Consider the following 230,577-nt stretch of genomic DNA (forward strand, 5'->3'; position numbering starts at 1 on the left):
CTTACCTTAGGGGGGGAAAAAAGGACAGGTATACACTCGCACACACACACATATCCATCCACACATATACAGACACAAGCAGACATGATATAATTGCAATTTAAAAGGTTTCTTAACCATCTGAACAAATACTAGGGTCTGCTAAACACAAATGTTTTATCATAAATGCCTTTTGTAACAGAGTGAAAGTGTAGAGAGAAAAAAATTACTAGACACCTAGACACTACATAGTTTTATAATTAAAGCCAAATTTTATTCATAAGTTTTAAATACGTACACTGAAATGCCATGGCAGCAAACATACACAGTGGCAAGTTTTTCACATAAAGTATTACATAAAACATGATAAAAAATTATAAATATAACTTATTTAAATACATTTAACAGTTACACTCTTCTTCTTTTGTCGGGATTGCGGAAGTCCTTACATCTCCACAGCTGGTAGTTATTTGCTATGTTTCCATTATTGACAATAATAATTTTTATATTGTCATGGTACTCCAAGTCTGGCAGCAACTAAATACAAAGAAACAAAAGCCATTACTATCTCAATCACATTACAACATTAAAATGCTACTGGGGGGAGGGGGGGGAGAACAGATGAAGAATTTAGTTTTCCTGGGATACCTTATGGGATAAAAACTGACAAGTACAAATCAGTTGGGGTCTTCAAAAGCCCCAGTCATGGAGGGTGAGTAGAATGTGATTGACACCAAGTAGTGTCATATGCCTTAGGCAGGTACAAAAAGAATGCAACACGGTGTTGCTGTTTACAAAAAGCCTGTCAGACTGCTGTTTCCAACCTAAGCAAGTGGTAAATTGTCGACCATCCCTCCCAGAAACCACACTGATAGGTTGACCATAGGCCCCAAGATTCAAGAACCGAGCATAATTGTAGGCAAACATCCTTTCAAGCATTAGTCAGGCTAATCAGCCGGTAACTATTGCGAGACGTTGGGTTCTAGCCTGGCTTAAGAATTGCAGCAACTATGCCATCTCGCCCACATTGCAATGGGAAGGCACTTGGAGCTAAACCCTGAAGAGATATTGCCTTTGGAGAGTACTCAGGTGTTGGATTATTTGACTGTGAGCTGGATATGGGCTTCGAGCTGTGTCTTGGGTTGGGCAAGAGTCTCATGTAGTTCCCAGTCAGTGAATGGTTCATTATAGGATTCATTTTGGTGGGGAGTGAAACATAAAGGGATGTCTTAACTTTGCCGCTTTCACAGTAGGCAGGAAATGAAGTTGGAATATGACACCATTGCTGTCGTAAAGTGGGTCGCAAGGTGTTCCACCAGAAAAAGTGAAAATGAACCCTGTAGAACAAGACCTGGAATACGCATTGAACGTTGGCAGTCAACCAGACCACAGAGCTTCGCTTATACCTAAGATGAAGAGGCATATGTCCTCAGGGAAGGGAGACACAGCATTTGGTTGATTAAATAGCGAGCCTTAGCATAAAGTTTCTTAAAACTGATGAGGTTGGTCTGCTATGGATGTCGTTTGAATCACTCCAAGGCTTATTGGTAATCCTGAATAGCATTTGCAATGTCTTTGGTCCACCACAACACCAGCTGACTCTTGGGAAAGGGGGAGAGGCCTGTAGAAATGGGAACTGCAAGGAGTTTCAGCAGCATAAACGATCGCGTCAGATGCCTAGCACAATCTCATCAATACAATCTGACAGGGAGGTGGCAAATATAACAGCAGACGCATACAATGGCCAGTTGGCTCTGTGAAGTCCCCATGTGGTAGTCAGTCTGGCAGTGGCAGAGAAAAGATATGATGAAGCCAGCACTGTCACAAAGGTTGTCACATACTGACCAATGTAGTGAAGCCACTAAACTAGGGGAAGAGATCATTAGGTCAATAGCTGAGAAGGAGACCCATCATTGAGGAGTCAATCACTGTCTGTGAGAAGCTGGCCAATTAGGAGGCCCTTATCAGATTAAATGGAACTGCCCAACAGATGGTGGTGTGTGCTGAAGTCCCCAAGCAGGAGGGAAAGGGGGAAAGTAGTTGGATTAATATGGTCTATCCAGCGTAAGTATGTGGCTGCCTAGAGGTAGGTAAACAATGCAAATAATAATTGCTAAGGTCGTTTGCACCCACACCGCTATTGCTTCCAATGATGTACAAAGAGGAATCCAGTCACCAACAACACCTGTACTAACCAAATGACCTTATGGGACTGGCACAGATCTGACAGAAAGCACCATAACCATGGAGCGATGGAGAATAATAACCAATGAAGTGTGTTTCTTGGATAGCTATGCACAATGCAGGTTCTGGCAGGTGATAGAGGTACCCATTACAGTTCGACTGAACGATCACGTTATTGATGGCCAGGTTAGGACTGAAGGGACCAGGAGGGCCAGTCAAGCCACAGGATCTCTACCTGTCACCTGTGGGGATGGAACTACATTCACAAACATCGGCTCTGAATCTGACTGTGTAAGAGGACCTGGCACCTAAGGGGGCACCTGACAAGCCTTGTCTTGATTCCGATTATTATTCTTATTCTTCTTTTCCTTTGTAACTTTTGGTGGACAAGGTTCATTCAATGGGCTAGCTGCATTGAGTGTGGGGACAGAAAGAGCGGACAGCCCTGAGATCCACAGGCTATGGCTCCTTCAGCTATTGTTCGGTGTCAGGCATCTGGTCCGATGGTTGGCGGTGAGAGGGAGCCCTATCACTGGTATACGTTGAAGAAGAACACTACTCTGGCCAGACGCAGGAAGTGGTTTCTGAAGAAGGTACCACGGGAACCACAAGAGAGGAGGATAGTAGGGCACCTGGTTGGGGGGGGGGGGGGGGCAGGGCAGGGCAGTCGTGATGTGGGCATAATTGATAGTAATATCTACGGGATGCATTCAGTCAGTAGATTTGTATTCCTGAATCTTCTGATCCATGTATTTGACACACAAAGCTGGATGTTCACAAGGACAAGATTCGTGGAGTGATCAACCACAAATGCCACATTTTGGGTTCCCCCATGCAGGACATGCAGTGGGAAGACACATACCCTAAGTATAAACATCTGAAACACGTCACAGGCGGTGGGACGTACAGCTTCACATCACACCATTACACTATGACAACTTTCTCCAGGAAGGCATTCCCTTCAGAGCCTAAGATAAAGACGCCTATATCCATACCATTATCCTTGGACCCTTTTTGTATACATTTAATAAAATGTAGACTTCACTGCTGGAGATTAATCCACAGCTCCTCATCTGTTTCGAGCACGAGATCTCTGTGGAAGACAACTTCTTGGACAATGTTCAAAATTCTGTATGGGGCAATGATCACAGTTATGTTATCTAGATGATCACGTGCCTGAAAAGCTGTAGACTGATCAGCAGAGGAAGTTTTAATTAATACCAAACCATTTCACATTTTCCCCAGAAACTCAACTTCTCCAAACTTGTCTTTCATCTTTTCGACATAAAAGTATCGCCATCAGTCTGAGCACAGACAAAGTATTGGGTGAAGTATTTCATGCGCAGACGTTTGGCTTGTCACCCTTCCCATAGCGTAGATACGAAAGGAAATGTTGTGGGATTGTATCTCTCTGCATTATAATGATCTTTCCTATCTGATGAGATTACTGATGTGATGTCTTCATGGTTAAGGGGCTACCACCATGCAGAAATTTAATGAATCCCCTTCACACACACACACACACACACACACACACACACGCACGAACAAAATGGAATGGCTACTGTGCCAAGTTTTGGGCATAGCACCTTTATAAGAAAGGAAGGGTACTAAGAGAGAAAGCGACAAAAGGTAGAATATATGCCACACTGGCCAACCTCCCCTTTCTTGTATGAACTATACATTTCACTTCTGAACAAGGTTTACACTTCACACAAATACCTTCAAGGCTTCCTCACTCTCTGCTTCAGCCATCATCCGTAATTTTACTGCCCAAACAGCAAACCTCACCTACTACTTCTGCATCTCATTTTCTAATCTAATTTCCTCAGCATCGCCTCATTTAATTCAGCTACATTCAATTACCTTTTTTTTTCCATCTTACATCCTCATTTCAACACACTGTCCATTCTATTCTACAACTCTATGCTGTATAACAGATTATAACTTCATCAGCAAACACCAAGCTTTTCATTTCTCCCCCTAAACTTTAATTCATTCTCTAAACTCTTCTTTTGTTCTCTTTACTGCTTGCTCAATGTACAGATTGAGTAACATTGGGGATAGGCTACAACCATATTACTTCCTTCTCAATCACTACTTCCCTTTCATGCTCTATGGTTTCTGGACAAGGTGTACATAACGTTTTGCTCCCTGTATGTTACCCTGCTAACTTCAGAATTTTGAAGAGTGTATTCGAATCAACATTGTCAACAAATGTCTAGTTTCCAAATGCTGTAAACATAGGTTTGCCTTTCTTTAACCTATTTTCTAAGTCGTAGGACCAGTACTGCCTCACGTGTACCTGTATCACTCTGCAACCCAAACTGATCTTCCCTCATGTCAGCTTCTATCACGTTTTCCATTCTTCTGCATATAATTCATGTTGGTATTTTGCACCAGGAATTATCGAACTGATAGTTTGGTAATATTCACATCTGTCAGCATCTGGTTTATTTGAAGATGGAATAGTTATTTTTTAAAGTCTGACGGTATTACCATTTCATATCTTGTGCAGCATGTGGTATAGTTCTGTCATGGCCGCCTCTTCCAAATATAGCAGTAGTTCTGAGGGAGTGTCATCTACTCAAAGAGGCTTGTTCTCACTTACACCTTTTAGTGCTCTGTCAGATTCTTGTTACTGCGTCATATCTCCCATGTTATTTTCATCTGCTTCCTCTACCTTTTCTAAAATAGCACCTTCCAGTTCATTTCCCTTGTGTAGACTCTTTATATGCAGGGCGAGTCAAAAAGGACTTAACAACTTTGGAATGATGCAGAAATTTATTGAGATAACTAACAGAATTAGTAGATGTATCATTTTGTAGCAAATAACCTCAAGTTTTAATCACGTAGCACATCAGTACCCCATTCCGCCACCACGAGTGCCAGGGTAACACAGTTAAAATGCCTACTTTCACTGGATTTTGGTTTCATGAAAAACTCTGCCAGAACTGTTCGGCATAAATTTTCACCAAATATGCAAAAGAACCTCCAAGCAGGCCTAGAATTTAGTTTAGCATAAGAACATAGTTGAGACAGGTCATTTGCTGCAATATGATACATCACCATGTTGCCTGTGTGTTGTTGATTATGCCTCCCCCCCCCCCCTCAATTCTCAGACTTGACACCACTGGATTTCTTTCTCGAGGGTTTTGTTGAAGACCATGTGTATGTTCCTCCCCTATCAAACAATTTAGCCAACCTGAAAAATCAAATCTATTGCTGCCACTGTACAAGTTATGCCTGATTTGCTTCAACAAGTGTGGGAAGAAATTGACTACCAGTGTGGTGTTTGCCACATCACAAACGGCAGTCGCATCAAAAGAAAACAACACTTGACACTTTTATATGAAACTTGAGACTGTTTACTACAAAATAACTTATCTATCAATTCTGTAGTTATCCAAATCAATTTCTATATCATTCCAAAGTTGTAAAGTACTTTTTGATTCACCTTGTATTTCCTTCACCTTTTCCCTCTTTACTTGATGCTGGTTTTCAACCTGAGCTCTTGGTGTTCATACAGCTGCAAACATTTTCCCCAAAAGTCTCTTTAGTTTTGCTACAGGTCCATGAACCATGGATCTTGCCTTCAGTGGGGAGGCTTGGGTGCCTCAACTATCAGTTTAATAAGTCATGGTTGCAAACACTAACACGAATTCTTTACAAATGAATGGAGAAACTGGTAGAAGCAGACCTCAGGGAAGATCAGAGATCAGTCCCCCCCCCCCCCTCCCCCATTGAAATGTTGTAAATGCGAGGCAATACTGACCCTATGACTTTAATCTTAGAACATAGATTAAGGAAAGGCAAAACTACGTTTCTGGCATTTGTAGACTTATAGAAAGCTTCAAATTCTGAAAGTGTAAGGTGTAAAATATAGGGAGCAAAAGGCTATTTACAATTTGAACAGAAACCAGATGGCAGTTATAAGAGTCAAGGGACATGAAAGGAAAGTGGTGGTTGAGAAGCGAGTGTGACAGGGTTGTAGCCTATCCCAGACGTTATTCAATCTGCATGCTGAGCAAGCAGTAAAGGAAACAAAAGAAAAATTTGGAGTAGGAATTAAAATCCATGTAGAAGAAATAAAGACATTGAAGTTTGTCGACGACATTGTAATTCTGCCGAGACAGAAAAGGACCTGGAAGAGCAGCTGAATGGAATGGACAGTGTCTTAAAAGGAGGATATAAGATGAACGTCAACAAAAGCGAAACGAGGATAATGAAATGTAGTCGAATTAAATCACGTGACACTGAGGGAATTAGGTTAGGAAATGAGACACTTAAAGCAGCAGCTGAGTTTTGCTATTTGGGAAGCAAAATAATGGAGGATAAACAGTGTACACAAGAAGAGAATAGAAGCTTTCGAAATGTAGTGCTACAGAAGAATGCTGAAGATTAGATGGGTAGATCATGTAACTAATGAGGAGGTACTGAACAGAATTGGGGAGTAGAGGAATTTGTGGCACAACTTGATTAGAAGAAGGGATAGGTTGGTAGGACACATTCTGAGACATCATGGGCTCACCTATTTAGTATTGGAGGGTAAAAACTGTGCTGGGAGACCAAGAGATGAATACATAAGCAGATTCAGAAGGATGTGTGTTGCAGTAGTTATTCAGAGATGAAGAGGCTTGCAAATGATAGAGTAATAGGAGAGCTGTGTCAAACCAGTCTCTAGACTGAAGACCACAACAACAACACAGATGGCTCTGTCTTTCCCCTAGTTATACACGGTTCTATAGACTCGCATTTGTCCTCTAGCGATTCCTGCTAAGTCATTTGCACTTTCTGTCATTCTCACTTTTTAGACGTCTGTATTCCTGTTTTGCCTACTTTTCTACATTTTTATATTTTCTCCTTAATCAATTAAATTCAGTATCTTGTGATATGCACATATTTCAACTAGGTCTTGACTTTTTACCTATTTGATCCTCTGATGCCTTCACTATATCATCTCTAAAGCTACCAATTGGTCTTCTACAGTATTCCTTTCTGCTATTTCACTCAATTCTTTCCCAATGCTCCTTTTGTAACTCTTAGCAACCTCTTGTTCTTTCAACTTACCCATGTCCCAACTACTTAATTTCCTATCCTTTTGCAATTTATTCAGTTTTAATCTACAGTTCATAACCAATAAATTACAGTTAAAGAACCATGTCTGCCCCTGTAAATATTTTTCAGTTTAAAATGTGGTTTTTAAATCTCTGTCTTGTTAATGTGTAATGTATTTGAAACCTGGTGCCTCCATGCCTCATCTTTCTTTCACAGTTCTTAAACCAAGTACAGTATTAGCAATGATTAATTGTGCTCAGTGCAAAATTCTACCAGACAGCATTCATTCCTCTTACAATACATATTTTCTTACTATTTTTCTGTCTCTTCCTACTATCAAATTCCAGTCTCCAATCACATTAAAATTTTACTCTCCCTTAGCTATCTGAATAACTTCTCTTATCTCATCATACATTCTTTCAATCTATTCATCATCTGCAAAGCTCGTTAGCATATAAACTTGTGCTACTGTGGCGAGTGTCGATTTCAGACCTATGTTGGCTATAATAATGTGTTGTGTTTTGTATTTATTTATCTATCCTGTGGATCACATATTGTACAAAGTACACATGATATAGGACAAGTCATTTTTCTTAACAAATATCATTTAAAAAGATGTACACAAAATTGTTCATTGATGAATATAGTAACTTCACATACAGAGAATACAAACAATTTACATGGGGAACTAAGAAACATGTAGGCAATGTAGTGCTACTTTAAATTTACACAAATAATCACTGAGATTACAGAATAGTGAAAATGTCAACTGGAAACACAACAGAAGGACAATGTCATTTAAAAACTACATTACACATGAAATAAACATTGAGATTTCACAGACAATTAAGTTTTAATACTAATAGAATGTGTACTTGTACATTCAAAAAGCGAGTTGAAAAATTTTGGGAAGTGAAACTGAAACATAGTTGTGTATAGTAGAAATTAGGTTATTATTTTGCCTACAGAAATGTTTTACTCTAATCACAGTATTTTACAAAGGAACTTTATAATTTTTCATTTCCAGGAATTCTTGTACTGAATAAAAACAGTGTTCACTCAGCTATTCACAGTATGTTGCATGCATTCCAATTTTGTTACTCATTATGAGACCTCTGCTCCAGCATTTCCCCTATTTGATTTTGTATTTATAACCTCATACTCACCTGACCGAAAGTCCTGCTCATCCTGCCTTCAAACTTCACAATTCCCACTATATCTGACACCAACCTGCCCATTTCACTTTCTAAATACTTATTCCAACGACAAAAATTCCCCTGAGTAGTTCCAGTCCAGAGACCTACAGAATATTTTACCCATGAGGGCCAGCCATCATTTAACCAAACAGCTCTCAGTGCACCCATGGAAAAAATGACTGTAGTTTCCCCTTGCTTTCAGCCATTCTCAGTACCAGCACAGCTATGCAATTTTGGCTGATGTAACAAGACCAAAACTCAATCATCCATACTGTTGCCCCTGCAACTACTGAAAAGGCTTTTGCCCCTCTTCAGGAATGACATCCTTCTCTGCCCTATCCAAAGAAACTACTCCACTTTGGTTGCAACTACAGTACAGCTATCTGTATCGTTGAGTCATGCAAGCCACTCTACCTCAGCAAGGTCTGTGTTTCATGAGGGGTATTATTATTGGAGGTATATACACAAACCTTCCTTGTGTTTCAGCCTATCTATCAGTGAAGATCATATAAAATCCCAACACTAGTTCACATACAGACAGAAAAATGTGGCAGGAGACTTTAATTTATCATATTTACCCAAATTTACAAAGATGGTATCATAACAGAAAAAAGGTGAATACATTCTGGGCAGACAGGGATGTAAAAGAAGGGAACTATCCCTTCAACTTATGTGACGGCTTTAAAGACATTTAAATCACAACGTTCTGATATATTCACACTTTTTTTACTTGTTAGTATTAGTACCTATGTAACGTAATGTAACATGATACTTGACGTCATGATTTTTAACATGACAGATTCCATCATGTCATCCAACTTGGCATTTGTCATGTCATCCAATGTGACACAAGGTGTCATTAAAGTTTGGGAGGTAAGCACCCTCACTCTGGGATACTTCCTATTCTACATGCTTCCCACTCTATAGAAGCACATACATGTGTCTATTTGTTCTTACACCCCTCAAGATATGTATAACAGGGAATTGGTGTTGAGGGAGAAATTGCCCCCCCCCCCCCTCCTCCCTGAGGAAAAATCAAACCCCTTATTCAGAAATCAAAAAATTGTTTTGGAGTCCCTACAGGAACAAATCAAACCCGAAAAATTTTATCCCCTCGGAAAAACTTTTTTTTAGGTTTTACGTGTATGCCCCTGAGCCATGATATTTAATGTTTACCATTGCTGGCGAATCTTTTGGATACAGGACCAGAAACTTTAGCCCATAAATTGCAAGAAAGAGGTGTGCCAACATAGGGTTAACTAGTAAAAAAGTGTGTGAGTAAGTCAAGATGAACACTGTGAGGAAAAGATAGATTGCTACTTACTGTAAAGATGACACATTAAGTTGCATTTCAGTCTGAGCTGTCGGAGATGGTTGTGTGTGTGTGTGTGTGTGTGTGTGTGTGTGTGTGTGTGTGTGTGTGTGTGTGTGTGTGTCATGCATGTGTCCTTTTCTGACGAAGGCTGTGGCCAAAGTCTAATGTTTAAGTGTCTTTTCGTTGTGCCTGTCTGCAAGATAAAGGGTCATCTTTACAGTAAGTAGTAGTCTATCCTTTCCTTATTTGTTGATATCCTTTCCTTATTTGTTGATATTTCAACCTTGAGTATCCACTATTTAATAGGTCAAGATGTTTTGATTTAATTGTCTTTGAAGCTGCCACGTAAGTCAGAAAGCTGGTTTCTTTCTACTACAGTCCTAACTCTGCCAATGTATATTCGCCTTTTTTTTGTGCTATGGCAGGATAATTTTTCATTCTGGTTCCCAACTTTTGACAGTTGACTGCCACAGCTTAGCAGCCAATGTAGATTTTTGTTAACTCAGGTGATAACTCATCTGTTATAGGTTTTTTTTTTACTGCCTTTTGAACCATGATGTTTGTATCACAGCTAAGGATGAAGCTTTCACAAAATAACAGGTAGACCATTAATAACGAGAATTTGTCCACCCTCTAGCAAAATTTGAACCGATTCACCCAAGTCTGAAACAACAGTGGCACACACAAAAAACCTCACAAAAATGTGCTTTTTGCACATAAAATCTGGATAATTTTTGAAAGCAAATTCTCAACTGGAATGGATTTTTTTATGTACTGGAGTCACTTTAAACTGTTTCTGCACTTTCAATTCACATAAAAAGAAATTTTACGTACTACATTTAGGTTGAGTTTAAGCCACTGTATCTCAACAATGGATAAAGATAACTAGATAAATAAATATAGTTTTGACTTTATCCATTTATCTACCTTTGCGCAAAGTTTGTACCAATTCACACGTTTGAACTATAGAAGTGGCGCACTTCAAAAAACCTCGCCATCCCTCCCAAAACGCCCAAGAACCAGCCACAAAGGAGTGCCCCCTTCATCTCCCAATACCACCACAGACTGGAACAATTGAACCACATCCTTCACCAGGACTTTGATTACTATCATCATCTCCTGAAATGACGGATATCCTATCCAGGATCCTACCACTCCTCCAAAAGTGGTGTTCTGTCACCCACCCAACCTCCACAACATCCTACTCCATCCATGTATCAATCCCAATCCCAACCCCTTGCCACAATGATCATGATCATATCCCTGTGGAAGACCCAAGTGCAAGACCTGCACAATCCCTAACCTAGCTTTTCCTATTCCAGTCCTGTCACAGGTTCATCCTACCTCCTATCAGAGGGTAGTACACCTGCGAAAGCAGCCATGTCCTATACCAGCTCTGCTGCTATCACTGCACAGCCTTTTATATTAGTATGATTACCAGCTGTCCACCAGGATGAATGGCCACTGCCAAACTGGGGCCAAGAGCAAAGTAGACCACCCTGTGGCACAACATGAAGCTAAACACAACGTGCTTGATTTCAATAGCTTCTCTGCTACCTAAGAAATCTGGATCCAGCTTTCTGACAGCACAGATTGAAGTTATCCTTACAACACATTCTCCGCTCCCATAACTGTCTGGCCTCAAACTACAGTAACATACTGTCCCCACACCTTCCAGTCAACAGTTTCCACCCCTTCTGTCATAACACGTCCTCCCCATTCTCATCTCCCATCCTCTGCCAATGCACCCGCCCACCATTCCCCGCACCTCTCCTTTTTCACTCTGTTTTCCCTCCCTTCCTGCCCCATAACCTCCTGACACTGCACCTGTTGACACTCAAGTCCTTGCACACTCCACCAGATAATGCTCCCCTCTTCCCTTCCACCCATACACTGCTATCTCTTCCCCCTCCCTGATTGCTGCTTCCATTCCATGTGAAGTTGCGTTCTGGTCCGAGCTGCCGGAGTTTGCAGTCATGCGCATGTGGCATGTGCTTACTTTTGTGAATGAACTGTATGTGTTTCCCTTCCTTTTTCTGATGAAGGCTGTGGCCAAAAGCCTATGTGTAAGTGTCTTTTAATTTATGCCTGTCTATAACTTATTGTGTCACCTTTACAGTAAGTAGCAATCTATCTTTTCCTACATAGTTAAGTTTGATTAAAGGTGAGAGGAGGATTTCCTCTGTCTCACTGTTAAGCTGTCACAACATCTTATATTACATCTGGTCAGAACCAGAAGCAGAGTGCAGAGCTTCGGATAATGCATGCACCACCTCCCACTGTAGTGCTTCGAGAATTTCTGTGTAAATTCTAGAACCACTCAGACTTCTACCGTCTCAAACACACAATACTCTAGATATGAGTGTGGGATGGTAAAATCCTACCTACTGTGCGTCACGTTTGTGTGTGCAGGTTTAAAATCAGTCACGAGAAGAAAGCAGACGCAGTGGTCGAACGGCATCGACAAATACCTGTCGGGCAATCCATGGAGTTTTCATGCCGCTCTGTGCTTATTGTGTTATGTGAAACAAGAACAGTTGAAAAAGTACTCTTGTAGACTCTTGACTCAACTTTGGTAGATGCAAGATGTATTTTCGGATTCATTTCAAGAAAGTCATGGCAGTCAAGCCAACTTTCTTTTAACTGTAACTCATTTTGTTTCTAATGTACGACAGTACAAGGTACTTACAGAAAGTTGCGTATGTATGTTGAAGTGTGAATTATGTTGCGCATGAAAGTCAAATATACTGTTAACTGATGAAAAGTAAAGTTTGTATGTCTGCTTTCACACCTTAAGACATCACAGAACATTATAACTTGGCGACCTGTGTGAAAGGACTGAGAAAACAGGAATTTTAAGTCAAAAATGAGGAAAGAAGCTGTTGTGTGTTGCCATAGCAACCAAACATAATAAGACAAGGAAATTACTCAGAGACATTGGAATATGTTTAAGTAATCAAATGGAGAAAAATTTGAAGGGAAAGACTGTGAAGAAATGAAAAACTCACAACAATAAAAATAGTAAAAAAGATTTCGACGTATTTGTCTAAGAAGAAGTACGCAAAGAACACTTCAACCAAGAAGATCCAGTGTGGGGAGTTATACAGCTCTCTCACACATCGTGAGGCACAGACGCAGAAACCAACCTACATCCGCCGCCACCGGCACCAGCTGCTGTTCACCGGTGCTGACCTGCCTCCACATCCACTTACCTACGCTACGAGAATTCTACGCCAGGTGAGCGTGAAACAAAACTTCATTACTTTAGTACAAAGTGGTACAAGATATTGTCGAGTGAGCTTTTATTGCATCATTACCATATTTAAAGTTAGTTTTAAATGCTTACAAGGGCTAAAACATATAAAAGTATGGAGAACATACAAGTTGAGGACATTCAAGAACTGGCTATGGCCATGAAAGTTAGTGAAGAAGTGCCTGACTGGGCTGAGTTGATAAAATTAATCAGAGCTCAGAGTGCGACGCTAGGGTTGGTAAATTCTCAATTAAATGCTCAAAGTCTTAAGTTAAACTCATTGGATTCACAATTAAATTCTCAGAGGGAAACTAAATATTCTAACAACAAATTTGAGTTTTTTAAGTGCCAAGGTCAACTCTCAAAGGGAAGAATTTAGTAATCTGCATGCAGGCATGGGTGCTTTGAAGACTGAGTTTGATGCTATAAGTATCAAAGTAGAGAATTTAAAAATAGATCTAAAAAATGAGTTGACAAACTCTGACTGCTCATATAAATTATATATTTAGTGACCTTAGTCAGAAACAGAACGATACCTTTGAGGATTTGTCAAAAAGGTTAGAATTTAACATCGAGTACAATAGAGATAATGTAGAATCCAAACTTACTGAAAAGTTAGGCTCTTTTGAAAATGTGTACAATATTAAGTATAATGATGTAAGGTGTGCTGTACACTTTGCAAGAGAGTGTAGATAAGCATAATGAGTTAATGCTAATCATTCAATCACAAATTACAGGTGTTAGCACATGGGTAGACAATGTAGAAAGGAATTTCCAAGAGAAAATAGCTAATACTGATATTATAAATGCAGTTAGTTTGGAGGAACAATTTGGGGAAATTATAGATCAAAAAGTTATTGAGAGAATAATATCTGGGAATGTATCACCTATTCCTCCTTCCGAACTCATTGATGCCAGGAAGGGTATAGAAGACCTGTGGAGAGAATTTAAGCTTATTCAAGACAAAGTAGAAAAAAGGGTAACTTTAACTAATGTGGTATTAACTAGTGAAATGGTGAATGACTTACAATGGGGAGCTAATTCAGGGTTATCTAGACAGTTCCCTAAATTTAAGCCGGACGGAGATGTACTTCCGACCCATTTCTTAAAAAGGTTTAACCAAGCATTACCAAAAAATTTAGAATAGTAGTTGTCTTTCGTTGATGCACCTAATGCAATAAAGAAGGACTGCAACAAAACTTTACACCAAAGTGAAAGTTCGAACTATAAAAAGAATAGCGGAAATAATTTTAAAAGGCATGAGGCAAAATTAGCACAAGTACACCAGTGCGATAAGAAATGTTGTAATGGTAATTATGAAAAGAAGCATCCACATTCAAATTTAGATCCAGTAAATTCTCAAGAATTTGTACTGAATAACCAAAAAACACAAAATGGGAATGTAGTACCTCGTTACAGTAACCAACCTGTAATTAGTAGTAACATTGTTCGACCTGGATCCAGGGCCAGGGCCCTGGTCATGGAAATACATTAGAAGGCTGTTTTCCATATAAGTATATTAACTTTATGCACAAAATACCCACAAAGGAATGGTTGTTGCTTGAAGAAACAAGCTCAGCTACTAATAACTCACAGGAACATTAACATTCTGAGTTAACGGGCGGAGTGATGACCATTGGATCCCGAGTTGCTTTTGGTTTTTCTTCCGAATAGTTTCCTGCACCGAATTCCTTTAGAATCTAGAACTATACTGCAATCTTATTGCTTAAAAAACTGGACATGACCATAAAATAGAGACAAACTGAAGAGAATCAGAAAAAAAAGAGATGTCTAGACGAAATAAATTGAATGGAGCATTATATTTGTGGAAAATGTAATATGATATGACTAACGGAACAACTGTTATACCGAAGTGTATGGCCTTTCTATTTCATATAGAGTATTTTATACCTTTTGTGAGATATGATATAGATGGGAGGGCTTGTATAAATTTTGAAATGGGTGGGTATTGTAGCTAAAAGCTTGATTTACAAGAACAGATAAATCATGACTAACACAAAACACACAACACATCTTTCAAACAACCCTCACAAACAAGTGTGCCCGATTCTTCTTCATTTGCCGTTTCCATAGGGTTGCTTGGATTTCCTTTGGGGGACCTCAAATGGAAAAAGCTGGACAAGTCCGTTATGTATGAGATGATTTAACACCAAACCTGGCATCTCACTGAATTACCTGAGAGGTAGGGATCCTGGGGAAGTGGGGTTGGAAGGGTTTCCCGTCTTTGGGGATGTCTTCTTTCTCTTATTCGATCCTAGCAACCATACCTATATTTTTTTTTCTTTCTTTCTTACTTCTCATCTTGAGGACCTGTCTATTCCCTCTTTCCATATTCATAAACTTCTATCGCTGAAGTCCTTCCTTATTTCCAAGGTTACTAATAACCTACATCTTATCTTTAGATAAGACGGCCGAAGAATCAGACTACATGAACACCCATCCACATATACACAAATATACATTTCTATGCAAACATTAAATTATATAAGACAAAGCCTATCATGATGTGAGAACTGCGACTTGTTTTAGGGGAAAAGGTGTGTATACAGGGAATTATGTGAACATACATGGGAGGGAATTATGTGAACATACATGGGGAGTTATGACGGTTCTACATCAAATGTACATAAGAAGAGGTGCACATACATAACGAACAACCATAAAGTAGTAATGAGTAATGGATAAATAAGAGAGAGCCATGAGCAAAGAAATAAAACAAAAATAGGAGAAGAATACGTCAGGTTGATCACTAAGCAATGTCAGTGCAATAAAAACTCTGATGAATGAAGGATAATGGGATGTAAGTAGTATATATAGACATAATATCTATTGAAAGTGTAGAAGTTGATAAGGAGGGAAGGATTCTAGGGAGTGAATGATATATTAAAGAATGAATGCGAAGTTTAAAATAGATTTATATCTTTACCAGAAGATACTTAATTATGGTATACACAGAAATTTATATTAGGGTAATGAACCGTGAAGCCTACTCGGACAGGATAAGAGGGGCGTACCTGGCAATCACTAAGTATAAAGAGCAGGCGTACCTAGATAGGACAACCCGTGGCCTAGAAAATAGAGATGTTTGTAAGGGGTGTACCTATGAGAATGGAAAGAGGAAGTGCTCTCATAAGGTCAACCCACAAGCAAGGAATAGGTGCTGATCCTAGGAGAAGGGGACTGTATCGTGACGAAAGTCACAAATTTTATAGGAATTATTCTGGAAAGTGTAAATTCTATAAACGACTAGCATTATTATGTTTTGTGGAATTAAATGAGTCTCAAAAGAACACTTTCATTTTGCCCAGAGTTCCTCCATGCTACAACTAATGATAATAGTACATACTAGGAAAAAGGTAATACAAAAAGATAAGAACAGAAAATAAATTACTCATGCGTCGAACACCTGATGTTTTCGATTGCAATAGGAAATAAAGAAAAGAAAGAGTCCTCACAATTCCTAAATATTGGTAAAGCTGACTAAAACCACAAGTAAATGCTCATGTCTTATTACCAAAGTAAAATAAGAAAAGAATAGAAAGACAATAAGCGAAAGATTGTTCCAGAGAGGACAGAACTGTTATGGAAAGGAGAGAGATGTATATTAACATATGAAAAAATTGTATACTGTTAAGATATGAAATGTTGTTATGAGTTATATTACTTGCATAATAATTATGTATAAATTATCGCATGTTCGATCTGGAGGGGGACATGTAATGATTCGAGAATTTCTGTGTAAATTCTAGAACCACTCAGCCTTCTACCATCTCGAACACATGGTATTCTAGGTATGAGTGTGGGATGGTAAAATCCTACCTACTGCACATTGTGTGTGTGTGTGTGTGTGTGTGTGTGGGCGCGGGCGCGCGCGCGCTCAGGTTTAAAATCAGTCATGGGAAGAAAGTAGACCTGTCGGGCAATCCATATAGGTTTCAGTGCACGCGTAAGCAAGAACCATGGAGTTTTTATGCCACTCTGTGCTTATTGTGTCATTGACTATTGTTATGTGGAACAAGAACAGTTGAATAAGTACTCTTGTAGACTCTTGACTCAGCTTTGATAGAGGCAAAACGTATTTTCGGATTCATTTTATGAAAGTCATGGTAGTCAAGCCAACTTTCTTTTAACTGTAACTCATTTTGTTTCTAATGTTTGATGGTACGAGGTACTTACAGAAAGTTGCATATGCATGTTGAACGTGTGAATTATGTTGTGCATGAAAGTCAAATACATCATTAACTGACGAAAAGGAAAGTTTGTATGTCTACTCACTTTATAAGTAGAAAAAGGCTTAAAAGTTCCTGAACCTAGCTCTATTCGATGAAGAAGAAGTAAAGAGATTTTCCAGCAGCCGACTATCCTGCAAAGAAGAGGGGCTGCAAAATTCCAAGTAAGTCTCCTCGTAAATGAGGTTTGGGGAAATAAATCAATATAACCCACACCCCCACACACACTAAGTCATCAGAACATTAGACCACATGGAGAAAGGGTAGCTGTGCTCTTTTCCTAGTTGAAAATTAAAAAAATCCACTCCACTCCCCCCCCCCACCCCCCTCCCATCCCCGTAATGCTAACAACGATTGTCATGCTAGCATAATGCAATGTGACTGCCTAGGAAATGTCTGCAACAATACTGCGCAGTCTCCATTGTGTCAAACAGCAAATATTGCTGACCTGTATTGTATGTTAGAAGTTCCCCAAGAACTTCCCATACTTCGGTGGAACTTCTCATTAGCTTGAGTGAGTACAAAAACATTGCAATGCCTCTTCTTTCTCTTCTTCGTCATTCACCTTGCTTTTGTCCTGCAACTGCAGTTGTGAGGAACTCTGTGGCAGGTTTAAAACTAAACTTTCACAGTGGTGCCCACTGGTTACTGATTTCTGATGGGCAATCACCATATTCCATGAAAGAATAGGTTGACTGAGTTCTAAAGATAGATTACATGATGGTTCAGAGTGTCAGATAAAAACATTCTATTAACAATTCAATACACAAATTCATGAATATAGAAATACCTACCTTAGGTGTCAATAAAAAATACTGTGATGTATCTGGGCGAGTTGCAGCCTTAACCAGAAAGTTGAACACTGCACGTTCATTTCGAGGATCCATGCCCTGAAATCAGATAAAATCAAGTATAACATATTCCAGATCTTTATCTCATCAGCAATATTAAACCAGGTAACTGCAATGAAGTCCAGATATAACTGTGAAAAATAATTCAGACTAACTCACTTGGTTTATTTCATCTACACAGCGAAATGGCACGAATGTCAATTCTTGCAGCGCTATCATGTAAATTGCTGTTGCAACTGATCGTTCACCTCCACTTTGCAAGTTTTGGCTTAACTCACGTAGCTGCTCTCCATCTCTGTATTTTACTCTTATATGAAGACCATACTGATCGTAATCATTCTGAAACAATAACACAAAAATTGCAACTACTAAAATATTTCATACATCCAGGTAACAACATTACATGTCAATATGCTAACCTGGTCTTCTCCCATACTTAAAAGCACTTCACCAGCACATCCCATTTCTTCAAAGCACCTTCCAAAATTATTATTGATTTTTGCAACTAATTCTTGCAGTGGTGTCAGCCAGTCATTTCTACACCGCTCGAGGCCAGCTTGAAGTCTTTGAAGATTATCACGCATAGTACTGACTTTTGATTTACCTTCTATAATCTTTTTTCCTCTTGCTTCAAATTCTGCAATAACCTGAAATAATTCATAAATTCTACATACACAACCTAAAATACAAAAGTATCTTGTAGGCAACTTTTCACATTTTTCTTTACATACTGTGTAAATGTTTAATTCAAGTTTGCTTTCATCTTATTCGGATACATTTAATATTGTAATTTCTCATTTGTGAAGTCACTATTTCTGTGAAGTTAATTATGGAAAATTTCTCACCCCAGTGTCAACATCACCGATGAAATCTGCCTTTGCTTGTTCTGTTTGTATCTTCTTATCCAAATCTTGAACTGTTTGTTGCACATTTCTGAATGTATCTTTATTACCTTTCACATCTGCAATTGCCTTTTCTGCATCTCTGAGTAACTGTTTCTGCTGTGTTTGCAGTTCTGACAACTCTCCTTTCAACTTTCGAACTGTGTTCTAGAATGGGGAAAAAAACAAGAAAAATGGATTTTTTTTCCATTCAAATTACACACAATTGCTAGCTTAGCAATATTTGGAAAGCAAACGCCACTTCTTAAGCACATGATACGAGCTGAAACAGTGAAGAAGAAGAAGAAGAAGAAGAAGAAGAAGGAGAAGAAATACAACACTGCTAATAGTAATTAAGAATGAGTGTTGTGTTGTGTCATGCACAATGACAAGTTTCTTACAACACACACACACACACACACACACACACACACACACACACACACACACACGGTTGGTTGGTTGTTTTGGGGAAGGAGACCAGACAGCGAGGTCATCGGATTAGGGAAGGACGGGGAAGGAAGTCGGCTGTGCCCTTTGAAAGGAACCATCCTGGCATTTGCCTGGAGCGATTTAGGGAAATCGCGGAAAACCTAAATCAGGATGGCCGGACGCGGGATTGAACCGTCGTCCTCCCGAATGCGAGTCCAGTGTCTAACCACTGCGCCACCTCGCTCGGTGCAGTCTCTGGCAACTGAAACCCACTGCACTATGGTTTCAGTTGCTTGAGACTGTAGTCGTGTGTGGGAGTTGCGTTTGCAATTTTGTGTGTGTGTGTGTGTGTGTGTGTGTGTGTGTGTGTGTGTGTGTGTGAGGCCTTACTGTCTGAAAGCTTTATTTGTGACAGTCTTTTTGTTGCGACTATGTGTGACTCTCCATCTCCACTGTATGGCGAGTAGCAACTCTACTATATGGTGAGTAGTAACTTTTCTTTTCATAATATTGTTACATTCCTTCCTGGATTTTCCATTGTTTGATTTTTACAACAATTTCAAGTATGACAAAATGATTGCACAAGAGAAAAACTAAGTGAGCTTGTGAATCCGGAAGTAAACAATGTTTACACAAATTGCAATATCTGGAAGGAATCGATACACTGTTTTAATAAACTAAAGGAAAAGGAGATGAAAGTTGAGTTTTCCTCAAACATACAAAAAATTGTGTCTTATCTATGCTCAGTTCTATAAATGATAGCCAAGTTGGGGAAACCATCAAAAACCTAAATATGTATGGTCAATAGGAGATTTCACTCACTATCCTAACATGAGCCTCGAGTCTTAACTGTGTCACCCTAGCTGTATTTTCTCCATATAATATTTATGAAAATAAGATTTTCTGGACAATATAATATTAGCCATACAAAACATTACAACCCTCCCTCTTCTGTATGAATGAGTGCACCAGTGTTAACACACATAGTATGTGATGCAGTGGAGGGCGGCTATTCAAACTTGAAAGAGACACTTCCAGATAAGATAAGGTTGATACTGTCAAAAGAAGCTCCTGATAAATTAATGAGGTGAGATGGGGGGTTAAATCACAATAATGCCTTTTCTTTCCTAACCAGAAGTCTAACCGTGGTTTTTAAAAACTGATAATTTATATAGAATAATATTCATGTAATTTACAGAATTTGAAATATTAAGCATTTTAAAACTTGTGATTTATAAAGCTCAACAAAAATGCAGAATTTTCAGAGATTTAATGAAATTGCCTGAGATTTCCTTCATTTTTCCAGGTAAAATGTAATTCCCTTAGATCTCCAGGTTTTCCAGAAAAATCTACCGCCCTATAGTACAAGAAATACCAAAAAAAAGCTGCAAGGGTGTATGACCCCCTAACACACAGTATTAAGAAAGCTGTTAATTTCACCAACTTTGAGCATGGCTAAATTCTGATGGACCAGTAGATTTGAAAGTGAGTTCCACTATCATTAATCTCTATTGAAAACAGTCAATTCATAGTGAATCAACACTGAATAACAAACCTTCAGATGTTCGTGGTACTTCAGCCTTCTCTTGAGCAGACCAACTGCTGATTACAGGCAAGGCAAGTGACAGGTTAACAGTGTCTTGTAGTTTTTATATTAACCTCTACAAGTGAGGTAATAGGAACAGCATGTAGTTAATAATAAAAAGAATGCCCACTCCTCACCAAACAATAAAGTACTGAATGCTGTTGCTGAGCAAACTGCAAGTCTCAGTACAATTCTTGTGCAAAATTTGTCACGCATTCACAAGAACAAAGAAGAAAAGTAAACAAAGTAACTTGTAAATATGTAATAGAAGTACAGCAAACTTAGTATAGCTTAACAAGTACCTCAAGTTCTAAACATTTCTGCTTTATTTCCTGAGCATCATGCTGATACCTTTCCACTTCAGCTGCAGTGTCTTCTGTCTCATACTGTAGCAGCCTTAAGTTGTTCATCAATTCCACATATTCTTTTAGAGTTTCATGGGATTTACTTTCACTGTCTAAAGCATCTAAAATTATTTTCTGAAAAAAGAATTCAACTTTTATTCCAGTGCCACAAATGAATACTAATAGAAATACAATTTTATTTGTTAGAAAAGCTAACCTCCTTGTGAAATAATGAGTATTACCAACCAAATGTTCCAAGAAGGTTGAGGAGATTAAGCTATAAAGAAAAACCAGAAGAAAAAAAATAGAGTTCATAAATTAGAAGCTTTAATTTTTGCTCCCATTAGTTTAAACATCCCTGATAATTGCCAAGAGTGGGTGACAATTGCAAGAAAAATTAATAATGCTAATAATAACATGACAGAATAGTTAGGAAGAATAATAATCTTAATAATAATAATTATTACATAATTTTTTATTTTCTGTTACCCACTGCAGTATTCCTGGGTGGATTAACATGGTATTGCTGTTACTGATTCTCATCCGGATAAATGAGGAGGACTGGTATCAAGAAGTCATTAATACAGATGGCAAAATCAGAGTCCTTCATGAGTGATAATCCTGGTTTTATTAGGAAATAGTAATTACTCCGAAGCAAAGTTACACCGTACAGTGTGGTGGCGCAAAGAAAACAAATTAGTAACACATGAGGTAACTCTTTAAAGGAATCCACCCTCACCAAAATGCAATGCAAGCAGCCAATTGGATTCTAAGGGGGCAGGTAGTCTCATGCAAAAGGTGAGTTAGTGTGTCTTGGAAATCTTTAAGTGTACAACAATCTTATACAGTTATACTTATAACTTTCTTGGCAACCATTTTTATGAAGCAGCTGACTAAAGCGCTCTTAATAGAACTGCAACAAAACTGCTTTATGAATGAAGAAATTTCCTTAAAAGCAGAGCCCAAAGAAGAGTGATAATGAACATCCTTAGGCCTGTCTCAAACTTTGAACCTAGAAGTGATGGACACTGTTTGCTAAGAATGTGCAGTGAAAACAAAACATACACTTATTAATTCCCATGCCCAAACAAATAAAAAAATTAGAAGCATTTCTAAGAATAAGACATATGCTGGAAAATGGTTGAGAATGGAAAAAATTCCGGGACACCAAGTAAAGAACTTATAAGGTGATTTTAATGCACAAGTTGGATGGGAAACGAAGTATAGGAATATTGTTAGGTACATAAAAAAGATCAAAAAATTATGACAACTATAATTTTAAACTAACACATTTTAAACATCTGCTTAGGAACCAAGCAATGGCAATGACTCATGACAGCAATAGGAGAGTTCCAAATAAACCTTGTAGTTGTATCATTAAGGTATAGTTGAGAAATAGTGAATGTCTAAACCAAATGGGGATAAATATAAACTCTCACCTTTTTTTTTCAATAACAAAGTTCAGATTCATTTTTCTTAACTAAAAGAGCAACACAACAGCTGTATCCTGATTCGACAGCAAGAAACTAAAAGAAAACGCACATGAATTTAAAAAGCCAGCTTGACTAGTAGTTAAAGACTTTGAAAATACGAAAGTTCAGTTGGCACAGACAACAAAAGATATGGAAGGCCTCAAGAAGAAAACACACAAAGTAATTTGATAACAGCAAAAAGGCACTGAAGGGTCATTTCTTTTCTTGGAGAAAATACCACACATGCAATAAAAATTGAGCCTGGGTCATTTTTCAAATCCAACAACAAAGCAAAAATGAAGTGAGAAGATAAGGATGAAAGGGGGAATTACCCAACACAATTGAACAAAACTGTTAACAAAATGAGTCACATGAATTTTATAAAAAATTTAGAAAGATAATACAATCTCCATCTCCTCTCTGTAATCAAAGGAAAGGTGAAACTTTAGTAAAATCAAATGACAAAAACCATTAAATACTTGCTAAATAGTTTAAGACATTTCTAAGCTATAAAAACTAATTAAACCAAGAGATAAGAATGGACTCTCCCCTCCCCTGGACTGCAATGAGATAAAATACAATACCAAGAGGCTAAAAAACAACAAAGCTACTGATCGAAATTACATTACAGCAGAAGTACGGATGCTCGCACCTAAAAAAGGAACACATGTTTCGTACAAAACCACAGTAAACATGTGAAAGAAAGAAGAACTAAAGGATGGCTGGAAGTTAGACTTGATTCATCCTTCGTAAGAGAGAAAACACTAAAGAGGTGAAAAATTATTGTGGCATTTCGTTACTCCCACTAACATACAAATCCTGTCACCATCCACTTAAAGCAACTGTAACAACAAACTAAGCATAAACTCAGATAATATCAAGATGGACTGCAAAAAAGGTTTACTGACAGCAGAAATAATACTGATCTTAAAACATTAATAAGATACTATATGCTGACAGGAAGACAATATGCTTCTGCCTTCATACATTTTAAAAAGCCGTATGACTATCTACTTAGAGAAAGGTTTTGACAACGTTGACTGAAATTCTGAAGGTGGCAGGGGTAAAACACAGGGAGCGAAAGGGTATTTACAATTTGTACAGAAACCAGATGGCAGTTATAAGAGTTGAGGGGCATGAATGGGAAGCAGTGGTTGGGAAGGGAGTGAGACGGGGTTGTAGCCTATGCCTGATGTTATTCAATCTGTATATTGAGCAAGCAGTAAAGGAAACAAAAGAAAAATTCGGAGTAGGAATTAAAATCCATGGAGAAGAAATAAAAACTTTGAGGTTCACCGATGACATTGTAATTCTGTCAGAGACAGCAAAGGACCTGGAAGAGCAGCTGAATGGAATGGACAGTGTGTTGAAAGTAGGAGATAAGATGATCAACATCAACAAAAGCAAAACAAGGATAACAGAATGCAGCTGAATTAAATCGGGTGATACTGCGGGAATTGGATTAGGAAATGAATTGCTTAGAGTAGTAAAGGAGTTTTGCTATTTGGGGAGCAAAATAACTGATGATGGTCGAAGTAGTGAGGATATAAAATGTAGACTGGCAATGGCAAGGAAACCGTTTCTGAAGAAGAGAAATTTAACATCGAGTATAGATGTGTCAGGAAGTCGTTTCTGAAAGTATTTGTATGGAGTGTATCCAGGTATGGAAGTGAAACATGGACGATAAATAGTTTAGACAAGAAGAGAATAGAAGCTTTTGAAATGTGGTGCTACAGAAGAATGCTGAAGATTAGATGGGTAGATCACATAACTAATGAGGAGGTATTGAATAGAATTGGAGAGAAGAGAAATTTGTGGCACAACTTGACTAGAAGAAGGGATCGATTGGTAGGACATATTCTGAGGCATCAAGGGATCACCAATTTAGTATTGGATGGCAGTGTGGAGGGTAAAAATCGTAGAGGGAGACCAAGAGATGAATACACTGAACAGATTCAGAAGGATGTAGGCTGCAGTAGGTACTGCGAGATGATGAAGCTGGAACAGGATAGAGTAGCATGGAGAGCTGCATCAAACCTGTCTTTGGACTGAAGACCACAACAACGAATATCGACCATTATGCACTACTTAACATAATGGCTGAAATGGGACTTAATGAAAAACAACTATGAAGTAACATTAGCACAGAGACCAAAATAAAATTTCTACAAAGTTTCTCTAAACCCCTTGTAATCGGAACAAGGGTTCAATAGGCAGATGAATCACCACTACTCATCTTCGTTACACGATAAAATAGTACAAGAATGGTGCAAGGAATCTGTTTAAACCTTTAAGGATTGGGGCTAAGAATAATGGCCTGGAAGAAGACTATACAACTTTTGCAGACGATATATGTATAATGACAGAATATTTTGAAATGGCAGCAAAACAAATTAATATTCTGAAGTAAATGGCAGAACAAATCGCCTGCAAGTATCTTTTGAAAAAACAGAAATAAAGTCACATATCAAAGTCAATGAAACTTAGTTTAACACCATATACGGAACAACAGAACTTATCGATGGCTTTAAATACTTGTGTAAATAGGTTACAGCTAATGGAGTACATAAAGAAGCCTTGGAAGTATGAGCGGGAGAAATGGAAACATCATTTCAAATCATGAAAAAACATTTACAGCAAAAAGTGCTTACCTGTAATTACCTAAATTTACCAATACAACTCTGTCATTAAACTAGTGTGTTTATATGAGAATTTCGGCTCAAAAATTAATTGATCATATCAAAATGTCAAAATGTCAAAATTATTCTGAAAACTGCAAGGCTACATAAGTCTCTCAATAAATCTCAAAATCATCATAACCTGAAATAGAAAATCAAACCAGAAAGATCATACAAATCCATTATCACAAAGGTCTGAATAACACTCACCTTAACAGTCTTTTTGAACTTTTCTTCTTCCTCTTTAATATTAATCTTATTCTTTTCAAGTGAATTTATGTGATTTTGCTTAATCTTAATGCGTGCACCGAGTGCCTGCCGATTCTGCACAATTTCTTGTATTTGTTTTCTCTTATTAACGAGCTCTTTCAATTTGCTCTCTCGATGCATTAATTGCTGTACCACTGTGTGATGATCATGTGAAATTTGCTGCTTCTCCTGTAATAATTTTTCTTTCCTATGAAGAAATAAACAGCCAAGTACTGAATTAGGTCTTCTTTCATGTAATGGGAACTTATTGGTAATGAAAACTTTGGCATGATCCATATACAGGGCGTACATTAAGTCCAGGAACAATTTCAATTATTTATTACACAAGAACCAGATATTGTACAGATATCATACGTATGTCATTTTAAAGAGAAACCCTGAAAGCTTTTTTTTTTTTTTCATGTACACCACCACAGCATAGTTTGGTGAGCGTTGTGTGTGTTGGAGTTCGACAAAAACAAGTGTGCTACAACTGTTCAACAGATGTTTAGAACCCAGTACGGTAAGAACCCACCAACAAGGAAGGTCACTTACCACTGGCACAACAAATTTGTTATGACAGGTTGCTTGTGCCCGGCAAAGAGAAGCGGACGTCCCAGTGCGAGTGAAGTGAATGTGGAGCATGTACGAGAGACATTCATTAGGAGTCCAAAGAAATCAGTGCGTTGTGCATCCCATGAACTTGAAATGGCTAAAACAAAAGTGCGGAAAGTCCTGCGGCAGAAGCTCAAATCATTCAAATTGGAGCTAGTGCAGAAGCTCAACGACGATGAAAAAGACAAGCGTTTTCAGTTTTGTTCGCAGTTACAAAAACTGAACGAGAATGGGACGGCGTTGTTGATTGCTTAATTTTTAGTGATGAAGCCACTTTTCACGCCAATAGGAAAGTGAACAGGCATAATTGTTGAATATGGGGTACAAAGCATCCACACGAATGCACTGAACTTGAGCTAAATGTTTTTTGCGCCTTGTCAAGTTGAAAACTGTACGGGCCATTCTTCTTCACAGAGAGCCTACATGGACATGATGCAGCAATGGCTGATGCCTCAAATGCAATCAGAATCTCCGTTCATCTTTCAGCAGGATGGGGCTCCACCCCATTTTCATCATGAAATTTGTGGGCACCTGAACACAGAGCTGCCGCATTGACGGATCACCCGTGCCACACAAGGGGACAGCTGTTTCATGAAATGGCCTCCCTGACTACCAGATCTCATTTCATTCGACTTTTTTCCATGGGGACACATTAAAGATATGGTGAATGTACCACCTCTAACACGTTATGTAGCAGAGCTCCAGTAGGGAATACGGGAAGCGACTGCCATAGTTGATGATGTCATGCTGGGACGGGTACGGCAAGAATTCGATTACCGTATTGATATCTGCCAGGTCAATCATGGTTGGTTGGTTGGTTTAAAAGAGTGGGGAAGTGACCAAACAGCTAGGTCATCGGCCCCTTGTTCTGAATAAAACAATGCCACAAGGTCGAGAATACAACAAGCAAGACTGACAACACAAAATGGAGAGAAAGGAAAAACCACAAGAACGACGGAAGGGCAACACACACTTAAATGGAAGAAAGGGGAGATGAAAAGCACAGAAATGCAAGAAATAGGTAAAAGAGATTAAATCGACAAAACAGATTACCATTGCTGACTGACAATGAGAATAAAAAGGAGAAGCCAGCCCACTCTGCACCACACTAAAACTCCACCCTAAAAGCACAAGGGTGGAGGACACAGAAGGACAAAGGACATGTGCTAAAATTTAGATCAAATGATAAAACCCACTCTCACGAATAAAACGTAAAGCTGTCAGATAAAATTAGCAGCACCGAATCCGGTAACCAAAGATTTCGTCGCAGGGTAGTCAAAGTGGCACAGTGCACCAGAATACGGGCCACTGTCAACTGGGCGCCGCATTGACACTCAGGCGGTCTTCATGGCACAGGAGGTAACCATGGGTCACCCAAGTGTGGCCAATGCGGAGCCTGCAGAGAACCACAGAGTCCTGACGAGAGGCCCGCATGGAGACTGCCATACATTCATAATCTCTGTAATGGCACACAGTTTGTTGTGCATACTGAGACTACGCCATTACGTCTCCCAAGGATGAAAAACCTGGTGACATAAAAACGAACACAGGTCAGTTTTTGGAATGCCAATCGTCATAAGCAGTTTCCGTGTAGCCTGTCTGGCCAGTCAGTTAGCAAGTTCGTTGCCTGGGATTCCGACCGGTGCTGGGGTCCACACAAACACCACTGAACGACCAGATCGTTCCAGGGCATAGATGGACTCCTGGATGGTCGCTACCAAAGGATGACGAGGGTAGCACTGGTCGATAGCTTGTAGGCTGCTCATGGAGTCAGAATACAGAAGAAACAACTCCCTAGGGCATGAATGGATGTGCTCAAGAGCACGAAATAAAGCCAGCAGCTCTGCAGTGAAAACACTGCGCCGGCCGGAGTGGCCGAGTGGTTCCAGGCGCTACAGTCTGCAACCGCGTGACCGCTACGGTCACAGATTTGAAGCCTGCATTGGGCATGGATTGTGTAATGTCCTTAGGTTAGTTAGGTTTAAGTAGTTCTAAGTTCTAGGGGAATGATGCCCTCAGAAGTTAAGCCCCATAGTGCTCAGAGCCATCTGAAAACACTGCAGCCATCGGGCAAGGAATGCTGTTCAATATGTCCTCCATGGACATACGCGAAGCCTACATGGCCATCAGCCATTGGTGTAAACCACTTCATGGCCTCGGTACGTGTCAAGAATTGAGATGAAGTGACAGCGGAGAGCCGTGGGACGAACTGAGCCTTTAGGCCACGTGAAAGATACAGGCGTAGCTGCGGCCTAAGTGTACACGATTGGACCTCGAGTACAGGTGGTAAAGGCAAGGACTCCAGTTCAGATAGAAGGGATCAGGCATGAACTGCAGCTGTAAGCCCTGACCTGGGCTGCCGATGCAGGAGATAAACCGCTGTGGGTGGGAAAAGGAGACGGTAATTTGGATGAGCAGGAGAACTAAAAACATGTGCAACGTAACTGGTGAGCAGTTGTGCATGCCTGACCTACAATGGAGGGACTCTAGCCTCTGCAAGGATGCTGGTCACCGGACTTGTCCTAAAAGCTCCTCTCGCTAGTTGAATGCCAAAGTGGTGCACTGGGTCGAGTAAACACAGTGCTGAGGGTGCCGCTGAACCATAAACCAGACTCCCATAGTCAAGCCGGGATTGAACAAGGGCTCTGTTTAGCTGCAGCAGCGTAGAGCGATATGCATCCCAGTTGGTGTTGCCCAGGCAGCGGAAGACATTCAGGTGCTGCCAGCACTTCTGCTTAAGCTGATGAAGGTGAGGAAGCCAAGTCAATCGGGCATCAAAAACCAGTCCTAAAAATCAATATCTCTCCACTACAGTGAGGGGATCATCAGTAAGGCAAAGTTCTGGTTCCAGATGAACAGTACGACGCCAACAGAAGTGAATGACACATGACTCTGCCCATGACTGCGCCCTGTGGATGGCTCCCTGTAGGTGCCGCTCAGCAACACCAGTACTGGTGGAGCCCTACAAAATGCAGAAGTTGTCTGTATTCAGAGAGGGTGAGACAGACAGCCCTACAGCTGCTGCTAGACTGTTAATGGCCACTAAAAATAGAGATATACTCAATACAGAGCCCCGGGACCCCAATTCTCCTGGATATTGGGGGAGGGGGACTATGGGAGCCACCAACTTGGACATGGAAAGTACGAAGCAATAGGAAATTCTGGATAAAAATCAGGAGCGGGCCTCGGATACCCCAGTTATATAATGTGCCAAGGGTATGATGTCAGCAGGTGGTGTCGTACACTTTCCGTAAATCAAAAAAGACGGGAACAATGTGATGGCATCTGGAAAAGACTGTTCAGATTACAGACTCAAGGAACATAAGATTATCAGTGGTAAACGACCCAGGCGGAAGCCACCCTGGCAAGGAGCCAGTAGGCCATGTGACTCCAGGACCCAACCCAACCGTCGAAACGCCATACATTCCAGCAGCTTACAAAGGAGGTTGGTGAGGCTGGTGGGCCGATAGCTATCCACATCAAGCAGGTTTTTTCCAGGTTTGAGAACTGGTATGATGGTGCTCTCCCACCAGTGCGACGGAGAGATGTCAACGCACCACATCCGGTTGAAAATCATGAGGATATATCACTTGTAGTCAAACGACAGATGTTTAATTATCTAACTATGGATCTGATTGGGCCCAGGAGCTTTGTCGGGGCAATGTGCAAGGACACTGAGGAGCCACCACTCTGTAGATGGGGCATTATAGGGTTCACTGTGGCGTGTAGTGAATGAGAGGGCTTTCCCTTCCATCCGCTGTTTTAGAGAGCAAAAGGCTGGGGGGTAATTCTCCAATGCAGAGGTGCGAACATAGTGCTCAGCAAAGTGCTCTGCAATGGTGTTTACATCGATAGATGACACGCCATTTATGTTAACACCGGGAACACCTGTTGGGGTCTGGTATCCAAAAACTCATTTCATCTTTGCCCACACTTAGGAAGGTGACGTATGGCACGCAATGGTCAACACGTACCTCTCCCAACACTCCTGTTTCTGCCTTTTGATAAGCTGGTGAACATGAGCACGGAGCCATTTAAAGGTTATGAGGTGCACCAGGGAAGGGTGCTGCTTATGCCACTGTAGAGCTCCCCGATGCTTCTTAATTGCTTCAGTGACTTCCGGCAACCACCTTGGGACTGTCTTTCGCCAGGGGCACCATAAAGAACAAGGGATCGCGTTTTCTGCCATAGAAATGATCATTGTAGTTACCTGTTCAACCACCACATCTATGTTACCATGTGGGGGAGATTCAACGGTGACAACAGAGGTGAAGGCTTCCCAGTCTGTCTTGTTTAAAGCCCAACTGGATAGGTGTCTGTGGGCCTGACGCTGTGGCAGTGACAAGAAGATGGGGAAGTTGTCACTACCACACAGGTCGTCATGCGCTCTTCAGGGGATATAGATGGGAGAAGGCCAGGACTGCAAACCGAGAGATCAATAGCCGAATATGTTCCATGTGCCACACTGAAATGTGTGGCAGCCCAGTATTTAAGAAGCAGAGGTCAAGTTTTGACAGTAAATTTTTTACATCTCTGCCTCGGCCAGTAAGAACTGTGCCACACCACAAGGGGTTATGAGCTTTAAAATCTCCCAAAAGAAGGAAAAGTTTAGGGAGTTGATCAATCAGTGCAGCCAATACATTCAGGGGTACTGCACCATCTGGAGGAAGATACACGTTGCAGACAGTTATTTCCTGTGTCCTTATACTGACAACCAAAGCTTCAAGAGGGGGTTTGAAGGGGCAAAGGTTCACTGCATACTTAGTTCAGGACATAGACGCAAACTCCACCTGACACACTATTATAGTTGCTACGGTTCCTGTAATATCCCTTATAGCCATGGAGGGAGTCTGCATTGCTGGGAACCTGGTTTCCTGGAGGGCAATGCAGAATGCAGGTGTGAAGCTTAACAGCCAGGCTCAGCCATAGCTCAGCCAGGTGGTGGAAAAAATGGCCGCAATTCCACTGGAGGATGACATTATCGTGAGGCTGGGAAGGCACGAAGCATGCAAGGAGGCAGGTTACGCCTCAGGGCACTGGCTGCCTCCAACTGCATCAGTGAGATCCAGGTCCGCAGGGGACACTAAGATCTCCACTGCTTCCTCAGATACTGAATTGACAGGGAGTGGTGGTGTTGGGGTTACCAGAGGGTCCTGTTTCTTAGCAGACTACTTCTTAGTTTGCTTGCTCTCTCACTTCTCTTTAGGGGCTTGCTGGGAAGATTTCTACGAAGCAGCTTCAGGCACGGAGGAAGACTGTGAAGCTCTTCATCCAGCAGCTTTTGTCTCCTTGAGCCACTGGTGAGTGTCCGCCATGGCATTAGTGGAGACTTCGGGAAAGAGGGGCTCAAGGGACTGCTTTCGCATGAGAGGAGCTGGAGGAGGCTGTTGCTTCTCTGGCAGGGGGAGGGGACTTTGGGGTGGGGTGGACTTGCTCCTGAAGTAGGTGCTTTAGGAGCAACGGAGGAAGATTTGACTCCTACCACCAAGGGGGTGGATGTATTCTGGTGACCCAGAGGGCCCACTGTTCGTGGCACAGAGTGAGGAACCACTGGCACTTGGGACGATGATGGTGATGTAGCTGCAGCATATGTTGATGTCAACCGAAAAATAGTTCAAATGGTTCTGAGCACTAGGGGACTTAACTTCTGAGGTCATCAGTCCCCTAGAACTTAGAATTACTTAAACCTAACTACCTAAGGAAATCACACACATACATGCCCGAGGCAGGATTCGAACCTGCGATCGTAGTGGTCGTGCAGTTCCAGACTGTAGCACCTAGAACCACTTGACCACTCTGGCCGGCGATGTCAACCGAATGGGGTGTAAACTTTTGAATTTACATTTAGCCTCTGTGTAAGTCAACCGGTCCAGGGTCTTGTACTCCATGATTTTCCACTACTTTTGGAGTACTGGGCAGTCTGGCGAGCATGGGGAATGGTGCTCTCCACAGCTGATGCAAGTGGGAGGTGGTGCACATGGAGGATCTGGGTGCAGTGGGCATCCGCAGTCTCGACATGTGGCGCTGGAAGTGCAGCGGAAAGATATGTGCCCGAACCTCCAGCACTTAAAGCACCACATAGGGAGAGGGACGTATGGTATAACTTCACAGCGGTAAACTATCACCTTGACCTTTTCAAGCAATTAATCACCCTTAAAGGCCAAGATGAAGGCACCAGTAGCAACCCTGTTGTCTTTGGGTCCCCCGTAAATGCGCTAGATGAAATGAACAACCTACCATTCTAAATTGGCGTGGAGCTCGTTGTCAGATTGCAAGAGAAGGTCATGATGGAAAATAAACCCCTGGACCATATTGAGGCTTTTATGGGGAGTGACAGAAACAGGAATATCACCCAGGTTGTCACAGGCGAGTAACGCTCAGGATTGGGCTGGGGATGTTATCTGAATCAAGACTGCGCTATTTTGCATCTTGGACAGCACTGTCACTTCTCCAAACTTATTATCAAGGTGTTCAATGAAAAATTTAGGCTTAGCAGGTAGAAAAAGAGTCCCTATCAGTTTTGCTACAGACTAAAAATCAAGGCGAATATAGCTCTCTCCATTCTGTAGCTCTACGTTCCTCCCATGGTGTAGTGAGGGAGGGAAACAATTTAGGGTCATACCTGTAGGCATTGTATTCTATCTTGCCCTTCTTAGAGACCGCTGGTGCCATATGGCCACCAGCATGAGATGACTTAGTCCTTTTCGTTGTGCGTTATCCACTATGATGCCACCCCCTCTGATCAGGGGCTCTGCCCACAAGTGCGACCTAGCCACAGCGAAGGCCAACTGGCATGATCGTCGTTGCCGGGAGTCCTGATGCCCCAGGAAGACAGGCATCTACTCCTCAGTATACGTGGGGAGTTTACAGCTCAGGCATCAGCAGTGCGATCCCTGTGTTGTCAGGGGGCTACCACCAAATGGGTACATGATGGCCCCACCGCAATGGACTAGCTACCAAGCTGGATACTGGGTGCAGAGAAATCCAATATTGTCACAGAGGTGAAAGAGGACAGGAGACAACGGAAGAAGATGACATACCCCGGAAAGTGCCCTCGCCCAAATAGATGAATCGCAGGTGGAGATGCAAAGCCATGACGAGATTCAGGAGAATGAATCTAAGGGCACTTGTGCACCACATAAGGAGTCCTTCCCCATATGGCCTGCACTTCTGCAGAATTTTGAATGTGGCAGGTCAAACCATAGAATGGGACCTGAACTCATAGGGCCGAAAAGTGTGAGACTCCTTTTAGTCGCCTCTTACGACAGGCAGGAATACCTTGGGCCTATTCTAGCCCCCGGACCCGCAGGGTGAGTCACTCATGGTGCACATATCGAATGTTTGTAAAAAAAAACTTTCAGAGTTTCTCTTCAAAATGCAATATGTATGGCATTTGTAAAATGTATATTTCTTGTGCAATAAGTAATTGAAAGTGTTCCCGGACTTTATGTACACACTGTATTACATGCAACAACTGATACTCAAATTTTGTCTGCCCACAGAAATCCACTATTTTAACCAGTATAAGAGACAGAGAAATTAGTTGACATTTACAAAGTTTTTTCATGCCTGTTCAGGTGCCATGTTGCATTCATATATGAGGTGTGTTGAGAAAGTACCAAATATTGTTCAACATGATATATATTTTCATTTGCAAATGTGGACAAACATCAGCTGTATAATGAAATGACGACAATAAAAATTTGTGCAGGACCAAGACTTGAACAGCCTACAAGTGAGGACATGCAATGAGTGCTCATCATATTCCAATGAGTTGTGAAATTATGGAATGAATTGAGCAGTGATATTGTTCCAAATTTTGCCAAAAGCTTGATGATATCCAAGTCGGAACCATTCACAAGATTCAATAGGCTTTCAGGAGCAATCCAGAGATAAAGAAGTGGTACAACTGTCAGTGGACAGCAATCTGAGTTCAGGCAGACCTTCAACAAGCTGAAAGACAATGTCATTAAGCAGGTGCAGACTTTGTTTGTGGACTACCGTCACATCACAGTACACAAACTTGCGAACATGGAAAGGGTGAACCTTGAACGGGTACATTCAGTTTTGGCCAATGATTTGTACATGAGTAGAGTTTCTGCAAAATTCATACCAAAGCAGCTGGCAATGGATGAGAAGCAATGCAGTCTGGAAATTGTGCAGCATATGCTGGACAATGAAAATGTAGCTCCAATTTTCTGAACATCATTATTATAGTGGAAACATCTGACATCATTTAGACAAAAGCAGCACAGCAGGATCACAGCAATGTCAATGTCACGTTGACCTTTTCCTTCAACTTTCATGGGGTGTTGCGTCATCAACCATAAGACCAAACCACTGCAAAGGAGAATGACCAGGAGGACTTTTGGTCCCCTTGTGATGTGATGTTGCATAAATGATCAGATCTGTGGGCACCAAAACTTGGCAGCCCCATCATAATAGTGCACGCTCACAAATTCTGTTCATCTGATTTGGACTCTCCTCATCAAACACAACATTCCTATGGTAGTTAGGCTTCTGGCTCCCCAAACATGACTCTGTGTAAAAACATTTGACTGTTTCCAAAGCTGAAAATGACCCTGAAAGGAACCCAGTTTGATTCAAGACATCTCACAGAATGCAACAGCCCAGCTGATCACCATTCGTAAAAGTACAACAATCACAGAAGTGCTGGGAGAAGTGTGTGCATTACCAAGGAGACTACTTTGTAGAGGTCTGATGATTATCTTTTTCTTGTGCCTCTGTGCCGCATCAGCGCAGGACTAATGTAAATTTATTTTAATAATTAATTACCACCCCCCCCCCATGAACCATGGACCTTGCCGTTGGTGGGGAGGCTTGCGTGCCTCAGCGATACAGATAGCCGTACCGTAGGTACAACCACAACGGAGGGGTATCTGTTGAGAGGCCAGACAAACGTGTGGTTCCTGAAGAGGGGCAGCAGCCTTTTCAGTAGTTGCAAGGGCAACAGTCTGGATGATTGACTGATCTGGCCTTGTAACAATAACCAAAACGGCCTTGCTGTGCTGGTACTGCGAACGGCTGAAAGCAAGGGGAAACTGCAGCCGTAATTTTTCCCGAGGGCATGCAGCTTTTCTGTATGATTAAATGATGATGGCGTCCTCTTGGGTGAAATATTCCGGAGGTAAAATAGTCCCCCATTCGGATCTCCGGGCGGGGACTACTCAAGAGGATGTCGTTATCAGGAGAAAGAAAACTGGCGTTCTACGGATCGGAGCGTGGAATGTCAGATCCCTTAATCGGGCAGGTAGGTTAGAAAATTTAAAAAGGGAAATGGATAAGTTAAAGTTAGATATAGTGGGAATTAGTGAAGTTCGGTGGCAGGAGGAACAAGACTTCTGGTCAGGTGACTACAGGGTTATAAACACAAAGTCAAATAGGGGTAATGCAGGAGTAGGTTTAATAATGAATAGGAAAATAGGAGTGCAGGTAAGCTACTACAAACAGCATAGTGAACGCATTATTGTGGCCAAGATAGATACGAAGCCCACACCTACTACAGTAGTACAAGTTTATATGCCAACTAGCTCTGCAGATGACTAAGAAATTGAAGAAATGTATGATGAAATAAAAGAAATTATTCAGATAGTGAAGGGAGACGAAAATTTAATAGTCATGGGTGACTGGAATTCGAGTGTAGGAAAAGGGAGAGAAGGAAACGTAGTAGGTGAATATGGATTGGGGCTAAGAAATGAAAGAGGGAGCCGCCTGGTAGAATTTTGCACAGAGCACAACTTAATCATAGCTAACACTTGGTTTAAGAATCATGATAGAAGGTTGTATACATGGAAGAACCCTGGAGATACTAAACGGTATCAGATAGATTATATAATGGTAAGACAGAGATTTAGGAAACAGGTTTTAAATTGTAAGACATTTCCAGGGGCAGATGTGGACTCTGACCACAATCTATTGGTTATGACCTGTAGATTAAAACTGAAGAAACTGCAAAAAGGTGGGAATTTAAGGAGATGGGACCTGGATAAACTGAAAGAACCAGAGGTTGTACAGAGTTTCAGGGAGAGCATAAGGGAGCAATTGGCAGGAATGGGAGAAAGAAATACAGAAGAAGAAGAATGGGTAGCTTTGAGGGATGAAGTAGTGAAGGCAGCAGAGGATCAAGTAGGTAAAAAGACGAGGGCTAGTAGAAATCCTTGGGTAACAGAAGAAATATTGAATTTAATTGATGAAAGGAGAAAATATAAAAATGCAGTAAGTGAAGCAGGCAAAAAGGAATACAAACGTCTAAAAAATGAGATCGACAGGAAGTGCAAAATCGCTAAGCAGGGATGGCTAGAGGACAAATGTAAGGATGTAGAGGCTTATCTCACTAGGGGTAAGATAGATACTCCCTACAGGAAAATTAAAGAGACCTTTGGAGATAAGAGAACCACTTGTATGAACATCAAGAGCTCAGATGGAAACCCAGTTCTAAGCAAAGAAGGGAAAGCAGAAAGGTGGAAGGAGTATATAGAGGGTCTATACAAGGGCGATGAACTTGAGGACAATATTATGGAAATGGAAGAGGATGTAGATGAAGACGAAATGGGAGATACGATACTGCGTGAAGAGTTTGACAGAGCACTGAAAGACCTGAGTCGAAACAAGGCCCCCGGAGTAGACAACATTTCATTGGAACTACTGACGGCCTTGGGAGAGCCAGTCCTGACAAAACTCTACCATCTGGTGAGCAAGATGTATGAAACAGGCGAAATACCCTCAGACTTCAAGAAGAATATAATAATTCCAATACCAAAGAAAGCAGGTGTTGACAGATGTGAAAATTACCGAACAATCAGTTCAATAAGCCACAGCTGCAAAATACTAACACGAATTCTTTACAGACGAATGGAAAAACTGGTAGAAGCTGACCTCGGGGAAGATCAGTTTGGATTCCGTAGAAATGTTGGAACATGTGAGGCAATACCGACCTTACGACTTATCTTAGAAGAAAGATTAAGGAAAGGCAAACCTACATTTCTAGCATTTGTAGACTTAGAGAAAGCTTTTGACAATGTTGACTGGAATACTCTCTTTCAAATTCTAAAGGTGGCAGGGGTAAAATACATGGAGCGAAAGGCTATTTACAATTTGTACAGAAACCAGATGGCAGTTATAAGAGTCGAGGGACATGAAAGGGAAGCAGTGGTTAAGAAGGGAGTAAGACAGGGTTGTAGCCTCTCCCCGATGTTATTCAATCTGTATACTGAGCAAGCAGTAAAGGAAACAAAAGAAAAATTCGGAGTAGGTATTAAAATCCATGGAGAAGAAATAAAAACGTTGAGGTTCGCCGATGACATTGTAATTCTGTCAGAGACAGCAAAGGACTTGGAAGAGCAGTTGAACGGAATGGATGGTGTCTTGAAGGGAGGATATAAGATGAACATCAACAAAAGCAAAACGAGGATAATGGAATGTAGTCAAATTAAGTCTGGTGATGTTGAGGGTATTAGATTAGGAAATGAGACACTTAAAGTAGTAAAGGAGTTTTGCTATTTGGGGAGCAAAATAACTGATGATGGTCGAAGTAGTGAGGATATAAAATGTAGACTGGCAATGGCAAGGAAAGCGTTTCTGAAGAAGGGAAATTTGTTAACATCGAGTATAGATTTAAGTGTCAGGAAGTCATTTCTGAAAGTATTTGTATGGAGTGTAGCCATGTATGGAAGTGAAACATGGACAGTAAATAGTTTGGACAAGAAGAGAATAGAAGCTTTCGAAATGTGGTGCTACAGAAGAATGCTGAAGATTAGATGGGTAGATCACATAACTAATGAGGAAGTATTGAATAGGATTGGGGAGAAGAGAAGTTTGTGGCACAACTTGACCAGAAGAAGGGATCGGTTGGTAGGACATGTTCTGAGGCATCAAGGGATCACCAATTTAGTATTGGAGGGCAGCGTGGAGGGTAAAAATCGTAGGGGGAGACCAAGAGATGAATACACTAAGCAGATTCAGAAGGATGTAGGTTGCAGTAGGTACTGGGAGATGATGAAGCTTGCACAGTATGGAGTAGCATGGAGAGCTGCATCAAACCAGTCTCTGGACTGAAGACCATAACAACAACAACAACAACAATTAATTACCATTTATAGCACCCTTGTATTCTGTTTTCTTATACTGTCACCACAGACTTGCCAAAATGTCAAAATTGTGCGTATGTCAACATAATTATTAGATATTCTTGGAACAGATATCAAATATTAAAATAAATTTATAGCAGTCTTGGAAATAGTTTTATACGTATACATACATACACACACACACACACACACACACACACACACACACACACACACACACAGACTCAGATGGTAGAGCACTTGCCCGCAAAAGGCAAAGGTCCCAATTTCGAGTCTCAGTCCGGCACACAGTTCTAATCTGCCAGGAAGTTTCATGTCTCCCTACATTGTGCTCAGTCAGCTGCCAGCTATTTCCTGGCCCGGAGTGTGGGGTGGGGGTGAGGGATGAAGAGAGGTGGGAGGAAGTTGGGAGGAAGCGTCTAGCAGCTTGTAGGAGGGTGGGGAGTCGTCTGTGGGTTAGCTGAAGGTGCAGGTAGGGGGTATGTGACAGACAGCTCGTCATGCAATTTCACAACTACCAAAGACGGCTCTCCACTCTCCTATGAGCCACTAGATACTTCCCCCAACCCCCTGCCTGCCTCCCACTTTCTCCATCCCTCGCTTCACTTCACCTCACCCCACCCCACCCCACATTCCCACCTTGCCCCAGTACACTCACTGTGGACCAGAAAAGAGCTGGCAGTCAACTGAGCACAATATAGGGAGACAGACATCTGCATGTGAATGTGAATATATGTGTGTGTTGTGTGTGTGTGTGTGTGTGTGTGTGTGTGTGTGTGTGTGTGTGTGTGTGTGTGTGTTCACATTTTTACTATAAGCTTAAAAAAAAAAGTGCATTCTGAGAGCCAGCCAAGCTCTACACCTTTTGTTTACATACCTATCGACAATGCAGCGCCTCTGCCTTTCAGTGAGTCATCTCCTTTATTCCTAAATAATTTGTAAGTCTCAACTTGAATTTCCACACATTACCATATGTACATGAGATGTGATCAAATAGTAATGGGAATTTTTGTTTTCTTAAAGAATCATTAGTTATTCATCAATATCTTCGTCCCCTCCAAGGAACTCCTCCTGATACAACACACTTGTGCCAGTACTTTTTCCAGTCTTGGAAGCAATTCTGGAACTCACTTTTCATTGTAATGTTCAGCTGCTTCAGCGATTCTATTTTGATCTCATCAATGGTGGCAAAAATTCATCATTTTATGAGTCTCTTCAGCCTAGGGAACCGAAAGAAGTTACAAGGGCCATGTCCAGCGAATACAGGGGCTGAGGCAACAAAATAGTTTTGTTCTTTGCCAAAAAAATCATGAACAAGCATTTGGATGTGAGTGAGAGCACTGTCGTGATGCAATTTCCACAAGTGGTTTTGCCACAACTGTGGTCGTTTTCTTCAGGCTGCTTCACGCAAATGACGCATAACTTCCAGGTAGTGTTTCTTATTGACTATAAGGCAAGAACTCACGATACACTACCCCACATAGTAAAATAAAAATAGTGAGAAGAATCTTCACATTGCTTGGACCAGGGCATCATTGAAATGCTAAAGAAAAAATACTGCCACCATCATCTCAGTTTCTTGATACTGGCGATTGATGATAATGAAGACTGTGTAATCATTCTGAAGAGGACTGACAAGATAGATGTCATACGGTGGTTGGCCAAAGTGTATCAAGAGATTTCTAACATACCACTTGTAAGGTCTTGGAAATTCTTTTAGAACATGAAGGTGAACGTTTTAACTTTGAATCCATGTCTGAAACTGAGGTCAGAGACAGAAACAATGATATTGTTTCATTGTTCAAAAATGTACCACACTATGAGGATGTCGATGCAGAGGACATCACAGAATGGACAGCAATTGAAGAAGTTGATGAACTAAGTGACTACAATACTGTAAAAATGGTAACACAGGGGAAGGAATGCAAGAAGAGGAGGCAAACTTACATGACAGGAAAAACCTCGTGGCACATTTGGAAGGGTTCAAGATGATTGAGGCAGCACTGCAGTACATTAGTGAGCAGGAGGAAGTAATGCCAGCTGATATCATCTGTTTGCATAACTGGAGGGATATTGCAGAATGGAAGAGCATTAAAGGAGAGACATAGGTATCAATCAAAGACTTTTTTTAAACCACAAACCAGTTAAGTTTCATCTTTTTTGTTAGGCCTGACTTTTCACAAGCGTGTAAAGATACATTTATACTTCACAACACCAATCAGTTTATGTTTCCTGTAATAATTTTTGATGAGTGCAGTTAGTACATACCAGATACTTATAACTAGCGTACATTACATAAGGAATCAGAAAATGTTTTTAAAATTTGGTTTTGATATAGAAAAAGGGCATTCTGAAATGTACAGCTGATGATGGTAAGGAGAATTTATTCAAAACATGTCTACAAATCGCCTTGCATAACTGGAAAAATAAATTCAGTAGAATGGGAATTCAGTTAAAAGACTACAGTGTGCATACACTTTACTTCACAGGTGGCGGCTGCGGTCAATGAAGAGGAAATTAATAGAACTACTCAGTAATGGTGACTGAAGTTAACCATCAAAACATGGGAATGGAATCAGTACATCAGATAATGTAACCATCAAAAATTGTGAATGTTATAAATAATTTGGGAGGAGAAATATGTAACAGAGGTGGAACATGTGAAGATGACCTGAGAAACAGACTGAGCCCAGGAAGAAGAGTGATATCGAAATTGGACTCTCTTTTGTGGCCCACTAAAATCAGTTTAAAAATGAAACTTCTGTTGTTATATTCGTAGATAATTTATGTGATAAATAAAAGCACAGTATTGAAACATTCCACAATACCAATCAAGCATAAGCACAAATGTTAACATCTACATGACTTACCTCTCTTCTATTACTTGTATTTCTTTAATACTAATGGATCGTGTGAAATAATTTGCTTCTGTCACACGACTTTTCTCCGTAAGCTTTTCTCCGGAATATATTGAGTGAGAGGCAGAATATCTGCTGCTTTCTGAGAAAAGTAAAATTAATGTTTAAGGACAAGTTTTAATTTAGTAGTGACAACACCAAAAAATATTGTACACAATGCTATATTTAGGTTTATTATTATTACATTATTTAAATGTATCAGTGTGTGTGTGTGGGGGGGGGGGGGGGGGGGGAGAACACTTTATCACTGCTCAAAACTGTGTGACTTGGAATGTGTGTAGTTTAAAGCAACACAAAATGTCATTTGGGATTACAATACAAACAAGAGGAAAGAAATTTATGCGTACATCCTGGAAAGAGAGCAAAAAAATTTCTTAAGAATTTACTCATGTAGTACTGCATAACAAACCATTGTTACAGGTATTAATGAGAACTAACAAAAAGGAACAGGAAAACGATTTTACACAGAACTGTGCATGCTAATATAGTAGCTGAAAAAATAAATTTGACAACAGAGGAGGTTGAAAACGACAAGTTTACAAGATCAACTCTCATACAAAATAATGATAAACAGATTCTCAGAGTTGTCTGAAGGCTTCTCTAAACTTCAAATTGCCACAAGCATATATTGAATACTACACTTTGAAAAACAAAAACTTCATTATGTGGATAAAAAGAGCTGAGAGATAGAACGAATTTCATACAGGGTGTTTCAGGATCACACCAATAAATTTTGGAGGAATGATTGCTCACAATGTTTTATCATCGAGCAACATATTCCTTTTAGTGTGCCGTTCATAAGATATGTGCAGTTGTAGTAATATGTGCATGAATAAACTACTACTACTAGCATCATTACTGTACAGATATCACAACTCCTCCCATCCCTGGGGATTAGTCAGTAATCAATTTATTTATTTGTTTTGATATTTATTTATGCAATCTCTTAAGCATGAGTGGGATGAAAGTTACTAAGTATCAAAACTCAGGCGCAGTAGATTAAAATATTTAAATTTGAGATGTCAAGGGGACGTGTAGTTGATTTAAATTTAAAAGCTGCATTTTGTCTTGGTGAACCTCTTTGGAGAGCTAACTACAGTGGATACATTTTGAACCAGGGAAGCGTTGAAAAAGCCAAGATCATTGGGTAGTCATAGGGACAATGAAATAAATGATCAGACATTGGGGATGTTTGTTTGAAAATTTTACAAGATGTGGTTTGGCTGGGGCCCTATTCTGTATTTTTCCACAATTTTGCCGATCAGTTCGGTACTCTAGCGCACCATATGGTCTTGTTTTCGAAGGAGAGCCCCAACATTATTCTGCAAGCATTTCGGAAGTGATGCCAAAAGGTCCTATAGAACCGAAATGCATTTGTCAGTTCTCCTCGCGCCAACCAATCAAAAGCAATCTGCCTCAGATCCGCAAATGCGCATGCAGCGCCACGAACCCGAAGCGGCTAGCAGCCGACACAGGCACACTATTCTTCACAGTACCTAAAAGTGTGGTTAGAGTACGTAATACTGTTCAAATTTCGCTGACCATGTGCTTCCATGAATGCATGTTAACAATAGAATATTGACTGTGTTCTGGAAATTGTCATAAATGTCATGTTATGTAATTTTATTCTCATTCAAATCAACGTTTTGTTTTGGAATATGAGTTAGGAATGGAGTGTAGTACCACAGTGTACAAATACACCAGAAAAATTCATCATTTTTTTCTGTTTTCCATCATTCCTTATTTGATTTGCTTCAAAATTCATGGAGATACGTTCCGTCTATAGAACTAATTTGAAGCAACTAATTTGTGAAGCATCTTCACAAATAAGAGAAGCAAAATGCATATGGCAATAAAAAACTGCCTTCAGTTAGTTGCATAGACGGAACACATCTCCATGAACCCAAAAAATTGTTTAAGAGTGTGTCAAATAATAAGAACATGCATAGAATATGGTTGTAACTCACTCCTAGAGAAACAAATGATGAAATAGCCTACTTCCCTATATGATGCATCAATGATTTGGTTCATAAAAACAAAATTTTAAAAAAAGTATTTTCGAGAGAGCGTGGTGAGAGCAACTACAGAGGTTGGTTGTAGTCTATAACACACATCTGATGAATCAAAATGCTTCATATATGGAGGTATAGCCTAAAAACATTGTGGCGGGAATCTTTGATCTCTGTCTACTTTTGTTAAGGATTTGATCGCAGATAAATGCTTGTGACAAGCTAAAGTATAAAGACAATTGCAGCTAGTTTCATTCGCAGTAATTTAAGTTGTGCTGTTAGGTTCCTGTTTGACCACACACTCGGAAATCACTACGTATTCAGAAAAAAGTGGTAAATTATTTGTGACAAAAAGAAGTATAAATGTCACTGTCAGTTGTTTCACGCAGAGCAATTTCATCTTTCATTTCTTAAACACATCGAAGTCACGAAATTGAAGATACTCAGTAATGAGAAAGTGCGCTCTTACCTGTAAACAACAACGAATATTTCAGAAATATGCTTACCTTTGATGATTACTGAAGTCTCAGAATGTGTTACAAGCAGAAAGAGGAGAAAAATAATGTTGATACCCAGTGGTATGCAAACCTATGACCTTTGACACGGCACTTCACTTCATTGCCTTACCCACTGTGCTATTACAACATGCTTGACTGCAGCACTTTATTCCACATAATTCCAGGTGAGAGAGCGCAGGCTGAATTCGTTGCCGAATGATGCGGGCACAATCCATAAATGCATGAATTTTTGGAAGGTTTCCTCTATCAGGCTTCACAAAATTCCTTTGCATTGTTAATTAAAAGTTTTAAGCACATTTTGATAATTATTAAGTAAACCATTTGCGGAAAAAAGTACGCAAAGTCACTAGCAATTTCAGCTAGCACTCAAGCAGAGCTGACCTTTGGAAATTTAATGATTTTTTTAAACTCTTAATTACGTAAAAATAACAGGTATTTTGTGAGAATATTGACCAAAACTGTTTTTTTAATGTTATAATCATTCACAGTAACAACAATACAAACCATATTTCTAACAAAGGAAAGTAGCCTACGAACTCACTTCCCACCTGGACGGGTTCTGGTGATTCTTCAGTAACACAATCACTAAATCCGAAGCTAAAACCACTCAATATGTTTAAAATAACAAATTCTAGGTGTAAATAAACCACACCAAACCGAATGAGAGTGCCATACCGAAATCCAAAACTTCTCGGTACAGCTGTCGAAAAATAGGCAGAAGGACCGATCGGTAACAGGTCTCAGCAACTTACTAAATAGGAACTTCGGACAAAGAACCAAAAATGACGTCACTACTGAGGCTAACCTACTGTACCGATCTACATGAACAATACAGGATATGGCCCCTGGCAAGAGATTGCATAGAGCACTACTGGCTATACATGCAGGTGAGTGGAGGAAGAGTAACAGCCACATTGATGAAATGTAGGCACAAAAGACTGGTCACAATCACATGGTGTCATCACAGAACACCTGCAATCAAAATCAGCACATATTTACAATAATGGTGTTTATGAGATCGCAAACAGCAGGTTAAAAATCTAAGTGACAGTGACATGTCATCAGTTAAAAAATATTGCATAGGTTAATGTAAAATTCAGTACTTACAAAGTTGTTAATCTTAATAAGCACATCAATGGACCTTAATTTTGGCGCAAGTAAAGATCTATGATAAACATTGAATTATAACAACAAAATCTGGAGTTACTTCATACTGCAATTAACCAGTTAAGTGTAACACGAAGTGAAGGTGTGTGACATTACGAGAGGCCAGCTCACAGAGTGGGAAGCAGTGGTGAGTGTTTTGACAGATCACTGTGACTAGCTGATAGACTGAGGTACACAGGTATGCAGATGGCTGACCACTGATGCGGAGTTTTTTCCATAGGCCAGGGCATGTGTGCTTGGTTGAACCACCAAAGCAATATGATAAAATGAAGTATAAAATGAAAGCTGGGACCTCAGTAAACTCTAGTGTCACAGACTTTAGTTCTGTATCACTGAAAATTGGCTGCCTACAAGACATATGATAAAGTATGACTAATGATGCACAGAAAGTTATAGTTGAGAATAATGAGTCTCCACATTGTGCTCATTCGTCTGCCCTAGAATGAGCACAATGTAGGGAGACAGGTGTGTGTGTGTGTGTGTGTGTGTGTGTGTGTGTGTGTGTGTGTGTGTGTGTGTGTGTGTGTGTTTTTCTCCTACAGCTTCAGAAAGGAATTCCATTCCGAAGCAAAGTAAAGCTCTGTACCTTTCGTGTGTGCATCTGTCAACAACTCGGCGCTTCTGCCTTTAGGTGAGTCATCTCCTTTATACTAAGGTACGACACATTGTTATGTTAATGTTAAGAACTTTTCATAGTAATAATTATTTAGGGTAAAATGACAAAGTGTTTTTGTTTTTGTGTTTTACTTTGTTGCAAGACCATCACCGTAAGCATGCAAGAAATGATGGCTGTTCTTTGAGCGGCACAAAGAATTCAAGTCAGCACATTCAAATTTCATCTGTTCATCGGTTGGCCATTGCAAGCAGCAGCCCAAGGCTGCACAAAATCTCCTGCAGCAATTATTAATAAATGAATTATGTATAAATGTTTGTAGGACGATGTTGTTATCAGTGTTTGTTCTGGCTATGATCGAGTCACTACTATGTATGATATGGCTGAAAAGCCTTAATATGTGGTACTGGATGGCATTCTTCAGTGTTTAATAAACCAAGCTGCAGTGATTTTTGGAGGCTAAAATTAATAATTGAGTTTTGCATATTTCCTGAAATATTTATGAAAAAATTCATCCTCAGCTGTGTCTTTATGGAAGTTTAAATCAATTGTTCACATAAACTGAAAAAAGTATTAACACTAAAACTATGGAGTTTCTGGCATTCCTAAAACTGTGGAAAGGGGTCATTTTGAGTCTGCATAAATTTGTTTTCATATATGACTGAGAGAAGTACTTTATTTTAGTGTAGGTGAATCCCTAACTTCTTGCAAGTAATAATCATAACGATTTAAAACAATCATTAATACAGTACACACCTTAATAAAACAAAAGTCTTACCAATTTATAGTTGCTCATGGTAACAAGTTTCCTAAATTGTAAACTTACTGTTATCAATTATTTTTAGAACCTTCTAAACACATTAACACATACTGTATGATCCATGTTATATTCATGTGTGTTCTACACATGGCTTTGTTGTAGTTTTTAGTCATATCAATGGACTCTGCACTTAGCATGGGAGATTTCTGTTTTACAAGTACATTTTCCACACAGGGCTTTGTGACACTTTACACTGTTGTTGCCGGTCTTGTTGCCTATGCTGGATTTGGTACTACTTCTGCTTACTGCATTATTTTGGTCCCATGCCCTCTTATTTTGTCTGTCCCCACTGTTTCGTTCCCTTGACTTTGTTCACCAGCTGAAGTATGAACTTCTTCCTACCCATTTTCTTGCTCTTTACTACTTTGTAGGCGACTCATGGATTTATTCCCACCATGTTCAAGTTGTAGTTGAAGACATTCACCACACAACCTTAGTGGTTTTTTAGAGGTCATTTGATCAACCACATTCACCTCAAAATTTGTTGCAATCTAGAATGTTATGGTTCCAGGTTTCATTTTTCATTCTACCCTTCTTTACTTATTGCTACTTCAGCTTGTAGTGTGCTCTAAGGAAAGTCATTTTTATTCTTTTTCCCTTTGTATACAGTGTGGGTTCAGTCTGTGTCGTCAGTCTGGCACTGAATGGTGATGGAGAGTATTTCAGCATCTGGCTCCTCTACTTCATTAGGAAGTTCTCAATGGAACATGTTCACTGTACCAACTATTGAAGTTTTTTTTTGAGTGCCTTAGCAAGTTAAGGAGACATGAAGATATCATATTTTTCCCTTGATTAGAAAATGCTCCATGGGGTGAAAAACAATGTATTCTCTGTGTTGTTGCTTCTCTCTATGCATGCCTTTTTTTCTGAGGTATGGGAAAGCATTATATATTTTGTCGTTACATTGGCAACAATCCAGAATTTGAGATCACATTTGTCAGGTTTGTTGAGCGTGAGCTGAATGAACCTGCATATTGTTTTGCTTGGTAGTAGTTGCTCGTCTTTGGTTATATTTTCTCAAGGGTGTGTGAATGAATACTGTTTTCCCAAATTTCACATATAAGAGTAATTACAGAATTTGTTGGCTGGCAGGCATTCACTTAGCATTGATTTTTCAACAAAACTACTGAAATCCCTTGGAAAACATCGTTGACGAATGTAACCCCCCTGGATTGGGACCAAAGATCATTCCAGACATAACTTTTGTATAAATGATACCTCGTGCATATAGGACAGCTATCAATTTTCCCAGTTTATCAAGAGAGACTGTGCAAACATTGTTTTTATCACTTTTCAAGCATTTGCTTCTGTGTATTTCTTTATGACTTAAGAACAGTCACAGCCGACTTCCGTCCTGAAGATGGAAAAATTTGCAATCTTCCACTCAATTCTATCCCTGGTGACCATCTTTGTAGATGCATTCAACTGGACATGCTGTGATGGATGAGCTGAGGACTGATATAGATCCCTCCTCATTCACAATTATTTCATTTTCAACTGCACTTGTCTCTGATACAAAATCTCAGATTCATCAGTGGAGTCAATTTACGAATCAAGGTCAGAATTCTCTATGAGACAAAACATTTCATCATCAGGAAGTCCCTGGTGATGAGACATATTTGAAAAGTCTTTCATGGACAACGAATATTACCTGAATGACATAATATAAATTGTCAGAGACTGGAATGTGCACACGTCATGACAGAACAAAGAGCAGCAACAAATCTGCATGATTGCTGATCACTGCTGCTTCATTGTTGGATTACCAACATATATTCAAAAGAGAGATTATTGTGGTGTCAAATTTATCTCTTAGATTGTTTTGACTGCACTGAATGAAATGTCCAAGGAAATATAAATATTTTGTAAATCCCAACACATCACTGTTAAGAGAAGGAGAAAATTAGGAAAAGTTGTATGATTTCGTGAAGGAAGTAACAAAACATTAGATATGAAATTAAAGAGAAAAGTATGATGGGTAATTCTGACCCCTTCCAACCCTCTAGTGTTAAGCCACAAACAGTACAAAAACTATAAAAAAAACTATAAAAACAATCTAAATTCCTGGATGGAATAATATGTAAAACAATGGAAAATCAACCACTCATCTATAGCTGACTAATGTGTGGTGCATAGAAACAGACAACAGAAACAGTATTTACAGTAGCTTTCGACCTCTTGTTTTTTCTGCTAGAGAAAGACAGAGAGATCAAAAGCTAGTGTAAATACTGTTATCTGTTGCAAGTTTCAATGTGCCACATATCTGTCAATAACAGGTGAGTGGTTGTCTTCTCTTATTTTATGAAAATTAAAGTTTTTAGTGCTGGTTTCAAAATAGTTCACTGAGATACATATGTGTAACAGGTGTTTAAACAGATTGAACCATTAACCAAATATGCACGAGAAAATGTAAGGGGCAATCAAAACATTTCCATCTGAAGGCTGTACAGTTGAGAATTATTATGCCAATCAGGCAGAACTGCCATGAAGACTGAGGCAATCATCTCACCAACACACCAAGTTGAAGATACCCGGTTTGGTAAAACAACGTGTCCCATTGCATGGAGAAGTCTGTAACTATATGCCACATCCTGCTCCGACTGGAATCATCAACCCTTCAAAGCCTTTTTTAAGGGATCGAAGGTGCAATTAATGGAATGAAGGGAGATCAGGACAGTAGGGTGGGTGCTGAAGTGCCTTCCACATGAGTTGGCATAACTTCTGTGTTATGACTTAAACGATGCGGGGACGAGTTATCATAAAGCAGCACAAAATGGCGTGCCCACTCAAGAGTTAATAAGAATTCACAAATTCACCACTGTAATTTTATGTTTTCTAGTATCTTATACATACATACAATTAGCTTTAAATTTGAATGGTGGTCAGTACTTAAGTGCCAAACTTGGATTCAGCAGTGTGTGTCAGTACAGAAATTATTTAGTGGCAAGTGGCACTGCATTCGTCGTCTTCAGTTGGTTGGTTATCTTTGTTCTTTCCTACGTGGGGGACCACAGTCACATAGAATTTTTTGGAAGCAATTTCCACCATGTGACTGTTAGTTGTCCATTGATTGCACGCAATCATGATTTCAGCTTTGTAGCCATTCTCAAGTGCATGTTGAAATGTTAAAAAGCATCTGACCTATCTGAGACAGGTCATCATCGAAAATACATATTTCTGGTCTTATAGACCAGTTGTCATATTACAAGATATGAGTACATATCCAAAATACAAAATATAGCTGACATTGTGCACCATGCGAAACCATTAACATGCAGTGTGACGTACATAACAGCTAACATATTTCTGTGACATGCATTCATCACTTCTTTTCATCAACTGTTGATGAACAGAAGTGATGAATTCAAAACTGGTTTGAGGATCAATTCTGTATTAAATGTATGGGCTTCAAAGTGATAGTGCAGGACTGATCCCTCTAACAATAATGAGTCAAGACAACAAATTAGGTAGTGCATTCTCTGCACTAATAGTAGCCAATAAAACTGCTAGTATGCTTGTACTACCTTGCTAACTGAAACCCTGATCTAATTCACTGGAGAAAATAACCTAAAACCCACATACAAGGTAGCCAGTGTGGCAAATCTGCATTTGTTACCTACTTCCATGCTTAATGATTCACTAGTCAGTGCAAGCTGAAAGCCACAGACAACTCATTTATTGCTTTATACTAAGCCATACTTTTAATTCCTATGATTAAGTTGCACGTTTTCCATATGTGATGTCTCCAATGGGTCACACATATTCTAACATGACACGTGTTAACTCCTAGTGGGTATTTTCTTCTTTATATCCCACAATGCGAAGTCCATGATGGACTTAGTGCCCAGTGACGATGATGTGTGCATGAGTTATTGTTGTGTGAATGTGTGCGAGTTTTCTACTTCTGAAGAAGTACTTCGTCCGAAAGCTCACTGTTTTTAAATGTGCCTGTACGCAACTTTATGTCACTCCTATGCCGTGAGTAGTTTTCTTACATTTTTCTCTTGTATTTCTAAGGCAGGTAGCTTTAACTCTAAATGTCAGCCACAGACACGCTTCAGTTTTTTATTCTGTAACAGACGTCTTCACTTGAAACTGCAGTAATCTCAGTAAATTGAAAGTAGTTTTCATTTTAATGAAAATCATCCCATCACAAAAAGTATTACACGTAAGACTTAACTTCAGTGGTATGCGACAGCCTACAAACTAGGGCAGCTGAAATATGGTAAAGATCTTACACTTAAGATGTCACTTGGTATCATATACCTACATCACAACATGAGAAGAAAGGCAGTGAGTGAGATATAATTCGAGGTGGACAAAATCTAACAGAACGAGAGATCCAGATGATGTGCATATTCATAATCTACTGTTACCTTGAAATACACTATTTATATGGCCACTGTCATATGAACATTCTATGGTATCTATCAAATTCTATAATTTGTAACCAAACAAGTACATAAAACATATGCTGGCAGAAGATAACAACAGTCAATTATGTGATCTTCCAATTGCAGTATGCCACACTCACCTGAGAAAAACAATCTTATACTTGCAGGCACTTTCTCAAATGTTGCATCAGTTTGTTTCGTTCCAACTGGGATATTATGTAGGCCATATGTTCTTAGAAGGTATTTAAGGATGGCTTCTGGTGCTTCAATTACATCAGAAATATAAGTTTTGAAGCCAAACTCCCTAAAACATATAAGGAAATTGCTTTCACTGAATGTAGTTAGATAAACAAAAAAATAGTAAGAGTAAAATAAACACACATCAATAAATACAAGAAAATAAATTTCATGTTTTAAAACATGAAAACCAAAGACAACAGAAACTTAACTGTCACACTGAAGACAAGCAATGATTACCTACCGCAAATATGAATGTCTAAAAACAATGTCATTTTTGCATGCTTTTCTACTCCATGGTTTTGTTTTAAAATTCAAACTAGAATTAGTAACACATTAATAGAGTTTACATCTACATACATACTCCACAAGCCACCATATGGCATAAGAAATCATGTATCACTAGTCGTCATTTCCTTTCCTACTCTACCTGCTAATGAAACAAGGAGAAAATAACTGTCTATATGCCTCCGTAACAGTCCAAATTTTTCCTATCTTCTCTTTGTTATCCTTAAGCAAATGTATTTTGGTGGCAGCAGAATCATTCTGCAGTCTAATGCAAATGCCTGTTCTCCAAACTTTCTCCACAGTGTTTTGCGAAAAGATCATCATCATACTTCCAGGGATTCTCATTTGAGTTCACAAAGCAACTTTTAACACTCACTTGCTGATCACATTTACTGATAACAAATCTAGCAGCATATTTCTGATCTGCTTTGATGCTTTACTTTACTCTGACCTTGAACAGTACCCAGGAAAGGGACACACAGGTGTTCTACAAGCAGTCTCCTTTGCAGGTGAGCTGCAATTTCCTGAAACTTTTCCAGTAAACCAAAGTCAACCAGACAGCTTCCCTACTATCGTTCTTGCCTCCTCGTTCCATTTTATATTGATTTGCAACATAGGCCCAGACATTTAGTCAACGTGTCTTTGTCGAGTAGCATAATAATAATAATAATAATAATAATAATAATAATAATAATAATAATAATAATAATGTATTCATATTTAATTCCGTTAACTTACATTTTTCTACATTTAGAGTGAGCTGCCATTCATCACACCAAATGGAAATTCTGTCTAAGTCAACCTGTATGCTTCTACAGTCACTCACCAATGATATTTTCCACTATATTGCAGTGTCATCAGCAAAGAGTCAGAGATTGCTGCTCACACTATCCATCAGATCACGTCTGTATACAAATGAAAAACGTAGGAATATGGAATCTACTTGTTGCCCTTCAACCACAGTTGAACAGATATCATGTGAAAAAAGGGCAGCTGAGTTTCGGACAGGTAATGCTCTCTAATCCATGTTGATTTGTCAACAGAAGCTCTTTTGTCACAAGGGCATTTATAATATTCAAACTTAAGACAAGTTCAAGAATTCTGCTGCATACCAATGTCAAGGATTTGGGTCTATAATTTTCAAGTCTGTTCTCTTACCCTTCTGCACTTTTTTCCAGTCACTTGCGACTTTGCACTGGGCTACAGATTTGTGGTAAATCCAAGCTAAGTAAGGGACCAATGCCATATTAGAGCATACTCAAATCAGGATTCCATTTGGACGTAGCAATTTATTTGATTTCAACTCTCAATTGTTTCACAATGCCTGAGATGCCTATTTCTATGTCCTCTATATGGGAGTCTGATCAACGCTGAAACAACAGTATCTCTGTACGGTCCTCCCGCATGAACAATTTTTTAAATGTGAAGTTTCTATTGCCACACCAGACTGGTTGATGAGTGACTGGGTAGAAGCATTTGACCCATTTAGTGATTTTACACTGGACCGGAATCTATATAGAACCATCAATCTTTCTATGGATGTGCAAATTTCTACTAACTTTTGCTTCTTCACATTTTTACATGGTCTTTTGATCCAAGGGTGCAACAATCTCTGCTTCTTCAGCAATTTCTAAATTTTGTTATCAAACCACAGTAAGCTTTTTTCCACTCTTCGTCTAGTTGTTCGGAACATATTTATTCAAAACGCGATTTACAATCAGTTTAAAGTTTGTCCACAATTCCTCTATGTCCATTCATTGTCTACATATGATGCTAACAACTGCTTGTCTACTTAGGATTCTAACAACTGCTTGTCTGTCCTTTCCAGCAAAAATACTCTTTTAAACTTCTTCACTCCAGCCGGTTACCAAGGTCTAGTTTACTTCACAGCTGGGCTCAATTTCAACCTCAACGGCGACAATGTTTTTGTCGTCTGCAAAGAAGACTCCATCTCCTAGGGCAGCCAACCTGTCTTTCTGATATATATTCCATGCCGCATTAAATATTTTAGAACTTTCGACTTCGAGTTACATCCAGTTCTCGGTTCCCAGAGAATAATTTGAGCTCGACAGTTTTCCTACAGGGCAGTAAATTCATGATTTTACAACAAATGCTTCAGTAACTTACTGTTAAAATTTTTATAACTGGAGTGCCTCTACTTTGTTTCCGATTTGATTTTGTTCTCTGCGTACTGGTGGGGGGGGAGGGGGGGGGGGGACGTGCACTCCACAAGAACTCTACTACCCCAGTAGTTGCTTCCTGCGTGTAATGAACTTCTTATCTATCATGGAGAATTCTACAATTATGCATCCCATAACGCAGGTCCAGAATTCTGCAGTCAAGACTGTCACAAAATTGACAAGCATCTGGTTGAGACCCTCCACTTGGCTGCAAATCAAAGGACCCCATCAATTTTGGGTATGATACTGCTGCTTGTGAGCTCAACTTGCACCCCACACGTCCACGCTTGAGGCTAGCAGCCTTCACCGCTTTCCACCAGCTGCCCGTACAAACTGAGGATGGCCTCAGAACCCAAGTGACAGTTGTCATTGTTGGTAAGATGAGTCACAAGCTGCAAATTACTGCACACAGCATCTTCAACAGCTGCCAGCAGGGCCTCCCCCACATCTCAGATGATACTCCCAGACAGACATATTAAGTACACACAGGATTTCTTTCCAGCCCTGGACACTATTTTCCCAGAGTGTTCCATACCTCTCCTAATAGTGGAGCTCCTGATGACTAGCAAACTCCTATACCTGTGTGCTTGCTCAGACTCTGCTGAAGAACCTGCCAGCTGTCCACTTACAGAGAGAACAGAAGAGACTAGATTGTCAGTTCCCAGAACTGACACTCTGCTTAGAGCAAAACAAATGTGTTACAAACTGCCACTTGTCCTACAGGGCAGATCCTCTGCATCAGGTAAACTGTATAAGCTGCATGGTGCCCCTGTAGCAGAGCCTCTGGGCATTATTTTAACAACTGACACCTAAGATTTCCCATACTGTGAGCCTGAGTTACTGTTTCCGCTACACCATGAGGCAGCAGCCTGCATAAAACTGCCCACAGCCAACACCAGCTGTATATGAACTGCAACCAGCTCCTGTGTCCACACATACTATGCTACTATTACCAATTTGAGAATTAGACTGCAAACGTACAAAGAAAAAGTTAACTATTTAAGTTGCTACTTTCCTGATATGTCACAAGCAGCAATTAGAGCCCAGCTCAATACACTGAAACATTCATTAGTAATCTACCAGATTAAACTGTCCAAAACAGACAACAAACACTATGTGATCAAAAGCATCCAGACATCTGGCTGAAAATGCCTTACAAGTTCGTGGTGCCCTCCATCGGTAATGCTGAAATTCAATATGGTGTTGGCCCACCCTTAGCCTTGATGACAGCTTCCACTCTCACAAGCATATGTTCAATCAGTTGCTGGAAGGTTTCTTGGGGAATGGTAGCCCATTCTTTACAGAGTGCTGCACTGAGGAGAGTTATCGATGTTGGTTGGTGAGGCCTGGCACAAAGTTGGCGTTCCAAAACATCCCAAAGGTGTTCTATAGAACTCAGGTCAGGACTCTGTGCAGACCAGTCCATTACAGGGAAGTTACTGCCTTGTAAACACTACTCCACAGGCCTTGCATTATGAACAGGTGCTCGATCGTGTTGAAAGATGTAGTCGCCATCCCCGAATTGCTCCTCAACAGTGGGAAGCAAGAAGGTGCTTAAAACATCAGTGTAGGCCTGTGCTGTGATAGTGCCACACACAACAACAAGGGGTGCAAGCCCCCTCCATGAAAAACACGACCACACCATAATAAAACCGCCTCCAAATTTTATAGTCGGCACTACACATGCTGGTAGATGATGTTCACTGGGCTTTCACTATAACCACACCCTGCCATCGGATCACCACGTTGTTTACCGTGATTCGTCACTGCATACAATGTTATTACACTGTCCAATCGTCCAATGTTTACGCTCCTTACACCAAGTGAAGCGTTGTTTGGCATTTACCAGCGTGATGTGCGGCTTATGTGCAACTGCTTGACCATGAAATCCAAGTTTTCTCACCTCCTGTCTAACTGCCATGGTACTTGCAGTTAACTCCTGACGCAGTTTGGAATTTCTGTCTGATGGTCTGGATAGATGTCTGCCTATTACTCATTACAATCCTCTTCAACTGTCGGCCGTCTGTCAGTCAACAGATGAGGTTGGCTTGTACGCTTTTGTGCTGTACGTGTCCCTTCACGTTTCCTTTTCACTATCAGGTTGGAAACAGCACACCTAGGGATGTTCATGAGTGTGGAAATCTCACACAGACGTATGATGCAAGTGACACCCAATCACGTGACCACGTTCGAAGTCCGTGAGTTCCAAGGAGCACCCCATTCTGCTCTCTCACGATGTCTAATGGCTACTGAAGTCACTGATATGGAGTACTTGGCAGTATATAGCAGCACAATGCACCTATGGAGTACCTGGCAGTAGGTGGCAGCACAATGCAAATAATACGAAAAACGTATGTTTTGGGGGTGTCCAGATACTTTTGATCACATAGTGTAGTTTGACGGCAAAAGCTTCATTACTATATAAATCAGACTACCTGTACATGTACTGGTTATTATCGGATAATAGTCTGAATTAAGTTGATATCAAGTGACTGACACATAGAAGGATCAGCCAAAACATTATTACCGCCTACCTAATAGCCGTTAAATCCACCTTTGTCACAGATAACAGTGGCAACAGTGTCGTTGTATGGAAGCAATGAGGGCTTGGTAGATTGTTGGAGTAAGTTGGTACCACATCTGCAAATATAAGTCACCTAGTTCCCGTAAATTCTGGGGAGAGGCGACAACAAGCTCTGATATCATGTTCTATCACATCCCAGACGCTTTCAATCACGTTCAGATCTGCTGAATGGAAGGCCAGCACATCAATTGGAACTCGCCACTGTGTTTCTCGAACCACTCCACGACACTCCTGGCACTGGTCCTGGCCCTGTGACATGGCAAATTATCTTGTTGAAAAACACCACTGCCATCAGGAAACATGATCGACTTGAAGGGGTCACGTGGTCTGCAACCAGTGTAAACTACTCCTTGGCCATCATGGTGCCTTATACGAGCACCACTGGATTGCATTGCCAGCTTGTCTCCGACCCACAGTACACATGTCAAGTAGGTGTTCCCCTGGAAGACATCAGATTCACACCTTCCTATCAGCATGATGAAGAAGGTATCGGAATTCATCAAAACATGCAACACTACCACTGCACCTACATCCAGTGCCAATGTTCACGTGCCAATTCCAGTCATATGTGCCAACGTCATGGTGTTAACATTGGCACATGCATGTGTCGTCAGCTGTGGAGGTCCATCATTAGGTGTGTTCAGTGCACTATGTGATCACACACACACACACACACACACACACACACACACACACACACACACACACTCTTTTAGTCTGCCCAGCATTAAAGTCTGATGTTAGCTCTGCCACAGTCCACCGCCTGTAATGTTTTAGCAGTCTGCCCAAACTACAACATCCAATAATCTGTAATCCAACCCCATGACATACGAACATGGTTTCACCTTGGTTTTGCCACATGTTGAAGACACTCGTCACAGCACTCCTCCTCAAACACTCGACGAGTCATGCAGTTTCCGAAAATGTTGTGTCCAGGCTCCAGGCCATCACAATCTGCCCTCAGTAGACTCATACAGATTCTGCGCCTCCCCCATTCTACAGACAGACAGCATGCTCACTAATACTACGTGCCCCATATGCATGTCTGACTAGCAGTCATTCCTCGCCAACTGATGTCGCTATCACCTGGACGGGTTTATATCGACAGTAGGTCAGTGCTGATAATGTTCTGGCTTATCAGCATGTTAGACAGTGTATGAACTTGTCATTATGTACATATGAGTAACATGCTGCAAGAATAACTGTCTACTTACTTCTTGCCCTGTCCTATTGAACTGCCATTTCCTCAGAGTTTCCTGCTTCATTCCTCAGTAGCCAATTTCCTTCAGATCTTAATTCTTTTACTAAATAAAGGAATTCTTATTTATGAATGCTAGCATTAATAGCCTTTTTGCATGTGCTTCTATCTGTTGCTGTCAATGTTACTGGTGTTGACGATGCTGATGCTAATTCTTATTGATAAGTGGAAGTTTTGTTCAATCTTCGTTTAACTGACCATGAAAAAGCTTTTGGTTTTTCCCACAGCGAAGTGCCCAATGAGAACAGATGATCATAGTGTAACAGGAGTTGACAACTTCGTCTAAAACAATGCTAGGTTTCTTATAGGTGCTTTACTAATTTGGTTCAATAGACGTTAACATAATATCATCAATGAATAACTGGTGTGGTTTTTAATGACTATCCTTAATTCTGAAAAAAAGCTACACCACTTACTGTACTGCACTAACAATCAATATAACCATCCTGTGTTCCGCACTGAAAATTCACCTGATGATATATTATACCAATTCTTAAATGTGTCTTAATGCTTTTAACAGAAAATACAAAGTGAAAATATTAATTTCCTATGACCTGTGTCTTTAGGTTCCTTGTAATTTACTAGACAGCCATTGTCATATATCTACATGGCAGCTATGGATTAATGGCTGAAGTAAAATTGAATTATTTCTAGGTTCAACAAGCCTATGGTCTCTTTTAGAAGGGTGATAGAATAGTATTGCATCATGGGTGCCATGTGAGTTGTTCAATAGTGTCATCAAGTGAATAGAAAAAAATCAACAATAATCCATAAAAATCCTGAAGTAAATAAAGTGTAATGATACTATTCCATGGTCTACAAGCAGTGTTATTTCCAACTGCTTTCTAGCACCTCCAAATTCTTCTCCTTTCCTATTTTCCTCAGCTTCTTTTCTCCACATACTTAATTTTGTAGCCTCCTTTGTGCCCTACATTATGCTTGTGTATACTTGAGTTACATAACCCAAACTCATGGCATTCTCAGTCTACATGTGCCACTTCCATAAGAATTAGGTCTCACATTATACTATGTAAAAATAGCACTTATACACTGAGGTGACACTTCATGGGATAGTGAAATGCACATATACAGATGGCAGTACTATCGCATATATGAAGTATAAAAGGTTAGTGCATTGGTGGATCTGTCATTGGTACTCAAGTGATTCATGCTAAGATTTCCAATGTGTGAAGTTAATAGACTTTGAATGCGAAGTGATAGTAGGAGTTAGACATTGTATTTCAGGTGACATCACGGAATTTAATGTTCCGAGATCTGTAGTGTCAAGAGTGTGCTGAGAATACTAAATTCCAGGCATTACCTCTAATCACAGAAAATGAAGGGGTCAGCCTTCACTTAACGACAGTGTAACAGTGTTTGCACAGAGTTTCCAGTGCTAACAGCCAAGCAACACTGCACGAAATAACCACAGAAATCAATGTGGGACATATGTCTATCATATCTGTTAGGACAGAGCAGCAAAATTTGGCATTAATGGACTATGGCAGTAGTTGACCAATGTGAGTGCCTCTGCTAACAGCACATTGTCTGCAGTGCATCATCTGGCCTCATGACCATACCAGTTGGACCCCTGATGACTGAAAAACTGTGGGCTGGTCAGATGAATCTTCAATTTCAGTTGGTAAAAGCTGATGGTAGGATTCAAGTGTGGCACAGACCACACGAAGCCATGGACCCAAATTGTCAACAAAGCACTGTGCAAGCTTTCGGTGGCACCATAATGGTGTGGGCTGCGTTTACATGGAATGGACTGTGTCCTCTGATTCAACCGAACTGATCATTGGCTGGAAATGACTTTGTTCAGCTACTTGGAGACCATCTGTAACCATTCATGGACTTCACAATCCCCAACAAAAATGAAATTTTTATGGATGACAATGTGCCATTCCAGAACATTGTGGACAATATGAGCGAATTATTTGGTAATCCATATTGCCCAACATGAAACCCATCCAACATTTATAGGACATAATCGAGAGATCAGTTCATGCACAAAATGCTGCACCAGAAATACTTTCGCAATTACAGATGGCTACAGAAGCAGCATGACACAATATTTCTGAAGGGGACTTCCAATGACTAGTTGAGTTGCTGTGCATTTGTCATTTCTAAATGTGCTTTTGTAACATTTGGTGACGTTAAACCACATTTTTGAAACACTTGCGATAACTTCTGTACTTCATTTGTATTCAATGAGCAAATGTGTGATAGTAAAATGAACTAAGGAAACCTACACTTGCATTCTACAAATATAAGTAAAACTTTGGAACAGCATCATGATTAATTTGTGGGAATGTGAACACACATTCCTTGTCTAAACTTTCGCCTTTAAAAATTTGAGTATTTCTGTATAAACAGATATTGCAGATCACTCGACATTCTACACTGTAAGGGGAAAAAATGCAAAACCCTCAAGGACTGTTCAGCGGCAGCAGGTTATAATATGTGCGTACTGACAGGTTGTAGTGTAGTGATTCATTTCTCACAGTCATCAGTGATCATGTGGTGCTCAGGAGGCCTGTCTGTGCACCCTCTGTTCTGAGTCTGCAGGCACTACCTTGCTGAGTTTAGAGGCAAACAGATTTTGCAACATTCATCTTAGGATACAACCGTGCCCCTCTGATGAGTACATATTCTTGTTGAACAGCTTCAGTAACTAGAAGGGGGTCACAATGTGGACCTTTGGGAATCAGGATGGATGTATTGACGAATTGCTGCACATGTTGGCAGCAAGGTATTACTGGTGTGTTGCTGTTTTCAACAGTGGTCTGCGGAACATTCCCGCAACTGTAGAATAGGTTGTGGACATCTACATAGTACAGACTCATGTCAATATCACTGCATTGTGCAAGTAGGGATGAAATCCAGCCAAATGCTGAACCTCCTGTGTCATCAGGGACCATTGGGAACAGCCTGCTTGGAGCAGGGTTAAAGATACGGATGTCTCTGGATAGGGTACCACTGACGCCGTGATACCACCAAGTATGGCTACCCTGCTGTTGTGAAAGAGTTGATTGGAGAGTGGAATGGCACTCTGTTGTTTCCAGTGATGAGAGTAGGTTCTGTGTGTAAGCCAGTGATGGATGTACACGTGTATTGTGTAGACCTTGTGGGCTGCCTGTTCCAGGGTACACTCAGCCACAATACACATCCCACTCCAGGATTAATGGTGTGGGGAGCCCTCAGTTACAACTATCAGTCACATTTGGTGCTTCTGCAGGCTAAAGTAGCCAGTGCCCACAACACTGCACTGACTTTAAACCTGTGCTACTGCGTTTCTTCAACAGAAATGGTGATGTGATTTTTCAGCAGACAATGCACATTCACATACAACTGCTGCAAAGCAACATGCTCTTTGTGGTGTATAACAACTGTTCTGGCCAGGAAAATCACCAGACCTCTCACCAGTTTAACAAATGAATACATATGGGACACGATAAAGCATAAAATTATTATTATTTTTTTTTCCCTAGAACCTGCCTGAACCACTGCCAAACTGCAACAAATGGCACAAGATGGTCGGGACAATCTATTACAGTTTACCATTCAGCATCTTTATGATCATTTGCATTCGAGAAGAACATCTGTGTTGACACTGTACATATACTTAGGCGACTGTTTGGGCACCATTTACTGACATGTTTCATTTGGTCTGAATGTGTTATCATATACTCCTACGACGATTAACTTTTTGTCACCTCACATGCCAATAAAATGACCTTGTCTTTGGAGGACTTTGCCAATACCTTCCATTGACAGCAACAACAGACTTCTGCTAGTTGATGAAAAACATACATGCTTTTGTGTTTATCTCTATCATCATCAAAATGTCCCCCTTGTCCCCTTTCTATTAATAAATTCCAACAGATCTCCTACCATCAAGTCATCTAGAACTCCTATACCATATCTTCTAGATCTCATATAATCACATTTTCTTTCTTGTTTTTGTAACTTTCAGAAATTATATGTGCCATAATCTTTCTGGGATGTGAAATAATTCTAATGATCCTACACTTCTTCGCCCGTGAAGTGTAGACAAAGCATTAAATCCACTGGCTATTAATTCCTTCAACAGTACCAGCAGCCTCTTTTGAATTTTTTTAATGGCTTTTATCACTCCCTTCCATTACATTTCATGTCTTTTACTGTCATCATTTATTGACTCTCTTGCTTCTATTAACTTTCCATGTAGCTTATTCTTCTTGTTATGAAGATCAATGATGTATTTTACCCAGATTTTTAGAGCTTTTTGCCAATCAGTAACTAACTGGCATTGTAAATTTATGACATTATAACTACATGTTGTTTTCTCTGGTACATCAGGTCATACTTTTAATATTTCTGAAGTTTTATTATTTCTTCAGATACTTAATGTACATACTGTCTCCTCACTCTGTCAGCTTCCCTTTTCAATTCATTATTTGACCTCCTGTATTCCTTATATCACTGTTCTTTAACTTCTTGCCACCTTCTGAATCATTACTTGTATTACCTATGGTTACTTGCTATCACATTTAACCTTCCCAGTATCCTTGGCAAGTGTATCTAATAGAACTTTCTTAATTCTTCTACAAAACATTTCTTCAGTACCCTCAAGTCTGCTTATTTTCTTAAACCTGGTTTCTACCCTTTCCTATACTTCCTTGTATTTCTTGGTTTCTTTAAATGTTGTTGTGGCTTCTTTTCACCCAGTTTGTGGCTGCATTAATTCCTTATGCTGATATGATATTGTGGTTTGATATATCTATTCCTGCTTCACATACTGTATGCTGTTCCTGATGTTGTTGGATCACTACCGTATTTACTCGAATCTAAGCCGCACCTGAAAAATGAGACTCGAAATCAAGGAAAAAAATTTTCCCGAATCTAAGCCGCACCTGAAGTTTGAGACTCGAAATTCAAGAGGTGAGAAAAGTTTTAGGCCACACCTCCAAATCGAAACAAAGTTGGTCCATTGTAATATGAGACACAATTTAGGTCGAATAAATGACGATACAGCTACAGTAGTTTGGTTCGAGTCGTAAGCTTAGCAGTTAAGCTGCACCAGGTAGCCATTGCTAGGCGTCAGTCGCTCCGCCCGTATTTATACGGGTACCCTTCTTTTTTCACGTGCTTCGTCTGGTTTGAATTGATTGCTTATTTTTCTTTGATCTAATAAGTGCTGTTCTCTTTGTTATAGGTGTTAACGTCACTCTAAGCTGAAAATGCATTACTGTACTGTCATGCATTGTTTGTCGCATTCTGATAATGAGTGTTTACGACCTGTCACCGTTCGCGGCATGGCTTGCTTTTGTGCACGCTACCGCCGCTTAGGCGCTTACAATAAAAAAAAAAAAGAGAGGAATCGTCTCATCGAAACAATGACAAGAGACTGCGATTTGTTGTTACTTACACTGCTGCTTTCTTTGGTAATGATCAACAAGAACCAAATAATAGGCTGCGAATGATAGAAGATGTTCTGAATGAGAGTTTAGCAAAAATTTTTTCTCAGTTTGAAAATCTTTGCAGACGCTTCTTTAGTACATTATATTCTGCACAGAAATTAGTCATCTTAGATGTAAAAATCTAGTCAATTGCCGTGCTTCAATTCTGACTGTATCACTATTAGGCATAAGAATAATACGAATGAAAACATTACATGATATGTATATTCTTCCGCGTTGGTTGTTGTCTCACTCTAGTTTCGTATTTTATTAGGCAGACAGGATTTAAATGAGATAGCAGCAAATACGAAAGAATGCATGGTAAAATGTTTATATTCGTATTATTCTCATGGTGAAGAGAATACTGCGTGTGATTCACAATTCATAAAAGTTCCTATTAGCAACCATCTCTTCTGACAGGTAGGAAAAAATTCAGAACGTAGAGTTGGCCATATTGACAAACATCCCAAACAGTCTTGCCAGTCGGATTTTCGTAGTACATAGAAATGCTGCTACATTCGAAGATGAACAATACGAAATTTGTATTTACTTCGTTAGATAACGTACGAAAATGCAGTGGTTCGAAACCTGGGGCGGAGAAAAAAGCTCGTCTTCCACCTTTTTTTAATTTTTTTACTGATGCAGAGGTTTTGGCGCCAGTATTTATCTTTTTGCCTGCAAAGCATGCCCGTGTAGCGCTACACATATTCGAAGGCAGAAGTTAGTTGTGGCGGCACCTACCAACATTTTTCAGAACTTCCACTTACTTTGCACTCGATTCTAAGCCGCAGGCGGTGTTTTGGATTACAGAATGCGGAAAAAAAGTGCGGCTTAGATTCGAGTAAATACGGTATTTAATTAATCAGGTAGCTCTACAAACACCAGGCATTTTTCCATGCATTGAGTTTTGTTTCTCTCTTTTTGAACCAAGTACTCATCATCACAGATCATTTTTTTCTACATATACAGGGTGGTCCATTGATAGTGATCGGGCCAAATATCCCACAAAATAAGCATCAAATGAAAAAACTACAAAGAACGAAACTTGTCTAGGTTGAAGGGGGAAACCAGATGGCTCTATGGTTAGCCCGTTAGATGGCGCTGCCGTAGGTCAAACGGATATCAACTGCATTTTTTTAAATAGGAACTCCCATTTTTTATTACATGTTCCTGTAGTACGTAAAAAATTATAAACGTTTTAGTTTGACCACTTTTTTCGCTTTGTGATACAAAACATTAAAAAGTACGTGGTATCACGTAACATTCCGCCAGTGCCCACTGTATTTGATCCGTGATACATTACCCGTGTTAAAATGGATTGTTTACCAATTGCGGAAAAGGTCAATATCGTGTTGATGTGTGGCTATTGTGATCAAAATGTCCATCGGGCGTGTGCTATGTATGCTGCTCGGTATCCTGGACGACATCATCCAAGTGTCCGGACCGTTTGCCGGATAGTTACATTATTTAAGGAAACAGGATATGTTCAACCATATGTGAAACGGTAACCATGACCTGCAACAAATGATGATGCCCAAGTAGGTGTTTTAGCTGCTGTTACGGCCAGTCTGCACATCAGTAGCAGACAAAATGTGCGAGAATCAGGAATCTCAAAAACGTCGGTGTTGAGAATGCTACATCAATATCAACTGCACCTGTACCATATTTCTATGCACCAGGAATTTCATGGCGATAACTTTGAACGTCGTGTACAGTTCTGCCACTGGGCACAAGAGAAATTATGGGCCGCCGACAGATTTTTTTGCATGTGTTCTGTTTAGCACATAGCTCGCGTGCGGTTGAAGCGGTACTGAATAGCATATTTCATAACAGGAGGATTGGTCGTCGAAGCACCATACCATGGCCTGCACGTTCACCGGATCTGACGTCCCCGGATTTCTTTCTGTGGAGAAAGTTGAAGGATATTTACTATCATGATCCACCGACAACGCCTGACAGCATGCGTCAGTGCATTGTCAATGCATGTGCGAACATTACGGAAGGCGAACTACTCGCTGTTGAGAGGAATGTCATTACACGTATTGCCAAATAGATTGAGGTTGATGGACATCATTTTGAGCATTTATTGCATTAATGTGTATTTACAGGTAACGATGCTGTAACAGCATGCATTCTCAGAAATGATAAGTTCACAAAGGCACATGTATGACATTGGAACAGCCGAAATAAAATGTTCAAACGTACCTACATTCTGTATTTTAATTTAAAAACCTACCTGTTACCAACTGTTCGTCTAAAATTGTGAGCCATATGTTTGTGACTATTACAGCGCCATCTATCACAATGCGAAAAAAGTGGCCCAACTAAAACATTCATATTTCTTCACGTACTACACGAATATGTAATAAAAAATGGGGGTTTCTATTTTAAAAAACGCAGTTGATATCCATTTAACCTATGGCAGCACCATCTAGCGGGGCCAACCACAGCACCCTCTGGTTTCCCCGTTCAAGCTAGACAAGCTTCGTTCTTCATAGTTTTTTCGTTTGACGCTTATTTCGTGAGATATGTGGCCCGGTCATGACCCATGGACAACCCTGTATCTATGAGAATTCTACTTTTTTCACTTCTTTTGCATAATCCAAGTGTCCCATAATTTTATTTACCATTCCTTCCCCTGCCCCATAGTTGAAATGTCCCATCACTGTAGCACTGACTGCCCCCTTCTGCTTGTTGGAAATGAATGTCACTTATTTCTCCTTATATTGCCTCCATTACATGCTGTTTTCGATTTTCCTTAGCATCATGGAAACTACTCTTTCAGCTGTCTGATCTCCTGAGTAGTAAAACACTGAGTACTTTCCTGCTGTCATTTCTCCCTGTCCCTGTTCTTATCTAATATATTTCACTCAGACTAGTTACACTTGGATCATATTTCCACACAACCACTTTTAACATTTCTAATTTTCCTGCTTGTTACAAATAGCCTTACATTCACGTTCATGCGTTAAAATTAAAATTACATTTTTATTCTTTCTGGTGACCTCTTCCCCCCCCCCCCCAAAGTAGTTCCCACGCAAAAGATTTGAATGGGGAACTATCTGACCTCTGAACTATGTTACCCAGAAGAAAATATCATTTTAAAAAAAACTGCAATCTAGAGTCTAAACGCACTTAACAGAAGCAAGCCCTTATCTTGTAATTCTTCTTAATCTCACCACCATAAGCTGCAATGTGTACTGGCTGCTCCCTATCACTACCACATGTTATCTTCATGGCTTTGCTCATATCTCTCTGGTACTTTTAGAGGTGTAACAAGTGGATTTAATTTTTTTCAGTAATGGAACTGGAAACTTAAAACCGGTTGAGAGAGAAAGGGGGGGGGGGCAAAACTATGAGTGCGGTGTATAATCAAGTTCCTAGAGGTCATCAATTTAAATACACGATCTTCAGCTCTACTTGACTTTGTTTTTAATTAGTGCCAATGTCTGTATATCTACTAGCCAAACCATTTGCCAGGTATACCACCACACGCAGTCCTTACCATCATCCACTCATATGTTCACCATGTAGCAATGGTTTAAAGAGGGTTACAGATGTGCATATCACAGCCAGGGACTATTTCTCACATGTGGATAACAAAAATGTGTCACATTAACATAGAGGCATGGTAACCAAAGACACACTAGAGTTTTCTTTTTAATTTGGTGTACTTTGAGATGGAAACAGTCTGCAAGGTACAACTGCCAGCAAATGTGACTAGAAACCTCAAATAATAATATAATCTTTGTCAGAAGTTTGCTTATTATTGGTGGCCTCAATTAGAAAGGTCTTTTAGATTTAAAGAGAGCATTAAAAGGAAAGAACAGAGCTCTAACTAACAATTTTACTCTCTTAGCAATTCTTGTTTGAGCAATGCATTACAAAATATGACATTCCTGTATAATGAAACCCTATTCACTTCAAGGTACAAATTTCTCGAGTATGTATGAATGGTAGGTTCTGTACATGTCGTTTTCAAGGCATTACTGTGAGTGAACACAGATCCTTTTGGTATATTTTCATAGCTGCAGCATTCATCCCTGAGAAAAGAGCTCAAGGCAGGTTAAATCTATAGTGCAAGCTGCGAGATTCCTCAGGCACTGGTACTTTAGTGCCGTACTTCCACATATGCTTCTGACTACTACTACATAAATTCATTTGTGGTAATATAGTTAACAGTTAAATATACTTGTGCAAAGTTAACTCAATGTTTAATGCTACCCTGAATGTGTGAACCCTTCAAGTTAATGTATACAGGTTGTAATTTGATGGTGCATCAGGAACACACACACTACTTTCTTTTACAATTTTAGTTACCTTATTCTTTGTCAACATATAAGGATAGCTCGTTAAAAAAACAAATTCCTTGATTCTTTCTGAAAAATTCCCCTGCCATCAGGAAACATGATGGTCGCAAAGGGGTGAACATAGTCTGGAACCAATGTAAACTACTCCTAGGCCATCATGGTACATTACAAGAGCTCCTCTGGATGCAAGGGTCCCCATGTGAATGTTCCCCAGAGCATAATGGAGCCAGCTTGTCTCCAACCCACAGAACAGGTGTCAAGGAAGTGTTTCCCTGGAAGACAACAGATTCCATCCCATCGAAATGATGAAGAAGGTATCAGGATTCATCAAAACATGCAACATTCTGCCACTGCGCGAATCTCCAGTACTGATATTCATGTGCCAATTTCAGTCATAGTTGCTGATGTCATGGTGTTAACACTGTCACATGCACATGTCATCAGCCATGGAGGCCTATTGTTAGGAATGTTCAGTGCACTGTGTGTTCACACACACTTTTAGACTGCCCAGCATTAAGATCAGATCTGCCACAGTTCACCAGCTGCCCTGCTTCACCTGACTGCCCAGACTATGGCATCCGACATCGATAATGAGGTGTGGCCGCCCAATCCCCTGATGTCAGGATGTGGTTTCGTTTTGGTTTCACTACATGTTGAAGACTCTCTCCACAGCACACCTCAAACACATGACAAGCCCAAAATGCTCGTGCCAAGCCTCTGGGCCAATCACTCAGCATGCTCACAGCATCATGTTTTGTGTGTTTGACTAGCAGTCATTCCTCACCAGGTGATACTGTCCTGGATGAGTTTCTTGCTGATCACTGTATGTGTACAAGCCTCTTTGAACAAGGGTATCAGCAAATTGGGAGAAAATAAGTAAAACTGTCTCTCTGAATTCGACAACGGTTTAGAGTACAAATAAATGAGAAATAAATTTGTTTATTTGTTGAGAGTTTTGATCCCATAAATAAACTTTTGCCATCACTTACTACGTATTCTATTTTTAATTACGAGGAATTCTCAGTCTTCAAAGAGGAAGGAGTTGTAGTGTAAGACAGATCTTGAAGGCTTACAAATGGGAGGCATGGAGGCAGGGAAGGGATGGACAGATGTGGGGTGGAGGTTCCTCACCAGATTTGAGAATGTATTGTAAGGACAATTCCCATCTACAAAATTTAGTAAAGCTAATATTCTGCTGGAGGATCCAAGCAGCACAGGTGGTGAGACAGCCACCTAAATCATGTATGTGTTGCCACTAGTGATCAATGACAGGCTTGGCCATAGTTTGGGGAAGGACATTCATTAAGGTGGACAGCTGGTAGGTACTTACGCCCACGTACAAGGCCTTAAAGAAGTTACAGTGAAGTCAGTAAATGACAACTGCTATCCCCCACCTCGATAACAGCATAGTGCAATGTCACAGACTGGGATTAACACACTCTAGCAAATGATGCTTTTGATTAATAAACAATATGAAACACAATGATATTTTATTATGTAGTTATGTACTTGTGGTCATGGCTTAACTTTCAACTTCAATAATCATTATGTGCAATAGTTGAATTAAAATTCAATGTAAGTTTTGTTCAACTCTTCGGAAACAACTTACCATGACAGACTAAACAAAATGTAAACAGTTACCCCATTCCTAGTATTCAGTATTACTTGAAATGCTTTTCTTTGTGCCAGAGGGCAAAGTATTAACATTTATGTCAAACATTGAAGGTAATGACAGAAAGAATACTTATTTCTAATGAAGATCTACATATTTGGTAATAATTTATTTTACAAAATTAAGGACAGCTAAACTTAAAATTTAGGACAGCTAAACTTTCTATCTGACAAAACTGTTACTTGCAAACATATTTACATTTCTTCTTGGCATTAATGTAACATGTGAAACTACTTGTATTTATGTTTTTTTCATAAAATGTATGTGTAACTTAAATTTTAATAGTACTGAAGATTATTTGCATTGCTGTAATGGTATTTAAGTGATGGCATCTCCAACTGCATGGCAGTAGTAGAGGTCCATTGTCAGTAGTGGTGGATTTATTAATATGAACAGAAGTGTGAAGTGGTAGTGGTAGTAATGGTAGTAATAGTAGTAGTAGTAGTAGTAGTAGTAGTAGTAGTGCTGTTTAATCTGATTTGTGTGAATGAACAAAGATCCTTAAAATGAGTTGATTTAAAACTTTTCTAATAAACAAAATACTCGCAACCAAATAATAAGAAAATTTCTGAAATATTCATCTCAAGACTTCTATAGTGATGTCTCAAAATTTTCAGAACCTCCAATTCAAGCAGATGAGAATCAGGCAAAATCATCATGAGCAATGAGGCAATTATCCCACTAGCACACCAGGTTGAAGATACTTGTTTGGTAAAACACCGTGTCCTGCTGCTTGAAGAAGTTTGTAACTGCCTGCCACATGTCCTCATCTGATAGGTATCATCTACCCTTCAAGGCCTTTTTTAAGGGACCGAAGACGTGAAATCACATGGGGAGAGATCAGGACTATAGGGAGGTACTTGAATGTCTTTCACTTGAGCTATAACTACTGCATTACAACATTCACGATATGGAGATGTGCGTTATCATGAAGCTCCAGCATGCGTTGTCACTGTTTTTTCAGATGTTTCACCTTAACTGCACACTAATTTCTCCAGCATTGTGCAGTACCATTCCCCAGTGATGGAGACACCAGCTTAAATGTAATCAAGAAGCAATGGGCCCCAGTCCTCAGAGAGCAGGGTGAGTGTCAGCTTTCTAGCAGATGGCTGGCTCTTTAACTTCTTGGCATGAGGGGGGCGCAAGGGGTGACACTACTGCATCACTGACACTTTCAACTCCAGTTCCCAGTAGTGGCACAAGATTTCATCGCCTGCAACAATGCACTCAAAGGTTTTGCCTTCACAATTGAAATCCATCAGATGCTTCATGCAAACAGCCATCTGGTTTGCTTTTTATTTGGCATTCAACACCTGGGGTATCCACTGCCTGCAGATCTTACTCCTCATGGCAGCCTAACTTCTGCTGAAGCTGATGTCTAGATCCTTTGTTAGCACATGAGTGGTTATGTGCCGGTCTGCCCCAGTCACATCAATTGTCCACTTGTTGCATGAAATGGATGATGCTAGCCTCCCAGACTGACCAGCATCTTGTGTTGAGTCGTGACCAGCATGGAACTTGGCACACCATTCCACAATGCTTGTATTCGACAGACATGCTGTGCCATACACATTCTTTAACCTCCGGCCATCCTTCAGCAGCCAAAAGAAGAATAACAGCATGTTGGTACTGTCTGGATGCATTTGGTAATATCGACACGATAGTTCATGTTCCCATATTTGCCATATGCATGTTGAAAGACACAAATGCTGGTGCTTATATAGCCGCATCAGAGTCATCCTGGGTTACATACATGCAGTAGCAATTCCTCAGATGGAAACTTTTTGGTCGCTCATTATAGTTACATATTCCCATCCCAAAACTTAATTTATCATTTTGCAAGAACCAGAATATTACAATACAGAAATAACAAATAATATTTTGGAACTGAAATTTTGATTCAATTTTTGTCAATATCGTGAGTAGAAACATTACAGTACAATATGCCCATGACAGGACTGGAACAGGATATGCTGATTTGGTGTATAAGGGAGGTCTTGCATCAGGTACTTCCACAGGTATGTGGCCCCTGTAGTAATGAGTTTCTAGTACACAGTGAAAAGTAGTACACAGGGCCAGTGTAAGAATATTTTAGTATACACACCTTTTATCATCTGCCACAATACGAACCTTTGCCTTGCACACTTTCACTCCTCTAAGCTGGACACGCCAGGTGGCCACTTATGTAACTCTGGCCTTAAATCAGCCCTGCATAAAGATGGACCTCGGTGGGCAATGAAATACCTCTTTGGGAGATGTAGGAAAGGATTTTGGGAAGAATGTTTCTCATTTGAGAGAACAATAAATGATACCTTATGTCGACATCCTTAGAAATGGAACACTAGCTCCACTGGGAAAGAATTGGGTAAGGGAGAAGCTATGCTCAGTTTGAAGGGAACTAGTAGTTGTGTGAAGTGATTCAGGGAAACCACAGGAAACCTAAACCATGTCTGTCAGACAGAGATACTAGACCTGTGTCTCAAACAGTGTGCTATCTTGCTTAACACTACACACAAGATGAGCTACAAGTGAACACAGAACTGAAAGTAGATTAACACATTCAACTGATGTGTTATGTACCTACTTGAAGGATGAAATGCACCCTCCATGCTTCATGCTTCATGATTTACAGATGTTTCCCTTTTCCACTTGTCATTGTATTAACAATATTGGAGAGGGAAAGTTGCTACTCACCATATAGCGGAGATGCTGAGTTGTGATAGGCACAACAAAAAGATTCACACAATTATAGCTTTCATCATTTTATTAATACATATCACTTTCTTTGTTCTTTCTGTCCTAGAACCGCCTTGGCAGCACAGCCTTTTTCCGCTTTGCACATTTAATATTATTCCTTTACTTTCAATATCTTTAAATTAGCACTTAACTGCTTCCCTAGACCTTATTTCTATCTTATTTCATTTCACTTTGTTTATTTTCTGTAACTTCCAGTTTTGTTTTCGTTATTTATCATTAATAAAAAATAATAGCCAACATCACCCATTGATTTTTTTTTTATATAATATAGAATGTCGTCTTGTAGTGTGGGTTAGCTGACTGATTCCATTTACGTGAATTTTATCTCATCGGGCTACGTATTATTTCTCCTGCATCTCATCTCAAAGGAAACCTATCTTATCCTTGTAACACCACTGACATAACATGTTGGTCTCCATTATTTCTTGCACTTTCCAGTCGCTTAAAATGTATGCCTTCTTGTCTACTCATGCCTATTAACTTCTAGAGTTTGAAACAATTAAACATTAATTTCACTTTATACATAACAAGTTCCTCTATTTCCCTGTTTCCTTAAAATGTCTTCCAGTTCTGTGGGAAAATAAACGATGTCAAATGCTCAGAAAATTCTAAAAGACAGAAGGACACAAAAAAGGTATAAGTTATTCAGGCACTTACCTCAAGTGCTTGATTGGTATGGTTGATTTATAGTATGAAGATGGTTGATGCATTTCACCAGAATGTAAAAAATTTAGCCTTAAGTTCATTTCATCTCTTAGTATCCTCATTGCATTGTTCATATCATCTTTGTCCTCAAATGTAAAGGCTAGTAAGTCCCTGTTTGAAATGACAGCTTCCACATACTTCGCATAGCTTGGATCTTTCAAATTGGTCTGGGGGAAAAAAAAAAAGAAGATTACATGATTAACAAAGAGGTAAAGTAGCATACAAGAACACCCTGAAAAATTCAAAAAATGAACCCTATAGTGTAACTTAGCACTCCAGTTGAGTGACGCGTTACCCAACATCCACCTAGCCAATGAATGATGTTCCCGATAGTTGGAACTATTTATTAGTTAATCAGTTTGGAATCAAAAGCTGTTTGGAGGTTTTTATCACAGTTTTTGCATGTGAATGGATATGGATGTACACCATCCATGTCTTCAACGTGAGACAGCAATTACAGTGTTACCACGAGCTGCATTACCTGCTGTGCATGGCACTTGTTCTGTGCTTTGAAGTGCCAGCTAGGAGAAGTAGGGTACATCACAGAGGAAAGGGCATGTGTGCTGTGCCCATGTTGATGACTTCACAGCAAACAACAGATGCATAAGGAATGTGCGGAAAACTAATTATTCTGTTGCTGTATTTCAATCTGTCAGCTTTGCATTTATGTTTCAAGTTCAAATGGTTCAAATGGCTCTGAGCACTATGGGACTTAACATCTATGGTCATCAGTCCCCTAGAACTTAGAACTACTTAAACCTAACTAACCTAAGGACAGCACACAACACACAGCCATCACGAGGCAGAGAAAATCCCTGACCCCGCCGGGAATCGAACCCGGGAACCTGGGCGTGGGAAGTGAGAACGCTACCGCACGACCACGAGATGCAGGCTGAGATTCAAGTAATTATTGTAATGTTCCCAGAGTAAGTACTGTTCATCACAAAGAAAGCTGTATAATATTACAAGACTGTATGTCACAGTGACTGGACACGTACCGTATTTATTTATACAATGCATATTATGATAATTGCTATACTTCCAGGACCTATTGAATAATCTGAAGAATTAGTACCAAGCTTTTTAGTATCTACAGTCATGAAGAAATAAAGATATGAACTGAATAATATCAAATAATTACAGCTCACGAACAAAATACTTATCAACATCAGCAAACGTTACATTCTTGTGCCCTAATGAAAGCATTCTGAATAATTATTTCTGGAAGTTAATTAAATTGATAAATAAAAGTAATAATAAATAGAAAACAGAATTATTAAAGATAATTCGCATTTTTTAATTGAAGATTTACTGAAAATTATCACAGTTCTCATTGACAACTGAGTCAAAAGCTGAATATTATGACGAAGTGCACAATTACAAACACAACAGCTAAAGAAATCTGAGAAGAAATAGTTTGTCAATGAGCACTAATTAAATTAGTCAACAATATATACATTACACGAGAATTTCATTAAGTCCACGAGTGGAAGATCGATGGCTGAGGCTACAGAGGGCTACTACATCTGGTTAACAATTACTATTCAGCAACTAGTAGAATCAATGTCAGCTACTTACCTGCCAACAGCAGCACAATTCACCAAGTACAGCGACGTGGTTCATCATCATTGTCACAACACTGCAGGCCAGACGCGCGCGTGCGCGCGCGCACACACACACACACACACACACACACACACACACACACACACACACACACACACACACACACACACACACACAACCAACCACTGTCTCTGGGATTTGCAAATATAAGAGGGATGATTATTGGTGTTAGACGGTATCCTCTATCACACAACATACAGTGACTTGAGCAGTACATACATAGATGTAGATATCTTCTCATACAGGCATACTGATGAATTTTCTACACAAATAATCGAGTGAGTACTTCCATGATGTACGAAAACGTTATGAGTAATTATAGCATTAGAGCTGTGGCAAAGAGAAAAATTTTATTTCAACTAAATTTAGCCCGAAGTTTGTGGGAGTGAGAAGAAAATTAAACCACCCTTAATGTCACTGAGATTTTCTGTTGCCCCAATGAGCTTCTGGAACTGATTATTTGAGATTTTTTATATATGTTTATATTTCTTATATCCATAACTCACAAAACAAGCAAACTGCCAGCTATTTAAGGTGAAATAAAGTAGTAATTCTGAATTGTCATTTAGAAGCTGCCAGACAATCGAAGACCTTCACCATCATGTACCACAAAAATACTACCAATCTTTTTCACTCACTCACTCACACACACACACACACACACACACACACACACACACACACGCAAATTGCAGGAACCTTTCAATAGTTACCATATGATAGCTTGTTCAGTAAGCATATAAAAGAAGAGAAGCAAAAGAACAGAACATAAAAGCAGCAATGATGGTGATAACATCATAGTAGTAGTAGTATTGTAACAATGTAATAAATGGTACTCAGTAGAAAAAAAACTGCAAAAATATTCTGTCAAAACGAAGTAACACTATGATTATTGCATTTGGTACGACTATATATAGATATTGAAAGCGGTACCTCTAAGACAATAGGGTCATAAACATTTCCAGAGAAACGATGTTTATTTTCACGTAGCCATATAGTTCCTCTGTAGACATCAGGATGCCTGTGCTGCAGCAGCGAGAGTCGTTGATTTGCTACATTTCTGAGCCTCTGCAATTCTGAATCCTGTGCTGAAAAAGCAGTGTAACTTCAGTGGACACCTTAATGTTCCAAAAGTGGCAATAATAAAAGTAGCATACTCCTTAACCCTTTGATTACTCCAGACTTGTTAACATGTGCTGATGTGCTGCTGCTACAGTCCCCTGGTGCTCTGAATGAGTTTATGCACAGCTTTGATCCTTCAGTCAGGTGCTATAAACACACACAAGTGCACCCTCTTGCTGCCACCTTTGTGCTCCCAATGTGTTAACAGGGCTAGCCACTCAGGTCTCTGTCTGCTTCAGACGCACTGACACGCAGAGCACTTAGTGGTCAGGTAGAGCAGCCAAATAGCTGCATTTCTGCCCTGAGCACTCAGCAGCTTTCCATTGTTCAGCCCATACAGGTTTGCTGCTGTGCTCCTATTGGTGTTGCTGTTTTCATCTCATTTGTGACTGAGAAATGGCACCCCATTATGGTTGTATAAAGGAATAAATCATGAAGGTTGTGACAATCAGTTACACCTAGTGCTTGGTATCACAGGATAAAAGAAACTGGGATAGAGTATCAAACACCTCTCTATAAAGACCACTACAATAGTATCCCTGGAGGAAATAGTTGGCAATCTAATATCATTTCATGTAGCTAAAGTGTATTCTATAAGTTGTAAATAAACAAAAGATTTCATGGAATACAAAGTAACTGAACATTTAGTTACTTAGCAATTATATCTTATGGCATAAAAACAAACAGGTTTCAGTTAATGCTGAGTATCCCACACAGAATATCACGAATATCATTGTCTGCAATACTGCAATATTTATTTTTGATGAGATATTCAATGATATTAAAAGAAGTATATCTTTCCAGAAGTTCTCAGTACTAATCAAAAGGCAATATACACACCTCTTTGCATGTTATCATTTGCAATAAATCTCATTTCAATATCTTGAGCCGTTTATGAAATATGACGTGTTATGACCACATAATTCACACTGCACATCGCCAGAATATTGGGCACAAGACACCAACCCTCCCATAGATATAAAACCCCAATATCTTGAGAATACTGATACAAATCACTCTGCTCTCACCTTTACATGCAATTTTGAAATATTAGCTTAATTTCTTACACAGCAATCACTGTCCTAAAAAGAACCATACACAAAGTATATGCAATGGGTTTTTACCTCTGCAAAAATCTAAAAATTTTGATGTGTGTTTTATTTAACTGGATGCAGCACAGTAGCTATCACAAATAATAAAAGAAATTCAGTTCTTTATCGAACATAAATATCATACTGTAAGATGTGAAACAATCAATTTTTTTTTTTTTTGCCAAATAGTGTTCTTAAAATCAGATACAAGTAGCAGCAGCCCATATGGCCACTCAACTATGTCGCTGACAATTCGATAACAGAATAAACAAATTTTAAGTGAAAAAGTTATTACTGTGGTTCTCAATTACGTCCATGTATTAAAGCAATGATCCTGATGGATTAATACTTTGCTCGAGTTATTACAGTTATGAATGTATGTAGGACAACAGGTTTAAGAAAGAGTGACAACCCACTTAAACGAATCAAAAGCAATACTCTGCTTTTGCCATATGCTTCTAACATGCTACTAAAAATGCCAGGAAAGATGTAAATTAACTCCAGGAAAGATGTAAATCTGTTGTTACAGTAACTGTACTTATTTTTCATCGGGAGTGGTGACACCCAGAGTGGCAGATGAAATTGTCACCTCCAGTAGTCCAAGAATATTCAGCACAGGGGAGCCGATCCATGAAGCAAAACCAGTATACAGGTAGCAGCCAGGAGGGGGTCTCCAAATGTGGGCAGCGATACAGGGCGACAACAAAGCTACACTCTCCACTGAGTGCAGCGAGCACATTTATAGCAGTCAAAGGGTTAATATTTAAATATTGAAATTCTACATCAGCAGCTGATTTATAATTTTTTTCATTCATGTACCAGAATATATCTAAATTTAACTATTATTCTTTGATCTGTTTATTTTCCTCATTTGGTAAAACTACAAAAAATTTAAATTTCTGACTTGTGGTGTATCAACAAGTTTAATTACAATGTGTCATCTGGCTTGTAGAAAATGCACTAGATGTGTAAATACATGAAAATTGAGAATCAGAATACAGTATGGGTTAGAATTTACCGTGTGTCTGTAAAATACGAGAATGGTAGAGAGTTATCTGGACTTCCTGCAATTTGCGGTCTCAAAATGAAGCACAAGAAATGTGGTATGGTATGATGAGGCAGCTGTAGTATATTTTTTAAAATATCATGAACAATCTCAAAAATGTAACTCAATTATCATTGTTTTGTTACATGATTTCATAAATATAATTCCTTTACAAATTATATGTACCAATGTCAGGCCATCATTGATTTTAAAATAGAATTACAGTTCATGAGCATATAATGTATTCAAACACAAAAACCAGTGGTATCAACAAGTTTTATCCACTGCTATTTGCTATAGCAGTGGAATGTTGCATAGATCATCTTCAAACAGTTTTTTATCATCAGCTAATGGTTCCAAAAACAATATTTCTACCTGCCACCAAAAACTACCTATTACTATTCTTATTATTGTTGTTGTTGTTGTTAAAAGTATTGTGTTGCAGTTAATACAAACCTACAGCCATTCATACTACAAATTTGCTAGTTAATAGAATGAACGAAGTTCATACACAAAGAACAAAAATGACAGCCTACATAGGTTCAACATATAATGTTTTGAGAACTACCAGAATAATGCTATCATAACATAACGTGGAGAAAGAAAGCAATGCACTCAGATCTTGCAAAATGTTGGTTCATAGCATTATTATTCTTTGGTGGTTGTACTTTTAAAATGAAATGATTCCTCTGTTCTGATTTCCTGTTTGAATGCTCACATACATACCTCTTATTTCGTGGTCTATATATGACACCTTGCTTTTATAGTCTTCACACTTGTGACGAAAGATGTTGCAGGAATCACTGACTTTTGAGATCTGTTCTTGAACTTCCTTCAGCTGAGTATGTGTAGAGTCATCTGTGTAAAAGGTTTTATACCGTAAACTATTTAGTGAACACAAATAAAAGGTAAAAACTTATTCATTATCAATTTCATTGCACATCTTACCAGACTGTTTACTGAGCTCACGCAAATCATTCTGCATTTTGTTCAACTGTAACTGCAATGCAGCTAATTCTGACTCTCGAGATTTCTCTGCTTCAATTTTCTTTTTATATTCCTGATTAACATATTCTATTCTCTCAGATACAGGTTCTCTAGAAACAGATTCATTTTTCAGGGTGTTTATTTTGTCCCTCGTTCTTATTTTCTGTAAAATAAAAAATCCAATTATTTACAATCATACAAAATATTTTAAAAATTCAACTACCGCTGGATATGGACAATAATATATCAGTACTGATAACTATTTTTGTAATTTTGCAGCAGTGACACACCATGTTGCCACTGTAATCAAAACAATTCAAATTTCAAACATATATTGCAGTGAACAAGCACAGTACAAAACTTTTACTACCTATGCCAAATAGGATAGGAAAACTATGCTATGTCAAAATAAGTATACCTCAGTATTATACTCAAACAGCATACTATCATAAGGACATATGTGAAAGTAATCTCACTACTGAAAAGCAGAGATCAAATGGCTGGTTTACTAGTTTATCATAACAGGTTCTTGATAACAGAAATTCAAGAATGGAAATTACTCAGAAAAAAGAAAAATAGAAGCCTACAGATGAAACCATATGTTTCCCTCTGTGGCTATGATAACAATAACTGCTGATGAGTGGTTGTCAATTGACATGCATAGAGGAGAAAAATGAAGTGCACACAAAGAAGGGAGAGTAAAGACAAGATAATGGGGAGGGGGATCAGCTCTCTGCAGCAGTAGCAAAATAGATTAATAGAGGTATTCATACCAAAGAGTGGTATCCTATTATCTACCCAATCTACGTAATAACCCAATATGTCACTGTGTCACTTCTGCTTCTAACTCCATCGGTAATTCCTGTGAACTACTCAGATGCATCACCTGTCATTTAACAAACGAATCACCTGCAAATGAAATCCTGTCAAAGGGTGAAAGCATTCACTTCATCTAATGGTTGTGCTACTACTTGTGCGAAATTTATGTGACTGACAGAACAGCTAAATATCTGTTAACCTGTTAACCCACTGTGGTCAACTGCAAGCTCAAGCAACCTGAACATGATCACAACACTTCCTTGTCAGATTCCCTTCCTGCACACAATGACCTCTGATTCTATGATTGTACTCCTTTACCCTTTCACCCATTCTGGTTCCACACTTTAATTTTTGTTACTACTATGAATCTACAGGTTTGTTACAGACATTGAGAGCCACATCTGTCCTGGTCTCTCAACACATACCTATTCCTCCCAAGCTACTTATGTCTTACAACATCACTGCTACTACTACACATCTTCACCACCACGATGCCGCCCCCCCCCCCCCCCACCTCGCAAACTACTTATCCTAATGACCATTCATCTGTGGTTAAAGTTGCCATGGCCAAGGAAATTATCTGACTATCTTTGTGTGCGTAATATGTTAAAGATGGAACAAGAATAGAAGTCTGAAAGCTATAAGCAATTATATCTTTTTTGCGTGACTATGCATAGAATTTTCAAATAATATGGTTTGATGTATAAGAGAAATGTCAAGATTTACAACAATAACACTTTTAAGAGAAATTCAAAGTTTACATTATTTTATAAACATTTCTGATTTACTTACCAGATTGAGAGGTTTCTTCCCAAATTTGCCATTCAAAAAATGCAGGGTAATCTTATGTATGACCTATTGTTGGTGAGGTGAACATTTTTACTTTTGTGATAGGTATAGGGATTGTCTTATATTTACAGATGAAGCTTTGGCAAAAATTCAGAAGGGGTGGAAGGGGAACAATGACATCATATTGTCTGAGAACTAGGGCAAATGTTGGGAGGGGAATGAGGAGCAAGCAGCAAATTTTGTCGTGCTGCCAACTGAGAGACTGTATACCATGAACCTTGCCTTTCTATGAACATTTACCGTGTTTAAATTGCAATTTGTATGAATCCATTTGTTGTCAGAACTGAAATGACTTTCACATTGAACAACTACTTAAAAATAGTAAACCTTACTGTAGAATACAGAAAAGTCTTGATAGGAGTCAGAGGCACACTTGTGTATTTCATGCAGCAATGTTGTCAACGCTCACTGTGAGGTATCTTGAGAATGAAAGAAGGTTTGTCAGATGCTGTTTTCATCAATTGACAGATTTCATGTTTGGAAACAAGAGACGATGGAATATTGTTACATTCTCATGTTATTATACATGCAATATCTATAACGTATTTGGAAAAGAACAGGTGTTTTCTCAGATTCCACCAGAAGCACATGTTCAGAAACCACAACATACTCAAACGAAAAAATTAAATATTTGTGAGAAGTGAGATCGAAAATTTCAATGACCATTTACTTTGCAGCAATTAAAGGTGTGCTATTAGGTTCCACACTAACCTTCAACTGGGAAAGCACAACATATTGGGAAGAGACAAATATTTGTGACAAGCAAGTTTATAAATTTTATTGCTGCTTATATGTAGAAATAGATTGACTCTTTTCTCATGTCTCATTGGTTAGGTGAAATTATCATCCCAGACAATGATAACAGTGATGAAGGTGAAAAATAGCAATACCACAGATGACTGGCTTAGACAGTAGCAAAAAAGGAAGTTAGAACAAAAATTAATGTAAACCATTTACTTTTGTTTATTTTACTTCTCCTTCTAGTATCAAAATGTAGGCAATCTGAAAATAGTGTACATTTAGAATAGATATAATGGTAACTTTTTTAGGCAGATAATATATCAATAACAGAGTTTTAATTTTCAAACTATAATGAAAAGGGCAGACTGCTACTCACTATATAGAGGTGATGTTCAGTTGCAGACAGGCACAACAAAAAGACAGCTACACATGTGATTGTGCAGCCAAAAGGGCTTCTTCTGACATAGAAAGCACACATACATTCATGCAAGCACAACTCGCACACATGTGACAACTGCCTCTGGGCACTAAGGCCAACTTCGGTGGCCACAGACAGTGGTTATGTGTGTGCAAGTTGTGCTTGCATGAATGTGTGTGTATTTTCTACATTAGGAGAAGGCATTTTGGCCAAAAGCTTATACATGAAGCAGTCTTTTTGTTGTGCCTGTCCGCAACTCAACATCTCCTCTATACAGAGAGTAGTGATCTAACACTTCTCCAGCAAAAGAGTACAGGGCAATCTTTCCAGTGAAACAAGCTCTAAGTTAAATATACATGGTGTCCCAGGAGGAATGTTCAATTTCCAGGGATATGACAGGAATGATCATTCAGAGCAAAAATAATCTACAAAATGTGAACTCTAAGATGCATATCTTAAGAGTTATGAGTACAACTTCATCTTTGATATAGCAAAAGAAATCTGTTGCATTGGAAACTCTTTGCTTTCCATATTTTAGAGAGGTAGTGGTATGGGTCAAAACAAGGAAAAAGTCCAGTCAAATGGGCTTCAAAATGCACACCTTAAGAATTATCCACACCTATTTAGTAGCGAAGATGAGCAAGTGCTCACAGCTCTTGCGGAATGCATTTTCTACTAGATTTTTTTTGCTTATATGACTGTTCCTGTCATATCACTGAGTACTGACCATTCCACCTGCGACACTCCATTTATTTTTAGACCATTGCTTAATGTATTACCATTCACAGAAGTCCATCTGACCATTCCAATGTGTGTATTACGCTCCTCAAATTAATATATGGCAAGATAAGTTCTGCAGGGTTAGATTCATTCTTCCTCTGAGTGTTCAATGCTATGATCCAAGATGTCATACCTTGCTCTGAGTAATCATGATCCCCTGAGAATCATGGGCCTGGGCAATGGTACACAAACAAGTGTCTGAATTGTATTTTCTTTCGTGATATGGAATACTTGGTTAAGGAGATCTTTCTTGTACCCAAATCGGTGAATATTACCACTATCACTGCTATAGACATGCCCTATACATTCCATGCTGACTGTGGCGTTGCTGTGGCAGTACTGCTCACCAAATGTCGAAACTTGTGCTTGGAGACAGCATTCCGGCCGCTATGAAATACTTATCACTATTTGATTTTAGCACATCTTACAGTCTGATATCTTTGCTTGATAAAGAGCTGATTTTCTTTTCGTTATTGATCATAGTAACTGTGGTACATTAAATAAAGTAATACAGTTCATAGTATTTTAAAGAGTTTGCAGAGGCAAACACACTGTATAAACTTTCATTAGGGCTCATTTTAGTTCACAAATTGTGGTATATGAAACGTATTTGGTTGGTGCACAAGTTGTAGTGTTTTTGTTTGCATGTCTGTATTCCAGTTGCTATGGGTTTATTTATTGATTGTCATTTTTCTTTGTATTTCACTGTTGTTGTTCGAGTTTACATATTGTCATTGGAACATTTCTGACATTTTCTTCTGTTTGAGTTCAACAGACAGGTGACAGCAGTGGAAGAAACTAAAAACATTTGCACTGTGTATGGGAATAATGCCACTGGACAGAGCATGCCAAGAAAATATTCTCATTTTTAAAGAGGATCATTTTGACGTTAGTGACTCTTCACATTCAGAAAGACTTTCGGGGTTTGATGAAGACCGTTTAAACACATTAATCCACTCTTTCCTGACGAAGCAGCCGTTGGTTGCGAAAGCTAGAATTTTGTGTGTATGTTTGTGTGTCTATCGACCTGCCATGATGTGACTTACCAAATGAAAGTGCTGGCAGGTCGATACACACACAAACGAACACAAACATACACACAAAATTCAAGCTTTCGCAACAAACTGTTGCCTCATCAGGAAAGAGGGAAGGAGAGGGAAAGACGAAAGGATGTGGGTTTTAAGGGAGAGGGTAAGGAGTCATTCCAGTCCCGGAAGCGGAAAGACTTACCTTAGGGGGAAAAAAGGACGGGTATACACTCGCACACACACACATATCCATCCACACATCTAAAGACTGCTTGTGTCTGTATATGTGTGGATGGATATGTGTGTGTGCGCGAGTGTATACCCGTCCTTTTTTCCCCCTAAGGTAAGTCTTTCCGCTCCCGGGACTGGAATGACTCCTCACCCTCTCCCTTAAAACCCACATCCTTTCGTCTTTCCCTCTCCTTCCCTCTTTCCTGATGAGGCAACAGTTTGTTGCGAAAGCTTGAATTTTTTTTGTGTGTATGTTTGTGTTCGTTTGTGTGTCTGTCGACCTGCCAGCACTTTCATTTGGTAAGTCACATCATCTTTGTTTTTAGGTATATTTTTCCTTCGTGGAATGTTTCCTTCTATTATAACCATATATATATAAACAGTTGTACAGGTAATGCATGCTCTATGCCAAAATCACAAAAATCAGCCAGGAGGTCATGTGTGTGTCTCTGCTTGCTCATCACCAACTGGCTCGAGAACACCACCAACCGTTCCTATCCTGTGTCATTACTGGCCATGAGAAATGGTGTCTTTTATGCTAAAATAAGGAAAAGATAGGAACAGTTGAGCCCAAACAGAGCAAGAACTCCCCATACACAGACCTGCATGCATCCACAAAAGATAATGTTGTGCATCTGGTGGAACAGCAACGGTGTGGTGTACTACGAGTTGCTTCCCAGAGGTGTAACCATTTCTGCTGACCCTTAACATCAACATGTGAGACATCTTGCAGAGACAAACCAAGAACAACATCAGAAAGTCAGTGGGAAGTGATGGTACTACACGATAGCACCCACCCGTATTCTGACTTAACTGACGAAAAACACTATCCAGTAGTTTGGTTAGGAAGTCACTCCATAACCACATTATTTACCTGATCTTTGACCTTCAGATTTCACCTTTTCTAATCTGTATCAAACAACCTTCAAGGAACTTACTTTCTGATGAAAATGCATGCTGATCATGGCTCAACATGTTCTTTGCATCAAAACCATGTAATTTCTACAGTCTCTGAATCGGAGAGTTACTCCAGTGCTGGCAGACTACTGTAAACAGTGAAGGAGAATATCTGACTAGTCTCTGTTGTGTTTATTAAACTTACAGAAAACTGTTACGAACTTAAGCACCAGCCCAATAGATAAGATATCAAAGTTCTATTTAAAATTTGAAGTAGAATGATACCTCATATCGTTCTTGAGTTACTGTTTTTACATCCTACAGATGGTCATGCACAGTGTGCCCCATTGTGTCCATGAAGATCTGCAGGCTGCTATGAAATACTTATTAATTAATTTCAAGAAAATTCATGGAGTGTTTATTAACAAATCTGTCACAGATGCAGTACACATGTTTAGCAACTACTCGTAGTTTCTGATCAACTGATTCACTCTCAAGCCTGACCTACTGAGGCTTCAACAAGTGCTTATTTAGCATAGTTTGATTCTGGTTTGTTAAGTAGGCATATGCTGATTGTGACAGTCATCTGAGATCACTTTTACAGCATATATTGCCATTTTGAAGGTTATTAAGATCAGGGACCTCCAGTGCAGCCTCAATAAGTCAGACTTGAGAATGGACCAACTGATTCGAAATAAATCACCAAACATATGTACTAGAACAGATTTGTTAATAACTGTGTCGTGAAATATTAAAAAGGCTGCTGATCCTCTATCAATAAAATTTTGAAACTAATTTTTTTCCCCACAACTTACAGTCTGGTACCTTAGCTCAAGAAAGGACTGAATTTATTTTCATTATATGTCACAGTTACCTCACTGCATCAAATGAAGTAAAACATTGCATGAAATTTTAAAGAGTTTGCAGAGGTAAAAACATAGTACATAAACTTTGTGTATGGTTGATTTTAGCTTACACATTGCAGTATATGAAATGTAGATAAGATACCGAAATTTTATTTTGAATTAAGAGCAGAATGATATCTCCTTTTGTTCTCAAGTTATTGATTTTTATATCCAACAGGTAGTCTCGTACAATGTACCCATTTCCATCCCTGTGAATCGGGAATTATGTGGTCACAACCATTGTCATATTTCATACACAGTTCAAGATATCGAAATAAGGATTTTTGCAAATGATATCCCGCAAAGAGACACATACGTTGTATGACAAATACTTGAAACGTTTTTATTCACTGACATACGGAAGTAACCCGTCTGCAGCAGTGAGAGATCAGCAGGTCAGTACACATACAGAGGTCAAGAGCACTGTAGGAAAACCAAAGCAGCACGCGTATACACGCCTACAGCACTACAGCACGTGGGGCATTGCGGAGCAGGAGAGGTATACACGTCTGCAGCAGTGAAGGGGTTAAGAAACATTTCCTGAGGGATACTACTAACAACGTAATAGTGGTACTACTATTGTATCTTACTGTAACTGCTCTTTTCCAACAACCAATATACATGTATTACATGTATTAAAGAGGCACCCTTAAAAATAGTTCTGTGAACCATTGTGCAATCAACAAATATGCTTCTACAGCCTACAGATTACCAAATGATAAAACAATGAGTCACTTTACACCATCAGTTTTTTTTTTTTTTTATAGCTGCCCCAAAACCGATTCTGCAGCTGCATCCTTTCAATAAAATCTTCAGCCAAACATTACCTGCTAAGCTCTTAACATGTTTCCACATACAAATACACTAAAATGTGTGATTTTACATCAACATGTGCACTAATAAAATGATTCAGTAAAACTAATATTCTGAGATGAGTAGTTGAGAAATGCCATCTACAATGACTACCTCAGCAGCTCTCAAAATGTGGTGATTATATCAGTAATTAATCTGCTATTTTTCATGGTTTTTCAGTTCTGGCAAACTTACTGATTTTTTGGTTTTGCTTCACAAACTGCAATTAATATTTACAACAATATTATGAGAAGGATAGATGGCTGCAGTGGCCAGAGGCAGTGGTTTTGCGGGTGTGTGTGTGTGTGTGTGTGTGTGTGTGTGTGTGTGTGTGTGTGTGTGGGCGCGCGCCGCTTTCTACTTCAGAAGAAGGCCTTTTGACTGAAAGCTAAAATGTGTAGTAGTCTCTTTGTTGTGCCTGCCTGTGATTCAATGTCTCCCCCATACAATGTGTAGCAATCTATTTTTCTGATAAAATAGTACTGTTGTTACATCATCATCATAGACTTCCCATTATTTGCAATTAAAATTTATTAAGAAATAAATAACATCTTCAAGTTACTTCCAAGAAAACATTCACAAAATGATAGCCAATAAAAAAAATACTTTAATGAGAAAAGACATACCTGAATAATGAGTACCACACATGGCAACCAGGAAATGCAATTAGAGAATGAAGAAAACATTGTGTGGCCCATCAAGGGGAAGTAATTGGGAAATAGAAAACATCTTTAACATTTATTCACCTAATTCAAAAAATTTGCAAAAATACTTCTTAGTAGGACAATCAGTTCTTCATTGGCATATCATCATCATCAAAGTTACTCTTTCTCCAGGTTATAATATTCAGGAGGTAAAATAGCCCCCATTCAGCTCCCCAGGCAGAGACTGTTACAGGTGTTGTCAACAGAAGGAACAAAACTGCAATCGTATGGGTTAGGGTGTGGAATGTTAGATCCTCAATTGGGTGGACAAGGTTGAGAATTTAAAAATGGAAATGGATAGTGAAATATGTTTTCCCGGCTACAGTCCACAAGTTGAAATATTGTTTCCCGGACGAGCCACAAGTTGAAAATACGCTCACTATTTTTTTTTTTACTTAAATTTGCCATATTTCGTGACAGTACCTTTTCTGTTAGACGTTTGCAAGGCGATATTAGTCTTGGCTTCAGTTGTCTAAGTATGATTCCACATTGCATCTTTGTCGGCTGCAGAATTGACGTGGTTCAACGTGTTTCCCTCATTTTGGTGTTTCAAGTACCAATTCTTCAAATGTAGTTTCTTTTTATAGTTTATACAAAAAAAAGTAACATAACTCAAAATTATTTTTGACGGCGACCTTCACATTCTTCTTCCATCAACACACACCAAGAGTTAACTGCCGACTGACTACAGTCAAAGACGACTCCAGCGTCAAAGATGTTTTACACAACACACAAACTTCCACTTGTAATCAGTCTCTTTGCTATTCTTCGACACATTTACTAATAGTAATCAATATGCTTTCACTCTCAAAAACACAAGTAAATTAACATATAATAAGGCAAATTACAATAAATTCTGACAAAAAGTATAAGAAAACATTCACAATTTGGTATCGACAAATACAGTAAAAAAAATAACATCTCCCAGATCCATTACAATAGGCAGAAGATAGATACAGTGAGAATTGGTGAAATGTGGTGACAGAAAGAATAGAATTCTTTGTTAGGTGAGTACAAGTTTATCAACATAAAATCGAATAGGAGTAAAGTAGAAATAGGTTTAATAATGGAAGTTCCTAGCAGACTAAAACTGTGTGCCGGACCAAGAGTCAAACTTGGGACTTATGCCTTTCACAGGCAAGCATCCTACTGACTGAACTACCCAAGCACAACTCAGGCCCTGTATTCACCGCTTTACTTCCATCAGTACCTCATCTCCGACCTTCCAAATCGCATAGAAGCTCTGCTGTGAAACTTGCAGGACTTCCTCTCTACCACGAGTGCTAGTTATGCAAGTTTCACAGGAGAGCTCCTGAGAAGTTTGGGAAGTCGCAGATGAAGTACTGGCTGAAGTAAAGCTGTGAGGACAGGATGTGAGTTGTACTCACGTAGCTCAGTCAGTAGAGTAGTTGCCTGCAAAAGGCAAAGGTCCCAAGTTCGAATCTCAATCCAGCAAACAGTTTTAATCTGCCATATATGAAAATACACTCCTGGAAATGGAAAAAAGAACACATTGACACCGGTGTGTCAGACCCACCATACTTGCTCCGGACACTGCGAGAGGGCTGTACAAGCAATGATCACACGCACGGCACAGCGGACACACGAGGAACCGCGGTGTTGGCCGTCGAATGGCGCTAGCTGTGCAGCATTTGTGCACCGCCGCCGTCAGTGTCAGCCAGTTTGCCGTGGCATACGGAGCTCCATCGCAGTCTTTAACACTGGTAGCATGCCGCGACAGCGTGGACGTGAACCGTATGTGCAGTTGACGGACTTTGAGCGAGGGCGTATAGTGGGCATGCGGGAGGCCGGGTGAACGTACTGCCGAATTGCTCAACACGTGGGGCGTGAGGTCTCCACAGTACATCGATGTTGTCGCCAGTGGTCGGTGGAAGGTGCACGTGGCTGTCGACCTGGGACCGGACCGCAGCGACGCACGGATGCACGCCAAGACCATAGGATCCTACGCAGTGCCGTAGGGGACCGCACCGCCACTTCCCAGCAAATTAGGGACACTGTTGCTCCTGGGGTATCGGCGAGGACCATTCGCAACCGTCTCCATGAAGCTGGGCTACGGTCCCGCACACCGTTAGGCCGTCTTCCGCTCACGCCCCAACATCGTGCAGCCCGCCTCCAGTGGTGTCGCGACAGGCGTGAATGGAGGGACGAATGGAGACGTGTCGTCTTCAGCGATGAGTGTCGCTTCTGCCTTGGTGCCAATGATGGTCGTATGCGTGTTTGGCGCCGTGCAGGTGAGCGCCACAATCAGGACTGCATACGACCGAGGCACACAGGGCCAACACCCGGCATCATGGTGTGGGGAGCGATCTCCTACACTGGCCGTACACCACTGGTGATCGTCGAGGGGACACTGAATAGTGCATGGTACATCCAAACCGTCATCGAACCCATCGTTCTACCATTCCTAGACCGGCAAGGGAACTTGCTGTTCCAACAGGACAATGCACGTCCGCATGTATCCCGTGCCACCCAATGTGCTCTAGAAGGTGTAACTCAACTACCCTGGCCAGCAAGATCTCCGGATCTGTCCCCCATTGAGCATGTTTGGGACTGGATGAAGCGTCGTTTCACGCGGTCTGCACGTCCAGCACGAACGCTGGTCCAACTGAGGCGCCAGGTGGAAATGGCATGGCAAGCCGTTCCACAAGACTACATCCAGCATCTCTACGATCGTCTCCATGGGAGAATAGCAGCCTGCATTGCTGCGAAAGGTGGATATACACTGTACTAGTGCCGACATTGTGCATGCTCTGTTGCCTGTGTCTATGTGCCTGTGGTTCTGTCAGTGTGATCATGTGATGTATCTGACCCTAGGAATGTGTCAATAAAGTTTCCCCTTCCTGGGACAATGAATTCACGGTGTTCTTATTTCAATTTCCAGGAGTGTATGAAAAAAGATATGTTACTATGAACAGCATAGCCAAAGCATTATAGAAGGCAAGATAAATAAGTAGCTAACATCCATCACAGTAGTACATGTTTATATATAGGCTTACTGACTCCACAGACGATGCAGAGATCGAAAATACGTAAGATAAGCCGAAATAAATTACTCAAACAGTTAACGAAGGTGAAAATTTAATTTTGATGAGGTCTGGAATTCAATAGCAGGAAAAGAAAAGGAAAAATAGTAGAACAAGGACTGGGAGAGAGGAATTATATGGGAAGCTGCCTGGTAGAATTTTGCATTGAGCACAATTTGACGCCGAGGTCGAGCTTGCTCTGCCGAAGGCCTCATCCTTCCCACTACCTAAGATGGACCAGTGCATGGACACGGAGAATGAGGAGAATGCCACTACTGTGTCAGAGCAGCATTACACAGATGCAGTTTCAGCTGTAGAAGAGGGTGGTACAGCTTTATGACCACCACCTATGACGTTACGACCCAGGAAGAAGGGCGCACAACAGCAGAGATGGCACGCACATTCCGCAGATGGGGGTTTTCCCTGAATGCAGTAGCACAGCACTGGATGTAGGAGGACCACCTGCCTCCTGCCCCACCACTACGAACAGCACTGTGGCCAAAGTGTTGACTTCGTACACCACGGCGACTGTCTGCCGGCCTGCAGCTGCCAACGACAGTACGTCATTGCAGAGCATGCTGTCGGCGGGTGCTGACACTACACCAGAGACAGAGGAGGGCCTTGCTCTACTGCTAGGCCTCGTATAGAGGCAAAAGCAGCTGCTGAGAGGGTGGAAGTTGAACAAACTTCACGGATGCGCCCAGCTGACGCGAATGCGACCACCACCAGCACGAAATGCACTACCACAGGCGCCATCAGTGGTGCCATCACACTCTGCATGTAGTGAAAGGCATCAAGGTAGGGGCCCCACACAAACCAGATGAAGTCAGCTTTGTGATGCCGAAATGCAAGCGCACCGCCATGATGGAGATGCTCGCAAAAGCTGACAACACCAACACCATCAACCGATTCTCCAACCTCACCGAGGAAGGCAGGCAAATATGGGGAATCAACATCAGAACAAGATTCCCCCGCCTTCGCCTACTGTCATCCAGTACACGGACACCTTTAAAATGTTTGAAGAGAAGGTAAAATCAGTCATGAAGGACAACTTCACAACTCGCGTGGCAGGATGTAAATTGTACAAAGTTGTCACACACATGACCGAAGTCTACAAAGTGCTCAAGGATCTAGTGAAGAAGGAGGGCCTGCACTGCTTCACCTGCTCTTCAGAGCCGGTGAAGGCACTGAAAGTGGTCTTCAGTAACTCCCCTTAAGCATGACTACAGTATACTTGAAAGAGCTACTAGAAGGAATGTGCTACAACATTTGTACTACCTCGCAAATGAAGTCGCACAGAGACAACTCTGACACACCACTCTTCCTGGCCACCGTGGACGACAACGTGGAAAATAGGAAGACTTTCCAGGTCACGAGAATGGGCAGCGTCAGAGTTACGTTAGAAAAACTTAGCAGAAGAAGAGGGCGTGCACAGTGCTTTAACTGCCAGGGCCTTGACCACATCACAAAGTTCCGCCAGATGCCCCCACGATGCGTGAAGTGTGCGGGCACACACCTCAGTCGGGACCGCACTATCCCAAAGACAGAACCACCACGAGGCTGCAACTGCCAGGAGCAACACGTGGCGAACTACCAAGACTGCAGTGCCTTTAAACATGCAGCCGCAAACCAGAGGATGGTCGTCCCCTTCCAAGCCAGCACAGCAGGGAAGGAGCTATGCTGCAGCAACAGCAACGAGACCAAGACCAGCCAGGCCATCACAACAATGTCCAGATGCCGCCACAGACGTCCACTGTGGACGGTGTCAGATGGAGCAAGCTCCTATCACAGCAGACACTATCAGGAGTGGACCAAAGATGGAGCAACCAACACCAGCCACAGTGGGCCAGGGGCGCGGTAGGTGGACACCAGCCACAGTGGGCCAAGGGCGCAGTAGGTGGGGACAACGGCTGCCATAGGTCACCACCAACTCGCAAACTGCCAATCCAGCCAAACAGACAATACCGCACCAGCAGAAACCAGATGCAACAACTGAAGGTGCAGAACTCAGGGCAATGTTAAATGAGTTAAAACAGCTCATCATGCAGATTCCACAACTTATCGTGTCTGCAGTGCAAGCAGTCACCTGGGCCAACACCACAACAGTATACAATACCCAGACATGGCTCACACACCAATAGTGGGGATCACAGCCTGTGTCTGGAATGCAAACAGCATTCGCACCCAGGAACCCAAGTTCCGGCAGTTTCTGCGCGACGAGGCAGTGGACATATGCCATGTCACGAAAACTCACCAAAAACTTGGGGTCAACGTACAGGCAGTAAATTACTGTTGCTACCACACAAAACAAGAAACCGCAGGCAGTGGGATGGTGGTGTATGTCAAGACATCGCTGTGACACCACCCTGTACAACTTCCGGAACTGGCGACTGGTTCACTGTCAGCACGTTGATGGGGAAGGTAACATTCATTGCAGCATACCAGCTGTCAAGAGGGACACAACCTGCAAACTTCAAGACAATGCTGGCAATACATGGCAATGTCTACATGCAGCAACTTTAACGCAAAACATATGGAGTGGAAATCCCACGTAACAAACAACAGCGGACGGCAGATAATCCGAGAGGCCAGAAATCACGATGCGATCATAGTAGAGCCATATGACTCTACTGTATACTGTCAACATGGCCTCCCTGATGACCTCGCCATCACCATCATCAATGGGGCTACCCATAACGCAGTTGCACCTACCCACTGTGCTCTGTCGTCACACCACTTGCCAGTGATATCTGACCTGGACACAGACAGGGTAGCACCACCAGAGAGCCGCAGGACACTGCAATGTTAAATGAAAGCACTTCCGGGTGCACCTGGCACAGACAGTTCCCACCACACCCGACCTGGACGTTATGGAGCAGACGCAGCCATTGTGGCCATAACATATTACACACTGGATGCAGCATACATAGCCACGCCACAAGGACCAAGGAAACCATGGGACCATTCCCGCCAGCTGCCTACTAACATCATAAGATGCCATCCAGAAGAACCAGCTCTTTCGTGACTGGTAGGTCACAAGAGACCCCACCACAAAATGAGCTCAACTGATGTCGGCACCACATCGCGGCCACAGTAGCCAACCACCAGAACCAAGACTGAGCTGGCCTGATCGCAGCACTCAGGACTGACGAAGGCAGCGCATGGAAGGCCACCAAGAGATTCCTGAGACGTCACCAACGCATTCTGCCGTTGTAGGTGAGGTGTGACATCTTCACAGAGCCTGACACCAAAGCTGGCGTGTTAGCAGATGTGTTTGCGACTAAATTCATGCCAGTGGACGATGTCCCTGATGAAGGCCCCATCTGCCTGATTGAGGAGCATCTGCCTGCCTTCCTGGCCGTCAGAGCTGAAGACAATGACTGAAAAAATCACAAAAGAAGAAGTTCAACAACAGCTCATCCTCCTACCAACCAGGAAGACAGGTGGCTGCGACGACGTCAACAACACGCTGTTGAAACAACTGCTGCCTGACGCAGTGTGCAGCCTGATGACAATTTTCAACGTCATTCTGAAGAGCTGCAGCTAGCCCTCAGTGTGGAAGCATACTGAGATGGTGGCCATTCCAAAGGCAGGGAAGGATACCAGGCTGGCCCAGAACTACATATCAATCAGCCTACTGCCATCCACATCACAGATCTTCAAGCATCTCTATGCGAGAAGGTTGCGCCACATCAGGGAAAACGGCCTGCTTCCTGACAAGCAGTTCAGGTTCCGCAGAAGGCACTTGGTGCAACAGCAGCTAATGCGACTCATGGAGCAGGCGATAAGGGTGCTGGAGAGTCGTAAATACCGATGTGGGCGGTGCTTCTGGACGTCACCAGCACCTTCGACTTCGTGTGGCACAACAGCCTTCTGTACAAGCTGCTTGTGCATGGGGTGGCAATCTCATGTACACTTACTCCATTCGTATCAACAAGAACGCACCTTCCACAAGCAAACCGACGATGGTACATCAATAGGATGTTCCATCTGACTGACTACCACAGGGGTGTGTCCTCAGCCCCCTACTGTACTGCCTGTACACAGCCGACATCCCAAAAACACCGAGGGTGCAACAGGTGCTTTACGGAGACAACACCGTGCTGTTCACAAAGAGTATGAATGCACAACTGCTGTGTTGGCACCTGCAGCTGACCTGCGACAAGCTTCAAGCTTGGGCCACCAAAAGGCAGCTCAAATTCAATGCAGGCAAGAGCCAGGTGGCAATATTCACATGAAAGAAGGTGTCAGCAGACATCTGGCCGTTGCAGATCATGGGTGGCCCCATCCCATGGTCACACACTGATCAGTAACTGAGCATTACGCTGGACAGGTGCCAGACATGGAAGGTACACAAGGATGTGCCTTTGCTACCCACTGCTCAATTCAGAGATGACACTACTCCCAGGCTGTGGCAGGATGCTGTACTTAACACTAATCAGACCAGTGTTGAAATGTACCGGCATGGGGTAACGCGGTTGACACATCACTGAAGCTGCTCCAAACTGTGCGGAACAAAGCCCTCAGGCTTGCACTGCATCTGCCACGAGACTTCCCCACAAGGGAACTGCACCAAATTGCCGGAATATTTCTATTCCATTTTGAGAACTTTTCAAACAACCCTCATAATACTTGGCTTAAGAACCATGAAAGAAGGTTGTACAGATAGAAGAGACATGGAGACACCAGGAAAGTTTCAAAGAAATTACGTAATAATAAGACAATGGAAAATCCAGCATGGAATGTAATAATATTATCAAAAAGAATGTAATAATTCCACAGAAGACAGGTGCTGACAGGTGTATGAGTACTGCCGATCTGTTAGCCTAGTAAGTGACACATGCAAAATATACAGACACAAAATATTTATAGACAAATGTAAAAACTGATACAAGCCGACCCCAGGAAAGATCAGTATGGGTTGTGGAGAAATGTAGGAACACACGAGGCCATAATGACCCTACAACTTACTCATATCTTAGAAGATAGACTAAAGGAAGGGAAACATACACCCATAGCATTTGTAGAGCTAGAAAAGCTTTTGACAACATTGACCGGGATTCACTCACTGAAATTCTGAAAGTGGTGAGGGTTAAGTAGAGAGAATGAAAAGTAATCTACACCATCTAAGGAAACCGGGTAGCAGTTGTAAGACCTGAAGGACATGAATGGCAAGCAGTTGTGAAAAGAGGACGACGACACTAACCTCTACCCACTGTTGTTCAATCTGTACATTAAGCAGGCAGTTAAGGAAATGGAGAAATTCACAAAGAGAGAAGAAATTAAAACTTTGGGGTTAGCTGATAACATTGCAGTTCTGTCACAGATAGCAAATGACTTGCAAAAGCAGATGAACAGGATGGATAATGTCTTGAAAAAGAGGTTATAAGATGAATATGAATAACAGTAAAATATGGGTCACAGTAAGTAGTCAAATTAAATTAGATGATGCTGATAGAATTAAATTAAGAAATGAGACACAAAAATTAGAAGATGAGTTTTGTTATTGGGGCAGCAAGATAACTGATGATGGAAAAAAGAGAGAGGATATAAAATGCAGACTGGTAATAGCATGAAAATAATTTCTGGAAGCTGTTTCATTCTATGAGCTACAGTACAAATAAATAAGCCTCAATGTCTGCCTTAAGGACAATCAAATTTGGTTCATGGCAACAAAAATGTGTAACCTATAGGTAAAATGATTCTCTTCCTGCTCCTTTTCCACCAACATTTGTCCCACCTGTGGCTTGCTTTGCTAATGACTGTTAGTGCCCAACCACTGTTTAGCAATTATTTCCATTTTATTCTTGCAGTTCATGCCTTCCTGCCAGCTCCATTTTTGTCGTCACAGTTTAACAAAAGGACATACAGGTGTTGGACAAAAATATACAAACACTGCAAAAAATGTATGCTAGAACATAAATGCTGATGCCAACCAAGCCTGGAGGTGGCGGTGTTGTATTTGACCATAAACGGCACCTGTGCCAATGGCTTCAATACACTGCAAGTGTTAGTCATGTTTAGAACAGTGTTCTGTGTAGTTATGAGTGCATTATGTCGCAGCTAAGCAAATTCAAATGTGGACCAATTGTTGGTGTTCTTACTGTTGCTGCTTCCATAACCAAGGTAGCAAAAGTATTTGTTATTTCAAGAGACACCATATTAAATATTTATACTGCATATGGGAAAAAGAAAAATGTCGCAACACGTACAAAAGTGTGTGTTGAGTATTCGTGAAAGACATTCACTGAAGAGGATTGTGATGAAAAATAAGAGAATGATAGCTGCAAAAGTAACTGCAAAAGAGAATGTTGCACTTATGAACCCTGTCAGCATCAAAATAACATGAAGGGAGCTTCATACGCTGGAAGCTGCAAGACGAGCTGAAATTTCCAACGCAAAAGCCCATAACAGGAAAACATGGTCCTGACACCATAAAATGTGGTCTATGGAGCAATGGAAGAAAGTCATTTGGTCAGATGAATAATTTCACACTGTTTCCAACTCCTGTCTACATTAACATCTGGTGTCCACTGTCACAAGCCTATGATTCAGACTGCTTGCAGCCATGTCTGAAATATAGTGGGGGTTTCGTGTCGATTTGGGCAGCCATATTGTGATATTCCATGGACCCATGATTACTCAGTGAGGTCAATTCACTGCCACAGATTATGTGATCATTTTGGCTGATCAGGTCTATCATATGGTGCAATGTGTGTTCTCCAATAGTGGTTCTGTGCCCCAAAATGACAGGGCCCCTGAGCTTACATCATCCCAGGCAGGTTTTGTGTGCACAATGATGAATTGTTGCATCTTCCCTGGCCACCACAGTCACCAGGTCTCAATATTATTGAGCCTTTGTGTTCTACTTTGGAGAGAAGGGTGTGTGGTTGCTATCTGCCAACATCATAGTTATCTGAACTTGCCACTATTTTGCAGGAGGAATGTTATAAGATTTGTTTGAAAACCATACAGGACCTGTGTTTATCCATTCCAAGATGAGTGGAAGCTGTTTTGAATGTCAATGAGTTTCCTCATTTCACATGATTTGTTCGTTATTGGAACACTGAACATTCGGTTACTAACACCCACACATAATTGTTATTCATCGAATGATTTTAAATTTGTATTTAAAAACCTTTGAAATAACAACAAGTAATGAGAGAAATATGCTATCAGACTAGTATCCAATAGTACCATAAAAACATTTAAAATTGTGACCATTAGCACAAAAATATGCAAGAGATCTAGTCATTTTGATGCATGTTACAATCTGCCTGGCATGTTTATTTTACTCACATGAGCAAACAAAATTACTTCGTTAGCTAGTAGTAGCCATGATATAAAACAACAAATTTAAGTGTGGCAGTTTGTGTGTCAAAATTTACACTCCCCACTAATCACCTAATATGTACGGCATTCCTCAAGGCAAGTCATTCAATGGCCTCTTCTTCAGTGCACATACCACATTCAGTTAAAATAAGGCACCCTACCACAGCAACACCTCAGGTATCACATTCTAAAGGTTCTTTATGACTCGGTAGAAAGCCACATATTAAAGGGCAATATCCATTATGTTTTATTTATTCAAATTAATGATATGAATATAATAGAGGGAAACATTCCACGTAGGAAAAATATATCTAAAAACAAAGATGATGAGACTTACCAAACAAAAGCGCTGGCAGGTCGATACACACACAAACAAACACAAACATACACACAAAATTCTAGCTTTCGCAACCAACGGCTGCTTCGTCAGGAAAGAGGGAAGGAGAGGGAAAGACGAAAGGATGTGGGTTTTAAGGGAGAGGGTAAGGAGTCATTCCAATCCCGGGAGCGGAAAGACTTACCTTAGGGGGAAAAAAGGACGGGTATATACTCGCGCACACACACACATATCCATCCACACATATACAGACACAAGCAAACATATTAAAAGGCAAAGAGTTTTCACCGCATTCACACTCTTTGCCTTTTAATATGTCTGCTTGTGTCTGTATATGTGTGGATGGATATGTGTGTGTGTGTGTGTGTGTGTGTGTGTGTGTGTGTGTGTGCATGCGTGTGTGTGTGCGCGCGCGCGCTAGTATATACCAGTCCTTTTTTTCCCCCTAAGGTAAGTCTTTCCACTCCCGGGTTTGGAATGACTCCTTACCCTCTCCCTTAAAACCCACATCCTTCCGTCTTTCCCTCTCCTTCCCTCTTTCCTGACGAAGCAGCCGTTGGTTGCGAAAGCTAGAATTTTGTGTGTTTGTTTGTGTGTCTATCGACCTGCCAGCGCTTTTGTATGGTAAGTCTCATCTTTGTTTTTAGATATATGTATTTATTCAGTTATTTCACTTATCCCTCATTTTATTTTTCCCATTTTTGTCCTCCACTCCACACTCCTTGGTTTTCCCATCTCCTTTTTGTCATAGTTCTTGATAGCACTATTTACTTCGGTTTTCTTTTAATCATCTTTACTTCTCACCCTGTCTTCCTATCACCTCTGGACTGAAACTAGCACACTTCTAATGAATGTAATGTCTCTGACTTGCTACTCTTTGACACCATCCCCTTCATCTTTGTTTCCCTTTGTCCTTACCCCATGGGGGACCCCTCTCATCCTGGGTATCCGAGTGATCTGTTCCTCCTCTTTCTAAACTTCCCTAACCTACCCATCTTTCCTCCCTGAGGAGGGAACTAATAGTTTTGAAAGCAAGGATAGTTTCTTGTTTTGTTTATGTCTATTGGCTGTACTATGAATTTTGCGACTTGAAAGTAAGTACTCGTTAGCCATTTATGTCTCATGATGTTATAGGTTTCTCAAGTGAATTTTCTTTTTAATATAATTACTAAACTTCTTCCTTTAGAATAAATCCATGTGGTAAACAAAGTTATTGTTTTAACTTGTCACAGACATTTGAAGCAGTACACACACACCACTACAGATTAAGAATGCATTACACATTTTAGAAGTGTTGTAGAGACCAGTTCAAAGCAAACAAATTCTGCAAACAATAACGTTCATTTGCATCAAATTTAATGTAACAGAGGACTCTGTTGCTCATCAGCCTGGGAGTGTTTGAACTACAGGCAAATAAAGATAATTTGTTGCAACAAAATAGAAATGAGTTCTTTCAATTACACTGGTTTCCAATTTTTTACAGTAACCTAATACGGTGAATGTAGTGCCAGCAAAACTACTCTTCTTCAGCACAGTATTGTAGTGTCACAATCAGCACTACCCCACAGGCATCACAAAGCTGACAACGGAATTGGATGTTTCTGTCTCACACTGAGATAACTGAACTCTATTTCTCGCTGAATTATTTGTAATGAGTCTTCTTATACTTGGAGAAACAGTTCACTAATCATTTCTGCTCCTGTCCCGCTTTCCTAAGATAGTTGCCGCACCACTCCATAGCCCATCTCTGCTTACCGTTGGATACGAAGTTGTACACAATAATTGTATCTCTAAAAGCAAATCACAATGGAAGGAAACTTACACATGTATTTAATTTACTCTGGGCTGTCTGCAATCTCTTGTTCGCACCATCCAATAGAGACTCAAATGGTTCAAATTCCTTTTTACATCTCTGCAAGTCAGCAACAGCTTCTGCCATTTCCTTTTGTTTCTGTAAACACAAATGTACTGGTTTTAAAAAATGCATACAGAAGTAAAACCCGTGTCATTTTAACCTCAGAGGACAACAAGGCAAACATGAATTTTACACAAAATTAATAGAATGCACATTTTTAAATATCAACATATTCAAAGGAATTAAAAAATCTTTGTAATCAGTGCAAATGAAAACAAGTTACTAGTTTCTAGTTGCATCAAAATGAAGAAGTAAAGTATCAGGCATCTGTCTACAAAAGTATCACTTCTTACTCGTCTATTAGCATATACTGACAATGCTTATGACTGCTCAACATTGCTTCAAGTATAAGATTTTCTGTGATGTTCTATGTTTATTCATGGCAAAGTAATTTCTGCTTCAAAAACTGTCATGGACAACAACATTTTGATATATGTATATAACCTAAAGGAGATGCAATATGTGAAGTGGAATAAACTGTTATGACAAAAAAATGCCAGAATAAAAACAATCAAAGACATATTTTTTTCTTCTCATGGAATCATACATCAATAACAGGTTTCCAACATGCAGATGGTCAAATTCTGTTTACCAGCTATAGGTAACGAAACTTTTTGTAAATAACTTTGCTAAAAGATGTCTGATTTCTGAAGTCATGGGTGATTTGCCACAATAATGCACCCATTCACATATCCAAAACTGTCAAAAAGGGTTAAGAGTACAATGTCCTGAGGCCATTTAGAAGGCAAGGATGTTGTGAAAAGAACAATTTTGCTATTGCTTTGAAGTCTGGAATGAGGAAATAGAATGATGCTCTAGTTTCAGTAAAGTGTCATACCTCATTCACATGACTCAATCATAATGAAACATCTGTTCTAATCAGAGTTTCTTGCGCAATAGATTCTTACATATGTTACTGACCCTGTTATAAAACCTGCCCATTACCACAGACTCATACCTCACATTGTCATTTCTCTTAAGAATAGCTATCATGCTTGACCCTAATGATTTCCCTCTCTGAAACCAAGCAAGCAGTAATTTTTCTCGACTGTGTTTACCCATCATTTTTATTAAATAATTCCTCTGCCAGGGGAAGCGGTTCCAGAAGCTACAGATTCAATCAGGCTTTTTAAATTGTTTACCTGTCAACTGTTCTTGTTTTAGCTGCTGGTATACTAGTGAAGACCTTGAATGGTCATGGTAAGATGGACAGGAGAGGAGTGATATCTGTCATCAATGAAAACAGCCACTCCACCTTTAGCACTGTTCCCAATAGTATCGTCCTTCCTGTAGGGTTGGTAACCCGGTAAAGCACATGTGTCAGTGACTTTAAGATGCGTTTCTTGTAAGCAGATGCAGAATGGTTTCTCCAAATGTGAACAATGCCCATTTAAATTCCACAGCAACACAGAAATCCCTGTGGAAGCCATTGTTTAGCGAAGGTAGTTCTTGTGTTTCTCCCTCAGAGATGATGATTTACTGGGGAGATCAGGGTTCCTGACTCTTTGGATCCTGAGATTAGAAGACCAAATCATAAAGACCATAGCACTATCAGAGAGGGAGAGAGTTCGCAGATTTAACTCTGCTTTCTTGGACTTAGAACTGCTTTTCGAAGGACGTTTTTCTTAACTGATGGGAGGATGGATCTGTTGGCTTCTGATGGTGGGTAGTGGTATGTGGCTTAGGTTGCAAGCCGATTGCTGATGGCTTCCAAACGACTTAAGTTTCAAGTGGAGCGTTTCCCCTCATATACACCGACAAGTGCATGTGCTTGTACTCGAATCAGTGGTCTAGGTTTGTATGGAGGCATCACACTTAGTGATTGGTGTCATAAGGGCCAATGCAAAAGAAGTAGCAAAAACCGGAGGCTGCATAGCTGTGAAAGCTTTCTTAGCTTCACCATAGGGTACACGTCTCTTGCCTTGCACCTCTTGAGTTTTCCTTTCCTCGGTATCAACTTCACTCTTTCTGCTCCACAATGGGTGATCCATGGAGCAGTTTACACATTTCGGAGGAAATGTACAAGAGCTGCCTGATCTGTGAGCTGAGCCTCCACAATTGCCACATGTAGCCCTCCCATTACATCCCTTAGTGGTACAGCCAAGTCTTTGACATTTGTATCATCACACTGGGTTTGGAACAAACAGGCGAACCTAAGACAGATATAGCCTGCAAGGATATGTTCAAGTAATTCTTGAGTACTAAACGTTAAAATAAATGTTGCCTATTTTTCCAATTTGTCACTGACTCTCCTCATATAGTTCTGCACTTCCACAACAGTTATATTTTCCATTCTTCACGTAACTCCACAGGGTCCACCTCAATTATATCAGAACAGGTAACCACACCCTTACTAAAGTTAAGGGTGTTATGCAACTGAACCTTGACTGGGTAGTCAGCTAAGGCCTGACATCCCAGGAGTTTAGATATTTGGGTTGAATTAGCAGTTTTCACAGGAAGTGTTCCATTATGAAATCATTTGACACTTTGTAGAGGCCCAGCTAAACCTTCCAATGCCTTGCAAATACAGAAAGCGGAGATCTTCCCCCTATTCACTTGATTACAATGAAAGTGTTTTGGCACAGTAATGCCCTTTTTACTATGATTCTGAGACTTCTTTTCGAGAGGACTGACCAACTGAGCTTTCGTTAATGAGCGGATGCAGGTACCACCTGACGGTACACCTGTCCCATCAGGAATAGTAGTTTGATGAGACTGTTCCATAGGGATCCCTCAAAACACTAGGGAAACAACTGTCAACCCTGGCAGAGCTCTGCATGACTGAGCAAGTCTTATACAACTTGGGGCGGCAGGTGCCCCAGCAAGTAGATAGAGGGGTTTGATATAGAAGTATGTACCTTCCTCAGGGTCCAAGCAATGAAGTAAAGACCCCCATTCTCCAAAAAATGTAACATTCCACCGCTGCACTGCACGGTGGCCGCTGAAGTGTGCGCAGAGCTTACGGTGACAAATGACTGGTGATGCTTACCAGTCCCCAGCACAGGAATCTTGGGGTCACCAAGCCCGTACTCAGCAAATGAATACTGAGCCCCTGAGGGGAAGGAAAAGGACTGGAGAGATCTAGGAAAAGGGGTAAGTTTCGGAAAATTCACCCAGAACCACAGGTAGGGGAGATTTATTGGATGGGATAAGAAGAGTCTTTTCTTATCATCCTGTCCGGTAAGGCTCCCCTGACCCGTGGTTCTAGGTGAATTTTCCAAAATCTACCCCCTTTCCTAGACCTCTCCAGTTCTTTTCCTTCCTCCTCTTCCTTCCTCTTCTGCCTGAAGGAGGAGCCATTTGCTCCAAAAGCTTGCCTAATTACTACCTTATTTTTTGTATGTTCTGATGCCACTTGGTGAGCACATCTTTTTTATCTACCCAGTCACATTATGTTGTCAAAAATTGATAGTTTTCATTTTTAAACAAATCATAAAGCATAAACTCTATACTTTTTTGCTGTTCATTGCTCCTAAAGATGTTCTTAATTTGTTATAACAATGATGTAACCTGAATCCCAATGCCCTGCCCATTATCAGCAATGGTAACTTTTGTTTTTCAAGAATAAAAATTTAGCAGAAGTGTTAACAGATCATGACATCCTGATTGAATTCTCAGGGTGCTGCAGGAAGTGGTGGAAGCAAGGTCCATCAACTGAAACCCAACACAAATGATAACTGTAGGGAGACTAGAGTAAGAGGGGAACATGCTGCCCTATCCTTTTGCAATGCTGGCACTGTACACATGCTAACTGCTTCAGCACAGAACAGCACAACAATCACTTTGTAATGTCCACTATACACACAGGTATTGTATTTTTAGATATCCAATTTTAGAAGTGGCAAAACACTAGTCACTTCTGGCTCAAACTCAACCGACTTGTGCCGCCATCAGTTGATCCACAACAAGGGAACCCTCATTCACAACACTGTGAGCAAATCATACTTTTACTGTGCTTAATGTATCAATGTTTTATACCTACAGTATCACGTTTCAAGTTTGTTTTCAAATTCAAACTGTATTTGTTTAATTTAAATAGAACTTACTGAATTCTTCAATTACTGTCATCCAAAAGAAAATTAGAGATGGTTGGTTGGTTGATTGCTTTGGGGAAGGAGACCAGACAGTGAGGTCATCGGTCTCATCGGATTAGGGAAGGACGGGGAAGGAAGTCGGCCGTGCCCTTTGAATGGAACCATCCTGGCATTTGCCTGGAGCGATTTAGGGAAATCACGGAAAACCTAAATCAGGATGGCTGGACGCGGGATTGAACCTTCGTCCTCCCGAAAATTAGAGACCATCATGCATTACACAGGACCCTTACTAAGAAGAAGAAACACATTGCACTGATAAAGTGAGAACCATATATGTAAAGTGTGTGGATGAAACAACAATAAGTCTTAACTCTGCACTAAGTAAACATTTATCATTTTGAGAATGAAAATTTCACTCTGCAGCAGAGTGTGCACTTGCAGGAGAGCTTCTGAGGAGTTTGGAAGGTAGGAGATGAGATACTGGCAGAAGTAGAGCTGTGAGGACGGGTCCTGAGTCAAGCTTGGGTAGATCAGTGATAGAGCACATGCCCGTGAAAGGCAAAGATCCCAAGTTCGAGTCTCGGTTCTGGCACACAATTTTAACCTGCCAGGAAGTTTTACTTATCCTTTTGGCTGCATAATGACATTAAGTAGGAAAAAACTTTTCACTGCCAATTTATTTTTCTGTAAGTCATCCATGTATCCTTTCAATTAACTTTGACTCCACTGCTGTGCACAGCGACCATAGACTATAAGGAAGAAGAGGCGCGCAAGCACTCAGTGGCAATCCCATTAATTTTTATTACTCTTGCATATCCCGATTTTGGCTATAAATAGCCATTTTCAGTGCATTTGAGTTACAATCCAACAAACCCGTGGCGGTAAATGTAAGGAAACTCCTGCCTATACACCATTAAGATCGTATGGTGACATGTACTGCTGTAAGTTGGTTGAATTGTAACTCAAATACACTGAAGATGGCTATTCATAGCAGAAATCTAGATAGGCAAGAGTAATAAGAACTAATCGAATTGCCACTGACTGTTGTGTGGCTCTCCTTCCTTTCAGTTATTCAATATCACAAAGGAAAAGCAATAACATCACAATGGGACCTGCTTCCAATAATATGCGAGTTTCCTGAACTACCTCTATTCAACCCACACTGCCTTAAGTTTCTTAGCTAACACCGTTTTACTGCCTCTCTCATTTTACTCCCAACCACACAATTTTTCATCACAACAACCACAGGAGTCTGGTTGCATCACTTCATTTCTATTATTCTATTCTGTTTCTCCTCAGTTTTCATCCTCTGAATTTCACCTTGCTTATTTAACTTCTCCATTTTACTACAAACAATCGTGTTGGAAGATCATCTGCAACTGAGCATTATACTAGAGGTTGAAAAAGTTTTAAAAAGCATTTCGAAACTGTTGGTCGGGCTAGGTGCTGCAAAACCTATGTCAATGCAAAAGTGACACCAGACAGTACTACGGACGACTGCCTGGGTAGGGAAACATACAAATAATACCAAGACACTTACACTGTGCTGTGGCCCAAGTGCTACGGTGGACGTGTACTAGGCGCGGTGTGCTACCTATGAGCAGTGGATGTGAACGGGGAAGCAAATTGGTAAACCATAGTGGCAAAAGTGCTACCATCAATTGACAGAGAGAAAAACGCAGGGCCACCAGCCCAGCCGTTCACAATTTGAATTAGTGGTTTTCATTTTAAATGTAAACCACTAATTCTTTAAAACAGGTGTCCATGACACAAACAAACTGAGTATTAGGACTGTACATGAACAATAACAGACATTAGAAAAATCAAAAATTTTGAAAAAATAAATGGAATGTACGGGGGGAGGAGGGGGGTCCTACAGACAGAAAACATCCTCTAATTTCAAAGCGACCATGTTCAGTGGATGATCAGCCACCAAAAACATATCATCTTTTTGTAAATCTTTTAGTCATACTTTTGGTCCCTAATTTAGTTAAGATTATTGTCTTTGTACCTATGGTCCACACATTAGACACTAAAAACTTGACAGCTGTTACAAAGACCACTTTACCAAAAACTTGAGAGCTGCTATAACTATCACCACAGACACGACAGTTAATACCAAAATGCTTTCCATTCTGACACACCAAAGAGGTAACATCTAATCCCAGGCAATGTATATTCACAGTACACTCAATTTTTCCTACCTGTTCAGTGTGCACTTTGTGTGCTTTGTATACAGCCCATACTCTCTTCTTCTTTAATAATTTCACAGCTTCTATGCAGGCCATCCTCTCCTTAATGTTGTTTACTGTCACTGCCAACCTGAAATGATTTACAATGTAATGTGAGCTATCAATCACCAACACTGTAATTACTATTATTTCAATTTAAAATAACTACAGCAACAATGGAATTTCTCCTCAGCAGGTGGTTTCTGGTGTATAAGAATATTTCCTGAAAAGTATGTAAGAAAGATTAGAGAATAGCATCGTGTCAATAAGATCATCAGAAATTGAGCATCTGCTCAGATGAAAGAAATCAGCTATGTCCTTTTAAAAGTAACCATCCAAGAACTTGCCTTAAGCAATTTGGGGAACCATGGAACAAATAAATCTGTATGGCCACACAGGAATCTTCCCACAACTGCATCTCCTCATTCTGCAATGTTCCCTGAGGGTACTTTCATCACTCCTTCAATATCATACTGGCTCCTCTTGCTTGCTTCATACATACAGTTTGTTCAAACAAAATACAGTCATTTAACAACTCATTTACCTCCAATTTTCATGAAACAGAACACACTAATTCAGTGCAGTCTCTGGATGCTTCTATATCGATGGAAGTGAAGATAATAGTACTATGAGTGTGACAAAATTCTAGAAACAGATGTAGCTCCCTTTACCAACAATTCGTATAGAACTGTTCTTAATGTGAGCTATTCTCCACCATCGCAAAAGCTAGATCAATTAAAAATGAGAGCATCAAGCTTCATAAATTTATTTATGCAAATATGTCATTTATTACTTAAAATGTTTCTCCCTTCTTTACAAAAGTCTTCTGACTTTGTGATGCACTAATGTTTAAAAGAATAAATCAGGCTGTCATTCAGTGCAGACCAACTTTTTCAAATTTGCTTCCTGATCTGCAAGAAAGCAAAACACAAAACTAAATGTGCTTGGATACTGAACAGTGATGAGAGATCTATGTTTGTCATGTTGCGACACAGTAAGGTGCATGAACCACATTTCATCCACAATCACTACACCGTCCTGATACATACACACTTTGTGGTCCACCAGTCAGGGATTATTTTGTATGCAGCTCTGAGTATGGAGTCAATCTTCCGGGTCACATCAACTGTACACAACTGACTTGCAGCATGTTCTTCCCTGGTGACCATGCAGCTCAATGGGTGGGTGGTGGGGAGAGGGAAGGGGGAATAATGGGGAAGTTTCTGGTGTCAGTAAATTATTTTCTGATTAACATCTGGACTCCAAATCAATCTATAAATGCCAACAGATAATGCAAAACCCTCAAGGGACTTTGCTGAGCCATTCAGAGCAGCTGCTGAAGGGAGTGTGTGCATCTTGCACAGTAATGCTTGGTTGCATACTGTAAGCACAGTCAAGTTTGTCATCAGTTTTTGTTTATTATGTTTATTTCACCCATAATCCTGACCTGAACTTCAACTGAGCACATGCCTAGACAATGTTTTTTATCAGACCAGGAAGTGAATGACGCAATGTACGAGCGGACCAGAGTCGGCAGCAGAGGCATCTGCCACCACCGTCATTTTCCTCATTAAATTTTTGGCTTATAGTGGCAGTTATGTATAAAAGTAATGGTACAACTGTGTAATATACATGAAGTATCACAAACACATGAACATCTGCCTATACATGAATTATTAACATCAATTTCCATTTCAGTATTTTACACACACACACACACACACACACACACACACACACACACACACAGAGAGAGAGAGAGAGAGAGAGAGAGAGAGAGAGAGAGGTGCGTGCGCACACGCACACGCTTTGTCTACAAGAGGATTTGAAACAAGACAGATATTACATTTACCCCATTGTGAGACGAGATGGTCAATGTCTTCATGAAAAAATGTTTTCAGTTGCCTATGGTATCATGATTGTCCCCAGCCAATATTTAAGCCATTCATGTCTAAGCTAACTAAAACAAAGACAGGAATAAACCCACTGACAGGTGATGAATGTATCACTAATAAACACTTAATGATGACCCAGCGACAGGTGGTAAATGTCATCAATTGTACTGATATAAACAAAGGATTTGCAATGTGGTCATTTTAGCTTGAATTCAACTGCAAAAATATTACCTCCATACACATTGACAACTACCTCACACAACATTTACCCTAGTGCAATACTTGCTATCAACAATCAGTCAAAATACAGTAACTGTAATGTTCATAACATGATACTAGAAGGAGAGGTGACACCTATCTATTACTCCGCCTTTGTGCATCACAGGACGAAGTGAGGTAGTTAACCATTAATAAGGTTGTTTACCAGTAATGTAAAAGATAATAATCATAAAGATCAACATGTCATAATTTTACACATGTAAACTAACTGAAATATTTCACATTATAATAAGAAATTGCAATTATGATTCTCACAATGTGCAGGTAATTAATGTAATTCATAAATTAGACACACCTACACCAAAATATATGGATATACACTTGCGAGCCATAACATTACGACCACCTGTTTAATAACTTGTTGGTCCATCTTTGGAATGCAATACGTCACTGATTTTGTGTATCACGGATTTGACAGTTTGTTGGTAGGTTTATAGAGGTATGTCCATGCACAGTTAGCTACTGATCTGTGTACGCAGTGATGGAGCATATCGCGACACAAATGGGTTCCATGGGATTCACATCAATTGAATTTCGTGGCCAAGTCATCGACGTGAGTACACTATCCTGCTCCTCAAACCACTGCAGAACGGTTCTGGCTTTGAGACACAGACAATTATCCTGCTGGAGAATGCCATCACTTAGGGGGAAAACATACATCATGAAGGGATGCATGTGCTCCACAGTTGTCAGCATGTCTTCGATTACTACCAGGTTCCATGCAAGTACAGCAAAATGTCTACTATAGCATAATACTACTCCCATTCGCCTGCATCCTTGGCATGGGGCACATTTCGAACCACCGTTCACATGGATGACAAAGTTTGAGGAGCTGATCCATCAACCTGGCATGGCAAAAATGTGATTCATCCGATGAGGCAACATGTTTCCATTGATCCACAGTCCAATCTCGATGATCCTGTTACCACTGCAATCATAATGTACAATGTTTTTTGGCCAACATTTGAACACTTAGGGGTCGTCAGCTGCAGAACCCCATGTACAATATATGATGAATAGTGTGTTCTGAAATACTTGTGTGTGCACCAGCATTGAGCTCTTGTGGCAGAGATGCCATGGATCGGCACCTATCCTGCTTTACAGAGCAGGCAAGCCTCCAATCCCCACGTTCTGAGAAGAGTTGTGGACGTCCAACCAATTATCGCACAATGGTAGTTTCACTGTCGTTCTACCTCTTTCCATAGATGCTCAATAGAGTACCACATGAATATTCGGACAGCTATGTTATTTTCGAGATAACATTCCCAGGCTCTGGGTAATAATACCACCTTCATCAAAGTCCCTTCCAACACTAGATTTTCCCACTTGTGGCCCATGTCATCGCTAGAATGATTCCCAATCTGTCTTCAATCCACTTATATGCTTTCCTTACAGCGTCACATTCCTGCAACAGCACCATGCCACATCCAACCTCGCGGCACAATGTCCTGGCTTATCAGTGTAGAAGCATCAGATTCACTTTGTGCTAGATGAGTGCATGAAGCTCAAAGAAATACATATGTACTCTGCAAACAACTGTAAAGTGAATGACAGAAGGCATTTCCCATTGCATCTGATATCCAGGTTTCTTCTCAGGACCATTCACTTGTGGAGAGAGCGAGAAGAAAAAGAGTTCGTATGCCTCTTGAGCACTACAATTAATTTACTTTTTCTTTGCAGTCTGTATGTGAGTGACGCATTAAGGGTGTAGTATTTTCCTAGATTCCTTACTTAATGCTGGTTCTTTAAACTTGGTAATTGGGCTTCTTTGGGCATTTAGCAATGATGTTCAAAGTCCAGTCAATTTGGTTTTATTTCTTCTTTTACCTTCATGAGAAACGTCAGTACTGTTGATTAAGCAGATATAAATGTACATACACTATCTTAACTTTCGCATTCAACAATTCCTAATTCAGGGAGTCTGGGGCCTGAGTAACTTGCCCTTTCGTAACTTCCCTTAATCTATCCTCTCTTCTCCCCAAGGAAGGAAATGTTAACCCCAAACAATAGGATAGTACACATACAGAGGGTGGGCAAAAATATGGAAACACCAAAAACACAACATATTACCATGCTTAATACGGCGTGGGAAAACCACCGCCTTTCAAAACAGCTTCCAGTCATCTCAGAATAGATAAAAACAGCTTTTGTGTGGTGTTCAATGGAATCTTATAGCATTCTTCCTGCAAAATATTGGCAGGTTCATGGAACAATGATGGAGGTGGAAACTGCGTACATACCCTTCTCTCCAAAGTAGACTGTAAAGGTTAATTAATACTGAGATGTGGTGACTGTGGTGAGCAATCCATCCTTGTGCTTACAAAACCAGTCCTGGACGATGAGAGTTGTGTGAAAAGGGCAGGACACAGCATCACCACTGAAGAATAAACACTGTGCAAAGAGATTAACCTGATTTGCCAAAATGGTCACATAACCCTTGGCAGTAATGTGACCTTGCAGAGCAATCATGGGGCCCATGGTATACGACAATATGGCTGCCCAAATCATCACTAAACCCACACCATGTATCTCCCTTGGGATGTAAACTCGCCCATAAGTTAGAAACAGTGTGAAACAAGACACATCTCAACAAATAAGTTTCTTCCATTGCTCCATAGTGCGTTTTATGGCTTCGGCACCACATTCTCATGTTACAGGCATTTGCATCACTGACTAGTGGTTTTGCAGTTTCCAGCTCGCCTTGCAATTCCCTGCTTGGAGCTTCAAAAAATAGGGGCCAATTCTGCAGGAAATTCTGTACATTATCTCAGAGGTACTTCATTGGGGCCTGGAGCACTGTTTAATTTCAGCAGTTTCAGCTATTTTTCAATGCCAGTGGCACTAATAACAACAGGACCTGTAATGACAAGTGTAATGGTTTCAGTTTACAATGCAGACAACACAGTCTCAAACTTAGTAAAGAAGGATTAAAAAAGATTAAAGCTCTGAATATCCGGGGGAATGGAGCACAAGAACTTCATCCTAACGTGTTCGTATTTCAATAGAAAACAAACAGTAACAGCACACTGCAGAACATAAACACAAAGAATGCAGTTTTATGTTGTAGCAGTGAAATGTGTTGTTAATGAAGAGAGTATATCCTTTTTTCCTTTCTTCTTTGAGGTTGTACATCCAACAGAGTAGGGTTTGATAAACAGCTTTACGTACATTTTATTTTCAAGAAAATTTCTAAAAATATTATCTACAATAGGAAGTTGTACAGCCTGTTTGAATCCTGTTGCTGTAAGAAATTTTCATAGATATTATTTGGCCAGCAAGGTGAGAAGATGTGGTGTCATTAAGTTTCTAATAAGCAGAGTTTGTGCAAATATTCTGGGTTAAATTCCACACCTCTCCACAGTGTCACATTGAGTGAGGGTCTGTCCATCGGATGGGTGCATTACTACTCAAGAGGAGGAGTAGGATATACGCCAACACCTGTGTTTTGCCAGTCACTTCCCTTTAACCACAACACAACATTGTGCAAGCACAATCATCGGTAAGTCACAGATACACGCTTGATACTTTATAACTGGTCATAGGAACATAATGGCAAACCACGTCTACCAGGATCTTGCCCAGGAGGGCAATGCAGAATTTCGGCATACGCTCCGTATGCTCTTTTCCTGAATATGGGGCCGACTTTTTGATTTACTGTGTTATGTCCAGCATTACTTGCCCAAATTCATTTTTTCTTCAACTCTGTGATGTCCTTCAATTGCCCATTTAACTTCTTTCAAGATGTCCATATGTATTCCAAAAGTCATCACAAGACTTTTGGAAGAGGATATATAGTGTAACAGTATTATATTCCTCACATAGCTGGTGCATTGGAAGACCAACTGTTGCCAGGTCTTCATTTAGGACTGAATTTATTTCTTGTTATTGTCATGGTGCATGTTAGAAAGTAACATTTTCTTTATTCTTCTTGGAACAGTGCCTGTCAGTTTTGAGCATAAGTCTTTATATGATATAGAACTTTACTGTAGCATCTTCCAGTACGTATTGAGTATTTCTGATGGCTAACGAAGCCCATGATAAATCATGCAGTTCTACGTATATTCTCCTCGTATTCTATCATTCTGTGTCTCTTAAATAAATCTATACTTGTAAGGGTGCCAGGCCAAAATGCAGCACTCAAGAATTACTTACACGGGAGTTTTGTAACAGAGCTAAAACCGCACTTCTACCCACCAATACCAGTTATTCTGGATTGCCCAGATGGCAACTGTTCTCATAACACCCTGGCTGCAACCTTCACTAGTCCCCGGCCCCACCTGTCTATATTTTATCCACTTCCACCCCAACCTTACACATGCCCACTATCGCTCCTGTGCACCTGCATAATCCTTTCCTCTTCTCTGCTACTCTTCTCCCCTCCCCCCCCCTTCCTCCCCCCATCGCAGCATGCCAATGCTGCACGGTTGCAGCCCACCATCCCGTCCTAGTGACATACCTGCACAAGTACAGAAAGTAAGTGCAGAAAAAGCCTTCGCAGGTATCTGCGGCAACTTGCTGTTAAGGACATTAAATTTACTGTAGATGACATTAAATTTACTGCTGAATGAAGTAGGATACAAGTATATACCCCCAAATAAGCAGAAGGAAATTGCACAGAATAAAAATACTACTGACAATATGGATAAATGTGTTATTTGGCAGCTATTTCTGCAATACTACAAACTATATAAAGCTTTGCTTTGTTAAAACTTCATGGGTTTTGTCACAAGAAACTGGCCTTCAATGCCACCAAGGAAATATTGAAAACATTTTTGTCTGTAAGACTTGGTTTTAAAAGATGCGAGATTGAGCCACCACGAGTGAACTAGATGACCTAGTTTCAACAAAAGCATACCAAATTAAATTTTATATAAATAAAAAATAAGAAAAGAAAAAGAAAGAAGAAGAAGTTTGGGAATAAAAGCAGCCAGTGATTTAATCAGATAAAACTTTGATTCAGACACATTAAACTGTGAATGAAGGTGGTGTGCAGCACAGGGTATCGAGATAAAAGTATGTGACAGCCCATAATAAGTTAGAACACCAGCATGTACACTAATCCTATTTCCCTTTCCTGTGTGTTGAGTGTGAACTTAACAGTGTTGCCATCCTTGTAAGGTCTTGAGTCTGCTTCGCCAGGTAATATAATGGTCATCCAGAAAGTAACGAACAATTGTGCATGGAGCCTAACACCGATCCCCACCCCTCCTTCTACCGTCTCAGTGAGAGTGAAGGTTTGCTGCCGAATGAGGATGCCTCTTTGTTCTGTAACCTTTGAAATGGCGGCCTTCCTCGAAAATCCCACAAAATGTAAAGCTTGTTGTGTCATTCATTTTCTTACTGCACGAAATATTTGGCCTATCAAAATTTATTCGCAAATGAAGAATTTTTATGGTGACAATGCAATGAACTAGTCTGCAGGGAGGGAATGGTGCATTATGATTAATGAAGGAAGAACCAGTGTGCACACTTAAGATTGCATTAGGAGGCCATCAGTCATTACAGATGACTTGAAGGCAAAATTCATGAAAACCAGCATTTCGCTTTAAGCACATTATACGACTCTCCACAAATTTCATGATTGCTCATACATGAAATAGCGACATAGCATCTTGCATAGAAAAAAAACGTGTGTTCAGATGGGGGCAGCACTGAATTTCCTTCCAAATAAGACAATGCTGGTGACAAATTTCTGTAGCGCATTATAACTGGAGATGAAACTTGGCTTTTGTACTATACTCCACAGTAAGCATCAGTCTATGGAGTGGCATCACTCAAATTCCGCTACAAAATCCAGGAAAGAAAACTCAAATCTAAAAACCAGTAAATTGAGAGCACCAGATCCAAGTGGAGTACATATCAATAGGAGAAACAATGAATTCTGAGTCCTATTGTGGAACTCTTCAACAAGTTTTGTACACCACCCAAAATTAGAACTAGAATGTTGTTGGCAGTGGGTGTTTCTGATTCATGACAATGCATGATGTCATGCAACAGCATGAACAGTGCAAAAACTTGAACATCTTAAGTGGGGAATTTTTGGACATCCTCCTTACTACACTGACTTGGCACCAAGTGATTTTCATTTATTCCCAAAACTAAAGGAATTTTTTGGTGGAAAACAGTTTGCAAACATTGAAGACCTCAAAAAAGCAGTGACATTCTGCCTCAAATCTTTGGGAGTAGAGGAGTACAACATGGGAATTTAAATAAAACGTTCCACACTACAGTAATTGCCTGCACAGCTATGCCGACTACACTGAAAAACAGAGTAAGGTGCTTTAACTTTATAAATAAAAATTTATATTATCATCTTTCATTATTATCTAATTTTGCCAAATGTTCTATACTTTCTGAATGACCCTTAGTCCAGTCAAATAGTAGATATACCTTGCAAAAGGTGGGGTAGAAGAGCTTATTTTTTCAACTCGTTCATATGGTTGTTTTGCCAACAAAATTTCTCTTGGGGAAACTTTCTGCAGTCAAAAAACTTCGAAAATTTCGGACTTTTTTCAGTTTTTTTCAAAATATCTGTTTCATTTGCTCCTTATCGCTTTAACGTCTATTTTCTTTTTTAAAGAGCACAAAATTCTCTACAAATTTGATTCTTGCCATTTTTTCTACTCCCAATATCTAAGGCGCTACAGCGCCTCAAAAAATACCAATTTTTCAAATTTTGAGCATAGTGGCAAGATACCTTATTTTTGAACACTATTTTTTCAGTTTCTGTTTGTGTAGTATAAATACATTATACATCATGTTATAAGTTGGAATTTACCACCTCACTTTCAGGTATGCAATTTCTCTGGATGCAACATGAGGATTGCTGGGCACCCAACTATTGTGATTCTTACATCACTACCTGAAGTTTACTATGAGCCACCTCAGCCCTGGTATTTGTAAAACTATAAATATAAAAATACATCATTAAGACACACACACACACACACACACACACACACACACAGGAAACTGAACTATCATTAACTGCAATAGGCAACCTAATTAGGTAGGTAATTATTCTTGTGTATAAAATCCACACAGTTGGCATTAAAAATAAGTAGCTCTATTACAATTAAAATGCATTGTCAGTTACTAAAAAATGTTGACAATTCTGGGTGTGTAATACTTGTAATATTGCACTTAAGCGCACTTGAGACAGATATGAGCATCACTTCCAACGTTTTGATGGGCCAGCTTCCTCAGTGTCACCACAAATACCTCGAGTTACGGATTCAGGGTCTGTACATAGGGTTGATCCCAGATTGACCTCTTCTTTAAACAGCGAGTCAGCCTCAACAAGTTCGTTGGTTTCGTCAGCGGTTTCCTCAACATCCTCCATAATATCTTCTTCACTCTCTTCATATAAAAATTTTGGCACATTTTCACAGTTGACCACAATACATTTCTTGCAAATCGAAGAACATTTCAAACCCACTTTTCTGCAGGAGCACGCTCCACCACAGTTCAGCTTGCATGAGCATGAAACAATTTGAAGAAGTGCTTCAGGTGCTGGATCTTGGCTCATTATAATGGGTATTGGACCGTGGTCACTGTGATTTCAGCCCCATTTCTCAGGAGGTTCTCAGTTTCCCATCCAACTTTGGACTTGTTGGTAAGTCCGCGATGAATGATGATGTGCAGCATCTTGTGTAGGTGGCAACCATGCAAGATTCAGTTTGCTTTTTGTGGCAGACTTGGCGAATAGCTGGTACCGCAAATGATCTAGTGTGTGGGAACTGCTGACACCTCCACTATACAATGTGATAGTAACCTGTTCTCCTGCAGTTATTATTTATTCACGAGTAGCATGTGGTTTATTGTAAGTGCAAAGCGCTGAGGTTAGGTGTTAATTTTTCACAACAATATTGCAGCACTTAATTTTTCCTTGACCAAAAAAAGCAGATGTTGTATCACACCCACTAAATGCGTGAGTGAACAGAATATATTCACTGTCAAACTTGTAAGATGCAGTGGAAAACCACTTGTCTTCTGCATTTCCTCTTCCTGGCTTTAAGAAAAATAAGTTTTCAATCCCTTGCCCCAAACCGGTCATGAGCATAAGCAGGTCAACATCTTCGTCTACAATGACAACACTTCCAAAATCTTTGGTTCTTGAAATGGCAGATGTTGCAATTATAACGTCAGTATCTTCTTGTGCCTGGTGCACTTCAATGCTACACTCCAGAAATTCCATTTTAAGAAGTGTGATCAAACGCATCTTGTTTCGTTCGTTGTACAATAACTTGTCCTGAGGGACTTGGTTCACCATCTCCGATTCAACCACAACGTCAACCGAAGAATGTTGTTTGGACTTACGAATCCTCTCAGCACTCTTTGTGCTACATTTGTCTCCCTCACATGGATAGCCATCAAATACAATAGCAAATTGAGATCCAAAATGACGTTGCAGGTAAGAAACATAGCTTTGGGCTATTGACTTGAAGCAAACATTTCGAGTCCAAGTCACTTTGTGGATAAGGTACCCCCCATCAATGACAAAAAATTTACTCGGTCCACCTGACTTCACATCTTAGACTGGAACGAAGGCATTGTAGAATGAAGATTTTGTTCCTTTTCGCATGCCTATTTCTGAGAATAGGGACATTGGGTAAGGAGCAAGTTCATATTTCAGAAAGGCTTTTCACTCTTCTTCACTTTGTTTCATTAAACAAATTCTTTGGAAAAGAGTTAAAGAATCAACAGGAGTAATTTTAGTGCTCCCAGCTTTTACAGAATTGAACGCAGAAAGGAGAGTCACAACTTTATCTTTTCTACGGAACTTTACATCGTGGAAATTGTCACCAACTATTCTTTGCTCGAAATTTGAAAAATTTCGATTTTTTGACGCGCTGTAGCGCCTGAGATACTGGGAGTAGAAAAAAATGGTAAGAATCAAATTTGTAAAGAATTTTGTGCTCTTTAAAAAAGCGATAGGAGCAAATGAAACTGAGATATTTTGAAAAAACTGAAAAATCCGAAATTTTCGAAGTTTTTTGACTGCAGAAAGTTTTCCCCAAGAGAAATTTTGTTGGCAAAACTCTGTTTTCTAACCTTTCCAACAATATGAACGAGTTAAAAAAATAAAATATTCTACCCCACCATTTGCAAGGTACAGGCAGCAGTTGGAATTTGTACCATTCTGCCAAAACTCTGTTTTCTAACCTTTCCAACAATATGAACGAGTTAAAAAAATAAAATATTCTACCCCACCATTTGCAAGGTACAGGCTTTTTTTTTATGACAGTTTCACTGGACTACCTCCCACATCCACTACAGTATTGAATTTTAAGAGCAAAGTGCTGGGATCATCATGCAAAGCCCTCTTCGTCCAGCTGTTATCAACTTCAGACAGTCTATAGGTATGTGGTACTGCCATGAGAGTGACAGTTTTGTTGTATGGATTTAAGGGGAAGAGCAGTTGGAATTTGTACCATTCTGCCAAAACTTAATAAAAAAAATTTAAAAAATGATACTTGAACTGTCACACATGATATCATGTGTATTTGCTCAATTGTTAGGTTGGTGGGCAGCATGTTTCATCCTCTGTTTATCACAGGCATTATTTTCGGAGCCAGCTTTTTAACTTACGTGTACATGAATTCCTATTTTATGGTGGTAAGAAAAGTTGTTCATGGTCATCATTTCCTTCTCTTTGCCTCTATTTTTCTTCCAACAGGTAAGTGAAGCATGCTGCATGCCTTTCACATGTCATATTCATCTACTACTTCTGTGCTCTAACATTTCATTGAATACTTAATTTCTTTTGCTCTTCTTGAGGCATCTTCGTGCATTACTTTTTCAAACAACAATTCATTTTATTAGAAAAGGTTCTAACAGAATCAATATTTCAGACACATACATTATGTTAATGGAATCTTTCGTCACTCCTTAGTAAAACAACTTCATAATAGTAAAAACATAGCACAATATTGTGAATGTTTTACAGTAATTATTTATTTTGTTAATTGGCTTTGGCTTACAAGGCCATCATAAGACTGACTACTGTCGTCAAAGAGGGTGAATAACACTAAATAAGACTTTACACGGGGAGTGAGGTATCAGCACAGAGTAAATCTCACCTTTGAGAGTGTGTAACAAAGCCGGTGGATCATACACATCTGTTATGTTTTCCTTCCTCCCAAAATTAGTATTAATTTTTTCCAGATTTGGTAATATCTTCAACATGATCATTTATATGGAATGCAAATAATACATAAAAATCTTGAATACTGAATCATGGCTTATCCAAAATAACTTATGTATTACATTCTTTCGGTTACTTCAAATTCATTAGTGCAGCTAACTTACCTAAAAACTGAGTTAATTACAAAATACCAGTAATACAAAGCTTCATTATCATTGTTCATACATAAACACACACTCAATTACTAACTTTCAGACAAAGTAGATGAAAAAGACATGTAAATAACTATAGCACTTATAAGCTAATGTTGGAAACATGTTAGCAAGATTTGACCTCTTTGAGTTCCAGAGTAATTAAACAGAAATTATTGTTGTATCTAGAAGTCCTCAGTCAGAAAAATCTTCTTCTAACACTTCAGTGTTAGATTACGGCACTCAAACAAACACTTTATAGATCATGTGCAGTATGTGGCTAGCTGATTTACTGAGTATTATTTTAGTGACACACAATCTGGCCATAAACCGTATGTTATTCACCATCTAAGTGCCAGTAAAGTTTTTGAACTGCAAACCTGGTGTAGACTGCATCATTTAAAGTAATCTACTTTCAACAACACTTTTCAGCCAGATTTGACAGTCATAGCTACTGAGGACGTATACATACAGATAAATATGGTTATGCTACAAGTGCAGTGGCAACATAATTAAATGTGTTGAAGTTACAGCAAAAAAGAAAAAAGAAAGAAAAGAAAAAACACCCCTAAGTAAACAAAACATTTAAAAAAACAGTTTAGGGAAAGATAGATTGCTACTCGCCATAAAGAAGACATGTCAAATTGCAGACAGGCACGATCAAAACACACTCAGATGAAGGTTTTGGCCACAGCCCTCATAAGTAAACACACACACACACACACACACACACACACACACACACACACGTGACCAACTCCAACATCTTGGGCCAGACTGCAACATCACATGGAATGCAAGAAGCAATTTGGAGGGGACAGGGAAGGGGAAGGGATAGTAGTGTACAGGTGGGGGGAGAGAGAAATGCTGATGGTGGAGTACACAGGGATTACACCCCAAAAGGCGCAGCATGGAGATTGTGGGGCAGGGAAGTGGGGGAGGAAAGGAGAAGAGCAGGGAAAGACAGGCAGATCCATTGGCAGAGGGCTGCAAATAAACAGGGTGAGAGACGAGAATGGGGAAGAGATGATAGGACATAGGGGATGGAAACTGTTGGGTGGAGGGTGAGGGGAAAGTATGTTGCTGTAGGTTGAGGCCAGGATAATTATGGGATCAGAGAATGTGTTGTAAGGATAACTCCAATCTGCACAGTTCAGAAAATCTGGTAGTGGAGGGAAGGATCCAGATGGTACTGGTAGTGAAGCAGCCATTGAAATCAAGTGTGTTATGTTCAGCAGCATGTTATACCACAGGATGGTCTACTTTGCCCATGGCCACAGTTTGGCAGTGGCCATTCATCCTGGTGGGCAGCTGTTTGGTGGACATACCAATATAAAAAGCTGTGCAATGGTTGCAGCAGAGCTGGTAAATGACATGGCTGCTTTCACAGGTGACCCGACGCCTGATGGGGTAGGATAAACCTGTGACAAGAGTGGAATAGGAGCAGCTGTGTGGGTGGATAGGGCAGGTTTTGCATCTGGGTCTTCCTGGGGTTGGGACTGGGAGTGTGCGATGAACCAAGCCAGGATATTTTTACTTCCACTCTCGTTTTGCCATCTGTTTATTTGTTCATTTTAGAATTAATTACCATTAACATACATGAGTATAATCTGCATTTTCATAAGAGAAAGGTTGGCCCTCAGTTTTAAAGAATATGACACCAGTTCTAGTTTTGTGCTTAGTTTTAGGTATGTAATTGATTTTCTAATTTATTTCGACTATTCCTAGTTAGTATCTTTCATTATAGGGCAAAATCAGTAAATGTTTTGTAACTTAAATTCTATGGTTGACATATAAACAAATATAAATTCTGTACTAATAAACATTAGGAGGAACAACTAATAGCATTCTTAAAGGATCTATTTGGATCTATTCAAAAACATGTTAGCAAAGTAATTAACAGTTTTGTCAAAAGTATTGTTTGTGTAATGATATCTGTGAATTTCATCATTTAAGCAAATAATTCAGCCTAACTCTTTTAGCAGAAGAAACTGTTAAAACGTTCAAATTTTTCGATGTACTCAGTTAATTTAATGAGCTAAGTTTTCATTGTAATTTCTGTAAATTTAACTTCGAACAATATGTAGTTTCGGCTCTTATTATTGTGAAAATATAAAAGAGCCCGATTGTTGGTCCTGAGACAGTCAGTTCATGGCCGAGTTTCAGACAAGAAACCTGTGTTGGTTAGATCAACAACAATGCATCCATGAAATAAGTATAACACAATTAGGTCGTGTGTTAAAAAATGACAGTGTCCATTTCCATAAGTACCTTTTTATTCTTCAAGAATTGTGTGGATAGGCTTTTACTGCTCAAAGGTATTCAACAGTAAACTATTGTAGCAGTATGTGGATGTGTGCCTGAGAACTATTAATGAGGTTTATCGAAAGTTAAACAATAGTACACTGCCCATATTAAATGTGTATATGGGGGGTTGTGAAAAGTGAAAGTAAACAACTGTGAAGCGCAAATGTGTACCTATAATCTACATTATTTCCAGCAGACAGTACTGCACTTTGACCCCCTAAGTTTTCAGCCAGTATGTCAACACCAAGGACAACAAACGAAGAAATAAAGCAGGGAACATTGCCACAAGTGCCACTCCCAATTTTACCGCATCAGGGACTGGGCCACCTGTCAAAGCAGCCATGTCATTTAGCAGCTTTGCTGCAATCATTGCACAGCTTTTTATATTGGTATAACTACCAACTAGCTGTCCACCAAAATGAACGGCCACTGTGCAACTGTGGCCAAGAGCAAAGTAGACCACTCTGTGGCACAGCATACAGCTGACCGTAACACTTCATTTAAATGGCTGCTTCACTACCCCAGCCATGTAGACCCTTCCCTCTACCACCAGTTTTTCTGAACCGTGCAGATTGGAGTTATCCTTACAACACACTCTCCACTCCCTTAATTATCCTGGCCTCAACCTATAGTAAAATACTGTCCCTACATCCTCCACCCAACAGTTTCCACCCCCTACGTTCTATCATCTCCTTTCCATTCTCACCTCCCACCCTGTTTATTTGCAGCCCTCTGCCAATACAACTGCCCATCTTTCCCCACTCCTCTCTTTTTTTGTTCCTTTTTTTTCCAATTCCCTGCCCCACAATCTCCTGATGCTGCACCTGTTAAAGTCTAGTCCCTGCATGCTCCACCAGATGACATTCGTCTCTCTTTCCACCCACACACTACTATCCCTCCCTCTTCCCCTTCCCTTCCCCATCCTCTCCAGATTGATGATGTTGCATTCTGGCCTGAGATGTTGGAGTTGGCAGTCATGTGTGGGTGAGGTGCTCTCTCTCTCTCTCTCTCTCTCTCTCTCTCTCTCTCTCTACTGATGAAGACTGTGATTGAAAGATTCATGTGAGTGTTTTTTAATCATGGCTGTCTGCAACATGACATGTCTTCTTTATGGTAAGTAGCAATCTATCTTCTTTTCCTACTTGTCGACATTCCTACCTGGAGTTTCCATGGTTTGAATGAAACCAGAAAAAAAAATTAACATTAAACTTTGCCCTGTGTGTATACAACTGAAATTTACATAATGAAATTTTCACTCTGCAGTGCAGTGTGCATGGACATGAAACTTCCGGGCAGATTAAAACTGTGTGCTGGACCAAGACTTGAACTCACTGCATGAAAATTTCATTCTGGTAACATCCCCCAGGCTGTGGCTATGCCATGTCTCCACAATATCCTTTCTTCCAGTGGTGTTAGTCCTGCAAGTTTTGCGGGAGAACTTCTGTGAAGTTTGCAAGGTAGGAGGCGAGGTACTGGTGAAAGTAAAATTGTGAGGACAGGTCATGAGTCATGCTTGGGTGGCTCAGTTGGTAGAGTACTTGCCGGCAAAAGGCAAAGTTCCAGAGTTCGAGTCTCGGTCTGGCACACAGTTTTAATCAGCCAGGAAGTTTCAATTTAAATTTAATTGATGATAACAATGTAGTGAAATTAATATGAGATAAGAGTATTGAATACCTGGTTGAAGAGGTATTACATATGGAAGACGAAACACAAACAGAATAAAAGATAGAACTGACAATTGTCAATCCCAGTACAATAAATAAATACAGGAAAAATAGAGGTATAGAGTGGAACTGTGTGGGAAGTATTGGAAAACTGTGAGGATTAATCCTTCCCATTCTAATGCTGGATCCCATATAACAAAGATTTTCTGCTTCACTCCAGTGCCAAACATTCAATTTCTGTATGTTTTTTTACTCTGGCCATCAGAATAGTGGAAGCTGACCACTGTATTTCACAGAGAACACAAGCTTAGACATGTGCAAATGACTGTGCACTTTCATACAATTTCTGCTTGTACAAAGATGGCAGGCAGAAGCTATGCAAGTGACGACGGCATCTTGAGGTGACTTTTTCAAGATACTAAAGACTAAGCACAGTTCTGTGATGAGAGTGAACTAGAAGACTCTTTTTCTTTGTATAGAGATGTAAGTGTCAGTGAATCTGAAGGTAACAATTAACAAGAAAGTGGTAAGTGACAAAATGTGCAATCCATCACATGTGACTGGCATGTGTATCATTACAGTGATATTGGCAAGTCCCTGGACTATCTTAGGTCATGTCCTACGTTAAGTGTCAGAAGCGACTGACAGCGAGCAACATCTGGAGATGCGACACTCCAGCAACAAGAGAGCGTGCGAATGCTGAGAAACTCGCTCGATGTGCATGCGCTGTAGCTTACGTAGCTTTTGTATTTGAGGTAGTTTCCCGACTTTTCAGACCACAAGTGTCCCATATCAAACTGTTCGTCTCAACTTGCTTTACACTACTGTGGTATGTGGGATTGAAGGGACCAGACTACAAGGGCCATCTGTCCTTTTTTCCATGAACTGCAAACACTCACAAAGAATAAAAACAAACAACGCAGATGACAAGGATGACACAAGACAAGAAAGATACAGACAGAGACTAAACAAAAGGAATTACAATCACAGAGTGTGACAGTGGTTGGCTGACCATGAAAACAAAAAAGGAAAAGCCAACCACCAAGGAACACACTAAAAACCACAAATCTAAAACCGTAGGCCAAAGGCCAGACTCAACACAAAAAAGGACCCAAACCATTAGATTGAATGATAAAAGCCCCCTGCACGAATAAAACTCAAAACGAGATCTGCCATTGCAGCGTCATCTGATAAAAGTGCAGGGTGCGTATCAGGCAGCGCAAACATCTGCCCGAGTGGAGTTAAAAACGAACAGGCCAACAAGATGTGGACCACTGTCAACAGTGATCCACAGCGGCAGAGAGGTGGATCCTCACAGTGAAAGAGATGACCACACGTCAGCCAGGTGTGGCCAATGTGGAACCAGCAGAGAACAACTGAGTCCTTGCAGAAGGTGCGCAAGGAGGAGCGCTACACACCAGTAGTCTTCTTGACGGCCCGAAGTTTGTTGGGTGAAGGCAGGGTGTGCGATCCTTCACCCCAGGTGTCAAGTACCTTCTGGTGCAAAACTGACCTGAGGTCACTCTCCGAACAGCCAATCTCCAAGGCTTGTGCACCGACAGCCTGTTTGGCCAGCGTGTCAACACATTCATTTCCCGGGATGCCTACATGATCCGGGGTCCACACAAAAACCAGAGCGGCCACAACGAGCAAGAGTACAGAGGGACTCCTGGATAGCCATCACCAGGCGAGAGCGAGGGAAACACTGGTCGATAGCACGTAAACTGCTCAGGGAGTCACTACAGATAACAAAGGACTCACCTGAGCAGGAGCAGATATACTCTAGGGCGCGAGAGATGGCAACCAGCTCAGCAATAAAAACACTGCAGCCAGTCGGCAATGAGTGTTGTTCATAATGATTCCCTAAAGTAAGAGCATAACCGACAACCATCAAACCGTCAGTATAGAAAATGTCAGAGCCTTGAAACGTGGCAACGACAAAGAAAGGGGCAGGAGAGGGCCTCAGGAGAGACTGAGTCCTTCGGGCCCTGTGCCAAATCCACCCAAATGCATGGGCAGGGCACACACCACAGGGGTATATGCAAAGGGGCCCGGGAAAGAGGTGGAAGAGGGAAAACCTCAAGCCCAGAGAGAAGAGCTCTGACACGAACCGCGATCATTCACCCTGACCGGGGCCACCGTTCCTGAAGATGGACGACTGATTGAGGTAAAGGAGACGATAATTGGGATGCCCGGGCAAGCTACGAACGTTTGTAGCATAAGCGGCCAGTAATCATTGGCGCTGGTACCACAATGGAGGGACACGTGCCTCCACAAGTATGCTGTTGACAGGGCTTGTCCGGAAAGGTCCAGTGGCGAGTCAGATCCCGCTGTGAAGTATGGGGTCCAGCAACCGCAATGTGGATGGGGATGCCGAACCATAAGCCAGGCTCCATAATCTAGATGGGACTGAATTAACGCCTGGTACAGCCATAGAACGGTAGACTGATCGGCACCCCAGCTGGTGTGACTCAAGCAGCGAAGAGCGTAAAGATGCCGCCAGCACATCTGTTTAAGCTGCCGAATATGAGGGGGCCAGGTCAGCCAGGTAGCAAAAACCAATCCCAAAAACCGATGTGTCTCCACCACAGCAAGAGGTTCACTGTCACGATAAAGCCATGGCTCAGAGCGATAAAGCCATGGCTCAGAGTGAACAGTGCATCGCCGGCAGAAATGCATAACCCAAGTCTTGGCATCCGAAAACTGGAAGCCATGCACCACTGCCCAAGACTGCGCCTTGTAGATAGCGCCCTGCAGCTGCCGTTCAGCAACTGCAATGCCAGTGGAGCTAAAGTATAGGCAGAAGTCGTCAGCATACAAGGAAGCTGAGACAGACATTCCCACTGCCGCAGCGAGCCGATTAATTGCAATTAAAAAGAGGAAGACACTTAAGACAGATCCTTGCAGTACCCCATTCTCCTGAACTCGGAATGAACTATGGGAGGCCACAACTTGCATGCGGAAGGAACGAAGTAACATAAAATTTTGTATGAAAATCGGGAGCGGACCACGAAGACTCCAATCATGAAGCATAGAGAGGATGTGATGCCGCCATGTTGTATCGTATGCCTTCTGCATGTCAAAAAAGACAGCGAGCAGACGCTGAAGGCGGGCAAAGGCCGTACGGATGGCAGACTCAAGGCAGACCAGATTATTGGCGGCAGAGTGGCCCTTACGGAACCCACCCTGAGATGGAGCCGGAAGGCCCCGAGACTCAAGTAGCCAAATCAACCTCCGGCTCACCATGCATTCAAGAAACTTGCAAAGAACATTGGTGAAGCTAATGGGGCAGTAGCTGTCCACCTCCAGTGGGTTCTTGCCAGGATTCGACAGGGGGATTACAATGCTTTCCCACCATTGGGACGGGAACTCACCCTCAATCCAGATACGGTTGAAAAGGTCTAGGAGGCGTCGCTGGCAGTCCACCGAGAGGTGTTTGAGCATCTGACAGTGGATGCGGTTTGGCCCGGGAGCCATATAAGGGCAAGCAGCTAGGGCACTTTGGAATTCCCACTCACTGAACAGAGCATTGTACGATTCAGGGTGGCGCATGTGAAATGAAAGGCTCCGACGTTCCAACCGCTCTTTCAGGGAGCAGATGGCCAGTGGGTAATTTGCATAAGCGGAACTCTGAGCAAAATGCTCCACTAGGCTGTTTGCAATTGTGTTGGAGTCAGTACAGACTGCTCCATTCAGTGAAAGCGTAGGTACACTGACGGGGGTCCGATAGCCAATTTGTCGCCTAATCTTGGCCCAAACCTGCGATGGGGAGCTACGGAGGCCAATGGTGGAGACATATCTTTCCCAGCACTCCCACTTGCATTGACGAACGAGGCGGCTGGCTTGGGCACGGAGCCGTTTAAAGGCAATGAGGTGTTCCAATGAGGGATGCTGCTTGTAACATTGGAGTGCTCGCCTGCGATCTTTAATAACCTCAGCGATCTTAGGCGAGGACCAAGGCACAGTCCTCCACCGAGGGGACCCAGAAGAAGAGCAATGGCAGATTCTGCGGCAGTAACGATGCTGGTGGTGACCGAGTGAACCACCACATCAATGGCATCATTGAAAAGAGGCTCAATAGCGGCAATGTAGGTGAACAAGTCCCAGTCAGCCTTATTCATAGCCCATCTGCAAGGGCACCCAGAAAAGTGACACTGTGGCAGTGACAGAAAGATCATAAAGTGGTCACTACCACACAATTCATCATGCGCACTCCATTGGACAGATGGTAATAGGCTAGGGCTGCAGATCGAAAGGTCGATGGCTGAGTACATAAAATGCGCCACACTAAAATGTGTGAAGGCACCATTATTAGAAAGAGAAAGGACTAGCTGTGCCAATACTTGCTCAACGATGCTGCCTCGGCCTGTTGCCACTGATCCACCCCACAGAGGGTTATAGGTGTTGAAGTCACCCAGTAACAGAAAAGGTGGTGGCAATTGGGCAATCAGTGCAGCCAGGACGTGCTGCAGGACATCACCATCCAGTGGAAGATAGAGACTGCAGACAGTGACAGCCTGAGGCATCCACACCCGAACAGCGACAGCCTCTAAAGGTGGTTGTAGAGGGACAGACTCGCTGTAAAGAGAGTGAAAGACGTAGATGCAGACACCACCAGATACCCTCTCATAAACTGTCGAGTTCTTATAATAACCCCAATAGCCACAGAGGGCGGGGGTTCGCACTGCTGGAAACCCAAGTTTCCTGAAGAGCAATGCAGAGGAAAGGGTGAAGGCTGAGAAGTTGTTAAAGCTCAGCTTGATGGTGGAAAAAACAGTTGCAGTTCCACTGGGGGATGACATTGTCCATGGTCGAGAAAGGCGTGAAGGGACCGAGGAGGCAGATTATGCCGCTGGATCATCTGCTGCCACTGATTGAGAACCTGTGCGACTGACATCCATTGCGTCTGAGAGTCCAGAGAGATCTAGGTCCTCAGTGGACGCCAGAATCTCTACCTCACCCTCAGACACAGAGGTGGGTGCCACCGCAAGTAAATAAGTGTCACTGTCATCCTGAGCCTTACGCTGCTCCAACGGTGTGGCCAGGGAGGGGAACGATTTGGGATTGTATTTCTGAGCGTTGAATTGAGCTCGAGAACGCTTTGAGACTGCCAGCGGCTGGCCACCAGCAAGAGATGATGTACCACACTTCATTGCGAGACATCCGCCCTGATGCCACCCACTCCGACCAAGGGCCCCCCTGGCAGGGTGGCCATTGTCGGGAGTCCCGATGCCCCAGGGAGATAGGCATCTACACCTTTGCATATGTGGGGAGTTAACAGCACAGGCATCAGCAGAGTGATCCCTGTGTTGTCAGAGGGCTACAACCAACAGGGTACATGGCAGCCCCACCACAACGGACTGGCTACCATGCTGGATATTAGGTGCAAGGAGTCCATGGTTGTCGTATCCACAAAAAGCAACACTGCACAGTGCATGGCGGAAATCGCACCCAAGAATGTATCCTCCCCCAGGATATGGAGAACAAGCGGGATGGCAATGCGACGACGAGAAAGCTGGCTAAAGGTCTCAATGCACGATGGACACAATGCACCATGTAAGGCGCTCTTCCCCAATTGGCTCGCTCTTCGGAAGAATTTGGAAATATGGAGGACAACCCGAGAGGGGACCAGCACATACAAGCCGAAACGTTTGAGACTCCTTTTAGTTGCCTCTTATGACAGGCAGGAATACTGCGGGCCTATTCTAACCCCTGAACTCTCAGGGGGACTGCTGTGGTAAATTGTAAACAGTGACAATGTTTGATAGTACTATTTTCTATACTATCACACGTTGTCACTGTTTACAGTGTACCACAGTAGTGTAGAGCAAGTTCAGGCGAACAGTTTGATACAGGGCACTTGTGGTTTATCAAGTCGGGAAACTACCTCAAATTGGCCTACAAAAACTACGTAAGCTACAGCGCATGCACATCGAGCGAGTTTTTCAACAATCTCGCGCTCTCTTCGCACAAACCATTAGCTCTAGAGAAAAAAACGAATAGGACCTTTTTTGTAGGAAATTTAATATAGTTTAATTTTGTACTGCGACAACACGTTTTCGCTGGAGGATGCAGTTTTCAGAAAAGTGTACAAAAGTTATATTAAATGTGTTTTATCTCTGAAACCATTTGGAATAGGGCATACGTCCTTATGAAGTTTTTTGTTCAGAATCACTAATACTATCACCCCTCAAAGCATGAACAAGTGTTCATGAAATATTTCAATTTTTATCAGTAATTAAGTTTTCCTTAATTACCCTGATTACATTCTAGCAATTAAATATTTTCTTGTAATACTAGATTCTTGCAATACTAGATCTCATGCTGGTCACTTTGATGCCCCATTTGCCTGTTTCTTACTATTTGTTTGGCTATGAAACTTTGTACAAAGCTCATTATTTTAATTTATAGGGAATCTTGTTTTTGCTCTGCTCAAACATTTGACCAAAACACTTCGAGTATTAATCATATGACAAAATACATCATTTCTGCATGCTGTCATTTCCAAAAAATCTCATTTTGATATCCTCAACCATTTATGAAATAAGATGAGTTGTATGACTATCTGATTCCCAATGCATAGGAAACAATTTGGACGTGCCGTGAGCAAACTATCCGCAGATAGAACAAGCAATATTTGGGAGTGAAAAAGAATATCATTCCACTCTCAACTTTAAATACAACTTCAGTATGTTGGCTATATTTCATATGCAATAACGTTTGGCCTAAAATCAACTATACGCAGAGTCTACACAATGCGATTTTACTTCTACAAACTCTTAAAAATTTCACGCAGTTGTTTACTTGTTCCATGCAGCACAGTAACTATGATGAATATAACAAACATAAACTCAGTCCTTTATCGAGTGAAGATATCAAGCTGTAAAATGAGAAAGAATCAAATCTTCTAACTGACAGTTTTCTTAAAATCGGATGGTAAGTTTTTTATAGCAGCTGGCACATCTGCTCCAGTGCTTTGCCGAGAAGACTTGTAGCTGTTGCTCTCATTGTCATGTGTGCTGCAGCGACAAGATTCTAACACGTTTTAATTCTAAGACTGCATGTTGTAGCAGAGGACAGGCAATGCCATGGACATTGCTGACTTAGGACACTTCTGTAACTATACCTGAAGTTCTGTTTTGTCATCTGTAGCTGATGCACGCTGTTGGTCGCTTCCGTCGTTTGCACAAAACATGGCCTTTGACAACAGGGATTGACTTTTCCTCTAAATGTGCACCCAAGAATAGAACTTACCAAATACCACTCTTCAAAAATGTTTTCCGTCACCTCTGATTGTTCCAGATATTTTGGACACTGCATTTACTTTTTCCTTTCTCAGAATGTGAATACTAGAAAGGGCAAAAATGAAGTTCATGAGCAAATATATTGCTAATAAATGTAAGGAACTTTATGTAACAGAATGAAATGCATCTACAGATGAGCATACAGTTGGCTTCAGGGTTCATTTCAAGTAATATAATCCAAAGCAACCTACAAAGTGGGGCATTCAAATTTTTTGTCTTAGTGATTCGGAATATAGTTTTTTCTCACATTCCATATTATGGCAAGGCAATGACTGACAAGTCTTATTCACCCTGATTTGCCATTTACCTCTCGAATAGTGATTCATTTGGCAGAAGATCTTGTGATGACACAGCTTAAAACACTGTAAAACCAAAAACTTCTTAATGCCTTTAAATAGTGCCTTGTGTATGTATGAGAGCACAAAGGACTAATATATAATAGAAAGCATCATGTAAAGTGTTGATACCTAAACATATCATACGAAACTATAACAGACACAATATGCAATATTATGTAATTGGATAGATAAAAAAAATCTACTTACCAAGCGGCGGCAGAACACACACATACAAGACTGTTATAAACAAATGGATTAGCACATAAGTTAGAAAACAGACGACAGTGTGAACCAGGCAGATGATAACAAAGACTGACAAGAGAGGTAAATAAGAAGGAATGATGGCCACATGGGCTAATATGAGAATGAAAACAATCAGTTATTGATAAAACTTTTTAATTGGTTACATAAAAAATCTACTCACCAAGCAGCAGCACAACACACACATAAAAGACTGTTGTAAACGAATGGATTAGCACATAAGGTGGAAAACAGATGCCAGTTTGAACAAGACAAGACGACAAGAAAGACTCACAAAAGAGTTCAATAAGAAGGAATGATGACCATGTGCGCTAATATAACAACAAAAATAATCAATTATTGATAAAATTATCTGTCTTGTTCAAACTGTCGTCTGTTTTATACCTTATGTGCTAATCCATTCATTTACAACAGTCTTATGTGTGTGTTCTGCCGCCACTTGGTGAGTAGATTTTTTGATCTATCCAATTAAATAATTTTACCATGATTGATTGCTTTTGTAACAATATGTAGTATTACCAGCATAAATGTTAAATAAATAAGAAACTTGAGTGAGCAGTTAAATTTGTAACATAGGACTGTATTAAGTGAATACAATGCTGGGGAAAAAAATTAGTACAGCCTTTTAGAGATCTCCAATTAACTCAAGAGTTATTGTTGCAACAATGCATATGGAGTACATGAAATGATTACATTTAAAGATCAATAGCACTTGCAGTTCTGAGGTACCACATATGGACCCATGCTGAAACACCCATATTAGTACATGGTGTAGCCTCCACGGGCAGCAATGCAGGTGCTGACTCTGGCATCCAGTCGATCATGCAGATGGTGAATACTGTCTTGGAATACGCAATTCCATACCTGCTCAACCTGTTCATGTAGTTCTGTAAGAGTTGTCGGCTGATGAGTCGCACGGGACACTTCTCATCCCTTCATATCCCAAACGTTCTTGATTTGAGGCAAGACCAAAGATTGTGTTGGCCAGGGAAGTTGCTACTTCTTTTGGAAGAACACATCCCCTTCCTGCTGCAATAACAGCGAAAGAACAGGTCTTAACAACATTCTGCATATACCAAGTACTGGTTAGCGTCCCCTCCAGAAACACCAAAGGTGTAAGAGTTATAGCTTATCATATCCCAGACGATAAGGCCTGGCGTGGAGCCAATGTGTCTTGGACGAATGCATTCTTTGAGATAGTGATTATCATCTCTACATTGTAACTGGAAACGACCATCATTTGTGTGCCGGCAGAATCCACTTTCATCGCTGAAGACCACAGCACACCATTCCATCTTCCAGAGTGACCCTCTGATGTCAGTCAAGCCAGGCAAGTCATGCTTTGGTGTGAGTGGAAGATGGGCTATAGGTGTACGTGCCCATAGTCCCACTGCTATTAGCCAGTTCACAACAATTCATGTTGACATGTCTGGTCTCACAAGCCCTCTTGTTTGGCCTGTAATAGCTGTACAATCTGCCACCACTGCCCTTACAATACAATAACCCTGGCAGGCATCTGGGTCTGTGTGGATGTCCAGAACCTCATCTACATGTGTGAGGATGTTCACGTGACCACTGATACAAGCATCATTGCACCACTGATATCAGCATCATTGCACAGCTGAAGCAGCACATCCAACTTTTGCGGCAGTTCTTCAAAGGGACATTCCACCACTTGGAAATTCACAATTTGAACCCTTTCAAACTCGCTCAGTTGGCTCTAGGAAGCACAAATGCATCTCCATGGTATGGTTGCCTGCTTGCTTCATACGTTTGCAATACACTGAACCTTCTTGCTGTGAGCATTCCCTATTAAAGGAGAGACACAGATGGCACTCTGGTAACTATGCCACAATGCTAGGCTATCAGTTGACAGACAACAATGAAATCATTATCAGTACATCTACCATCCCTCAGGTGGCATATGCCATAATAGCATCAAAATCTATATCATCTTTCCTGTTGTACTAAGTTTTCTTCATTTTTCTGGCAGTGTGTGTAAAATATTTAAGAGTAAAAAGGGCACCAAAAATCCTTTATAATGAAACACAATGTACAACTGACTTAAAAATCTTTGTAATAAATAACATGCTGTCTGTGTATAATGAAAGAGAAAGAAAATTACATTCTTGGGAGCAAGAACAACCATTCCACCTTATTCTTTCTAAAAATTTTCTTAATGTTATGTAAATGGAAAGGTTTATAGCAGAGCAGTTGTCTTTTTTCGTTATGGAACAGTCAACTATTTGAGAGACATTTGCTACAAGGAGTAGGCTAATACAACATAAAGTTAAAAAGAAGTTAAAGTTTGTGGGTTTGTATGTGTAAGTGGAGATTGACATCTTACCTTATTAGCTCAAGTATGTACACTACCATGGAAAGGTCTCCTACTAACACTCTGCACAGTTTGCTGTCATACTGCTGCTCGTGTGTCATATAATCCGCAAGCATTATTGCTGAGCAAATGCCCCCACCCAGTCACCACTCCCATCATGCACTGGTGCTGCTGTTCGCAATGTGGTTTCAGCTCTCTCAGACTGCAGACGTGTGTGCAAGTTGCGTGTGTGTGTGTGTGTGTGTGTGTGTGTGTGTGTGTGTGTGTGTGTGTCCTACTGACAAAGGCCTTAATGGCCGAAAGTTTTAATTGTGTGAATCTTTTTGTTGTGCCTATCGCAACTCACATCTCCGCTATATGGTGAGTAGCAACTTTCCTTCTTTGGTACTGTTGAATTTCTTATCTGTATGATGGAATGAGTATACTACTGACTGAATTTGATTAGCACTTCTTATGAACTGATTAAATTCATTATGCTATTAACACTGGCTGTTGAAGCAGTCCAGAGAAGACTGAAAACTGAATTAAGAGGCAAGGTTGTTAACAGTGTTACTCCGAATAAAATCCGATACATTACTGTGAAATAGACAAAGTACTTACCAGGATTCTACTATTAAGTTCCCTGACATGAAAATAGTGATGCAAATGTTACACGATTAGTACATTGCATTTCCTTACATATACTATTTCACTGAGGAAGTGGTTTGTCTTAGTGTTCTGATACATGATTTGAGAGAAGTTACAGTAAACGTACTGGAAAAAACAACATCTAGGTATCTACACAGACATTGCTTTAAATGGGAATGTAGGTTTTGAACAGTTTTCCATTTTAAGGCAAGTTCTAGATGCTTACTATGATGTCACTGTCCTATACTGATGTCATTTCTTAATCATCATAGTTACAGAATATTTTCACAGTAATGAAGTTGCATTCAAATGTGTCATCCTGGTTGAACATTTCGTGAGACATTTACTTACATTATATATATATATATATATATATATATATATATATATATATATATATAATAGAAGGAAACATTCCATGAAGGAAAAATATACCTAAAAACAAAGATGATGTGACTTACCAAATGAAAGTGCTGGCAGGTCGACAGACACACAAACGAACACAAACATACACACAAAATTCAAGCTTTCGCAACAAATTGTTGCCTCATCAGGAAAGAGGGAAGGAGAGGGAAAGACGAAAGGATGTGGGTTTTAAGGGAGAGGGTAAGGAGTCATTCCAGTCCCGGGAGCGGAAAGACTTACCTTAGGGGGAAAAAAGGACGGGTATACACTCGCACACACACACATATCCATCCACACATATACAGACACAAGCAGACATATTTAAAGACAAAGAGTTTGGGCAGAGATGTCAGTCGAGGCAGAAGTGCAGAGGCAAAGATGTTGATGAATGACAGGTGAGGTATGAGTGGCGGAAATTTGAAATTAGCGGAGATTGAGGCCTGGTGGATAACGGGAAGAGAGGATATATTGAAGAGCAAGTTCCCATCTCCGGAGTTCGGATAGGTTGGTGTTAGTAGGAAGTATCCAGATAACCCGGACGGTGTAACACTGCGCCAAGACGTGCTGGCCGTGCACGTATATATATATATATATATATATATATATATATATATATATATATATAAAAACAAAGATGATGTGACTTACCAAATGAAAGTGCTGGCAGGTCGACAGACACACAAACGAACACAAACATACACCCAAAATTCAAGCTTTCGCAACAAACTGTTGCCTCATCAGGAAAGAGGGAAGGAGAGGGAAAGACGAAAGGATGTGGGTTTTAAGGGAGAGGGTAAGGAGTCATTCCAGTCCCGGGAGCGGAAAGACTTACCTTATGGGGAAAAAAGGACGGGTATACACTCGCACACACACACATATCCATCCACACATATACAGACACAAGTACTCCTTACCCTCTCCCTTAAAACCCACATCCTTTCGTCTTTCCCTCTCCTTCCCTCTTTCCTGATGAGGCAACAGTTTGTTGCGAAAGCTTGAATTTTGTGTGTATGTTTGTGTTCGTTTGTGTGTCTGTCGACCTGCCAGCACTTTCATTTGGTAAGTCACATCATCTTTGTTTTTAGATATATTTTTCCTTCGTGGAATGTTTCCTTCTATTATAAATATATATATATATATATATATATATATATATATATATATATATATATATATATATATATATATATATATACCTAAAAACAAAGATGTAAGTGCTGGCAGGTCGACAGACACACAAACGAACACAAACATACACACAAAATTCAAGCTTTCGCAACAAACTGTTGCCTCATCAGGAAAGAGGGAAGGAGAGGGAAAGACGAAAGGATGTGGGTTTTAAGGGAGAGGGTAAGGAGTCATTCCAGTCCCGGGAGCGGAAAGACTTACCTTATGGGGAAAAAAGGACGGGTATACACTCGCACACACACACATATCCATCCACACATATACAGACACAAGCAGACATTTGTAAAGGCAAAGAGTTTGGGCAGAGATGTCAGTCGGGACGGAAGTACAGAGGCAAAGATGATGTCTGCTTGTGTCTGTATATGTGTGGATGGATATGTGTGTGTGTGCGAGTGTATACCCGTCCTTTTTTCCCCATAAGGTAAGTCTTTCCGCTCCCGGGACTGGAATGACTCCTTACCCTCTCCCTTAAAACCCACATCCTTTCGTCTTTCCCTCTCCTTCCCTCTTTCCTGATGAGGCAACAGTTTGTTGCGAAAGCTTGAATTTTGTGTGTATGTTTGTGTTCGTTTGTGTGTCTGTCGACCTGCCAGCACTTTCATTTGGTAAGTCACATCATCTTTATATATATATATATATATATATATATATATATATATATATATATATATATATATATAACTGCAACACTGAGACACCATTTAGGTCTCCTATATATGTATGTAAGTTGAATGGAAACATACTGTCATTATGCTCTCATATTACTTACCTGATGCAAATATTTTTGTTCTGCAAAGTAAGTACTGAAATAATTTTTGGTAAGGAAAGTGAATATTATCTACTACGCGATTATGAAGAAGAAAGATTATGGTAAAAGGTCAACTATTTTCTGTAAGATATTAGCCAATCAAATCATTAAAAAATAATAAGAGAGAGGTAACGGATTGCTCCCTGTTGACACAATCATTGGGTTTAGTTCTGAAAAAGTAACGGGTATCGCAAACTGCAAGCTTTCACACCTATATCAGCAGATCCCACACCATCTCTAAACTTGCTTAGGAACTATATAAAATGAAAATGTGTATGACAGGAATAATTATGCCATCTAGGAAAGATGTTTCACCTATTGTCAAAAAGAAGCAGCTTCAGAAATGTGATCTGTGTGCCGATCAATATGTAAATAACACGTCTGTGTCTCTTTCCACGACAAAGTTAGCAACAATGTTCAATACATTTTCTAGTCCTGAAACAGAGTTGATAACTGGTTACAGAAAGAAACAGCCTGCCTAGTTTGAGAAACTTACAGTTATTTTAGAACACACAAAGTTTATGGGAGGGGTGGACAGCACTTATCAGTACTGTGGGTGTTATGGATTTATAAGGATATTGTACAAATGATGGAAAAAATTTTCTTCTCGTTTGTAGAAGCTGCAACTATAAACATCAACACCCATTACTCAACAAATGATGAGGAGAGAGGAAAGAGGAGTAAGGAGAGAAGGGATAGACAGATCTTTCCTATACCAGAAATCTCATCGCATAGCTTGTGGGCACTCTTAGGAATGGAATTTCAAAGACGAGAAGAAACCATGGGCCAGGTGTTAGCTGATTTCCAGAGCTTCCAAAAGTTTTAATTTTTTTTACATTGTTTGTCAAGTGAGGAGATGTAGGACTATGCCTGGTAACTGTTACCCTCACTCAGTACATGCTCAGCAAATGTAGTCATAATGCTGCAACCTCCAGCTGTGTTCAGGTTCAGCCAACCTAATTGCTGTGTGTCTCCTAACAGACAAACATACAACTTATCACAATCAAGACACGTAGTTTTGCATAACTACTATAGGCTAGTAATTGGGTCTTATCTTTGTTATTGAAAACACACTGGGCTGTGGTGTTCCTCACATAGTAGGAAATCCTATAGTTGCAATACTTCAGCATTTTGGTTACACTCTGTGATACTTGTCCTAGGTATAGGATCGTACAGCAGAGAGAGTATAGAGCAAGGACATAATTTTCAATTTTTGTGTTCTGTGCAATATGTGGTCAATCAGATCAGGATTCTAGCCATTGGTCAGGGCAAAAAATTTTATTGTGACTAACTCTGTTTTGAAATCTCCTTTAGATGTGAGAACAGGTGCACCACTGAGTGGAAAAAATGGCTCTGAGCACTATGGGGCTCAACTGCTGTGGTCATAAGTCCCCTGCACCACTGAGTGAAAAGCTGCATGTTTTTTGTGCTACTGGGTGTTGTGAGCAAGGGTCTACCGCTGTGTATGTAGTTGCAGTTTTTCTATAAACCTTGAAACAGTGTCTGTTTGTGTATTGATATCAATGGTTAGTATTAAGAATTTTATATTTACATTTGTTGTCAAACTTCATTGTGAACTGAATGTTTTTATGTTGACTGTTAAAGCAATGGAGGAAAAAAAAAAAAAAAAAAAAGAAAAAAAACACGTGTTCAGTTGTCTTGTAGTGTCTGTCCACATAGACAGTACATCATCTACATATCTGAACCAGTACTTAAATTATGAACCCAAATGTTCTTTATTCAAGGAATAGTGTTCAAAATGTTCTATGAATATTTCTGCCAGAAGTGGGCTAAGAGGTGACTACATACCAACGCCAACCCACTGTTTGTACAAAGTACCTTGGAACCAGAATTGTGCTAAGCATGCTTGAGCGGCCAGTCTCAAGTCATCCACTTCCACAGGGTTGAGACTAGATCTGTACATTAGCTCTGTCACTATATTAACACATTAACCTACTTTTGTGTTGGAAAACAAACTGCGGCATCAAACGATGCTACTTTAATACTGAGTGAGATGGATGGATCTTTTATTTTATTTACAAGGTTAACTGAGTTTGAAATACCATACAGTGGTTTGAATTTTTTCTTACTTTTAATTTATGTGGCCAATTTGCTCACAAGTTTAGACGACAGATTTGTGAATGAAGAGACAACTGGACATATCATTACATCTTATATGCACAGTTTTGGAAGCCTTTATGATACAGGAGAAACTGGGTTCATGTTAACTGGTAGCTTTGCTTCAACATCATAAAATATACTTTTGCAATAATTAGTTATACATTTAACCTCATCTTTGAATAACTTAGTATGGCCTTTGGGAGGGACTAGGAAGCGTGCAGCAGTCAGGAAATCACTGACTTTTCTCAAATAATCACACTTGTTCAGGAGCACAATAGTGCTGTTTTAATTTAAATTATGATTGTAATGTCTTGCTGATGTAATGTCCATTTAAAGATCCTAAGGGTGTGAAAATCTACAACCTGTGGGGCGTTGTACCCAAATGTTGTACCTTTCTTTAGTGCAACTTCTGTTTTGCAGTAATGTCTCTACATAAAGTGTAATCAATATCTACCTCCAACACTTCTAATTGTTTTTCTGATGGAAGAGGGAAACGAGCATATTTGAAACATTTCTCAATTTTATTCTGTCTATTTGTAGGAAAAACTAAGACTAACAGGTTGATGACACATGTGAAAATTTTTGTCTCTCATCTAAAGACTGATGATGGCCTTGTAAGCTGAAAACAGGTTAACAAAATACATTAACATTGTAGAACATACACAACATTGTGCTTTCCATTTATGTTAACACGTTACTATTGTAATCCTGCTGGATATTCCAACTGATCAACCAATATAAACATGCATATATCTGGCGAGGTCAATAGGTGTAGTGGGTGGAAAGATACAACTGGTGGTGTCAGATCATGTGACGAAATACCTGTGACAGATTATAAAGGGCCACCATGGTCTCACTAATCTACTGACAAATGACCCTGCGCAACATGGTTTCTCCCGGACTGTGATTTGGATTATTACCTACTGTCGGCGTTTGACTAGCAGACAGACTTGCCTGCACGCCTAATGCCGTAGTGTCTTCGCTCATTATTCAACGGATGGTTGTTTACAGTGAACACAATGATGGCAATTGGGTGCACAGAGAGTGCAGATTGTATTCAAGTGCTTCCCATTTGCACCTAAAAACAGTGTTCTCCTGCACTAAGATGTGAGTTTTTTTAACAACCTTACAGAGTACTGTATTGGCCAAGAGGTATGCACCTTTAGAAGTTTTCTTGTTTGTGTCATATCAGAAGAGCTGGAAACTCTTACTTTCTGTAATTTATTTGTACACAATTTGTGCTTAATAAAATCTGTTTGGTTGAAGCAGCAGACATACAACAATCACTGTACTCAAAACAAGAATTGGTTAAGTGCTTTTTTGTCTCCATTAAAATACTTTGTGATGTTAATACAGGGTGTACATAAAGTCTGGGAACACTTTCAATTATTTATTGCACAAGAACGAAACACTGTACAGATATAATATATATGTCATTTTGAAGAAAAACCCTGAAGGTCCCCCCCCCCCCATGTGTATCGCCACAGTATAGTTTGGTAATTTGCCGATAGTCAGTGCTAGTCGCAAACATAATGAGTTCAGGTGTGAAGCGACCTTTCTGCCACAGAAGGGGACAGCTGTTTCATGAAATGGCCTCCCCGATCACCAGATCTCACTCCATGTGACTCTTTTCTGTAGGTACACACCACATGATGTAACAGAGCTCCGGGTGAGATTATGGGAAGCGACTGCCATAGTCAACGGTGCCATGCTGAGATGGGTATGGCAAGAATTCGATTACCATATTGGCGTCTGCCGGGTCACATATTGAATGTTTGTAAGAAAATTTTGAGTTTCTCTTCAAAATGCAATATGTATGACATCTGTACAATGTTTAGTTCTTGTGCAATAAATAATTGAAAGTGTTCCCGGACTTTATGTACACCCTGTATATGTATCTTCTTAGCAAAATCAATTCATTGGCTTGTGCTAACCTTGTTCTATTATCATTCTCTCTCTTCTCATTTGACACAATGGAACTTCTTAAGATGACAGAATTCTTTTACAACAGTCAGGTTTCCTCCTCCCAACCGAGAATTCACGTATTTTTCATCTACAAAGCATTTTATGATTTAAGTTTACTATTTTTATTTTCATTTTACATCTCTCAAAATTACATGTGGTTCAAAAGTTCTAACACCTGCTCCATAACTTTTCATTTTTTGTCACCAGGGCAATGTTATCTGGAAACTGTATTCCATTAACTTTGACCCCCTCTACAATCTTTTCTTTACATACTTTAACAGTTTTCTCAATGGATATACCAGAAAAAGTGATGATAATACACAGCTTTGTCCCAGTTCTGTGGAAAGTTTTGTTTCTAGTCTTCATTATCTTAATTTTGCTCCTTGTTTAATAAAGCATGGAAATTATTCTATGGTCTCAATAATCTACTCTGAGATTTCTGGGAGTTCTGAACAGTACTTCCCAACGTTCCTCCATAACAGCCCCAATGTTCCTCCATAAAAGCTTTCTCAGTGTCTGCGAATTAATGATCAGTGATTCACTCATTGCTAAAACTTTCTCCATTGTTAGTCTATGGCTTAATATGACTTCCTAGGTGCCCAAAACATCAAACCCAGCACCAGCATTTTGTCTACTGCATTAGATCCATTTAAAGAAGTCCCATGTACGGAGTACTCCATTTATTTTCAGCTTGAAGTTATTTTTTAGCTGAGGCTCTTCTGTTTACCTCAAATCCAATTCATGCAAGTCAAGTGGGAAGCAGTTAAGTTAATGTGGAGATTAACAGCACATGGCTCTAACTAGAGATCAAAAAAGGTATAAAAGTATAAGCAGCTTACTAAAAGTGCCTTTAACTAACTCAAAATCGGGGGATGAGCGAGAATAAATTTGTATTTGCTGGCATGTCCACGTAAGCCTACATAAATGACACCCAAAGAACTACTCAGAGATTTGTTAACCTCCCACAATGCTCCTAAGAGAAACTACTTAGAAAAAAAACACATGCGCGCATGCACGCACACGCACACACCATCATTGTCAACAACTGTATAAACTGTTCTGTGCAAAACTGCAGTTCAGGGAGCTGTGTAAGCGTTCCTACAATGTGTAAATCCAATTCATACCACAAGACGGTGAGCAGATGAATGACGATACAGTAAATGAAACTAATGTAAATCAATATCCTGACAAAAAATTATACACGCTGAAGCTTGGAACTGGACTTCACGAAACATATTCTTACATACCTGGAATTTGTTTGTTCATCATTCTCCACTGATGCTTGATATTCATTTATTTTCTTTTCATATTCCTTTATTTCTTTAGTCAAACATTTCAGCTGTTCATGCATTTGGGCCAATTTCTTTTCACCTCCTTGAACAATAAAACAAGTCACCCATCAGTAAAAGAAATAACCATTTGAAAGTTCCTGGCAGATTAAAGCTGTGTGCCACACCAGGACCTGAAACTGGGACCTAGGTCTTCCACAGACTAGTTACCAATCAACTGAGCTATCTAAGCACAGCCCATGACCTGCCTGCACATCTCCACTTCTGTCAGTATCTCCTCTACTGTCTTCTAAACTTTATACAGATGCTTTCGTATACATTGTCAGTATGTCGAAGAACTTCTGTGAAGTATAAAAGACAGAAGCATACTTGGTGGAATTACAGCTGTGAAAGCATGTTACAAGTTGAGCTTAGATTTCTCAGTCAGTAAAGTGTTTGTTCATGAAAGGCAAAGGTCTCATGTTCAAGATCAGGCCCAGAAAAGTTTGAATATTCCTTGTATTTTCCTAACCAAAGCATTAAAACTACTAATTTGAAAACACACAAAAAAATTAGAAAGATTTTATGTCCATCAATGAATTATTGTGAGAGGATTTGCTTCTCTTCAACATAAAGAAAAGGAACATTGTGTATGCATGTATATGAACCTGAACACAGACACAATCATGACGGTGAACTTAGAAAATATTCACTACCTGAATGTCAAGATGGAAGGAAGGAGGGAGGGAGGGAGGGAGGGAATACCAGTGTTTAAGTCTCACTGACAATCGGGTTGTTAAGTGACAGACATGCTCAGCTCATTTTTATTTTTAAGGATGGGAAGGAAACTGCCCATATCCTTTCAAAGGAACAACCCAAGCATTTGCCTGGAACCATTTAAGGAAATCATGGAAAACCTAACTCAGGATGCCAAATGGAGATTTGAACCATCGTCGTCCTGAATGTGCGTCCAGAGTGCTAACAACTGCATCACTTCACTTAGTCATAATGTCAAGAATTCATCACACTGCAGAAGAATTACAACAATGGATGTTACAGAATGAAAAGTGTTGCACAGAGACAATAATGGGATTACATTTCTGTTTCAGTACACATATCAGTAAAGAATGAAAGGAGGTAGTAGGACTCTCATGTCCACGGCACATTTCTGGCAGAGGGGTGGGGAGGATGGGGGGGGGGGGAGGGTAGAGGAGGAGTGGGAGGGAAGGAGAAGACATGGAGAAATCAGAGGGTGAACAGAAAATAGGTGCAAGAAAATTATGTAGCAAATCAAACTTCTTGCCATACAAAAAAAAGCTAAAATGAGTGGCAGCTCTTTCCTGGCCCACAGTGAGTGTAATGGGGTGAGTTAAGAGTGCAGAATGAGGTGGGTTGAAGGATGGACAGAGGTAGGAGGCAAGGAGGGGGTGGGGGGAAGCTTGTGGAAGAGTGTGCAACCATCTGTGGGCTAGCTAGAGGTGCAGGTAGAGGGGGCTGGTGGCAGACATCAGGGCACGCAATTTGATGGACTAAGGTGAGAGATAGCAGCACACAACTAGCTGACACGAACTGGGCGGTGGTATCTGGCACAGGGGATGGTGTACACACACACTCACACACACACACACACACACACACACACACACACACACTAAAAAATTGCTGAGGGGACAGTTAGTTACCTTATGTTTAGGCCAGAGGTTATGGGAGCGAAGGATGTGCTGTAAGGATAGTTCCCATCTGCTAAGCTCAGAAAACCTGTTGGTGGTGGGGAGGATCCAGATGGCACTGGTTGTAAAGCAGCCATTGAAATCTCATGTATTGTTCTCTGCTGTATGTTGTGCCCCTGGGTGATCCACCTCCAAAGGCTCCATCAACGCTTTCCCCCCCCACCCAATAATATTTTTGTGTGTGTGTGTGTGTGTGTGTGTGTGTGTGTGTGTGTGTGTGTGTGTGTACACACCATCCCCAGTCCCCGAGTACCCCTGCCCAATTCGCATCAGCTAGTTGTGTACTGCTATCTCATGGCCTAGTCTATGAAATCACGTGCCCACCCATCTGCCACCTGCCCCTCTACCTGCACCCCCAGCTAGCTTACAGATGGCTCTCCATTCTCCCACATGCCATTGGACACTTCCCCCCAACCCTCTCCCTGCCCCTCACCTCTCTCCGTCCCTCGCCCCACACGTCCTGGACCCCCACCTCGCCCAGTGCACTCACCACAGGCCAGGAAAGAGCTGGCAGTCAACTGAGCACAATATAGGGAGTCAGGTACATTATCTGCATGTTTTTCATACAAGCTTGAAAAAAGAAGTTCATGCCAAAAGCTGCCTTTCGGTGAGTCGCCTGCTTTATTCCTAAATATTTCATAATTCTCAACAAGAACTTTCGATACATTAAAAAAATGCTGTCAACTGGATATAAAAGAAACTCACCCACAGACTTTTCTGTGTTCTCCAGTAACACCTGGGGGTTCATCTTTGCAAAATCAGTAACTTTTTCTTGTGGAAGAAACTGGCACAAATTACCAATTTGTATGTTATACTCTGCAACCTTATCATCAACCTGCATAAGAAATAACACTTTATGGCGAAAGTCCCCTCTTCTCATTATATCTATTAGTGCAACACACAAAGTATCACACTCATGCTGGATGTTATTCTCAAATGACAGTGATGGTCTCACCAAACAGACAAAATTACTGGATATGAAAGTATACCTGTTTAGAGCTCACAACTTTGCCATCAATTCTCCACACACATTTGTTATCTAGGTTAAACACACGGGAGATCACTGTTGTTGAGGTTGTACCAGTTCTTAACTCTATTTCAATTTTTGCTTCTTTACAGCCAATTTTAATATATGATGCAAGCTGTAAAAATAAAGGATGCAAATACAAACATGCAACAGAATACTAAAACACATCAAGGTTCTAAAAGCTTACATTAGGGGGCAGAAGGTCAATCATTCTCAACTATTCTAAAGCTGTACATCAACAGCAGTAGGTAAGAGAGAACATACAATAAATGATTTACTAATGAAGGACGTCCCATGTTCTCAGAAAGAATAGGGAGGAAACAATCTGTAATGCAACAAATCTGTTTCACAGACACCTTTGTTCAACAGTAGACCATGACACCTATGTTGATTGACAAAATTTGATATTCCATGCTTTCTTCTGATATGTTTTACCTAAAATTGCAAATCTGATACTCTAAAAGGGAGCCTATGGGATTGACGTACTGAGTGGGAAAATGTATTTAAATTTATTTATTTCTCATATTTTCTATAATATTTTGGAACACCATTTTTATCACTGAATTTAAAAAATTAATTACCCTATAAATTCAATTTTTTCATTTAGACATGATTCACATATATTTTGCATTCTGCAACATTTGGTTACGAAAATTCCTTTTCAAAATTATACCCGATAATATGTAATAATTTTATTTCTATAAATCTTGTTTATATCCAGAATCACTTTTTTTTATTAATGTTAACTCAAGCATGCAGAAAAAATGAACAAAATTTTGCTTATTTGCTGGCTTTGGAAAGATCAATATTTTCATGCAGTAAAATATATTGTTGGTGCTTCCCACCAAAGCATTAAACAGTTTTCGATTCACTTTCACATTAGGCATGTTGGTTTAGAAATAGAGTAAGCAAGTGTTGATTTGGAACTAGAGTAAGAAAGTCTTTATTTGAAACAGACAGATGAGGCTATGTTTTTAGTCATGTAGAGTACTGTGAATAAAATGCACTCCATGAATGTCTTTCCAATTTAAAATAGTGACATTTAAGTGAATACACATGTGAAACAATTTATAATCTTGTAATGTGAAAGACACTCTTTAGCAAAGTGCAAAGAGTAAAAATTTGGAAGTTAATTGTTTGCAGTGCACCACTTAATAAACCATGATGCCTTATAATTGTGTATAAGTGTTTTCGCTAACATTCCAAATCCGGGACCTGAAAATTATACCCTAGAGGCTATCAACACGATGACCAGAGCTGCAGATATTACAAGGAAAGATGAGTATTAAACCATTTTTCTACTCATTTGTAAGAACAATTCTTGAACTGGTATTCTTTACTGTTGTTTCCTGATTGATTCCTCAACATATTTGCATGTCAGTTTGATCAGATGAAGAAATGGTAATACATCATCAGTAATATCGTACCAATGATTTTTTAATTGGACTTAGGAATAAACAGTGTTCGAAATGAGATATAAACTGTAAAAATGTAGAGGTCAAATGCAGACTATCATACATAACTTCTTGTGGTATTTAGTTATGCAGTTAGTGTGTACTCCTTCCTTTATAGTGTATTCTACCAGGACATGCTCCATCAGGTTCTTCCCATTCACACAACAGACACAATCAAGGACAAGTAATTTATGAGTGCGGACACTTCACTCAACTCATGAGTTAGGAGAGATTCTAAAACTGTACAACTGTCATATCTAGCAACCATGAAGTGAAGCAAACCACTGTGTGGCACTATGACAAATTAAGTTCATAGAAACAAAATTGGACATGGGGCACTAAGCTACCAAAGAGGGCTAACCATAGATAAATATTAAGGTACAGCTATCCACAAAACTATCGAGTGAAGCTCGAGTTGACAGCATTGGCTTCTGTATACCAGAAGTAACCAGATAATTTTTAACTTTCTGAAGATTACAGCATTATTCACCCCAATGTGACAGCACAGACAGGATTAGACTAATTACAGTGCACACAGAGGCATTTAAGCAGTCAATCTTCCTTTTCCCTCCTCCCCCATAAGCAAATGGAATGGAAAGACTCCCTTAAACATAAAGTAAGAATCTTGTGGCATTCACTTACCATGGTTTGCAAAGCATGAAAGCACCAAGTCAGTAAAAAAACAATACTGAGTAACTGACTGTGTTGATTCTCAACATGTAAATGCAAAGGCACACACAGCCACAACACATTGTTATTGCCTATTACTTAACACTTCACGTTAGAAAGCGGTTCTTGTGTAAAGGCCCTAGTTAATGGTAATGGACAGCATTTCACATGATGATCTTTTTGACTGGAAACAAACTGTTGCTCACTAGAAAGAAGCAAATGAAATTGGAGACTGCTGTCAGCCACCACACCAACTGTCAAGACTGTGCACGCCTTCCTGCATTTTGCTACATTTCTGTGGGATTGCAATCTCCCTATAGACAACAGCACTTTTGGAACACAGTGACATGGTATTTGAAAGAGTTAGTGGTAGAGAGCAATAACCCTTAATTTAGTGAAGATTAATCCGATCACTTTATCTGTAGTGTTTCTGAATGCACTACATGTTGGTAACAAGCAGTTCCAAATGTACCACTAGAAAATGCCATCTAAAATATAAATCACTTTGTCTCTTTGTATTTATGTTCTTTTCTTTGAAGTTAACCAAATGTCTTATTACATTTATGTCCTCTTCTTTGGAGCTAACCAGACATACACCATTCAGCAAGCACTTGTGGGTTAGCACTTTCTTCTGCAGACACTTTCATTTCATTCTTTTGCAGCTGTGCAGAATTTACACTTTTTTTAGCTTTGTTTACCTTAAACAGTATTCTTCTGGCCTCATTTTCACTGTAAAGAGTGGATAATTTGTCACTCCTACAGTAACAGCATCTACACAGTTGTGCCAATGAAAACAGTAAAATCATAAAAGCCTGTTATATGGTATTGTTTCTTGAACAACAGGAAACAGATTCAGCAATGTAAAACGCACTATCTTTTAATGACACTGAAAAACATATGAAGCCATCAATTAATAGTTTCCAACATATGAGAAGATGGATGGTCAGTAAAGGAAACACAAAAAATTAGATTGACTGATTGAGAAAGTATGGGACCAAATGGCGAGGTCATCAGTCCCGCAATTCCAAAGTGGATTACATAAGAAAGAGGGTCTGCTAAAAGTGGACAGAGTCAGCCAGAGGAGTCTAATTATAACAGAAAGAACATTAAACACACATAGGAAAAGAATAAAAGGTGAGACCAAATCTAAAAACTAGAAGAAAGGGAGTCGGTCATGGGGTCACAGGCCGTGAAGACAGCAAAAGGAGTCCCAACCAACCAGCCCCTGCTCCAAGACTAAAGGATAACCTTATATCTGGAAATAAAAACCACTTTCATGGAGGAAACTGAGGACCAGGTCACCCATCCGTGGATCATCTGCTAATATTAAATGTAAGCGAGCAGGAAGACTATACTTAGCACAAAGGGTCGAAAGAAGGAGACATGCTACCAATATGTGAGATATCGTCAGTCTCGCGCCACAACCACATTGTGGGGTGGGTCGTTACATAGGAGGAAACAATGGGTGAGCCAGGTATGGCCAATGCATAAACGGCATAAAACAGTGGCCTTCTACCGAGAGGGGTAGAAAGAAGTGCCCAAAACTGCAGTAGACTCCTTGATTGTGCGGAGTTTATTACTATGAGCAGTAGCACTCCACATAGCATTCCACTGTTGGGCAAAGAGAGATTTGACGTAGATCCGCATATCCGCAGCTGGAATTGTGAAAGGAAATGGGGGATAAGTTCTGCTTCTCTAGCCACACGGTCAGCCAATTCATTCCCTGGGATTCCCACATGACTTGGGACCCAAAGAAAAACGACTAAACAGGCAGCACGCTCAAGGGCAGAGAGAAGGTCATGGATGGCAGAGACCAAGGGGTGATGAGAGTAGCATCAATCGATAGCCTGCAGGCTGCTCATGGAGCCGGAACAAATTAAAACACTATGGAGGAAGGCCTGAGAAACATAAAGGAGGGCCCTGTGAATGGCTAGAAGCTCTGCCATAAATACACTACATGACCCTGGCAACAAATGGTGTTTGAAGCCGGTAGGAACCGTGAAAGTGTATCCCACCTTATCAGTAGTGTTGGAACCATTAGTGTAAAAGATGGTGTCACCCTGGAACTCTGCAAGGATGACACATACAAGACACTGGTACACCATTGCAGCAACAGAGACCTTAGGACCCCAAAAGATATCAGTCCTAATCCATGCTCTAGGCACCATCCAAGGGTGGATATGGGAGGAAAGACACGGGGTGCAGTCCAGTGAGTGCAGATGGAGATCCTGGCAGAGGGTAGTGAGACGCATGCAAGCTGGCAATCCCACCCGTGGGCGGGTGTTAGGAGGGAGACATCCCTCAATGGCGAAGAGCACAGGGTACACAGGATGATCAGGGAATTGGCGAATGGCGACTGCATAAGAAACAAGAAGTTGGCTCCGTCAAATGTGTACAGGGGAAGTCCCTGATCCTGTGAGAAGACTATCAACAGAACTAGTGCGAAAGGCACCAATAGCCAGACGCACCCCACAGTGATGGACAGGGTCAAGGAATTTCCAAGTGGAAGGAGCTGCTGAGCCATAAAACTGACTACCATAATCGAGTCTGGACAAGACCAGAGCATGGTAAAGATGGAGAAGAATGGAACCGTCTGCACCCCAAGATGCGTGGGCCAGGAGGCAGAGAGCATTAAGCTTCCGCATGCATGTAGTCTTTAGGTGATGTATGTGGGTCAGCCATGTCAGCTTGTTATCAAAAATAAGGCCCAAGAAACGGGACTGCACTACAACATCGAGGAGCTGGTTGCCTAAATAAAGTTCTGGATCAGAGTGTACTGAGGATCGACAACAAAAATGCATAACACCCGTTTTGGAGGGGTAAAACTGGAAGCCGTGGGCCATTGGATGGCGCCTTGGACCTGGCACTCCGCAGATGCCACCCAGTGGGAGCTGCACCAGATGCAAAAATGGTCAACATACAAAGCCGGGGTAGCCAGAGGCCCAACAGAGGTCACAAGCCCATTTATGGCAATGAGGAAGTGTGTGACACTTAGCACATAACCCTGTGGGATACCATTCTCCTGAATCTGAGAGGAGCTGAGTGAAGTGCCAACTTGAACCCAGAAGAGCCAGTAAGATAGAAACTCACAGATAAAAATGGGAAAGGGACCACAGAAGCCCCACTCATGGAGGGTAACTAAAATGTGATGGCACCAAGCCATATCATATGCCTTATATACATCAAAGAAACCGACAACAAGGTGCCGGTGGTGAGTAAAAGCCTATCGGACGGCGGATTCCAATCGGAGTAAATGGTCAGTTGGAAATCGCCCTGCCCAGAAGCCACACTGATATGGTGACAAAAGGCCTCGAGATTCGAGTACCCAACATAATCTGGAGTTGACCATCCTTTTGAGCAGTTTACAAAGCACATTCATAAGGCTAATGGGGTGGAAGCTGTCGAGAGATGTTGGGTTTTTCCCAGGCTTAAGGGTGGGGATAACTACACTGTCTTGCCATTGTGATGAAAAAGCACCCGTGAGCCAGATGTGATTGAAGGACCCTGAGGAGCTCTTGCCTCTAGGGAATGTCCAAGTGTTGAATCTTCTGATTACGTATGTTATCTGGCCCTGTGGCTGTGTCTCGTGAATAGCTAAGAGCCTGCACCAATTCCCATTCAGCGAAAGGTGCATTATAGGGCTCAACGTGGTGCAGGATGAAATGGAGGGGGTCTGTTCAACTCTGTGCTTGTGCTGGAGAAAAGTAGGAGGGTAGGAATCGGACAACGATGCCACCACAGTGTGTCGCTAGGACCAATGGACCAGTGCCTAGAGCTCCTTGGAGGTTCAGATCCTCGACCCAACGTGGGGGCCTTTCTGCCTGGTGGCAGCAGGTGAACGCAAGTGTCACTGGAAAGTGGTCACTGTCACAAAGGTCATCATGGGACAACCAATGCAGGGAAGCCATGACGACAGGGGAGGAGATCGTGAGACTGATGATAGCAGACAAGGTGCCATGAGCGGCACTGAAGTGGGTAGGGGAACCATTGTTGAGGAGACACAAACCGAAGTCCGTGAGAAGTTTGTCGATTAGGGTACCCCGACCCGTTGAAGTGATACTACCCCACAGTGGATGGTGGACACTGAAATCCCCAAGGTGGAGAAATGGGGGTGGGAGTTTCTGGATTAAGGGCAATAGTGCAACATAGGCAAGTGGCTGACCTGGAGGGAGGCAGACATTGCAAAGGGTGAGTGTCGGAGTCATTTGCACCCTAACCGCTATCACTTCCAAGGTGGTACATAGGGGGATCCAGTCACTAAAGACATCGGAGCGAACTAGAGTGCAGACCCCAGCAGATGATATCCCAGGGCCAGCACGGTTCCGACAGAATGCCCGATAACCAGGAAAAGTTGGAGATTGGTCATCACGAAAATGAGATGCATGGAGAACAAGACAGAATGCAGAATAAGAGGAGACAAGACGATGCATTTCTGGTAGTTGACAATAGTAACCATTGCAGTTCCACTGGATGATCGTGTGGCATGAGTCCATGGTAGGTACGAAGGAGCCGAGGAGGAGGTCAGGTCACTTTATCAGTAGTTGTCACCGACAAGGATGGCATGACATCCATAAATAAGACATCAGACTCAGGTTGTGTGAGGAGTTGGCACCTCCGGGAGCACCAGGGGTGCCTTGTCGTGGAATTTATGTTTTTTTCTTTTTCTTCATCTTCTCTTTCTGAGGTGGAGGAGGGCAGGACACAGGGGGAGTACAGGTGTCTGTAAGATTGTGGACCAAAAGAGAGTAGGCGACCTTGGGGCGCACAGATGGTGCGCCTCGTGCCAGAGTGGTGGTAGCAGTCTTCTGGCCTGATGCCGAGGAGTGGGTTCCTGGGAGGGAGCCCGATCACCAGCAGATGCTGAAGAAGTAGGGCACTTCTTTGGCTGATGAGGGGGAGTGATTCCCTGATGGGAGGTCATGGGAACCGCAGGGGGGAATGGAGGGGAGAGTGGGACGAGGCTGGAGTAAGGACGAGGGAGGAGAAGGAAAGAAAGTAACAGAGGCAAAAGTTGAAGATATTGACACTGGGTGGAGTCTCTCATGCTTTTGGCAAGCCTCAGTGTGAGACAGGTGATCCAGGGACTTATATTCTTGTATGTTCTTTTCTCTCTTGGAAGCCGGGCAATCCGGTGAGCGACGGGAGTGGCGGTCAGCACAGTTGACACACACAGGCGACGGAACATAAGGGCTTCCCTCATGGACTGGGCGGCCACAGTCACCACACAAAGGGTCCGCCGTACAGCGGGAAAACATGTGCAAAATGCAAGAAACTAAAGCGCCACATAGGTGGAGGCATGTACGGCTTCACGTCACATCTGTAGCACATAACCTTGACCTTCTCTGGGAGGGTATCTTCCTCAAAAGCTAGAATGAAGGCACCAGTATCAGTGCAGTTGTCTTTGCAACCCTTCTGCACACGGTGAACAAAATGAAAGCCACACTGTTCCAAATTAGCCTGGAGTTCCACAGCAGTTTGCAGGATGAGGTCCCTATGAAAAATGACGCCCTGGACCATATTCAGAGATTGGTGAGGAGTGATAGACACTGGGATGTTGCCAACACGGACAGAGGGAATTAAAGCTGCGGACTGGGTGGCAGAAGAAGCTTTAATCAACAGGGAGCCAGACCGCATCTTACTAATAGACTCCACTTCACCAAACTTGTCCTCGATATTTTCCACAAAAAACAATGGCTTTGTGGCAGTGAAAGTGTCCCCATTCGTGCTAGTACAGACGAGGTAACGGGGAAAGCTTGGCCCTCCTTCCATGGGGTAGCCAGGGATGGGGAGGCTGCCAGATCATACGAGGCAGCATTTAAGGATCCTTCATCATTCCAAGAGACAGTTGTGTGAGAATGGCCAGATTTTTGCAACTTTATACGCTTCATGTGCCAAGCGTCCACTCTGATACCACCCACTCCAACCAGGGGCCCTCCCATGGGCGCCATCCAGCCACAGCAAGGGCCGTCTGGCACGGTGGCCATTGCCGGGAGTTCCAATGCTCCAAGAAGACAAGCAAGTACTCCTTGGCATACACAGGAAGGGGACAGCCCAGGTATCAGTAGTATGATCCCTGTGTTGTCAGGAGGCTCAACCATATGGGTACACAACAGCCCCACCACATGGACTGGATACATGTGCTGGTGACCTAGTAGGGAGGAAGGGGGCTACAGTGGGGAAGGAGAGGGGGAGGGGGGGAGAGGAATCCACCCGTAGATGCTAGGGAGGGAGTTCTTCCCCATATGGCTCACACTAAAAACAGGAAATTTTGGGGCTGAAATGCCAAAACGGGGAAAAAACAAGCAAAAGGAACAAAATTATGACCAATACAAGAAACCAGGGGAATAGCCAGGTTGACATAAATCAGATCACCAAGAGAGGGGAAGCATGTGGCAATGGGGAAGGAGTGGGGATATGGATGGAGGGGGGCAGGGAGAAGGAAATGCAGCTAAGGAATGAAGAATGAGCTACAATAGCTCGTGGCCCCGTGTGCGCCATGCACGAACTCATGAAAGAACCGTGAGCCCCCAGGAGGGCAAAAAATTAGATTTGGAACGGTGCCCTCAATTTTTTCTTCTCCTGTGCAAATCTCTACCCTCACCTCCACCTGTCCCTCATAATATATTTATTATGACAGTCTTGATAAAGCTAATGAGTATTACAATGTATCTGTCCCTTTAACTTCCACACACAGTTGTTATGCTATCCACCAACACATTCCTCTTACTAGTCAGTGTTTTTCATAATCTTCATCTCTTTTCCCATTCTTTAACATTTATTAATTCCATGCTGTAACTGTATACTTAATTTTCAACATTATTCTGTAACATTTTTCAAATACTTGCAGTTTCTTCATTTTCCACATCATCAACAGTTCACATCCATAACACAGTTGTGCTTCGGACACACAGTTTCAAGCATTTCATCCAAAAGTCTGGGCCTTTGTTTGACACCAAATCTTTTGATTAATATAGTGTTTCACACCTCAACATTTTTCCATTTTAGCTACTTTTCATCCCCTTTTGTTTTCACTGTCACTTCTGTCATTGTTTAACTTTAACACACATATCGTGCTGAATTCTATTTCATTCAACAATTTTAAGTCATCCTTACATTCACCAGACAGGACCAAATCATTTGCAAATTTGTAGACACTGCCTTGTTTCAGTAAGTCCATCTTCTTATTTTTCAACACAATTCAACAGGTAAAAGAACACATCACCAATCTGAGGAAATTGACGGAACGAAAAACAGAAGAAAACTATTCGCAGATAAAACAAGAGAAGGTAAAGATGGTAGCTATTCATGGAGTAGCTCACTTGGACACAAAGCATTTAACAAGTCGCATGTTATATTTCATGAGCTATATCGAAATATTTTAAATCTGTGAATTCTAAATATTTAAACAAATGGCTCACATTATCTTTTATGTAAAAGTTCACTTTTGTACATACTTTTAAAAAATGCACAGCTTTATAAAAGGAAATGCACAGTCTGGGTTATACTCACAGAGGATCCACGGTCTGCAAGTTTCAGTTTCCCACCAAGTCCCAAAATTATAGCTGATACAATGGTTGATTTACCACTTCCATTTGGGCCAATAATTACATTCAGATTCTTGTGTGGCTTTACTTCAACATCTTCAAAAGTCCTATTAATAAGAGCATAAGTATTATCAAGTTTCTCTTCTATCATTTAATTTAGACAAACATAAAGCAACACTAATCATAAATGCATTATAATACACTCTAAAACTAAACACTGTGTGGTAGGAGAGAACTGATTCTAAGGAGAAGTAGTCATATACAGTAAACTCAACATAAAATGCAACGTAATTCCACTCTAATGATGCCTGCAACATACTTATGAAAACTAAATCAGTTTCTAACTTTAGCCCTGTGGTGCGTAGCATCCATTACAGTGAACAGCTGTTAATGGTCGCCTCTTTGCTGTTTTCAGTCAGTCTTGAGGCTGCAAATGCACATAGCCCACTGCAGTAGGCACTCTGTACTGATGATGTGCCATTCATGTATTTGTAGTCTCATAACTGACTGAAAATGCCAGAGAAGTGGCCATTAGAAGCTGTCCACTGCAGTGAAAATCCTGTACCACAGGGTTAAGTTTGAAGGGTTCCAAACAAAACCTACTACCTAATATAGGAGTGCATAGTTTCATGGCAATATGTAGTAATAAAAGTTTCTCGGGCTTCCAGCCGCGTGAAGTGGTTTAAAATCCACGAGCTTTCAGCCGAGTACTCTTTGGCCATTGTCAAGAAACCTACTACCAATTGCAGAGGTAAATGACAACTGCTGAAAATTATACCTTGCATCAAATAACTAACAGTTCTTGACAGACTTACTGTGAAAGTGTGCTTAAGGCAGTCACTGAAAATATAAACTAATAACTGAATAATCCTCTTCTGAAGAACACATTTAGTAACATATGGCCATAGGCTTTCACAGCCAGTGCAAACTTGGTGAATAGCTTTCAAGTGTATTGCTTCAAAAAGAAATAGATATTTACTGGTAGTCCACCTGATTAGCATTAATCTTCTTCATGCCATTTAAATTTTTGGTACCCCCAATGAAATACATTACATTTACTATGCCTCACTTTAATTTTCATGTAGCAACTAATGCTCCAAGACATTAAACATAGGTGAGAAAATTTGTTCAACAACTTCAGAGAGGATGCAAACCAGTACACTAAAAGACTGAAGAAAGTTTAACACCAAGGCTGCTGTTTATTTGCTGAATGACTAGTTTCAGGCTTTGCCCCTTTTCACTAGCCATGGATTTTATTTCAGATATGTCTCGTGTGGACAGTTCTGTTAATGTCTTCACACTTAAATGTATCTCATACCTTCATTATCCAGCATGAAGTGATCCACGTGACAACAACATTTTATATACAATGGAGAATTCAGTCTTACTGGATTACACTGGGTGTCATGCTGGCTTAAAATAAATGTTTTTGTAATTTTGACAGCCGTTTGGTGTTAAAAATATATTTTCTTCAGTATCTGAGAGTTGGAAACGCTTATTGATGGATAAACAATACAGAGAAAATTTAGTGGAATGGAAATCTCTCAAACATCTCATTCTAATATATGGAAAATCACACTGATTCTGACAAGTAAAAGTTTGTATAGAGTTGGAGATATAACTAACCAGGCACTAAAAAGGTGAAGCCTATAATATGTAATGTTCTTAATCACATGTATAATACAACAATAATTAAAGATATTTTTCCCCAGCAAGATTAAAATATGCAACTGCTACTCCCCTTTAGAGGAAACATGACTTCACATATGTCACTAACTACTGGCCCAGTCTCACTCCTAAATCATTTTTCAAAGTTATGAGAATGTAATGTTTTAGTGGAGAGTCAAGGAAGTGTATGAGTCAAGTGACAAAGAATCCCTGTTATCAGTCATAGATGAACTAGGTTTGGATAGAAAGAAACTAAAATAATAAGTGCTGATAGTACAAGTATGTTCTCAAAAGTTAAATTCGTGGCAGAAGTATCAGATCCATTTGAAACAAAAATACAACTAAGACAACGGGATGAGCTTTCCTTCTCATTGAATTTTGCACAACAGAAAGTAATCACAGAATGCAACAAAAATATAAAGAATGGAATAAGACTGGGTTGCAAAAAAAAGAATACGAAAACGCCTTTGCAGATGATCTGCCTCTGTTTGCCAAAACAATGGAGGAGGCAAAGGAACAAACCCTTGAACCAGCAAAACAAGCAGATAAAATAGGTCTTAACATTTCCTTTGAAAAAACTAAAATCATGGCGAACAACAAGCACCCAAATAAATACCTAAAAGTCCAAGAACAGAAAATGAAAACAGTGAAACATTTTAAATATCTGGGCAAATGGATTAGTTGGAACACATCAGAAAGCAAGGCAGTAGAATCCAGGAAAAACAAAATTGAAGTGCCCTTCCAATTGAAGCACCAGACAAATAACAAGAAATCCCTTTCATCGGAGCCCAAAATTAAGCAGTACAAAACAGTGACCACACCAGAAGCATTGTATGCAGCAGAAACCCTAACCATGTATCACATAAGGCAGATAGAACAATTTGAACTAAAAGAAAGGAAAATTTTAAGGAAAATAGTAGGGAAAAATTTCAGGATAATTTTGACAGCCGTTTGGCATTAAAAATATATTTTCTTCAGTAGACCTTCTAATGCTTTAGACGATAGAATCGATGTGGAGCTGATTAACAACTCTCTCACAACAGCTGACTTACTTGGTACGCACAGTCGATCTTTCTCTCTGGATAGTCGGCCATGTCGATCTCCAAAAACTACTATTCCGAAGAATAAAGCTGGTTAAGGGCATTTACCAGACTCCCCCCCCCCCCCCCCGCTCTCTCTCTCTCTCTCTCTCTCTCTCTCTCTCTCTCTCCCCTCATGAAATAATGCTCTAACGCTTTTTGACGATAGAACGTGTGGAGTAAATATACAAACTTTATGTTTTCACCAATTAACGACGTATTGAATAATGCGGAATAACATTCTTGCATTTCACATGTAAATATCTCCGTCTTCTCATATTTCACTCATATTTCGAGCTTTAGAAACGCACTAAATTAACATTCATAAGCGAGTTGGTTTAAGAACCACTCTTAATTTATTAACATGTCAAGTCAACACATGAATTACTTGAAAGTCTAATTTCTTTTTTTCATTTGTCATTAACAATCATCACAGTCATTAAAAGCACAGAATAATACATAAACACTCCTTGTTCTTCTCTACACATACATTGAAACTCTATGGATTGTACAGCAGGTACTTGTAGGCCACCATTCAGCAGCCGCCACGTCCACAATTTCCTCGTGACTGTTTTTAGACCTGCACACACAAACCTGCAATGCGCAGTACGTCGGATTTGTCTCTCTCATACTTCTATTTAAAATATTGTATTTTCAAGATGGAGGAAGGCCAAATGGTTCTATAATTCATGCAGAAATTCTCGAAGCACTACATATTCCCCCCCCCCCCCCCCCTCTGCCCCCCCAGATCGAACACGAGATATTTTATACACAATTATTATGCACATTTATATCACATATAATAACAATTCATATTTCAACAGTATACCTTGTTCTTTTCATAACCGTGAATACCCCTTTTCTTATTATTTAGCTATTCCTTTTTTTTTCATTTTACTTTAATTATAAAATAGGAACATTTCAATAAATGTTGGAGTTTGCTTTCTTATATATAGGAATTGTGAGGACTAAACCTTTAGTTTCTAATTTTCAGCTGCAGGTGTTCATGACACTTGAGTACTTTATTCTTTATTCTAATCCCTTGTACTATTTTTTCCATGGTATGTACTAGTATTATCATTTGCAGTAGTTTGTTGTCTGGAGGAACTCTGGGCAACTGAAAGTTTTCTTTTCGAGACTTGTCAATACACATAAAACATAATAAAGCTAGTGATATATAGAATTCAAACTTACCAGAATAATCCCTATTAAACATGTGACTTCTGTCACGATACTGTCCTTTTCCCCTAGGATCAGTACCTATACCTTACATGTGGGTTGACCCTATGAGTGCACTTTCTCCTTCCATTCTGGTACATACATCCCTTAATAAAACATTCTTACTCATCAGGCCACAGGTCTTCCTATATCAATGTAAGTATGCCTGCCCTATATCCTCAGCAAATGGCGGGCACGGTCGCCCTTGTCCTTTATGAGTAGGCCTCATGATCCATTGCCCTAGTATACATCTATATGTACACTATAATTAAATATTTCCTGGTAAAATAAAAATTATTTTACACTTCACTCACTTCTTGGTACCACATTTAATACCCTAGAGTCCTCCTCTACTTTTCAACTTCTATAATCTTAGGAGATACTATGTCTACCTATTTTGTTCAAGCCCCACTACTCTACTATTCATCAATTTATCCGAGTATTTGCTACACTGACTTTTCTTAAATAAGCATCAAAATTTACTCCAATCTAGCTTGTGTTTCCTTCATTAATCATGCTTCCTACTTATGTATACTCGTAATATCATAGTTTTCCTATACTAGTAAGGACTTCTGTGATAGAAGTATATGAATATGGAAAGAAGGAAAAAAAGAGTTAAGTCCTCAAAAGAAAAGTAAGAAAGGAAAAATAGAAATGGTTGTAAGATCAAAGAAGAGAAAGAAGACAGCCCCAAAGACAGGAAACCTTTTCCACCTCCCTTCCCCAGGATCTCTACCTCACTGGTAGTTGAGTCAGAGAAGCCAGAGGAGGTATGGTGTTAAATCGTCTCCTACAGAACGGACATTCCCACCTTCACCCTTGGGGTCCCCAAAGAAAATCTTAGCAACCCTATGGAAATGGCAAATGGTGAAGAACCAGTCACACCTGTTTTCGAGGGTTTTTTGAAATGTGTGATGTGTGTTCTGTGTTAGCCATGATTTATCTGTTGGTGTAAAGCATGCTCTTATTTACACTACCCACACCTTTCAAAATCAATACAAACCCTCTTCTCTACATCACGTCTCATAAAAGGTATCAAATATTCTATACAAAATATAAAATCCCTACACTACAGTATAAAGGTTGCTCAATTAGTTACATGATACTACCTTTTTCCACAAATATAGTATTCTATTCTCTTCATTTCTTCTAGAGATCACCCAGTTTTCTCAGTACTAAGATTATAGGATAGTTAAAGAATTCAAGAATAGATTACAGAATAGTTTAAGATTTGAAGGGAATTCGGTACATCAAACTCTTTTGGAAGAAACACAGAAACAACTCTGGGTCCAATGGTCGTCACTCCGCCCGTTAACACAGAACGTTAATGTCCCCAGGAGATATTGAGTCCACCCGGGTCCCATGGATCTGATATTAACTTCACTTGAGCAAGTTCAGACCAGTACTTCTCATTAAATTTTCTTTGAAAGTCTCCCCATTGCAAAACAATCACCACTGCCCTAGGTAACACAACATTAGGTGACAATACTTTTTTTCTACTTTGTTTTGGATAAGCTTGAATTCTTTCCACATGGCATCTATAACGTTGCTAGTATCATTAAGTTTGGAAGAAGCAATAGTTGAAACGTTTCCGGAGGTTATACTCTCAGTAACATTTCGATCTATAATGCCTTCAAATTGTTCCTCCAGACTACTTATATTTACTATATCAGAGTTAGCTATTCTCTCTATGAAACTTCTTTCTACACTTTCTACTCGTGTATTAACACCTGTAATTTGCGATTGGATTATTGGTATTAATTTATCCTGTTTTTCAACAGTTCCTTTCAAAGTACGCAATCTCTGCTTTACAGCATCAAATGTAACATTACATACATTTTGAAATGATCCTAACTTCTCACTAAGTTCAGATTCTACATTATTACATTTACCTTCAATACCAAATTCTAACTTCTTTGTCAAATCCTGAAGCTGATCATTTTGTCTCTGATTAAAGTCAGTGAACAGTTGATTTAGGTGACTGCTAAAGGACTAGTTAGTTCAGCTTTCAAATCCGTCTTCAGATCTTCTACTTTAGCAGTTAAAGCATCAAATTCAGTTTTCAAATTTCCCATTACTTCACATAAATTACTAAAGTCTTTACTTTGTGAATCTACCTTAGCATTTAACAAGCATAAAGTTTCATTCTGAACATCAAATTTATTATTTAATTGAGTATTCACTGAATCTAACTTAAGACTTTGAGCATTTAAAGCTGCATTTATTTCCTTTCTTAAAGCCGCTGAATCTGCACTTTGGGCTTTGAATAAATTTACTAATTCAGACCAGTCTGGCACATCCTTTCTCACTTTCATAGACATGGCTGGTTCTGAAGTTTCCCCATTCTCTGTGTATTATCCATATTCCTATTAGTTTTAGATCTAGTAGTCATTTAGCGCATTAACTCTAAGTATGACAACTACACCAATAAAAGTCACTCTACTGCCTGTATCCTTTCTTGCTAAGGTACGAAAGTTCTATTTTGCACTCACCCAGCTTAGAATTCTCGCAATGTAGGTAAGTGGATGTGTCGGCAAGTCAGTACCGGTGAACAGCAAGCCGGCGGCATCAGACGTTGGTGGCGTCGTCGACGTTGGTAGGCAGCTGTGGAAGCAGATCAGCACCAGCGAACCGCAACTAGCGCCGGTGGCGTCAGATGTTGTTTGCACGTTCGCGTCGCCACGATGTGTGTGAGAGTTGTATACTCCCCCACTCAATCTTCTTAGTTGAATTATTCTCGTCGTATCTCTTCTTAGTCTAATATGTCAAGAACTTCTTTCTGTTCTTTTAATGTTATTACTTCCTTATGTCTTCCCTTTTGTTGCACCCACAAATTTTTCCATTTGAATTTTGGACTTAATCCAATTACATGAAACAGTTCTCTTGTCTTGTTATATCTGGTTGTTATGACAACACATCATATCTTCTTCGATTTCTTCTCAAAATTTCCATTTTTTCAAATCCTTTCCACTGGTCCCCACGCTCTAATGCTTTAGACGATAGAATCGATGTGGAGCTGATTTGCCAACTTCACACCTCTCTAACATCAGTTGACTTACTTGGTACGCACAGCTGATCTTCCTCTCTGGATAGTCGGCCAGGTTGATCTCCAAAAACTACTACTCCGAAGAATAAAGCTGATTAAGGGAATTTACTGTCAGTCTCTCTCTCTCTCTCACTCTCTTTTCATGAAATAATGCTCTAATGTTTTTTGACGATAGAACGTGTGTAGTAAATATACAAACTTTATGTTTTCACCAATTAAAGATGTATTGGATAATGCAGAATAACATTCTTGCATTTCACATGTAAATATCTCCGTCTTCTCGTATTCCACTCATATTTTGAGCTATAGAAACGCATTAAATTAACATTCATAAGCAAGTTGGTTTAAGAATCACTCTTAATTTAATAACATGTCTTGCTTCTAGAAAGTCCAACACATAAATTACTCGACAGTCTAATTTCATTTTTTCATTTGTCCTGGACAATCGTCATAGTCCCTAAAAGCACAGAATAATACATAAACACTCCTTGTTCTTCTCTACACATATTATGGATTGTACAGCAGGTACTTGTAGGCCGCTGTTCAGCCGCCATGTCCCAAATTTGCTCATGACTGTTTTTAGACCTGCGTACAGCTGCAAACATGCAATGCGCAGTACGTTGGATTTGTCTCTCTCACACTTCTATTGAAAATATCGCTTGTTCGAGACGGAGGAAGGCTAAGTGGTTCTACAATTTATGCAGAAATTCTCAAAGCACTACAACCTCTCAGATAAAACGTGAAAAAGGAGCCCAAATTTTTATGGATATCTTCTGAGAATGAACTAATAGATTAACTAAACAAATTTTGGATATCATCCATAACCACATAATGAAATGTAATTGGTTTGTGAAAACTGAAAGAAACCTAAGAGAACTAAAAATTAAAGAGAAGTCATTACTCAACAGAACAGCTCAGATAAGAAATAACAACAAATTTAAAATAAAGTCAAAATTTATTATCTTGAAAGAGGACAGGAGATAAGTGAGAATGAAAAAATACTGACCACAAAAGACACAACAACACACAAAGAAATGACTGATTCGTCATACTTCATAGAGGCTGAAATGAAAGAATGAGAGGGGAGTCATCCACCTTCGTAATAATGTCAAAATCATGTTTTGGATTTTAAAATATCAACTCTGCTGAGGCAGCTATGTATACTTAAGCCTTAATCTGCCTAACAGAATGAACCCTCTTACACAGTGTGTTGACTTCATCCTGTACTAACATGATGATGATGTGGCATCATTCATGTGCAAACTGAAAGAGAACAGAACACCAATAATACTTCTTTTGTAGAGCTGCTACCCAGCCATTAGACAAGAAATTATAAATGTTCAGCAAAAGTAAGGAAAAGCAGTATGGAAGCTGCCACAGAGTGTTGTGTTAATAGTCGCAGGTCAGTCACCGACAGTGCAGTGGCATGTGAATCACAATAACAAGACACATCAATGCATTGCAAAGTGAGTACGGCCGAGATCAGCAGTAAATGGCACCGCACAGCGGTAATCATGTGCCACACGGGGCAGTGTGACCACACCAGGATAGTCTCTTGTTGTGGCAATGTGACTAGGCCCCAGCGTTTAGTGAAATAAATGGGCACTAGAGGCTTATGAATAAGTCTGGATTTTAAGGCAGGGATCATTTATAACCGGAAACCAGCAGCACCACCACAATATCAGAGCTACGCCATAGAGTGAGACGAATGGGCACTGCCAATAGCAGCCCATGAGTTCAGGACCACACTGCACCTGCCACCAGCACTGAGTCCTTCAGGGAACTAGGTACCACAGCTACATCAACCTACCGAAGGAGACAGCTGCCTCTAACACCAAGCTGCTAGTGGGACTTGGTACCATGGTGCCATCCATCTCCAAGGACAACAGGTTGAAACCCATACACAGCAGATTACACATGCAGCCATCACTGCCTCACAAGGACTGAAGAGGCCATTTTCCAAGGGGAATGCCAGTTGCAGCACAATGCATAGAGCCACTGATGCCCATGGCTGTAGCATCTGAAGACCAATAGCCAGCTAGGGGGTGTTCCACCAGCAATGCAGATCACTGGCCCAGCAGCTAAAGGTGGAAGCCGGCATCCGTTCATCGACACCAGCCAGAGGCAATTTTTTGCTACTAGCCAGGTTTGGGAGGAACTACAAAACGTATATCGAGGAGAGCTGGTCTTCAACTAGTGGATGATGCACAAATAACAACTGCATCTGGTGTTTATGATTTCTGCAAAGCTAATATTGACAATTTTTTTTAACTTCTTAGAGAAAGCCAATGTAGATTTCCTATGCAAAAACCTGAAGAGATTTTCGAAAGCCCATACAATACCTAGTACCAGGAATTTTCCCCATTGCAAACCACTTTCTGTGATTCTTTAGAGATTATAAGAGTAGCATCTTCTGAAAAGCCTTCCTTTATCTGCATCACAATGGACATGCACTCATCCTCAACAAAATTCTTTTGTAGCATTTGGTACTTTGCCTTCGCCAGAAATGTCTGTAATGAAGAAGGAGATGTTGAACTACTTTTTCTCCACCCACCGGGACCAGCAGTGTCATTCTTTTGGCCTGAGAAGGAAGACTTGTTTTGTGCCTTTGGAAAACATTTTAGGTGCTGTTGGTGTACCTAAATCAACATCATTAGGCAGAATGTATTACTTTAATGAAAAAGGTATGAAGTTAACAGAATATAATTTGTCACAGTGGATTAAAAACAGAGATGCTCTTAAGAAGTTTTATTGATAGTTTCAGGGATCACCAGTGCTGAACAAGTTTCAGGGATCACCAGTGCTGAACACGTACATTTTAAATAAACATTAGTGTGGCTAGAATAATTGTTTAAAGATGCTAATTTGACACCGTAAATAATGTTAACCCATGTAATGAAAATGTTTCAATTAAATTCATAACTTTTGGCTCTTTTTTTTATAAATAGTATCACAGAGTTTCAATAAAAATAAATCTTGTATCAGCTGTCGGAAAGTGGTTCACATATTTAAAAATCATTATTTGGACCACAACAGCTTAAGCTGATTTTCTACATTCCCATAAGTCAAGAATAGTTACTATCTTTTTTTCCAATAAAAATACATCCATTCAGTGACATCTGGGGAAATATGACAGTGATGTGTTGAAACTAAGATACTTTCTGTTATTATTATAATTGTTATTATTTTTGTCTGAAGTAATGCAATCGAAATGACAAACTTCAGTTGCAGCATTTACGTTTCTAAAAAATTTCCATTTTCCCCTCTTACTAAATGAAGCATGATGAGAAATTTTTCATTGAATATTGTCATGCAGAGAGTAACAAGTAGAAAACATTTCATGAAAATCTGAAGCAGTGGGTGTCAGATATGGATGATCTTACGTATAATTATTTTTTTCCCATCAGAACACAGAGTATTGTGATTTCAGATTTGTGTGTCCATTCATAGAAAACCCATTAATAATTTTATTTTATTACAATGTGTACTGTCTTGCGAATTATTTAAGACTAATCATTAGGTTCCCACCACGTTGGAGAAATGTGATATGCGCATTTTTCAATGTGTGTGAACTACTTCTGGAAATTGTAAAGTGACACATATTATTTTTTTTTTTGTATTCTTCTTTGTAACCTTACAGCTTAAATAATTTCATGCCTATTAAGTATGTGCTTCTCTTAACTTATAAAAAAAATTCCAAATCAAAAGCTTCATAAGCACCTGAGTTACGGGCATTTATGCAAATAAGTACCATCTTGCATTGACATTCTTGCAGAGCACAGTTTCAGAATATCACTACATTTAAAATTCGATATAAAAAAAAAAGTTTTAGTCAGAGAGCAAAAAGAGTTTGCCCAAGTTCTTATGTTATAAGTATACGCAAATGCGCAAAGTTTCAAGAAAATTTTACTTGATGTGTGACATAACCTGCATGACTTGATGTGGAATGACCTCGTACAAAATCGGGTCAACAGAAGCGTCCGATCCCACGCGTCTGCTTTGACCCGTGACTTAAGGGTGTTGTCGTGTGTGACGTCATGACGGCGCGGAGTTTGGTTTGAGTGTGGCTGTCTCCAGTTCTGTTTTATCTTATTTTATTTACTTTTCTGATCTGTTCGTTCTATCTAGTGAGATTTTTTTTTTAATTTAAAAACACTTATTACTTATTTTAATTATCTGTTTCCTCGAATTTCTGTTTTAGTTTATTATATTTATCTTTCTGATCTGTTCGTTCTATCCCATGAGGTTTTTTTTTTTTTTAAAAGACAAAAAACACTAATCAGCTACTGAAGCATCTTTATCTTCTATGGGTTGCAGGGGTTACGACCCCTGGGGAGGTAGGTGGGTATTCATGCATGGCTGTCTTCACTTACACGTTGTAGCTACGCAAGGCGTCTAAATTTGTTTATATTTAGTTTGCCCCCCACCCAAAACACCCACCCATTTCCCGCGCTTGTCCCGTTAGTGTAAATAGGCTTCTTGTGGAAAGTGTGTGTGTTTGTTTGTTTTTGTTTCCGCCATATTTGTGACGTCATGGGTCAAAGCAGACGGGTGGGATCGGATGCTTCCGTATTTCCATAAAATCACTACGAATCATGTACTTCACTGAAATTTCTCCGGTAGCTACTCCCATTACTTTGGCATTATTAGTGTTTCAGACTGAGTGACAAATAGTTGAGAATGAGTAGACACAAATATCTACCTCAGGATGAATTACCCTTCTTGAGGACTGCACTAATATGAATCTTAGTCTGGGCTCTGTTTTTTTCATAATTAATTCATAAATGAGTCATGCCTCAGAGCCTGGAGACAACAGTGGCTTACATGTCTGTTTAAGTTCTGCGCATGTGAATCTGTGATAGTTTTCTATATCTGATGAAGGACTTAGTCTGAAAGCTGGATACTTCTAGCATTCATTTACATTGCACCTGTCTGCAAATCAATGTCTGTTCTATGTGATGAGTACCAATGTATCCCTCCCATACTGTCGTTTCCCATAATTAACTTTTTTCTGTAATTGTTCCTCCTTAAATGAATTGCTCCAGATGGATATGTCTACAGTAGAGAGAGCTCGCAGCACTGTTGCCAGCTTTGAACTGCGACGCACTAATGGCTGCAGGCAGAAACAGTAGCTACCTACAGCACTGACAACACTGAGGCATTGCCATAGAGGCAATTACAGAAGTGCATTATGTTACTGGTTTAGGCAGGTTAACAACTGCAACTGTCACATAGAAACTTATGCTGACTCAAATATAGTTCTTAGGCTATGGGCTATGCCACAGACCAGCATGTCACCACAAAAAATTATATTCTAAAAATAATATGCATACAAAGAAAAATTCAGTTTTCATCACCACAGCCTAAATTCTAACAAATAATATGGACACAAGGAAAAATTATCAATTTTCTGCCCATGTATGACATCACACATTACATCACCATTAAATCACAATGTGAAGCCAGTATCACTAGATTTATTTGATTCATGTGTTCTGCCAATTCTATTTTGGTCTGAATTCCAAATTAAACTTTAGATCCCTGTATAGCAGTTTGGGGAAAATACTGAAACTGGTAATATCACCCAAATGCTTAGGCCAATTATGTCATCAAAATGGAGGAAATAACTTGTCAAATGCCAATACGAGTATAATATGCATCAATTACAGTTAATCTCATAACATCTTCATTGGCTTCACGTACTAACACCCAAATGCCACCACAATAGTGCTTCTGCTGGAAAGGACGGAAATTACATAGATGTTATAGTGAAAGACAACACACATACTAAAGTCATCCAGAACTTTATATCACCGTCGATTATTCGTGTCATTACAACAGAGCCAAACTAACCTTCACTTCCGAATCATTCTTTCTGAATAATCCCATACTACAATAGAACTATTGTTTGGTCACCAAATTTCCTAAAGATTCTCAACTCAACTCCCAGATTGAACATCAGTTCTAGACTGTAAAAATTGCAAAAATAGAACGAAAGTCGTAGGACCATTCCCCAATTTCGTATTCAGAGATCTGGGAAAAGCTATCAATAATCACAGGTCACTTCATGTGCATTCCATCCCTATCAGTAATATCTCAATCTTAGACTAGCAGCAATGCTTCAGAAAATAGCAATAAATAGGTTTGAACATCTTTACATCCGAGATAAATTGAATCCTTAGAATGTTTATTATCAGCCATTCAATATTTCTTGTTACAACCAGCACTGATACCCACTACACTGAATCTGTATATTACCTTCTCATCATAGGCAGTGAACCAATTGGTTTGCCATCATCGCATTTTTCCCAACATTTAATGTACTACACTGACGATGACATGAACTATTATTTTTGTGGGAATTAACTATCTAGAATTAATTTGGTAACACTGAACTCATAAATGAGATATATAAGATAATGTGTATGTATACTAAACTGGCTGTGTTACCTTCCTAACTTATATTTTCGTAGAAACTTCTACAATAATGTTAATGTCCTTCTTATTGAAGAATATGTCGGACAGCGTCAATTTCACATGAGGCAGATAAGGTTTACTATACTGACATTGATTTCACCTAAATAATTTTCAGGTGACACGCAAATGCTACTTTCTGAAGCGTTAGCAAAACTTCAAATCTAAAATCTAACGAAGTTCTACATATGAATACAATACAAAGTTCCTGTGACGAGAAACACATCTTTCTTTTGACTTTGTTTATTTTATGATCTTCACTATAACTTTGTCACTGTCGTAGTCAGCTTTAGCCATTCTTACTGTGAACGAATATTATTACACAATAAACACATTAATGATGCTTGCTTTTGTAGAATAAGGCATAATCAACCACGACATATATGTTGCATAAATTACGTTTACGGCGATTGACACACAGTAATATATATACATAATACTTACATAAAATTTTTCAATGTGATTCTTTCAATAATGCCCTTCATCATACGTAAGTGAATTACTTCAACAGGCGTACACAAACCTTGGGAGGTTCGAAACACCCTCCCATTCAAAACACATAACCTACAACACAGTAACAACTTTGACTACACCCGCCAATACGAGAAGCACCTTTGCCGCGCATCCTGTTCTGCGATTTGCATTACGGATAATTTCTTCGACCATAAAGTAGCTAGACGTCTGCTTTCTTTAAGTCTTCCACAAAGACCTGTCTATGTATACTGTGTTTCGGACAAGCGAAAAAAATATGGTTTTCATCTGCATAGAAGACATTGTCACTGTCAAAATGAAGAGAATTGAAGATTCCTATTCGGTGAAGATGGACTGTAAAACACCCATAATTTAAATGCATACGAATTATACTAATTATTAATTTCCCTGAAAACTTTTTGTATTGGAACCAAGGTTTATATGGGATAGATTCTTGAATCGATGCATAGGCCCTACCATCTGTACTTATTAACTACAGGTAGCTTCCTATATTCATGCTAATTAATATTAATTTTCTCATTGATCCTTGGATTGATTTGATTTAGGAACTCTTGAGTAATATATTCCTGCTGTAACTTCTGTCTTCACATCCTATTCTGACTGTTCATTCTAAATGATGCCTGAATGAGCGGCAATCCAAAGGAAAGAAGATTCCTTTGTCGGTGCTTTCCATCATCACGTGAATAATGTCCGATACGTACACATATTTGCATCACAATTCCATTTTCGATTTTCAATAGACTGAATAGCACTTTTCGGATCTGAATTAACTTCGATGTTGCGATATCCTGTAGTGTCTCAACTATGGCTATTTTTTCTGCTGAGTAGATGGAAAAGTGTGATAGGAGGATAAACTATTCGCACTGCCCTAGCCGTGGGCATAAAAAAGCACAGCCAGTCGAACCACTGGATCCCTTTTTGACTCAGCTGTAGATATTAAGAGTGCCTTAGAAGAAACTTCAAAATCCAATTCATAACATTCTTATTCCAACTATAGAAAGATTGCCTTGTCAGGTTATAATAATGAGTCATGGCATTCCTTAAGTGGCAACTAAATGGAAATTGAAATGGAATACCCACATCATTTGTAGTGGTATGACATTAAACCTCTTGAATGGTGTCTGCTAATAATAACAGGAGAGACCGTGAGCGAGACTGTTTCGAATTTAAACTACTAACAAGGTCCATTGACTGTAATTGATGCAGGAGACCGCGTAAAGTATGACTTGAGTCTTGTATCAGCCATAATAGGAACTTCTTTGTTAAACGACCTCTTCTCACTGAAGGAGGCTTTTCTACTACTTTGACCATCAATGCATTTATAGGTGTGGATCGCATTCTTCCCATATGTACCCTAAGGCAACGATAATGAAGACATCAAGTTTAGGTGCAGCTTCTTCTGAACCATTACCACGAAGAAATCTTCCATACTCTAGTACTTAACTTATTAGTGCCAGCAGAACAGAGAAATGTGTGTCAACTATGGATCTAACAACCGTAATAGATTTTTCAGTTTTATTCATAATACAGTCTACATGGTTAATCCATCTGAAATGCATGTCAAAAACCATGTCCATAAATTTCACAGATGATTTTACTGGAAATACTCTTTCACTGAACTGAAAGCTATCTTCACTGTATTGAATTCGTTGCTTTCTAGAATATACAACAGAAAATTTGTTTTCAGGTATTGAAAGACCATTTACATCAAGCCAACGAATTAATGCTGTGATAATCTGATCTAATAAATGTTCCAGTTTTCGTAGCCCTTTGACTACAGCATATATGCATATATCATCAGTATATTGCAGCATTTTGATTGATGGAGCAAAAATAGTTTATAGATCTGAGGTGTAGATTAAGTAACGCAAAGGGCTTAATACAGCCCCTTGGGATAAACTTTTATATCTAGTTCTTGACCATGTAATTCGTTATGGTGCCAAATGAATATTGTATGTTCAAGCAAAAAGATTTGTTGCCTGACACAAAGTTATAAATTGTCTATGATTTTTACAGTAGAACTACTATTGCACCAGTCTACAGCCAGAACAGAATTCAACTCATGGTGCAGTTATTCATACAAACGCCAAATATTCCAGAAAGCTAGTAATTATTCACCCATCGAATATTGCTGTTATACATTACGAACATGAGCTATTTCAAGAAACTTCCAGAATTGATAAATACTAAATAACAAATAATATCTTATGATCATGTTAGAACTGGTGACCCACAGCACACCACCCAGCGATGCTAACCACTACAACACAGTGAAGGCACAACAGCTTCTACCAGTAGTTTAAGAAATTGCATGTTTGAAAAATGTATGCAAATGTTGAAACTTCCTGGCGGATAAAAACTCTATGACTGACCACGACTCGAATTCAGGAACTTTGCATTTCATGGGCAAGTGCTCTACAAACTGAGCTACCAAAGGACAATTCGTGACGCCTCCTCACAGCCTTACTTCCGCCGGTACCTCGTCTCCTATTTTTCAAACTTAATAGAAGCTCTCCTGTTGCACTTGCAAAACTATCACTCCTACAAGAATGGGTGGCTCATTCTATAGAGTGCTTGGATATGAAAGCAAAGGTTCCTAGTTCGAGTCTTGGTCTGGCACACAGTTTTAATCTGGAAAGAAGTTTTATACCAGCACCCACTCCGCTTCAAAATGAAAATTTCATACTGATATGTAATACTTACTTAGATCCAGCAATCTCTACCCATGTTGTATTGTGTACCGAACTGAGAAAAATAAAATGTAGTACCTCAGTTTTAAAACTGTACTTGAAAAATAACTTTAACGAACAAAATTTAATCGATTTTCATTATCTTTATAAGGGGATGAAAGAGAGAGAATGGCAACAGTATTTCATATAGTGCTAATTTTGATAAGTTAGTAAGCAATTTTCCAGATGTGTTCAACGAAAATGTTTCACGTACATCTTGTTGTAGGAATGTAAATTGAAGTTGATAACTCAGGGTATAATAATCTCTGTTGCTGGGAAATACTTCTTCTATCTAATATGTTAAGAGCTATAAAGTTATGTTTAAGAATCGACATTTAGATCCATATATTACAAACCACTGTGAAGTGTGTGGCAGAGGGTACTTTCCAACCTACCAGTTATTAGGCCATCTTTCTGTTCCATTCAAATATGAAGTGTGGGTGAAACGATTGCTTAAATGCCTCTGTGCATTCTGTAACTAGCCTAATCTTGTTTTTTTGATCCATATGGTGGTGTAGCGTATCAACTGTATTCACTCAAAAAATATGGCAGAGCGGAATTGAGTTGCAACAGAGCCAGCCACAAGCAGAAGAGAGCTATGCACTGCAAATCAAAACACGGCAAAATGGCATTGCAAAGCAGAGACAGTTGGGTGTGGCAATACTCTAGTGTAAGGATGAAAGCCTTTCCTTACTTGTCGCCACAGAAGTGTTTAATAATCTGTACTGTCATGCTGTCATCATGGACACAGCCGGAGATGTCGCTGGCAGCAGCATTCTAGTGGTGCCATGCTCATCCCCAGTCTTTGCATCGTAAGCAAATGCTGGATGTCTGTTGTTTCGCATGAGAGGCAACTGAACTCCTCCACCAACCTGTTCCTGACATTCTATGGCTGAGGTCTGGAATAAAGAAATTAATTGAATGAATCTGCTGTCATCCTGACATCTTACACTCTCCATGGGCGACACTCTCAGGATCACTCAGCACCGGCATCAGAACATTGATGTCACATTCTTAGAGTAATGTCTGAACATACAATAAATGTTATGGTGAGTCAAAAAAATTATTGTATTTTGATAATGGAGAAGAAGTTCGACAGTCATGCATTTTGTAAAGAAGATTTTGTTGCAAGTAGAAAATCAGTGCATTTGTCTGGTTTTAGAGGTAACGGAAGTAACTGCTGGTTAATGTCTGTTAGGTAGTGCTGGTTAGTTCCTGTTAGGTGTGAAAAGTGTAACCTTAAGGGTCACTCAGCGCCATGTACAGTTACAGTATAATGTTATGCATGCAACTGTTGAGGGCGCATGGCTAGGCAAAGCTAGGAGTCGCGAAGGCTCACGATGAGATGGAAGAATTAAGTAAATGTATTTTATTTTCTTGTCTTGTGCATGCTATTTGTCAAAGCTAATGTTGTCAAGGACAAAGCTTCGATAAAACTAGAGATTCACGGTGTGTCAGGACTGGAAGCAGTGCACATATTATTAGAAAAGTTAACACAATCAGCAGCCAATAATACAGAAATGCATGGATTGGTAGAATCACGATCGTCAAAATGGGGTGTAAATTTGTCAGCCTTAGGTTTAATTGCTCCTTTGTTTGGTAAGGCAAATGACGATATGCAGGCCTTTGTTGGAGGCCTCTGAAATTTGGCTCAGATGGAAGGTTTATCTGATAAAGAATTATTGATTGTTGCATAATTGAGGCCAACAGGGGAAGCAAAAACTTATGTAGGGTATACAGAAGCTCTTAAGGGAGTCACATCATACGAAGAATTTAAAGAAGGGTTAATTCAGAGATATATGAAACAAAATAGTGCTAGACACTATAGGGAACAATTAGGAGTAATAATTAAGAAAACCATGTAAACTGCGGAACAGTTTGCATATAGGATAAGGAAAATTAATGGATGTACCTGTGAAGTGCGATAGGATGCTGCAGTCAATGAAATTGTCTTGCAAGAAGCTGAGCAGAGCGCACTCGATGCTTTTTTAAGAGGGTTCTTGTGGAAATGTGAAGACTTGTGCAGACAGGGTGTCCAGAAGATCTGTGCATAGCAATGGCGTTAGCTATAGTGTGTGAAGAGATCGATTTGTCGACTGTAATGCAGGGTTAACGGACAGTGTTTACAGCTAACATAAAATATTTCAGGTGTGGCCGAACTGGGCACGCAGGGGGACAGTGTCCCCAACCTCAGGGCGATGTAAATAAAGTAAGAGGAAACAGTAATTTTAGAAGTAGAGGATCAAATAAGAATAAGGTATCAAGCACTAAAGGGAACATCAGGTCCACCTACGGCCATTTCCAGTAATGCTACAAAACCATATACAGATGTGGATTCTGTTATAAGAAGAATATTAGGAAAAAATAGTTGCAGGATATTATTGGATACAAGGGCGAATGCGTCGATCGCCAGTAGTGATTCGGTGCAGACTGTGTAGAGTGGGGGATAAAGATGTCACACACTAGGATTGGTGGACACAGACTTTTGCCTTGATATGGTTCAGTTTGTAGAGATTGTGCCACACGTGAGTGAACGCTACAACATGATTCTGGGATTAGATTTCTTATATCAGCATTGTGCCATAACCGATCTTTGGCAACATAGGGTAGAACGTGAAGGAAAAATATTAGAGTTAGGTGAAGCCATTGCCACTGTAGCGATGTCACGAGGGGAGTCTGTCACGAAAGACGAACTGATTGAACTTCGAACACCATACTAAGACTTGATTCGCGCGATTGTGTACCTAAGAGTACTGTAAAATCACTTTAGGTCAATGTAAGTCTAGCTAACTGGTATGAATTTTTTGTGGTGAATATGTAAAAAGAGAATGAAGTTTTAGATTATTTGGGTTGCTTAGTTAAAAGAGGTATCATACACATACAACAAATAAAGGTGAGAAGAAGGCACCTGTGTTATAGATAATTTTAGTGAAGAGGATGTAGAATTAACAAAGAGGTCGTTAATCGCTAATATCGATATACTGGAGTAAGAAGAATGGGACACGAAGTGTGTTAGTGATGGGCATTTGCCAGACGCCATTGAAACTGCATTATGAGAAAAGTGAAGCACCTACAGTGAAGCAATAGGGAACAGATATAAAAATTACTTCTGAAATTTAAGGATTTATTTTTTTCCAAAAGGGCCATTACCAGCTATGCATATTACACAGCATAGGGAACAATGGGAAATGAGTTACCAGTCTACTGCAAACTGTAGAAATACCTAGGTACTTCCACAAATTTTGGAGAAATTTATGGATCAACAGTTGAAAGATGGAATAACTGAGGAAGTCAACAATTCATAGGGGACAGGAATAGTTATCATGCCAAAAACTCAATGGATGGAACATGAAGTTATAGGATTTATTGTGATTGCAGGCACTTAAATGCAAAAACCACAATAGGCACATACTCATTGCCGAACATCACAGAAAACTTGGATTATTTAGGGCAATGCAAATATTTTTCAACAGTGGATTTGAAGATTGCTTATCAAAACATAGAGGATGAACCACGGGATCGACACAAACAGAGTTTTTTGCAGCCTGGAGACACTACTAATTCAGAAGAATGCCATTCGGATTGAAAAATGCACCTGCAACGTTTCAGAGACTGTTGGATGGAAAACTCAAAGGTTTGTAACCACAGCAATGTTTACTGTCTCTCGATGACATAATCGTCTATGGGAGTGATATGGAAGACCATATACAGGGATTAAGGGAAGTATTCCTTAGGTTAAAAGCAGTGAAGTTAACACTGACTATGGAAAATGTAATTTTGTGATGGAAGAGATAGCATACTTAGGTCATATCATAAGTAAAGATGGGGTTAAGGCAGATCCAAGATTAATTAGAGCTGTACGTCAATTTCCTGTACCAGAATCTGTAATGATGTTGCAGTATTTCTTAGGACTTTCCCCACTCGCCATGACGGAAGTGTTTAGAGTTCATGCCTTAACTGTTCCTGATATACTGTGGCTGAAGGTCAGAATAAATAAATTAACTGATCAAATCTACTGTCGTCCTGACATCTTGTTTCACTTTTCATGGGTGACAATCCAAGGGTCATTTAACAGTAGCGACACACAGGGGGTTCAAGTTTATTCCCAGATTCATCACTTAAAGTTTCAAATAATCCATAGCGTGTGTTGATTTTGGTAATGTAAGATGCCACTCATTATTTCAGTATGTCAGGTAATACTCTGAAGTCACCCTTTAGTGAAACCACTGTAAAACTACATCCAACAGAGGTCTAACTTTAACTAATCAATATTTTGGACCTGTTCATGAAGCTGAACTGGATATAATGTAACAGATTATCCATTACTTCAACTATCATCAACTTTAAAAAGGGTTGTAGGCTCTGATCACTGCTGAATAGATACTGAGTGAAAAACAATGATACAACATAATTAAACATAATTAGAAAGAACACGAAAATTGCTGCAGTGCAATTGATAAAGTCAGGTATGGGTGGAGTTTCACATCTCTGTTCCAACTTAGAATGCATGTAACACAGTTTGACTATAATTCACTATACTGACAGAAATTGTGGATGGTAAACTACATGCTGATGCGCAGTATATACATTGAGTTACGACTGCTGCTGTTTGCAGGGGCAAACTCCAGATGCAGTGAGCTATTCTCCTCCAATATTCCTACCAAGTATAGCGTCCCCAGTGCTATATTACGAAAAGACTTAAAAAACAGTATTTATAAAGAAGAGACATTTAAAAATTGAATAATATATTTTTAACATGTAGCCGTAAAACAATAATTTCTCTGTCTAAGTTTCGAATGCAAAGAAATGTAACAAAGTGATCTAAAGAGACAACAAGATACGCTCTTTTGTTAATTTTTTAGTCGTCTTCACTTCTTCTCTTGTCTTGGTTGTGTGTAGACGGACATCTTGCGAGTGCTGGCAAATGTAAGCACATTTGTATGAATTAAGCAGATAATATATTGATTTAATATTATTGTGCACTTTAATTTGTAAGAGGTGATCCCAATTTCATGTCCGCCTTCCTTGAATTAACCTGCATTCAAGTAATTTACAGTTCAACAATCGCAGCGGCCGATGCAGCCAACGACGCCATTATGTGGCGATATTAACTTATGAAAAAAATAGCGGAAGCGAAATACTCGCCCGCTATTAACATTATATTAATTTTTCTCCACAGCCGCATGAAGTTGCAGAAATACGTAGCTTTAAGATTCTAATTTTCAGTACCATAGCCAACAGCCAGAGCCAGGACTCCAACTACGTGGCAATGGTTAACGGAGGTAAGAAAAAATACTCTCGCGCGTGTGTGGGCCACAATTGTAATTAATAACTAAAGATCTTTTGCTTTAAAGTGAGCTGACTAAAAAAATGGTTCAAATGGCTCTGAGCACTATGGGACTCAACATCTTAGGTCATAAGTCCCCTAGAACTTAGAACTACTTAAACCTAACTAACCTAAGGACATCACACACACCCATGCCCGAGGCAGGATTCGAACCTGCGACCGTAGCAGTCTCGCGGTTCTGGACTGCAGCGCCAGAACCGCTAGACCACCGCGGCCAGCTGAGCTGACTAGCGGAGGAAATTAATATGAAAAGTTTATTACATTGTTCAGCTTATATACTCATGTTTTAAGATTCAGCGAGTCTAACATTCATTAATGTGACAAATAATTTGAGATTAATATTGTTAAAAAGAAGAACTTCAGGAAAGCATTTAATCGTAAAATCAAAATCAAATGAAATATCATTTTTATTAAGGCCCACCACGTAAGTCGGCAACAATCAAAAAATAATAATAACAATAATAATATATTAAATTACAATGGCCGACGGACGCGAGACAAGCCAGAGCAACATAATGCTTACCATGCATTGTCAGGAGACTGCAATGCAGTGAACAGCGACCCACAGTGATGACTCAAGCAAAGTACCCCAGTCTCAGTTGCTCGGTTCCGGACCCGAAGCTGCGCCTCCAAACCGAACATGAAGTTGTAATGCCCTGTGAGAAAATTCGCTCAGATTTGTCTCACAGCAACAAACCAAAATTCGACTTAAGATGCCTTGCACCTTACCCTGAGCGTATGTGTGCCTTGCTGCTGCCACACAACACAATTCGAACAGTCTGTTTATGACTCCTCTCTAGTTGTCTCATCACAACCCTCAGCCTCTACTCCCCACAACCTCCAAAATTCGAATCAGCCTACTCTGCATTGTTAAGTGTCTTTCAGAATCACGTGTTCAACATGGAGGTGCTTGAGAAAGCACAATCCACCAATGACAAGCTGTGGAGGATCTTTTTCGCCATTCGTGTATTTTTTGATGCCTGGTACTGCCTCCCTCCAACAGACAAGCAGATCCTCTTTGACCAATCCTCTTTTTATCGCAACATCGAACATGTGCCCTCTAGTGTGCACGTCATCGTCACTGTCAGGATTCCAATCAAATCATTGCTTCTCAGTTCTCCTGGGAACACTGGTGTGAGAGCCAGCGTGCCCCTCAAAGAAAAAAAAATGCAGGAATTTTTGGAACACCTGGGCGGCAGACGTCAGGCTGCGCAGATCTATTATGGTGACCGAAGTGAAAATGTTTCCTTTCACGTGGCAAAAAGGCGTTCTCCGGAAGGTTAAGGGAAAATAGCATTTCTGGGGCCATCTGTGTAAGCTGAGGCGCACTCTCCCCTCTGCTGGGATCAATTACTAGCACCCTGTGCTGAAGCCATTGTGTGAAAATGCCATAAAAAGTTTGGACACGACCTCTGCACCGAACTGCCTTGTGTCCACTAAGTGCATGTCACCACACTGTGTCAACCCTGCTGCTGAGGCCCATCACCAATTGTTCCACCTGCAGGAGAAAGCAGTAACTGAGACTCATGGCCTTAGTTCAATCCTGCAAGTTTTCTAAATTGTCTGCCAAAAAGCGGTTGACTTTCTATCCTCGCCAGCAGTGGCTGCTGCACCCAAAAGCAGCCTTAACTGGCCACGAGGAAAACGTGTTCCCGAATGAACACAATTCCTTCATCTCAAATGCAGGATGAAAAACTACACTATAATCAACACCAAGCCTCATTATTGTCAATCCTCTATACTGTTCACTGAGTTAATCAGTATATCTCCTTAACATAACATGAGTGCTCTAATGTGCATGTGGACTATAACTGGGATTGGGGACTGATCACCTCAGATGTTAAGTCCCACAGTGCTCAGAGCTACTATAACTGGGATAAGTTAAGTGAAAGGTGAAACCAGGAAAGCAGGAAACCGATCTTACCATGGCCTAGCACAACTGCTTCTGTCCAGATATCTCACCAGGCTGTTCAAGATTCGGCTGTACAAGCCCCTGATCCAGCCTGTTGTTCAATATGGATGTGAGACATGAGTATCCGGTAACAGGACTTCCGTAAGCTCCTTGTTTTTGAGAGAAAAGTGCTTCAGAAGAACTTTGATCTAGTTCTGGATGCAGACACAGGGGAATTATGGATCAAACACAACCAAGAGCTTGAGGAACTATACCAGCATCCCAACATAGCAGGAACTCTCAAAGCAAAACGAATACTGTGGGCTAGCCATGTGGCCCAGATGGAAGATAACGGATGGCCTCAGAAGCCCCTGGATTTCACACCTACAGGAAAGAGACTCCAGCGAGACTCAAGAAGCGTTGGAGGGATGGTCTCCATGAAGATTTAAACGAAGCATCAATACAGGGTGTTACAAAAAGGTACGGCCAAACTTTCAGAAAACATTCCTCACACACAAATAAAGAAATATGTTATGTGGACATGTGTCCAGAAACGCTTAATTTCCATGTTAGAGCTCATTTTAGTTTCGTCAGTATGTACTGTACTTCCTCGATTCACCGCCAGTTTGCCCAATTGAAGGAACGTAATGTTGACTTCGGTGCTTGTGTTGACATGCGACTCATTGCTCTACAGTACTAGCATCAAGCACATCAGTACGTAGCATCAACAGGTTAGTGTTCATCACGAACGTGGTTTTGCATTCAGTGCAATGTTTACAAATGCGGAGTTGGCAGATGCCCATTTGATGTATGGATTAGTACGGGGCAATAGCCGTGGCGCGGTACGTTTGTATCGAGACAGATTTCCAGAACGGTGTCCCGACAGGAAGATGTTCGAAGCAATTGATCGGCGTCTTAGGGAGCACGGAACTTTCCAGCCTATGACTCGCGACTGGGGAAGATCTAGAACGACGAGGACACCTGCAATGGACGAGGCAATTCTTCGTGCAGTTGACGATAACCCTAATGTCAGCGTCAGAGAAGTTGCTGCTGTACAAGGTAACGTTGACCACGTCACTGTATGGAGAGTGCTACGGGAGAACCAGTTGTTTCCGTACCATGTACAGCGTGTGCAGGCACTATCAGCAGCTGATTGGCCTCCACAGGTACACTTCTGCGAATGGTTCACCCAACAATGCGTCAATCCTCATTTCAGTGCAAATGTTCTCTTAACGGATGAGGCTTCATTCCAACGTGATCAAATCGTAAATTTTCACAATCAACATGTGTGGGCTGACGAGAATCCGCACGCAATTGTGCAATCACGTCATCAACACAGATTTTCTGTGAACGTTGGGGCAGGCATTGTTGGTGATGTCTTGATTGGGCCCCATATTCTTCCACCTACGCTCAATGGAGCACGTTATCATGATTTCATATGGGATACTCTACCTGTGCTGCTAGAACATGTGCCTTTACAAGTACGACACAACATGTGGTTCATGCACGATGGAGCTCCTGCTCATTTCAGTCGAAGTGTTCGTACGCTTCTCAACAACAGATTCGGTGACCGATGGATTGGTAGAGGCGGACCAATTCCATGGCCTCCACGCTCTCCTGACCTCAGCCCTCTTGACTTTCATTTATGGGGCATTTGAAAGCTCTTGTCTACGCAACCCCGGTACCAAATGTAGAGACTTCATGTTCGTATTGTGGACAGCTGTTATACAATACGCCATTCTCCAGGGCTGCATCAGCGCATCAGGGATTCCATGCGATGGAGGGTGGATGAATGTATCCTTGCTAACAGATAACATTTTGAACATTTCCTGTAACAAAGTGTTTGAAGTCACGCTGGTACGTTCTGTTGCTGTGTGTTTCCATTCCATGATTAATGTGATTTGAAGAGAAGTAATAAAATGAGCTCTAACATGGAAAGTAAGTGTTTCCAGACACATGTCCACATAACATATTTTCTTTCTTTGTGTGTGAGGAATGTTTCCTGAAAGTTTGGCCGTACCTTTTTGTAACACCCTGTAGATGTGGACAGATGGCGGAAAGCAGCTATGTACAGAATGCTTGTAGCAGCATGTGGCCCACTGTGCCTGATCACGCAGAAGAAGAAGAGAAGTAGAAAGAGGAGAGAACCCAAATGACTAACCACCTTTCAAAGTTGACTCTTGAAACTTTGTAAGTAGGCTGTCACAAGGTACTTTGTGACTATCTTCAAGTGTTTGCCAATTCAGTATTAACCAAAGTTCTTCTTTCCCTATGGACGATCGTTTGTGATGGTTCCATTTCATATACCCGCAAATTGTTGCTTCTAGGTATTTGTATGAATTAACCGATTCCAGTTGGGACTCATTGATATTGTAGTCACAGGAACTGCATTTTACGCTGAGTGAGGTGCACAACTTTATATATCTGCATATTTAAGTGAAGCTGCCAATTTTTGCATCACTTTGAAATCTTATAAAGGTCTTACTGACTATTTTTGTAGCTTTTTTCAGGCAGTTCTTCATTATAGATAACTGCATCATCTTCAAAAACTCTGAGGTTACTATTAATCTATCCACATGATCATGAGTATACAGTGTGAACACTAAAGGCCCTAACACACTTTCCTGGAGCACACCCAAAATTACTTCTACGTCTACTGATGACCCTCCATCCATGATGATGTGCCGCATCTTCCCTACCAAGAAATCATTAATTCACTCACAAATTTCCCTTAATACCCCACATAATCATACACTCCTGGAAATTGAAATAAGAACACCGTGAATTCATTGTCCCAGGAAGGGGAAACTTTATTGACACATTCCTGGGGTCAGATACATCACATGATCACACTGACAGAACCACAGGCACATAGACACAGGCAACAGAGCATGCACAATGTCGGCACTAGTACAGTGTATATCCACCTTTCGCAGCAGTGCAGGCTGCTATTCTCCCATGGAGACGATCGTAGAGATGCTGGATGTAGCCCTGTGGAACGGCTTGCCATGCCATTTCCACCTGGCGCCTCAGTTGGACCAGCGTTCGTGCTGGACGTGCAGACCGCGTGAGACGACGCTTCATCCAGTCCCAAACATGCTCAATGGGGGACAGATCCGGAGATCTTGCTGGCCAGGGTAGTTGACTTACACCTTCTAGAGCACGTTGGGTGGCACGGGATACATGCGGACGTGCATTGTCCTGTTGGAACAGCAAGTTCCCTTGCCGGTCTAGGAATGGTAGAACGATGGGTTCGATGACGGTTTGGATGTACTGTGCACTATTCAGTGTCCCCTCGACGATCACCAGTGGTGTACGGCCAGTGTAGGAGATCGCTCCCCACACCATGATGCCGGGTGTTGGCCCTGTGTGCCTCGGTCGTATGCAGTCCTGATTGTGGCGCTCACCTGCACGGCGCCAAACACGCATACGATCATCATTGGCACCAAGGCAGAAGCGACTCTCATCGCTGAAGACGACACGTTTCCATTCGTCCCTCCATTCACGCCTGTCGCGACACCACTGGAGGCGGGCTGCACGATGTTGGGGCGTGAGCGGAAGACGGCCTAACGGTGTGCGGGACCGTAGCCCAGCTTCATGGAGACGGTTGCGAATGGTCCTCGCCGATACCCCAGGAGCAACAGTGTCCCTAATTTGCTGGAAAGTGGTGGTGTGGTCCGCTACGGCACTGCGTAGGATCCTACGGTCTTGGCGTGCATCCGTGCGTCGCTGCGGTCCGGTCCCAGGTCGACGGGCACGTGCACCTTCCGCCGACCACTGGCGACAACATCGATGTACTGTGGAGACCTCACGCCCCACGTGTTGAGCAATTCGGCGGTACGTCCACCCGGCCTCCCGCATGCCCACTATACGCCCTCGCTCAAAGTCCGTCAACTGCACATACGGTTCACGTCCACGCTGTCGCGGCATGCTACCAGTGTTAAAGACTGCGATGGAGCTCCGTATGCCACGGCAAACTGGCTGACACTGACGGCGGCGGTGCACAAATGCTGCGCAGCTAGCGCCATTCGACGGCCAACACCGCGGTTCCTGGTGTGTCCGCTGTGCCGTGCGTGTGATCATTGCTTGTACAGCCCTCTTGCAGTGTCCAGAGCAAGTATGGTGGGTCTGACACACCGGTGTCAATGTGTTCTTTTTTCCATTTCCAGTAGTGTACTTTCAATAATAAGCATAGGTGTGGAATTGAATCAAAAACTTATTTGGAACTGGAGAAATACTGTATCTGCCTGGCTACCTAGATAAATGGCTTTCTGTAGGTCACAGGAGAAAAGCATGTGATAGCTTTCACATAATCAAAGTTTTCTGAATTTGTGCACACAGTTGTTCATTCTGTGAGAGATGCTTCATTACGTTTGGGCTCAAAATATGTTCTAAGATTCAACAATAAATGCGTGTCAAAGACATCAGGATCACTCCTTTACCCTTCTTGTAGACAGGTATACCTTTACTTTTTTCAATCACAGGGTACATTTCTCTCTCTCTCTCTCTCTCTCCTTTTTTTCCAAGGGCTCTACATTATATTAAGGTTAAAATAGGATCTAACTAAGTCGTAAATTCCTTACAGCCTTTACAGAGATTCGAACAACATCTTCATTTGTTTTTTCCTTGTCATTAGGATACCTTTGAGGTTATTGTTGCTTAAAAAGGCATGCATGGTTGTTTACATCTTTGGGCGGGTTTAGTAACATCTCTGAACAGTCAAAGGGACTGTGTCTGTGATACAATATCCACAGTCAACGTCTGTCTTCAGGAGTCTGGGAACAGGGATGATGCAAAACTTTTTTTGATGTGTGTATATTCTACTGCAACAGTTGATATGGGCCCAGGAGTACCAGTAAAATCAGTCGATCTAAAACTCGTATGTGGGGCAAAGACGAAACATTTGCCATTACCAAACGACAGTGTTCCTGTGATGCATTTGGAAAACGTTACTAGACGCTGAGCTGTGTAATCTCACAGGAAAGCAAACGTGTTCTTTTAAGAACGTTAAGACGAATATGAATTATACAGAGATGTCGCGGAAAAAGAGACAGTATTGACAAACTAAATGTAGTAAATTACTTTATAGCTTGTCATTGTACGAAATGAAAATGATTCTAAGAGATTCTGATTTGTAGACTATTATTGAGCCTGGCGAGACGGAACCTGGTGACAGTGTATCAGTTTCTGTTAAAGAAAGCATGCTTATCACATCAAGTTAAGATGCTAGTAAAATTTGCACTTTCCATATGTGATGAGAAGCAGATGCATATAGGGAATTTGGCAAATCCAATAACATTACTGGAAAATTTCAAAAGTGATACACCTAAACGATATCAAGTATCACACTGTGCAACTGCGACGGAAATTATATTTGCTAAAAATGAAGAAATGTGAGTCAAAGGAAAGTTATCGAGGACTGATAAATAAATTAAAGTTGAAGTTCTAGCAAGGACTATTCTACGTGGACTTCAGATGAATAGGATGCAGTAGTTACAGTTTTATGCAGTTTGCCACATAATGATCCTACATGAGCTACAATTAAAAGACATCTGCTTCCAGAAGGTGCTAAACGTAATGAATGTAATGAAAATATTCAACAATATTCCTGAAAGCTAATACCTGTAAACAAAGGTACCAAACTAATGTGAATGTGAAAAAAGAGACGAAGAAGCAAAGAAAGAAGCATCATGAAAAAGTAATTTTGTTTCTTACAGCTGTCATAAAGTGGGTTGCATGCTCAGAAGTAGCCCTGAAAAGAGGTAATTTAAAAGAGTGCGAAAGAAACGAGGTGCTGTTAGTTTATACTCTTCGTGAACCATAGTTATATTGAATAGTGAGAAGTGGGTTGTGGATTCTGTGACAGCTCAATACATGGTTACATTTGAAAATTATTTTCCAGCTGTGTATAAAAAGATTTTAATAGGAAACATAATTTTATCTGATGGCATAAAAATTGAAGCTGTGGGGAAATATGCAGTAAGGCGGAAGATACTAAACGACTGAAGTTTGGGTAAAGAAATTTACTTAAAAATAAACTAATTTTGCCTGAGATCACCGATCCAAGCTTATCTATGAGGCAGCTCACTGAAAAAGAAAGAATGTTATTTTGGATAAAGAAGGTTGCAAAATCTACTATGAACGTGGCAGACTGCTCGTTAAGACTCAACAGAAAGTTCATTTATACACGGAATGAAAATTGTGACACCAAGATGGAGCTGTGCGACGTAAACGAAAGGAGGTAGTCGTGTTTCTACATCTGAAGTAAGGTATCTTTTCAAATTACGTGCCAGCCACACAAGAGTTGGGCTAGTAGCGCCATTGTCAATAAGTTTATGTGCAACCGAATTTCAGAAACCGTTTTTCTCTGTCGCATTTACGTGTTAAGGTCTGAAGCGGATTGCTAGGCCAGTTAAATATGGCTCCCGAAAAACAGCTGTTACAATTCATTATTTAGTCAGCACAATCGCTGTGTCTCTTCAATTAGGCTAGGTGTAAACGGCTTCAAACTAATATTTATGCTTGTCCTTAACGGTTCAGAAAGCTAACTCCATCCATATTACCCGAAATTTTTTAAAAACGAGACGAAACCTGACAGCCCAAGCACGTTTAAAAACCGGTTGCGTTTACATGGGAGCGAAAGTCCGTTGCGGAATTGGAAAACCGACAACCAGAAACGGATTTTCAGAATCGATTTTGAAGTATTTACATGACCACCCGGAAGTGGTCATTTTTAGTAAGTCTATGGAAATGGTATTGCGTAAACGGTTTGCAGAATCCAGTTTTGGGAGCCCTGTGTAAATGGGGTGTATGAGGTTGCTACTCAGGCTTGCTTTAATTACTGTACATGCTGTAACGATCGTGAGCATTACTTACTCATGCAATGGGACGTGGTAACTTGATGTTAGTCAATAATGGCTCACTGTGTTTCAACGAGGTCGCTTAATAAGGCTAGGAGAAACTGAATGTTTCTTCTGTGATACTGCAGAAATACTTGGCAGGAATGTAGCAGCGGTGGTCACGAGAATGTACAGTTGCAAGAAGACCGAGCTCCAGACAGCAATGTGGCATTTCCGAGAGGGAAGACCATTGTGTTCGGTGTATGGCCCTGGAGCATTGAACTGCAAATGCAGAAGCAATTTGAGCAGCAGTGATACAAAAAACTTTTAGAAATCGGTTAATTCAAAGACAGCACTGAGCCAGACGCCCTGTAGCGTGCATTCCACTGACCTCAGACCACCAGTATTTGCGACTTCAGTGGTGTCAACCGAGAGCTCATTGGTGAGCAGGGTGGAGGTATGTTGTATTTTCTCATGAAAGCTTGTTCTGCCTCATTGCCAATGAGGGTCGTGTGTTCATTAGAACCAGGCCAGTTGAGGGCCTGCAGCCAACCTGTCTGTGTGCTAGACACACTGGACCTACACCTGGAGTTATGGTTTGGGACGCTATTTTGTATGACAATAGGAGTACTCTCCTGGTTATCCCAAGCACTCTGACAGTAAAATTGTCGCCAGGCTCTGAATTCGTCGTGTTGTGCTTCCATTCAGGAACAGATTTCCAGGGGGTGTTTTCTAATAGGATAACGCTCACCCACATATCGGTGTTGTAACCCAGCATGCTATACGGAGTGTTGATATGCTGCCTTGGCCAGCTCGACCCCCAGATCTGTCCCTGATACAGCACATTTGGGAGATCACTGGATGACAAATCCAGCATCATCCATAAACAGCACTGACCATCCCTGTACTGACCGACCAAGTGCAACATGCATGGAACTCCGTCCCAAAAGCTGACGTCCGCCACCTGCACAACAAAATTCATCCACCTTTGCATGCTTGCATTCAACATTGTGGCGGTTACACCGGTTATTAACGTAGCAACATTTCACTTTTGCAATGAGTTATCTCGCGCTCACATTAACCAGTGATGTTGCAGTGGTAATCACTTAACTATGTTCCCTCGACAAATGAATTCCAGAGATTTGATTACGCTAGTAATTGTTTTTTGGTGTTCCGATTTTTTTCTGTCAGTGTATTATATAAATAAGAACCCAAGTGCAAACGAGAGAAGATTAATAAACATATTGAGAAATAATGAATTTAACATAGAATCACTAGACTTGCGGCATCGGCGAATGATGCACATGGCAACATGATAAAAAATGGAAACAGTCCAGGGATCAGACTTTGATAATGGCAAAAAATAAGCAAGTGTGATGATTGACTGGCAGGCTAAGTTTTAGTCCACACACCCAAACAAAGATATCGTTCTCAATTCTCCACAAAGAACAGAAAAACGCATTCTTATTGGATACTCTCCATATAGCCATGGTGTTTACGGTATCAGGATGCCAGGAACGAAACAGGTTTTGGAATCTATGGACTGCATATTAAAAGAGACAAATACTCAACTGAAAACAAAGAACTGAAAGAGTTTGTTGATCTGTACATTGAAGGAGCATTACCATTTCCGAGTACTAAAGAGGAGATTCGAAGTGAAAGAGAAGTTTCGAGCACTGAAGGGGAATTTTATGGTTTCTCAGATCGGGAGGAAAATTTGGAAGAAGTGCTTCTATTAGTTGAAGTAATTAGAAACTTGTGGAACACACTAAAACTTCACAAAAATGATACAGTCCAAGAAAGGATATAACAAAAGAAAGAACTGTTTTACGCAAATGACATCCAATGACACTTCATTCCAAAGGGGAAGCTTACACTGAAAAAGCATACACAAACGTTGTGTGAGGAAGTACCAATGACATACCAGAATCGTATCATGAAGCAGTTCATTCTGACGAGACAAAAGGAATGTCTTTATGAAGCTGCTTTGAACATGGGCATAGTGAAACACATGTTAGAAGTGAAATTTGAAAATAATGAAGATTAAACAACCAGCCTTTCTCAGAGAGCATATGTTAATCAACTACTTCACAAATGCTAAGGGAGCGGAGACCCCAATTGAATTAAACCGAATTTCGTTGATGAGAAGTGTGATTATGCAGTTAAAAACCTTCCACATTGTGATCTTGTTGGTGGACTCCTGTACCTTTCGCAGAGGACTCGACCAAATTTAGCTTTCTCATTGACAAATCTGTCACAACATTGTTCAAAATTTAACATGAATCATTGAGATGCACAGAAAGTATACTAAGCTACGTGAAGAAAAGGGCACATTACTGTAACGTATAATGTATACCATAGTTTGTATTGACATCCTGCACCAATATGAAATGTGCACTTTTATTGTTCTGAGACGAAGCAATGGCAGAAGTATCATGCATGACATTTTAATTTGTTACCTCTTTACTACTAAATCTATTCACAACACATTTAGCAAACAGTATCCACATATGCCGTTGAATGTACCTAGAAAAATAAAAAGGGTGTATCAAAAGGTGAAAAAAGGGTGTATAAAAATATCTGATTTGGTACATCTATATTTCTGAAGCTAATAAACATATACAATGAATTTTTTTTATTGACGAACGGGGAACTCAATAAGTTTTTTTTCATACCTTTTCATTGGTATTCAGTATACCTCCCCTTGAGATGAACGGCATACGTCAGTGGCAGTATTCATATTGTTCCCAAACTGCAGTGAGCATGTCTTGAGTTACAGCTTCCACAGCTGCTGTTATGCGATTCTCAGTTTATTCATTGTTGTTGGTAATGGAGGCAGATAAACAGCTTTTGTAACCCCCCCCCCACACACACACACACAAGAAATAATCACATATAGTCAGGTCCGGTGAACTTGGAGATCAGTAATGTAAGGCTGAATCATTTGGTCCAGTGTGAACGATTCATCGTTCAGTAATCCTTTGATTTGAAAGCTCTCGCACTTCCTGGTGCCAGTGTGTTGGTGGCCCAAAACGTTGGTAAATGAAGTCGTTTGAGTCAGTCTCAAACTGTGGGAAAAGAAACATCTCAAGCATACCGAGATAAATGCTTCCTGTAACAGTGTTCTTGGCAAAAAAAGAGCCTACACCTTTTCCTGTGAAACTGCACAAAACACATTAAATTTTGGAGAGTCGCTCTGACTTACAACTTCATGTGGTTGTTCTGTACCCAATATTCTCATATTACGATAGTTCACCCTTCCATTTAAATGGAATGTTGCCTCATCACTGAACACTAGTGTGGAAGGAAACTGTCATCTTCCATCTTACCAAGGGCGAAATTACAGAACTCCACAAGTTGTTGTTCGTCACCTTTATGAAAAGCTTGCAGTAGCTGAATTTTGATTGTTTCATTTGCAAACGTCGACGTAACACACGCCAGACTGAAACCGGGTTCATGTTGAGCTGTTGCACTGCATGGCGAGTGGATTTCTGCGGACCCCTTGTGAAACTATGGCGGATGCTTTCGACATCTGTGTCAGATACTCGAGGATGGCCCAGCGATTTGCCTTTACTCAAACAACCTGTTTCTGGATACTGTTCATGCCACTGTCTAATGTTCTTTGATGTAGGAGAAACACACTGAACAGTTACTACTAACCCTCACTGTGCTAAGCTTAGAACACAAACGCTTTCTGTTGTTCCTACAACATTTTTACTAGAACTGAAGTGGGCGCACACTGCTGCTACCTAGAGGGAACCATGTAAGACCCTAGAGTTTGCTCTTTTCAACAATACATTGTTCCTATATGTATCTCAAGTAACAATATGGTTACGATTTTTTAAATCGGATGATTCTTTTTGATATACCCTGTATTATTAGCACAAGTACTCGACTCCTCTTTGGAGAGTCATTTTATCAGGTGTACTTGATGCACTTCTGATACTGATTTTTCAGGGGCAAGTTTCTGGGGTGTCTCATCAGAGTTCTTCATAGATGGAAGACTAAAATGTCCATTCACAGTTTTCACCAATTATCCCACTTGATTAGGCTTCACATTTATTACTTTTGACATTATCAATAAATCCTATTACTTCCATCTTTGGAATGTGCAGCTGAAAGGTCTTCATAGTTTATGCCAGCCTGTGCCAGAGCTCTACAAAGTGCAGATACTTTAGCCAATTCCTTTTGGCCAATGCATACCCTTGGATGGATTACTGGCCTTAAAAAGTTTTGCCACTCAATTATCTTTCTTACTGAGACAGTGTGTTCCACCTCTTTATCCAGTGTCCAAAAGAATTACGTCAAGCACTCCAATACAGCAACAGATTCACATCCACATCTTTATTTTCGTATTGCGTGTCGAGCATATGGACCACAATCAGATAACCAAGGCATGTCCTGTCAACAACATGTCAAGTCTTCATACCTATCCAGAAGTACCCATGATAATCTACAAAGAGCAAAAGCCTTAACAGTTTTTACACATTTCATTTCTTCAACAAAGGAACCATAGACAAGTCCTTTCACGACTGCACAAAATCTATTCAGCAGGGTGTACTTTCTGAGCGCCTCAAACAGCAACGGTAATGCCAGTATTTGGTTTTCTTGGTTGACCGGAATAATACTTTGCTTTGTCTTTCCACTTACCTGCGCTAGCCCACTTACACATGAAGCGCAATCGAATATTAGTAACTCTAAAGTCTTATTTACGAGACAGATAGTGATTGGTTTTGCAATTAACTAGTTGAAGAGTACTCAGTATTTGAAAGGTGAAGAAAGAATTTCGTGGAGAGAGAGAGTGGTGGAGTCAACAAAGTTAACAGAGCATGGCACTGAGATCAGAAGAAAGACTGTGGATTTCTCTGCTGGAGATTAATACAGATTGTTCAGTTAGGACGTGGACACAACAGTTCGTACATTAGTTGAAGAAAATTCTCAAGTAGCTGTTTATACACTAACTGAAAGTACTGGCAGTACATAATCCCCTTCAGAGATCTGAATCCTGCCTTCCAGAGCAGTTATAATATGGCAGTGGTGACAATTGGACGATGCAGACTGCTGAAGGGTATTAAAAATTGAAAAATTTTTGAAAACAAAGAGTGAAATTTCCGTTGTTACTGATTTTGTGCATGAAATACAGAATGCACATGCCTCATTGGTGCAGGATATAAGCACAGTCTATGGTATACATTAGGTACTACAATTACAAACTCAAATATTATGCCACTGGTCAGCCACTTGAAGCATTCGCCAATGCTGATTGGACTATTTCTATATATGATCAACAAAAGTATTACCGGATGTGTAATAATATTTGCAGGATCTCCAGAAGGTGGTAGAGTATGAAACAAACTGGTATTATATTGAGCACAATGGAAACAGACAATGTGTTAGTGGCAGTTTGCACAAGAGAGGTGGTATTGATGAGACAATTATTGAAGAGCCTTGACCTGAAAGAAGTGGATAAAGTGTCAACATCTTCATGGCTTGACAATCAAGCAGCAATTATACACTAATGAAACATGTAAACAAACCAAAAACAAAACATATTGCCATAAAAATTTCATCAAGGAGAAAGTAATCAGTGGATTGACTGACATTTGACACATGGATAAAAATCAAGAAGACTTGTTATGTAAGAAGCCACTGAACCAGAATATTCATGAATGTCATTATAAAAGAAATTTATGTAATGAGAATATTCGAAATGATATATGTGATTAAATTTTCCTTTTAGATATCATTTTGATGGGCGTGGTGAGAGTTAAAAAGGTGGATAACAGGTAATTTATTTCTTCCGTTTTGGTGATTTGATTATATTTGATGTTGCTATTGTTTAAAAAGACAATGAAGTGTTGATTAGCTTCTGTTCTGTTGTAAAGTGTTGTTAGTTTCTCTACTTTAATGGTGTTCACTGTTTTCCTTTCAAGAAATGTTAATGTGCATAATGTGATTATCTATTCTACTCCAACAAATTCAAACATTAATTCTTATAATTGACTTAGATCATTGCAATATCTACAATTCACTACCTCTACTTTGATTTTTATACTTGATTGCCACCTAAATAATTCATTCTGTAGCACTAACGGTTTTTCATGTAATAGTAAGCATGTTTCAATAAATAAACTGTAGATTCTAACTTTCTGATTAGTATATCTGCATTGTGCTATAACACTCTTTCAAATCAACTGTTGAATATCTGTAGCTGAAAATAAGTCTGTATTTTTATTGCACAGAGAAACATATATATTATAGTTGTCAGTGTGATCATACATACATTAAGCTGTTAGTGGGAGATAAGGAGCAACTGTTTAATACAGATAAGGAAGCACCAGCTTTTATCCAAAATAGTGGTATTATATTAACTTTGCTGCTTTAATATTAGCCTGAGTAAGCCTGGATACTTAATAGCATTTCAACAAAGCTCATAATTAATTCAGCTTCTTATCACTGCTTCACTACATTAATGTATACTTTATCACACTGCATATGCTTGAAGTTCATCTTCTTCATGGGAGCTACAGAATTTGATGAGTGAAGGAACTCATCAGCTTAGAAAATATTTCTGTGGAGGGGCAAATTCCCAACACTTCTACATTGACTTATTGCTTCTATTGTGTTTATAACATTCATTTTCCACATCTTTTAAATATGTTGACAATGATACTCAAATTTTCTACTCTTTTGTAATAACTTGCTTTATATTAAAATTAATTTTTGTTGCAACTCTGTCATTAATTTCCAAATACTGATAAATTTTCTGCATTTTTGTATTAAAATAGAGTTGTAGTACGTTCTTTTGAAAAATAACACTGAGAATGCAGTGTATTAAGTTGCGTATGTTTCACCATTCGATTTTCATTTTGAGAATGCTTTTGGCAGTTTTAAAAACTTATGGCAATATACACTAATTAATATGCTGATTTATAGCTCATTGGTTGTACAGGGGCGAAATTTATGCCAACTAACATTTTGCTATTCATGTAGTGATAAGTTGTCATTTGCAATGAGAAATTATTTATATTCTTATCAGGAACATAAATATTCAATTATGTAGATAATATTGTTTTGTGGTAAAGGGGTTGCTGAAAGATCTACATTCACGCTCTGGGAGTATCTAGGACCAGAGCAGGGAGGTACACTGAATGGAATTCAAAGAACAACTTGGGAAATATGGATGCCAGATTTATGCTGTTTCCTTTGGCCAGCGTTTCCACTAGTACTGAATTCTGCTATTTGTCTCGACGGAGGGCCGCTAAAATCCACGATGCCTATGAGATTCATAAGCAACACGTATATGTGGCATTAAGGCTAGAGTAAGACATAATTAATGGTCTCTTTTATACCTGGATAGAGAGTACTTGCAGATTCCTGGTGTCTCCATCATCCCTGATAGTGCTGTTAGAGTAACCTGTACATGACTGTGGACTGTTTTCTCATCTCTAGCTACAAACTTCGTCATTGATTTAAGATTATTCAGAGCAGAGAACTTTCAGTCGAGCATAAAATTTCTGTACTTCATTAAATGGCATCCACAGAATAAGAGAAATTTTTCCTTCACATAAGCTATAAATTTTACTGTCGCCTTTGTGTTTTTTCCCTGTCCATGGCTGCATAAAATTATTAACTTATTAAACTGAAATTATGAAGACACATGTGCTATGCATGCTCCATAAGAAGTTGGTAATTGCTTGCAGCTCTATTCCTGAGATTCATTATGTCACATTGTTCAAGTAGGGCAGTTAGGCAGCTTTATTTCAAATGAGGATACTGGCAGCAATCGACGTCAGAGAATGACTGGGAGAGGGAGAGACAGGGTACACTGATAAGACATAACTAATGAATAGAAAGGGAAGAGGAAACCTAAAAGAGAAAGAAAAATAACTGACAGATGATGGGAGAATGTACTTTGCACTTTGAAAGAGACAACCAGCTATATAGGTTACTTTGTATAGGGAAGAGTTATGTGGGTAGAAAAGGATGTGCTTCAGCATTTTATTAAATGCAACAATGCGTTGAATAAACACAAGAGTTCAGAGTAACTTGTCCCAGAGGCAGAAAGCAGCAACAAAGCAGGTGTTTGCAAATATCTACATCTACATCTACATCTACATCCATACTCCGCAAGCCACCTGACGGTGTGTGGCGGAGGGTACCTTCAGTACCTCTATCGGTTCTCCCTTCTATTCCAGTCTCGTATTGTTCGTGGAAAGAAGGATTGTCGGTATGCCTCTGTGTGGGCTCTAATCTCTCTGATTTTATACTCATGGTCTCTTTGTATTGTGGATGGGAACAGGTAAGATATTAGATTAGTGAGGCATTGTGCTGCTATTATGACAGAATGACAGGTACTAGATTTCTGATGTGATGTAGTGGGGGTTCATGTGCATTGGGTAGCTGACAGCACAGGCCTTGCATATGCTAGTTACGTAACTTGTCTGAACACAAACCTCCTAAATGGGTGTTGAATCACTGACATGGAAGTCTTCCTGCAGGTGGCAAGAGTATTTTTTGCCCTGCTTATGTGCTCTTCCAGAGTTCATCCAAATACTCTACCATTTTCTGATATGGTTGTGTAATTTCACCCTACATGCTGCTGGGGTTACATGTGTGATCTTTTATTGAATAGCGACGGACTGTCAATGATTTAGGTTCAAATCCAGTGGTGACTTGTGCAAAATTTTACCAATGTGCTACAGTTTGGTGCCCTATAGCGCTCTGACTTACAAGGCTAGTAATCATAACTAAATAATTTATATAAAATGAGCTGTTTAAAAATAAATTTTATAATTAATCGGTTAACATTGTGAGCAATACAGTAAAATGAAAAAAAGGCAGTGAGTGCACTTGCCCATCGGTTACTGCTCCAATACATGAATTGCTGCCAATAAAAATCCTGTATACACTACATGTTAATCTTGAGAGAGAATCCTACCTTTTCATACAATCAGGGGAAATATTCTAGGAACTTGAAAGGAACATCTTTCTGTTTCTACTTACATTTTTGAGCCAAATTTGTGAGCCTTGTTCCACGTCCTCCTGTTGTTTGGTTTACATTTAGGGTGGATTTACCTGTTTCTTTAAATCTCATTTTATATTCAAAAGATTTACTTTGAAAGGCCTCTCTAGACAATCATCTACAGAAAACACTTTCATACTTTTCTCATATACTCGCTTTTTTGCCACCATCTATATAATTTTGTAGTAATTGTGATTAAATTGAATATATTAATTTCACATATATAAATTGAACTGTAAAATATATTTAAAATTCATAATTAATAGTTTAACACTGTGAGGAATAATATAAAATGTAAAAAGAAATGATGGTAGCACTGGGAACCAAACCTGATCCAACGAATTGTCAGTCAACGTGCTTAACTACCTTTTTTTACTTGTTTATTAATTTTCTAGTGGGCCTTCATCCTTCCCTTACAGTGCACCCTTCACTCGCTAAAATCGCCTTCATCAGCTTCTCCTGCAATTCTATGCTTTTCATTGTTATCCTACGAAGGTGGTTGAAAAGTACATATGCCAACTGCCTGAATGGGATTTCAACTGTTTTAACAAGAGTCCTTGTCAGCAGGATTTGCGATTGTTGAACTGAAAGGAATCTCCTCATAAAATGAAATAAAATTACACTTATATATCTTATTAAGTTGAATTATTAAATATGCATAGCACTCCTATCACTGCCTGAGTCATTGGTCTTTCACAGGCCAAAAGCATAATATAACGAAACAAATGATAGCACAGAACGTTGAAGTCGCTAATTTTCTACTGTATTTCGTAAAAAAAGGGTGTGGGGAATTGGGACTGGGGAAAAAAAAGGGTGTGGGGAATTGGGACTGGGGGAGGGACTGAGATGGGAGTGTTTTGGTCCAGGGTTAAGGTGTGGTCATTATAGTGGTGATTAATTTATGAAAAATAGGTTTCAATCTCGCACGTACGTGTTTCATTATATGCTAGTGATGAAATTCAAGGTGCGCTCTGAAGTCTTCACGATCTGGAAGTGCAGTCTGTAGAACAAAGTACACAAACTTCCCAGCAAGTAACACATAGCTATAATGATGAAAGGTGGGAAAAATTCGCAGTTTGATTGTAAAAAATGTGGTGTTATGATTGTGTGAGGTGCCATTGTGGTGATAATAGCCAGTTTCTTTCGTGTCCAGCAGCAAATTACGTTCTGATCCCTCTGGCCCCGACACAAGAATCAATGTTCGACGTATCAGGAACATAACTGTGTATGTAAATTGAAGGAGAAGGGGGGAAGAAAGGAAAGGGACGGGATTACTGATGTCAGTCGCATCGGGACATTACACGGAAAAAGCGATGATGAGTGCAAATGTGTACTGAAACGTAACAGCCCATTAATACACACTTAAAACGAACATTTTCCAGTCTAATTCTGGATCGCAAATGTATGCTCCGTCTTCAGGCCACAAGTGGCCTACCGGGACCATCCGACCGCCGTGTCATCCTCAGTGGAGAATGTGGATAGGAGGGTCGTGGGGTCAGCACACCGCTGTCCTGGTCGTTATGATGGTATTCTTCACCAAAGCCGCTCCTATTCAGTCGAGTAGCTCCTCAATTGGCATCCTGAGGCTGAGTGCACACCGCAAATGTAAACAAAATATGTAATTAGTCTAAAAAATTATTGTTACTAATATTATTACACCCAATTACCTTAAAGTATAGGAGCTCTATAAATGAGGGGAACATTTTCCATGAAGGGAAGCACTAGTAATTAATAAAATATGAAAATACATTATTGTAATTTCTTATTTGAGAAGTTATACTCGAATAAAATAATCAGACACAAACTAATATAGAATTGTACTTGCTGTTCTGGAGCAAACATAAGTTTATATATATATTTTCAGTTTTTATATGTTAATTTCAATTGTTACTTAGTTAAAAAATCATTTTAAACAATGCCAAGGTTTGTTCAGGATTGTTAAAAAAGTATAAATAATTACAGCCATATTAGCATAGTCAGTCAGTCTGGTCCTTTTGTGTTGTAAGTATTGTAGGCTAATGTTACTTTGATTTTGTTTTGAAAGTATAATAAAAATGATGAAACTTAACACAAGATTAACCTTCCGTCGGGCGCGGCTGTTCAAATTGATATACTACGAAGTTTACTGTAAATTATTTGTCAATGAGTGGCAGCACTGACACCTACTCGCTAGTAGCTAGTCTTTTCCGAACGCTTGTCGTTGTTCTGTGCTTCAGTGTCGGTACGACTGCTCTGTTGTCGATATGTGTGCTGATTGATCAGTTTGATACACTGCGCCCGTTGGTGTTGCAATTCAACAATTCATTTCTTTGGTTATCAACATAACTTAGTAAGTAGTACAATGTTAATATACAATGTGTAATGCACTTATTTTCTTTTTGGACCGTTTAATCGTCATTTAAGAATGTTTGAGTATCAGGTATCAAATTGATACACTGCGCCTGATTGCGTTATTTTATAGGAATTTTATCATTTTAGGTGTGAGACACTTGATCATGGCAGGGTACAGTAAGACGTATAACCTCCTTGACCCAAATCATGTTGTAGAAATACAAAAAATGTTGTTCGAAGAGGATAATGATGAAGTTCAAGAGGATTTTGAAGATGAAGTAGACACAGAGTGTGATGACGCAGTTGAAGTTCGGCAGGAAGATTCAGAAACAGAAGAAAACGACAGTGAAAACGATGAGGAAGTACTTGAAGAAAGCCAGCATTATTATACTGAAAGGGACAAAGAGACAAAATGGAATAAAGTTACACTATCGCAGAGAGTACGTCTCAGGGCCCACAATATTATTCGAAAGTTACGTGGTCCTATAGGTGCGGCAAAAGCATTGAGAACACCTTTGGAATGTTGGAATTGCCTCATAGATAACATTTTGTCGATTATAGTTCTGTATACGAATCAGTATATTGAGAGCATAAAAGCTTCTTTTCAGCGAGAGAGAGACGTAAAACCTATAGATATTATTGAATTAAAAGCTTTAATTGGTCTTCTGTTTTTGACTGGTGTTAACAAAAGTAACAGACAAAGCTAAGATAATCTGTGGGGAAGTGATGAGGATGGAATTTAAAAATTTCATCTTGTTATGAACATAAAACATTTCAAATTCATCATGCAGTGCCTTAGATTTGACACTCGTGTGACTTGCGATGAAAGGAGAAAATTAGACAAGATAACAGCGATTCGGGAAATATTTTCTCTGTTTGTACAGAATTGCCAGAAATTCTACACCCTCGGAGAAAACGTTACAGTAGATGAGAAACTTGAAGGATTCCGTGGAAGGTGCAGTTTTCGCCAATACATACCTAGCAAACCAAACAAATATGGAATTAAGATAAATGCTCTTGTGGATTCCCAAGTATTTTATCTCTATAATCTGGAAATATACGCCGGGCTGCAGCCAGAAGGATTGTGCCACGTTAGCAATAAACTTTCAGATGTTGTTCTGCGACTATGTGAACCAATTTATCAGCCAGGTCGAAATGTGACAGCAGACAATTGGTTTACTAGTATTGGTTTGATAGAGGAGCTAAGAAGAAAAAATCTTTCTTTTGTTGGGACGATGAAGAAAAACAAGCATGAGATTCCTCTGGAATTTGCTACCAGTAAAGGCAGAGCTGTCCATAGTTCACTTTTTGGCTTCAAGAAAGCCTGTACTCTAGTTTCCTAAGTTCCTAAAAAGGGGAAGTGTGTTATCTTGGCATCAAGTTTGCATGAAGATAATTCAGTAGATGCTGACACTGGAGATAAACAGAAGCCTTCCATTGTAACATTTTACAACAGCACCAAAGGTGGAGTCGACACTACAGATAAGTTGACCACTTATACAATGTAGCAAGAAATGTGTGCCGTTGGCCCATGGTCATATTTTTTGCAATGATCAATATGAGTGGGATCAATTCACGAGTAATTTTCTATGACAACAACGAGAATTTTATCCGATGAAAAGGATTCCTGAAGCAACTCTCATATGCGTTAGTTCTACCTCACTTCGTTCGTAGATGCTTGGACACCTCAGGAATTCACAGAGATATTCAACTGCGGCTACAACAACATAGGCCAACGTGTGAAGAAGAAGCAGAAGACACAAGCAGAAACAAAGAACAGGGGGCTGGGATCAAGAGGAAAAGGTGTAATACCTGCACAGAAAACAAAGAGTGACAAAATATTGTTGCAAAATGTGTCAGAAGCCTATCTGTTTGATGCACATTGAACATTTTTGCTCTGAATGCGGAAAAATTCCGCATTTGTTACCACACTCAACAAGTGACGATGAAACAAATGAATGACTTGTAATATCATTGTTGTTCTGCTCCACTGTCATAATAGCCTTTCTGTAAAGAGAGTTGGCATTTGTAATGTGTTTTATTAGTGAAATATAATAAAGAAGCGAACGAAAAAGCGACGTTTTTATCGTTTGTTACTAAAGCCCAACATTGACGATAAGAAATCTGAATGATGAATATTTCTACTGCAGTTGTGCTCGTATGTCATCTTTGTCTTTTTTTAAATATATTTGGCACTTATAATATGTTTTGTGAACAGAATTTAATAAATGATCACGTGAATAAACGGTGTGATCAATTTGATACACCGCGCCCGATCTCGCTGCGACAAACACCACACCCGACACAAGGTTAAACTAAATGAACTCTCCAGTAGTTGAATTACACTGACCTCTAATGGATTCAGCGCCATCTATCACAAAGCGAAAAAAGTGGACCAACTAAAACATTCATATTTCTTTACGTACTACACGAATATGTAATTAAAAATGGGGATTCTTATTTTAAAAAAACGCAGTTGATATGCGTTTGACCTATGGCAGCGCCATCTAGCGGGCCAACCATAGCGCCATCTGGTTTCCCCCTTCAAGCTAGACGAGTTTCGTTCTTTGTAGTTTTTTTGTTTAATGCTTATTTCGTGAGATATTTGGCCCAGTCACTATCAATGGACCACCCTGTATATGTAGTATCTGTTCTTTTGGACATGTCTGGAAGAACAGACACTCTTTTGATCCTGCATCCTCTATGAATCAAGACACAAAGGACATAATTATATTAACTCCCAGTGGGCACTGGTTTAATTCAATGGAGAAAGTTGAAAACTTGTGTTGAATCTTGGTACTCTTCTTACTAGGCAGACACACTGATCATTGTGCTATCTGGACATCATGGTCATCACAACTGCACAGACTACTCTAGCACACCTCCCATCAGACCCAAATTCTCAAAATATCCACACACTACTGATGTAGTACCCATTGCCCATTATCTCATTACTACTGGCTTGGCCAATCCCCATAAGGATTCGAGCATGATGTGCATCTGCGCTGGAGTGATCAATTGGACTACCTCGCCTTAATTATATATGTGGTATCTATTCTTTCAGACATGGTCCTTATAAGTAATCAGAGCCTTGTAACTAATTACAATCAAGTAGGAGGGTATATGCTTCTTCAAATCTATTTGCACAACTCAAACACCATCATACAAATTGGAATGTTTGTTTGTGGGCCATTTCTCCAGCCGTATTTGCAGAACAGTTCCAAAGGGTGCTATAGCTTGTTTTATAGTCTTACATCTCAAAGGGAAAGTTGTACACTTTTTGAGTGAGACATGTTATACTTTTCTCCTGTGGAAATAGGAAAATCAACGGTTCCATCAAAGTGCCTTACCACTCTTGTACATACATCATCGTTGACTGACTTCATGTAAATCGCATTGCCGAGTAAAAATCTTACTGCAAGCTACACATTTTATGTACACAAAAACTGAACATTTCAACTAACCGGCTGTGAAAGATATCGATACAGAAACACTCTTGTCCATACAGAAATCCAAATCGAATAGTGGCTTCCCTGAGGTCGGTTTGCAAGTTGTCATGGACGTTACTCATTGTCTGTAGAAGAAAGACGTTTGGCAAGGGCTGTGCTGAACTCTGGCACGACGCTGTATACCCCAAAACAGCGAGAGAAATCTAACATTCGACTCTGTCGGTGGCCAGAATTTGATCGTTTGACCATTTGGCCACAGTGAATTAGATAAACTGCTCTTCAAAAAAATCCCTGATACTCCTCAGTTGTACAATATGTTACAGACCCTTTCGAAGAGAAATACTCTCCTGGTACTGTGAGCAAAGTCCCCTTAGTAGTGTTGGTAGGGATGAAATCACATCAGAGTATGTGTAGTCGTGAACAATCAGCTGCATCCCTTCTCTGAGTTTCTGGGATGACTATCATTTCAGCATTCCACGCTGGTTTCTATTTGCCATAGAGAGAGCACCACAAAACATGTTTTCGTCCATTTTATTTGCATGCCAGCAGACATTCGAAGAGAAATGGCACAATTTTAGTACAACATTTACAGTGTGCTGTAGCACATTATCATATGATAACTGTCTGTCACTGATCAAATCACATACATTGACATTTATTTCTCTTCTCACCAGTAGATCGATATAGTATGCTAATGAATGTACTTGTTTCATGAAAACTGTGATAGAAACTGTCCACCGCTCATATCCACAGGTGGCACTGTGTCCCAAACAGCAGCCTTTCTTGTGAATGTGACATATGAAAAGCCGGCCGGAGTGGCCGAGCGGTTCTAGGCGCTACAGTCTGGAACTGCGCGACCGCTGCGGTTGCAGGTTCGAATCCTGCCTCGGGCATGGATGTGTGTGATGTCCTTAGGTTAGTTAGGTTTAAGTAGATCTAAGTTCTAGGGGACTGATGACCTCAGAACTTAAGTCCCATAGTGCTCAGAGCCATTTGAACCATTTGAAGATATGAAAATATAAACAACTAACTGAATAGCTTGACTGAAAGATGTAATTTATCCAATACCTTTAAGGTTGTAACCAATACTGGCCAAGTAAATGTTCTTAATTACACCCAGTTTCAAGTACTCAGATTCACATAGTATGCAAGTTAATCTACTTGTTTAGTGTGAACTATACTAAATATAATCTATAACTTGTACCCACAGATGACACAATGTCCCACACAGATAGCATTCATTATAAGTGAGATCTATGAAACATGTAACTTACTGGCTGAATGGCTTAACAAATTGATTTAATTTATCCAACAGTTTTAAGATTGTAAACAATACTGGCCATAATGTTCTTAATTATACCCCATGGCAATTCCTCAGGTAGCAGTATGAACTGTTTATATCAAGCCATGATGAACAAAATTATTCTAAATTACCAACAGATAGCAGCTTTGTAACACTGTATAAATTTTCAGGTATAGTCATGGAGCTGAGCTTAATCTACAGTATTATCAAATTTGTATGCATGTGTTCATATAGTGCAGTATACTTATACTTGCACCTAAACAGATGTGTTATCATTAACTGCAGAGTTATCTTGATACATGTGTTGTTTAAATATTGCACAGAACTAAAAGAAGAAAAATGCCGTAGAACTTTAGAGATTGTTGGCTACATAGAGGCACTTCTAATAAAGCTTTCAGAATTTTGGAATTGTGGGTTATTCATCTCATGGCATGCATTTGCAATCCGTTTGGTTTGTGTACAGGAGACGTGTCAAAAATTTGTAGTACAGTTACAGAGATTTTTCCATTAATAAATAGTAGCACTTAAATAAGTAATAACACTATAATGATAATTCTTGGGATATGGAGCACGTTGTATCCAGCTCAAATTTCCTGCATGAATACATCCACTGAGTACTAACATTTCAGAGCCAGTGCCTCAAACAGCTTCCTTTTATGTGTATCTAAATTCGTCTGCATTAACTTGTTCCCTTTTAATTTATTATAAATTTTCATTCCCATGTTTTGAGTTTCCTGGACATACAGTTTGAGGTGGTGGGTGGGGCACATAATTTTTTAAGTTTTTTCTTGTATCATATGAATGAATAAAATGATTTCCCGCAAATAATTCATAACTTGTTTACAGAAGATAATAATCTCATATCCATATAGGAGTGGCAGAGTTTTTATTTTAAGTTTTCTAAATAATGGATGATATGGTTCTTCAAGATTTACTTTACACATATTTCGAATGATTTTTCTCTATTTTTAGTATGCACACTATGTTTGCTGAGTTATTCCAAAAACAATACCATACTTAATAGTAGATTCAAAGTAGCTTGTATATGATACTTTCATGTGCCTATGTGAGTTACAGTTGAGAATATTTGCACTGCAAATGCAAAGTTGCTCAGTTTGTTTGCTAGGTACTCAATACATGCATGCCAAATCAAATTTTTATCCACATTTCATCCTAAGAATTTGACTGAGTTAACTTCTACTATTGCTGTTGTGAACAGTCTTTGTCTGCTCAAATTTTGACTGTTTGGTTTTGCATTGCATCCTGTTATTCTTAAATATGTTTAGATTCTGTATGTAGCTGAAACCAACTTTCTAAGTTACTAGGGGTACTGATTACAAATTTGGGAATATTTTCTGAATCCTGATTTTCAACTAAGACAGAAGTATCATCTGCAAATAGAACTGTTTAATGGTAAATTATTAATGTAGAAGAGAAATAGGACTGGGCCTAATAGGAAGCTTTGTGGAACACAATGAGATACTTTTTTCCAGTTACAATAATAATATGTTGCGTCCCAAGAGATGCTAACTGTTTGCTTTCAGTTTGATAAGTAGTATTTAAGCCATTGTAGGGCACTGTTGCTAATACCATTTTTTCAAGTTCGTATATAAGCACTGCATGGTTTACAGAATCAAACACCTTAGTGAGGTAGCAGAAAATTCCTGCCACCTTACTGCTCTTGTCTAATGATGTACTTATTTTCTCCATGAAAGTGTTCATTGCACCTATGGTGTTTTTCTCTTGTTCAAAACGAAACTGATTGTTTAGAATAACAGAATATTTTGCAACATAGTTTTGTATTTGGATAACAGCAACTTTTTCAAATATTTTAAATATGACTGGGAAAACTGACACAGGACGATAATTTCTGATCATCTCTCTTGATCCATTTTTGAAGAGTGGTTTGACTTCAGCATATCTGAGTACCTCTAGGAAACAGCCTTGGTCCAGTAACCACATGCACTGTTCCAAATTCAAGTGTGTCACTCTTAAAAATTATGGAGTAGAGCTACCTAGCAATTCACACAAAAACTGAGTTTCGCTGCCTACATAATACTGAAATATTATGAAGTCTTAAGGTATCATAAATCTTTCAAAAACACACATGACAACGAAAATGTACTCTACTGATTAAAATGGTATGTCATTGATGACCTCAGTGTTGAGTGCCTGTACACACCAACGCCAACCAAAATCGCATGTCATTTTGAAGTTACTTTTTAGACACTTTTTATTGCTTATAACGAATTTCAAAATTTCACGCCATATTTGGATATCAGTATTTACTCAACATATCAGTAAAATGGTACTTTTACCATAAAATCGGTCTTATATCTACAATCTTTGTTAAAATGAGGTAGTGTGGGAAATTGGGTCCTATACTCGCTGGGAAACTGAATGATCCACTACTTCATTTTAAGATTGAGATTTTATTATATGATAAACTGAGGCAACTGACATAAACAACAGTACGCAACAACAAGATGGAGCTGACAAGCATCCAGTCTAAGAGCTGTGGCTAAAGGTACAGGGACTATTGGTGGTGTGACTATCAATAGCTGCCACAGAGACACCCCCTCCCCCCCCCCCCCCCAGAAGTGCAGAGTATGAGGCAGGATGAGAAGTGTCAGTGCGTCATACAGCAGGGAGAGGCGGCGACAAGTCGGAGTCCTGAACATCTGTGTGATCATTCATCTCCTGGCTGGCCCTGGGGGAGACATAACTGGACTGTATCTCATGGCGCATGGCAGCAACTCGATGATGAAGCTGAGACAATGTAGTCCTGTAGCCAGCATGGTGGATGTTGCGGACAGTCTGCACAAGGAAGTGGAATCAATTGGCCCGTAGAGGAGTGGTGTGAGATGAGGGGTATGATGGCTGTAAGGTGGTCATTTGCGTCAATCAGAGCCAAAAGGTTCTTGGCGTTGACATCTGGTGGAAAGAGATAAAAATGGAGGAGTGTGTTGTGGCTGGTGGTTGGGTCATTGATTGAGCACAGGGGCTCATGGAGGATGAAGGGAATGTGATCATATAATAACTGGATGGAGAGGTCCTCAATGAATTATGATGAAATATCGATTTGATGCAAAAGTTGACCAATTTGAATGGAGGGGGGCGCGTTGATGTTGAAAAAGGCACTTCACATGCAGCATGTCTATTTGTGGGTTAACTTTGTGGGAGGGTCAGGGGAATCTCTAGAATGGGGCACTCGGAAGAAAGAGCACTAGGGAGGGACACATCACACACAACACTTGAAGTTGATGACACACTTGGTGAGTTGTGCACTGGTGATCGAGAATGAGATGCTCAGAGGAGAAGGCATTAGGAACAAGATCATCTGAAAATGAGGCTTGAGTGGGATTCTCGTTGAGCATTCGCTCCATTTGGCTCTGTTGAGTGATACACTTTGGCACTTGCCATTCAGGCAAATGCCTGTTGTATTGTCAGTATGACGAAGTACTCTGTGCAGTCCTGAGCACAGGGGTACAAAGCACCCAAACCGAATCATCACAGAGCATACCAAAATTGCACTGGTCGAGTTCCTTGTGGACGAAAACATGAGGAGCAGAATGAGCGCTTGGAGGTGGATGCATATGTGGGTAATGTAACAGAAGACTCTCTCAAGTAGTGTTGAAAGCTTGGATGGAGAAAGTGGAGCAGAGTCCTCCACAAAGTCAGCTGAAAGTGCAAGAGGTTTTCCATACCGGAGCTCGGCCAAAGAGGAGTTGAGACCATCCTTAAAAGTGGTACGTACACTGAGTACCACCCAAGGTACCACTTCAGACTAGGATCTGCAGTGACATATCAGTACTGCTTTCAAAATGTGGTGCCAATGTTCGCCAACTCTTTTGTTCTGAGTGTGGAATGTGGACATGTGGAATTTGTCAGCACTGCACAAGTCACACAGACTGGGAAAAAGTAGTGACTCAAATTACCTCCCCCGCTCGCGCATGATAGAGGAGGGTCAAGCCATGTGTTGACAAAAGCTCATACAACTGAGTCGGCCGAAATGTCTGTCAGGGACACTGCTTCATCCCTCTGCTGGCGTGGTCGGAGAATATATATGTAAAACCATCAGAAGGGGGAGTAGGCCAAAGAGGTGAAGATGTACGTGACGAAACCGACCTTAAGGGATCTCAAAATGTCGCAGAGGAGGTTGGGAATGTCAAACAACTTCCTGCATTGGGAGGCTAAATATGCGTTAGCCAAATCGCGCCAGTCACTTCTAATTCATGCCCACACGGTCACAAGGCATTTGACAGCATTGATGCTGGGATAGACCAACTCAATTAAGGCAGAGAAAACCTTATGCCAAAGAGATATCAGGACTACAGACCTAGGCGTACCCATAGATGTGTCGCACAAAACTGACAACGAAGCACCGGGAAGGTAATGTGATTGCACACTCAAAGAGGATGAAGTGTCATGTAACAAGTTGTGGAACTTGGATGCTGGGGTCTTGCACTTGCGTGCGAGTTAGTTCATTTAAGTCGAATGGGAAGGAAGTAGCATACACACGCAGCACATAGTCAGCCATGACATTTCAGCTCCTTTAACATAATGGACATCTATGGTGTATTGGCTTGTAAGGCACATGTGCTGGAAATGGCGTGGTAGGAGGTCAGCTATGGGGCTATCGAGCACATCTGCAAGTGGTTGGTTGTCAGCGAAAACTGTACCCTCTCGCCCTTCTATGTCCACACAGAAGTAATCGAGAGCTTCGTAGATTGCTAACAAATTCTACATCAAAAGCCTACCATTTTCGTTGTGAGGAGGGAAGTTTCTTGGAAAAGATATGTGGTGGCTGTGAGGTGTCACCAATATATTGTTGCAAAACAGTGCTGATCGAAGATTCGCTCTCGTCCATAGTGATGGATATGTGAGGGTCAGCAACTGAGTGCATGGGAGTAATTGCATTCGTAAGAGTTGTCTTGAGGCCATTGAATGCGTATGTCACACATTCAGACCATTGGACCTTGCGTGCACCAGAAGGCCTGAAGGAAAGCAGCACGAGAAATATGAAGCCAAGAAACTGTCTGAGATCATGACAGATTTTGGATAGAGGCAGTTCATTAATGACAACTATGCAATCGGACGTCGCATGGACTTCTTCAGAAGTGACAGTGTGGCCAAGGAAGGTAATGCTATGGTGTCGAAGTTGTGATTTGTCATGGGTGATCTCTAAGTAGTTGTCCAAGAGAATTTTGAACACCTGAGACAAGTGCTGCATGTGCTCTTCAGCAGAGAAGAGGATATCATCTAGGTAAGTGTAGCCTAAAGGTAAATAAAACAGTACAGAGTCGATCAAACATGCCATGTTTAGATGATAAGGCATTAAGCAATACTCAAATAGATCGAATGGTGTGATGATGACTGTTTTTCGAATATCGTCCTTGTACATCATTACCTGGTGGTAAGCTTTCCGACAGTCAATAACACTAAAGAACTGGGTGCCATGAAGCTGATGCACAAAGTCCTGAATGTGAGGGATTGGATAGTTGTCCGTAATGGTATGTGCATTGAGCTTCCTACACTCTCTGTACAACCTAAAGGTACCATCTTTCTTAGGAACCAGGTGGATGGGTGACTACCAGTTGCTACCAGACGGGTGTAAGATACCTGCATCTGAGAATCTTGCATGGCAGTTTTCATAGGACGAAGCTTTTTTTCCGTAAGATGCATTGCTTTGTAACAGATGGGAGGACCTCCAGTTGTGGATATCCTACGGCAGAAATTGCTCCAAAGGGAGTCTTTCGAGTACTTGGCAACTCTGTACCAATAGCTATGGGAAGTGGGAGGAAATTTTAACATGAAGCATTGGTAGTTTGTGAGTCACTTACCTGAAGTGTCTGCAGTGAAGGTGGTGATGAGGGAGCAGCAGATGAGCAGTTTCAACCCTTGACAGTATGTGACCACATAGTGGTGAGGTCATTCAGCTAGTGGAGAACACATGTCAGGTTGGCTGACATGTCAGCAGGCAGCTAATAGAGGATGTTGTTGTTGACGCACAAAACGTCGATTTCTCGATGCAGAGTCACGAGCTCTGTCAGTGAGCTGACAAAGTTAGCTGTCTGGTGGGAGCACACAGAGGTAGTGCGAGCGAGGGGTTTCCACTGAACCACAGATGAGGGGGAGGGGAATGGGCGAAGGAGCCGAGAATGTGTGTGCCTGATGTGTGGTGGAGTAAGGCAGCAAGGTGAGGAATCGATTCCGAGGATAGGGGCCTCTACAATGGCCACATGGAAGGTCCAAGAGCATTGAAGATCGAGCATGAGCTGAAACCGAAAATCAAATGGTGCCATGGACAATGAAATCAGAGCTGTTAGCCACTCGAAGAACTGTCGACGTTGGGAGAAGGCACAAAGGAGCGTGGGATGACTGTCGAAGCTGTCCCCATATCAAGAGCAACTCGATCAAGCACCTAAAGTCTGCTGGTGGAAGGAGACACAGAGGATGATGACTGACTCTGGAGAAGGCACCCTGTTTTAGCAATGGGGGATGAGGCACCTAAACAGCCCATGTGGCGAGTTTAGTTGCTGCATGCAGGAGGGCCAACTTTTTCTTGCATCATCACTGAACATCGCGTGAAATCAACGTAGGTGATAGAAGGGGTGTGGGGCAAAGTGGATGTTACCCACGCCATCTGTTGGGCTGTGCTGGTGAGTAGCAGTGACACAGTGCGTGTCGGTGGTTCGAGTGGAGAGGGAAGCAGGAGCTGGTAATGCCAATGGCTGGCCCCCCAGGTGGCAGCATAAGCTCTCAGGCATTGCATGAGATCTCAGACGACGTCTGCCATACAAGCATGGAGAGGAGGCGACGGTTGAAGCGTGACAGATTGCCATCCTACAGGTCCGGGTTCGATTTCCGGCTGGGTCGGAGATTTTCTCCGCTCAGGGACTGGGTGTTGTGTTGTCTTCATCATTATTTCATCCCCATCTGGCGCGCGGGTCGCCCAATGTGGCATCGAATGTAATAAGATATGCACCAAGGCGGCCGGTAATGTCTCCGTAAGCCGTAAGGGGTCTCCCGGCAAATGACGCCAAATGCTCATTTCCATTTACCTACCTTGTCTATCTGAGAGCGACTTGTTGCAGGCAAGAATTGACAATGGCAAATGATGTGATAAGCACGATCAGCAAGCTGAAGTCAAGTATCCAACAGCTCCATGGCTTATAGCAACAGCTGAAGCTTGAGTTCATGAAACAGTTTGATCAACTATAATGTCCATAGATCAACAACAGTCATCACCTCTGGATCCACAAGAAGCATGTAACCCCTGTCAGAGCTGTGTAGGTGATTTGTCTCTGAGGTGTTTGTCATGGTTGAGTTACAATAAAGCATCCCTGGAGGAATGAGATAGGCATTTGATGATAATCGTATGCATATCAGCATTTTTTAAGAGGACAGAAGGGTCAAAATCAAGTCGCTGCACACGTCTGTATGTTCATGTAGCTGGCTTATTAGGCACATGAATGTGGCGTCACCATTGTGGATGCTGTGCATGTATAGAATATTGTCGACTAACGCGAACCATGTTTCCGGATTTTCTTTAAGCAGCTGAGGTGGCTTAGGGAAATGTTCGACATGATCTAGTTGACTACTGAGCGGGAGCCCAATGGAGAACAGGGCAAGGGTGCAGTGGTTGCCCATTGAACTGATGTGTCGGAGGTGTCCAGAACCTGTCTGAAGTGCAGAAGCAGTGCCTAGGGTGAAGCATTGCCTCCAGTGCAGGACGGGGAATGGCTGTGTGGTATACATGGCGCAGCAGGCGCAGTTGAATACATAATCCACGATGATAGAACAGCTGTATGCACTGGGAAGCAGGTAAAATTGCAAGGCTGCAGCCACTCTTAAAATGAAACAAGGTGACATGATTTCTATATGAAACAAAAGTCTCTCGCCTGTTGTGACAGGATAACTAAAGGTGGGGAACGAAGTACCAGTGCAGCCAAAAGCACACTATGTTCATGTTTAAACAGCACTTGTCCCTATGGGGAAATGGATCATAGCTAATGACAGAAACATTGCGTGTGGTGGTGGAATGGCGTGTTGTTCCCACTGTGGCGGCTTTGTCCTCCTCAAGTTATGTACATGTGCCAACATGTCTTGCGACAGGGATGACATTGCTGAGTCGGTAATTGCACAGGCGAATATGGCTGTGAAATGCTGCTGATGTCCAGCGTAAAAGACGGCGAAGGAACACTCACAGAAAATCGATCCACTGTTCGGCACTGTTTATCGCTACTACATGTAAAACTAATTGCGCGAGGTGTTACCACCGTATTAAATAGGGTCCTATTTCGCCAGACAATAGAATGAGTCACCACTTGATTGGAAAAGTGAGGTTTTATCATGATACACTCACTCAACAAACACAAATAACTGCAATAGAATCGAATCGTTCCTAAAATATATTGATTTCAATCGTTATGTTATAGCAAGGAAAGCGTTTCTGAAGAAGAGAAGTTTGTTCACATCGAATATAGATTTAAGAATTAGACAGTCTTTTCTGAAAGTATTTGTGTGGAGTATAGCCATTTACGGAAGTTGAACATGGACAACAAACAGTTTAGATAAGAAGAGAATAGAAGCGTTTGAAAAATGGTTCTAAAGAACATTGCTGAAGGTTAGATAGGTAGAGCACATACTTAATGAATAGGTACTAAATAGAAATGAAGAGCAAAGAAATTTGTTGCACAATCTGAGTAGAAGGAGGATTGGTTGATAGGACGCATTCTGAGACATGAAGGGATCACCAGTTTAGTATTGCAGGACACTGTGGGTGGTGGGAGGTAAAAATTATAGAGAGAGACCAAGAAAAGAGTACAGTAAGCAGATCAGAAGAACATAAGTTGTAGTAGTTATTTAGAGGATGGAGAGCTGCATCAAACCAGCCTTCAGAGTGAAGACCACAGCAACAACAACATATCATACCTCGAATCTATTCCGCACCATCGTATTCAAAGTAATTCCCTTGGGTAGCAACACACTGATCTCAAACGTTTGCCCCGTTTGAAGCACATGCTGTAAGTACACCTTTGTTAGGGTATTTAGCAACCCCTATTATTTCATTTAAAGCTCCCCGATGTATCAAATGTTCGCCCTTCAATTTGATTTTAATCCTGAAGAAGAAGGAGAAGATGGTACACAGAGATACACCTGGTGAATGTGGTAGGTGAGAAACTACTTTCATGTTGTTTTTAATCAAAAATTTGTGAATAGTATAGTGGTATGCTATTGTGCATTGTCATTGTGAGAATCCAGTCATTCGTACCGCACTTTGGTGGAAGTTTTCTCTTCCTGTTCTCCCTCAAACGTATTGGAACATTCTAACTGACCATCTGACCAGGACTAATGAATTTTATATGAACATCCTCATCACTATAAAGAAAAAGCAAATCGATAAGTAGTTAACGTTACTCTCGACTTGTCGATCTTTTTTTTGTGACTGAAGTAAAGAACTCTTTTATTGGAATGATTAATGCTTAGTTTCAGGGTCATAGTCATAAACGCAACTTTCGCTACCAATGACAACCTTTGAAAGAAAGTATAAATCGTCTCGAAGAAGCTGTGCTGTAAGTTCACTACCGACTTCAACGTGGTGTTACCTATGATATAGCCTCTAGGCAGTTGTCGCATGAACTTTGCTGCAATTCTTCTTTTGTTCAATTCTTCTGAGAGAATATTTTGAAATATACCTTAACTTACTCCCAAGGTATTGCAGAGGTTTTGAATGGTCTATCTGCGATCTTACAGAACCAGATCCCTCACTTTCTAAACATTTTCTGATGTTATACCGATTATCATCGAGCAGAATGGTCTTCACTGTTAGTCTATAGTCACCCATTTTTCACATTCTGATGCCACTCATAAGCCCGTCCTGACCTAAAGTATTGTCTCTAAAAGCTTCCTTCAACATTTGGTACGTTTCTGCAATGGCTTTACCAAGTTTGAAGCACAGCTTTATGCAGATGCACTGCTCTTTCAGGTCAGCTATCACAAAAATTTAAACTGACGGAAACACGACAGTGGAAATATCCTCACAAATAATTAATCAGTCCACTGCTCTCAGTCACTCACCATACTGATTCAAGGTGGATGTGTGGGGAGACACCTACTGGCATTTCAACAGAATCGGATCCATTTGCGTGAAAAATTCTGATTTTGAGAATTTTTGATACCACTTCTTAGACAGACAGGTAATGTGTATGTTTACGTTTATTCGTCATGCTATTTCAAGTATACGTCTGACGCTGTGGTTGAATGTGCATACTGCATACTTTGAACTCATATGGTACTGCCTAAACCACTAATGAATTGCTGGGTTTTTGGTCGATGTAGCTGTTGAAAGTTGCTATCATTTGATGTGGTATACATTTCTGTAGATATACAGTTGAGAGAATAATTAGTTTTATTTATTAGTGTATTGACGTATTTGGTAAATATTCTGTATCTTTGCCAGTTTTCATTGCACAGACTGTTATGAAGTTTAGACGTGCTTATTCCATTGACATGAATGAAAATACCTGCTCAGATACATAAATAGAGCATATACACTAAGGCGAGAAAAGTCATGGAATACCTCCTAATACTATGTCGGACCTTCTTTTGCCCTACATAGCGCAGCAGATCGACATGACATGGAGTCAACAAGATGTTGGAAGTTCCCTGCAGAAATACTGAGTGATGCTACCATTACAGCTGTCCACAATTACAAAAGTGTTGGAGGTACAGGATTTTGTGCATGAACTGATCTCTCGATTATGTCCCTTAAATGTTCAGTGAGATGCATGACAGGTGATTTGGGTAGCCAAATATTTAGCTCGAACTGACCAGAATGTCCTTCAGACAAATCACCCAGTGACATGGCGCATTCTCATTCACAAAAATTCCGTTGTGGTTTGGGAACATGAAGTCCACGAATAGCTGCAAATGTTCTCTAAGTAGCCGAACATAACCATTTCCTGTCAGTGATCGGTTTAGATGGACCAGGAGACCCAGTCCATAGCTACACCATTATGGAGCCAGCACCAGCTTGCACAGTGCCTTGTTGACAATTTGGGTCCATGACTTTTTAGCGTCTGCGACTTACTCAAACCCTACCATCAGCTCTTAACAACTCAGCTGGGCAGCCCAGCGTTTTCAAGTCGTCTACTATATGTTCATTAACGCACGAGAAGTGCTGCAGGCTATGTCATGCTGATAGCAATGGCACTCGCTTTGGTCGTCTGCTGCCATAACCCATTAACGCCAAATTTTACCAGACTGTCCTAATGGATATGTTCGTCATACGTCCTAGGTTGATTTCCGCAGTTATTTCACTCAATGTTGCTTGTGTGCTAGCACTGACAACTCTATGCAAGCGATTCTGCTCTCAGTCATTAAGTGAAGGCTGACGGTTACTGCATTATTTGAATTGTGGTATTGTCAGCACACTTTTGACACAGTGGCTCTCGAAATGTTTAATTCCGTAACGACTTCCGAAAGTTAATGTCTGATGCGTCTAGCTCCAACTATCAATGCATGTTCAAAGTCTGTTGATTCTCGTCGTTCGGCCATCATCACGTCGGACACCTTTTCACATGGACCACCTGAGTACAAATGACAGCTCTGCCAATGCACTGCTCGTTTATACCTAGTGTATGCGATACTATCGCCACCTGCATATGTACATATCGGTATCCCATGACTTTTGTCACCTCAGTGTACAATTGATTCTCTCTTAATAAAATGGTCAATCCTACTGCAAGCGGAACTGCCAACAGTTGAAATTACGTGGATTTGTTTCCACAGAATGTTCTCACAGCAGTGTGCCATCTTCTTCCACAAACCCAAGTCTGGCCCACAAATGTCAAAGTCTAACTCAGGTGACAGCATGTGGCTACTCTTTTGTCACATTGAGCAGTACATTCACTGGGCTCTTCCTTCTGGCATCATGTGCTTCTACAGCCACCTCAGGGTGTCACTTTGCCTGTCACCCATCACACCAGATGGTATTGGGATACCATCGAGAATAGGAAGCAACTGTTCTAATTAATTTCTGGTGGTATGTTAAACTTCCTGGAACCTTTTCACAGTCAGCAGAGGTTCCAGGTTTTATACCTATTTGTACACCGAAGACAGGCTGTCATTCATCCGGAAGATGACATTACTGATATCTTCAGGTCTGGCACTGGAACTAAGGCATAGAAATGGTATTAACAGGAGCACAGAACCGATAAGATGTCTCTTACATGCAAGAAGAACAATTCCGGGCCCAGGACTGACTCCTCTGGGGCCCCTGAGAGAACATGCTTCTGTGACGACTTTTCGTTGCCCTGTATTTCTCAACTAGCTTTAAATCTCTTTCTCTACACTACGTGAAGATTTAAGTTGTTGCGTTTTTTGCAGAAGTATGTCAAAGTCGAAGATAAAACGCTTTGCTGAAGTGTAGTGGGGCAATGTTGTGGCCTTGTAGTTGTCCATGATATATTTCAGGTCATCAAGTACCATAACTAGTACAGTGCTTACAAAAAAAAGTTTGACATTTGTCATTTAAATTAAATTTGTGTCGGCTGATCGTGAGTAACATATTTCAGGGATTTGGATAATGTTAATAAGATGATAATTGATCAGTAATTAAAAGGAAATTGCAGTGAAGGTTTCCATTCCTAGATATAAACCTCTGTTTCTCTTCCATAGGCAGCCAAGTGTGCAGTGATGCGACAGTCAGTAGTGCTGCCTAGGAATGAACCTGGGACCGTTAGTTGTGGCACTGCATTAGACAGCGCTGGGTCCAAGCATCATGGAGATGCGTGCTCCTCCGGTTGCGCTTTAAACAATGAGGCAGCACAGATTCCCGACTATGTAGACCGACAGTGGTAGCAGAGCGCAGAGCTGCCAAGTGCCCCCGTGGTCTGGCAGCAGTCAGTGGTTTTAAGCACAGTGACAGTGTTGGTGGGTGTATCATCCTTATGACACTGACTTCACAGCAGCGACTAGCAAAGTTTGGAAATCACAACATACAAAAGCTGTCAGCATTGCGACTGTCTGGCGTCGAGGGTATAAATAGGTTGTCTGATGGCTGACCAGGTGGAAGGAATACCGCTGCCACAGTTCTCCACGTCATCAAATTATCTTGTTAGTACGGAAGCTTCCTGAAGGGTGTTCAATGTCCTGGGCCTCAGTCGTTGCCTTACGGAAGGAGGTCGATGCAGAATACGCCAATGACGAGAGGAGATTGCATCAGAATAAGTCACTGACTCTTTGCTGTCTGTGCCTGAAACTTAGCGCTCTGCTTCCAGTACTGCTTGGTTCAATATATATACAACACAGATTGGGAGCTTGAGCTAAGAAATACCATCCGCTGTGTGTTGGTTGAAGCATTTAGTCGTAAACAGTATCTCAACTAACAAGTACTTGAAGAAAAACTCATTCAGCTGTCATGAACAACAGAAACTGTGGCCTGACAGTGTAGCATGAACCTTCAAAAATCCATGAGTTTTTGTTACTCAACTTTCATTAAGTGCAGTGTGAAATGACACAGAGTCCTTAAAATTTTTGTCGTCTCCTGTTCATTCGGCTTGCAGGTTAGCCGCGTGCTCTGAGGCGTCTTGTCATGGTCTGGGTGGCTCCCTCGGGCATGGGTGTGTTTGTTGTCCTTAGCATAAGTTTGTTAAAGTTAGATTAAGTAGTGCATAAGCTTAGAGACCGATCACCTCAGCAGTTTGGTCCCATAAGACCATACCACAAATTTCCACTTTTTTTTCCCTGTTCATTCAATTATTTCCCAAACTAGCTTATTCCTTTCTCATATCAATCATAAACGGAAAGCACACGTAATCCTGAAATGATAGGGACCAGTGACAGTTTGTATCATTGCTCGATACAGCTTCGAAGTGGGAAACAGGTTAATTTAACCACTTTCAAGTCTGTCGTGTATTGGGCGGGATTTTAATGCCACGTCCACGAGCTAAGTTCAGAGTGTGGCTCGGGCGATGGTTATTGATTCGACATGTGATTATGTAATAACACATTTATTCACAAAGGCTGGAACACTAACAAACCTGCAAGTACTGTCTCAAAGCTCACACCCTACGATCACCTGACTGCAGTAAACGGCTAGTCCACTGATCTGGGTAGGTGCACACCCCTCAGTGATCGAGCTTGTAGTATGATCTCATTGGTCACGGAGAGACGAAGAATGTGTGTCAGCGCGAACGCGCAAATTATCTCTTGTTTCGTGGGGCGCTGTTTAATTCGCGGATGTAACGGTACGGTGCAAACGATCTGTACCTGTTCAGATTCGTGAATGCTTCGACGGGGAGCGCGTGCTGTACTCAACCCACGTGATCCACAGCTTATGGCATCTGATGGCAGTGTAAACATCCACACAGAATGGAGGTCTAGCTCCCATTGGCTTTTGCTCTGTCACTTCCGCGCCCGTGGACGGTGTACAGTTGCGAAACTTTGGTATAAGGTAAAATCTGTGCTCACAGGCGAATACTGGTGTGCTGCCACTGTAAATAGAATTGTGGGTTCTGGGTCCTTGTGGCTCATGGAGCCGTTGACCAGAACCTACAAATTCTATCACATCCCTTAATATCTGTGTCACTTTTTTTTCAAATGAAAATGGGCCAAGCTAGCCTGAACTTACAAATTGTATCTGCTATCACGTTCCTTAACTTCTGGGTCACCTGTTTCAGATAAAAATTATACAAAAATATAAATTTTGCTATAAAATACTTGGAAAATGAAGAGAAAAGAAATGAGGAATATTTTTTTCCTTATGTTCCCTTTTTCAGAAAAAATCAAGTCTGAAGAGCAAAGATAAATGGAGGTAAATAAAACAGCAAAAAACTTTATTCACATTTACTTACAATTAAACTAAAGGTAAAAAAAGAAGTACTTTATATCGATTACAGCGCTATGTTATTACCATTAATATTTTAGATTATATTCATTTTAGTGTATCAAGTGTCATGTGGAATCAACATCCCCCCGCAAGATTATCGTGAATTTAAGAAAGTTTTGAAAACATTTTAAATCATCATCATCATCATCATCATCATTTAAGACTGATTATGCCTTTCAGCGTTCAGTCTGGAGCATAGCCCCCCTTATACAGTTCCTCCATGATCCCCTATTCAGTGCTAACATTGATGCCTCTTCTGATGTTAAACCTATTACTTCAAAATCATTCTTAACCGAATCCAGGTACCTTCTCCTCGGTCTGCCCCGACTCCTCCTACCCTCTACTGCTGAATCCATGAGTCTCTTGGGTAACCTTGCTTCTCCCATGCGTGTAACATGACCCCACCATCTAAGCCTGTTCGCCCTGACTGCTACATCTACAGAGTTCATTCCCAGTTTTTCTTTGATTTCCTCATTGTGGACACCCTCCTGCCATTTTTCCCATCTACTAGTACCTGCAATCATCCTAGCTACTTTCATATCCGTAACCTCAACCTTGTTGATAAGGTAACCTGAATCCACCCAGCTTTCGCTCCCATACAACAAAGTTGGTCGAAAGATTGAACGGTGCACAGATAACTTAGTCTTGGTACCGACTTCCTTCTTGCAGAAGAGAGTAGATCGTAGCTGAGCGCTCACTACATTAGCTTTGCCACACCTCGCTTCCAGTTCTTTCACTATGTTGCCATCCTGTGAGAATATGCATCCTAAGTACTTGAAACCGTCCACCTGTTCTAACTTCGTTCCTCCTATTTGGCACTCAATCCGTTTATATTTCTTTCCCACTGACATTACTTTCGTTTTGGAGATGCTAATCTTCATACCATAGTCCTTACATTTCTGATCTAGCTCTGAAATATTACTTTGCAAACTTTCAATCGAATCTGCCATCACAACTAAGTCATCCGCATATGCAAGACTGCTTATTTTGTGTTCACATATCTTAATGTCACCCAGCCAGTCTATTGTTTTCAACATATGATCAATGAATAATATGAACAACAGTGGAGACAGGTTGCAGCCTTGTCTTACCCCTGAAACTACTCTGAACCATGAACTCAATTTACCATCAACTCTAACTGCTGCCTGACTATCCATGTAAAGACATTTAATTGCTTGCAAAAGTTTGCCTCGTATTCCATAATCTTGTAGAACATTTTAAATATTAATAAAAAATTTCAAACTAGAAATTATAGGTCATGAGGTTCATTAGCATTATTATTAAGTTTCTTCATTCCCTCATATCTAATTTAATATTACAATATCGAAAATCCGAATCACTAATTGTTTTCAGTTATCTGCCCGGTAAAATAATTTTCAAATCATTAATCAGTTCCAAACATGTTTTCTCTCCCTGTCTTGTATTCAAATATTCACAACCTGTGACATTATATAAAATGTTTGCTTATAGCTGACGAATGTTATTAAATAAATTAGTATTGCTAGTGTTCTTGAGATTCTTAAGTAGAGCCTCCTTTTAAATAGATAACATTTTTATTAATATTTTATTTTTTATTTTTACATTGCTGATAATAATACATATTATCCATATAGTAATGTATCTGTTCTATTTTCCAAAATAAATCTTTTATGATCTTATGGGGTCAGGCCTTTTTATTTATCTCAACTGAAAAAATTTCATGCTTAATGCTTCTTATTAAATCCATGATTCTTTACTGTTCTCTATTGTTAAACAAACAATCTTCATAATCTTCTAAGCTTTTTTATTTTTAACAACATATTTGTTAACACTTTTCGATTTTTTCTCTGTTTTGTCAGCAACTTTATAAGGATACCTTTGTGCTGTCAAACCACAAAATTCTTCCTTTTTTTCATTAAATTCATCTTTCAGTTTTCCGTAAACTTTCTAACATATACTATCTGTTGGAGCCAATCTCTTTGCTGCAGTGGCAACACCAGTTCCCATCAGATCTACAGAATTGAGCACTGTTAGGCTTAATTAGTACTTGAATGGGTTGCTGAATGGGCTGCTTAGTGCTGCTGGTAAACAGGGCGCACTCAGCTCTTTTGAGGCCAATTGAGGAGCTACTTAATTGAGAATTAGCGGCACTGGTTATGAAAACTAACAATGGATGTGAGAGCAGAGTGCTGACCACATGCTCCTCTGTATCTGCATCTAGTGACACCTAAGGGCTGAGGATGACATTACAGCCAGTCAGCACTGTTGGCCCCTCAAGATCTGTTCAGACGGTGTTTGTTTCTTTGTTTGTTTATCATCTATTAGATAGTCACTAGCATCAAATTTATCTATCATCGATTTCATGTCTTCTTAGAAATCTTCAGGATATTTATTGTATATGAAGCTGTCTGTGTTATGAACTATCAATGGAAAACCTGTGTCAAATCTTCCATTACTTTGTATTTCATAAATGTAGTCATCTTGATGAGAAATTTTATGGTTAATGTAAACTGCCTTGACCCAAACTTATTCTTGATTGCATTTGAATCAAAAATTGTGAAAATTCTGAAATATTATCTTAAAATTCATCATGGGCTGAAATATAATTTTAAGCTTTTTGTGAGTATAGAATGCAGACCAAATGAAATAGTACAGAATTTATATTTCAAACAGAAAACTATAGAATCAAGAGAGAGAGAGAGAGAGAGAGAGAGAGAGTTTTTTAAAAGCATTTAAGAATGGTAAAAAATAAGTTTTATCAAAATTGTCGAATTTCAAGCTTTGTGGTTCTGATTGGGCATTAAATAGAATGATGAGCTTGCAATTAGGAATTAATAGGTATGTTCCATTAATAGACACATCTTAAACTGTCTTTCCAGAATCAATAAAAAATAAGAAAGCTTCTATTAATGTAGAAAATAGTGATCAGAAGTGTTTTCTATGGGCTATAAAATCTGCGTTATATCTTGTAAATAAAAATGCGGATAGTGTGACAAAATATAGAAATTTTGGTTTTGATCTTGATCAGAAACTCGAAAATTTAGTATTTCTGGCAGTGGCTGACAATATTCCAAAACTGGAAAGTAAAATTACTGTGTCTCTCAATGATTATTCAGTTGATGAAAAGTATCCTGTGTATCCTTTAAAAATAACAAGATCTAAAAGAAAGAATCATGTAAATCTCCTTTATTTTAAGAATGAAAGTAAATTGCACTGCAGTTGCATAAAAAAATTGTCAAGGCTTGTTTCAAGTCAAATTACAAAACATGATTTTCTATTTTATCTGCTTACTCAGTCCAATAGTAAAGAAAAATTAGTCACACACTAAAGTGCTTAATTAACAAACCATTAAAAGTTTAATTGCCAAAGAAAGGTAAATACATAAGTTTTGAAAATTAATAGCATACTCCCAAATTTCCATTCGTTATTTATACTTCTTTTGAGAGCTTGCTGTTGAAGATGGATATACAATGACACCTCAAAACCATCAGCCAGGTGTTTTTTTATTATATTACATATATAAATGTACACTATAAGGATTCAGTTGTTTATTGTGGGCCAAATTATCGCAAAAAATTTATTGAATGTATGGAAGAAGAGGTTGAAGAATTTGGAAGAATTTATTCTGAAATTCAAGAAATCATATCTTTACATCTGAAGAACAATTAACGAGATGTCATTACTTACAAACAAACAAAAAAGTTCGTCATCAAGATCATTTGACTGGAAAATATATAAATCCACGATCTAAGTATTGTATTTTAGAATTATAACACCCAAATTTTGTGCCTATTTGTCTAAATCATTTATCCAGATATGATTCATATTTGTTTGTAAAACAGCTTGGTTATGATAGAAAGGATATAGATTCAATACCAAATAATGAAAACACATACATTACCAAATAATGAAGTCAACGCATTAGTTTTGGCAAGCAGACAGAAAATTTAAAAATTAGGTTTATTAACACATTTAGATTTATGGCTTTGAAGTTTCATCAAATACGAAAAAGGATCAAATTAAAAACCATGAAAAGTCTTTGCCAGGAACTCTAGTAAGTGTAGTAACCAAGAAAGATGTCTAGACCTATGATTACTTGAATAGTTGGACGATAATTGAGACAAAAATTGTACAATAAGCTGGATGATCATGAATACATGATGAATATTATAAACATGCACAATTAGTCTGAGGAAACATTAAAATAAAAAATGTCGATAAATTTCATGATTCATATCTTAGAACTAATGATTTAATATTAGCTGATGTAGTTGAAAATTTCAGAAAAACTTGCATAAAAGTTTATGATTTAGACCCCTCTTGATATTTTATGCTCCTGGGTTACCTTTTGATGGTATGCTGAAAGTGATTTGTCAGCCACTTGAATGATGATTATGATGTGATTATAAGGACAGAAAAAAACGAATACCCAGGGGTACATATTCAAGATGCAAAAAATATGTGAAAGCTAATAATAAATATATGAAAGATTTGATGTAAAACGATATCGAATTATTTGGCATATTTAGACGCAAATCATTTATATGTCTGGGCCATAAATCAATATTTACAATACAGAGCGTTAAAATTATCTGATCCAAATTCATTTAATTCTACAAAAACAAATGAACCTTCTAATGCGTCACCACTTGGACACATATTCGAATAAGATATAGAATATCCAAAAAAATACATCATTCACATAAGGATATACCACTTGCTCCTGAAAATAAAATTGTAGCTGGAACTAAAGCAACTTATTGACTACTGTGGAAGGCAAGCATAATTCTATTGTTCACTATTGCTATCTTAAACAGTATCTGTCTCTAGGAATATAGATAACAAAAATACACAATGTTTCAAAATTAAAACAATCTGATTGACTAGAGAAATGTATAGATTTGAACCGAGAAATTAGAATGAAGGTAAAGAACGATTTTGGAAAAGATTTTTACAAATTGATAAATAATTCAATATTTGGAATAACAATGGAAAATATAAGAAACAGAGTAAATATAAAATTACTTTCAGAAGGAGAAAAATGTGATAACTAGTAGCAAAGCTTTAAAGGGAGAACAATATTTAACAAAAATCTTGGAGCTATATTTATGAAAAAAGAGAAAAATTGCATTCAATAAGCCAATTTATGTTGGAATGAATATATTTGATTTATCTAAAGAACTGTTGTATGATTTTAGCTGTAGAGTTATGAAACCAAAATATGGTGAGAAAATTGAGCTTTGCTATGAAGATTCAGTAACAGATGATACAACAATAACACTGAAAAGTAAAATTGACGGCAATGTAGAAATAAAACATATTAAAAAATTAGCTATTCATTGGGAAGGAAGATATGACAGAAAAAGTAACAGTTAGTAACAAATACTTGGTTTGGTACCATAATGGTTCGTTAGATGTAAGCAAATAATAATACATTAAACTACTTAAGAAATTTATAGAGTTCTTACAAATAACTCTGTTGTTGAAGTTACAAAAGATCATTCACTCACTGGTAAGAATCTTAACAAAGTATATCATAAAAATTTGAAAATAGGAGATGAATTCTATCATTCATCTTGTGTAAATTAAAGCCAATTACTGAAGAAAAGTTTGCCTCAGATTTCGCTAATAGCATGTTCAGTATTAAAAATGAGAACAGGAAAATGAAAAAAATTGTTCTTATATATCTTTTTCTTCGGAGATGGAAGTTGTGGAACATATTCAAATATGGGGAGAACAAAATATTTTTTGCACACTCAACAACAGATCAATGCACATAAACAATCTTTTGTGAAATCTATTAAATGATGTTTATGAAGATAATTTGAAGAAACCTGTCCACTTAGATGGAGTGGTGTATATAAAATTGTTTCTGTTGAAAATATAAAGAAGTATGTATAGAGTGTGCTAAATTTTATGAGAGCAGAAACAGTAAAATTATACCTGTAGAAATCTGAAATGCAACTAAAGAAGAAATATATTGGTTCTATTCTGGCTATTATCTGGCAGATGGAGCTACTCCTTGTAATCGAAAGTATAAAAAGATCATGTTTGACACAAATGGAAAAATGTTGTTTACAGCAATTTCTATTTATTTCAAAGATTGGTACATAAATTTTCTATACATACCAGGTTGGATAAACCAAATATTTTTAGTGCAACAATTTGCCAGAGTGGAAAGAGTTACAAAGTGAAAAAAATAAAGAAAAACCATACGATTTCTCACCAAGATGACTACGTTTATGATGTACAAAATAATAGAAGATTTCACACAGGTTTTCCATTGACAGTTTCCATTGATAGCTTCATATACAATAAATATACTGAAGATTTCTAAGAAGATATGAAATTGATGATAGATAAATTTGATGCTAGTGACTATTCATCAGATAATATATACAAAATTCCTCAAGTAAACAAGAAAGTTTAAGCAAAACTGAAAGATGGGTGTAATGGAAAAATAATAGGAGAATATTGAGGTCTGACAGCAAAAATGTATGCTTATAAAGTTGGTGACGAAATAGAGGAAAATTCGAAAGATGTCAAGAAGTGTGAAGGTGAACATAAAATAAAACTTAGAAGATTATAAAGATTGTTTATTTAACAATGAGGCACAGAACTACGAATTTAATAAAAAGCATCAAGTATGAAATTTATTCAGCAGAGGTAACTAAAAAAGGCACTGACTGCACAAAATGAATAACCATTTATTTTGGAAAATAGAATAGGTGCACTACCATATAGAAAATATGCTTTATTATCAACAATATGAAAATAAAAAATAAAATATTAATAAAAATTTTGTCTGTATAACTGGAAGCTCTGCTCAACAAGCTCAACAATGCTAGCAACACTAAGTTGTTTAAAAATATTAGTGAACTACAAGTAAATGTTTTATATAATATTAGTGGTTGTGAATATTTTAATAGTAGACAAGGAGATAAAATATGTTTGAAACTGAAGAAGTAATGTAAAATTATATGTTATTTTCAAAAGCAATTAGTGGTTGGGGTTATTTGAAGATGGTAATATTACATTGAGCCACAAGGGAAAGAAGATACTTCAAAATAATGACAATGACTTTCATATTATAGAATTTCTGGTCTGAAAATTTTATTAATATTTAAATTTTTTAAAAACCTTTTTTTAAGTCATGGTAACTTGATTGGGGGTGGTGATTCCTCACAACATTTAATACGCCAAAATAGATAAAATCTAAAATATTAATGGATATACTGTAGCTCTGTGTAATGTATTTCTTTTTTACCTTTGGTTTAATTTGAGGAAAATGCGAATAATTTAATTTTGCTGTTTTATTTAATCCCATTTACCTTTTTTCTTCGAACTGAAAAAGGGAATGTGAGAAAAAAACATACTCCTTATTTCTTTCCTTTTTATTTTCCACCTATTTTATAATAAAATTTATATATTTTATAATTTTTATATGAATGAAAGTGAGTAACAAATTAAGGATTGTGATAGTAAACAGAATTTTTAGGGTCAGGTTAACTTGTCTCTGTGATCCACCAAGCTATGTGTGCCTGAACCTGCAAATTCTATCTACTTGTCATCCATACAATTCTGTGGTACAACTGCCACATCTTCAGGTCATGAAGTATATGCATATCATTCAATGATTGGGTCCAAATTCGCTTCCTTGAATGGAACTACATAGGGCCACTTTGACAATCTCAGGATAAATCCACGGGTAGCTAGCTGAGGAATGGGCAAACCACAGGTTAACTCAGAGTGCGCCTTGTACAACACCATTTTATTCCATGGTTAGTTATTTCTGGAATAGCATTTCCGTCCATTTAATTTGGCAACAACTGAAGACCACTCTGGATGTTTTTGCATATGTCATTTTGTATTTACTTTGTTGTCATCTGCCGAAATAGCGTGTCAAACACGAGTGACAAGCACTCCATGTCGCAAAAAAATTTTCATGAGGATACTTTGAGGCTGGTAGACACTGTAAATGAGTTCAAGAGTGTAGTGGAAAACACGAAGACTGTTCCTGCAATCTCATTCAATGAATATATTAATGCAAAATGGTTAACTTAGTTGGTAGGGTACTTATATTTTTAACAATATAAAGATATGTCTTGAAATTAGGTAAAGGGTCAAGTATTTTTTGTTGACCATGTGGGGGTTTTTCGAGATTTCTGAACAAAGCATGGTAAAAAATACGCAAGTTTGCATTTACAAACAACTTCACATAGATCGGCAGAGCAGCTACAACATATGTTAGAAAGAAACACATAAATATTATGCCCATAAAATGTAGCAGAGGTTACAGATTTGTGGTGCCCTATATGTAGATTGTAAGTTCCAAATTATGTATGATGAAATACACGATTTGCTAAAGGTTGCAACAAAAGAGCGCCACAGTCAGTTCGATTCAGATGCAACATTTCTACAGATGACGGTATTCCATCAAAAGTAGCTGTGTGATAGATGATGAATTGTAAGTAGGCACATAATACAGAAGCACCTGTGAAATGCAGTCTGCTTTGTGAAATAGTTGGTCTTTTCCATCTCTCCAAGAAAGTGTGACAACACAAACACCATGGACATTGATTTGACTGAAAATTCTCAGCGATGTTACTGGCTAGCTTGCTGTTGTAGTTATGGTTTAGTGTGATTAATTCGTTACAGCAGCAATGAGTATTCTACAGAAAGTACCTTTGCTAAATTTTTAAGCATTATTTGTGCATCCATTTTTTCAGTTCTTGGCCATTTGTACATCCTGTTTCTGTGATGTGGTGATTATTAATTATATTTGTGTTGTGTGTGAAGAATAAGCAGCTATTATCTTTTTTATAATCCTGAAGTACAAATATATCTATGGCACATATCAAACTAGAGGCTGTTATTTTAACTCGTCCTAAATGTTTGGGAAATGGAAACTATTTCATAAATAATTTTGGCTTGTGACATCGTCTCTAGCACCTATATGTAATCTGGGAATTGTGTCTCTAGCAGACATATAATATGGGAGGAAAGTGAAAGTAACTGGAGGCATGACACCTTCATTGTGTTCTCCCATCTTTTCAATATTTATCTCAGATTAGAGCTTTCAGCTTTGTTTTCATAATAAAAATACTTGTTTTTAATCTGCAGAGTTGCCGATATTGCCACTAAAAAAAGTAACTTTGCATGAACCAGAGAAAGGAGGAAGAACTGCATCAGTTGAAAAAGTGCATTAAGCTCAAAATTAGGATCAGAAAATTAAAAGTAAGACAGATGGTTTGAGAATAAAAATATTTTAATCCACATACATTTGTTTATTTCATTTTCGTTTAATTACGCCTGTGTCATAAACATCCTTTTAATAATCCTGCTGGTTCTCCCCTTGTTAATATCAATGAAGTCTCCAATGGACAGAAGGAAATCACGAGAGACAAAATATTTGATTGTCAGAAGTAGCTGGTTCATATGACCGTACAAGAGAAATATGAAAACGTAACTTGCCAGCCACTCCTTCCACTGTTATGATTTTTTAGATTCAGAGTAAGATGGCGGCCACTGAGTGACGCGCGTTTCTTTGGCTCGCGAGTTTTTCCGCTCATTGAAGGTGTTACAGAGAAGTGCGGCAGTTCACAACGTGTGCATCCGACTAAACAAGTGTTACTTGCCGTGGTGTGTTGTTCTCCGTTGATTACCACAAGTGATAAGTGATAAGTGAGTGAAAAATGGGAAGAGCACGAGTAAGCGGCAGCAGGCGAGGCTACAGGGGTGCAGGCAGCGCGGGCGCGCGGTCTCCGGCGGCAGGTGAGGCCCCGCTTCCCGACATCGGGGAGCTCGTCCGGTCCCAGGTGAGTGCGGCGCTGCACAGTAAAGACACGCTAGACGTAATAGTGCAATCCATCACGGACTCTGTGACGGCCGCGGTCATGGACAAACTGCAAGAGTCTGTCGGGCGCAACAGCACCGAAATCCAGTCTCTTAAAAAGTCCCTGGCCGCACAAGAGAAAAAAGCCGCCGACCTAGAAGCTAAACTGTCTGCGGCCACCGATGAAATTGAGCAGTATCAGCGAAGGAACAGCTTGCGCTTGTTCGGGGTAGCTGAAAACGATAGTGAAAACACCGACGACCTGGCCATTAGCCTCGTGCGTGAGAAACTTGGCGTGCAGATCGACGTGGCCGATATTGACAGAAGCCACCGTGTTGGCCGCAGGATACCAGGTGCGATGAAACCCAGGCCCATAATAATTAAATTTGTGTCATACCGGAAAAGAGCTGAAGTGTTTGCTCAGAAAAGAAAACTCGCCAAGAGTGGGGTTACCCTGAGGGAAGATCTGACGCGCGAAAGACTAAAAGTTTTGAACACTGCGATCACACAGTTCGGCCTTCAAAATGTATGGACCCAGGATGGCAGGATCGTAGTCAAGATGGAAGGAGGGAGGAAAACGGTGACGAATATGTCCGAACTGAAAGACTGAGCGAAATCTCGCGAGACACAAAGTCTCATAATGTACTCTGTCTAATATAAGTTAATTTTTAGTCTTTCTTTTCATTTTTTTACGTAAATATTGCTTCGTTATTTCTATATGTACCATAAGTACTCTATTTAAAATCAGTCAATTGTTTCACATAAATATTGCTTCTTTATTTGTCTATCATAAGTGCTCATGTATATTCATATTGTCAGTCAAACGGGAATTAACATTCTCCATTAACAGGAATCTCCTTAAAACCGCCTTTCTATATCTGTTATTTTCATCCTCGTCACTACCACTACTACTACTATTATCTTTTTCGTAACCACTACTGCCACTTTCCATCTTTCTTTTCGCTCCCTTCTCCGATACCTCCAGCTTGTCTTTCACCTTTAGCTCACAGGCGCTTGAGTCAGTCACGACCTTGGACACACCTGTAAATATGTCTTCCCCCGCGAAATCCAGCTTTTGTCCCTCTTCCGGCCAGCAGGTAGACGGAGCGCGCTCGGTCCTACAGGCGGCCACAATGGGATGGACCGGTTCCGGCGGCGGGCTCTTTGTGGCCCACGCGAACGCTCAGTCGCTAACGGCTCACTTCGACGAGTTCTGTGACCTGTTCTGCCAATCGCTGTTCCATATTATCCTCGTCTCTGAAACTTGGTTGAAACCAAACATTTCTTCCGACACTATCCGAATCACTGGTTACTCTCTCCTAAGGGCAGATCGTGAAACACGACGCGGGGGTGGTGTGGGTGCCTATGTTCGCTCTGATCTGAGACCTACTATACTATGCACATCGGATGCAAAGGGCGAAGGAGAAGCAGAGTTCTTGTTTTTCGAAATAAATACATCAAATCAGAAACTGCTAATTGGAGTAATCTATAAACCTCCAAACGTCGGTGCTATGTCCTCCTTTCAGTCTGCCCTGTCCTCGCTCGTGACACTGTATGAACACATAATCATTATGGGCGACACAAACATCGACTTACAGTTAAAATCTCCCTCTGCAGAAAAACTAAGGAGACTGTTCCACTCCAATGATATGAGTTTAACACCGCTGGACCCAACTCATCACACGCCACACAGCCATACACTGATAGATATAATAGCAACAAAGCGACCAGATAAAATAATTCGCGCCGATCAGACATCCGCTCCAGGACTCTCTGCTCATGACGTGATATTCTTAAATTACTCAGTACATACTACCAAAGAAAAATCTCTTCTGGTAACCTACAGAAACCTAAAAAATGTTAACCATGACGCTCTTCAAAAGGATTGCTCAGACATCCCTTGGCATGATATAAGCAATGAACCGACTTTAGACGGAAAAATTCGGGAATTATGTCGCAAAATTATTGCACTGTATGATAAACATGCTCCTCAACGCACTGTCAAGGTAAAGAGAGCTCCCGCTCCGTGGCTCACCACTGCATTAGGCCAGTTAATGAATAAACGTGATGCTGCACATAGGGCCTTCAAGCGTAACCCAACTCCCGAGGCGTACGAAGCTTATAGGAAACTCCGAAATAGAACCAAGCAAAGCGTGAGGAATGCCAAGATCAGACATGCCCGCTCTGTCGTATGCGGCATATCAAAACCTGCTGCACTGTGGAAAAAACTGCGCAGTTTCGGTATAGGGAAGCGAAAATCTGACGCTGTTTATCAAGCGTCTGCAGAAGAATTAAACGATTTTTTCTCAACAGCTGTAAACTGCCACACAGCGACAAATTACCAGCCCCAAGATATCAATCTCTCGAGAGATAAGTTTTTCCTAAAACATGTCACTACCAGCACAGTACACAAGGCAATTATGAGAATCTCTTCCGAGGCAGTAGGAAATGATGGAGTGAGCATTGGCATGATTAAGAACGTCGTAAACACTATTACTCCAGTTATCACAGACATCTTCAACCTGTCTCTTGTGAGTAGTACATATCCTACTGAGTGGAAGCAAAGTTTAATTCAACCTATATCCAAGACTGACAACCCTAAGTCGCCAGCTGACTACAGGCCGATCAGCATACTTCCTGCAATACCTAAAGCCCTAGAATACATCGTCCATGAACAGCTGACGGATTACCTCAAAACTCATAACATCCACGACAAATATCAGTCAGGCTTTCGAAAGCACCATAGTACAGCAACTGCATTAATCAAAGTAACTGATGACATTAAACATGCTATGGACAGACGTGAAGCTACCATCCTAACACTGCTTGACTTTAGCAAGGCTTTTGATACAGTTGACTTTGATATATTACTAATTAAAATAAAGCAGCTGAATTTCACAAACAGTGCAATACACTGGTTCGACAGCTACCTCAAAAACAGAAGTCAACAAGTCATTTGTGGGTCGGAAAAGTCATCATGGAAAAACGTGCGCTCTGGAGTTCCCCAAGGCTCCGTCCTTGGTCCATTACTATTCTCACTGTACATTAACGATATTTCTTCAGTGATTCACTCCTGCAACTACCATCTATATGCCGACGACATCCAACTGTACATAAGTGCAAGCCCCAAGAACATTGCTGACGCAGTAGCGAGTATGAACGCAGATCTTTGCTCTGTTTCTCGATGGGCACAGAACCTAGGTCTGAAACTAAACCCCAAGAAGTCCCAGGTCATACTTATATCTCATCCAAAGTTAATCAGTCGGTACTTTCGCGAAACAGTCCCTCAAATACTCCTCAATGGTACCCAACTACCATACCAAAAAACAGTAAAAGACCTTGGAATAATCTTGGACGGACACCTAAACTGGGAAGAACAAACAGTCACAGCTTTCCGGAAATCGCTCTCCTCCCTACATGCAATTCAAAAATTTAGAAAAATATTTCCAACCCATGTTAAACAAAAATTAGTCCAAACACTAGTCTTGCCTAATCTTTACTACTGTGACGTAGTTCAACACGGCACAAATAGTGAAAATTCGAGATGCCTCGAGCTAGTGATGAATGCTTGTGTTAGATACGTATGCAATATACGGTTGTATGATCATATCAGTCCTTCATACTCCCAGCTAGGTTGGATACGCCCACATAAGGCACGCGATCTCCACACGATGTGCTTACTTCATCGATTTCTTAGCCACTGGTGCCCCCAATACTTATCTTCTCACATTAAACACCTATCATCATTCCACAACCGCAATACCAGATCGGATACGTCTAGCATCTTGGCTGTACCTTTACATAACACAAACTCTTTCTCCGTGTCATTCTCCATGTCAGCCATACGACTATGGAACGCGCTCCCCTGTGATCTGCGTCTTATCCAGAACCACTCAACATTCAAGAGGGAACTCAAGACTTACATATTAGGGACGGTATAGCCACCATTGTTGTGCCCCTCTCATCTTTTTCTTTCTCCTCTCCATCACAGCTTCGAATTTTACCATTCTATTTCTCTTCCTCTAACCTATCTACCTCTTCTATATCTCTTTCACCCCATTCTATCGTCTTATGTCTCTGCTTGATGAGAATAACTCACAAGCTGCAAGAATATAACGAGAAAATTCCCAACTAGCAATAGGACTGACAATCATAAAAGAAAAATATGTTTACTTTCATATACATAGTCATTATTATTATTATTATTCTTGATTGTTATAATTATTTTTTGATTGTTATAATTATCATTGTACTACTTTTATAATCTCTACTTTTTTTCTTTAACATTAATACTGTATAACATGTTATATGTCCTTAATGTTCTGTAGAAACTGAAATTTGTTGAATCTGAGTATGCCTGGTTAGGTGTAAGAGAGGGCCTGAAGGCCCTAATCTTGCCAGGTAAAATAAATGCATAAATAAATAAATAAATAAATAAACATTCCTTTTAGCAGAAATGACATACATAGGGCTGTGGTTATGTGGATAATATTAACAACTGAGAAATACAACAGTTTTCTGCTATAGCTTTATTAAAAAGAAGTGGCTTTCCTATTAATTGTACTGTGTTGAATGTAACTTGAGTAAGGACAAATAATTTGCATGTTTATAGGAATAATGCTAGGTGTTGGACAATTTTGTTGTTCTGAAGCATTCACTAAAAATAGAAAATTGTTGTCACAGTTGAAAATAAGAGTGAACAATATTTTCTGCTACAGGTGTGGCTTAGTCAACTAGGGATATTAGTGTACTATCAAACTTTTTATGTTAAACAACCATAACAAGCCATCAACTTTACAAAAATTGTACATCGGCCAAGTACAATATATTTCAACTTCAATTGCCTTCAATTAGCTCCAATTTGACATAGGGTAGGACACAAAAAACAACTTGATGTTGAAGCAAAGTTAAAAACATAGCATTCCAGGCACTCCTTCCACATACTACAACTTTGCAGACTAATAAATAGACGCGTCTTCTGTTCTTATAAAATAGATATATAGCTAAAATCTTATGATAAATATGGGTAGCTTATGCAGATAACACTGATAACTGAGAAACACAGCAGTTATACTCTATAGCAAGGGAAGCATTACCTTCTTTTTTTAAAAAAAAGAAAGAAAACGTTGACTCTCCTCTTAATCTTACTATATTCAAGTTAGCCTGAATAAGTAAAAATAGTTCACAGACTTCAGTAAATAACGATAGATGGGAGACAGTGTTGTTGTTCTGTAGCTTTAACGAGTCTGTTTCCTGATATTTTCACTAAAAGGTTGAAAGTTGTTGTGACACTGCTGCAGTGTTTACAAAAAGGGGCATTCCCAAAAGAAAACAGAGTGGAACAATATTTTATGCTATTGACATAATGTGGCTGAGTGAAATTAGGACACTAGTGTTTTATCACAACATATTGCAACACGACGAAAAATCGATTTTTGACTAAAACAGAAAAACCTGTTAATGCAAACTGGTGTGGTTTTTCGGTTTGGTTGAGTCTACTATGGCTGCGTCTGCTAAATAAAACGAAACAGTATTTTCCACTACTGCAGCAATTGTAGGCTAACACACGTCAGACAAAGAAGACTATTTTTGCACAAATAATCATTTTACCGTGCCTGATTTACATAAATAACACGACGGGTCTGACGAGGTACTGAAATCAAATGCATGTTAGTACAAATAAAAAGTGTTATTTAAGAGAACAGAGAAATAGTCTCTCTCTGCGTCATATGCTACAATTTCTCAAGTACAAGATTGAGAAGACAAAGTATGGCGTCCTTCAATATGCGAAACGTAGTTATAAATTCGGAGTCGGCATCGTCTCACTTTCCTCTCCTTTCTCTTTCTCGTGAACAGTTTAGCCAAAATATGGTAATCGTTGTCTGCATGTCAGTCTTCTGCCCTCCTGAATATTTATTCTCCGGTTAAGCTGTCTAATCGGACAGAAATCGTTGGTTAAGTTATCCCGAGTTTATTCTTCGGTTAAACGTTATTCCGGGTTCCTACAACGCGTTTCTCGCGCTATTCCGATAACAGAGCTTACCTGGCTGCTAACCGGAGATTGAACAACCGGCCCTATAGTAGAAAAACATATTAGTCCACCACAATTTGTTTATAAATTAGACTAATACATGACGT

General features: G+C 40.1%; 1 protein-coding gene across 2 annotated transcripts; it reads right to left on the bottom strand.

Annotated features, from left to right (window-relative positions):
* Nucleotides 1-231: 231 nt before the first annotated feature.
* Nucleotides 232-166,923, bottom strand: LOC126188918 (structural maintenance of chromosomes protein 5). 2 transcript variants are annotated; one of them, XM_049930630.1, is made up of 20 exons: nt 166,768-166,923; nt 152,804-152,945; nt 143,134-143,286; nt 142,850-142,979; nt 140,394-140,520; nt 105,285-105,402; nt 98,954-99,082; nt 78,156-78,357; nt 77,934-78,065; nt 74,883-75,037; nt 72,276-72,490; nt 51,029-51,192; nt 41,320-41,449; nt 25,689-25,935; nt 21,287-21,463; nt 18,932-19,135; nt 18,506-18,733; nt 18,246-18,425; nt 18,030-18,125; nt 232-516 (listed from the first exon to the last, which is right to left on the bottom strand). In XM_049930630.1, the coding sequence occupies exons 1-20, from the start codon at nt 166,809-166,811 to the stop codon at nt 388-390; spliced, it is 3,102 nt and encodes a 1,033-aa protein (XP_049786587.1). In that variant the 5' UTR covers nt 166,812-166,923; the 3' UTR covers nt 232-387. The 2 variants fall into 2 exon arrangements, with proteins under 2 accessions (XP_049786587.1, XP_049786588.1); XM_049930631.1 differs by lacking the exon at nt 143,134-143,286.
* Nucleotides 166,924-230,577: the final 63,654 nt, after the last annotated feature.

This window comes from Schistocerca cancellata, chromosome 5 (assembly GCF_023864275.1).
Source record: "Schistocerca cancellata isolate TAMUIC-IGC-003103 chromosome 5, iqSchCanc2.1, whole genome shotgun sequence".
Classification (NCBI taxonomy): domain Eukaryota; kingdom Metazoa; phylum Arthropoda; class Insecta; order Orthoptera; family Acrididae; genus Schistocerca; species Schistocerca cancellata.

Bases quoted from the DNA above. Each gene is read 5' to 3' on its own strand.
- LOC126188918 (XM_049930630.1), bottom strand. From the start codon at position 166,811: ATGATGAAGGGCATTATTGAAAGAATCACATTGAAAAATTTTAT. The intron at 140,521-142,849 runs GTGAGTTTCTTT...TTATTGTTCAAG, and splicing joins GAACACAGAAAAGTCTGTGG to GAGGTGAAAAGAAATTGGCC. The intron at 75,038-77,933 runs GTATGTATGTGA...CTGCTTTTTCAG, and splicing joins TATAGACCACGAAATAAGAG to CACAGGATTCAGAATTGCAG.